A 288358-nucleotide genomic window follows, 5' to 3' on the forward strand; every position below is an offset into this window, starting at 1 on the left:
TGCTGTGGTAGACTTCCAAGACTTGGAGACTTGGAATACTTTGACTAAATAGCATTAAATAATTATTGGTTCCTCAAAAAATTCAAAATATTTATGATGTCCAATTTTCACATAAAATTCAAATGAATTTCAGCTTCAGTCAGCACTCCCCACCCCCCTTCAGCTCCCTTCACAAAGCCAAGGCCCTTGCAATAGAGCAGTATATATTGCCATCTTGTGTTTAAACATTGAACATTTTCTGCCTGGGACACAGATATCTTTGGGAGAAGCCAGAGGTGCCTCCTAGTGGAATCCACAATGCATTGGTTCTGAGAGTAGGAGGAAAGGGAAGACAGATCCTTTACACCAGTGGTTCCTAACCTTTTTGTGGCCATGCCCCACCTAAGCATATTTAAAATCCTGATGCCCCTCCCCCCGTGACATATAATTCTTATTATTTTCAAAAAGTGAACTCCTATTCACATGGAAGAAACCTAAAAGGCCATTAACTTGGTCTAAACAAGCTTCCAAAAGAACATGGCATCCATGAAAGAGAAAAATAAAAGAACAAAAGGACAGTTGAAATACTGAGGAAGAAATCACTATGAAATTGTTTAAAAAATAACAATAATATGAAGTGATATGAAAAAATGGAAAAGTTTCAGAACATATAATAGAGGACTAAAGTGCATAAATATGTCACAATATATATGTATATACTGTATATGAGGCCCCTAGAACCATAAGAAATGCAAAAAATTCACTGTTAATAACTCATTCTTGAATTGCCCCCCTTAAAAATCAAATTGTCCCCTCCTGTGGGGGTGTGCCCCACGTTGGGAACCACTGTTTTACACTAAGAGGGCCCATGGCCAAGTGGTACACCTGGACGCCAATCTGGGCAGAGCCATCTTCTTTCTAGTGGAGCTACACTTGCCTGAGTCCTTGTAGATTGGACTTCCATAATTTGAAATTCCCTCCATGTGCCACAAGCATCAGCCCTGTGATCAAGATAAAAGGGCAGCCAATCACTCCTGTTCTATTCCCAACTGATCTTATGTGGGATCTATAAGGCCCTATGGATGTTATATATCCCCACAGTTTCCAGAAATGGAGGGAGGGTAGTTCTCTCTCTGCTGTAGTGACCCAAAAATCAGAAACAAGCTTTACACCTGGCTCTTGACAGGATCCCAAGATCAGAGATGAAAGAGGCATTTGGAGTTGACTGTCCAGACCACCAGAGCTAAGAATATAGTACTTGTGTTCTCACAGACTGCTGAGGATTCTTTGGTTTGATCTCTCAAAAGCCAATCTTTTATGTTTGTTAATTTTCCCCTTTCTCTTTTTCAATGTATTTTCTTTTTAAATTATACATTCATTTTCCCTTTTCTTCTTTCTTATCTTTTTTTAATGTTCTTGGGTAAAAGCCAGAGGACATAGTCGAATATGAAATTTCATATGCATTGTGTAGACTTATAGCCTACTGAATTGTTTTTTAATTACAGTTTTTATGAATTTCCCTCTTGTTTATAATGACTTAATGTTAAACTTTATAACAAAATATATTAGCTTCATAAATGTTTATTTAAGTTGTGTTGTAAGAACTGCGGGAACTTTTTGTTCTTATATTTGCCTTAGCTCTCTTATCTTGATGAATAACCTTGGGACGAGGCCTTGGTTTTCTTCTTGGCATTTGGCACCATTAAACTCAAGATTTTGTCCCCTTGACATTTCTCTTGCAGTCCTTGCTCTCAAATAGTATTGTTAATAATTCAGTACAACTTTGCATACTTTATCCAGGTATTTGCATATAAAGGGTGTGAAATGGCACTTTTATCAGTGCCATTTTCTTTTAATTTCTTTATTGATTAAGGTGTTACATATGTGTCCTTCTTCCCCCATTACCCCCCCACACCCCCCACTCATGCCCTCACCCCCCTATTGTCTGTGTCCATTGGTTAGGCTTATATGCATGCATACAAGTCCTTTGGTTGATCTCTCCCCCTTACCCCCACCCTCCCCTACCTTCCCTCCGAGGTTTGATGGTCTGATCAATGTTTCTCTGTCTCTGGATCTGTTTTTGTTCATCAGTTTATGTTGTTCATTATATTCCACAAATGAGTGAGATCATGTGATGCTTATCTTTCTCTGACTGGCTTATTTCACTTAGCATAATGCTCTCCAGTTCCATCCGTGTTGTTGCAAATGGTAGGAATGCCTTCTTTTTTAGCACAGCATAGTATTCCATTGTGTAGATGTACCACAGTTTTTTAATCCACTCATTTGCTGATGGGTCAGTGCCATTTTCTTAATCTCAGGTGAGGGCCACTTTTCCCCCATAAAGATTAATAAATGATTACCATTTTAATAATTTTTTAAAAAAATAGTAGTGGTAATAGTATAAGGCCCTGGTACTCAAGAATCTCTAATTTTTAGATCTTTAAGTACTTATTTATTTTACTATCTTTTGATTTTCCATCCTCCTATTACAACTTGGATTTACTGTATTCAGAATTGACACATTTTTCTCTTGCTTAAATTCAAATACATCCCCCCTGTGGAAGGATTCCAACTAGAAGTGTTGAAATGGTTACTTCTAAGGAGGAGGTGGGATTAGGTGTGGGGGGAAAAAGTGAAGGAGGTATATTTTCTAGGTTTTGTGAATATATATATATATATATATTTATTTTTAGAGAGAGAGGATAGGAGAAGAAAAGAGAGTGTGAGAGAGAAGGAGGAGGTGGGATTAGGTGTGGGGGGAAAAAGTGAAGGAGGTGTATTTTCAAGGTTTTGTGAAAATATATATATATTTATTTTTAGAGAGAGAGGATGGGAGAAGAAAAGAGAGTGTGAGAGAGAAACATTGATATGATAGTGAAACATCTATCAACTGCCTCCTACATGCCCCACACCAGGGATTGAGCCTGCAACCCAGCATGTGCCCTGACCAGGAATTGAACTAGCAACCTTTCAGTGCACAGGACAATGCCCAACCAACTGAGCCACATGAGCCAGGGTGGGACTTTCTAGTTTTATTATTTGCCAAAAAATTAGTATGTTTTGCTTGTATAAACTAAATATTTTTATTATAAAAGTAATACAAGATTATTTTAGAAAATTGCTAATACAGGATGTTATTATTATCCTCTGAATTTTTAAGTCTTTATTCTAGACCAAACACCTTATAATATTGATAACAATAGTTAACATGAGTGAACCTTTACTACATGCAAGGCACTATGCTAAGAGGCTTTACAACTGTTTACCTCATAATAAGCCTATGAGTTGACCTTATTTTACAGCTTGTTTTATAGATATTAAAGAAGTCTCAAAATTCACTAACAATTCTGCCATTCAAAAGCAACTTTTATTTTAACCTTTCTCTTTGTAGAACTGTTTTATAGACATAATCTATTATTGCATCTTAATTTCTATAATGTTTTCTTCTGGAGCTCATAGTTTGGTATTGGAGTATGTGTATATGTGTGTTATGAGATAAAAGTTGTGATAGAAAGAAGCACAGGGTGATGATGGGAGGAATGCAGAGTGGGCATACCTACCCCTGATTATAAGGGCCTAGGAAGGCTTCCTGGAAGAGGTAATGCTTAAACTTAGCCTTGAAAAATGAATTGGGAAGGCTGAGCCCATTTTCTAGTGCCTAGTAGGCATTCATCTAATGAGATAGTGGACATAAGACACTTAGTGCCTAACAGATAATAGGGACTCAATAAATGATAGATATTATTATTATTACCTGCCACTTTCAAACAAATTTGAATGATATCTTGTGTTTGCTATGAGGAATAAATGTGATAATGTGTGTAAGGTACTTAAGATAGTGTCTGACACATAAGTGTGCAGTAAATGGGGCAGTTGATAGTGTTGGTGGTGGTTTTATTATTTTTAGGTTCTATTGCACTGAGATGGAATATTTTGTCTCTGATTTTCTGGGTTGTCTGACTCTGCAGTTTGTCCTGTTACATTATTTCAGATATGATGTCTCCAAGCATGCTTATATTTGGAGCTTTTCCTTATAACAACCATTGGCCCAACCATCACTACCACTGTCACTGACCATGTGGTGTACTCAAGTTGTAGTCTCCAAAAGTATATAGAAAATAGAGGAGCTGATGGTAGAAGAAATGAAGCAGAACCCTGGTTGCCTTAGAAAATACAGTTACAGTTTTTATGAATTCCCCTCTTGTTTATAATTATATTATAAATAATTATAAAATTATTTATAAATTGATAAATTTATTAATGGGATAGACTCCGGTTTTCAGATCATTACAGCCCCTGTATTGCTAAGCTGAAGACAGCTAGTAGAAGTGAATCAAAAGTTTTCCCAATCTTTTTTGGCACTTTCATTGTCTAGATCACAGGGTATAGTGTATATAGACCACAAGTGTGCTCCTTAGCCCAACCTCATCTCCCCATAAAAGCCAGCAGAAACTCCTTCCCCACTAGAAGTTGGCAGTCATCACTCCACCTCCCAGTTTCCCTAGCTAGTGCAACTCTACATTTTTTTCAGAGCTTCATGGATATTTTAGTGGGCATTTTAAATTGGTGGGAATTAGACATTGCTAGCTTCCTGCCCTATTAATCCAGAATTCCCCTGGATATAATTGATCTTCTCACTAAAGACTTCGGTAAGAAGGCACAAAAGTCTTTGGCTTTTCCATTGTCTTTTGTTACTAGGTTTTCACCCCTTTCCATCTTGGGGATCTTGTTTTGACCAGTCATCTCATTTTACCCAATACAGAAGTCCTCTTGCTTTTTGTAAGGGAAAAAAAACCCCACAAACCTGTGTTGTATTTTCCCAAAACCTTGATCTCCTCTGGAGAGAAGAAGGGTAAGGGCAGAGGGAAGCTGACTGAACCTGGGAGCTGGATGTCAGGGTGTGGGGGTGAGGAGGATTGGGGAGTGGGGACACTGCTTTCTGTTTTACTATATAAGCTTAGAATTTATGCAAATTATAGAGAGCAGGGCAGGAGGAAGGCAACCATCTTGCAGAGATCTCTTGTAAGGTTTTGATATTGTTTGTAGATCCCCAGATGATTAGGGGGTCCCTTATCTAATAAAATAAAAAATGGTTTGTGTTGTTGTTGTTTAATATACTTCCAGAGGTATCTCTCCCTTCTTGTATTAACTTTTGAAATCTTGACACTGAGCACTCCAATTGATCTATTTGCCCTAATTTCTACTCCTTAGTGTAACTATTTTCTCTCTTTTCTGCATCCAGCGAGGCTAGAGAGCGGGTCAAATTCCTAAGTAGAGGTGGCTGGGGATTGAGAAATAAAAGAAAGGGACAAGACACAGAGATAGAAAGAAAAGCTGGGGCCGGGTGGACTGCTGCCCTCTTCTGATGGAGAGACAGTGACCCAGAACCGATGCAGTGTGTTTATTTTATACCCCCAAATACCAGGAAGTTTCACCAAAAGGTCAAGACAAAAGAGATTATTTGCATTCTTGAGTAGGCCCTGAGCATTCCTGGTGCTAGGCTGGATTTAGATATCAAAACCTACTTCCCTACACCATGGGCTGAAATGAAGGTCAAGCTGACAATACCCTTGCCCTTTTGGCAAGGCATGTTCACAGGGTGTGGCTTTGCCAACACCACCGGGTTCAGCTGACAATAATTAAAGAATGCCCATGTGCCTTCCCGGGGGCCCTCTATATCTCCCCCGTTTTTCATTTTTAAATGTAGCTTGTGGACATCTAGTTGGAGCCTTCGGACTTGAGATTGCAGGAGCTTGCTGATGACTGAAAAAAAGCAGGATAATATTAGTAGTACACAAAGGAATCCAATTAGGTACCAGGCAGTGTTTTTTAACATATTCCATGGATTAAATTCTTTTAAATCATCCAGCAATTATTTTGCCAGTTTTGCCGGAGATATAATTTCATCATGACTATTCTGAATGGCTTGTATATGTTTGTGTAGCTGCACTAGGTCTATACTGATATTATTATGATGCCATATTCCCTGTAGGTGCATCTTGATTTTATTCCAATCCCATAGAGAACTGTTATAGCAGGCTGAAGTCACACAAATATATGTAAAAGCAGCATGGCATTGCAGCTTCTGTCTAATCTTGATATTTTCTAATTGATTACCTAGTCCTATCACTACAGCTTCCAAAGCATTTAGCTTTGTTTCTAGTCTTTTGTCTATAATCATGAAATGTAGTTGAGGTGTTCTAAGCCAATTCATTGACAAACTTTGCATTCTGGATGCTTTGGGTCAAAGCAAGAGAAGCAGTCACAGCAGATGCAATAACAGTAACTAGGGTAACAATACCAAAAATAGTAAGTCCCAAAGCACGCTTTTCCTGGGACAGTTGATTGTGTAATTCCTGCAAAGCCTGGAGGCCCGCATCATGATACCATTTTCCTGTTATGTTGGTAGGAAGCATAATAAAAGAAGGCTGCTTTAAAATTAATATATCTTCATTCAGGTTATGCCTGGAAACACAGCTGGTAAGGTTACAGTAATGGCATTGGACAGCATAATGGGTGTCCAATCTGGTGATATTCACATTTCCAGTCACCAATACATATGGGGGCTGGACACAGGCTCATAAGCCATAGCAAGGGCTCGATGTGCACACTCCTTTAGTATTAGCTAAGAAAGAGCCAGTAAAATTAAGAAAGTCAAGAGCAGAGGCTAAACACCACACATCTTTCTGTAAATTTCCTGTTTTCGTGGTTAGGGCATTACCTACAAAACCTCCTGGTGACATAGGCTCGTGATAGGGATATTTAGCATCAAGCCTGTGGGACCAACCTAATACATACAAGTCAGAGCCAGAAATATTATGTCTCACTGGTACAGGATTGGCGCAATCTTGCCATTGAGGAAATGCTCCCAACTCAGTAGTGGTGCTATTAGGGCAGGAGGGGAGCAGGGGATGCTTATCAGCCAGCCACCAGGTGGCCTTAGGAAATCCTAGTTTAGTAACTGTCTGAACATATTTTCTCATATCCCAGGGGCCTTCAATGTTAGCAATGTTTGTGCCTCCATAGGACGTCTTATTTTCTTGGCCAAGCTGCAAACATCCTGAAGTCCCCCTTTTTGATAAACAAATAGGGAGCTCCCCACTAAAGCCATTATAAGTATAATCACCTTGGGAAGAAGGAGTTATATGCTTGTCGGAGCTACCCCCGACCATATTAGTGTTGTTAGTAAACACTGGCACTGATTCTCTGGTCCACGTGGCTGGATTGATCATAGGGGGATCTGGAACATAAGTCCAGTAAGTTTCTGCTGCAGCCATACTTACCTGGCAGCTGATAAGTGCCATCATAGCAAGAAAAAGGTTGGAGGGGGTTACCTGAACCCCCTGTTCTTTCACCACTTGCTGAGCATCGGTGGTCAGCTTCTTCAGTTGACCCCATATTGGCACCTCAGTCCCTTGCATAGCCTTCAGTTTTCTTCTTCTTCCGCTTTGCTGTCATTGGGGCAACTCTCAGTCCTTTCGAGTGAAGGGACAAGAAGCTTCTCTGGGTCCATTGTGGTGACGCACGTAACGCTCTGGCACCCAAATTGGCTGCGTTGCTCCTTCTAGAAAGATATAAAACACAATCTCTTCCCCACATCATTAATCTGATAAAACTCTCGTCTGGTTTATGCTTCCTTCCACCTAGCTAACTCGGTGGAGGCTATTATACAGGAGGCCTGATGCCTTTCGGCTGCTGTACGATCCTCTGCATCACAATTCAAAATTTTTAGTATAAAGAGCATGACTAAGTTTGTTTTGAGGTGACACATAACATCCGTCTCCCCCTTTTTGTTTTAGTATTTGCATTTTAAGAGTACGATTGGCTCTTTCCACTATTGAGTGACATCCATTTTGCCAGATTTGATTAGGTTTAAGTCCTCGGGGATTTACCCCTAAAGTTGGCACTGGGAGGTGGATAACACACTGAGGACATTGCTTCCAATAAAACATGGAAATTGTCGTTCTCAAATAACATTTTGAAGGCTGAAAAAGTTCCTCTGAATTAGTGTGCCCTATAGTAGCTATTTCAATAATTTTGGCCATACTTACCACATAAGCACTATCACTATAGGTTGATGGGTTCCATAGCAAAATCTGTTAAGGCATAAATAAGAGCTTGTATTTCTACTGAAATATAAGGGGTTTGAAGGACCTTTGTTCCCCTGATGCAGTAGATCCAGCCTTTCCAGAACTGGATCCATCTGTAAAAATGGTTAATGCCTGAAGTAATTTTAATTTTTGCACAGAAATATGACTGCTTTGGATTCATTGCATGTTAAGCAATTTTACTATGAGTTGAACTATCAATAAAATTTTTAGTTAATACTTCAGAAACAGGTTTTTTGTCCAGTACGATTAAATTTTCTTAAATATTCACTTATTTCAAGTAGTCAATTTTAAATAATTTGAAATAAGGTTTATTTTTTAACTTCACTTGTAAACTTCTACAATTAGTCTTTAAATACCTTTAACATAAACTTTATCAGGGAGGTAAAAACACAAATTATTTACTTCAGTTTATGAGGCCAAAATATATTGACATTCAATTACAATCCTTAGGACATTTGAAGGAAATCTATTTCCTTCCAGAATAATTTTCAGGCTACAGAGAGTTTTACTTAAAAACCTTTGTCTTTACACCAGCCTACAGGGCTGCTGCTTAAAACTGGCAGATATTGCCAAATAGCCATATTACAAGAAATGTCATTACAATTAAGTTGACTACTATTTTACTGTCAGATTTAATACTTTAACAACAATCTTAGTTTATACTATAAATATCAGTGGAAGAGATTTCAAAATTTTCAAATCTCTCCTTTTTAAAATTTCTTTATTGATTAAGGTATTACATATGTGTCCTTATTCCCCCACCACCCCCCACCTCCCATTCATGTCCCCCCCTTCTGTTGTCTGTGTCCATTGATTAGGCTCATATGCATGCATATAAGTCCTTTGGTTGATCTCTACTCCTTACCCCCATCCTCCCCTACCTTCCCTGAGGTTTGACATTGTGATTGATGTTTCTCTGTCTCTGGATCTATTTTTGTTCATCAGTTTATGTTGTTCATTATGTTCCACAAATGAGTGAGATCATGTGATATTTATCTTTCTCTGCCTGGCTTATTTCACTTAGCATAATGCTCTCCATGTCCATCCATGTTGCTGCAAATGGTAAGAACTCCTTCTTTTTCAGCACAGCGTAGTATTCCATTGTGTAGATGTACCACAGTTTTTTAATCCACTCATCTGCTGATGGGCACTTAGGCTGTTTCCAAATCTTAGCTATGGTGAATTGTGCTGCTATGAAAATAGAGGTGCATATATCCTTTCTGATTCCTGTTTCTGGTTTCTTGGGATATATTGCTAGAAGTGGGATCACTGGGTCAAATGGGAGTTTCATTTTTAGTTTTTTGAGGAAACTCCATACTGTTCCCCACAGTGGCTGCACCAGTCTGCATTCCCACCAGCAGTGCACTAGGGTTCCTTTTTCTCCGCATCCTCACCAACACTTGTTGTTTGTTGATTTGTTGATGATAGCCATTCTGACAGGTGTGAGATGGCACCGCATTGTTGTTTTGATTTGCATCTCTCTGATGATTAGTGACTTTGAGCAGGTTTTCATATGTCTCTTGGCCTTCCTTCTGTCTTCTTTCGAAAAGTGTCTATTTAGATCAGTTGCCCATTTTTTTATTGGGTTGTTTATCTTCTTTTTGTTAAGCTGCATGAGTTCCCTGTAAATGTTGGAGATTAAACCCTTATCGTTTATATCATTGGCAAATATGTTCTCACATGCAGTGGGCTTTCTTGTTGTTTTATTGATGGTCTCCTTTGCTGGGTAAAAGCTTTTCATTTTGATGTAGTCCCATTTGTTTATTTTCTCTTTAGTTTCCATTGCCCTAGGAGCAGTATCAGTGAAGAAATTGCTTCGGCATATGTCAGAGATATTTCTGGCTCTGGATTCCTCTAGTATTTTTATGGTTTTTCGTCGTATGTTTAAGTCTTTGATCCATTTTGAGTTTATTTTTGTGTGTGGTGTAAGTTGGTGGTCTAGTTTCATTTTTTTGCATGTATCTGTCCAATTTTCCCAACACCATTTATTGAAGAGACTGTCTTGACTCCATTGTATGTTCATGCCTCCTTTGTCAAATATTAATTGAGCATAATGATTTGGGTCGATTTCTGGGTTCTCTATTCTATTCCATTGATCTATATGTCTGTTCTTGTGCCAGTACCAGGCAGTTTTGAGAACAGTGGCTTTGTAATACAGCTTGAAATCTGGTATTGAGATCCCACCTACTTTGTTCTTCTTTCTCAGGATTGCTGTGGCTATTCGGGGTCTTTTTTTTTTATTCCAAATGAATTTTTGGAGAGTTCTTTCTAGGTCTGTGAAATATGCCGTTGGTATTTTAATGGGGAGTGCATTGAATCTATAGATTGCTTTGGGTAGTATGGATATTTTAATGATGTTGATTCTCCCAGTCCATGAACATGGTATGTTCTTCCATCTGTTTACGTCTTCCTCTATCTCTTTTTCCAGTGTCCTGTAGTTTTCCAAGTATTGGTCTTTTACCTCCTTAGTTAAGTTTATTCCTAAGTATCTTAATTTTTTTGGTGCGATGGTAAATGGGATTGCTTTTTTAGTCTCTCTTTCTGTAAGTTCACTATTGGTATATAGAAATGCCATAGATTTCTTGGCGTTAATTTTGTATCCTGCTACATTGCCAAATTCATTTATTAAGTCTATGAGTTTTTTGATGGAGTCTTTCGGTTTTTTTATATACAATATCATGTCATCTGCAAATAAGGACAGCTTTACTTCTTCTTTTCCAATTTGAATGCCTTTTATTTCTTCTTCTTGTCTAATTGCAATGGCTAATACTTCCAGTACTATGTCGAACAGGAGTGGTGAGAGTGGGCATCCCTGTCTTGTTCCTGTTCTTAGGGGAAATGGTTTTAGTTTTGCCCATTGAGTACGATATTAGCTGTGGGTTTATCATATATAGCTTTTATTATGTTGAGGGATGATCCTTCTATTCCCACCTTGTTGAGAGTTTTTATCAAGAAAGGGTGTTGGATTTTGTAAAATGCTTTTTCTGCATCAATTGATATGACTATATGATTTTTGTCTCTCATTTTGTTTATGTGATGTATCATGTTTATTCATTTGCGGATATCTACCATCTTTGCATTCCTGGGATAAATCCTACTTGGTCATGGTGTATGATCTTTTTGATGTAGTGCTGGATCCGATTTGCTAGAATTTTGTTGAGGATTTTGGCATCTACATTCATGAGGGATATTGGCCTGTAATTCTCTTTCATTGTGTTGTCTTTATCTGGTTTTGGTATTAGGGTGATGCTGGCTTCATAGAATGAGGGTGGAAGTGTTCCTTCCTCTTCAATTTTTTGGAATAGTCTGAGGAGTATAGGTTGTAGTTCTTCCTTGAATGTTTGGTAAAACTCCCTTGTGAAGACATCTGGCCCCGGGCTTTTGTTTGCTGGAAGCTTTTTGATGACTGCTTCAATTTCTTCCATAGTTATTGACCTATTGAGATTTTTAGATTCTTCCTGATTGAGTTTTGGAAGGTTATATTTTTCTAGGAATATGTCCATTTCCTCCAGGTGGTCCAGTTTGTTGGAATAGAGTTGTTCATAGTATTTTTTAACATTCCTTTGTATTTCAGTGGGGTCTGTTGTTATTTCACCTCTTTCATTTCCAATTTTGTTTATTTGGGTCCTCTCTCTTTGCTTCTTGGTGAGCCTGGCTAGAGGTTCATCAATCTTTTTTGTCCTTTCAAAGAACCAGTTCTTGGTTTTGTTGATCTTTTGTATTTTTTTGGTCTCAATGTCATTTATCTCCGCTCTGATCTTTATTATTTCCTTCCTTCTGCTTACACTGGGCTTTTCTTGTTGCTCTCTTTATAACTATTTGAGTTGTAGGGTTAGGTAATTTATTACCATTGTTTCTTGTTTTTTGCAGTAGGCTTGTAGAGCTATGAACTTCCCTCTCAAGACTGCTTTTGCTGTGTCCCATAGATTTTGGATTGTTGTGTTTTCATTGTCATTTGTTGCCATGATGTTTTTTATTTCTTCCTTGATCTCTCTGGTAACCCAGTCATTGTTTAATAGCTTGCTGTTTAGTCTCCATGTGTTTGATTTTTTTTGGATTGTTTTTATTGTAGTTGATTTCCAGTTTTATGCCACTGTGATCTGAGAAGATGCTTGATATGATTTCTATCTTCCTGAATTTGAAGAGACTTTGCCTATGACTCAACATATGGTCTATCTTAGAAAATGACCCATGTGCACTTGAGAAGAATGTATATTCTGTGGCTTTGGGGTGAAATGTTCTGAAGATGTCAATTAATTCCATCTAATCTAGTGAGTCATTTAGGATTGATGTTTCTTTGCTGATTTTTTGTTTAGAGGTTTTGTCCAATGGTGATAGTGGGGTATTAAAGTCTCCTACTATGATTGTATTGCTGTCAATCTCTCCTTTGATATCCTCCAGGAGTTTTTTATGTATTTGGGTGCGCCTGTATTGGGTGCGTATATGTTTACCAGAGTTATTTCTTCTTGTGGGATTGCTCCCTTTAGTAATATGAAGTGGCCTTCCTTATCTCTTGTTATGTCCTTCACTTTGAGATCTAATTTGTCAGATATAAGTATTGCTACCCAAGCTTTTTTTTCATTTCTATTTGCCTGAAAAACCTTTTTCCATCCCTTCACCCTCAGTCTGTGTGTGTCTTTTTTTCTGAGGTGGGTTTCTTGTAGACAGCAGATATATGGGTCGTGTTTTCTTAACCAATCTGTTCCCCTATGTCTTTTGATTGGGGCATTTAATCCATTTACATTTAAAGTTATTATTGATAGGTACTTATTTGTCGCCATTTTTATATTTTACCCCTGTGTTTTTTCTTCGCTTCCTATTTATTATTATTATTTTTTTTTACAGCAGACCCTTTAGCATTTCTTGCATTGCTGGTTTGGTGGTAATAAATCCCCTTAGTACTTTTTTATCTGTGAAGCTCCTGATTTCACCTTCAATTTTGATTGATAGCCCTGCAGGGTACAGTATTCTTGGATTCAGACCCTTCCTTTGCATGACTTTGTATATTTCATTCCATTCCCTTCTGGCCTGATGAGTTTCTGTTGAGAAATCAGTCGCTAGTCTGATGGGGGTTCCTTTGTAGGTAACTTTCTGTCTCTCTTTGGCTGCTTTTAAGATTCTTACTTTGTCATTGGTGTTTGCCAATTTAATTATAATGTGCCTTGGCGTCGGTCTTTTGGGGTTCATTTTGCTTGGGACTCTGTGAGCTTCTTGGATTTGTGTGGGTTTTTTCTTCCCTATATCAGGGAAGTTTTCTGTCATTATTTCTTCAAACAGGTTTTTCTATTCCTTGCTTAGTTTCCTCTCCTTCTGGAACCCCTATTATGCGGATGTTGTTTTGTTTCGTGTTGTCCCAAAGTTCCCTTAGGCTCTCCTCCTGCCTTTTAATTTTTTTCTAGAAAGTGCTCTACTTGGGTATTTTTTCCTACCTTGTCTTCTAGCTCACTGATGTGGTCCTCTGCTTCTTCTAGTCTACTCTTGATGCTTTCTATTGAGTTCTTCACAGCAGCGATGTCATTTTTCATTTCTTCTTGGTTCTTCTTCATTTCCTCTTGGTTCTTACTCATATTGTTGAATTTGTCTTCCATTCTTTCAGCCACCTTATGACCATTTCTCTGAATTCTTTCTCTGGAAGGTTGCTTGCCTCCATTTTCGTTTACTTTCTTTTCTGGTGATGCCTGCTTTTCTTTCATAAGCGGGCTGTTTTTTTGTCTCCCCATGGTCTCTCTTCTCTGGGTGTCTGATTATGTAGTTCTCTCTCTCCTTGTGCTCCATCAGTGGGAGGGCAGAGTGAACTGAAGTCCTGTGAGCAGAAGCCAGGATTGGGGCCTCTTGGATTAAAGCTCAGAAGGCAGACACTCCAGTTTCCTGTGCTGAGTCATTCCCTTATGCTGGGGAGGTCATCTTTCTCCCAAATTTTTCCTTTTTATTAAGCTAGAATTTTATTTTTAAAGAGTATCCCCTTTGGCTTATTTGCATATACAGAGGGATTATGGAGGTCTCAGTAACTTTCTTAGAAGACTTAATCAAATTGCTTACAAAGACATTGGCTTATTCAAAGGAAGGGGGTTGGCCTTTGCTGTTTCAAGATGGCGGCCCTCATGGGAGCGGCAAGCCATGAAGCCAACATGGTGGCTGCCAAGCCAGGTAGTCCTCATGGTGGCTTCTAATCTGTTCTTGGGTTTTACTTGGATTCAATTACTTATAAAAACATTGGCTTCTCATGTAACTTAATTTATATGAGACCTTGATTATATTTTAAAAAGCTAATTTACAAAATAATTTAAGTAGGTATTTTTATTAAAAAAGCAAAGCAAGCAAATTTAGTAAACTTATAGGTCTGATTCACAAAGCACAAATGCTGCCCCACAACCAACCTATTTAAAATGCAGGCTGCTATGGGCTTTTTGTTACTTTAAATTCCGTCTTAAAATTTTGCTATTGGATTTTAAGAAATATTTTGCCCTCCTTAGAGGCCAAAACCTTCATAACATTTAATATATATATAAGTAAAATATATTGATTAATTTTTATTTGATAAAGCTTTCCATGTGATTTCAAGTATCAATCGGTTTAATTAAAAAATATTTCTTTTAAGAGATAACAGACTTTTGAAAACATTCAGGGCCCATGAAATGTCTGAAAGTTATTCTCAAAGTCTTGAAATAACTTGGAAAGATAAAATATATATATATATATATATATATATATATATATATGTGTGTGTGTGTGTGTGTGTGTGTATTTAAAGATTATATATTTAAATTATCTTAAAGAATATCAATTACATTTAAACTGGTTCACATAATTAATCCTCTTTTTTAATTAGACCAATAAATAACATATTTTGATTTTCTAATTATCAGAGAAAACACAAAAATTATTTTCTCAAAAATAAATTGCTATACTGTAGTCATTTAGTTACCACAATTATATAATTTCTCCCAATTCAATCTGAACCTTAAACTTTCAGAGCTTCAAATTTTAGGTAGACACTTAAATACTTAGCATTTCTGAAATCAATAATACTTTTACATTTTTAAGGATACATTTCAAATAAAATACAAGGCATATTCAATTAACAGATTAAATTCTATCCTCTAGACCTCATACGAGGCACACTCATATCAACATTTCAGTATTATATCATTTCAGTGTATTTAGATATAAGTTTTTATCATTTGATTTAGTAAACTTCAAAGTTTTTAAGTTTCCAGCTGACAGGCCTGGCTCAGAAGCATGACTTTTATTTTTTCCCAGGTCAAATCCACCATCTTTAAGCATGGCAAAGATGAGACCTTTTAAAATGGCTTTCTCGAGGAGTGGGCATCCATATTGGATCGCCATGTGTCTCCCTTCCCCCACCTCCTTCTTGCTTTGGGGGAAAATTCAGTGATGGTCTGGCCTCTACTGTTTTTATTTTCATTATTATTTCAATTTATTTTTATTTTTATTTTTTAAGGAAAGAAAAAGATTTTTTTAAGATAAAGAATCATTGGCAGTTGCTGAGAAATTCCTTTAATCCTTTCTACTTGGTTCAGCCTAATACAAGTAGTTTGAGCTTCCAACAAAATGAAATATGAGGTCACTTTCGGCCAAGCGCCATCATCCAGCCATAAAGGCTGGGCAGCTGCAAGTAAAACCTTTCTTATCCCACTCACAGTGATGCTTGTCCCGCTCTGCCTCAAACTCTAGCTCCTGCTCATAATTATGAGATAAATCTTTATCAGGTTGGTTTTTGACTGCCGTCGCAGGAGCACCATGTGGAGGTGGAGGAGGCACAGAGGGGGGAGGTGGTATTCTTAGAGATTCGCACCCTTCCACTGTAGGCTGTAAAGCCGTGGCCACATCCCACTTAGACATTCTTAAACTCTCCTGTGCTGGATCAAGGCCATCATGAATTAAAGTAGGAATAGGAATCTTCTCTGAACCTTCTGCTGTGTATTGGTCACGCAACTGCTTTCTGACCTTTTCCCACGTTTCATCAACAAAACTTAAGAAATCAAGAATCTGACTACGCTTAACAGAGCATCCTTGAGCTTTGAGCATAGTTTTAAACATTTGAGAATTACCCATGTTTTACACCCATCTAATACAACTTACAACAATCCACTCCTTACCTTATTCTGTGGTGCGCACACTTCTTGGAGCAACCCCCTCGCCTCTTGCCTCTGTACTCTGCTAGAGCACGTGGGCACCAGATGTAACTATTTTCTCTCTTTTCCACGTCCAGTGTGGCTAGAGAGCGGGTCCAATTCCTGAGTAGCGGCGGCTGGGGATTGAGAAATAAAAGAAAGAGACAAGACACAAAGATAGAAAGAAAAGCTAGGGCCAGGTGGACTGCTGCCCTCTTGTGATGGAGAGACAGTGACCCAGAACCGATGCAGTGTGTTTATTTTATACCCCCAAATACCAGGAAGTTTCACCAAAAGGTCAAGACAAAAGAGATTATTTGCATTCTTGAGTAGGCCTGAGCATTCCTGGTGCTAGGCTGGATTTAGATATCAAAACCACTTCCCACACCACGGGCTGAAATGAAGGTCAAGCTGATAACACCCTTGCCCTTTTGGCAAGGCATGTTCACAGGGCATGGCTTTGCCGACACCACTGGGTTCAGCTGACAATAATTAAAGAATGCCCATGTGCCTTCCCAGGGGGCCCTCTACACCTTAGAGCGTTCTTATTTACCTTTCTGTCACCTCTGGAATTCTGAACTTGGCTTATCTAGCCCTTTGTCACCACTCCAATATGTTGACATTAGGCAGCCTCCAACTTGTACACAGGGTGAGATCTCAAAGTTCATTCTGAAGTCAATTGTTTGGAAGGTGACATGCATTTTTCCATAGGAGAAAAATTATTATAAATGGTTGTTATAGTTCCAGGCCAGCCCACAAAAGATTCATTTTTTTTTTTAGCTTTAATGTACTATAACTGGCTCATTTGCAGTGAAAAAGTAGAAATCTTACTAATTCAGCAAAAAATAGAAGATGGGTCAATGGAGTAAGAAATGCTTTAGCTTGACTGTTGGCTGGCCCTGGAATCAAGTAGGCAGAATTGGATGAGGTAGATGAGATTTTCATGGAGGCTTTCAAGGAATTTCGTGGACTTTGGAAGGCTGGAGAGGGCTGTAGCACTAGTTTTTTATTTTTTCTGACTTTACTTCAAAACTGATGGCTTTCATTAATAATAACTACTATATACTGAGCACTTACTGTGTGTCGGGCACTGTGCCAGGCAGTTGACATACCTGATTCACATTTCATCCTCACAACAGCACTATGAGGTAAATACTATAATAACATTTACTTTACAGATGAGGAGACTGAAGCTCAGAAAGTTAATGAGCTTGATGAAAGTTATATTCTGATAGCACAATTGGAAACGAAGTCAGTGTTTTCCCACTTGCCAAACCCTTGCTTTACAATATGTACCCAGCCACCCTTTTCCTTATCTGAGTATAATGAGAACTATTCCTAGGGCTATCAGCCATGATTAGAGTTGTTTATTATTTCACAAGGAAACAGAGATCAGAGAAATCAAGAGCAGTAGAGGGAGAAAAGGAAGGAGGAACAAAAAGAGTTTTGCTAGGCAAAAGTTCAACTAAGAAACCAGGTACAGCAGTGCTTCTTAACTGTACTGTGCATACAAATCACCAGATGCTTGTAAAAATGCAAACTATTACTCAGCAGGTCTGGAGAGGGGCCTGAGATTCTGCATTCCTAATAAGCTCTCAGGTGATGTTGGTCCTGTTGGTTCGTGGCTGATGTTTTTAATAGCAAGGCTATATGGTGCAAATAACAAATAGACAAAAAATTTAAGTATCATTAATACCTCATTCCTAATTTAATCAAGATCATCTGTTACACTAAATAGTCACCAAATATTCTCTTTTCTCCTGTAGGCTGTACCCAGGCCATTGCCTCTGCGTTGGCTCTGCCTATCTGTTTCAACTTATGCTCAACTGCGCTTTTAAATATAGGTGTTAAAAGCATATGAGCATCTTCTACCACTCTGAGCTCTAAGCAGTCTCAATCAGGCATTAGTTTCTCTTGGCACAAACTAAATCTCTGGCCACCGGATTCCAGGTCTCAACAGCTGTTCTCAGCTCTCTCTTTCTACCACTAGGAATATTTTTATGACATATAACACTGCTGTCCTAGCTCTTTTATACATACATATATATATATGTATATATACACATATACATATATATGTATATGTATATGTATGTATATATTTGATTTCAGAAAGGAAGGGAGAGGAAGAGATGGAAATATCAATGAGGAGAGAATCATTGATTGGCTGCCTCCTGCACAACCCCCACAGGTGATCATGCCCAGAACCCAGGCATGTGCCCTAACTGGGAATTGAACCGGTGACCTCTTGGTTCATAGGTTCAATGCTCAACCAGCTGGGCTCTTTTTAATTTCCTTTCTTAGAGCTACTGCCTTCATCTGGAGCAGGAAACAGCCTGGCATTTTAGAGACCAGATCCTTATTTTTTCTGCATAGTTGAAATAATACCAAGCATTAGTTTAAGGCAGCCATTGGCAGAGTCCTCCCACCAATTCCAGAAGGCCAGTAAAAATTTTTTCCTGAAAGGTTATTTGCTTTATCTTGCTACTTTCTTTTCTTTTTCTCCTTAAGATTTTGATTGTGATCATTTTGAGCCATTTAAGCTTTTCTTCTATTTTTAGATTCTCTGACTCATTCTTCCCCAATAACAAGAGTCAGGGAGGGCCTTCTATTCTAGCCAAGCTCTACTTTTAAAAGTAGGAAATAGTTCTCACAGTGTCTATAAATCAACTTGATGATCTGTAGTCCACAATGACTCAATTGCTTTTCCATTTTCTCTCTCTCTGTGGCCTTTCTAACTCCCTTCACAGGTAAGTGTTCATCCAGCCTCCACTTGAATACACTAGATAGGTTCACATTTCATCAGTGGATAAATAAAAAACTGTGCTGAAAAACACTTGCAATCTTCTTTTTGTAACTTCTATCCATTAATCTAATTTTTACCATATGGGGCAGAGATAACCCTTCAAATGTTTCATGAGAGCTGTCATATCCTCTTTTAACCATCTCTTTGCTAGATCAAACATGCCCAATTCTTAATAAGTACTTGGTAGTTTCTTGAGTCTTATCTAGATGCACTATAGTTTGTAAATGTTCACTTTAAAATAAGGTCCTTAGAATTGGGCATACTGCTCCATGTGCAGTTTGATCAACCCTGAATCCATTAAGACTGTTCCTTCCTGTGATCTTCTAATGCATTTTTACAATCATATTGGCTTAAAGAGTGAGTCAATTCTTCACATTTATCCAGCATGTACTTTGGGTCAGATACTTAATATTTAATAAGCAACCTCTCCAAAGGTTCAGTGATAGAGATTCTCTTACCCCATGGGGCCAGGAGATGGTACAGCCACCTTCTTCCATCTACTGTCCTCCAGGTCTCTCACTTATTGAGGACCTCAGCACCTCGCTTATAGTCTCTCCAACTCTGGCCACCATCCTGACTAATTTTAATGTCCTTGTAAATGACCCATCTACAAGCGTCATCCTTTCAATCCTTTTCATCTCCACTCCACTTCACCAACCTATTCCCATGTTTCACTTTATTCTCAGCAGATGACCTCACCTCTTATTTCATTATGCAAATCTAGGCCATCAGATGCTAACGTACATTTTCTTGCCTTCACCCCACCCTGCCACAGAGCTGTGTCCCTACATGTCCTAACCTCCTTTCTCTTTATCTTGCATGGGTAGGCATAACTTCTGTTCAAGGCTAATTAATTTACTTATGTTTTGGAGCTCATTGTCTCCCACCTCCTTGGGGACCTTTCTTCATCAGTTATTCCCTCTTTTATCTGTATCTTCAACCACTCTTTCATTTAGTATGCTCAACTTTCTCCAATTAAAAAAAGAAATAAACAAAACTGTCCTGGTTCTGTCCCTAACTGGTGCTCACCCTATTTGTTTTCTTCCATTATCAAGGAAGTTATTCAAAAGAGTAGTCTAGAGTCACTGTCTCCATTTCCTCAGACCCCCATTCAAAACTAAGCCCCACCCCACCCCAGTTTGGCTTTTCTGACACCAGAATACCACTGTTATTGCTTTTGTTAAGGAAGCCAATGACATCCTGATTGCCAATCCAACTAACAAATTTAAGTCTTTATTTTACCGGACCTTTCTTTGCTGCATTTAGCATAATTGATTACTCTTACTCTACTTCTATCTTCATGCCTCTCTTGAAAGTGCCTACTCCTTGGCTTTGGTGATGCTGCTTCCCTCCTGGTTCTTTTCCTTCCTCTCTGGTACTCCTTGGTTCCTTTGTGAATTTTCCTGATACCCCTTAAATGCTGGTCTTTCCCAGAATTTATCTCATTCTATGTCTTTCCCCTAAATCGTCTTATCTATTTCCATGGTTTTATCTGTTGTTCTGTTGACTCCCTAATCTATATCTATATCCTCAGACTTCTCTTGTGAGCTCCAAACCTGAATACTCAATTGCAACTAAACACATGGGACATGGTATGTCTCACAGGTACTTCAAAAAGAAACTCAGCATGTTATAAATACATCTTTGTTATTCAATTCTTCCACTCCTCCTCTATCCATGTCAAAATCTCCATTTTTGGTGACTCAGGCCTCTATCCACATAGTTGTCCAGGTCTGAAACCTGGGAGTCATCCTAGACTCTTTGTTCAACCAGTCACTCAGACCTGTTAAGTCTGTCTTCTTAGTATCTATATGATATGTCTTTTCTTTGTGTACCTATAATACATTAGTTCAGACTCTTCATCATGTCTTTTTAAAAACTTGTTAAATAGCTTCTTTTTTTCAGTTTTTTTTTATTTCAAGAAAAATGATTTTAAATATAATAAAGTTACATTCAATAAACCTTAATATTTCAAGAAAAATTACCTTAAATATAATAATGTTACATGCAATAAACATTAATATCTCAAGAAAATGATTTTAAATATGATAGTGTTAATGCAATAAACACCAATTATTCAAGAAAAATGATCTTGCATATAATAATATTACATGCAATAAACATTAATATTTCAAGAATAAACAGATTTTAAGTATTATAATATTACCAAAACTATACTAACATAGTATGATATCACAAAAGTTGTAGGAAATATTAAAAATCTGCAAATAACAGGATTACTTCTACTACATTCTAGTATATTTTCCCCCCTCTGGCTCTATTTTTGTTCATCAGTTTATGTTGTTCATTATATTCCACAAATGAGTGAGATCATATGATATTTATCTTTCTCCAACTGGCTTATTTCACTTAGCATGATGCTTTTAAAGTCTTTTTTGTTGGATGTGAGTATTGCTACTCCAGCTTTTTTTTTCTTTTCCATTTGCATAGAATTTTTTTTCCATCCCTTCACTTTCATCCTGTGTGTGTCTTTTGTTTTGAGGTGGGTCTCTTGTAGACAGCATATATTTGGGTCATGTTTTTGTATCCATTCAGCTACCCTATACCTTTTGATTGGAGCATTTAATCCATTTACATTTAGGGTTATTATTGAGAGGTACTTATTTATAGCCATTTTAATTCTGTATGGCTAGGTCTCTCTCTCTCTGTTTCTTCTTCTCAGCATTCCCTTACAGCAATCCCCTTTAGCATTTCTTGTAATGCTGGCTTGGTGGTGATGAACTCCTTTAGCCTTTTTTTTTTTTTTTTTGTCTGGGAAGCTCTTTATTTGACTGTCTATTTTTAATGATAGCCTTGCTGGATATAGTAATCTTGGTCTCAGATCCTTGCTTTCCATTACCTTAAGTACTTCATGCCATTCCCTTCTGGCCTGTAGAGTTTCTGATGAGAAATCAGGTGTCAGCCTTATGGGAACTCCTTTGTAGGTAACAGCTTTCTTTTCTCTTTCTGCCTTTAAGATTCTCTCTTTGTCTTTAGTTTTTGGCATTTTAATTATGATGTGTCTGGGTGTGGGCCTGTTTGGGTTCTTCTTGTTTGGGGTTCTCTGTGCCTCCTAAACTTGTGTGACTTTTTCCTTTACCAGGTTAGGGAAGTTTTCTACCATTATTTCTTCAAACACATTCTTTATTCTTTTCTCCCTTTCTGCACGTTTCACATTGTCCCACAGCTCCCTTAAGCTGTCCTCCTGTTTTTAAATTATTTTTTCTTTTTGGTTCTCTAATTGAGTGATATTTTAAACTCTGTCTTCTAATTCACTGATTCAATCCTCAGCTTCCCCTAATCTGCTGTGTATTCCTTCCAATGTGTTCTTTATTTGTGTTATGTCATTCCTTATCTCAGATTGTTCTTTTTTCATAGTTACTATATCTTTTTTCATACTGTTGGGCATTTTTAACATCATTACTCTGAACTCTGTTTCAGATAAATTTCTTATCTCTGCTTCATTTATTTCTTTTTCTGGAGAATTCACTAGTTCTTTCATTTGGGGGTTGTTTCTTTGTTTCCTCATTTTGGTTGTCTGTTTGGGTTTGTGACTATGTTTTAGGTAGATCCTCTATACCTCTCAATCTCTAGTGCAGGACAGTGTTAAAGGCTGTTTCTGACTAATTGTATCAGGCTAAGACTCAAAGCCTCCAGAAACCACCTCTGTCTACAGACTAATAGGATTCCAACTTGAATTGCCCCCAGGCAATTATCCTCAGGTGTGGGGAGAGTTTTTTCAACAGGGTGGGCAGTTGCTTCTGCCTGGAGGCTAATTGTTACTTTTAATCTCTTAAGTGGCCTCAGGGCAAGGTGTTTTCCAATAGGGTGTGTGGACTGTCTTCCCCCCAAGCAAGGCAGATGTCTCTGTGGGAAAGATGTCCTCTGCTGTGTGAGGGAATCACTCAGCCCAAGAAACTTGGGGTGTCTGCCTTCTGAGCTCTATCCCCCGAGCCCCCAGTCCTGGGTTCTGCTCTCACAGATCCAGTCCATTTCATCCTCCTTCTGCCAGAGCACAAGGTGGGTGGCTCCACAGGGAATTTTTGTGCATTGGTCCTTTAAGAGTGTGCCTGAACTTCCAGCTGCCACTCCCTGGCAGACAGCACCCCACTGCTTTTCACAGCTAGATGTTATGTAGGTACCCTCCTCAGTTTGCTGTTCTCTGCTGGGGAGCCCAGCTTCGGGATTAGATCCCAGAGTTCTCAGTGGCACCCCCCCACAGCTGAGATATCTCTCTGGGACTTCAGTTGCTGTCTGCGGGTGCCCGGCCAGCCCTTTCGCACCTCCACCCCTCCTACCAGTCTCTATGCGGTCTCCACCTTCAGTCCTTGGGTATCAGGGTTCTCTCCTGTGAGTTTTCCATTGATTATTCAGGAATCCGTTCCATATTTCAGTTGTAATTCCAGCGTGTTCCTGGGAGCATGTCCATGCAGCATCCTCCTACTCTGCCACCATTTTTAATCTCTCTTTAAATAGCTTCTTTATACACACACACACACACACACACACACACACACACACACACACATATATATATATATATATATATATAATTTCAGAGAGGAAGGGAGAGGGAGAAAGAGAAACATCAATGATGAGAGAGAATCATTGATTGGCTGCCTCCTGCACGCTCTCCGCTGGGGATCGAGCCCACAACCTGGGCATGTGCCCTTGATTGGAATCAAACCTGGGACCCTTCAGTCTGGCAGGCTGACACTCTATCCACTGAGCAAAACTGGCTAAGGCTAAATAGCTTCTTAAGTGGTCTCCCTGCCTCTAGACCTACTCCCTTTTAATTTGTTCTTTGCAATTGTGCTAGAATTTTTCTGTAATGCAAATCAGATTACATCACTCCTATACTGCAAGCACTATCTCCCCACGGCTTACTGGTAGAGTCCAAGCTTCTCCACATGCCTTACAAGGGCCTTTCAGAACCTGGCCCTGCTTACCCTTCAGGTCTTATCTCTTATTATCTTTTCCTCATCCTCTTGTCTAAATAATATCAAACTGAACACACCCCATCAAGCCTCCATACCTTTGTACACACTGTCCTCTCTGCCTAGATTGAGCCCTTGTCTTCCAACCAAACCTTTATTCAGCTTTAAAAATTAGACTTAGAGTAGGTATTGAAATCAGTATGGTTAAGCACTTTGCCCAGGGTCACATTGCAAGTAAGTGGTGAAGCTTAAATTTGAACTGAGGTCTTTTGACTTCAAAATTCATCCTTGATTACTAACATTACACTGATTAAAGAGGGCCTCTCCACTGTTTGACTACTGGGAAAGGGGTATTCCAGGGGTATCCCAGTGCTCATTGTACCTGAAGGCAACCCATTCTAGCTTTGGGCTGCTTTGACCAGTTTAAAAGCTATTGTTAGTAGTAAGCCAAATTATAAAGGAGCTGAACAAGACACAACTAAGAATAAAACATTTTGGCTCACTGCTAGAACTTTCTTTATAGTTTGACACCAAATCATTTGTTGTTCTGGTTAGTTCTAAACTCATCTCAACACACAGCTGAAACATACACCCTATATTTTGCCAACTCATCTATAAGGAAATTATGGGGAACGTTATCCAACACCTGAATTAAATGAAATCCACTATAGCTATCACATTCTCTGATCTGCCAGTCTAGTAAGTATGGGAAGGACATTTATTTTTTAATGGGGCAATTTGTCAATGATTCAAAATATGAGTTTCCAGTGGCAGACTTTCAGACATCATTTACAGGCTGTCAGGAAGATGATTTTTGGGTACTGGGCTTCCCACTGCCCTTCAAGTGACATCTAAATAGGCAGGGCCCCCCATTTCATTGCTATGAATTGTACAGCACTATTGTTTGCACCTGGTTTTATTTAGGCTTCCATTTCAGTTTTCTATGCTTTTATTTTTCTTTGACTACATTCTTCCCTTGCACATGTTTTCTCTGTCTGGTTCATTCCCTAAATTTCTACATCCTATCTCTCTCTCTCTCTCTCTCTCTCTCTCTCTCTCTCTCTCTCTCTCTCTGTGTGTGTGTGTGTGTGTGTGTGTGTGTGTGTGTGTGTGTGTGTGTGTTTTGAGAATCAGTGCATGCAGCCCCTCCCTGGAAATATTCTCGAATTTCCCCAATCTGAGTCACTGCTTCTCCTCCTGTAAGATATAGTAGAAAATGCACACAGTGTACACCATGAAGTAGATCCCCAGAAAATGTGAGTTCCCTTCTCCCCTTATACCATGCTTTCTGAAAATTTTACTTTCACTGTGTCTTTTTCATTTATATGCTCATAGTATAGTGCCTGACAAATAAAAAGGGCTCATTAAATGTTTAAGAGAAATCTCCAAGTGTGGTCCTTGGACAACTTGCATCTGGAGCACTGAGGGGTTCAGGTTAAAATTTAAATGTAAGTTCTTTGGTCTTGCTCTAAATCTACTGAGTTAGAATCTCTTAAGGGTGATCTGAAAGAATATGCATTTTTTTTTCTGGTTCTGCAGATTTTCCCTTCACACTAAAATTTGGGAATCATTACAAAATAGGGGGGCGGGGACTAATGCCAATTTTTTAAAAGTGTAGCTAAAACCAATTGAATTATTTTTAATGCCTCTGACCATAGTAGGAACATTTAGTGAAGAAAGAAAAGGGCATTAGTAAAAATTCTCTGGGAAGGTTTTTAAAAACAGGCTTGGAATATTCAAGTAATTAAATAAGAGTCATTCTAAAGTCTAATATGACAAGTAGAATTATTGTTAATAAAATTTAATCTTAATTTAGATCAAAATTATGATACTAGAGAGTTTTCATTTTTTATAGAGCTACTAGGGGCCTAGTGCACGAATTTGTGCACCTTGAAAGGAACTGTGGGCTGCAAGCCTGCGGTGGGCACAGGGGTGGATCTTGGCCCATCCTCTGAACCCCTGCCCGGCCCCTCCTGCCGTGGCCCCCAGTCCCCTGTCTGCTGGCAGCCCCACTCACGCCACCACTGCTCCCACATGCTGACAGCGCAGCGGCTGGCACCAGCAGCAGGTGCGAGCAGGGCTGGTGCCCTCAGTGGGGGCAAGGGGCAGCTGCTGCCCCAATGGCCCCTCAGGAGCAGGGGGAGGTAAAGAAGCCCTGAGGGGCCATCGGGGCCAGCAGTGGGTGTGAGCGGGGCCGGCACCAGCAGCAGGTGTGAATGCTGGGAGGGACTGTGGTGCGCAGGAGCAAAGAATTTTCAGTAACCATCAGAGGCTTGCCCCAATGACAGCAACCGGCATCCCACCTTGGTGTAGCTGCTCCACCATCCCGCTGCAGCCAACACCCACCATGTTCCGTGCTCTGTTGCCTGCTGCCAACGCCCACCATGTTCTGTGCGCACTCCCTGGTGGTCAGCACACGACCGGTTGTTTGGTTGTTTGGTTGTTCTGCCATTCGGTCTATTTGCATATTACCTTTTATTTTATTATATAGGATTGGTATACTTGGTTAGATAGATAGATAGATAGATAGATATAGACAGTATATTATAAACTTGAATCACATATTTACTTTAAATTATGAGAGAGTATGTCACAACTGTATTTGTACTTTGACCCTGATTATATATGTGACCTATCTGATGTCTAGTTCTTGATTAGAAATGATAGTAGTACTCATTATACATGAAAATTTGATCAACTTTTATTGTTTTATGCCATATTTTCCAACACCATACTGTTATTAAGTATATTATTTGGTAATAGATTAGGTATGTAAGATCTGAGTCAACCAAAGACAGCATAACTTACCTTTCAGGAAGACTTGCAAAGTCGGATTTTATGGCCATGTTCTTGGGACCTGGCACTTTCCATTCGGGGTTTGCCTTGACATGATTCTCTTGGTCAAGAGCTGAGGTTTGTATGCATCTTGGCACAAATCTATTAAGTAGCCACAGGTTTTTATTTCTTCTTCCCTCCTTGTAACTTTAGTCTTTTAAAAAATTAAATTTAGGGTTTTGTTGGTGTCACTGCTGCCAACCTGGATCACGACCTGCTGCCCTCACAGGGCTTGCTGAGCACCGTGTCCAAAGACCTGAAGATTCTGTGCAGCGACTTCTACCTGGAGCTGAGCAAGGACCTGAGCCAGCATTTCAGTGCTGATAACAGAGAGCATGAAAAATTACTGAAGGAAAGCTGCACTCTATATGTGGGGAATCTTTCCATTTATACATCCAAGGAGCAAATATTTGAGCTCTTTAGTAGATGTGGTGATATCAGAAATGTATTTATGGGCTTGGATAAGTTAAAGAAAACACCATGTGGTTTCTGTTTTGTAGAATACTACAACAGAGCTGATGCTGAAAATGCCATACGGTTCCTAAATGGGACCATCTTAGATGACCATATCATCCATGCAGAGTGGGATGTAGGCTTTAGAGAGGGCAAACAGTATGAGTGTTGTGAAGACTTCGATACTGGTAGAGGAGACTTTGAAAAAGAAGCTCAGGCCCATGATTAGAGAGAAGCTCCCTAGTGAAAAACTTGCAGCTCTAGCCCCTCCAAAGTTCTTTTAAAGAACATCCCCAGGTGAGCAAATGCCTCATCATCTCACAAAAATTTTTAATTACTTTATTTTCTCACCAGAAACCCTTTTGATGTATTTTCTCTCTAAAAAGTTAATAAATGGCATAAACACAAACATTCTTTTGTTCTTGTAATTTTGAAGCTGGCTGTCAGATTACTAGTTTGACCATCAGGTTGTCAAAAGTAAAATGTTATTCAGGAATAAATTAGGTATGTAAGATCTGAGTCAACCAAAGCACAAATTCACTTCCAGAAAGACATCAGTTGGATTTAATGACCATGTTCCCAGGACCCAAAAATGATTATTTTTTCAGAGCTTGCATAAAATAAAGGCAAATAAACAGAAATTTAAAAATATATATAAAAGGAATACAAGCACATTACTTATAGACATAAACAATTTCAGGAGAGTTTGTAATGAAAGCCAAAATCTTCCTGCCCCACCTGTTTCTACCCTAGACTTATTCCCTGAGCAATAACTTTTAATTTTTTTAGCAGTATTTTTTCTTTCTTCATAGTTTCCTCTAAATTTCTAAATAACATGACTTTCTGTACTGTTTATTTTCATTTTAAATATCAAGTATTGACTTCCTACTTTCACAGATAAGGATTTAGCTCATTACACCCACGTTGGCACATCTCTCCTTCATAATGTAGTTTACAATACTTTACTTACTTTGTCTATTGTTACATAACATAGGTTAGGTTAGGTTACAATAGCAAACAACCCCCAAAGCCTTAATTGCTTAAAATCACTAAAGTCTGTTCTTCACATTGTCAATTGCCTGGGGGCTCTGCTCCATGCCATGATTATCCTCCTTCTGGGGTCCAGAAAGCATAGCCACTATCATTAGTATAAATAAGTTATTGTAATTCCCTCTCTTCTGCTGATGATTGGTTTAGGAATCCAGGCTTATGCCAACTGGAGGTTGACAATCCCATGATGATTAGTTATTAATAAGTTCAAGGTGGACAGTGGCCAATGGGGACCCAGCAAGACTGAAATGAAGGATTTATATTTTATCCTTGAAATAGAGGTTGTCTCCTTCCACTGCATGTTACTAAGTATGTATATAGCAATTGCTATAAGCAGCCTTCTTACAACCAGAGAAACCAGCCCTAGGATGAATTGGACACTTTAGAATGGTGAAAAAAGAGACCAAAGAAACTGTGTCTTTCACAAAATTATCTAGTTGCTGAATCAACTAACCTTACAGTACACACTGTGTCTGGATGTCATATTATGTAAGACTAGAGGCCCAGCACACGAAATTTGTGCATGGGTACAGTCCCTAGGCCTGGCCTGCGATCAGAGCCATCTTCCCCGGCTGCCAGCAGCTGGCCTCACTCCCCGCCCCTACCCACCCCCTGTTCCCCCTTTGCCATCTTGCACCTGAGGTGGGCCTGGCCCAAGATATACTTCAAGCCTGTATAGGAGGCTGTGATCCAGAGGTGCTTTTGTGTGCAATTTCTTTCAGGTAAGAGATGGGGTGTGGGCCCAATGCCCGAGAGAGTTCCAGGAGGCAGTGGCGCTATCAGGGTCATTCTGGTCACGCCTGAACGTTCACTGCGTTTATTCCCTGGAGGATTCTACTTGCAGGGTCCTGGGGCACAACAACCCATCCCACAAAGAGGTCCCATTAGATTTCAGGTCACATCACCACTGAGGAGGGTAAGATCAGGTGCTTTAAGCAGAGAACACAGAATTCTGAACAGGGTTAGAATTCAACAGCATCAGGAGACAGGTTTCTCAACAACCCACCTAACCAACTCCTGCTACCTTGCTAATGGCTTCTCCCTCCCCCTCAGGGAGCAGGTGGGGAGGAGTAAGGAGCAACTGTCTGCAGCTGTGGGCAGGCCTGTGTCTAAGCTGTGGGAAAGAATGCCAGCTGGCGGGGGGGGGGGGAGAGGACGGAGAGGTTGGCTGTTCCCACCTGCTCACTGGCCCTGCCCCCCACCGCCACCCCACCCCTATTTGCCATCCTGCAATTGGAGCCTGCAGGCTTCGGGGGAAGGGACTGAGAGGTTGGCCTACAGGCCCCTGTCAGGCAATCAGGGCCTGCAGGCTGGAGGCAGCCCCTGTGTTGAGCATCTGCCCCCCTGGTGGTCAGTGCATGTCATAGCGACCTGTTGTTCCACTGTTCAGTCGATTTGCATATTACCCTTTTGTTATCTATACTAATAAAAGAGTAATATGCTAATTAGACCAGGAGACCTTCAGGAGACCTTCCAGACAAAGCCAGGGGCATGGCTGGCCTGCAAACCGCCCCCAAACAGCCCTCAGCCCCTAGCCCAGGCTGGCCACGCCCCCCAGCAGGGACCCTCACCCCATGGGGGCATGGCCAGCCTGAAAACATCACTCAGCCCCTCCCCCAGACTGGCCACACCCCCCAGCAGGGACCCTCACCCAAGTGGGGGCATGGCCAGCCTGAAAACCACCCCAGGCCCCTTGCCCAGGCTGGCCCCGCCCCCCAGGTGGACCCCCACCCTGATCCGGGACCCCCTTAAGCACAGACCAGCCAGCTCAAAAGGGTAATATGCTAATTAGGCCGGACGTCCTTCCAGACAAAGCAATGGTGGTGGGGCCAAGGCAGAGGCAGTTAGGGGTGATCAGGCTGGCAGGGGAGAGCAGTTAGGGTGATCAGGCTGGCAGGGGAGAGCAGTTCGGGGGATCAGGCTGGCAGGGGAAAGCAGTTCGGGGGATCAGGCTGGCAGGGGAGGGCAGTTAGGGGGATCAGGCCAGCAGGGGAGAGCAGTTTGAGGGATCAGGCTGGTGGGGGAGGGCAGTTAGGGGGAACAGGCTGGCAGGCAGGTGAGCAGTTAGGAGCCAGAGGTCCTGGATTGCAAGAGGGATGTCCGACTGCTGGTTTAGGACAGATTGTGAGAGGGATCAGGGCTAAACCGGCAGTTGGACATCCTCCGAGGGGTCCCGTATTAAAGTGGGTGCAGGCCGGGCTGAGGGACATTCCCCTCCTGTGCACTAATTTTGTGCACCAGACCTCTAGTCTATAATAATAAAAGCATAATATGCTAATTAGACTGGACAGCCGAACGACCTTCTGGATGTCCTTCTGGATGAAGCCGCTGCAGCAGGGGCCAAGGCAGAGGCGGTTAGGGGTGATGAGGCAGGCAGGCAGAGTTGTTAGAGGTGATGAGGCAGGCAGGCAGAGTGGTTAGGGGTGATCAGGCAGGCAGGCGAGTGATTAGGAGCCAGTGGTCCCGGATCGTGAGAGGGATGTTTGACTGCAGAGACTGAGACTAAACTGGCAGTCAGACATCCCCTGAGGGGGTCCCGGATTGCAAGAGGGTGCAGGCCGGACTGAGAGACCACCCTCCCATGCATGAATTTCGTGCACTGGGCCTCTAGTATAGGATAATACAGTATTTGATATCAGAGTGCTTTTATTTTATTCTTGTGTAAAGGATTTGAGTTGTTCCCTTGTGAACCCAATCATACATCTCTAGTGTTCATGACTTTTCATCTGGAAAGTTAGATGAAATCACCTTTTTACTCCTGAGTCCTTCATCCTGTGACCTGAAGTCTCTGCTCAATAAGAATCTTTCCTAGATAGGGGAGGAAAGGCATGTCAACTTTTATGGAGTGACTATTAGGTGCTGGCTGGGCACTTTGCTAGAGGCTTTAAAACACAATCTCTGGTGCACTGGTCAATGCTCTTGCCCCAGTGCGTGACTCAGTTGCTTGGAGCCGTGTCCCATACACCAAAAATGTTGCAGGTTTGATCCCCTATCAGGGCACGTATGGGAAGCAGATGTTTCTCACATTGACATCTCCCCCCTCAAAATCAACAAAAACATATCCTCAGGTGAGGATTAAAAAAATAATAATAATAAAATAAAACACAGTTCTGGCCAATCTTGCTCAGTGGTTAGAGTGTCTGCCTGCTAACTGAAAGGTCTCAGGTTCAATTCCAGGTCAATGGAATGTACCTGAGTTGCAGGTTTGATACCCAGCCCCATTCAGGATGTGTGTGGAAGGCAACCAATTAATCTCTCTCTCTCTCTCTCTCTCTCTCTCTCTCTCTCTCTCTCTCTATCTCTATCTCTATCTCTATCTCTCTTTCCCCCTCCTCCCCTCCCTTCCTTCCACTCTCTTCAATGGCAAAAATATCCTTGGGTGAGGATTAAGCAAAAATAAATACATAAATAAAACACCGTCTCATTTACTTTTTTTAAAAATATATTTTTTATTGATTTTAGAGAGAAAGGGAGAGGGAGAGACAGATAGAAACATCAATGATGAGAGAGAATCATCGATTGGCTACCTCCTGCAACCCCCCCCCCCACTGGGGATCAAGCCCGCAACCCAGGCATGTGCCCTTAACCGGAATCGAACCCGGAACCCTTCAGTCCACAGACTGATGCTCTATCCACTGAGCCAAACCAGCTAGAGCTCATTTACTTTTAAAAACTCTGTGCCCGTTACCTAGATGAGGTAACTGAGGATCAGATAGGTAAGGTCACCAACTAGTATGTGGCAGAGCTAGGGGTCAAATCAAGGGAGTCTATGTCAAAGTCAGTGCCCTTAATCACGGTACTCCACTGTCTCTTTCCCTTACCTTCAGTCAGGTCACTAGGTCCAAACCTACGAGTTTCTTTTTTCTCAAAGAAATCATCCCACTGACTACATCATATCTGAACGCTCTCTACTCCAAGCAACCTTCTCAAGTGAGTTCTCCTTTCTGCCTTGCCGTCCAGGACCACTCAAGCTCCACATCAAATGCAACCCAGCCATATTTATCTTTTACTATCTGGAAGAAACAGGAGCATCTAGCATGCATTTCTGGCCAATTTAGCTTACTGAATTACAGCAATGGAGTTTACTAATTTTTTTTAGCATCTTCCTTTTGCAAATTCCCTAAACTAGAAAAAAATAATTTAAAAGTCATGGGATTAAAATGTGTGTGTGTGTGTGTGTGTTTATCATAGGGGGTTTCTGGAGGAGTACCTTGGCATTCTCTCAACCACTCCTTCTTTAATGAGACTAATTGATAAGGAAAACAAGGAAATTAGAATAGAATTTTGGTTCTCTTTAGATTTTAGCAAAGCAGTAAACAAGGTCTTTCCTGGAACCCTTATCTTACTGACCATTCAGGGCCATTTAATACTGCTGCTCTTCCTTTTTCTTTTGATTCCATGACACCACACTTCCCTAGTTCCCTTTGTACCTCTACGACTATTCTTACTTTGCCCTTCATGTGATCCTCCTCCCCCTTCAACATGTGGTTGTTGACCAAGATTCCATCCTAAGTCATTGGTTCTTCCCACTTTCAAATTCTCCAAGCCCAGCCTGTGAAGCTCAATGATTGAGCGTCCACCCATGAACCAGGAGGTCACGGTTCCATTCTGGGTCAGGGCACATGTCTGAGTTGTAGGCTGGATCCCCAGTAGGGGGCATGCAGGAGGCAGCCGATAAATTATTCTCTCTCGTCATTGATGTTTCTATTTCTCTCTCTCCCTCTCCCTTCCTCTCTGAAATCCATAAAATATATTTTAAAAAACAAACACAAATTCTCCCAAATGGTTCCATTCACTCTCAGGTATCCATTTATCTTTTCTCTGATGACATAAAAATCTATATCTCCAGGCCAGAACTTTGCCCCAAAGGTGAAAAATCCCATGAGTACCTCAAATTTAACACATCCAAAATCAAAACTCATAATCTCCACCCCAAACCTATTTTCTTATGTTCCCTGTCTCAAACAATAGCATCACCCAGTTATCCCTACACCAGAGACCAGCTAGTCATTTTGCCTCTTTAGTCTCTCTTACTCCCCTCATAGCTAAACACTGACCCAATCTTGATGATTTTACATCTCAAATATTTCTCCATTCATGGCATACCTAATAGCTGTAACCAATTCTTAGCTGGCCTCCCTACCTCCAGTTTTGACCCTATCCATCTTTCCACATAGCCACCCAAACTACGTTTTTAAAGAAAAAATATGATCATGTAACACACTATCACATATAAGATGGAGTTCAAGCTTTGTCAGGACATTACAAATCTTAAATTTGCCAGCTTCATTTCCCAGCTTCATGTCTCACTCACAGCTAATGTTTTAGGAATACCAAGCTGCTTGCAGCCTTGCATTTCTCTGGACACTTCTATTCCTTTGCTCATGCTGCAGCCTCTGCTTTGAAGCTCATTCCCCCACTGTGTACTTCCCCCTCTTTGCCTGGCTGACTACTTGTCATCCTCTCAGACTCAACCCAAGCATCATCTCTTCAAAGAAGGCTTCCCTTAATCTAACACCCTATCCTGGACTGGGTTAGATGCCCCTCTTCTATGCTTTCAAAACATCCTGAACTTGCCTCTTACACATCACTTGTCCCATCATATTTTTCTTGTCTGTTATACTTGCTTGTATCCCTCATTAGACTATGAGCTTCCAGAAGACTATGCTTTATTAAAAATTATATCTGTCACATCATGTGCAATGTCTGGAACATAGTAGGAATCTAATGTTTGATAAATTGATTATTTTGTGGCCATAACACACTGTTGGCTAATTGAGTTGAATTATAACACCCTTATTAGTTTTTTTTCCATACAAACAGTTATTACATAGTGTGGTAAGTGCAATGGTAGAGATAAAACAAAAGAATAGAAATGGGACTTCTAACTTGGCCTTAAATGAGTGGAGAGAGAGAAATTTTATTAAGTTAAATTTAAGTTGCACTGATAGAAATAGAGTATGTAGAAACAGAGAGGAGATAGTTTGTGTCTATTCTGCAGGTCAAACTACTCCTGAACAACATTTCAATCAGTGAGCTAAGTTGGATTATTCAATAAATGCCAGTGGTTTGAAAAATATAAAGCCAAACCTCAGGAATAGTTGAAGGAACAGGAAAGATTTAACCAGGATAGGGATTTACTGGTTTTAATTCAAATATTTGAAAGCTGTGTTATGGGTTGAATTGTGTGCCCCCAAAAGATATGTTGAAATCCTAACCTCTGGAGCATCAGAATGTGACCTTATTTGAATATGTTGTCTTTGCAAATGCAATTAGTTCAGATGAGGTCATATTGGCATAAGGTGGGTCATTAATCCACTATGACTGGTGTTCTTATAAGAAAAGGGAAATTTGATCACAGACAAAGAGGGAAGACTGCCATGTGAAGACAAGGGCATGGATTAGAATTATGTTGACACAAGCTAAGGAATAGGAGCCCTTAGAAGCTACAAAAGGTAAGGAAGGATTCTCCCTTAGAACCTTCAAATGAAACATAGCCCTGCCACCACATTGATTTCAGATTTATAGCCTCCAGAACTGTGAGACAATAAATATCTCCTGTTTTAAACCATCCAGTTTATGGTACTTTGTTCCAGCAGCCATAGGAAAATAACACAGGCTATCATGGAGTAGAAGGAGGAGATATTTTTCTGCATAAGACCCAATGGATGGAAGATACAGAGAGACAGAAATGCTTTATATTGAATAGAAACCTCATAATCATGCTATCCTAAGTTAAAAATGAGCTGCCATGGGATTTGGCAAGCTCCCCATCACTGGAGGTCTAGGATGAAGATTAGTGTGATAAAAATTATAATGAAATAATAATAACAGTAATATTACAATTTCCACTCTTATCCTGATTTTAGCAAGCCAACTTCAAAAAGGTGTTTATGAGACAATTGGAGATATTTGAATGCTGACTGAATCTTTGCTTATATTATAGATTTAGTGGAAAATTTAGGTGAAAATAATGTCATAATGCTGAGAGAGAGAGAGAGAGAGAGAGAGAGAGAAGGAGACACCCTATATTTTAGAAATACACACAGAGGAAATGATGTGGTGTCTAGGACTTGCTTAAAATAATCTGGAAGAGATGAGTTGGTGTACAAATGAAACATGATTGGCCATGTGTTGATAATTGTTGAAACTAGGTGATGAATACATGGAGGTTCACTTATACTATACTCTCTACTTTGTGTGTGTTTGAAATTTGCCATAATCAAGTATTTTTTTAAAAATAGCTATTTGGTACTATGTACTAAGCACTTATGATATCCAGAAATCATGGTAATTACTTTTAAAACAATATTTAATTTAATTATATCACAAAAAATAGACAAATAAAAATAGACATATTCCTCTATAGGATGGCATAGTACTGTAAAGGTGTTATCTTGGAATTATCTATACTAGTATATATAAAAGGCTAATATGCAAAGTGTCCCCTCAGGAGTTCAACTGGGAGACTGGGAGTTCTATTGCTCGCTATGATGTGTGCTGACCACCAGGGGGTGGCACGGAATGAAGGAAGGCCCCATAGGCCCTGATCGCTGGCCAGGCCTAGGGACCCTACCTGTGCACACTTTCGTGCACTGGGCCTCTAGTTCTGCATAATTAAGATGAAGAGAGAGTTTAATTTGTTCAGATTGTTTGAATTTTCAAGCGACTATATCTATGTCAATTTGTGTATTTAGAAGAAATCTCCACAACAGTCCAATGAGGCACTAATGTTTCAATTTTATAATTGAGGAAACAGCAACAGAAAGTGAAGTAAACTGCCCAATGTTGCACAATTACTAAATAGTGGAAGTAAGATTTAAACCCAGATTTCTCTGACACCACTATTGCATGCTTTTAATGCTGTTGTTATTTAAAGTGTTACATAAGAATTAGTAGTATCTTATCATAGGAGAGTTTCCTAGTAATGCAGACTCTCAGCCCCTTACCCAGACCTACCAAATGAAATTCCACAGTAAAGTTTTAAAATAATTGCATGTGCTACACTGCTATCCAGGGTATTTAAGCACTGGCAGGATGATTAGACTCAGCCAAAGATTCTAAACCCTAGCTGTTTATCTGCACTAATTTAGAAAATTTTCAGAAATGCTGGTTTCAGATTGTACTGTATTGTACCTCTGGGTGGGGCCTGAAAAATCTATATTTATAGGTACCCACAGATGAGCTATCAGGGTTGGGAAGTACTGGAAAATGAGATCTATAAAAATATTTTTCAACTCTTGAATTATCTCCTAATAAGTTTGCAAGAGAGAATGAAGAACTCACTTATGTGCAACTGTGGAAAATTACTTACCAATTCACTGAAGATACTCATTTAGAAGGGAAATATAAACTTCAAGTAGTGAAAATTGAGTTCAGATGGACTGAATAAGGAGAAGCAAATATATCAAAATACATGACAATTAATATATAAATATTATATTTTATTTCAGTGAGCTGTCAATGTATACATAAACAATAATATAAGGTAGAAGCCTGTGACTACAAAGCAATCAGATTAATTTTCATTGGTGCCTTATGTAACTCAAATTCATTATACTAGTATTTATTTTTTCAATGTATCCTTAGCCCCTATCCTCAAGGAGCACACAGTCTAGTAGGGGAAACATAAGTGAACAGACAATTAAAATAAAGTGTTATAAAGTACTGAGCTATGATAAATACAAGCTGCTGCAGAGCATGTAGGATATGATCCTAATAGGCAGTGGAAATGGGAGGATGGTTCAGGGAAAGATGAGTCTTTACAGAAGAGTAGAATTTATTTAGGACAAGAAGAGCATTTCAGAAATATGGCTTGTAATAACTATGTATTGTGCCAGATGGCTACTTGAAATATCAGGGGGCTCACTTTATAAAGCATATGATTATCTAACTACTATGCTATACATCTGAAACTAAAACAAAATAATATTGAATGTGAACTGTATTTGAAAAATAAAATTAAAAAAATAAATGAAATGGCACAGAAGCCAAATGGAATATGGTAACTTCAAAGAACATATAACATTGTATGCACATAGGCTCAGTGTGGAGTAAAAGGAAGAGGCTAATGAGGTAGTCTGAGGAGAGATCACAAAGGACTCTATATGACATTCCAAGGAGTATGGACATTATCCATAAGCTATAGACAATCTTTGATTGCTTTTAAATAGGGAAATGGCACAATGAAATTTGTGTTTTAGAAAAATTACTCAGGTTCTATGGGAAGGATGGATTTGAAGGGGACTGAAACAGAAGAGTTGTTGGGAAACAATTCAATATGTTAGGCACACAATAACAAGGAGACCACATGCATGAAAGATATTTGGAAAGCTGAATGAAACTTGGTGACAAAAGAAGTAAAGGAGAAGGAAGAGTCAGATTTCTGGTTAAACTCTGTCCTCAAGAAGCCCACAGTCTAATGCATAAGGAGGAGCAGACTTTGGGGGAGTAATGGGGATAGAGAAATGTGGGAGAATAATGAGATCAATTTTGGACATGCTGAGTTTGAGGAGTCTATAGAACAACTAGGTAGGACTGGTGAATAGACAAATAAATATGTGGATGATGATCTCAGCAGACAAGCAAGAACTAAAGACCTAGATGTGGAAATCATGAGATGCGCATTGGAATTATGTTTACCTAGGAAAAGACTCCAGAATGAGGTGAGACATGGGCTGAGGACAGAACCATGTAGAACATAAACATTTAAAGAGTTGCAGAGGAAGAAAAATTATGGAAGGAAGAATGAGGATCAGCCAGAGAGGCAGGAAAAGCAGGACAGTGCAGTATCATGGAGTCAAGTGTATTCATTTTACATTGCTGCTGTGTCAAATTGTCACAAACATAGTGGCTTAAAACAACACAAATCTATCTTATAGATCTGAATGTTAGAAATAAAAAGTCAGTCTCATTGGGCTAAAGTTGGGGTATCAACAGGGCTGGTTCTTTCTGGAGGCTCTTGGGCAGTGGTCAGCAAACTCATTAGTCAACAGAGCGGCAAACCGCGGCTCGCGAGCCGCATGTGGCTCGCGAGCCGCAGTTTGCCGACCACTGCTCCATTTGCTTACCTTTACCACCTTCTACAGACTGCCTTCATTGCTTGGCTCATGCCTTTTTCCTTAATTTTCGAAGCCAGCGGCATAGTTTTGTCACATCTCCTTCACTGTTTCTGCCTCTGTTTTCACATCACCTTCTCCTGACTCCCTCTTATAAAGACCATTGTGATTATATTGGGTCTACCTGAATAATACAGGATACTCTCCCCATCAGAAGATCCTTATCTCAATCATATCTGCAAAGTCTCTTTTTTTTCATATAAGACAACATATTCATAAGTTCCAGGAGTTGGAACTTGGATATCTTTGGGGGGCATTATTCTCCCTGTGGCACTAACATAATGGGGAGTTTCAAGAAGGAGGATTTTCAGCAAAGTCAGACACAGAAGAGACATCAAGGAAGATCGGGACCACGGTAGTCTTTAGATTTAGCAATTACAAAAAAAATTGAGGTCTTAGCAAGAATAATATTAGTGAATTTGTAGAACCAAAGCTAGAGTATAGTAGATTAAAAAGTGAAAATAATGACAGCCAGAAATCTATGGCTGTTTTATGCACCAATAATGAACTCAGAAAGAGAAACTAAAAAAACAATCCCATTGCACCCAAAAAAATTAAAATACCTAGGAATAAACTAAACTAAGGAGGTAAAAGACCTGTACTCGGAAAACTACAGGACACTGAAAAAAAGAGTTGGATGAAGACAAACATATGGAAGAACATACCGTGTTCATGGATTGGTAGAATCAACATCATTAAAATGGCCATACTACTGAAAGCAATTTATATATTCAATGCAATCCCCATTAAAATACGAAAGGCATATTGCACAGACCTAGAACAAGCTCTCCAAAAACTCATATGGAGTAAAAAAAGACCCCTAATAGCCACAGCAATCCTGAAAAAGAAGAAAAAAGTTGGAGGGATCTCAATACCAGATATCAAGCTATATTACAAAGCTGCGGTTCTCAAAACTGCCTGGTACTGACACAAGAACAGATATATAGACCAATGAAATAGAATAGAGATCCAAGAAATCGACCCGATCCACTATGCTCAATTAATATTTGACAAAGGAGGCAAGAGCATACAATGGATTCAAGACAGTCTCCAATAAATAGTGTTGGGAAAATTGGACAGATACATGCAAAAAAATGAAACTAGATCACCAACTTACACCATACACAAAAACAAACTCAAAATGGTTAAAGGACTTAAATGTAAGATGGGAAACCATAAAAATCTTGGAAGAAGCCATAGGCAGCAAAATAGCAGACATATGTTGTAGCAATATATTTACCAATATAGCTCCTTGGGCAATGGAAACTAAGGAGAAAATAAACAAATGGGACTACATCAAAATAAAAAGCTTCTGCAAAAGAAACCATCAACAAAACAACAACAAGAAAGCCCCATGGGAGAACATATTTGCCAATGCTATTTCAGATAAGGGTTTAATCTCCAAAATTTACAGAGAACTCATATAATTTAACAAAAGAAAGATAATCCAATCAAAAAATGGGCAAAGGACCTAAATAGACACTTTTCAAAAGAGGACATTCAGAAAGCCAAGAGACATATGAAAACATGCTCTAAGTCACTAATCATCCGAGAGATGCAAATTAAAACAACAATGAGGTATCATCTCATACCTGTCAAAATGGCTGTCATCAACAAATGACAAGTGCTGGCTAGGATGTGGAGAAAAAGGAACCCTCCTGAACTGCTGGTGGGAATGCAGACTGGTGCAGCCACTGTGGAAAAAAAGTATGGAGTTTCCTCAAAAAGTTAAAAATGGAACTCCCATTTGACCCAATAATCTCCCTTCTAGGACTATATCCCAAGAAACCAGAAACACCAATCAGAAAGGATATATGCGCCCCTATGTTCACAGCAGCACAATTTACAATAGCTAAGATTTGGAAACAGCCTAAGTGCCCCATCAGTAGATGAGTGGATTAGAAAACTGTGGTACATCTACACAATGGAATACTATGCTGCTATAAAAAAGAAGGAACTTTTACCATTTGCAACAGGGGAGGGGGGGTTAGAGATCAACCAAAGGACTTGTATGCATGCATATTAGCAAAACCAATGGACACAGACACTGGGGCGATAGGGGCTTGCCCTCGGGGGTGGGAGTGGATGGGGGGGGGGAGGAGACATATGTAATACTTTAAACAATATAAAACAAACAAACAAATAACTGTGAGAATAATATATTGTGGATACTGGTAGTCAAATTTTCTCACTGTTGAAGAGACTTAAACTATCGAAAATGGTAAGGGCAGAATAAATCCTATGGTATAGAATTGGAGATAGAGGATGAGTGTGAATTCATTTGTTTTAATATAGATATACAGAGAGACAGATACATAAGTAGAAATAGATGTATGTGGGCATTCTTTTATGCATACATGTGTATAGGCACATATACATACATCTATTTCATAGCTTTGTCCACTGAAAGGTTCTACAGGCAATGAGCATCTTGGTTTCTATTATTGATAAGCACTTTCTTATTGCCATTTTTATTCTTTATGCCTATGTTTCTCTCTATACTTCTTCTTATTATTACAGCAGTCCCTTTAACATTTCTTACAATGCTGGTTTGGTGGTAAGAAACTCTTTTAACCTTTTTTTTTTTTTTTTTGGTCTGGGAAGCTCTTTATTTCACCATCTATTTTCAATGATAACCTTGCTGGATAAAGTAGTCTTGGTTTCAGATCCTTGCTTTTTATTACCTCGAAAACTTCATGCATTTTGGTCTATTGTTTCTGTAAGAAATCAGCTGATAGCCTTATGGGAGCTCCTTTGTAGGTAACAAATTGCTTTTCTCTTGCTGCCTTTAAGATTTTCTCTTTGTCTTTAAATTTTCACATTTTTTATTACGTGTGTCTAGCATGGGCCCATTTGGATTCTTCTTGCTTGGGAGTCTCTGTGTTTCCTGAACTTGTGTGCCTTTTTTTGTGGGGGGTCGGAGGGTGGGGAAGGAATTCGTGATGTTATTTTTTTTTTAAATTAAATACTTATTGTTGAAAGTATTACGTATATCCCTCCTTTTCTCTCATTGGCTCCTTCTAACCCAGTGGTTGGCAAACCGCAGCTCACGAGTCATGCGTCTCATGAGCCGCGGTTTGCCACTTTGTTGACTAATGGGTTTGCTGACCACTGTCATATACTACCCTTTACCTCTTTGCACACAATATGCCACAATTGCCTAATCCTCACAGCTTCCTACTACACGGTAACATTTAGTCTAGTCCAGTGGTCGGCAAACTCATTAGTCAACAGATCGGCAAACCGCGGCTCGCGAGCTGCATGTGGCTCGTGAGCCACGGTTTGCCACCCACTGTTCTAGCCCACCACCATCCCTCCTTCCACAGGCCTTCACCACCCTATTGTCTGTGTCAATGGGTTATGCATATATGCATACAAGTTCTTTGGTTGATCTCTTCCCACCCACCCACCCACCTCTGCCCTCCCTCTGAAATTCCACAGTTTGTTCCATGCTTCTATGTCTCTGGATCTATTTTGTTCATCAGTTTATTTTGTTCATTAGATTTCACATGCGTGAGATCATGTGGTACTTGTCTTTCTCTGACTGGCTTATTTTGCTTGGCATAATTCTCTCCAGGTCCCTCCATGCTGTCTCAAAGGGTAAAGGATCCTTCTTTTTTACTGCTGCATAATATTCCATGGTGTAAATGTAGCAAAACTTTTTTATCCACTCATCTACTGATGGGCACTTGGGCTGTTTCCAGATCTTAGCTATTGTAAATTGTGCTGCTATGAACATAGGGGTGTGTACATTCTTTCTGATTGGTGTTTCAGGTCTTTTAGGATATATTCCTAGTAGTGGGATTACTGGGTCAAATGGCAGTTCCATATTTAATTTTTTGAGGAAACTCCATACTGTTTTCCATAATGGCTGCATCAGTCGGCATTCCCTCCAGCAGTGTACTATGGTTCCCTTTTCTCCACATCCTCGCCAGCACTTGTCTACTTTCAACTCTAGCCTAGATTGCAATATGACCTAATTTCTCCACTTGCATTCTTTTTTAAAAAATGTATTTCTTTATTGATTTCAGAGAGGAAGGGAGAGGGATAGACAGATAGAAACATCAATGATGAGAGAGAATCATTGATCGGCTGCCTCTTGCACGCCCCCTATTGGGGATCGAGCCCACAACCCTGGCATGTGCCCTTGGCCGGAATCGAACCTGGGACCCCTCAGTCTGCAGGCCAACGCTCAATCCACTGAGCCAAACCAGCTAGGGCTCCACTTGCATTCTTACCCCCTCTAATTAATTCTCCCACAGTAGCAAAAATGACAATTTTAAAATGTAATATTATGTCACTATACTGCTTAAAACCCTTCAGTATATCTAGAAAAATATAAATTCTTTACCAACTGGCTAGAGCAGCCGTGGGCAAACTACGGCCCGCGGGCCGGATCCGGCCCGTTCAGCTGTTCTATCCGGCCCGCGGAGTGGAAAGAGCGGAGGGTTCTCTTGCTCTCCCCTCCGCTCCTTTACTTTGAATTTATATTAGTTCACACAAACACTCCATCCATGCTTTTGTTCCGGCCCTCTGGTCCAGTTTAAGAACCCATTGTGGCCCTCGAGTCAAAAAGTTTGCCCACCCCTGGGCTAGAGCTTATATAATCTAGTCTATCTATCTCTCTGGCCTCATCTCCCTTGTTTTAGCCCCCACCCCAGGTCTTCTTTAAGTGCTTGAAACACGCTAAGCTCTCTTGAACCAGGGTCTTTGTATTTGCTCTTCCCTCTGCTTAGTACATGCTCACCACCACTCCTTTATATCCTTTAAGTCTGAACTCAAATGTCAACTCCTTAGAGATGCCTTCCCTGGCCAGTCCACCTAAAGTATATTCCCTATGTTATTCTCCTTCTTAGCTTCTTGGTTTGTTTCTTTCATAGAACTTACTATAATTTATAATTCTATTTATTTACTTTTCTATCTGTCTCCTCTTTGGGCAGAGTCCAGTGGAGATTGATTATCTCTGCTCTACATGGTGTCAGATGGGGCAGCTTGACTGACTCTGGAGGATCCAAGATGGCCTCACTCACATTACTGGGGCTTTGATGCTAGCTATCAATTGGGACATCGTAATTCTTCTCTTTGTGGCCTTTTTATCCATCAGGAAAGCTTGAACTTCTCTATATAGCAGCTATGTTCCAAGAGGGCAAAAACAAAAGCTGAAGACCTCGGAAGGCTTTGAAATGATCACTCCTATTTAGTTCTACTGGTCAAAGCAAGTCACAGGGCTAGCCCAAATTCGAAGAGGGGAGAAACTCCAACTGTTGATAGGAATAGTAGCAGTCACAGTACTAAAAGGGTATACCAAATCATAGTCATGCAACCTATCACCTCAAATAGTCAAATGGCTCACTCCTTAACCTCTTAAAGATTTTTGCTCATGTCACCTTCTTAGTGAGGTCTTTCATGACCACCCTATATTAAATTATAATTCCATCTGCACATTTCTTATCTCTTTTTCTTGTTTTTTTTTTTAACACTATGGAAATTATCATCATCCAAAATATATATTTTACTTATTTATTGTCTGCCATTGCTTTCTGGAATACAAAGTCCCAAGAAGGCAGGGATTTTTATCCATTTTGTTCATTGCTATATTCCCAGAACTTATGAAGTGGCTGGCACATAGTAGGCACTAAATAATTATTTGTTTAATGAATATGAGTTCAAAAATAGTGAAACAAACAAAAATACCCATAGTGAAACCTCCTTTTTCAAAATAGTTAGATATGTACTATGAGCATAAAAAGGATTTCTAATTCACTAGTTTCGCCTCCTTTTCAATTCCCTGATTTCTTGGTAAGTCTTGAATAAGTTGTCATCTGCAGTTCCTATCTTCCCGACAGCAAATAAACTTGAATAATAAAGCAGTGAGCTATCTCATTAAGGGAGTTTTGGGAAAATCCTTTAAGATAAGATGCAAAATTCTATGAGATGAGATGCAAGGCCACTTTCTGCTCATTATTGTATATCTTGTGCCAAATTAACACCCACTGGAGATAGCTAGTTGAAATTCCACTGGGATTTTTTTAATCTGTAAAATTGGTGAAAATAAAAATTTCATTGTCCAGATGCATAAAAGAAATCCAAGAACATCAAGAGGACAGAGAAACTGTCTTTTGGAGAGGAGGTGAGCTAAAGGTAACCTTATATATCCATTCCAGTTATCCCTGGATTGAGATCAGAAATTGGGCTAGTGCCCTAACCTGACCCAGACAAAGAGACAGCTCCTCTAGGATAGAATACAGCAAAGAATCCAAATATTTGAATGAGTGCAATGAAAGTAGTTAAAATTGGGAGATTTGAAAGCAAGTAAATTCAAAATTACTTTAGATTGGATTGTATACCCAAGACAATGATGTTTGAGCTGAATTCTGAACAAAAAAGAATCATCTATGTAACTATCTTGGCAAGTACTCTTCAGGTCAGCCAGTTATGACCTTTAGACCAAATCCTGTCCACAGTCTGTGTTTGTAAATAAAGTTTTATTGTTTATGCATTGTCTATGGTTGTTTTTGCACAGAGATAAGTAGTTGAGACAGAAACCATATAGCCCACAAAGCCTAAAATACTTACTATTTGGCTAACTACATAAAAAGGTTGTCCACACCTGCTCCAGGTAAAGGTAACAGCAAATGCAAAGGCTTTATGCAGGGATGAGCTTGGAGAATTCACAAAACAGAAAGAAGTACTGAAATGGGTAAGAGGAAGAGTGGTATGAATGTTGCCTCAGATCAACATCAAGCCCACTGGTCTGCAGAATCCACCTTCTTTCTTCTTTTGAAGGCTATTTCTCTCAAGCCTTTGAGGATCTGATATTGGTACTTCTCCCATGTATGATTTCCAAGAATCTTACATGGCAGTGGTTTCATTGATCTTATTTACAGGTTCTCAGTGGCCTAGGGGATAAGTGATTCAAGCCAGAAGATTTGAAGTAATTTAGAGCAGCACTGTTAACCCATCACAGGCCAGTATCCATCTAACAGGTCGATATTAATAGAAGGGCACGATCTCCAATCAATGTCTTATTTTATTTTTAAAAATATATTTTTATTTATTTCATTGAGGAAGGGAGAGGGAGATAGCGATAGAAACATCAATGACGAGAGAGAATCATCGATCAGCTGCCTCCTGCACACCTCACACTGGGGACCAAGCCTGAAACTCTGGCATGTACCCTGACCTGAAATCAAACAGTGCAACCACTGAGCCCCACGCTGCCCAGGCTCAATGTCTTATTTTAAACTTGAATCCCACTTGACATCATTTCACTGATATCTTTGTGTAGAAATTATCATGGATCTTAATGTTAAATCTGATTAATATTATTATATAGATACCTATAGCCATACATATTCATATATACCTATGACAGTGTTTCCAAAACTATATTTTGAGAGACACTTGTATCCTGTTAGATATTAATAAGTGAGTAGAACATGAAAGTCCCACGGTCAAATATATTTGGGGAATGCAAAACACAGCTAAGATTGATTTTATTTCTGGCAAGACTTCTTAAAGCCTTAATATGCTAATGTGTGCTATAAGTCTCTAAGAGGGAGATTCAGTGTGCAGCATTTCCTAAACTTATTTGGTCAATTATTTTTTTCTCAGAATACCAGTAAATATCTTGAGGGACACTAGTATTTCTTGAGTTAACTTGAGAATTGCTGGCATATAGGCAGTTGAGTCCCTGAGTAATGTGTCCGGCCTCCCAACATGAATCTGCTATGAATACACTAGTTCTGCCAAGAGGCCATCTTCCATGTGTGATATTCTCATTGTAGATTGAAGATCGGGGTAAATATATCAGGGTGGTGTAGGTCATCTCTGGACCAAACTCTTTCCTGTACATTGCCATTCATCCAGGAAATATTAGTACCCACTTTGAGCCAGACACTATTCTAGGTGTTGGGGATACACCATTGATGGAGACAGACAAGGTGTTGCTCTCATGGAATGTATATGCTAGTATGTGTGTGCACCAGCAGGGCATATAACAAATATATATATAGTAATTTTAGCTAGATATACACTGAGTGGCCAGATTATTATGCGTTTAGAGATCATAACAATCTGGCCACTCAGTGTATATCCTATATAATAAAAGGCTAATATGCAAATTGTCCGCTCGACCAGGAGTTCAACCAGCAGGCAGGTCGGCCAACCACCCATGTCCCCTCCCCCTGGCCAGGCTGGCTGGACCCCAGCCATGCACGGATTCATTCACTGGGCCTCTAGTATACATATATATATATATATATATATATATATATATATATATATATATATGTATATATATATACATATATATATATATGTGTATATATATATATATATATGTATGTATACTAGAGGCCTGGTGCACAAAATTTGTGCACAGAGGGGGGTGTCTCTCAGCCCAGCCTGCACCCTCTCCAATCTGGGACTCCTCAAGGGATGTCTGACTACCGGGATCGGGCCTAAACGGGCAGTCGGACATCCCTCTCACAATCCAGGACTGCTGGCTCTCAACTGCTCGCCTGCCTGCCTTCCTGATTGCCCCTAACCACTTCTGCCTGCCAGCCTGATCACCCCCTAACCACTCCCCTGCCAGCCTGATTGATGCCTAACTGCTCCCCTGCCAGCCTGTTTGCCCCACCTGCCCTCTCCTGTAGGCCTGGTCACCTCTAACTGCCCTCCCCTGCAGGCCTGGTACTCCCCAAATGCTCTCCCCTGCAGGCCTGGGTCCCCCCCAACTGCCCTTCCCTGCAGGCCTGGTTGCCCCCAACTTCCCTCCTCTGCCAGCCTGGTCACCCCTAACTGCCCTCCCCTGCTGGCCTGATCGCCCACAACTGCCCTCCCTTACAGGCCTGGTCCCTCCCAACTACCCTCCCCTGCTGGCCATCTTGTGGCGGCCATCTTGTGTCCACATGGGGGCAGCCATCTTGTGTGTTGGAGTGATGGTCAATTTGCATATTACTCTTTTATTAGATAGGATTATTAGATAGGATAGAGGCCTAGTGCACGGGTGGGGGCCAGCTGGTTTTCTCTGAAGGGTGTCCCAGATCAGGGTGGGAGTTCCTTTGGGGCGTGGGGCAGCCTGAGCAAGGGGCCTGTGGTGGTTTGCAGGCTGGCCATGCCCCCCGGCGACCCAAGCAGAGGCCCTGGTATCTGGATTTATTTATCTTCTATAATTGAAACTTTGTAGCCTTGAGCAGAGCCAAGCCTCCTGCTCGCTCCGTGGCCGCAGCCATTTTTGTTGAGGTTTATTTATCTTCTATAATTGAAACTTTGTGGCCTTGAGTGGAGGCCTGGGCCAGCCAGGGTGTGTGGAAAGCTTGGCTTCCTCCATCTCCAGGGGCAACTCAAGCCTCCTGCTCTCTGTAGCTCCGTGGCTTCAGCCATTTTTGTGGGGATTTATTTATCTTCTATAATTGAAATTTTGTAGCCTTGAGTGGAGGCCTGGGCCTGCCAGGGTGTGGGGAAAGCTTGGCTTCCTCCATTACTGGAGAAACCCAAGCCTCCTGCTAGCTCCATGGCTGCAGCCATCTTGGTTTGGTTAATTTGCATACTCGCTCCTGATTGGCTGGTGGGCGTGGCTTGTGGGTGTAGCAGAGTGATGGTTAATTTGCATATTACTCTTTTATTAGATAGGATACATATATATATATACACACACACACACACTGTGGGGCCAGATTATTATGATCTCTGAATGCATAATAATCTTGCCACTCAGTGTATACCCTATATAATAAAAGGCTAATATGCAAATTGTCCCCTCGACCAAGAGTTCAACCAGCAGGCAGGCCGGCCAACTGTCCATGTCCCCTCCCCCTGGCCAGGCTGGCCGGACCCCACCAATGCACGAATTCATGCACTGGGCCTGTAATATATATACACTGAGTGGCCAGATTATTATGCATTCAGAGATCATAATAATCTGGCCACTCAGTGTAAGTGCCCTAAAGCAGTTTGCCGTTCTGTTGACTAATTAGTTTGCCGACCACTGTCATATACTACCCTACCTCTTTGCACACAATATGCCACAATTGCCTAATCCTCACAGCTTCCAACTACATTCAGTCTAGTCCAGTGGTCGGCAAACTCATTAGTCAACAGAGTGTCAAACCGCGGCTCACGAGCCGCATGTGGCTCATGAGCCGCGGTTTGCCGACCACTCCCCTAAAGGAATGTTATGTTAGAGAATAGTGTGAATGGGTTCATTTAGATGGGGTGGTTAGGGAAGGCTTCTGTGAATAGGTGATGTATAACCTGAGGGAGTAAACAGCTATGTGAAGAGTTAAAGGACAATAACCCCTACAGAGAGAAGAGGACATGAAAAGTTTCTGAGGTCGTCAAGAATTTGTGGTTCAAGTGATATCAGAAGGCCAGTGTGTTTGGATTTCAGTGAGCAAGGAACACGTGATCAAGTATAACAAGAATGAAACAGGATGAGATTGAAGAGGTAAGCAGGGGCTAACCATTGCTAAGTCTTACAGAACAGTTTACGTAATTTGAATTTTATTTTAATGGCAGTGAGAGGATGGAGTAAAATGATCAGATTTCCATTTTGAAAAAAATAAGTCTGGCAGAAGTGCTGATTGCAATGGGGATAAAGTAGAAGTGGGGAGACCAAAATAAGACTTGACAGTGGATTAAATGTAGCATTTTGGGGAGAAGAAGGTGTCAAGGATGACATCCCAGTGTCCGGTATAAGCAGTGGATGGAGCCATTTAATGAGATTAGGAGGAGTAGAAACCAAGAGTTCTCTTTTGGTCACATTATCTTAGTGCTGTCTACAAAGCACCCAGTTGAAGATGTTCAATAGTCAGGTGGAAATGCAAGTCTGGGCTCAGGGGAAATGTTTGAACTGGAAAGATAAAATGGGATTTGTACTTAAAACTATGGGACTGGAGGAAGTCATCTAGGGAGTGAGTGTAGATAGAGAAGCCAACGATTGAGCCTGGGGAACCCCAACCTTGGGAGTTAGAAAGGCTGCAGGAGGAAACAACCGAGCATGAGGAACAGGCAGTGAGATGGGAGAAAAACCAGGAAGATGTGGTGCAACAGCAGCCAGACTCTAAGTGACCTGGTGAGCTGGTTAGGAAGGCATGGCCAACAGGTAGGTAGACTTGGATCTGAAGTCTAATTAAAACTCTAGGAAAATATTTACCAATGTAATATAGATATCAAACATATATGTTATGTGTTTATAACAAACATGTATGTAACAAACAGAGCAATTCAGATAAATTATCTATATATATAAAAGCCTAAGCAACCGAATGGCCAGTCGCTATGATGTGCACTGACCACCAGGGGGAAGATGCTCAACACAGGAGCTGGCCCCTGGTGGTCAGTGTACTTCCACAGCCAACCTCCCGCAGCCGGCCAACCTCCCGTGGTCCCTCCCCAATAGCTGGCCAGCCCCGATCAGCCCTGATCCATCGGGACTGGGCAAGATGGCCCTGATCAGCCCGATTGCCGGCCAGGCCGAGGGACCCCACCCGTGTAAGAGTTCGTGCACCGGGCCTCTAGTAAAATAAATAAAAGCAATACCAAAATATAGATCAAAGGGGAATAAAAAGTACCTGGAGCATACTATTTCTCCATACTGGGAGCATATTTATTTTGAGCCACTGTCTCTTAAGCAGCCCACATGGCCTGTTCAGAACAATATCGCATTGATGAGCCCATGCCAAAAGTACTTCTCACCATCCTATTAAAAGCCCCCTGGTTAGAAAAGCCTTCAGGTCAACCTCTGCATTTTAGACAACTAGCTGCTTCTTTTAAGATCCTATGAAGGTTCCCTTCTTCAGATTGAACAATTCTCTTGTGCAATAAAATCTCCCTTCTGTGATTTTTTTACCCTCTGAAACAGACTGGGCTCTGTGCTTTTCTCTGTAGAAAGTATCTGGAGCCATTCCCCCTCTCCCTCCCCTTTTCATAGTTGGAAAAAAAAAAAGAGGCCATGAGCTGTCCCTTTCATACCCTAGGACTGTGGTGTAGAGAGCCTGCCTTAGATTAATTCAATTAAACACCTCAAACTGAAGCTGTCAAACATATTTTTTTCATGTGTCTGGTTTATTTTTTTAGTAGGAGCAACACATGTTCTATACAAAGGTAACCATTAAATAATTATAAACAAATAATTTAATCACAGACTCCCAGCCCATTTTGCATCTCCTGCCAGCTACAAAACATTTACTTTCATACATTTACAGCAATAATTTGCATAGAACCACTGAAAGTGAGGATATGTTCAAAGCAGTTGCTTATGTGATATGATTCTCAAAATCTCCCAACCGCCCCATCTCCACCCACACACACTATTAGCCATTCCTATCAGTTAATACATTGAAAGCCTCTGTAAAATTAAAACATTATCTACTAATAGAGAGACAAATGAAGACATTAACATTAAGCTCAAATTAGCTAACCTTAAATCAGTAAGGTCCTTTGTGAAAGGGACCTAGAAGTGGTTAAATTTTAAGGAGAAAAAGGAAATGTCCAAAATAGGGGCTGCTGCCTGTGGAGAGAAGGTGGGGTTCAGCACCACGTGGTGTGCTCTAGTAAGCCAGGGACTTATTTAAAAGCATTGGCAACTCAGGTGGAGGGGACACTGCTAAAACAAAGTGAAGGACACGGAATTTTAAAGGACAATACAGATTTAATGCAATCCCCATCAAAATCCCAATGTCATTTTTTAAAGAACTAGCACAAAAAGTCATCAGATTTTTATGGAACCACAAAAGACTGAATAGCCAAAGCAATCCTGAGAAAAAAGACTGGAGCTTGAGGTATCATGCTACCTGACTTCCAATTATACTACAGAGCTATGATAATTAAAACAACATGGTATTGGCAGAGAAACAGCCCAGCTATAAAACCACAAGTATATGGATAGATACTTTTCAACAAAGGACCCAGAAACACACAATGGAGTAAAGATAGTCTCTTCAATAAATGGTGCTGGGAAAACTGGAAAACCACATACAAAAGAAAGAAACAGGATTATAGTTTGTCCCCATGTACAAAAATTAATTCAAAATGGATCACAGACCTAAATTTAAGACCCAAAAACAATAAGTTACATAGAAGAAAACATAGGTACCAAACTTACGGACCTTGATTGTAGAGAACATTTTATGAACTTGACCCCACAGGCAAGGGAACTAAAGGCAAAAATAAATGAATGGGACTATATCAAACTAAAAAGCTTCTGCACAGCAAAAGAAACTGACAACAAAACAGAGGCAACCAACTAGATGGGAGATGATATTTGCAAACAGTAGCTCAAAGGTTTAATTTTCATAATATATAAAGAACTCATAAAACTCAACACCAAACAAACAACCCAATCAAAAAGTGGACAGAGGACCTGAAAATACACCTCTCCCAAAGAGACATACTAACGACAGCTAGATATATGAACAGATGTTCAACCTCAATGGCAATTAGGGAAACGCCAATCAAAACTACAATGAGATACCACCTCACACCTGTTAGAGTGGCTATTATCAACAAGACAAGCAATAACAAGTGTTGGAAAGGTTGTGGAAAAAGGGAACGCTCATCCACTGTTGGTGGGAATGTAGACTGGTACAACCACTATGGAAAGTCGTCTGGTGATTCCTCAGAAATTTAAGAATAAAACTACCATATAACCCAGCAATCTCTCTCCTGAGTATATACCCAAATAACTTGAAATAATGTATTAGCAAAGATATATGCACCCCTATGTTTATTGCAGCATTATTCATGGTGACCAAGACATGGAAATAACCAAAGTGTCCTGTGATAAAGGACTGGATAAAGAAGATGTGGTTCATATACACAATGGAGTACTACATGGCCATATGAAAGGCTGAAATAGCATCATTTACAACAACATGGATGGACCTTGAGAATATTGTGCTAAGTGAAATAAGTCGGGCAGAAAAAGCTAAGAACCATATGATTTCAGTTGTATGTGGGATATAAAACTGAGACTTGTGGACACAAACAGCAGTGTGATAGTTGCCAGAGGGAAAGGTATTGGGGGTTAAGGGAGCCCTAATATATGGTGACAGAATATTTGACTTTGGGTGGTGGGCACACAGTGCAATATAGATCTTATAACATAGAAACACACAACTGAAACCTGTATGATCATAATAACTAATGTTACCCCAATAAATTTAATTATAAAATAAAATTAAATTAAAGGACAATAAAGGCCATTAAAAGAAAATCTCTAAGTGCCAGTTCTTCCAAGAGCTAGCTAGCTTGGTTCAGGTGTGACTGTGATGAAAATGGTCAGTTCTTAGCAGTTTAGAAAAATTCTCTAGTTCTCTGCGGGGATCATATCAAATGAGGTTAAAGAATTCTCAGGAATCAATTCACTCAAATTGTGGTTTTTGTTTTTTTTTTCTTGAGACATAACTTTTAAAACTTTTTTAAACTACAAAAAAAATTCTCATTATAGAATATTCAAACAGTTATAAAATACATAGAATCAAACCAGAAATATCCCCTTCAACACCCATTGCAATTCCAGGCTCAAACTGTTTACAGTGTGCCCTCCCACATTTTTTCTATGCATTTACCGGCATATATATATATCTAACATCTTATACAAATACAAAAATCTCTACCAGTTCTGTAAACCTCCTCATTCTTTTATTTTCTTAAAATTTGTTTTATTGTAGAAAAATATACATACAGCAGTCTCCCCTTATCCATAAAGCATATGTTCCAAGATGCCTGAAACTGCAGATAGTACTAAACCCTATATATACTGTGTTTTTTCCTATACATACATACCTATTATAAAGCTTACTTTATATATTAGAAATAGTAAGAGATAACAACAATAACTAGTAATAAAATTGAAAAATTATAACAATATACTGTAATAAATGTTATGTGAACGTAGTCTCTCTCTTCTCTCACAATGTCTTATTGTATTGTACTTAATCTTCTTGTGATAATATGAGAAGATACAATTCTTATGAGACAAGATGAAGTGAAGTGGAACTTTCCTTTTAATATCTTCAGACCATGATTGACCTTGAGTAGCTGAAACTATGAAAGCTAAACCATGGACAGGGATGGGGTCTACCCTAACATAAAATTTACCATTTTAACCATTTTCAAGTGTACAGTTCAGAGGCATTAAGTACATTCACAGTGTTGTGTGACCATCCCCTCTATTTTCAGAACTTTTAAATCGCTCCAAATAGAAAATCTGTATCCATTAAACAATAAGTCCCCCTTCTCTTCTCCCTTCAGTCCCTGGTAGCATCTATTCTACCTTATTCCTATGCTCTCCATTCCTTTAAAATTGTTTTTGAAAAGGTAATACAGAGACATTATAAAAATTCTAACAATAGGAAAGGGCATATTCAATGTTAAATACTTTTTCCTCCTATGCTTGAACCCCCTGCAACCAGTGTAATCAGTTTCTTGGGTATCTTTACTAATGAGTCTATGTATATAGAAGCATAAATGGACATATAACATCCCTCCTTTTTTACAAAGTGGTAGAAAATCATACACAGCTTGATTTTTTTCATTAACAGTATTTGATATATATGTGTGTGTGTGTGTGTATGTAATATAATGTCTATATATAGCCTATCTAATAAAGAGGGAATATGCAAATTGATCATCACTCCATAACAAGATGGCTGCACCCACAGCACAGGCGGGGATCCCGTAACACAAGATGGTTGCACCCACAGTGGAGGCCGAGTTCCTGTAACCAGCCTTAATGAGCAATCAGCAGGGACTTGAGGCTCCACCCCCCACCTGGTGGGGCTTGACAGGGGACCTCAGGCCATGCCCCCCCCCTGACAGGGCTTGATGGGGGACCTGAGGCCATGCCCCCCACCCACAGGGCTTGACTGGGGACCTCAAGGCGTGCCCTCTGCCCCAGCCTGGGCTGGGGGACCTGTGTTCGCACCCCCAGCCCAGTGGGGCTTGACGGGGGACCTCAGGCCGTGCCCCCCACCCCAGTGCTGGGCCAGGTGACCTGAAGTTGCGCCCCCCACCCGGTGGGGCTTGATGGGGGTGGGGCCAGCCAGGTCTGGATCTAGCCTAATGGGGGTGGAGCCAGCCAGGTATGGGTCTCGCACGATTTCGAGGCACACGTGGGTGGGCGGGGACTTGACTCTGGTTCCCATGGTGCACCCCAAACTCTGGCAGGAGGAAGATTTTCATATACATTTTAGTAGTTTTATTTCATCTCTGACACTTCTATTATAGAGAAAGGGCAAATGGCAATATTAAAATATTTCCTCTAATTAATTCCCTTTTAATGTGCATGAATTTCGTGCACCAGGCCACTAGTATGTATGTATGTATGTATGTGTATATATATATATATATATATATATATATATATATATATATGTGTGTGTGTGTGTGTGTGTGTGTGTATATATATATATATATATATATATATGTGTGTGTATATATATATATATATATATATATATATATATATATATATACTAGAGGCCCGTTGCACAACATTCGTGCAAGAATAGGCCTTCCTTCCCCTGGCTTCACTCCCAGCCGCCTGGGAGCCAGCAAGTCCCCGCTCCCTGGCTGTCCGGAGCCGGCAAGTCCCCGCTCCCTGGCTGCCCGAGAGCTGGCACCTCCTCGCTCCCGGGCTGCCTGGAGCCGCAAGTCCTCGCTTCTGTCTGAAGTACCACTACAGTAGCTCCCTCCACCGCCCCATGGCAGGCTTCACTCCGCTCCACTCCATGCCTGCATATGCAAATTAACCTCCATCTTTGTTGGGTTAATTTGCATACTCTCTCTGATTGGCTGTGGGCGTAGCAGAGTGATGGTTAATTTGCATGTTTCTCTTTTACTAGGTAAGATACACACACACACACATATATATATATATATATATATATATATATATATATATAACATGCATATATTTATAATTCTTCTTTATCCATTCCTCTGCTATGCTAGGATCAGCTTACTTCTGCCCCACTAACATTCTAAAAAATAATTTTTATTTTTGCAAAGAACACATAGCATAAAACTCACCCTCCCAACAATTTAAAGTATACAGTACAATATTGTTGATCACATGCATCTTGTTGTGCAACAGATTCCTCAGAACCCTTCCACCAAACCCTGCACGACTGAAACTCTACACCCACGGAAAACAACTCCCTGCCTCTCCTCCCCCTGGCCCCTGACAAACATTATTCTACATTCTGTTTTTATGAGTTTGACCACTTTAGATATGTCCTATAAGTAGGATCATGCAGTATTTATCCTTCTGTGACTGGCTTATTTTACTTAGTGTATTATCATCAAGCATCATCCTCATCATATGCCACATTCCCCTTTATGTATATGCCACATTTTCTTTATCTACTCATCTGTTAGTGGACATTTATGTTGCTTCCAACTTGGCTATTGTGAAAAATGTTGCAATGAACATGGGAGTGCAAATATATCTTTGAGAGTCTGCTTTCAATTCTTTCAAATATACTTCCAGAATTAAGACTACTGAATCCTATGTTAGTTATATTTTTAATATTTTGAGGAACCTCTGGACTCCTGAATTTTTTCCATAGTGGCTGCACCATTTTACATTCCCATCAACAGTATACAAGGGTTCCAATTTTTCCACATCCTTGTTAACACATTTTCTTTTTGTTTTGGTTCACTTCTTAATAATGGCCATTTTGATAGGTGTGAGGTGATATCTCATTGTGGTTTTGATTTGCATTTCCCTGATGATCAGTGATGTTGAGCATCTCTTCATATGCTTTTTGGTCATTTGTATATCTATCTCTTCTTTGGAGAAATATCTATTCAACTCCATTGCCCATTTTTTTAACTGGGTTATTTATTGTTTTGTTATTGGTTTGTAGGAGTTGTTTATATATTCTGGATATTAACGCTTTATCAGATATAAGGCTTGCAAATATTTTCTCTCCATTCTTGCCTTTTTAGTTTGTTGATTCTTTTGCTGCACAGTTTTCAAGTTTGATGTAGTCCCACCTGTCTATTTTTGCTTCCCTTGGCTGTGCTTTTGGTGTGACTCTAGCTTTTACCTCTCTTAGGGCCAGACTTTCATCAGGATAGCCTGGTTGTGATTTTTGCCTTCCTTTCCATCTCAGTGCTCTCTAGCACATTGTTTAAAAGGGGTGTTGCCTAATTACTACTGCTTCTCTGGTGGGATACACCCAGAGTTACCTTAATTTTTCTGGACTTGTTTGCATGTGCAGTAATGAGAGGCCTATGTGAGAGGGGATGCTTCCTTCCATTTTCTAGCTTTTTCCCCTTCATCCCCCTCTCTCCCACAAGTTTGGAAGATAATCTCCTCTGGGCCACCTGTTTCTTCTCTTTGGAATCCTCCTTGTAAGTGGGGGAGGTGGTCTCTGAGCCAATGACAGGTCAGCCAAGAGGTACTTCATACCAATGAAGGCTTCTGGGTTCTAGATTAACCAATTAGCTTCTTAGAGACATTGGATACCTGGATAGCTGGCATCTGTTCTATTGTCCTCTTTAGTAAGGACCCTATTGTTTTGTCCATCAAGGATTTGAATGTGCAAATGAAACCCTACTTTTTACTTTAATTTGATGGCTTTAATTCATCCCCACAGTTTTTTACCATGGCCAATAAAACACAGCCATTCTCCCTTTGTAAAAAGAAAGAGGGGTTGGGTTTCCTTCAATTGTCTGCCCTTTTCTGTCTCCTCCACTATTTTTGCTTTACTCTGTAGTTAACTTTGCATAGAGCAGTTTCATCAGAGGACCTGTGCTGTGGACTGACGTTCTCATCTCATTGCCGCTTGCAAGGACCTTTTCTTTTTTCTAACCTGAGGGTTTGTGGGACCAGGGAGTTGGTGGGTGGAAGAAGAGTTTGGCCATAATCTGCTTTCTGCATTTCACACACATTCTTCACCCAGTCTCTCTCTCTCTCTCTCTCCCTCTCTCTCTCTCCTTCTTGTTCACACACACACACACACACACACACACACACACACGCACGCGCGCGCGCGCGCGCGCGCGCACGCACACGCGCGCGGACACACGCCCAGCTCTGCCCCTCTCGGTGTGTCTTCCTTCAAGATGACAGGGCGCTGGAGAAAAGGCTTCTGGAATCAGCTGGTAGGTACAGTAGTAACCCTAACCCCACCCACCCGCTGCTTTTGCTTGCTCAGGTTTCTTGGGTCACTACTACCCAGGGAGAAAACAAGTAAATGCGCCTCCAGAGGAGGGGCTACTGGGAGAAGAGGGGGCATCGGAAGGTGAGGTCGGGAAGGTGGCCAAGTGCCCCTGCTGCTGGGGCCCTTCCCAGTGCTCCCTCAATCCCAGCCCTGTTTGCCCCCACCCCACCCCCTTTTCGAAGGAATTGCTTTTTTTTCTCTGCTGCGGCGGAAATGACAGTGTGGTGCTGCCTTGGTGTCATGGTGCTGCCCCTGGATTGAGGTGGTGAAAACTTAAGTTTGGCTTCGGAGACCCAGGCACGGGAGCATCGCAACCGCCTTGCTGTCCCTGGCGGGGCGCGCAGGCGGGCGGATCCCAGCTGCTGCGCGGCGGCAGCGGCAAAGGCGAAGGCGGGCGGCGGCCTACAGGGGCGGCGGTAGCGGCAGCGGTGGCCCGGGAGCTCTCGCAGGAGCCAGAACCAGCTCCCGGCGGAAGCAGGCGAGCGCCCTGCGCTCTAGGGCGCGCTGAGGAGATGGCAGGCACGCGGGAACGCTCTGGGTAAAATGCGCCCCTTCGCCACGGTCCTCGGGGGGCCGAGCACCCCCGCACGCGCGCCCCAGCTCTGGCCGCCTCTCAGGTGTCGCCGGGGCCCGGCGCGGGCCAAGGGTTCCTGGGCTCGGCTGGGCAGGGCTATGGGGTCAGGGAAGCTCGAGGCGGCGGCAGGGGCGCCAGCCCAGCTCTGGCATCCCGTTGCGCTGTTGGGGCCTGGGTGCTAGTCACTGCTGCCCTCCTGGGACGGAGTTTGCACTCCGGGGTAAGGGCGGGGGCGGTCCGAGGCCTCCCGCGCAGCCCGGCCTGGCCTGACGCGGCCAGTAGAGCGGCTCCTTCCCACGAGCGCCTTCCCACGCTCCGGTGGCCGGCAGCCTCCTCAGCCCGGGTGGCGCCCCTCGACCGGCAGTCTGCCAGGGGTGGCTGCTGTGGCAGCCAGAGATGCTGTGGACACCCTGCCTGCAAAGAGGCCCAGCGAAACTTAATTTCTTTTTTGCCAGGGGAGCGATCCTCAAGTCTCTGGGCGGTTCCTTATTTCTGGCCTAGCTCTGAGACCAGCTCAGTGGGGGAGAGGGGAAACTTACATATGTACACTCGACAGACTGTGACTGACTCTCCGAGAGATGGTGTTTTTCCATTTCTGGCTTGTAAGAATTAAGTAAATAACTGGAGTGGATTACAGAAACCTTTTTGGTGATGATAAGGTTTAGGTTACTTAGCACTTTGTGTGTAGCACATTATTTCTTGGAGAGTTTTCTCAGAGCAGTAATTTGGAATCCTGGGGTCCTTGAGTTCTTCACTGTTGCTCTCACACTCCCCAACCCACCTTTGCACTCAACTTCCTTCTATCTTATCACACATCTACCTGCCTACCCAAATCTCCCACCAGAACCTACTCATCCCGCACACCCTTCCCTCCATCAACCTGTGTACTCCCAGCTTCCCAGCCATTCAGCCTCTTGCTCTTCAACCAGTTTGTCTTTTTCAGGATTTCTGAGTGGGGAATGTGTTGAGTGATGGTTGTGTGTCTCCGAGGAGGAACCTTTATAAAAGAATGTATTAGAAACTACATAAATAGACAAATACTGTGGGAGGGTTGATTCCTCTGATTCCCAGGTTGGGCCAAAGGGCTGCCTTTAACCCCATTTTTTTGCCTCCCAGTACTCTAATCACTTATCTGGTCATGTTCCAATGGAAGGGAAATGCTGAAGAGAGAGAGTCCCTCCCCTACTTCCCACTCTACCCCTAACCCTCACATCCTTCCAACCCTCTCTACTCATCATGCCCTGAGGGAGAAACAGTCTACTATTTTTATATATTCCTGCCCAATCAATTAACTTAATACAAATATATGATGTGAATTATGTTTTTTCTGATTGTTCCTTACAACTAGATTTATGTGGTTGAAATATGGGTCTAGGGGCCCAGACGATCAGAAAATTCATCCCAAATCTGATATTGCATTGTCTCTATGGCCTTAGGACATTCTTCTGACCTTTCTTTCATAGTTGATGCAGTTGTATAAAATGCATAATATTGTGTACTAGTTATTGTGAGCTTTCTCTTGGTCTTGTGAAGATGGAAGGGTTCTATAAACCCTCAGCATTACACTTTTCAAAGGAAGTGCTTCATTTACCTTTTTATTGGTATAATAGATTGGGTATAAGTAGGAACCCTAGTTTCTGGAAACCTTAACTTGCCATTATTAGCACCCCCGGGAGCCAAATCTATTACCATACTTAGGCCCTAAGTCTGTTTTCCTCCCCTAATGCACAAACAACTGAATGAAACATACATAAAACTAGATATACAGAGTAATGGTGATTACTTTAAGTCAAGGCTTAAATCATATCTAATGTACTCCAACCTAACAATCTGAGTCAGGCTGATCTGAAAACATAACCTCACCCCCTATTTTTTTGTTTTTGCTTTTATGGAGGCAGTTAGTTAATTTCTACTGAAAAGTGGCATAAATAATTTTAGGTATGGCTATATAAGCATGATTAGGATCTAGCAGAGTTGAGTCAATAATATTTATTAAGTGTCTACAATATGAAGAGACCTCTGCTGACTGGGTGGAGGCCCCAGCCTTGGCTTAGTATTTTGGCCTCCTGCTTGTTTGAGGCCTACCTCTTTACTTGCAGCTCCAGGATTAGGACAGGGAGGGGCTGTGAGGGGTACAGTAGAGGCTAAGGACATGAAGGGGCAATTGTTTCTCTGGTTTACTTTCCTGACTACTAGACTTCTCATCTTGCATGTTATGCCTTGCATGGCCACCCCCTGGGAAGTACTGCCACAAATCAGAGTGACTTGATTGCTACACAAACGTATCATCTGAACAGTGCAAACTGATTTAGATGAAGTTGGTTTAGTTAATCCCTTCTCTTTAGGTGCAGGACAACCTGCTCCAACTTGCAGATTCTAAGCAGTGCCAATGGAGTCTCATAATTGCATCTAAAAATTGCTCTGGGTAGTGAGCCTATCCAGTCCCTCCTCTCTCTCCTCCCATAAAATCTGCTGACACCATGACAGTTGAGAAGGAAACTGCAGGAGGAGTATATCTTTACCATTCACCAAACCTCATTGGCTTGGTGAAGAGGTGAGAATGTCTTCTTTTTACTGTATTCCTTGGCACTCCGGTTCTCTCTTTTCCAACTGAGACACAGCTCCCTAAAAGAAGGTAAAGACAGGGCTGAGTCACAGAATGCGTCTCAAATGGCTCTTCTAAGAGGTACCTGCTTGGCATCATGTGTGTCTATCATTCAGTCTTTTTTTTAAAAAATATATTCTATTGATTTCAGAGAGGAAGGGAGAGGGAGAGAGAGATTGAAACATCAATGATGAGAGAGAATCACTAATTGGCTGCCCTCTGCACACCCCACACTGGGGATTGAGCCCGCAACCTGGGCATGTGCCCTTGACCGGAATTGAACCCAGGACCCTCTAGTCCACAGGCGCATGCTCAGTCCACTGAGCCAAACCAGCCAGGGCTGTCACTCAGTATGGATTTTGGTAACTCCTTAGCTATTAGGCAATGGGGTTTGGGTGCTAGTGGAGGCTAGTTGTGCTGCATTTCCATTTAGCACTAAGATTTTGTCTTCTCCGCAAAGGGGAATATGAGGCAGTGTGTTTGCAAAATAACTCCTTACTTAAACTGAATATCTTGACTTAGAGCCTTGAATCATCAAAATACGACATGTAACATATTGATACTGGACATATGATAGATCAGGAAAGCTCACAGTTTTTCACTTTTTGATGATTAAAAGTTTGGGACCAAGGCATTATTGCACTAAGGTCTGTATTTCCAGTCTCTCCAAAAGCATTGAATTAATCACTGAGCAGGGTGGAGAACAGACTAGAAAAGTGTTTCTCAGCCATTGTATTGAATAATGCTAACAAGTATCCCTATTAGCTATGAGGCTTTGGGCAAATTTCTTAACTTCTCTGAGCCTCAGATTCCTCATCTACTATAAAATGATAATAATAATAGTATCTACCTTTTTTCCCAGTTTGTTGAATTTCTTTATTTTTTCCTTTTTATTGAACTTATTGGAGTGACACTAGTTAACAAAATTATACAGGTTTCAGGTGCATAATTCTACAACACATCATCTGTACACTGTATGGTATTTTCATCACCCTAAATCAAGTCTCCATCCATCACCATCTATCCCACCTATACTCTCCTCTATCTCTTCTCACCCTCCACCCCCTGAGACTAGACATTTACACTGAGTGGCCAGATTATTATGATCTCTGAACGCATAATAATCTGGCCACTCAGTGTATATCCTATATAATAAAAGGCTAATATGCAAATTGTCCCCTCGACCAGGAGTTCAACCAACAGGCAGGCCGGCCAACCGCCCATGTCCCCTCCTCCTGGCCAGGCTGGCCGGACCCCACCCATGCACGAATTCATGCACCGGGCCCCTCTAATATATATATATATATATATATATATATATATATATATATATATATATTTAGAGATCATAATAATCTGGCTACTCAGTATATATCCAGTTATCCCCCTGTGCAGGCTGCTAGTCCCCTTTTTATTTTTTCTCTTTCCCAAGAATCAATATATGTTTCTTCATTTTTCTTAAAGCAAAAGTCTGTTTAATATCTTCTGTGAGCACTGGAGGTCTGTGGCTATTTCTACGTTTGTTGTTTTTCATCTTTGCATTCTACATGGCCATAGGCAGGCATCATTTTTTCAAAAGCCAATTTCCCAGCTTCGTCATTTTCCTTAGAAATCCTATAAGCTGCTAAAACCACCATATGTTTAAAATATGGAAGGTGGAGGGATTTTGAATAATGTGCCAACATCCCACCACTCCCTTCTCCATGTGGGGTTTACCTGAAGGCACACTAGCGTGTTGGTTCAACCTAAATGGGTTAGTGAAATATCCTTAGTAAGGCTTGTCCTACTTGGGTTCCTATCTCTCTGCAGAGCTCTGACTACCTGACCTTGGGCTTTGTCTCAGCCTCTTTTCCTGCAGGTCAGACTCCTATAGTTGATGAACAGAACAATGTCCCCAGTCTCTGGGTCTTCCTCTTACAGAGACCAAATGATCGGATAACAAACTCATTATACAATGTAAAATCCTCCTGTAACAGAAAATACCATTATTTACAATTTGCTGGGTTAATGTTTTGGCATGGTAGATAATGCTAATGCAGGACAGTGAAATATCTGAATATATACAGCCCAGAGATAGAAAAATGGTCTATGGTCCAGAATCCTCGATTGCTTCGTCTATAGCCCTTTGTTCAGTGTTGCTAGGATTCATGTGGTTCCTAGGGGAATAGAAGTTTCATTTGAAATAGGCTTTTGTTCTCTGTCCCTTGTTTCTGTCCTGAACTTGGGGTCCTCTCAGCCTAACATTCAATAGCATGCCCTATATACATATATTGCCAATTTTATTCTGTGGATGTAGAGGTGCCTGTCCATTCAGGTGTGCCACTGCACATTTAAACATTTACAGATATTTCATTGGATAACAGCGTTTGGGAAAACAGCCCTAGAATAGGTGGAAAGCTGTACTGGTAGCAGTAGTTAAATTAAATTTGTTCTCCATTTGTTCCTGAACCTTGCAATTGCCAGTGCTATCTGCATTAAGATAAAGGTATTATGAATTGTACTTAGGATTCCTGACAATTATGTGTTACCTTGGCAAATCCGTTTCTTGGTTACTCAGATTATATCTTTTGCAGTTGTAGCAGATTTAGGACTTTTAGTTCTGCTATTGTGATATTCATTTTAATGTCTTTGATGACTATACTATATAAAATAACCAATAATTGGATTTATGAGCTAATTATTGTAAAGAAAATATCATTGAATCCACATACTATAAAATATTAAGTAGGCTTTAATAACCTATTAGATGGGAAGTGACTCTGGCACTCTTTGTCAGTTGGTAATCAACCTCCAGTCCTGAGCTCTCTCTGAGCATGATAAAGCTTAAGAGAAAAGAAGAGAGACAGTTCCTGCCTTAGGGAACTCAAGTCTAACAGGAAAGACATATGAGTATAATGAATATCACAATCAGATTCATAGTCCTCCAGAAAACTTGTGGCGGAGTCTGATATCCTCTATATGTCAACTATGTGTTTCGGAGGAATTTTCAAAGGAGACTTGGCTTGGGGTGGTGAACACCTAATACAATATACAGATTATATATTATAAAATTGTATATCTGAAACCTATAAAATTATATTAACCAATGTCACCCAATCCTATATAATAAAAGCCTAATATGCAAATTGATCAAATGGCGGAACGACCGGTGGCTATGACGTGCACTGACCACCAGGGGGCAGACACTCAACACAGGAGCTGCCCCCATCCTGCAGGCCCCAGGCCAGCCAAGGCCAGAGCCAGCAGGGGCTCCCTGATCGCCCCGCTGGTTGTCCTGTAGAGGGAGGCAACCAGCGGTGGCGGCGGGGGGTAGGGCTGGCAAGCAGGTAGTGCCAAGCCAGCCAAGGCGGGTGCCAGCAGGGGCCCCCCCGATCATCCTGCCAGTTGCCTCACAGATCGTTCCTGATCACCGGCCAGGTCTACGGACCCTACCCGTGCATGAATTTCATGCACCAGGCCTTTAGTAAATTCAATAAAAAAGAAATAAAGTAAAATAAAATAAATGGTAGGACATTTATATTTATTATAAATGGTAATAAAATTTGTTTTTCCAAATAATAAAAATTACTGTTTTCCTTAATAATGCATTTCATATCAGTAATCTGAATATATGATGAGACTATATTTTTAACGCAAATTATTTTATCCTCATCTGATCCTCACAAGAGCTTGTGAGATGGGTAGGGCAGGTAGCTGTAATTTGACAGGTGAGGAGGCTATGGCCCAAACAGTTTAAACGTCTTACCTGAAATCACTCAGCTAATTCAGCTTAGAGTCAGGACTACAACCAGGCTTTATTATGAGGATCAAATGAGATAATTGCTTTGGAACTATTTGAAAAGTATAAAATGGTACATAGATGTAAGATGATTCTTATTGTTATTTATGCTTACTGACCACCTAGCCTCTTTTTGGGGGTTTCTATTTTCAGTCTTTATCCTTTTAGGATGAGAATTCTATGCATTGGTTGCCTTTTATGTTCCCAAATGATCTTTTTTGAGTTTCAAGAGTTTTTTCCCCTGTTAATAGTATTCTAGGATTTTTATTCTTTTTCAGTTCCAAAAGGTGTTCTTACTCATTTATACTCCTATGTGACTCCCCTCCCATTTATTTGTCTTCTGGAATACCCATTACATCTTTCTTTAGGTACATACAGCAGGCAAAGCCAGCCACTCCCCTTCATCACCTTGGCTTTAGCCAAAAAATGAATGCATTTTGTTTATTTCAGTTCCTCTCATGATGATGCCCATTGTTTGTCAGCCTTTCTAGTCACACTAATAAATAAGAGTTGTGTTTTGAGGGGCCAGTTTTCAATAATCCAAGGTGTCTTTTCTATGTGATACAGATAGCAAGATCTCTGTAATAAAAGGATGTCAGACCAGGAAAGCAACTTAAAGATCATCGTGATTCTAGTCCAACTTTAATGACATTTTACAGTTAAGGAAACATCAGACGGAGCCAGTACTTATTTGCTCATTCCCCAAGACAAGGAGACAGTTTCTAGCGTATTTTTCTTTTGTTTTTTTTTTTGGTTTGTTTGTTTTTCTTTATTGATTAAGTTATTATATATGTGTCCTTACCCCCCATTGCCCCTCCACCCCCCACTCATGCCTTCAACCCCCTGGTGTCTGTGTCCATTGGTTAGGTTTATATGCATGCATACAAGTCCTTTGTTTGATCTCTCCCCCTTACTCCCATTCTCCCGTACCTTCCCTCGAGGTTTGACAGTCTGATTGATGCTTCTCTGTCTCTGGATCTGTTTTTGTTCATCAGTTTATGTTGTTCATTATATTCCACAAATGAGTGAGATCATGTGATATTTATCTTTCTCTGACTGGCTTATTTCTCTTAGCATAATGCTCTCCAGTTCCATCCATGCTGTTGCAAATGGTAAGAATTCCTTTTTTACTGCAGCGTAGTATTCCATTGTGTAGATGTACTTAAGGAAGAGTTCATAGGACATTAATGTTAATATCCTAAAGACTGTTTATTTTATATCAATTTGTATGTATGTTTTTTGTTAATCCTCACCTGAGGATATTTTTTCCCATTGATTTTTAGAGAGTGGAAGGGAGGAGGAAAGGCACACAGAGAGAAACATCGATGTGAAAGAGAGAGATTGACTGGTTGCCTCCCACTGTGCCTGACCAGACAACCAGGTAAATGCCTTGAACCGAATTGAACCTGAGACCCTTCAGTCTGCAGGTCTACACTCTAATCACTGAGCAAGACCGGATAGGGCTATATTAATTTGTTTTTTAAACAAATCCTACAATTCAGCTCAGTCCTCATTCTAAAGCCCAGAGGTCAGGCTTGGTTTCATACTCATGGCTTTTCTCTGAAGAAGGGGAAAACCATGGCTCCTCGGGGAGGTAGTGAAAACCCAGAGCCATGCTCTGCAGATCACAAGTTCTCTCTCTGATCAGAGTTAACTAAATGCTGGATTTGAAGGGTGATGCTGAAATCAGTCTTTTCATTTTGTAATGTAGAATGTATTATTTTTTTCTTAATCATCGGCTTTTAAACTCCTCTTTTCTATTTCTGCCTACTCACACAGCCTTATACCTTCTTATAGTTTATTCTCATCAGGGTGTGTTTTTTTTTTGGGGGGGGGGTGAAGATAAGCCATGGATAAACAATTTTATAATAGAGCAAGGGCAAATACATGAACATACTTATTTAATGACTGAAATCAACTAAATGATATGGAGGGGAACAAATAAGTGTATGTGGACGTGGACATTTGTTTTTTATTATGGCAATTGTTCTGCTCTTCCAGACATTTTATCAATGCATTTTTATGACAAACCATTGTGTTTTCTGGAAAATGCTTCATGATTACCTGTCATTGCATCGCATCCTATCAGGTTCACATCCTGTCTTTATTCTTAGCAAACTCTAATTCTACATAGGTTGGTGATTAACAAATTTTTAAAGTTGCAACACTCTGCTACTGTTTTATTTTTGTCATACCATACCCCCTTACTTCCTAAAAATATTTTGTGATATAGGAGTAAAATATTTTAGAAGTTTCATATTTTTTAAATTAATACAATTGGGAAATGAGGATTTTATAACACCCATTGATCATTTAAGATATCCCAGGATATTACAAAACCTAGATAGGGAATCACTTACCTAGAAAAACAATTGAAAGGAGAAAGCAATCCAAGAGAGTTTAGAAATACTACATAATTATGTAGTTGACAGTATATTACAGTGGTTAACTGTTCACACTCTGGGGTCAGACCTGTGTTTGAAACTTTTTAAAATTGAGATATATTCACTATCATAATATTCACCATTTTAAAGTGTACAATTCATTTGTTTTTAGTATATTCACAAAGTTATGCAACCATCACCACTATCTAATTTCTGAACATTTCATCATCCCCAAAAGAAACCTCATACCAATTCTTGATCTCACCAACCCCCCAGCCTTTGGCAACCACTAATCTATTTTCTGTTCCTATGGATTTGCCTATTCTGGATATCTCATATGAATGGAATCATACAATTTGAGGCCCTTTGTGACTGGATTCTTTCAGTTAAAATAATGTTCTCAAAGTTCATCCATTTTGTAGCGCATATCAATACTTCATTCCTTTTCCTTGCTGAATACTATTTTATTATATGCTATACCACATTTGTTTATCCATTCATCACTTGATGGATATTTGGGTTGTTTCCATCATTTGGATTTTTTTTAATTGTTTGAAGTATTACAAATAGTAGTACATATGTCTCCTTTTCTTTTTTTCCCCATTGACCTCCCCCCGGCCTCCCCTTCCCCCCAGTACATGCCTTTACCTGCCCCCCTCCCCCACAGTGTCTTGTATCCATTGGTTATGTTTATATGCATGCGTACAAGTCCTTCGGTTGATCTCTTACAGGCCCCCCCCTCCCCCCGCAACGTCCCCTGCCTTCCCGCTGTAGTTTGACAGTCTGTTCAATGCTTCTTTGCCTCTGTATCTATTTTTCCCCCCATTTCTTTCCTTTAAAAAATCTTGCCTCTGCAGACTAGAAATAAACATATAATAACAAAAAATGTTTGAGTCCCCGTTTCAATATCAAACAGTTCCTTATGCGTTCATGTCAGCAATGATATCTGGATGGTGGGCACATGGTGGCAATGCAGGTCCGACCCTCTCTGGTTTGGTCCTAGGCAACCTGCTGCGTCGCACAGCTGCTGACTGCTAGTGTGGCAAGGCATCATCAGCGTCTTCCATCTCTGGACTGTTTCTCCTCTTGTCTTCGTGGTTGGAGCAGACCTGTCAATTCCTCTCTGTTGCAGGAATCCACATGGTCTTGGAGTTGTTTTCTGAAAATATACAAACATATTCTCGACCAAAAGTTAATAAAGGAATCTTTTCTATATAATTGATTTGGGATCCTTTTTATTTTTGCCCAAACGATTTTCCTTTGTCTTATTTAGACACCATGTGTGTTTTTCATGGGTGTCTTGCTGTTAGCATTATGAATGAAAATTAATTTTGTAAAGTAAAAATTTTCTAGATGTAATTTACTTATAGGATATTTTTCCTTACATGATATTACCCTACTATCCCCCCTTTTTGGATTAATAGAGGCTTTTGTAAATTTTATAATGCAGTCTTGATAACTTTAAATTTTATTTTATTTATTTTTATTTTTTTTATTAAGGTATTATATGTGTACATATCTTACCATTGCCCCCCCCACCCCACTCCCATACATGCCCTCACCCCCCAATGTTTTGCATCCATTGGTTACTCTTATATGCATGTATATAAGTCCTTCAGTTGATCTCTTATTTCCCCCACCTCTCCCTAACCTTACCGCTGTAATTTGACAGTCTGTTTGATGCTTTACTGCCTCTGTATCTATCTTTTTGTTCATCAGTTTATAATGTTTTTCATTATCCCCAAATGAGTGAGATCATGTGGTATTTTTCTTTCGTTGACTGGCTTATTTCACTTAGCATAATGTTCTCTAATTCCATCCAGGTGCCTACAAATGGTAGTAATTCCTTCTTTTTTATGGCAGCATAGTATTCCATTGTGTAGATGTACCATAGTTTTCTGATCCAGTCATCTGCTGACGGGCACCTAGGCTGTTTCCAAATCTTAGCTATTGTAAATTGTGCTGCTATGAACATAGGGGTGCATATATACTTTCTCATTGGTGTTTCTAGTTTCTTAGGATATATTCCTAGGAGTTCCTAGGGATTACTGGGTCAAATGGGAGTTCCATTTTCAGTTTTTTGAGGAAACTCCATACTGTTCTCCACAGTGGCTGCACCAGTCTACATTCCCACCAGCAGTGCACGAGGGTTCCTTTTTCTCTGCATCCTCGCCAACACTTGTCGTTTGTTGATTTGTTGATGATAGCCATTCTGACAGGTGTGAGATGGTATCGCATTGTCGTTTTGATTTGCATCTCTCGGATAATTAGTGACTTTGAGCATGTTTTCATGTGTCTCTTGGCCTTCCTTCTGTCTTCTTTTGAAAAGATTCTATTTAGGTCCGTTGCCCATTTTTTTATTGGATCATTTATCTTCCTTTTATTAAGTTGTATAAGCTGCCTGTAGATGTTGGAGATTAAACCTTTATCAGTGATAACATTTGCAAATATGTTCTCCCATACAGTGGGTTTTCTTGTTGTTTTGTTGATGGTTTCTTTTGCTGTGCAAAAGCTTTTTATTTTGATGTAGTCCCATTTGTTTATTTTCTCTTTGGCTTCCATTGCCCTAGGGGCAGTATCAGTGAAAAAGTTCTTTTGGCATATGTCTGAGATTTTGCTGCCTGTGGATTCCTCTAGTATTTTTATGGTTTTTCGTCGTATGTTTAAGTCTTTGATCCATTTTGAGTTTATTTTTGTGTATGGTGTAAGTTGGTGATCTAGTTTCATTTTTTTGCATGTATCTGTCCAATTTTCCCAACACCATTTATTGAAGAGACTGTCTTGACTCCATTGTATGCTCATGCCTCCTTTGTCAAATATTAATTGCGCATATTGGTTTGGGTTGATATTTGGATTCTCTATTCTATTCCATTGATCTATATGTCTGTTTTTGTGCCAATACCAGGCTGTTTTGAGGACAGTGGCTTTGTAATACAGCTTGAAATCTGGTATTGAGATTCCTCCTACTTTATTCTTCTTTCTCAGGATTGCTATGGCTGTTCTAGGTCTTTTTTTATTCCAGATGAATTTTTGGAGAGTTCTTTCTAGGTCTGTGAAATATGCCGTTGGTATTTTAATGGGGAGTGCATTGAATCTATAGATTGCTTTGGGTAGTATGGACATTTTAATGATGTTGATTCTACCAATCCATGAACATGGTATGTTCTTCCATCTGTTTACATCTTCCTCTATGTCTTTTTTCAGTGTCGTGTAGTTTTCCGCGTATAGGTCTTTTACCTCCTTGGTTAGGTTTATTCCTAAGTATCTTAATTTTTTTGGTGCGATGGAAAATGGGATTGCTTTTTTAGTCTCTCTTTCTGTAAGTTCACTGTTGGTGTATAGAAGTGCCATAGATTTCTTGGTGTTAATTTTGTATCCTGCTACATTGCCGAATTCATTTATTAAGTCTGTTATTTTTTTGATGGAGTCTTTCGGGTTTTTTATGTACAACATCATGTCATCTGCAAATAAGGACAGCTTTACTTCTTCTTTTCCAATTTGGATGCCTTTTATTTCTTCTTCTTGTCTAATTGCAATGGCTAATACTTCCAGTACTATGTCGAACAGGAGTGGTGAGAGTGGGCATCCCTGTCTTGTCCCTGTTCTTAGGGGAAATGGTTTTAATTTTTGCCCATTGAGTATGATGTTAGCTGTGGGTTTATCATATATAGCTTTTATTATGTTGAGGTATGATCCTTCTATTCCCACCTTGTTGAGAGTTTTTATCAAGAAAGGGTGTTGGATTTTGTCAATGCTTTTTCTGCATCAATTGATATGACTATGTGATTTTTATCTCTCAATTTGTTGATGTGATGTATCACATTTATTGATTGGCGGATATTGTAGCATCCTTGCATTCCTGGGATAAACCCTACTTGGTCATGGTGTATGATCTTTCTGATGTACTGCTGGATCCGATTTGCTAGAATTTTGTTGAGGATTTTGGCATCTACATTCATGAGGGATATTGGCCTGTAATTCTCCTTCATTGTGTTGTCTTTATCTGGTTTTGGTATTAGGGTGATGCTGGCTTCATAGAAGGAGCTTGGAAGTGTTCCTTCCTCTTGAATTTTTTGGAATAGTCTGAGGAGGATAGGTTTTAGTTCTTCCTTGAATATTTGGTTAAACTCCCTTGTGAAGCCATCTGGCCCCGGGCTTTTGTTTGCCGGAAGCTCTTTGATGACTGCTTCAATTTCTTCCATAGTTACTGGCATATTCAGCTGTTTAGATTCTTCCTGATTGAGTTTTGGAAGGTTATATATTTCTAGGAATATGTCCATTTCCTCCAGGTTGTCCAGTTTGTTGGAATAGAGTTGTTCGTAGTATTTTTTAACAATCCTTTGTATTTCGGCGGGATCTGTTGTTATTTCACCTCTTTCATTTCTGATTTTGTTTATTTGGGTCCTCTCTCTTTGCTTCTTGGTGAGCCTGGCTAGAGGTTCATCAATCTTGTTTATCCTTTCAAAGAACCAACTCTTGGTTTTGTTGATCTTTTGTATTGTTTCTTTGGTCTCCATGTCGTTTATCTCCACTATGATCTTTATTATTTCCTTCCTTCTGCTTACACTGGGCTTTTCTTGTTGCTCTTTTTCTAACTCTTTGAGTTGTTGGGTTAGGTAATTTATTACCATTGTTTCTTGTTTTTTGCAGTAGGCTTGTCTGGCCTGCATAGTTTCTGTTGAGAAATCAGCTGACAGTCGTATGGGTGCTCCCTTGTAGGTAACTAACTGTTTTTCTCTTGCTGCTTTTAATATTCTCTCTTTGTCTTTTGCTCTTGGCATTTTAATTATGATGTGTCTTGGTGTGGTCCTCTTTGGATTCCTTTTGTTTGGGGTTCTGTGCGCTTCCTGGACTTGTAAATCTATTTCTTTCATCAGGTGGGGGAAGTTTTCAGTCATTATTTCTTCAAATAGGTTTTCAGTATTGCTCTCTCTCTTCTGGCACCCCCATAATTCTGATGTTGGTATGCTTGAAGTTGTCCCAGAGTCTTCTTACACTATCTTCAACTTTTTGTATTTTTTTTTTTGCTTTTTGCTTTTTCGGTTGAGTGTTTTTTGCTTCTTTGTGTTTCAATTCTTTGACTTGATTTTTGTGTTCCTCTTGTCTGTTTTTGGGTCTCTGTATAATATTTTTTATTTCAGTCAGTGTATGTTTAATTTCTAGTTGGTCCTTTTTCATATCTTCGAGGGTCTCGTTATATTTATCGGCCTTTTCTAGGATATTCTTGAAAAGCCTTGTAACCGTGGTTTTGAATTCTATATCCAGTCGTTTGTTTTCCTCCATTTCTTTCGTTTGTGATCTGATTCTTGGACGCCACATTTTCACTGCTTCCCTGAGTTGGTAAGGTAGATTTGTGTGCTAGGTTTCCAATATGGCCCAGTGGGTCTGCCTCCCCAGTTAACCTGAGGTGGACACCCTTGGTGCACCCCTTTGTGGACTGTGTGTACAGCTTTGTTGTAATTAAGTCTTGATTGTTGTTGGTATCACTGGGAGGAATTGACCTCCAGGCCAGTTGGCTGTAAGGATCAGCTGTGTCTATGCTGGGAGAAGTTCGGTGTGGAGACAGCCTCATAGGATTAGACTTGCCAAATTGCAATAGCCTCTGTGCTCAGCTTGGATGAGGTGGAGTCTCAGGGTGGAGCAGACAGTCTTGGCTTCCCGTCAGCCTTGCCCTTGCGCGCCTTCAGACCTCTGCCTTCCCCAGCTCCCGAGTCTCCGCCCGAGAGTCCAGACTCCACCCACAAGAGCTTGGGTCCCCAGGGGCTTGCCTGGAACTGGGGTTCAGTGCAGTCAGAACTGGGGCCCAGTGCAGTCAGGAGCCTCCGATTCCCTTCCACTAGGGAAAGCCTGTGGCAACCTCCGCAGCCTTTGTGCGCACTGGCACGCGCGCGCCTTCAGTCCTCCACCTTCCCTGGCTCTTGAGTCTCCGCCCGAGAGTCCAGATTCCCCCCACAAGAGCGTGGGTCCCCAGGGCCTCGCCTGGAACTGGGGTCCAGTGCAGTCAGAACTGGGGCTCAGTGCAGTCAGGAGCCTCCGACTCCCTTCCACTAGGGAAAGCCTGTGGCAACCTCCGAAGCCTTTGTGCGCACTGGCACGCGCGCACCTTCAGACCTCTGCCTTCCCCAGCTCCCGAGTCTCCGCCCGAGAGTCCAGACTCCCCATCATTTGGATATTATAAATAACTAGAAGCCCGAGGCCCGATGCACAAAATTCGTGCAAGGGGCTCGGCCCTCACAGCCGCAGCAGCTTGCCTCAGTCCTCAAGGCCCCAGCTTCATCCAGAAGGTCGTCTAGAAGGACGTCTGGAAAGTTGTTCGGCTGTCTGGTCTAATTAACATATTACACTTTTATTATTATAGATGCTGCAGTGAACATTGTGTGTACTGGTTTTTGAATATGTCTTCAATTTTTCTGGATCATATGGTAACTTTACATTTAACCTGTTGAGGAACTGCCAAACTATTTGTCAAAGCAGCTGGATCATTTTACATTCTCATCAACAATGTATGAGGGTTTCATTTTCCCCACATCCTGGTTGACATTTGCTATATTTTAAAACTTATAGCTATCCTAGTGGGTGTGAAGTAGTATTATAGCCATTTTAGTGAGTATGAAGTGGTATCTCAATGTGGTTTTGATTTGTATTTCCCTAATGGCTAATGATGTTTAGTATCTTTTCATATCCCTATTGATCATTTTCATATCTTCTTTTAAGAAATATCTATTCAAATCCTTGTCCATTTTAAAATTTTTTGTCTTTTTATTGTTGAGTTGTAAGAGTTATGCATATTTCTAGATACTAGGTCCACATTACATATATGATCTGCAAATACTTTTTTCTCATTATATGAGTTGTCTTTTAACTTTGTTGATGGTATCATTTATAGTACAGAAATATTTAATTTTGAAGTCTGATTTATCTGTTTTTCCTTTAGTTGTTTGTGCAGTTGGTGTCATCTAAGAAACTCTTGCCTAACCTAAGTTCACAAAGATTTATACCTATGTTTCCTTCCAAGAGTTTCATAGTTTCTGCAATTATGGTGTTGCCATCTTGGGGCGGCCATCTTGTGTATTGGAGTGATGGTCAATTTGCATACTACCTCTTCATTAGACTAGAGGCCCAGTGCATGAAATTAGTGCATGGGGAGGGGGTTGGCCCTCAGCCCAGCCTGCACCTTCTCCAATCGGGACCCCTCGAGGGATGTCCAACTGCCTCTTTAGGCCCGATCCCACGGGCAGTCAGACATCCCTCTCACAATCCAGGACTGCTGGCTTCCAACTGCTTGCCTGCCTGCCTGCCTAATTGTCCCTAACCACTTCTGCCTGCCAGCCTGATCACCCCCTAACCACTCCCCTGCCAGCCCGATTGCCCCTAACTGTCCTCCCCTGCAGGCCTGGTCACCCCCAACTGCCCTCCCTTGCTGGCCTGATCACCCCTGACTTCTCTCCCTTGCCAGCCTGGTTGCCCCTAACTGCTATCCCCTGCCGGCCTGGTCCCCCCCAACTGCCCTCCCCTGCAGGCCTGGTCCCCCCCAACTACCCTCCCCTGCAGGCCTTGTCCCTCCCAAATGCCCTCCCCTGCAGGACTGGTCCCCCCCAACTGACCTCCCCTGCAGGCCCTCCCTTCCAAATGCCCTCCCCTGCAGGACTGGTCCCCCCCAACTGCCCTCCCCTGCCGGCCTGGTTGCCCCTAACTGCTCTCCTCTACAGGCCTGGTCGCCTCTAACTGCCCTCCCCTTCTGGCCCGGTTACCCCTAATTGCCCTCCTCTGCCAGCCTGGTCACCCCTAACTGCTCTCCCCTGCTGCCCTTGTCGCCCCCAACTGCCCTCCCCTGCTGTCCTGATCACCCCCAAATGCCCTCCCCTGCAGGCCTGGTCCCTCCCAATTGCCATCCCCTGCTGGCCTGATTGCCCACAACTGCCCTCCCCTGTCGGCCATCTTGTGGCAGCCATCTTGTGTCTACATGGGGTGGCCATCTTTGACCACATGGGACGGCCATCTTGTGTATTGGAGTGATGGTCAATTTGCATACTACCTCTTCATTATATAGGATCATTGATCTATTTTGAGTTAACTTTTATGTACGGTGTGAGGTAGGGCTCTAACTTTATTCTTTTGCATGTGGATATCTATTTGTCCCAGCATCATTTTTTTTTTAAAAAGATGATTTCCCCTATTGAATGGTTTTAGAACTCTTGTCAAAAGTCAATTGACCATAAATATATGTTTATTTCTGAACTCTCAGTTGTATTCTGGGTCTGAATCTTAGCTTTGCTACTTTCAAACAAGTATGACCCTGGACAATATGACATACACATAACATTTTTCAAACAGTTCTAGAAGATTCAGCAATCCCTGGTTAAAAATCTTATTTTGATCTTATTTAAGGCAATCCTGACCCATACTATACTTTCCCAAGCTTAATTTCATGGTGAGATTCAAGTGTCACACTTATATGGGAACAATTTTTAGGATTCTAGAAAAATTCAATGAGCTTTTTCTCAGTACAGAATTTATACAACACCATTCTAAGACTTAGAATACTTGTGGTATTTGTTTTATATAGTTTTCAAAACATAAACATGTCTTTCAGAAATGCTCCTGTCCAATTGTCATTTTGGTAAGAGGCTGTACTTGATCCTCCCAGGTAGCTTCCAACACAGATTTTGAGGAATGCAGACATGTAGTTCTGGAAGAGACAGTAATAGAAATGCAGTGTGAGATGGGGATAGGCCTACAAGAAAGAGATACAATTTTGGAAGAGACTTGGAATGAGAGGCAGATTCAGATAAACTCTGAGTGACACAGAGACAAAAATAGAAACGGAAATATGCTATTTAGAAACCCTCTTGTAAATAGTCAAGATAAAGTTCAGTGAAGGAGGTGAGATGATTCAAATAGAAGTGTAGGGAAAAGAGCACAGGCATGGTGACATAGTGCTCTGGGTATGTATGTTCCTGGTTGATTTACTTAACAATGCTGAGCCCCAAATTCCTAACTATCCTATATAATAAAAGCCTAATATGCTAAGTGTCTGGATGACTGGTCGTCCATTCAACCAATCAAAGCGCAATATGCTAATAATATGCTAAGGCTGCTCAACCGCTCGCTGTGATGTGCACTGACCACCAGGGGGTAGACACTCCAGCTGGTAGGTTAGGTTGCTTCTGGGGTCCAGCTGATTGGGACTGAGCGAGATGGGCCAGACATGCCCTAGAGCTCTCCCGCAGTCCATCCCCAGCTGGCCAACCTCCCACGTCTCTCCCCAGCCCAATCGTGCACCAGTGGGATCCCTTGGCCTGTCCTGCACCCTCTCACAATCCAGGACCCCTCGGGGGATGTTGGAGAGCTGGTTTCAGCCCAATCCCGCAGGCCAGGCCAAAGGACACCACTGGTGCACACATTCATGCACCAGGCCTCTAGTAATACATATATAGTAGTAATACATTCCTCACAGGCTTCTTCATATAATTTCATGAAATAATGTGTGTGAAGTGCTTAACACAGGACTCAGAATATAGGAGGTGCTCTATAAATGCTAGGTCCCTTTCTAACTTCAACTTTAAGGGATTCTTTATTTAACAATGATTGATACCTAGTGTGTATGAAGCTCCATGCTTTGAATAAAAATATGAAATAGTTGATGCCCTCAAGGAGCATGGAGAGTTAGCTGGAGATGCAAATAAGTAAATGAAAGAAAACAGAATGTTCTGGAAGCTACTGGTGTTTGAAGTGATAAACATGTAAATGTGAGAAGTCCTAGTTTTCTAGGCTTGGATGGTGATATTCACTAGATAGAAAAAACTGGAAAAGGAACAGGTGTGTGTGTGTGTGTGTGTGTGTGTGTGTGTGTGTGTGTGTGTGTGTTTCAGGGAGGGGAGTATAACAATCTCACTTATGGATATGTTGAATTGAACAATGAAGCTATCAAAAGCAATACTCCTGCCTTGAGTGGAAGTTGAAATCATCTCCAAAGTATCTTCCAATTCTAAGATTCTACAGTATATGTACATTTTAATTGTTTTACTTTATCTCTATATGTGGATGCTGATAGATGTTATGTTACAGAATACTAACCAACAATTTTCAAGCACTTGTAAATCATAAAAAAGAATACCACAAGTCTCATTTTTTTAAAAAGTGGTTATACAAACATTTGAACTTACCAAACCAACTGAGAGTGACCATTTTACAAAAAGATTCTTCACTTTTACACCAGTGGCCTATATATTTCTGTAAAATAGTTATTTCAGTGTACTTAAAAGGTTTGATTTAGAAACAGCTTTTAGGAATACATCTATTGTACATTTGCAGAAGGTATAATTGTACTCAGTGTTTAAGTATCCTGTGAGAAGGTTATGTGGGTATCTCTGATAGATGACCAAATCTGAACAAATGTAAATGGCAGAATCAAATTCACATGCCCTGATAAGTGTCTCCAATGATAGTGAGATGATGAACAAAAAGTTTTTCAAAAGCAAAAGGATAAATAGGATTAACACTTTTAGTCAATAAGATATTTTACATTGTTCCTTAGTTAAGGCTAGCTTAGAATATTTTTGTGTGTTGATTTTAATTAATGGAAAACCTATGGTAACAAGTATCTATATGTTCAGCTCAGAAGTGCCTGTGAAAAGAAGAGATAGATTGACCAAGAGCTTAGTTTCTTTTTAGTTGGGTGACTTCTTTTATCTGATGCACACTAAAATGAAGATTACCAGATCTGAAAACTTCTGGCTCCACACTTTGCTAATTTATATCTAGGTCTTGATTTGCATCTTGTTATGTTTTAGGAAGTATGAAAAGACACAGGGGGAGGTGAGCTTCATAGTAGACCTGTGCTAGTTCAGTTCAGCAGGAGTTAAAACCAACTGAAGCCACAAGGTAATATGTCTTCATTATTGATCTGCAACTATTGCTGAGTAAGTTGAAAAGTTGAAATCATTGCTCATTTAATTTGACGAAATGAAGACTTTTCTGAAGGTGAAGGAAGAAAGTGTAAGTGAAAACTATAATATTTTGGCTCTAGTACCTCAGTATACTAGAAATGGGACAAAACAGAAATTTCCATATGTGTTTGTAGGAAGTAATTCAGGTCCACACTCTTAAGAACTTATTATCCTGCAATCAAGAACTACATTTTTCTGAAGCTTTCTCTTCTTTTTATGCAGGCTCTTAGAATGGAATCATTTCAAGAACTAGTGAGTTAGTTTGAAATATGGCCTTGTTCTCCTTCCACTAGATGTGAAATAGGAGCAGCCCCTATATTTTACCTTAAGGTAAAATAGAGAACAATATTGGAAAATGGAGATTGAGAATTTTTCAGGGCCTCAGGCTTGTCATAGTTGAGGACAAGAAATGTCAGTGGAGAATATGTGAGAGAATGATATATGCCAGTGTTGTGAGCCTGAATACTAACGTTAATCAGTAAACTAGGATTCAGAGGTATCCACTAGGTTCTATTTATTAGTGCAGGAAAATAAATTGAGGCATTTGTCAAAAACAAGGTTTGAAGCAGGGAGAAAGGCTTTCTGATTAATTCCTGAATCGTTTTCCTGTTAACTCCAGCATCCCCAGGGAATCCAGTATGTAAAGTCTCCATTGGTTAGTGAAGAATTATACTACATTCACTTTTCCCTTGGAAATGCTTAATTACTCTTGCTTTGTGTTCCTTGCAGGTGAAAGCCCAGCCTCTGTGGTTCTTAATGTCTCAGCAGGATTATTTTCACTAAAGATGGAAACCCTGGAGTCTGAATTGACCTGCCCAATCTGCCTAGAGTTGTTTGAAGATCCCCTTCTGCTCCCTTGTGCTCATAGCCTCTGCTTTAGCTGTGCCCACCGCATCTTGGTCTCCAGCTGCAGCTCTGGTGAATCCATTGAACCCATTACTGCTTTCCAGTGTCCTACATGCAGATATGTTATCTCACTGAACCACCGGGGCCTGGACGGCCTCAAGAGGAATGTGACTCTGCAGAACATTATTGACCGCTTTCAGAAGGCTTCAGTCAGTGGGCCCAATTCCCCAAGTGAGAGCCGCCGGGAGAGGACTTATAGGCCCAGTACCACCATGTCTAGTGAACGAATTGCTTGCCAGTTCTGTGAACAGGACCCACCCAGAGATGCAGTGAAAACATGCATCACCTGTGAGGTCTCCTACTGTGATCGTTGCCTGAGGGCCACGCACCCCAACAAGAAGCCTTTCACCAGCCACCGCCTGGTGGAACCAGTGCCAGACACACATCTTCGAGGGATCACCTGCCTGGACCATGAGAATGAGAAAGTGAACATGTATTGTGTATCTGATGACCAATTGATCTGTGCCTTATGCAAACTAGTGGGGCGTCACCGAGACCATCAGGTTGCGTCCCTGAATGATCGATTTGAGAAACTCAAGGTAAGGAATCTGGGAAATATCCCTTACACAACTTTGTGTCTTTATATACTGTTATGTGGGTAGCAAGTTCACTAGTAAAATGGGTCACTTTTCTTATATGAAAAGTGAGTTAACTTTAGGTTGTCATGAGGAAGAACCTACTCACCCACAAGTTCTCACTGGAACCTATTTCATCTGTTGTATAAATCTGCTTGTGTCTGGCCAGTTCTGGGGGAGTTGGCCTATAGCTCACTACACCAGTAGTACATCCAGGGAAACATTACTCTATTTCCTCTTTCAGTGACACATTACACACTACATATCTTTGCCATGATTTTTTCCACCTCTTCTTTTAAGTATGTGAGTACTTGTGTAGGTGTGCTACAATTAACATTTGTGCTTATTTGCATATTTATGTGTACAGCAATGGGAAGGTTCAATGTGTCTCTGTGTAGATATGGGTGGAGGTGTCTGAGTAGATCTCTGTGGGTGGGAGATCTTTGTGGAGGACAGTAGTATATGTTTGCACACTCAGTACTCTAAAGAAAAAGTTTGGCCCTGGCCACTACAAATTGCCATCCAGCCCTTAACACAGGGCTAATTCTAAGCCTGGTTAAAAAAAAACACAACAACACCAAAATTAAAATAAATAACAACAACAAAAAACCAGACTAACAGTTCCTAAAAAAGGAACTTCAGTGTACCATGAAGTCAGAAGGAATGATCAAAAACCTGAACTAAGCATTTAGACTGAAGGCCATGAATATTTAATCCAGTATCAGATTTTGTGCCAGTGTTCGTTTTTGTGGTTAATGGACTGAAGCACTTGTTTGCAGTCCTGTCTTGGAAATTCTTAGTCTTTCATTTATGTTCAGTGGATAGAATTCCAAAGTTGTTGGGCCATATAATATTTATGTGCAACTCTAAGTACCTGTTTTTAAAGCCCTACCTCCTCATGTGGATGTTAAAATGTCAGCTCCAGTAAATTGTTTTATTCCCATTGCCTGCTTGTTATGTGATTTAACTTCTCTTAGAATTTCCAGAAAAATAAAATATGTAAATGAGTGAGATTACCACTACTAAATAGGGCCTAAATATATAAGCCAAGCTTTAAGGAAGATCTAGATAGGATGAAAGGGCAAGAAGTGGGTGGAGAGTTTCCTCTTGTCATGCTTCGGAAAAGTCGATGTAACTTAGGTAAAATTTATGATGCTGGTGAGGACAGCAATACTCAGAATAGTATACATATTCTCTTCTGTAATTTGTGGCAAGCAGTATTGAGAGTAGTCACACTGACAATGCTTTGTGCCTTTTTAAAAATATGTTTTTTATTTATTTTAGAGCCAGAGGAAGGGAGAGGGATAGAGAGATAAAAACATTGATGAGAGAGAAACATCGATCAGCTGCCTCCTGCACACCCCCTACTGGGGATTAAGCCAGCAACCCAGGCATGCGCCCTGACTGAGAATTGAACCCTAACCTCCTGGTTCGTAGATCAGTGCTCAACCACTGAGCCACACCAGCCAGGTGGTTTATGCCTTTTTTGATTGTTATTTATATCTAATATTTATAAATTTGTACATAGTTCAGTGTTTATGTTTATTTCATTTAAGGCACTATTATACTGAGTGGAATAAGCCAGTCAGAGAAAGACAAACATCACATGATTTCACTTATAAGTGGAATCTAATGAACATAATAAGCAGATGAACAAAATAGGTCCAGAATCATGGATGCATTGAAAAGAATGACAGATCTCAGAGGCAGGGAGGAGATGGGAAGAGATTAACCAAAGAACTTATATACATACTAGAGGCCTAGTGCACGACATTCGTGCACTGGGGGAGGGCGGGTCCCTCAGCCCAGCCTGCATGCTATCACAATCCGGGACCCCTCAGAGGATGTCCACCTGCCAGCTTATGCCCACTCCCCCTAAGCCAGCAGTCAGACATCCCCCAAGGGGTCCTGAGCATTGCCGTGGAGGAGGGAGAGGCTCCTGCCACCACTGCTGCACTCACCAGCTGTGAGCCCAGCTTCTGGCTGAGCAGCGCTCCCCCTGTGGGAGCGCACTGACCCACCAGAGGGCAGCTCCTTTGTTGAGCGTCTGCCCCCTGGTGGTCAGTGTGCATCATAGCGACTGGTCATATCGCCGTTTAACTGATAATCGTTTGGTCATTTAACTGATAATGTTAAAAACCAGAGTTTTAGCAAAAGTATAACATGTCCTTAATTTTAAGTGCCTATGGGTTTGAGTTTCTGGTCGATTTGAATATTAGGGTTTTATTATATAGGATATGCATAACCAATAGACACAGACAATAGTGTGATGAAGGCCTGGGGTGAGGCAGGGACTGGGAGGAGGGGGACAAAGGCGGGGGAGAAACCAGGGGACATTTATAATACTGTCAATAATAAAAAAGGACTGCAGAGAAGAATAATCTTATTAACTTCAATTTTTATAATCATAAGAAGTTAGGCCTTGATCTTGGTCTAGTTGAAGCCCTACACTTTAAAGTGGTATAAACTCAGAGTTTGATAGGTTAAGCAGTTTGGTCAAAGTCACAAAATTGGAACTGGAACTAAGCTTCTAGACCACCAGTCGCCAACCTTTCAGACCTCATGAACCACCAATGGTCCCGGACCACCGGTTGGCGACCACTGCTCCAAAGGTTGAGAACCGCTAGCAGGGTCGCCTAAGACCATTGGAAAACACAGATATTTACATTACAATTCATAACAGTAGCAAAATTACAGTTATGAAGTAGCAACGAAAATAATTTTATGGTGGGGGGTCACCACAACATGAGGAACTGTATTAAAGGGTCGCGGCATTAAAAAGGTTGAGAACCACTGCTCTACCATGAGTTAAGGATCCTTTGTACTGCAGCCTGCCACCACTTTATTTTAGACTTAAGTTTTCCCCATGAAATGTGATTTGAAACTAAACATTATGCTCCAGCAATTACACATCTTATGGGTCACAAAGATTGACAATTAACAGCATTAAGGACAGGACATATTGTATAAACTTACAGCTTCATAATGGCAAGAGATGGGGGTGGGGTTGCAGGAAGAATGGGGGATATGGAGAGGATGGAACAATCTCTGCCAAATATTTGCAGGTGTTAGAACTATAAATAAGGCATTGGCCTTGAGAAATATTCCAAACAGAAAAATCTGTATCCATATGTACAATTGAGATAACAAAAGACTGGATATAATAAGCCTGTATCTACAGAACACCAGCTTTTTGAAAACATTGGATGATGAATTAGATATTTGGCATCATGCAGCTATGGCCCTCGTCTCCAGGGATGGATGGAAAACAAAAATATTTTACCAAAATATACTTTAGTCTGTAACTAATCAGTAATTTTTAGAGAAAAAGTCCAGATTTTGAATCATTCCCCTTTAATTTTTAAGGAAATGTGCAGAAAAATCTGATTATAAATTAAGTAGAAACTTCTTTTGCTCATTTTTGGACAGAGAGTGGAAACATATGAATCATTCCCAACTGTGTGGTTATATTGTCTGGAACATCTTGGATTTGGGGAGGGAGAGGAAAGTGCTGCTTATGTCTGTGTGGGTGGGGTGGGGTCACTTTGGTTTGGTGCCAGGTGTAAAAGGATATTAGTTCACCTAAAGCAGAGAGAAAATCTGACTTTCAGTGTCACATATACTCACTTTTTAAAATTAATTTTAATTTAGAAAAGCATTTAGGATTATCCCCTTAATCTACTTGATTCTTCTCCAAGGAGAAAGGAAAATATTAGCTGTCAGAAGCTGTGGGGGAGATAGCCTTGAGCATACTTCCCTGGCCTTAGGGAAGCACAGCAGTCCTACAGGAGAAAAGGAAGAATGATAACATATATATATCATATATATATACTGTATCAGTTACTGGCCAGAAACTCAAACCCATATGCGTGTGTGTGTAAATATATTTACATACACACGCATATGGGTTTGAGTTTCTGGCCAGTAACTGATACAGTATTTATTTGCACTTTTTGGTTCTGGAGCTTAATTCTTGGTATTTATAACTCTGTACAAACATCCCGGATTAGGATTAGTATTCTCTAATATTTATTTGTTTAATAAAGAATAAACAAACCATTATGTAATAGATGCAAGATCAGAATAACCAGAAGCTAGTTAACATGTATTCAAAATGGTTTAGAGGGTTTGGGATACTTAGTATAGTTTATTATCCTTACTTAGTTGTCCAGTCTACTTACATACCTTCAGAAGACTACCAGTAGTTTAAGTAATTCTTCAATTTCAAAGAATAATTGTGTTTATGACAGTTATTACAGTAGTAAGGCCTATCAAAGTAGTTATTTTCTCCATTACCTCTCTTTTTACTTACTAATCACAGTATATAAATTAGTTCATTATTTGTGCTGCTTTTCTATAAAACTGCTTCACATTTTAGAGTTTTCATTGTCACATGAGTTTCTCATCTTAGAAAAGATTGATATTATCGTATTAGTAAATGTTGGCTTTATAAAAAGAGGTCCATTTCAGTGGCGCTCTCTATTGGTGCTCGATCTCAACTTGATATTCTAAGTCCTGTACAACTTGGTCCTCATGCTGCCCTTCTGTCTTTTCCCCCTTCCACTCTCAAACATGCTACCTTCATCTACCCAGGGTAGCCTCCCATCTATCTGCTAAACATACAATTCTCTTTCCCAACTCTGAACTTTCACTCTCACTCATGCTCTTCTCTTGGCCTGCTTAGCAATCCAACCTAATCTTTAGCTCTCACTTGAACCCCACAAGGCCACTCCAGCACACACCAACTATACCATAAATTCTTTGAGGCAAGTCACAAGGTCTTTTCTTCAGTATCCTCCTTAGTGTCTAGCACACATAGTCAGGGATTAGGGTTTAAGAAATCCAAATGAATTAAATATTTTTAATGGATTTGCAGCAAGTATACCAGTATCTATAGCTTGTTTTGGTTTTTATAAGATATAAATCTGTCTTGCCATTATGATTTCTTTAGCAGTCTGAAAAAATCTCCTGTGAACTACTGATAATGTTAAAAACCAGAGTTTTAGCAAAAGTATAAACAGGCATCCTCAAACTACGGCCCGCGAGCCACATGCGGCCCGCCGAGGACATTTATACGGCCCGCCGGGTGCGGCTGCCTGTCCTGCTTAGCAGCCGACTCGTCCCGGGCCCGCAGTGCGCATAGGAATTTGTTCATAGTTTTTTTTTAAAACTATAGTCCGGCCCTCCAACAGTCTGAGGGACAGTGAACTGGCCCCCTGTTTAAAAAGTTTGAGGACCCCTGGAACATGTCCTTAATTTTAAGTGCCTATCCATTTTGATTGCTGGATTTTCCAACTGCCTAACCTTATTGTGACATCTGTATAAATCATATGTGATTATTATAATTCTTTTTGAGAGTGATGTCTTCACATTTCCATGCCCACAACCTGCCAAAAATATAGCTGATGAAAACCAGGGGGAATAGAGGAATTTCCTGAAAGGAATAAACAAGCACATTTTCTTTTTCTCATTACATTTCCACAAATTCATTGCTTCAAATAATTCTTAAATGCAGTTACATTTACACATCAGGTATCTTGTTGTTAAAAAATATTACCTGGCACTAGGATTAGCTTTTGGTTATGGGAAAGTAAAACACACACACACAAACACACACATACACACGAAGAAAGACTGAGACAGAGAGAGAGCTAAAGATTGCCAGACAAAGAAGGGAGATATGAGACTTGGAGGATGTTCAAAGGAAAACCACAACGAGAATTAAAAGGTTGGAAAATATGATATTCTGGAATCTTACCATAGTTGATTGCTTGTCCTTCTTACTACTCAGTCACCCTTCCTCTCTCAGCCACTACCTTCTCACAGGCATTTGCCTACTCACCCACTTGACACCCACTTCTGTCTGCCAAGACAGATACCCTCTCAACATAACTACCAATGGGCATTTGGCTGTTTTTGAACAAGTGTGAGTATGAATATAAGAGAAAGAAAGAGAAATATCTTTATGAGACTGAGTTGAGAGTGGGTATATTTATATATATATGCATGTGTCACTATATACAAGCTTATGTGTTTTTGCATGGATGAGTGGCTGAGGATGACTCTGTCTGTGTCTATGTGTATCTACGAATGTGTGTCACTGTGTGGAGGAAGAGATAATGTATGTGTTAATTTTCTATAGGTATCTGTAGATATGAGAGGCCATAAGTGTAAGGCAAGTTTTCTGTGGCTACCCTAGGGAAGGTTAGGACCTCAGCAGAACCCCTGCTGATACTAAGGATCTCCATAATAAATGAGCAAGTTCATATATTCTCATGATAAGAAAAGTCTCCAGGTGGAGACCAGGGCCGGTTATCATGGGTGAGGGAGCAAAAAAGTTGTTTCTCACTTTCACGCACTTAGGTACTGAATCACAATAGCTAAATATAATGAGAACAAAGAATTTCAGTCCAGATTTGCACTCTCTAAAGTATGGTAGTGGACGGGTATATATGGGGGTGGGGGTAATATCTGTCATGGGGTGTCTCAGCTAAACAAGCCTTCAACTCACTATTGTAAAATCATTCTTGCTTGTAGATATAGCTTCTCTGTGGTCTCTTAATTATCCAAGACTTGCTCCCCACTACTTATAATATGTATAAATCTGTTCATTTTTTGTACATGTATGGGGATAAAAATGCATTTTATTCCATCTCTGCTCAAACTGTGTGCTAAGACTTATTTGGACCTTTATTATTTTTCTTCTAATAATTATATTGATTCTCTGGCTCAGTTCTCATGTAGCATTAACAGGGTTCTGTGTTAAAAGATGATTTATATTATTTCTTAGGTTTGAGAACAAGTTTAGCAAGTAGATACTCCAGCTATCTGTGCTCTTATCTTTCTGTTTTACTGTTATTTCTTTTGTCCTAAGTCTTCTCATTAACATGTCTTAAAAGACCTAACAATTATTAATCTGAGAACAGTTTACAAAATGTTGACTCAGAGATTGTTCTTGGGTGGATGAAAATCCTGTCTGTTAATATTGGGCAAAAGAACATTTTATAGAAATATAATATAGGTGAGGAAATATTAAGGAAACAATTATTGAACCAGCCCTAGCCAGTTTGGCTCAGTGGATAGAGCATTGGCTTGCAGACTGAAGGGTTCTGGGTTTGATTCTGGTCATGGGCACATGCCCGGGTTGCGGGCTCGGTTCTCAGTGAGGGGCATACAGGAGGCAGCCAATCAATGTTTCTCTCTCATCATTGATGTTTCTATCTCTCGCTCCCTCTCCTTTCCCCTCTGAAATCAATAAAAATATATTTTTAAAAAATAATTATAGAAACAAAAGAAGTGAAGTTTAAAGGGGAAATGTGATAATGGCATTCAAGTTCATAAAGGATTAATATAATGAGTTAATATTAATTAAACCGTAGCACCAGGGATTTAGGCCAGGGTTTTATTCATTCATTTACAAAAAATCATGAATGCTAATTTTATTCAGTGTAGTAGGAGCTGGGGACACAGAAAATAAGGCACAGTCCCTGCCCTGAGGTGCTCTGAGCTGAGTAAATGAGATAGATACGTACATAGAAAATTCTAATTCAGTATAGTAAGTGCCTTGACAGAGGATTGCACATGATACTCTGGAGCTAAGAGGAAGAGTCAGGGAAAGGAAGTCATCCAGCTCAAAACCAGAGAATCATGAATGGATTTGTTGGAGAGGAGAGAAAACTGGAGAAAGACTGTGAAGAAAGAATTGATAGGGCTTGGTGAATGATTATAGTGGTTATGGACAATAGAGAGAAAGAATTTAAAATATGATCTTTGAGTAGATGTCTTGAATAATTGTGGTATTGGGGACAGAAATGGAGGAATTAGGAAGGAGCTAGCAGTTTGGTGAGATGACTTGACTTTAGATTTGAGTTTGATGTGATTGTGGGTTTACTCAACATTCACTCATTTATCAAACATTTACTAAACACCTATGTGGGAACCCTAATCAGAGTATGCCAGATGTTCAAGGCCATTTTGCCATACGCATGTGTAAAAGCAAGGACACAGCAATTTTACTGTATGCACTGTGCAGGCATACCTTTCTATAACCCAAATATTGATGTCACTAGTTGGCAAGAAGCCTCTTTTGTCTAAGTTGGTATAGAGATGAGTGACTGACCAGCCAGTGCATGGCTGCTTTGTGGGCTGCTTTGAAGAACTACTTTGTCTAATGGCTACTTAGTAGCAATGGCTACTTGGTCTGCAATAAAGTCTTTCTTATATTGCTCCTATCGTCTTCCAATACCCAGCGTCCGAGGACCTGCACTCCCACAACCTATTAGGGGCTGAGCACCAGAAGAGATGTAGGGGTTACAAGTATAAAGACACCATAGTCCCAACCCTAGTGGAATTCTCAGCTTAGTGTGGATCAAGAGGCAATTAAGGACACAGTTATAAGACAATGTAGTGAGTGCTATGACTGCAGAAGTACAGGAGGCTGTGAGAGAGCATAGAAGAGACACCAACATAGACTTTGGGTGGGCTTTTGGACCCCTTGTTGGGAGCAAGGGCCACAGTAAGTGCTCTAGTTAAGATGAAATAGTTTGTTCAAATATCTGGAGGAGAGACAGCATGGGTTACTCTTAGAACTGAAAGAGTAAGTGTTTTTTAGGAGTTGAAAGTCAGACCTTTATGGTGGCTGAAAGATCAGGTCTAGAGAAATAAATTTGGTGTTTTTAGCATGGAGGTAGAGCTATGCAGTGGTGAGCTAATGAGGGCCCAGGAATGAGCCTTGCAGCAGACTAATGATCTAGAATTTTGTCATGGAGGAAGAGCAAAAGGAGGATGTGTAGGAGAGGCAGAGACTGAAGAGGAATAGTGCAAGTGAAATACAATATTGAGGCCTCCAGGAATGTAGGGTTGTCTTTGACTCACTATTCTAAGTATTATCAAAATGATGCTAGATTTGCATTTTTAGTACAGGTTTTCATTTAGAAGGTCCAAATAATAATTTACACATCTAAGCTAGAGATTAACAATGTTATGCATCTAAAGAGAGGGGAAAGAATGTGGGATGTTTCATGTGGCATGTCTGATAAGGTGACTGAGGGAGTGTGGGTCTTTGCTGAATGATTTCAGAAAGTTCTGATGCCCGGCTGGCTTGGCTCAGTGGTTGGACATCGACCTATGAACCAGGAGGTCATGGTTTGATTCCCGGTCAGGGCACATGCCTGGGTTGTAGGCTTTATCCCAGGAAGGGGGTGTGCAGGAGTCAGCCGATCAATGATTCTCTCTCATCATATCTCTCTCTCTCTCTCTCTCTCTCTCTCTCTCTCTCTCTCTCTCTCTCTCCCTCCCTCTCCCTCTCCCTCTCCCTCTCCCTCTCCCTCTCCCTCTCCCTCTCTCTCTCCCTCTCTGAAATCAATAAAAAAATATATTTTTAAAAAGTTCTGAAAAGAGGGATGGCAACCTGTTCCACCTGGCCCGAGGACTGGTCTGATTATCTCTAACAACCCTTAGGTGGAATAAATCTTATACATCCAGTATATCACCTGCATCTCCTTCTATGACATAGTATGTGTCTCTACAGAAGCAAATAAATGTTTGGGGAAGGAATAAAACTCTGGCATAAGGGTGTGGGTTTTCATTTATGTAACAGATGGTGTGTTCTGCTGTGGAAAGGCCATATGTAATTGATACATAATGTGACAGACTGAAGCAAAAGCAAATTAAGTATTTTAAGACAAGCAGTTAAAAAAAGAAGGCAGAACATGACCCCCAAAAGTGTGCTAAGATTTTGGCTTCTAGCTTGTGGAGAAGCTGGGAACATCTGTGAATAGACAGGATGTCAAAAAAGAACATGCCAAAGAATAGTAATAGGGACACTGGCTCAGGTTATTTTTAAAGATGAAGTTACCTTCTGTCAATTGGGAAGGCTTAGGTTTGTAATGAGTTGGCCTTTTTTTTCCCTTTCCCTTCTCTCCCTGCACTTCCAAGATTCAGTTCCCACATCAAAACAGCTTTGGATAATGCCCCCCTTGTGCCTTTTATTTTATTTTTTTAAAAATCAACTCTGGTGGGCCTTGGCTCGGTAGCTCATTCAGTTGGAGCATAGTCCCATACACTAAACAAGGTTGCAGGTTCAATTATCAGTCAGGGCACTTATCTAGATTGCAGGTTCTATCCCTGGTCTGGGAGTGTACAGGAGGCAACCAATCTGATCAATGTTTCTCATATCGGTGTTTCTCCCTCCCTCTCCTTCCCCCTCCCCTCCCCCTCTCCCTCCCCCTCTCCCTCTCCCTCTCCCTCATCAGTTTTTAAAAAACCATATCTTTTGATGAGGATTAAAAGACAATGTTTTAAAAAATTTACTCTGGTTGGATTTGACCTATCATACCTTTTAGATAGCGAGAGAGCATACAGGCTAGTGAAGTAGGCTTAGGAAGGGTGCGAAGGGAGTCAATGGGGAGAAGGGGTGATACCTTTAATACTTTCAACAATAAAGATAAATTTAAAAATTTTGAAAGAGAGCATATAGGCAGTTGGTAGCAAAACTACATGTTTCCATAGAACAGAAAACTCCACCCTCTTTTAGGCTTCAAGACTTGCTATTTCAGGTAGGTGTCTGTAAGTGTGCTCATATGTGAATACATGTGCCTTCACAGAGCATAACAAATGGAGATCATGGTCAAGTGTATGCCATCAGGGAAATCACTCTATCTTTAATGAAGAGCTGGTGTTTTGATGTATAGTTAGGTTTCTTGAGGGAGCCAATGAGAAAGTAACCAGAAATAACCTGTATCTAGAAAACTGAAAAAAAAAAAAAAACCCACACAACCCTTCCCTCCCCCTCCCCCCAGCAATTACTTGAGAGGTTTAGAAAAGCCGTTTCTTTTTATGGGATGCTGTCTGGAAAATGAATAGCCTGTGCCTGATTTTCTTAGAAGTGCAAAACATTTTTCTCTTTGGGAAGAGTATAAAAGAAGACAAAGAGGCCAAGTCTATATGACACAAATGAAGTGGAACTTGGGTAAAAATGGCATCCATGTAGGAGTCTGCTAATTTAGCTAACTTGGGCCTTTTAAAATCTCAGTTATGCAAATAAACCTAATCTTCCCCTCACTTTGTGCGATTTAGACATATGTACAATTTTGTGAGAGCTCTAATGATGTAGTCATCTGGAGGGGAAGAGAGTCTCATAGTTTTGTAGCTCAAATGGCTTCTCTAACCCTCACACATGGGAAGCACAGGAGAACCCAGAGGTAACCTCCTGCAGCAGGAAATGGGAGCTTCATCCTGCTCCCCTTGCCAACCTCCTGTCCCTGTTTCCTCCCAGCAGATATCTCCATTCCAATCTCCCCTGCCACTTCGGCTCTCTCTCACTGTCATAGTTCAACTGTACTGAGAAAACTGCATTAATTAGGCTTAGACAGAGAGGGCTTGGCCCAGTCATTAATAGGACTGCACAAGAAAAGAGCAAAGTAAACCAACTTTTCAAAACCAAGCAAACAATAGAGATACTTTTTAGTATAAGATTATAAATATATACTAGAGGCCCAGTGCATGAAATTCATGCACGGGGGTGTGTGTCCCTCAGCCCAGCCTGCACCCTCTCCAATCTGGGACCCCTCAAGGTGTGTCTGACATCCCTCTCACAATCCAGGACTGCTGGCTCCCAACTCCTCACCTGCCTGCCTTCCTGATTGCCCCTAACTGCTTCTGCCTGCCAGCCTGATCACCCCCTAACCACTCCCCTGCCAGCCTGATAGATGCCTAACTGCTCCCCTGCCAGCCTGATTGCCCCTAACTGCCCTCCCCTGCAGGCCTGGTCCCTCCCAACTGCTCTCCCCTGCTGGCCTGATTGCCCACAACTGCCCTCCCTTGCAGGCCTGGTCCCTCCCAACTGCCCTCCCCTGCTGGCCATCTTGTGGCAGCCATCTTGTGTCCACATGGGGGCAGTTATCTTATGTGTTGGAGTGACAGTCAATTTGCATATTACTCTATTAGATAGGATAGAGGCCTGGTGCATGGGTAGGGACCAGCTGGTTTGCCCTGAAGGTGTCCTGGATCAGGGTGGGGGTTCCCTTGGGGCATGGGGCAGCCTGGGCAAGGGGCCTGTGGTGGTTTGCAGGCTGGCCATGCCCCCCGGCAACCCAAGCAGAGGCCCTGGTATCTGGGATTTATTTATCTTCTATAATTGAAACTTTGTAGCCTTGAGCGGAGGCCAGGGCAGGCCAGGGCTGCGGGAAGCTTGGCTTCCTCCATCGCCAGGTGCAACTCAAATCTCCTGCTCTCTCCAGCTCCATGGCTGCCACCATTTTTGTTGGGATTTATTTATCTTCTATAATTGAAACTTTGTAGCCTTGAGCAGAGGCCAGGGCCGGCAGAGCAGGCAGGAAGCTTGGCTTCCTCCATTGCCGGGGAAACCCAAGCCTCCTGCTCGCTCCGTGGCTGCAGCCATCTTGGTTGGGTTAATTTGCATACTCGCTCCTGATTGGCTGGTGGGCGTGGCTGGTGGGTGTAGCAGAGGTACGGTCAATCTGCATGTTTCTCTTTTATTAGTGTAGATACACGATTGCACGTGTGTAGACATACGTACATATACACATATCATTTTTGTTTATTCAGCCAGAGTATAGACAAGATAATTACTTGGCTAAATCAATAAAACTTAGAGTGGCCCAGAATATCTAGTTCTAAGTGATTAGTCAGTACAAGGCATGAGAAGTAAGGGTGTGGAAATATACTGCATAATTGTGTCAGTTCTCCCCTGTACATGGGTTCATTATTGAGAATCAATTTCAGTTTCAGAGGCAACTTTAATTCCTTGTAAATGAGTAGGAAGTTAGTAAGTAAATGGTTGGTGTTTTCCTCAAATTATCTCTCATAATATAAGAAAACAGTGGCAAAAAGCCATCAAACAGATGGTGTTTTTATTAGCCAAAGATTTATTTTTCAAAGCATTTTCATATTAATGAAGTCAGGTTGAAATTAGAGGCATTTTGTCAATTGTAATTGTCTGTTGTAAAAATGTGCTGATCTTCTGCAAATTGCTAGGGGGAAGGAGCAAAATAGCCATTTTCCATAATTTTGTGATGGTAACCCAAGGTCCATAGTCTAATCAGACCCCAAATTATGTGCTCAGCCCTAATTTTTGTTTTCAATGGCTTTACAGAAGCTATGAGTCTCAGTTCTGGGCCATAAATGAGGAACACACGGCAGGGTTCTTAGTCCTTCTCTGCACTATGAATTATTTATAAGATACCAGTTTCATAACAAGTGTTGCAACAGGTTGCATGTACTCGTTAGAAAACATTCTCCCCATGGCGTCCTATGTTTGAATGGAAACATATTGCAGTTTGAAACACAGATTTCTAATATATCTGTTCTGAGTTCATCAGTCTACATTATGTTTACCTAATACTAGTATGTCAATATAGCCATTTGTAATACATTGGGTTTCCATTGATCTAGGAATCTGGACCACTCTGCTAGAGATAATCACAAACTGATTGGGTCCATTACTAATGCCCACTCTAACTTAAGCTGGGCCTTTTCATCAAACTACAGCTCTGTCATATTCATCTTATGGTCAAACTTTTTAAGAGGAGCCCAGATTTGGAGCCTCCACTTTATCACTACCTCCATACTTAATCCTGTACAGTTTGGCATCTACTTCCAAAAGTCTATTGAAACTCATTTTTCAAAGGTCACCAGTGACCTCTAATTACCAAATCCAGCTGCCTTTCTTGCATGCTCTGTATATATGACAGTGACAAATCCTTGACTGAAACGTGTTTTTTTCAATTATCCCATTAGCTTGGCCCAGACCTGCATTCCCAACTGCCTTGAACACTGAAGCTTTCTCCTAACCAGTGTCCCTGTCCCCAGGTTTTTCTATTTCAGTTTGCCCCACATATTGCTGGTAGCTTGATCTCATAACTGCAGCCCTGATTATATCATTATCTTATTCAAAAGCCTTTGGAAAGTCCCAACTGCTTCAAAAATAGGTACAAACTCCTCACCTAGGTATTTAAGACCTTCATAACAGAGCCTTGGTTTCCATTTCCAGTCTTGCCTCCCACCACACACTACTCTCTTGTACCCTCTGTTCTAGCCAAACTCAAAGTCTCTTCCCTGAACGTGTCCTATACTTTATTCCATTTTAGTTTATGTTATTCCTAGTGCCTGGAACACCCTGCCACCCTCCATCTCTGTCTATTAAAATCCTACTTATCCTTCAAGACTCCTCTTAATCTCACTTCCTCTTTATCTCCGAAGTCACTGCACCTTGAACAGAGTAGATGTTCAATACCTTTTGTTGTGTTAAATCTCTGAACTGATGTTTCTTTTTTTCCTCTGACATCTACTTAGCTGAAAGATCATGCCCAAGTCAATGATTGCAGCCCTTCTTTTTTCCTTCTTCCCTCTCTGTCCTTGTTAAGGAGAAGGCCACAGTTGAAATGGTCATGGAGTTAAAGAAGACCAGGGGAGACACTGTGCCCAAACCACAAAAACTGGAATAAATTATGAAAAATAACTTCCATTGGAACACAGCCAAAGAAACCAAGAGAGATCTGGCAAAAAGGGAAGCAAAAATTAAGATGGTTTTCATAATCCAGTTTGAGAACAAGCAAAATCAAACTGCCTATCCTAGAAATACGCATATCCAGAGGAATACATCTTTTAGGATAGATTCATTGGACAGTGCCAAGGATACTAAGCACAACAGCTCTTTAGTAGCAAGGGGCCAAGTACATGAGTCCTCTCCCCCTTCCCCATTTCTCCTACTGAAAACATGAACTTTGAACAACTACAAACCATAAAAACTGTAGAGACGGCAATGAAGCATCATGGCTAAGGGAAAAAAATGATAGTAGTGTAAGGGCCAGGAAGTTGGGGTATTACATTTGGAACAGACTTTGTGAGGGCGTTGGGATGGTGAGTCAGAGAGGATATTGGGGCAGGTCCTGGGGTAGTAGCAGCCACCAGAGCTGAAGACTTGGGAATGGGAAGGAATAAAAAGGTCATTATCAAACTACAGTAAATAAAATTTTATTTTCTTACATAAGGAATGGGAGAAAGTAGCTTGCTCAACTGAAAATATGCTGAGTTCTGAGTAATTTTGAACTATGTTATATTAAACAGATTTCCAAAGTGCTTCTAATGTATAGCTTAAAAGTATCTATATAGTAGTAAGCAGTGATAAGCAATGGATGTCCTATCTTGATACAGTCAGGCTTTGCTTTTTGAAGTCTGGCATCTCCATGGGCTCTTTCTTAGTGCCAAAGAAGTGAAACTGACAGATGATATAGATTTTGAGGAATCCCACACTTAAAATACCATATTCTTTTCTGAAGGAATCTACTGATAAATATAAAATGTTATCAACAACAACAACAAGAAATACATACAAAAATTATGGGATTCTGGAGCAAAGCCATGACTGAATGCTAGAGACCTGAGTTACAGCCCTAGCTTTGCCATATTCTAATTATATGACTGTGGAAAATACTTTACCCCACTCTGAAGCTCAGTGTTCTCATCTGTAAAATGTTGACATATCCTACTTCATGGGTTGTTATGATTATTCAATGATATATATGAAAATCTCTAGCATAGTGTCTGGCAAGTAGTAATCATTCAATAAATTATAGTTTTCTTAGTCTACTCATTTGTAAAAGAGATAATAATACACGTTCTACCTATATTACGGGTATACTATGAGGGAAAAATGAAATATTGACTATGAAGTACTTTAAAGAGTTAAAAATATTACAGAAAACATAAAGCTGTCATTAAAGTCCTATATCCACAAAGTCATGAATGTCAACTTTTCCCCAACAATGATAGTGGACCAAATATATAGTATTATTAAGTGCTTAGAAGAGTGCTTAGCCCATAGCAAGTGCTCAATGAATCTTTGAAATAGTGTATTTGCCACCAGCTAGTGTGGCTCAGTGGTTGAGCATTGGCCCATGCACCAAGAGGTTGCAGGTTCCAATCCTGGTCAGGGCACATGCCCGGGGTTGCAGCCCCGATCCCTGGTGGGAGGCATGCAGGAGACAGCTGATTAATGATGTTTCTCTCTCATCACTGATGTTTCTCTCTTCCTTTCCAGTCCTTCTCTCTCTCCAAAATCAATAAAAACATTTTTAAAAAAGGAAATAGTGTATTTGCTGACTGACTGACTGATCTCCACATGGTATTGGTTCTCAAGCTCATTGAATGTTTGTTCTTTTTTCCCCCCTCTTACCCTTTTCCCTCTTGCTTCACACTCTGCGATGACAGCAAACTCTAGAGATGAACCTAACCAACCTGGTTAAGCGTAACAGCGAACTAGAAAATCAAATGGCCAAGCTAATACAGATCTGCCAGCAGGTTGAGGTATGTAATAGAAATATTTGTGATTTCTTCAGAGGACCTGTATTGATTCTTTTTTTGTGGGGGAGGGAGACTTGAATTATTCATTTGTTTGTTTGTTTGTTTGCTTATTTATTTATTGGCTTAAACCCTTTACCTTTTTCACCCAGCCTCACAACCCCCTGTGACAGCTGTCAGTCTGTTCCCTGTACATATGAGTCTGTTTCTATATTGTTTGTTAGTTTATTTTGTTCATTCGATTCTATATAAAAGTAAACATCATATGGTATTTGTCTTTTTCTGACTGGCTTATTTCACATAGCATAATACTCTTCAGGTCCATCCATGTTGTTGCAAAAGGTAAGATTTCCTTTTTTATGGCTGAATAGTATTCCATTGTGTAAATGTACCACAGCCTTTTAATCTAATCATCTACTGATGGCACTTGAGCTGCTTTCAAATCTTGGCTATCTATACTAATAAAAGGGTAATATGCTAATTAGACCGGGAGACCACACATCTTCCTACCGTTCGACTTCCTTCCAGAGAAAGCCACGGTGGTGGGGACCAAGGCAGAGGCGGATAGGGGCGATCAAGCCAGCAGGGGAGGGTAGCTGGGGGCCATGAGGCCAGCAGGGGAGGGCAGCTGGGGGCCATGAGGCCAGCAGAGGAGGGCAGCTGGGGGCCATGAGGCCGACCGGGGAGAGCAGTTGGGGGCCATGAGGCTGGCAGGGGAGGGCAGTTGGGGGCCATGAGGCCAGCAGGGGAGCGTTTAGACAGTGATCAAGCCAGTAGTCAGGCAAGTGATTAGGATCCAGCGGTCCCGGATTGTGAGAGGGATGTCCGACTGCCGGTTTAGGCCCCATCCCATAGTCAGACATCCCCCGAGGGGTCCCAGATTGGAGAGGGTGCAGCCTGAGCTGAGGGGACCCCCCGCCGTGCACGAATTTCGTGCACCAGGCCTCTAGTTATAAATAACATTGCAGTGAACATAGGAGTGCACATATTCTTTTGGATTGGTGTTTTGGTTTTCTTCAGATATATTTCCAGAAGTGGAATTGCTGGGGGGCTTGAGTTTTGTCAGACTGTAGCTCAACCATTTGGAGTGAAGGACTGACTGGCAGTTCTAGGAAGTCTCATTTCTTTTGGATGCTTGTGTTCTCAGAAAAGTGGCAGATATCTATTGTTTAAAAATATAGGTATGAAGTGGTGATGAGTTGTGGAGAAAACAATCCAAGGGACAGTCCCTTCTCCTTTCCAAACAGGCAATATGAGAATCCGACATGAAGTATGTTTCTTCCTTCATCAAACTAGACATTATAGCTCCTTGAAGAGATTGCTGTGATGCCATGGGGAAGTTGGGAATCTGGGTCATCAGAGTAGGGTGAGGTTCATTCAGTGCCATATTATTTTTATAATAATATTATCAGGACTGCTACTCCTCTTCCTAGCCTCTTCTTCCTTTGTCCCCATGCCCCTTACCTGGTCCACACTCACCACTTTTCCACTTATTCTTGTCATCAACAAATGATATCTATGTTAAAGTTGTCTGTGAACTTTAAAGTGTTACACAAGTATAAGGTTTTCAGCAATGGTTACCTACATGAAATATCAGAGCACAGCTTATGAGAGGAGTCAACCTCTTCTTAAGTGGATGCAATAAAAGAAATATGTTAGCCCTCACCGTTTTGGTTCAGTGGATAGAGCATCGGGCCATGGACTGAAAGGTTCCGGGTTTGATTCCGGTCGAGGGCATGTACCTTGGTTGCAGGTTCGATCCCCAGTAGGGGGCATGCAGAAGGCAGCTGATCGATGTTTCTCATCGATGTTTCTAACTCTCTATCCCTCTCCCTACCTCTCTGTAAAAAGTCAATAAAAATATTTTTTAAAAAGAAAGATGTTATTTCTCTTTCTCAAGAATGTGAAACTTTAGCTGTAGCACTTGATTTTATGTAGCTTTTGTTAAAGAGGCAATAGAAATGCTTAAAGTGTAAACAGTTGGGTAAAATATTATAGGACACCTCATGGGCAGTGATTGGATAAAAATATTTCTAATTCTATGTACAACCTGATAGTCTAGTTCCAATCTTAACTGTATGACAAATAAATGTAATGGTTCAAGTTTATTTTACTTTCAACAATATAATAATTTTAAAAAGATCTCATATCTTAAACCCACCTAGGGATTCCTATTTAAGAGAAGGTAGAGAATTTTGTAAGGAAAATAATCTTTTATGAGTAACCACTCGTGATTTTTTGGATTTCTTAAAATATTGGGTTTCTTTTTAAAAACTTTTTTATTGAATTTATTGGGGTGACATTGTTAATTAAATTACATAGATTTCAGGTGTACAATTCTATAAAACATCATCTGTATATTGTGTTGTGTATTCACCACCCAAAGCCAAGTCTTCATCCATCATTTATCTCATCTATACCTTCTTCTACCTGCTCCCACCCTTCTTTCCCTCTGGTAATCACCATACTGTAGTCCAGGGGTGGGCAAACTTTTTGACTCGAGGGCCACAATGGGTTCTTAAACTGGACCGGAGGGCCAGAACAAAAGCATGGATGGAGTGTTTGTGTGAACTAATATAAATTCAAAGTAAACATCATTACATAAAAGGGTACCGTCTTTTTTTATTATTTCAATAGTTTTATTCTTTTCAAACATTTTAACAAGAAGAATGTAAACATTAATTATTATAATTTGAAACTTCAAAAAATGGAGGAATCATAGCACAATAACATACCTTATATTGCAGATGGCAAAGGCAAAATAAAATTGCCTAACAAAGGAAAGGTACAAAAGCCTTTCAAATTAAACTTAAATATAATAAAATAATTTAAAACTAAAACAAATAGAAAAGAACAAAATGTGTAAACAGTCAATTAAACATTTTCTTTAGTGCAACTTCCAAATTATGCCCGGGATGTAGATGTAGATGGCAATGTAGACTGGGTTGAAAGGTTTTTGGTCTTTAAAACATCAACTTCAGTGGGAACAGTGTTGTTGGTCTCCTTTTTAGCTAATGCTCTGATACTGTGCTCTCCAGGGGCGTGTCTCCCTACATCACCACGATAACGTGTCTACGCATTCCCAGGGTGATGTCGGGGGACGCGTCCGCGGGCATTACAAGGAGCCTCTGGAAGATTGAGAAGTTGTTCCTTCTACTGAATGGGCGGATATAAATCCGCCCACTCAGAAGAAGGAGCTGCGGCTGTGTTTCCTGACGTTGCCATATTAACACTGCTGCTGGTGAAGGAGCGGAGGGGAGAGCAAGAGAACCCTCCGCTCTTTCGGCTCCACGGGCCGGATAGAACAACCAAACGGGCTGGATCCAGCCCGCAGGCCATAGTTTGCCCACAGCTGCTGTAGTCTGTATCTATGAGATTTTTTTTTAATAAATCTTTATTCAGATTACAATTATTTCTCCTTTTTCCCCCCATAGCTCCCCTCCACCCAGTTCCCACCCCACCTTCTGCCCTTACCTCCCCCCCACTGTCCTCATCCATAGGTGTATGATTTTTGTCCAGTCACTTCATGAAGCCCCCCATACCCTTTTCCCCCTGAGAATTATCAGTCCACTCCCTTTCTATGCCCCTGATTCTATTATATTCACCAGATTATTCTGTTCCTCGGGTTTTTAATTCACTTGATTTTTAGGTTCACTTGTTGATAGATATGTATTTGTTGTTCATAATTTTTCTCTTTACTTTTTTCTTCTTCCTCTTCTTTAAGAATACCTTTCAGCATTTCATATAATACTGGTTTGGTGGTGATGAACTCCTTTAGCTTTTTCTTATCTGTGAAGCTCTTTATCTTCCCTTCAATTCTGAATGATAGCTTTGCTGGGTAGAGTAATCTTGGTTGTAGGTTCTTGCTATTCATCACATTGAAAATTTCTTGCCACTCCCGTCTGGCCTGCATAGTTTCTGTTGAGAAATCAGCTGACAGTCGTATGGGTGCTCCCTTGTAGGTAATTAACTGTTTTTCTCTTGCTGCTTTTAATATTCTCTCCTTGTCTTTTGCTCTTGGCATTTTAATTATAATGTGTCTTGGTGTGGTCCTCTTTGGATTCCTTTTGTTTGGGGTTCTGTGCGCTTCCTGGACTTGTAAGTCTATTTCTTTCATCAGGTGGGGGAAGTTTTCAGTCATTATTTCTTCAAATAGGTTTTCAGTATTGCTCTCTCTCTTCTGGCACCCCCATAATTCTGATGTTGGTACGCTTGAAGTTGTCCCAGAGTCTTCTTACACTATCTTCAACTTTTTGGATTTTTTTTTTTTGCTTTTTGCTTTTTCGGTTGAGTGTTTTTTGCTTCTTTGTGTTTCAATTCTTTGACTTGATTTTTGTGTTCCTCTTGTCTGTTTTTGGGTCTCTGTATAATATTTTTTATTTCAGTCAGTGTATGTTTAATTTCTAGTTGGTCCTTTTTCATATCTTCGAGGGTCTCGTTATATTTATCGGCCTTTTCTAGAATATTCTTAAAAAGCCTTATAACCGTGGTTTTGAATTCTATATCCAGTCGTTTGTTTTCCTCCATTTCTTTCGTTTGTGATCTGATTCTTGGACGCCACATTTTCACTGCTTCCCTGAGTTGGTAAGGTAGATTTGTGTGCTAGGTTTCCAATATGGCCCAGTGGGTCTGCCTCCCCAGTTAACCTGAGGTGGACACTCTTGGTGCACCCCTTTGTGGACTGTGTGTACAGCCTTGTTGTAATTAAGTCTTGATTGTTGTTGGTATCACTGGGAAGAATTGACCTCCAGGCCAGTTGGCTGTAAGGATCAGCTGTGTCTATGCTGGGAGAAGTTCGGTGCTGGAGACAGCCTTATAGGATTAGACTTGCCAAATTGCAATAGCCTCTGTGCTCAGCTTAGATGGGGTGGAGTCTCAGTCTTGGCTTCCTGTCAGCCTTACCCTTGCGCGCACGTGTGCGCCTTCAGACCTCCATTTACCCTGGCTCCTGAGTCTCTGCCCGAGAGTCCAGACTCCCCCCAGAAGAGCGTGGGTCCCCAGGGGCTCGCCTGGAACCGGGGTTCAGTGCAGTCAGAACTGGGGCCCAGTGCATTCAGGAGCCTCTGACTCCCTTCCACTAGGGAACGCTTGTGGCAACCTCTGCAGCCTTTGTGCGCACTGGCGCGTGCGCGCTTTCAGTCCTCCGCCTTCCCCAGCTCCGGAGTCTCCGCCCGAGAGTCCAGACTCCCCCCGTAAGAGTGTGGGTCCCCAGGGGCTCGCCTGGAACTGGGGTTCAGTGCAGTCAGAACTAGGGTTCAGTGCGGTCGGGGGCTTCCTTCCCCCTTCCGCCATAGAAAGTCAGCCAGGCTCTCAGCCGCCCTTCCTCTCTGCGCGCACAAAGACCCTTTGCCGTACCTCCAATTCTCTGTGAGCTTTTATCTTTCCTTCTAGTTGTAGAATTTTCACTCAGCCAGCTTTCCTGTGGTTCTGGATGGTGTCCGTTCTGTCTTTTAGTTGTAGTTTTGAAATTGTTGTGCGAGGCAGCAGTTTAGGTGCTTACCTATGCCACCATCTTGGTTTCTCTTCTATGAGATTTTTTGTTGTTATTTTGCTTTTGCTTAATCTCTTTACATTTTTCACCAAACTCCACAACCCCATTCCCCTCTGACAGCTGTCAGTCTGTTCTCTATGAGTCTGTTTTTATTTTTTGTGTTAGTTTATTTTATTCATTAGATTCCACATATAAGTGAAATCATATGGTATTTGTCTTTCTCTGACTGGCTTATTTCACTTAGCATAATGCTCTCCAGGTCTAGCCACACTTTTGCAAGGGGTAAGATTTCCTTCTTTCTTATGGCCAAGTAGTATTCCATTGCATAAATGTACCGCTGCTTTTTTTATTCACTCATCTAATTATGGGCATTTGGGCTGCTCCCAAATCTTGGCAATTGTAAATAATGCTGCAGTGAACATAGAGCTGCATTTGTTCTTTCAAATTAGTGTTTCAGGTTTCTTCAGATATATTATTACCAGAAGTGCAATCACTGGATTATAAGGCAGTTCCATTTTTAATTTTTTGAGGTAATTCCATACTGCTTTCCACGGTAGCTGCACCAATCTTCATTCCTACCAACAGTGCACGAGGGTTCCCTTTTCTTCATATCCTTGCCAACATTTGTCATTTGTTGATTTATTGATGGCAGCCATTCTGGCAGGTGTGAGGTGATATCTCTGATGATTAGTGATGTTGAGCATCTTTTCATATGATTATTGGCCATCTGTATGTCCTCTTTGAAGAAGTGTCTATTCAGGTCCTTTGTCTATTTTTAATTAGATTGTTTTGTTTTTTTTTGGTGTTGAGTTTTATAACTTCTTCATAACTTTCGGATGTATGGGTGAATAAATTCTCCTATTCAGTAGGTTGACTTTTCATTTTGTGAATGGTTTCATGTACTGTGCAAAACCTATTTAGTTCGATGTAGTCCCATTTGTTTATTTTTTTCTTTTGTTTCCCTTGTCTGAGGCAATATATCAGAAAAGTATTGCTACGAGAAGTGTATGAGACTTTACTTTTTATGTTTTCTCCTAGGATTTTTATGGTTTCAAGTCTAACATTTAAGCCTTTAATTTTCTTTCTTTTTAAAGTCTTTATCTGCTTTTGGAATTAGGGTAATGTTGGCCACATAAAATGAGCTTGGGATTCTTCCCTCCTGTGGAATTTTTTGAAATAGTGTGAGAAGGATAAGTGTTAGTTCTTTGAATCTTTGGAAAAATTCACCTGTTAATCCATCTGGTCCAGGACTTTTCTTTGTTGGGAGATTTTTGGTTATTGCTTCAACTTCACTAGTTGTAATCTGTTCAAATTCTCTGATTCTTCCTGATTAAGTTGTGGAAGATTGTATGTTCTAGAATTTATCCATTCCGTCCAGATTGTTCAGTTTGTTGGCACATAATATATTCTTATAATTCTTTGTATTTCCACGGTGTTAATTGTTATTTCTCCTCTTTCAGTTCTGATTTTATTTATTTGGGTCCTCTTCTTTTTTCTTGATGAGTCTGAATAAGGGTTTGCCAATCTTGTTTATCTTTCCAAAGAACCAGCTCTTTGTTTCAAGGATCTTTTGTATTGCTTTTTTACACTGCATATCATTTATTTCTGCTCTGCCTTTTATTATTGCCTTCCTCCTATCCACTTTGGGCTTTGTTTTTGTTCTTTTTCAAGTTCCTTCAAGTGTAAAGTTAGATTGTTTATTTGAGATTTTTCTTGTTTCTTGAGGTAGGCCTGTAATACTATGAATTTCCCTCATAGGACTGCTTTCACTTTGTCCCATAGTTGTTGAGTTGTGTTCTCATTTTAATTTGTTTCAAGGTATGTTTTGAGTTATTTCTTGATCTCATTTTTATCCCATTCATTGTTTAGTAACATGTTATTTAGCCTTTATATCTGTGTGTGTTTTTTCAGTTTTTTTCTTGTGACTGATTTATAGTTTCATACCATTAAGGTCAGAGAAGATGCTTGATATGATTTCAATCTTCTTAAATTTATTGAGACTTGTTTGTGTCCAAACATGTGGTCTATCCTAGAAAATGTTGCATGTGCACTTGAAAAGAATGTATATTCTACTGCTTTAGGGTGAAAATCTCTGAAGCTATCAATTAAATCCATCTGATCTAGTGTGTCATTTATGCATGCTATTCCCTTTTTGGTGTTCTTGTCTTGAAGATTTATCCATTGCTGACAATGGGGTGTTAAAGTCCCCTGCTATGACTGCATTACTGTCAATCTTTCACTTCATGTTCATCAACATTTTTAGGTGCTCGTATGTTGGGTCAATATATGTTTACAAGGGTTATATCCTCTTTTTGGGTTGCTCCCTTCCTCAAAATGTAGTGTCTTTTTTGTCTCTTACTATAGCCTTTGTTTTAAAGTCTATTTTTTCAAATATAAGTATTGTTACTCCAGCTTTTTTCTCCTTTCCATTTGTATAAAGTATCTTTTTCTATACACCTACTTTTAGTCTGTGTGTATCTTTCATTCTGAAATAGGTCTCTTGTATGCAGCATATATATGGGTCTTGTTTTCTTATCCATTCATCTACCCTATGTCTTTTAATTGGATCACTTAAGCCATTTACATTTAAAGTGATTATTGATAGGTTCATAATTATTGCCATTTTATTCTTTTAACTATGTCCTTGTATTCCTCCTTCCCAGCACCCCCTCCTCCTCCTTCTTTTTTCCTCCTTGTCCTCCTCTTCCTCCTCCTCCTCCTCCTTCTTCTTTTTCTTCAATAAGGCCCTTTAACATTTCTTATAATGCTGGTTTTGTGGTATCCAACTCATTTAACTTTTCTTGTTGAAGAAGCTCTTTATTTCTCCCTTAATTTTATATGATAGCCTTACTGGGTAAAGTACTCTTGGTTGTAGGTCCTTGCTTTTTATCACTTGGAATATTTCATGCCAATTCCTTTAGGTGTGAAATGTTTCTGTTGAAAAATCCATTGACAGTCTTATGGGAACTCCCTTGTAGGTAACTGTCTTTTTGTTTCTGCTTTTAAGATTCTCTCTTTGTCCTAACCTTTGCCATTTTAATTATGATATGTCTTGGTATGTGGCTCTTTGTGTTCATCTTGTTTGGGACTTCTGTGCTTCCTGGACTTGTGTGTCGTTTTCCTTCACTAAGTTAGGGAAGTTTTGATCATTATTTCTTCAAATAGGTTCTTGATCCCTTTGTCTCTTCTTTTTCTGGTATTCATATGATACAGATGTTGTTACACTTCATGGTGTCCCAAATGTTCCTTAAGCTATCCTCATTTTAAAAATTATTTTTTTTTGCTTCTCTGATTGGGTGTTTTTTTTCTAACTTGTCTTCCAAATCAGTGATTCAATTATCTGCTTCCTCCAACCTAGTGTTTATTCCTACCTGTGTATTCTTCATTTCTGACTGTTTCTTTGTTATGGTTTCCCTGTCCTTTTTCATGTTCTTGAGCATCTCTTATAAATTGCTTGCCTCCATTTCATTTAGCACTTTTTTTCTGGAGATTTCTCTGGTTCTTTCATTTGGAGCATGTTTCTTTGTTTCCCTAATTGGCTGCCTCTTTGTGTTTGTTTCTATGTATTAGATTGATCTGCTCTGTCTTGGTGGGGTGGTCTTACATAAAGTAGGTATCCTGTAGAGTCCAGTAGTACAATATCCTTGATCACCTGATCTGGGTACTTCAGGAATGTCTCTTATGTGTGTTACATAGGCCCTCCTGTAACAATTGAGTCTTGATTGCTATTGGCCTGTTTGTGTGTGGGATTGACCCTTGGGCTGGCTGACTGTGAGGCTCAATGTCAACCACAGCATGTGAGCTGCTGTGCAGGTGCTGACCACACAAAGCAGAGCTTGTCTCAGCAGAGTCTTGCACCTGCCATAATATCTCTTTGAATATGCATACTACTTGCGAAGCTTATTGGATCCTGCTCAGGGATTTTTTGAAGTTGGCTATTGGGTGTGTTGGTTCTGGTGCTCTTGGTAAGGACTCTGGTGCAGGCCAATGACAGAAGCTGTCTATGACTGGCCCTGGACTACCTGTTTGGAACTACAAGCGATCCACAGTTTGAGATTGCCTCTGCTGGACCTGGGTGTACCAAGTTGTGCACCAAGGCCAGCTTTCATCAGCAACGGGCCAGGGGGCAGGTCAGCAAAAATTTGAAGGCATTCTGAAATCCACCTCCACCTGCTTGCTTCCTGTTAGGCTCAGTTACTGAAAGAGCCTCTGGCATTACTCGAGTTTCTTGAGGTAGGTTCTCAGTGAGTCACCAGGTAGGAGCGAGTGGTATTTACCAGATTGATACAGGTTCAAGCTCGTTGTTAGTGCTGGGTGTTAGGCCACTCAGCATATGTCCCTGTTTATACCAAATCTAGCTACCTCCAACTGTGTGCTCACACATCTTTGTGTTAGGGTGGAGTCTCAGGGAATCATCAGGGTGAGGCCTTCAGAGTTTATCAGACCCTAACAGACCTAGATCTGGCAGGGTGAAGGGAGGGCTCTGTACTGGTCAGGCATGTGAGGGAAAAATAGTTGCTGCCCTAGAGCCACACAACTCAGTCTGTCCTTGATTCTGCTGGGAGGAGCCCAAGCTCAGCAGGGTGGGACCTCTAGGAGTAGGGAGGATGGGGTTAGTGGATGGATAGTGAGTGGGAAGTGCTGGTCAGGCTTCAGGGAAGGTGCAGGGTGTGGCCCTGCTCCAGAGCCCCACAACTTAGCCTGTTCTGAATTTTTCCTAGTCCTCCACATGGAGCTATCAGGAATTGGGCAGGTGGGGCTGCTGGGAGCCTGGAGGGTGCGACTAGCACTCTCTTGGTGGGGGTCAGTCAGGTTCACAGGGGGGTGAGGTACTCGTCCCCACAACTCTGTCACTGACACCCCCTGAATCTACCCAAACCTCGACATCCTAGCTTAGGCAGCTGACTCCTCAGCAGGGTATAAGCTCTGCAGGGTGGGGCAAGAGGGAGTCCAAAGGGTGGGGCTATTGCTTTCCCTCAGGCAGATGCCACATAGAGGGTTGTGCTCCATCCAAGAAAAATGGCTTCTTTGGTGTGGGAGAGGGACTCAGCACAGGGATCCTGGCAGCTATCTCCTCAGCTCTCTCCTCAGAGTCATAAACGCCAAACTCCCCATTCTACTGTAGTCTGTTACCCTCTCCCTCTGCTGGAGCAGAGGGTAAGCGACTGTGAGTGTGCCGGGGTTCTTTTCCCAGCCTTACAAAGGGTTCAGCATTCTGGAGAAAGGGGCTGTGTGTAGATGATTAAAGAATCCGGAGACGAACGATAATTTTGAAAGGCATTGGGGGTCAGAGGAGCTGCAGCTAAAGGGAGCTAAAGACTCTCCCTTGACCAAGGACCCATGCTTTTATTCAACACGATTTATCCTAAGGCAAGTTGGAAATATACACTTCAAAGGGTAAAGTATCAAAGGGTACAGAAGCATTGTGAGTTTGGGGAATAGCCTACAGCTGTTCAGGTGTTTGGCCAACAGGAGGCAATAAAATGCCCTGAGCTGTCTGGCAGTTAACAGTCCTATTGAGGTTTGGGGGAAGTGCTGTTTAGCCGTTTCCAACAGGTAAATTACATATGTGGCTCACCCTTGTTGAGCCCCCCAAGTCCCATCAACCTTTTCATGGAATTCTTGTAATTATTACATGCTGGAATTGGTTCTCGGCATCTCACCCTTTTTGATTTTAAAAATTTAACATGAATGTATGTTTTAAGATTTTTAAATTCAATGGAAAGGACAGAGTTCTATCAAGTCCCTTTAAATTGCTGTCAGGCATTAAAGGAATTAGCCTGCAGTCCATTTCTTTCTGGGATAACAGTTTTTTGAGTCCCAATTTCAATGTCTAACAGTTCCTTATGTGTACATGTCAGCAATGATATTAAGGTTCTGGATGGTAGACAAACTGTGGCAATGCAGGTCTGACCCTCTCTGGTTTGGTCCTGGGCAACCTGTAGTGATGCACAGCTGCTGACTGCTAGCATGGTAAGGCGTCTTCACCATCTTCATTTTTGAACTGTTTCTCCTCTGTTCTTGGGGGCCACTGCTTTTTGTGGCTGGAGCAGTCCTGTCAGTTCCTCTCTGGGATCCATTGTTGCAGGAATCCACATGGTCTTGAAGTTTTCTGGAAATATACAAACATATTCTCGACCAAAGGTTAATAAAGGAATCTTTTCTATAAATTAGATTTTGGGTCCTTTTTCATTTTTGCCCAAACAACTCTCCTTTGGCTTATTTTTACACCATGTGTGTTTTTCATGGGTGTCTTGCTATTAGCATTACAAATGAAATTTAATTTTCAAAGTAAAAAATTTCTTGATGTAATTTACTTACAGGGATATTTCTCCTTACAGGATATTATTCTACTATCTCCCCTTTTTTTATTTTAATATTAGGAGGCTTTTGGAAATTTTATAATGCAGTCTTGATAACTTTTATTTTTTTGCATAGCAATATGACTGCTTTGGATTCATTGCATGTTAAACAATTTTACTATGAGATGGACTATCAATAAAAATTTTAGGAACAGGTTTTTTGTCCCGTACAATTAAGTTTTTATTTTTGAATATTCACTTATTTCAATTACCCAATTTAAATTAATCTGAAATAAGATTATTTTTAAACTTCACTTGTCCTATGTTATGGACAATAAATAACATTAACTAAATTTCTATAATTAGTCTTTGAGTAACTTAAACTGTCAGAGAGACAAAAACACAAATAATTTATTTTAAGAGGCCAAATATTTTGACTTTTAATTACAGTTCTTCAGATGTTTGAAAAAACCTCTATTTCCTTCTAAAATAATTTTCAGGCTACAGAGAGTTTCATTTAAAAGTCTTTGTCTTTCTTTATACCAAGCAACCCACAGGGCTACTGCTTAATACTGGCAGATATTACCAAATAGCTAGCTATATTACAATTAACTTTACATAAAGTTGACTGCTATTTGCTGTTAGATTTAATATTTTAATAACAATCTTCAGTTTACATTGTAAATATTAGTGGAAGAGAATTCAAAATTTTTAAATTTCTCCTTTTTATTAAATTTATAATTATATTTTTAAAGAGTATCCCTTTATGCTTATTTGCATATACAGAGGGATCATGGGAGGTCTCAGTAACTTTCTTAGAAGACTTAATCAAATTGCTTACAAAGACATTGGCTTATTCAAAGGGAGGGGTTGGCCTTTGCTGTTTCAAGATGGCAGCCCCCAGTAGAAGCAGCAAGCCATGTGGCCAACATGGCAGCTGTGTAAACTGTTACAGAAAGATGGTTTGTTTATTCTCACAATAAACAAGGGAAGAGCAAACCAAAATCTCTAAAAAATACAGTCAAAATTATATTGCAGACAAACAGAAATCTCACTAGCTGTTTCTGGTGGCTTTATTAGAATTTAATTGTTTATAATTTAAGTAGGTATCTTTATTAAAAGCAAAGCAAATTTAGTAAATGTTTACGTCTGATTCACAAGGCACCAAACGCTGCCCCACCTTCATTCTAATTAAAAATGCAAGCAGCTATGGGTCTTTTGTCTTTAAAATTCCGCTGTTGGATTTTAAGAAATATTTCGCTCTCCTTAGAGGCCAAAACCTTCATAATATTTAAAATATATGTATATAAGTAAAATATAGTTATTAAGTTTTATTTGATAAAGTTTTCCATGCAATTTCAAGTATATTAGATCGGCTAAATTAAAAATATTTCCTTTAAGAAGAGAGCATATCTTTGAAAACATTTCAGGGCCCGTGAAAATGTCTCAAATTATTATCCCTCGGCTAGAGCCTTGAAATTTTAACTTGGAAAAATGATGAAACAAATATTTATATATGATTTGAATATTATAATACTTTTTATAATTATCTTAAGATACCAATTAAATTTAAACTGGTTATTATATTAAAAATTTCATTTGGGATCACAGAATTAATCCTCTTTTTTAATTAGACCAATAAACAACATGTTTTGAATTCCTAATTATTTTCAGAGAAACACAATGTCTTATTTTCTCAAAAGTAAATTTCTATACTTTAGGCATTTAGTTACCACAATTATATAATTTCTCCCAATTTAATTTGAATCTTGAACTTTTAGAGCTGGCAAGTCAAATATTTAGCATTTCTAGATTAGTATTACCTTATATTTTTAAGAATAAATTAAAAAATGCAAGAAATAATCAATTAATAGATTCAATTGTGTCCTCTATATTTTTTTAATAAGGCAAATTTAAACTTTACTTTTTATTTGCTAGTGGCTCTGGAAAACCAGGTTTGGTCTATTCGAATGTAAATTACCACATTCTTTGTCATGAGAAGTTTCAGCAGGAACTGGCTTACCTGTTCTGCTGGGGGAAGGGCAAGCAGCCCATTCCTCCATTAACAAAGGGCGTAGCCAGTCTTTACCTGGACTACTTAGATCTTTATAATATATTTTTCAACAATTTGAGATTCTAGAGTCAATTATAATTATTTTAAAGCATTTTCTTTGGCAAATTTTTGTAACAGACAATTTACTGATTTTCTCAGAGGCTTTAATTTTAACTTTTTAACATGGTTCACTAGCATTTCAAAAACTACTCTTTATTATGGAAATGCCAGTCATGCTGCTGGAACCTAGCCTGAATTCTTTCCTTTTGGTCAAATCCGCCATTTTTCTTAGGAAAAAACCAGTCTTGGGTTTTTCATTTCTGTAGCCCTTGTAAAGAGTCAAGTTCAGGCACTTGGAGGAAAAAATGGCGGCGGAATAGACAGACGTGTCCCGAGCCTTGTCCTGGAGCAGATAGAAAGAACAGCTGAGGGTCGCATGGGGAGTGTTTGTTGGTGAGTTGAGGGACAGCTATACTCCAGGAGACGGTGGGGGACTGCTGGATGGGGCTCCCCTGATCAGGCAGCCCCCACTACTGCTGGGTTCCCTCCCAGAGCGAACGGCTCGGACGCGGAGGCCGCGCCATCTTGAAGGGGAAAGTGGATGTTATTGGAAGCCTGAAAATCTACAACTGTGGCACCCACGGAATAGCTGCGAACCCCAGAACACGGGTCCCAAATTGGCGCAAACACACAGATTCAGAGGAGCTCCACACTCCACCACAGAAAGGTCAGATTTCACCTGGGATAAGGTGAGGTCTCTGCTCCCAGCAGGAGAGAGAAACGCGCGCACTGCGGGAGCTGGAGGATGAGGGGAAGTCTGCGCCTAGAAAAATCTGTGGCTGTTGGGGCTGATGTGACCTGTGAATGTGGACGGGGGTCCTCAGAGCTGCTAACAGAAAGGAACTCTTAAAAGCAACCCATTTAGATCTGACGCAAAAGGACAACCTAAAAATTTTAAAAGTGTGCCGGCTGCTTAGACCCAAGGAGGAAAAGAAGACTGCACAGACTTGAGCGCAGCTCCAGAGTTCCCACACTTAACGCTGGCCATTTTTTTGTTTGTTTCTTTGTTTTTTCTTTTCCCTTTAAATCCTTGCTTCTGATTACTAAGCCCAATACATAGGATCACCCAACTGGGGACACCCTAAGAGACTGCAGGGGAAAGTTGTTTTTCTGGAACCTGGGCATCAGAGCGGGGAATAACCATCAGAAAACCAGCTCTGGGGCAACCCACTCCCACAAACTGGTATTGAATGCCACAGGGAAAGCAGGATCTAAGCACTGGCTATAGAGGACCTATAAACCAGGAGGTCAATCCAGAAACACTGCCACCCAGGGGTTGAATCACAAATTGACTGTGTAAACACAAATAAAGGAATACAAGAAAGTAAGATACACTGCCTGCTTAAAAATCAGGACTGGCTTACAACACTGAGGAGCAGTGGAATGCAGGGAACTGCAATACTGTCCTGACTAGGAAAGAGGCGTGCCAAACAGAATAGTAGAGGAAGTGAATGACCTTCACTACTACACATTTTATTTTATTTTTTTCATCGTTTACTTAAGAAACTAATTTTTTTCCTTTTTCCTCATTTGATTTTACCTTTTTAATTATTACATTTTTATTTTCAATCAGTATCATTACTACTAGTATTTTACCTTTTTTTAAAGTGTCATTTTATTGTCTCTTTATTTTACTTTGGGATTAGTGTTCTACATTCTCTTTTCATCTTCCATTTAGCATCATTTTACTCTATCTCAACTTTACCTTTATGCCATCACTCTCTTCCTAACTTTTCCCCTTTTGTTGTCCTGTTTCTCTTACCCTTTTCTTGCTTTAAATTTTCCCTATTCTTTCTTTTTACCCCTGTTAAAATTTCACCCTAATTATATATCTAATTTCCAATCCCCTGCTCCAAGTCCATACACAACTCTCTTCTCTGTCTTCACTATCCAAAAAATTGTTTTTCTCTCTGTCCTTTTGTTGTTGTTTGCTTGATTATATAGATTCTATATGCTTGTTTGTGAGATTGTTTTGCTTATTCTTTTTTTGTTTGTTTTGTTTTTGTTTGTTTTTTGCTTCTGTTTTCCCTAGCCTCGCTTGATATTAGTTATTCTTTGTAGTATTCATCTCCAGGTACTTGTTGCTGGTATTTGTTGTGATTAGTGGCTGTTCTATTGATGTTTTCTCCCCATATATATAGTTTGTTCCCCTCTTCTTTCTTATTCTCTTTCTTTTCTCTCTTACATTTTTTTCCTTTTCCCAATTTCATTTTTTTACTCCTTTCTTTCTTTCTTTTTCTCTTCTTCTTTCTCTCCTATCCTCTAATTTGCCTATCTCTGGTGGTCACCTTTATTTGGGGTTATTAATATCGTGAATACATTTCTGTTCAGTGCCTTGTGCGTTGTACCTGGTTGTGTCATATTTTGTTCCTTTAAATTAACGAAGGTGAGAGAGAACTACATAACCAGACACCTGGAGAAGAGAGACCATGGGGAGATAAAGAAACAGCCCACATATGAAAGAAAAGCAGGCATCACCAGAAAAGGAAGTAAACGAAATGGAGGCAAGCAACCTTCCAGAGAAAGAATTCAGAGAAATGGTCATAAGATGGCTGAAAAGAATGGGAGACAAATTTGATAATATGTGTAAGAACCAAGAGGAAATGAAGAAGAACCAAGAAGAAATGAAAAATGAAATCGCTGCTGTAAAGAACTCAATGGAAAGCATCAAGAGTAGACTAGAAGAAGCAGAGGACCACATCAGTGAGCTAGAAGACAAGGTAGGAAAAAAATACCCAAGTAGAGCAGCTTCTAGAAAAAAAAATTAAAAAGCAGGAGGAGTGCCTAGGGAACTTTGGGACAACATGAAAAAAAACAACATCTGCATAATAGGGGTTCCAGAAGGAAAGGAAGCTGAGCAAGGAATAGAAAACCTGTTTGAAGAAATAATGACAGAAAATTTCCCTGATATAGGGAAGAAAAAACCCACAGAAATCCAAGAAGCTCACAGAGTCCCAAGCAAAATGATCCCCAAAAGAGTGACGCCAAGGCACATTATAATTAAATTGGCAAACACCAATGACAAACTAAGAATCTTAAAAGCAACCAGAGAGACAGAAAGTTACCTACAAAGGAACCCCCATCAGACTAGAGACTGATTTCTCAACAGAAACTAATCAGGCCAAAAGGGAATGGAATGAAATATACAAAGTCATGCGAAGGAAGGGTCTGAATCCAAGAATACTGTACCCAGCAAGGATATCAATCAAAAGTGAAGGTGAAATCAGGAGCTTCACAGACAAAAGAGAATGAAGGGAATTTATTCCCACCAAACCAGCAATGCAAGAAATGCTAAAGGGTCTGCTGTAAAAAGAAATAGGAAGCGAAGAAGGAACACAGGGGTAAAATATATAAATGGCGACAAATAAGCACCTATCAATAATAACATTAAATGTAAATGGATTAAATGCCCCAATCAAAAGACATAGGGTAACGGATTGGTTAAGAAAACATGCCCCATATATCTGCTGTCTACAAGAAACCCACCTCAGAAAAAAAAGACACACACAGACTGAGGGTGAAAAGATGGAAAAAGGTTTTTCAGGCGAATGGAAATGAAAAAAAAAAGCTAGGGTAGCAATACTTATATCTGACAAATTAGATCTCAAAGTGAAGGACATAACAAGAGATAAGGAAGGCCACTTCATATTACTAAAGGGAGCAATCCCACAAGAAGAAATAACTGTGGTAAACATATACGCACACAATACCGGCACAACCAAATACATTAAAAAAACTCCTGGAGGTTATCAAGGGAGAGATTGACAGCAATACAATCACAGTAGGGGACTTTACTACCCCACTATCACCACTGGACATATCCTCTAAACAAAAAATCAGCAAAGAAACATCAATCCTAAATGACTCACTAGACCAGATGGAATTAATTGACATCTTCAGAACATTTCACCCCAAAGCCACAGAATATACATTCTTCTCAAGTGCACTTTGGTCATTTTCAAAGATAAACCATATATTGGGTCACAGGCAAAGTCTCTTCGAATTCAAGAAGGTAGAAATCATATCAAGCATCTTCTCAGATCACAGTGGCATAAAACTGGATATCAACTACAATAAAAACAATCCAAAAAAATCAAACACATGTAGACTAAACAGCATGCTATTAAACAATGACTGGGTTACCAGAGAGATCAAAGAAGAAATAAAAAACATTATGGCAACAAACGACAATGAAAACACAACACTCCAAAATCTATGGGACACAGCAAAAGCAGTCTTGAGAGGGAAGGTCATAGCTCTACAAGCCTACTAAAAAAACAAGAAACAATGGTAATAAATTACCTAACCCTACAACTAAAGAGTTAGAAAGGGAGCAACAAGAAAAGCCCAGTGTAAGCAGAAGGAAGGAAATAATAAAGATCAGAGCGGAGATAAATTGACATTGAGACCAAAAAAACAATAAAAAAGATCAACAAAACCAAGAGTTGGTTCTTTGAAAGGATAAACAAGATTGATGAACCTCTAGCCAGGCTCATCAAGATGCAAAGAGACAGGACCCAAATGAACAAAATCAGAAATGAAAGAGGAGAAATAACAACAGACCCCACAGAAATACAAAGGCTTGTTTAAAAATACTATGAACAACTCTATTCCAACAAACTGGACAACCTGGAGGAAATGGACATATTCCTAGAAAAATATAACCTTCCAAAACTCAATCAGGAATAATTGAAACATCTCAATAGGCCAATAACTATGGAAGAAATTGAAGCAGTCAACAAAAAGCTTCCAGCAAACAAAAGCCTGGTGCTAGACAGCTTCACAGGGGAATTTTACCAAACATTCAAGGAAGAACTAAAACCTATCCTCCTTAGACTATTCAAGGAAATTCAAGAGGAAGGAACACTTCTAAGCTCATTCTAAGAAGCCAGCATCACCCTAATACCAAAACCAGATAAAGACAACACAATGAAAGAGAATTACAGGCCAATATCCCTCATGAACATAGATGCCAAAATCCTCAACAAAATTCTAGCAAATAGGATCCAGCAGTACATCAGAAAGATCATACACCATGACCAAGTAGGATTTATCCCAGGAATGCAAGGATGGTACAATATCCACAAATCAATAAACATAATACATCACAAATTGAGAGATAAAAATCACATTTCATATCAATTGATACAGAAAAAGCATTTTACAAAATCCAACACCCTTTCTTGATAAAAACTCTCAACAAGGTGGGAATAGAAGGATCATACCTCAACATCTAAAAGCCATATATGACAAACCCACAGCCAACATCACACTCAATGGGCAAAAACTAAAACCATTTCCCCTAAGAACAGGAACAAGACAGGGATGCCCACTATCACCACTCCTGTTTGATATATTACTGGAAGTATTAGCCATTGCAATTAGACCAGAAGAAGAAATAAAAGGCATCCAAATTGGAAAAGAAGAAGTAAAGCTGTCCTTATTTGCAGATGACATGATATTGTACATAAAAAACCCAAAAGACTCCATCAAAAAACTCATAGACTTAATAAATGAATTCAGCAATGTAGCAGGATACAAAATTAACGCCAAGAAATCTATGGCATTTCTATACACCAATAGTGAACTTACAGAAAGAGAGACTAAAAAAGCAATCCCATTTACCATCGCACCAAAAAAATTAAGATACCTAGGAATAAACTTAACTAAGGAGGTAAAAGACCAATACGTGGAAAACTACAGGACACTGAAAAAAGAGATAGAGGAAGGCGTAAACAGATGGAAAAACATACCAGGTTCATGGATTGGGAGAATCAACATCATCAAAATGTCCATACTACCCAAAGCAATCTATAGATTCAAAGCACTCCCCATTAAAATACCAATGGCATATTTCACAAACCTAGAAAGAACTTTCCAAAAATTCATCTGGAATAAAAAAAGATCCTGAATAGCCACAGCAATCCTGAGAAAGAAGAACAAAGTAGGTGGGATCTCAATACCAGACATCAAGCTGTATTACAAAGCCACTGTTCTCAAAACAGCCTGGTACTGGCACAAGAACAGACATATAGACCAATGGAATAGAATAGAGAATCCAGATATCGACCCAAACCACTATGCTCAATTAATATATGACAAAGGAGGCATGAACATACAATGGAGTCAAGACAGTCTCTTCAATAAATGGTGTTGGGAAAATTGGACAGATACATGCAAAAAAAAATGAAACTAGACCACCAACTTACACCATACACAAAAATAAACTCAAAATGGATACAGGACTTAAACATAAGACAGGAAACGATGAAAATACTAGAGGAATCCACAGCCAGAGAAATCTCAGACATATGCCAAAGCAATTTCTTCACCGATACCGCTCTTAGGGCAATGGAAGCTAAAGAGAAAATAAACAAATGGGACTACATCAAAATAAAATCTTTTGCACAGCAAAAGAAACTGTCAACAAAACAAGAAATCCCACTGTATGGGAGAACATATTTCTAATGTTATCACTGATAAAGGTTCAATCTCCAGCATCTACAGGGAACTTATACAAGTTAATAAAAGGAAGATAAATGATCCACTAAAAAAAATGGACAACGGACATAAATATAATCTTTTCAAAAGAAGACAGAAGGAAGGCCAAGAGACATATGAAAACATGCTCAAAGTCACTAATTATCCGAGAGATGCAAATCAAAACGACAATGCGGTACCATCTCACACCTGTCAGAATGGCAACCATCAACAAATGACAAGTGCTGGCGAGGGTGCAGAGAAAAAGGAACCCTCGTGCATTGCTGGTGGGAATGCAGACTGGTGCAGCCACTGTGGAGAACAGTATGGAGTTTCCTCAAAAAACTAAAAATAGAGCTCCCATTTGACCCAGTGACCCCACTTCTAGGAATATATCCCAAGAAACTAGAAACACCAATCAGAAAGGTATGTGCACCCCTATGTTCATAGCAGCACAATTCACCATAGCTAAGATTTGGAAACAGCCTAAGTGCCCATCAGCAGATGAGTGGATTAGAAAACTATGGTACATGTAAACAATGGAATACTATGCTGCCATAAAAAAGAAGGAATTCTTACCATTTGCAGCAGCATGGATGGACCTGGAGAGCATTATGTTAAGTGAAATAAGCCAGGCAATGAAATGAAAATACCACATGACTTCACTCATTTATGGAAAACAACATTATAACCTGATGAATAAAAAGATAGATACAGGGGCAGTAAAGCACCGAACAGACTGTCAAATTATAGCGGGAAGCCTGGGGAATGTTTGGGAGGGAGGGAAATAGATCAACCAAAGGACTTGTATGCATGCATATAAGCACACCAATGGACACAAGACACTGGTCGGGGGGTGGGATGAGGGCATGCGACTGGGGTTAGGGGAGGCTGGGGGAAGGTCAATGGGGAAAAAAAGGAGATATATGTACTAATATATGTAATACTTTAAAGAATAAATAAAAAGAGTCAAGTTCAGCTTAAAACCTATCTAATATGTCCAAAATTTGGACAGTTGCGTGCATTTGTTTCAAGCCAGCTTTCTCTTTACACGTGTAGAGAAATCCCAGACACATTTCTAAATTTTGTAAAAGTTTTCATGACGAAAAGGAGACTTTAAATTAGCATACTGGGAGAGTGGGCATCCATATTGGCTTGCCAGGTGTCTCCCTTCCCCCACATCCTGCTTGCTTTGGAGGAAGATTTCAGTATCAGACCTGGCCGTGTATCTTTTCATGCTTAATAGATAAAGACTGATCTTAAATTTTTTCTTTTTTGGCTTTCCAAAGTAATTACTAGTACCAAAGGTGACCTTTGCCAAATTTTGCATTTCCCTGCGAGTTCTTCTATAATTTTTAAACAAAACTTTAAGTAATCTCATTGCGGGAGAGCAGATAGCCCTGCCCTCTCCTGCTACCTTTGAATTTCTCTGCACCAAAGGCGGTTTTGGCAGTGGGGTTTCATTTTTTATTACAGATTTTTTATTCCAAGTACAAATTAAGATTTAATTTGAAAAAGAAACCACATTAAAGATGACCATGGCACTCTTTTTTCAGCCTGATTTTAAAAAGTACCTTTTGATTTTCCAATTTCTTTATAATTTTACCTTTCGACCAAATATTTCTCCATTATAATCTGACTTAAACACAAAGCATCACTCACGCACTTGCGGATCTGTGGGGTTCCGAAGCTGACATGGGCTCTATGCATGGTGAACTTTACCATCCGCTCTGGTGAATCCTTCTTTTTCCAGAAACTTGCCATTGATGTTGGTACTTCCAGGGATAGGTCCCTCGTGCAGGTGCCATAAATGTTGGTATCCCTCATTTGGGCATAATAATGCCGGGGTTCTTTTCCCCAGCCGTACAAAGGGTTCAGCATTCTGGAGAAAGGGGCTGCGTGTAGATGATTAAAGAATCTGGAGATGAAAGATAATTTTGAAAGGCATTGGGGGTCAGAGGAGCTGCAGGTAAAGGTAGCTAAAGACTCTCCCTTGACCAATAACCCGTGCTTTTATTCAACACGATTTATCCTAAGGCAAGGTGGAAATATACACTTCAAAGGGTAAGGTATCAAAGGGTACAGAAGCATTGTGAGTTTAAGGAATAGCCTACAGCTGTTCAGGTGTTTGGCCAACAGGAGGCAATAAAATGCCCTGAGCTGTCTGGCAGTTAACAATCCTATTCAGGTTTGCGGGAAGTGCCGTTTAGCCGTTTCCAACAGGTAAATTACATATGTGGCTCACCCTTGTTGAGCCCCCCAAGTCCCATCAACCTTTTCATGGAACTCTTGTAATTATTACATGCTGGCATTGGTTCTTGGCATGAGTGAAATATTGTGTATTGGCCTTTTAAGAGGGTGCCTGTTTCTCTGGCAGACTACTGTCAGACAGAATCTGTGCTTATTTTCACAGACAGATATTATCTGGGTGCCTCTTCCCAGCTTTGGTGCTCTGGGCTGGGGTGCCTCCCTTGGGATTTAGACTCCATGCTTCTCAGGGCGAACCCCCCAAAGCTGAGATATCCATCTGGAAGCTAGGCCAAATGCCCATAAGAGCAGGTCCAGCTCTTTTTGCATCTCTGCCTTTCCTGTCAGTCTTGATATGGCCTCTTCTGCAAATCCTTGGTTATAAGAGTTCTCTACAGCTAGTTTTCAGTTGGTTATTCAGGATGACTGTTCTATAATTTAGTTGTCATTTTAGTTTGGTTCTTGGAGATGAGTGTTGCTTCCACCTACACTGCTGCCATATTGGATCCCAGCAATCAGTGAAGTATTGGGTTTCTTAAACTAGGGTATATTTGTATGATGTACTTGTATGATAGCAATTTAATCATTGTTGCACACTCCATTTGTGGAAGAGAGTGGTGCTAAATGTAGGGTACATAGGATACCAGTTAAATCCTGTTATGAGATTATGCAATGGGGCCTGGAATTAGGAAGAAGCATAAGGATTAGAAAGAAAGAATACTGGAATGTAAGTTGGAAAACTGGACTCTAGACTTAAGTTTGCCATTAACTGGTAATATAAACTTTAATAAGTCATTTAGCCTCTCAACTTGTGTCCTTACCTATAAAATGAGCAGTTGAACTGACTATATGACCTTTGATGTCTCTCCCAGATTTCACAGGTAAATGGTTACTTTCTTTATTCTCTCCTTTTTCTTTTCAGTCTCATCCTTTCCCGGGGGGGGGGGGGGGGGGGAATAAAACAGAAGGTATTTTAGAGTGGTTTTCAGATCATCAGAGTCACTCTGTGTTCCACTATATCAAAGTTTCTGATTATGCAGTTAGATTACAGTATAATAATCCCACACTTGTGAAAAGACAAGGAAGTATTGTAAGTAGGTGACAAAATAAGGAATCCCTTGGTTTAGAATTTGCATGATTGAGGGTGGGATAACAGCTAATAGTGGATAAATTCTGGTTAGAAATTATAATTGTAAGGTTCAAGGTGCAGGAAACAGGAGTCGGAGACCAAGCCATGTTAAAGAGGAAGTTTATTCCACACTAACGAGTGAGATTCATTACGGAGGAGGGTAGAAAGTCCAGGATTAGAGGAGGGGGAGGAGGAGCAGAAGGACCCAGCCAGACTGCCTCGCAGACTGGGAGAGCAGCAACACATGCAGCGGTGAACATGTCTTTTGAGGGGAGGAACAGGAAGGGGTTGGGCCCAGGGCACTCAGCATGCGCTGATTGGTGGTTGAATGTCTCAGGGATGTCCCGGCGCAGACACTCATACTGCGCCCACCAGTTGGGGGAAGGGAGGATCTATCATTCCAGGCTTTTGGTGATATTAAAAAAATTGAGAGTCCGGGCAAGGTCAGGGGGTGAAGGTCCATTTTTCTGTAGCTACTTCCTGCTGAGAGGGGGCATCTACCCGGGGTTTCAAGGATTCTGGTGCTAGGTTCTGAATTCAAGGCCAGATAGATCTCTCCCACCTTCTGGTTGGTGAATGCCTGCATTCTGTTCTGCAAAAAACTAGTGAAACAGCGCATGAGACATGGGCCAAAGAGCAAAATTAAAGGAATAGATACCAGTGGGCCTAATGATGGGAGGAGCCATGGGGTAAGTGAGTGGAAAAACAGGGAGTGTTTTCCAGTTGGTGAAGTCTTGAGAGCGATCCTGTTGCATCACTTGGGAGGTAAAAGCTGGTCCTGAGGCTGCCACAGTGTCACTTGTCTGGTTTTGCTGTTTTTCTGGACCCGGAGCTGTCAGCGTGTTCCCGGAGCTTGAGAAGGTGGGGGTCCTTGGTGTAGCCCTGCTTCTGGTCAGGGCCATGGGCAGGAGGTTTGATCAGGAGCTGCGAATTTCTAGAAAGAGTTTAGTTAGATGGTCTTTAAGGAGGCTGTTGATCCTCTCGATTTTACCCAATGATTGTGGGCGGTAGGGTATGTGCTGTTTAAGTCAGGATTAGAGAGAGGAAAATCTGAGAGTCCCACCTGAGGTTGAGTGAGGGCCTTGACGACCTCGGGGCAGGAGTGTGTTGCTGCAGGTTGGGTGGGGGCAGCGGGAAGGAGAGTGGCAGGGTTCAGGGCTGGGGACTGGGTTAGGGAGATGTCAGGACTCTCTAGGAACAGGAGATGGAGTTCCTGCATGTGAGAGGGGGCAAGGAGAGATAAGGATTGGTGGGACAGAAGATCCTGTAGTCTATGGGTGGAGAAGACCTGTAAGGGTTGCTGGAGGCAGATCTTCTAGGCCTCCGTGGTGAGAATGGTGGCTGCAGCCAGAGCCCAGAGGCAGGGCTGCCATCCCCGAACCATGGGATCAAGCTGTCTGGACAGGTAGGCTACGGGGGTGAAGGCTGGCCCTAGGGGCTGGGTGAGGACCCCCATAGCTATTCCCTGTTTCTCATCAGTAAATAGTTGGAAAGGTCTAGAGATGTCTGATGTCTGGGGGAGAGAGGGAGAGACAGAGAGAGAGAGAAGAGAGAGAGAGAGAGAGAGAGAGAGAGAGAGAGAGAGAGAGAGAGGCCAGAAAGGTATCCTGGAGCTTAGAAAAAGCCTGGCAAATGAGGGAGGGTGAGGAGAGTGGTCCTACTGGTGTTTCTTTAGTGGCCTGGTATAGGGGCTTAGCTAGGAGACCAAAGTTTGGGACCCAATGGGACATGTCCAGGGAGGGCCTGCAGAGAAGGAGATCATCTACATACTGGAGAAGAGTGCTGGGTTCTAACGAGCATTGTCGGAGGTCTCTGGGTAAGTCCTGGCCAAACAGATGAGGACTGTCTCTGAACCGCTGGGGCAGGACCATCCAGGTGAGTGGGTCCTTTTACAATTCTTGTCAACAGTTAACTTTAGAACTTCCTTCCTTCCTTCTTTCCCTCCTTCCTTCTTTCCTTCCTTCCTTCCTTCCTTCCTTCCTTCCTTCCTTCCTTCCTTCCTTCCTTCCTTTCTTTCTTTAACATACCATCCATTAAATATTTCTAAACATGTCTAGCAATTAATGTTTCACTATTGTATGTATATTAAAATATCTAGAAAAGGCAGGGGGAGGAGGGAACAGGCCCTGAAGCCTGTTTCCAGGCCTCTAACCACTTGAAATTTTAAAACTGCCACTTTTTCCTAGAGATAAAGATCTAAGTTTCTGATAAGCCTGTGCCGGCAAGAAAGTTGTTCTCTAGGAAGGGTGGAGTGGGGGAGAGGGCAGGGTGAGAAGGCGCTGAGGCCAGAGCAGTTTTCAGAGCATTTAAAGGGTCATTTGCCGTCAATACCCATGACCGAGATTGTGGAAGGGAAGAGTAGCTCGGAAAAAGGAGGGCAGGACAGAGAAGGTAGCCCCCATATTGACCAGAAAGGAGACCTGCTTACCCGCTACCTTGAGCATTACCCTGGGCTCGGCGAGGGTGATGGGGGTTGTTGAGTCCAGGCATCTTCAGTCTTCAGCCAGTCCCAGCATGGCCAGTGGCAGATCATGACCTAGAAGGGCAGCCCCTCTATGCTGAGATGCAGAGGGCCCATCACTTTTCCAGGAGCAGTCACTTTTACTGCACGCCAGGCAGGGCTTGGTTGGAGCCAGGGGCCGGGGCACTGTTTTGCCCAGTGGCCTTCGTTTCTGCACTTGAAGCATCCTCCAGGTGGGATTCATCCTCTCGTTGCACCTCCACCATGCACAGTCCCCTTTGGACCATGCATGGCTGCCATCGGCCTCAGAGCTGCTACCAAGGCTTGGGTTTGCAGATTCACCTTTTGTCGAAGGCGGGCTTACTCTGCCTGCTCCTCACGGGCATTAAAACCTTAAATGCTGTGTTCACTGGATCTTGGACCTGGTTCTGAAAAGGCGTTAGGGGAGGGGGTGGCAGAGCAGACAGTGGGCCGTGGGCCGGAGGAGGAGGAGGAGCGTGGCGGCGGGCGGCCACACCAGGCTGGGCCTGCGGAGGCGGGCTGTGGGAGGTCTCAATAACTATTTAAAGAGAGGGGTTGGACTTGCTATTTCAAGATGGCGGCCCCCATGGGAACGGCAGGCCATGTGCCCAGAGAGGGGTGGGACTTGCCATTTCAAGATGGCGGCCCTCATGGGAATGGTAGGCCATGCGGCCAACATGGCGGCTGCTCACAATACACAAGGGAAGAGCAAACCAAAACAGAAATCTCACTTAGCCGTTTGGAGTGGCTGGCGGGATGGTGGGCAGGTGGCTCTCCCACTGCACGGCAGCCTCTGGTCAGCTCGTGGCCTGAGGCGGCGATGGTGGCTCCCGCAGCAGCGGCCGACGGCTGGGAAAGGGGCAGCTGGGAAAGGGGCAGCTGTGGTGAAGAAGGAAGAGGAGGAAGAGAAGGAGCAGAAGGTGGGGCAGCGGGCGCGAGAGGGGTGGAAATGAGAGATCGGCTGGGTCGAAAGAGTCAGAAGACAGAGAGAGGCTGAGGACCGGTTTGAGGGGGTTTCTCGTGAGCTAGGAGAACCTGGCCTGTGGAACAGAAGGAGCAGAGGGAGGGATGGGAGCGCAGATGGAAAAAGGCCTGGACATATGGGACCTCAGGCTACTTCCCAGCTTTCTGGCAGAAATTACTGAGGTCAGTGAGGATGTTAAGTCCCGCTTTCGGGTCATCTGGACCCATTCCAATTCATACTGAGGCCATGCCACGTTACAGAAGTAGCCAGATTGGTGAGGAGACACCCTAGAGGTGTGCTAGGATCCTAGGATCTGGTTTGGATTTTTGATTACCCATACCAAACCCTGGGGTCGGGTAGCGAAGGCTAAGGACCAGCGTCCCAGTTTTTGAGCCAAGGCTACGGAAGCCAAAAGTCCGGAGAACCATAGAGGTGACAGGAACGTCTTTGCTGCCTCCCCAGGTTCGGAACCCCTCCTGGAGGGGCCCGGAGGTCTATGCCCAGAAGGCAATCTCTGATGCGGGCTGCAGTTTACGGACAGAGACGCCGGAGAAACAACCGCCAGGAATTAGCATGAGCTGGGACTTAACGCTGACACTGCCAAGCCGGGGGGAGGAGACTGAGGGTCCCGAGCAATGAGGAGAGAAGAGGGGGGCACCCCAGACCATGAATGGTCAAATGGAATGCTTGCACCCTCCTGGGTTTCACGGCACCAGATGTAAGGTTTGATGTGCAGGAAATGGGAGTCGGAGACCAAGCCATGTTTAAGAGGAAGTTTATTCCACACTAACGAGTGAGATTCATTATGGAGGAGGGTAGAAAGACCAGGATTAGAGGAGGGGGAGGAGGAGAAGAAGGACCCAGCCGGACTGCCTCGCAGACTGGGAGAGCAGCAACACGTGCAGCAGTGAACATGCCTTTTGAGGGGAGGAACAGGAAGGGGTTGGGCCCAGGGTGGAACAGGAAGGGGTGGGGCCCAGGGCACTTGGCACGCGCTGATTGGTGGTTGAATGTCTCGGGGATGTCCCGGTGCAGACGCTCATACTCCGCCCACCAGTTGGGGGAAGGGAGGATCTATAAATAATAATCACCTTTCTCATTCTCATCAAAAAGACTATTAAATATAGAGCAATTTGTAGTCAAATTAGAAAAACAAGCAATTTATTTTCATTATTTGTTCACTTCAGGAACTCTATGACATCTTATCCTACACTTGGGAATCTTGTCTCTCTATCCAACCAAATGCCCTGTTCCAACATTTCCCAGCCCATTGCGCCAAACATAACTTTAAATTCAGAACCCTTCTCTTTTCAAGTGGCAAGGAGCTAGTCTCATAAAACAATGCATCATTGTGTTAATAGAGGAGGACTCATTCTTGCCCTTTAGGTAAAAGGTGATATTTTAACAGCACCTTTCTGAAGTTAGTACTCCTGCTTAGTCTTCAAGGGCTGACACTAGTGCTTATAAATGTAAGCAACGTAGGAGGAAAGAGCATCCCCATCATGAACCAGCAAGGGAGGTGTTTAAGAGGCTCCCTTAGGGATGCTTATTAAATCCATCCTGTAGGCCATTGTCTGCTCTGGCACACAGAAGTTCACCTTTTGATAATAGCTGTGCATGACATTTCACCAGTTACAAAGAAAAATGGCATGGATATAGTATTTACCTTGGAGGGCTTACACGGTACCCACATCCACCCTGATGTGGATACACATGTGTAGGAAATATAAACAATGGAATAGAAATATTAACAGTTGGGAAAGACTCCTGGAATACTGCATTACATGCCAAGGGTGAGAGTATATTTGGGGAGTTAACTTCATGGTCTGTTCAGTTTAAAATGCTATTTTAACAATGGCTCTGCAAGATAGCTTATGGAAGATCATGGCTGTCCCCTATGACATCACCCGTTCTGAAAGGTTAGGGATGTGTCCTAAACTTCCCCATAATAATAGGGTGAATCCAGGGTACTTATTACTAGTATACTCATTCAACACAGAGCCTGTGTGTCCAGAAGGCTTCAGGACAAACACACACATTAGAAATGCAATTAAAGAAAGAACTTGGGACTTCATAAGTGCTTATAAATACTTTATAAACAAATAAATAATAGCATACTGTCCATCATGAGAGCCAGACAGTGAAGGGTGATAGGACAATTTTTCAGTTTATCTAATCCAGATTTGTCTATAGAAAATGATTATATTCATAGTGTAAACCAGGCATTTCACATTAGGTGGGGGTGGAGGATACAAGCTAAGGCACTTCTGAGAAAACTATTTTCCTGCCAAACCTGTTCCCCTTCCTTATTGTCTGCAAATGTTTTTGTCACAGATTGACTTTTCATAAAGGGGCCATAAATACTGCCTCCCTCTCCTGGTTCTTTTTCCCTGTTCTCTATTCTCCTCAGAAAGTAAACAAAGCTGCAGTCTTCCTATTATTACAGAAACAGAGATTAGGATCACCAGAGATTTGTTAGCTGAATTCTTTGGTAATGCAGCCTATTGTAGATGCTGCCCAGCTTCCAGAATTTAGTGGAAAGGCAGTTAGAAATTTTTCTATCCCAAGACTTCATTAATCTAGTTAAGGAAGGACATGCTTTGACCTTGCTACTCTGGCCACTTGATCTCTATATATAGTTCTTTGTCCTGTCTCATCAGGCATCCTTTGTTTACATTTCCAAAGGAAATCTCTGTTTAATGCATAGCCAAAGCAAAATATATACTAACAGATGACCCTTTCCTTTTGGCTTCCAAGACTGTATAGTTTTGTGAGTAATTAGCATTCCAGAAAATACTGAGGGAAAGAAAAATACTTAAATACTTTGTAATCAGTCAGTCAACATTTCTTGAGCGAGAACTATGTACTCACTATGGTGAGCAATTTGACAACTACAAAAGAAATACTTCTGATGGCCTCCAGGAACTTTTACTCTAGCTAGGGAAAACGCAGTGTCTAGTGAGAAAGAGGAGTATTTAAAAAGCAGCATGCAGGCCCTAACCGGTTTGGCTCAGTCAATAGAGCGTCAGCCTGCGGACTGAAGGGTCCCGGGTTCGATTCCAGTCAAGGGCATGCACCTTGGTTGTGGGCACATCCCCACTAAGGGGCGTGCAGGAGGCAGCTGATAGATGTTTCTCTCTCATTGATGTTTCTAACTCTCTATCCCTCTCCCTTCCTCTCTGTAAAAAATCAATAAAATATATTTTTTAAAAAAGCAGCATGCAGTACAGTGTAGGGTACAAGTGAATGTAATGTAACTCTTTCAATTTTACTTATTTAGTCTTACTGTTAATTTTTAGGGCACTGAGCATATTAAAGCACTCTCCTGGATATTTTGTGTGTCATCTGTTTTCCTCCCCTTCAGAACTGCTATAGTACCATGGGAGCTCCATGGGCAGATCAGTTTCTTTCTGGCTCTTCTCCAGCCTTTTAAGGAGCTGGGTGGCACTGATCTTTAGCATTAAGATAAAGAAGAAACAAAGGAAATGAGTTGGAAGAGAGGGAGAGGCTTTCAATAGTTTGGGATATTTCAGCTTTTGGTTTTGCCACCAGGTTTTAGCTTCAATAGCTTTCAGAAGTTATTCTGTTTAGAGTTCAAACTGTAGGTGGCTTAGTTGTCTCTCTTTCTGCTCCTATTGCTCACTGAAAAGGGATTTGGTTTGGGAAAAGCAGGAATCAAGCCTGACTACTTCACCAAGCATAAAAAGAGGTATTTAAATAGAAATTAATTTTTTACTAGTAATCTGCTAATGGATGATTTCAGCAGATGATCCTTAAATATTTTAGAGGGCTCCAGCTAAAGGAAAGAATAGAATCTAAGTCATTAAAGCACAAATATGTTTACTGGAGGTGTCTTTTCCAAGCACAGAGGACATGATAAAATGAAGAAGTGATTGGAGTGAAGTAATTGTAACCAGGTAAAATTTAATAAAGATAATCCATTGTAACCAAATTTTTAAGGAAGAAAAATAAATTCCTCTCTCTGCTGAGACAGAGAGCAGAGGTATTAGTAGAGGTAGAAATGAACAAATTGTATGGGCAAAATGGTACTCGAAACCCTGGGCATACACTGTGTATATAGAGATAAATAGGAATGGTTCCTGCCCCCAAAGAACTTACCTGACAGGTAAAATGTCAGATAAAAATGTGAAGTGATAATTATTGTAATGAAGGTAAGTGCAAAAGGACAAGCTAGCACAGAGAAAGAAACACCTCAGTCTGCTTGAGGGACATAGGAAAGACTCCAGAATGGATATGAAAATTGACTTATCTTGAAAGAAAAAGAATTTTGCCAATAAAAATGAGATAAGAGAATGAAGGACAGCATGCAAGAACACAGAAGGGTAAAGAGCATATAGGTGTTCAGGGAACTACCAGAAGTTTAGTTTACTAGTAGCCACATAGAACGTGAAATGTGGAAATCTTTGCATGAGGCAAGTGTAGAGAAGTAGTTAGGGCCTAGGTAATAAAGGGCCTTGTGTGCCATGTGTAGGTGTTTAGACTTGATCCTGAAGATTCCAGGAAGCCATGGAAGGATTTAAAGCAGGTGAATAACTGGATAAAATCTGAATTTCAGGATTGTTCTGGCAATCCTGAATGGAGACATATGGAACAAGCCTCAAGGCTCAAAAGTGAAGGCAAAGAGACCATTCAGGTGAGAGAGACCACGGCCCAAGGCAGTGGCAGTAGGGTTAGGGAGGAGGGTATGCATTCAAAACACTTCTAGAATGTGGATTCAGTACTACCTGGTGATCAGTTAGATGCAGTGGATGAAGGGGTGAGAAAAAAGTAAGATGACCATGCCCACTAAGCCAACGTGATGATGAGATGCCAGCATGATCTCCCAAATACTATTGGTGTGAATTATCCTAACCCCCTCAAGGCTAAGAAGACACTAATAGTCACACACCAGCTGTCATTATTTTCCACCACAGCCTTACAGGCCACTGGGTTTGGCAAAACTCACATACTAGTAGAAACAAAGACCTTCTGTCTGTTGTCAGCCAGGCTACTTGACAGCAAACTCCGAACTGTCAGAAGTGATGTTTCCACTGCATCCTGGCCGCCCTGGAGATTGACCCTCCATTTTTTTGTACAATGTACTCTATCATGAATGTAAAATAAAAGTTGGTTTTGAACATTTTTATAGGCCCCCCCCCCACACAAAAAAAGAAAATAGTAAGATGATCCACAGGATTCTGGCTTGGGTGACTGAATGGATATGTTGCTTTTAACTAGGTTAGTAAATAGAGTTCTTTTTAGACATGTGAGGTTTGTTGTGCTGTGGGTCAGAGAGTTAGGTAGGAAATGCCTAGTATGCAGCTCACTGGCTAGACCTGGAGATCAGGAAAGAGGTCTGGGAAAGGAATGAAGACTTGGGAATCATCAGCATTGAAGTAGCACTTAGAGCCACAGAGAATGTGTAGAATGAAAAGAATGTCTAAAACAGATCAGTAAAATTGTTTGTCAAACTGACCTTCCAAAAATAAATGGGAAGACTGTGAAGCCTTCTATGAGATTACTAGGGGACAATATTTAAAAAATTGAATATCAGAAGTAAATTATTGATTTGTGGAAATAATCAACATTTTAGAGTACCTTCATAGACTAAGAATAAGTAATGTTTATTGGAGGTAAATATATTATATTTGTTAACCCATTTAATCCTCACAACTCTATGAGGTAAATACTGTTTTATTCCTGCTTTACAGATAAAGATAATGAAATACAGAAAGATTGAAGTGATTTGCCAAGGTCATGCCACTAGGTAACAGAGTGGGGATTTGAATCCAGGTACTTTAACTCACGAACCTGTACCCTTAACCACCCCATGGCATTTCCTTTTGTAAAGTTAAGGTACACACCACTTGGATGTCCCTTGTTCCTCATTAGTGGTTCCTGACCCATCCCATAAGGAGACTTGTAGTGAGTAAGGGATATGAAACAGGGATGTGAATTCTGGAGGAGAGGAAAAGAGAAACAGAAAGAGCAGAAGGGAGGAAGTAAATCAACAAAACAGAGGATTGAGATGGCAGAGGAGGAGAAGCTTTCAAGGTGTGGAAGGTCTGAAGGTGAAGAGAGAGCGGTAGTGAGTATCTTTTTGAAGTGCAGAAAAATCTGACTTACAAACACACGTAGAATATTCCAGTTGTTTATTCTGTTACTGGGTAGCTAACAACAGGAGTTACTAGATCCACTGACTCAAAACACATGTTTCATCTTTTATTTGGTTTCCAGCCACCTCTCCAGTCCAGGGTCCTCTTCCAAGCTCCAAAGCTTCAGTTTCTACAACTTTCTCCTCCTAGAAATAGAGTTTCTGGAACACAGTGTGCTGTGGCAGCTTTGGAGTTGGGCAGACAGGAGTCATGCTAGCTGTGTAACCTCGGACACATAACTTCTCTGAGCCTCGGTTTCATCATCTATAAAACGTGGACTAATTATATACCTTGAAGGACAAGGTAGTATATGTTAAAACACTGCTACTGTGTCTGGCATATAGTTGAGGCTCAATAAATGGTGGTAGTAATTATAGCAGCAGCAACAGCAGTGTTAGTAGGAGTAGGAGTAATAGTAAGAGCAGTTGTTAGTAAGTAGTACTATAGTAATATTTCTGGGCACCACACCTTTGCCAGAGATCCCTAGCCCTGACCTCCGGACTTCTAGGGGTATTTAGAGTTATTTCTGAGGGTGGGGAGGACAGTCATTCCCAAATGCTCATAGTCAATTTCAAATTTAACATACATGAACTAGAACTTTTCTTGGGAAGGGGGAGTGGTGATGAAATTGCAGCACTAAAAATGTTGGGAATCTTAGCCATATGACCCTATTTAAAAATCTACCAATAACTCTGCAAAGGTGTTACAGTAAAGAGGATTATTATACTAGAGCAGCCGTGGGAAAACTACGGCCCTCGGGCCGGATCCGGCCCGTTCGGCTGTTCTATCCGGCCTGCGGAGCCGAAAGAGCGGAGGGTTCTCTTGCTCTCCCCTCCGCTCCTTCACCAGCAGCATTGTTAACATGGCAACGTCAGGAAACACAGCCGCAGCTCCTTCTTCTGAGTGGGCAGATTTATATCCGCCCATTCAGTAGAAGGAACAACCTCTCAATCTTCCAGAGGCTCCTTGTAATGCCCGCGGACGCGTCCCCCGACATCACCCTGGGAATGCGGAGACACGTTATCGTGGTGATGTAGGGAGACACGCCCCTGGAGAGCACAGTATCAGAGCATTAGCTAAAAAGGAGACCAACAACACTGTTCCCACTGAAGTTGATGTTTTAAAGACCAAAAACCTTTCAACCCAGTCTACATTGCCATCTACATCTACGTCCCGGGCATAATTTGGAAGTTGCACTAAAGAAAATGTTTAATTGACTGTTTACACATTTTGTTCTTTTCTATTTGTTTTAGTTTTAAATTATTTTATTATATTTAAGTTTAATTTGAAAGGCTTTTGTACCTTTCCTTTGTTAGGCAATTTTATTTTGCCTTTGCCATCTTCAATATAAGGTATGTTATTGTGCTAGGATTCCTCCATTTTTTGAAGTTACAAATTATAATAATTAGTGTTTACATTCTTCTTGTTAAAATGTTTGAAAAGAATAAAACTATTGAAATAATAAAAAAAAAAGACCGTACCCTTTACTTTGAATTTATATTAGTTCACACAAACACTCCATCCATGCTTTTGTTCCGGCCCTCTGGTCCAGTGTAAGAATCCATTGTGGCCCTCGAGTCAAAAAGTTTGCCCACCCCTGTACTAGAGGCCCGGTGCATGAATTCGTGCATGGGTGGGGTCCTTAGGCCTGGCCAGCGATTGAGGCCTATGAGGGAGCTGGTTGAACAGGGGGAGGGCCTGCAGGAGGTTGGCCGGCGGCGGGGAGGGGCCGTGGGAGGTTGGCTGGCTGGTGGGGGAGGGGCTGCAGGAGGTTAGCTGTGGGAGCACACTGATCACCAGGGGGCAGCTCCTGCATTGAACGTCTACCCCCTGGTGGTCAGTGTGCGTCATAGCAACTGGTTGGTAGTTCCGATCATTCCAGTCGTTTGGTCATAACGGTTGCTTAGGCTTTTATATATATACTAGAGGCCCGGTGCATGAAATTCGTGCACGGGGGTGTGTGTCCTTCAGCCCAGCCTGCACCTTCTCCAATCTAGGACCCCTCAAGGGATGTCCAACTACCGGGATCGGGCCTAAATGGGCAGTCGGACATCCCTCTCACAATCCAGGACTGCTGGCTCCCAACTGCTCGCCTGCCTGCCTTCCTGATTGCCCCTAACCTGGGGTGGGCAAACTTTTTGACTCGAGGGCCACAATGGGTTCTTACACTGGACCAGAGGGCCGGAACAAAAGCATGGATGGAGTGTTTGTGTGAACTAATATAAATTCAAAGTAAACATCATTACATAAAAGGGTACGGTCTTTTTTTTTAAATTTCAATAGTTTTATTCATTTCAAACATTTTAACAAGAAGAATGTAAACATTAATTATTATAATTTGAAACTTCAAAAAATGGAGGAATCCTAGCACAATAACATACCTTATATTGAAGATGGCAAAGGCAAAATAAAATTGCCTAACAAAGGAAAGGTACAAAAGCCTTTCAAATTAAACTTAAATATAATAAAATAATTTAAAACTAAAACAAATAGAAAAGAACAAAATGTGTAAACAGTCAATTAAACATTTTCTTTAGTGCAACTTCCAAATTATGCCCGGGACGTAGATGTAGATGGCAATGTAGACTGGGTTGAAAGGTTTTTGGTCTTTAAAACATCAACTTCAGTGGGAACAGTGTTGTTGGTCTCCTTTTTAGCTAATGCTCTGATACTGTGCTCTCCAGGGGTGTGTCTCCCTACATCACCACGATAACGTGTCTACGCATTCCCAGGGTGATGTCGGGGGACGCGTCCGCGGGCATTACAAGGAGCCTCTCTGGAAGATTGAGAGGTTGTTCCTTCTACTGAATGGGCGGATATAAATCTGCCCACTCAGAAGAAGGAGCTGCGGCCATGTTTCCCGACGTTGCCATGTTAACACTGCTGCTGGTGAAGGAGCGGAGGGGAGAGCAAGAGAATTTCGGCTCCGCAGGCCGGATAGAACAGCCAAATGGGCCGGATCCGGCCCGCGGGCTGTAGTTTGCCCATGGCTGCCCTAACTGCTTCTGCCTGCCAGCCTGATCACCCCCTAACCACTCCCCTGCCAGCCTGATTGATGCCTAACTGCTCCCCTGCCAGCCTGTTTGCCCCTAACTGCCCTCCCCTGCCGGCCTGGTCACCCCTAACTGCCCTCCCCTGCAGGCTTGATTGCCCCCAACTGCCCTCCCTTGCAGGCCTGGTCCCCCCCAACTGCCCTCCCCTGCTGGCCTGATCACCCACAACTGCCCTCCCTTGCAGGCCTGGTCCCTCCCAACTACCCTCCCCTGCTGGCCATCTTGTGGTGGCCATCTTGTGTCCACATGGGGGCAGCCATCTTGTGTGTTGGAGTAATGGTCAATTTGCATATTACTCTTTTATTAGATAGGATTATTAGATAGGATAGAGGCCTGGTGCACGGGTGGGGGCCAGCTGGTTTTCCCTGAAGGGTGTCTCGGATCAGGGTGGGAGTTCCCTTGGGGCGTGGGCCAGCCTGGGCGAGGGGCCTGTGGTATTTTGCAGGCCAGCCATGACCCCCGGTGACCCAAGTGGAGGCGCTGGTATCTGGGATTTATTTATCTTCTATAATTGAAACTTTGTAGCCTTGAGTGGAGGCCTGGGCCTGCCAGGGTGTGCGGAAAGCTTGGCTTCCTCCATTACTGGGGAAACCCAAGCCTCCTGCTAGCTCCATGGCTGCAGCCATCTTGGTTGGGTTAATTTGCATACTCGCTCCTGATTGGCTGGTGGGCGTGGCTTGTGGGTGTGGTGCAGCGATGGTTAATTTGCATATTACCCTTTTATTATATAGGATATATATATATATATATATATATGTTGCTAATTTTCAGTTACTAATTTAAACAAATTTTATTTAATAGAGAAAGTTCACTGCCCTTCTGCAAGAATATCTTTAATCTGATACTTAAGTAAACTTGCCTATTATCCTGCCCAAATCCTCTTGATTACTGCCACTAAATAAAGGCACAAATTTTATGGAAGGACTCATGCGTTCATCTCTAGTACCTTTATAAAGAGAGGGTTCTTTGGGATTTTTAAATGTTTACTAGCCAAAATGTTCTGTGAGTATGCCAGACAGAGTTTATTTTGTACTATTTGTTAATTATTATATTATTTTCCATATGAACAACTGTAAACCTACTTTGACTCACGACTGTATAGGTGGTATTGAGAACTTAGAAATGGATGAGACGCCCTAAGACAGAGTTCACATGATAGAATGCTTGAAATACTGACATTTAACATATATATATATATATATATATATATATATATATGTATATGTATATGTATATATATATAATATATGTAATATATAATTTAACATATATATAATATTAAATACTATAACTAAACTGGGTTTATTACAGAAGTAAGAAATCATTCAACATTAGAAAATATATTAACATATAGTGTTATAATACATTTGTTAATAATAATGCCATATTACATAATTTTATTATTAGTGATATCAACCTTTTATCTGTCATGTGTTGTAATATTTTCCCAGTTTGTCATTTATCTTTATTTTTTGTATGATTTTTGTTCTTTCATTCATGGAGGAAGGTCTCCCCTCCTTAAACTTCCTTTTCATATTTTCAGTGATTTTCTTTTTTCTATTTTAAGTCTTTAATATACCTGGAATTCATTTTAGGATATGAAGCTTTAAAATTTTTTTTAGGTTATGTAGTTTTGTTTTCTTCCAAATAAATAGCTACTATGGCAAGACCATTTATTCATACAAGTCTTTTTCCTATTGAATACACATGCCAATTTTGTCATATATTGTGTCCCATATGTACTTGGACCTATCCCAGACTCTGCTCTGTTCCATCGATTTAATTTTCTAGTCTTAAGCCAATCCCTTACTATTTTTTATTATAGTGGCTTTATGGTAACTTTTGATATTTAGTAATATCTGATATTTCTTTGTCATAAATTTCTTGCTACTCTTGGATATTTTGTTCTCTATATGAACTTTAAAATAATTTTATCCAGTTATAAAATATACTCTATTTGGATTGTGATTATCATTGTTTTATGTTTATTTTGAGAAAAATAAATATATCCTATATATTTATTTTGAGAATAAATGATGTCAAATCTTTCCAAACAAAATCATGCTTTATCTTTGCATTTTTTTCAGGTTCTATTTGTGGGAAACTTCTCTTTACTATATTTTTAAATTTTATTTATATTTATCTTTACTTTTTATTTTATTGAATTTATTAGGGTAGCATTGGTTAATAAAACCATACAGATTTCAAGTGTACAACTCAATAAAATATCACCTGTATACTGCATTGTGTGCTCACCACCCAAAGTCGTCTCTTTCTGTCCCCATTTATCCCCCCTTTGCCCACATCTACCTCCTCCACCCCCACATGTTCATTGCAGCATTATTTACAATAGTGAACACATGGAGACATCCCAAGTGCCTGTCAGTAGATGAGTAGATAAAAAAGCTGTGTTACATTTACTCAATGGAATACTACTTGGCCGTAAAAAAGAAAATCTCACCTTTTGTGGCAGCATGGATAGACCTGGAAATTATTATGCTAAGTGAAATAAGCCAGTCAGAGAAAGAAAAGTACCATATAATCTCTTTAATATTTTATTGTTTTGTTTCAAATAGGTACAGTACCTTTCTCGTTAAATTGATCCTTAGGTATTTTATGATCTTGTCCCTGTTGTGAATGCATTACTTTTCTATTTCCATTTGAAACAGCATATGGAGAAAAGCCCTTGATTTTATGTATTTTCTTGTATGTAATAATCTTACCAAATTAATAATTTTAGATTAAAAAAACTGGAGTCTCTTAGGTTTATCTGAAGTACTTATATTTCTTCTATATCAATATTTATACCAGTTATTTTCTCATTTTCTTTTTTTTTTTGCCTCAGCTAAAACATTAAAAACACTGTTGAATAATAGTGATATCAGACATCCTTACCTTGTTCCTGATCTCAGAAGGACCTTAGCATTTTCACCATTTAGTGTGATATTTGCTATTTGTTTTTTAAATCATATTTCAATGTTGTCTTTATTTAGAACTTTTATTTGGATTAGCCACTAAATTTTGTTTAAAAATTTCTTAGAATGTATTATAACACTATATGTTAATATATTTTCTAATGTTGAATCATTTTTTTTACTTCTGGAATAAGCCCTGTTTGGTCATAGTATTTTATTCTTTTAAAATATTTTTCTTGATTTCAGAGAAGGGAGAGGGAGAAAGATAGGAACATCAATGATGAGAAAGAATTATTGATCAGCTGCCTTCTGCACTCCCTCTACTGGGGATTGAGTCCACAACTAGGTTGATGCTCAACCACTGAGCCACACTAGCAGGGCATATTCTTTTGTTGCCCTTTTAGATTTCATTTTCTATTTTATTTAGAATTTTTTGTGTGTATATTCAGAAATGAAATCAATCTGTGGTGTTATTATTTCTGGTATCTTTTTTAGGTTTCTAATATTGTATTTATATGATTCACTAAATGTGTTTGGGATCTTTTTATCTTTCTCTGTGGTTTTCAGTAGTTTAAACAGCATGGAATGATCTGTTCTCTAAAATGTTTATGGAACTCATCTCTAAAATCATGTGAACTTGGAGTATTTTTTTAAAAAATACACACATTTAATCACCTTTCCAATCTGGATTAATGTTATCAGTGTCTTAAGGTTTTATTACTTTGGAGAAGGGATAAAATTAGGTAGTATGTAATAGATTTTTCAACCATGTGACATAGGTTGCACATATTCCCATATAAATACTTTTATATCTACACAATGGTGTTCTAGAGCTAGCTCAGCCTTGGCATATTTCTTCCCATCTTTGGGTTTAGTGACTACACATTGGTAGCTTAAAATCCACCATGGTGGGAGTTTTTATACAATGGAAGTCAATAAATAGTGGCTTTTTAAAGAGCACACTACTGTCTGTATCTATTTTCTGTTGTTAATATTGTGTTTTGTTTTGTTTTACTTTTCTTTCCTTAATTGGGGTTTTTAAATAACCCACTTTTGATTTTAATTATCATTTGATTTTCATTTTGATTTGATTAATTTCAGATTTTTAAAAATGAAATTCTTCCTTTTGATTTCTTTCAGTTTATTTTATTTTCCTTTTCCAGTTTATTAAATTGAAATATTAATTCATTTATCTTCAGTCTTTAGATATTTTCCTGAATAGAGCTTTAAGTGTATCCTATACATTTTATTATTGTGTGTCTCTTCATTATTTTCTATAAAATTAGGAATTTGAGTTTTGAATTTTTCTTTATTTCCAAAATTGTTTAGGAGTATGTTTCCTAATTTCCAAGTGAATAAGAATTTAGGGATTCATATTTTTGTTATTTTCTTCCTTTTCACAAGATTATGATCAGAGAAGGTAGACTAAAATGTCTTCTTTTTTGAATGTACCAGTATTATGTCATTCTTTGAGGTTGAATACATACATGATCAGTTGTCAGTGTTCCATGAATAGAAGAGAAGAATGCAACCTCTCTTGAAAAAACAGGGTTTAGGGGCACTGACCAGTTGAAAATCCATGCGTAACTTGACACCCTCAAAATGTAACTGCTAATAGCCTACCGTTGTCCATAAGCCTTACTGATAACATAAACAAACTTACAACACATTTTTTGAATGTTATATGTATATACTGTATTCTTACAATAAGTTAGAGAAAAGAAAATGTTCTGGGGGTAGATACAGCATGAAGGGGGCCAATGGGGGAAAAGGGACATCTGTAAAGCTTTCAACAATAAAGATAAATTTGAAAAATATATAAGGAAGAGAAAATATATTTTCAGTATTTATTGAAAACAATCTGTGTGTAAGTGGACCCATGCAGTTCAAACCCATGTTACTCATGTGCCAACTGTATTTTATATCTGGTACAAAGTTCTATATGTAACTATTACGTTGTTTTATTGATAGGTTTTTTTCAAATCCTCTATATCCTTGCTTATTTTTTTAGTGTTTCTTACTTCATTGGTTGGTTTCACACTATATCTTTTTATGCTTTAATCTTATCATTTATCCTATTTGCAACAATGTTTGTTTCTTAGAAGTGTGACTGACAGTTTAAAGCAAAGATGCATTTTAAAACTTATTGATTACCACAATAAGATTATTAATAATGATTTTAAATGGCCAGTTTAATGTTTTATTAATCTTATTGTGATAATCATTTAAAATTTTTGTGTATATCAAACGATCATATTGTACATCTTCAAATTACACAATAATATATGCTTATTATATCTCAATAAAGCTGTAAAACTACATTTTTATATAATTGGGAAAATTTAAATATGAAACAAGCATCAGATGAATGATATAAAGGAATTATCTTAATCATTGTGATTATGCGATGAAATATCCTTATTTTATCCTCACCCAAGGATATGTTTATTGATTTTGGAGAGAGAGAAAGGGAGAAAGAAACATTGATGTGAGAGAGAAACATTAATTGGTTGCCCCCTGTACACACCCTGACTGGGACTCAAACCCGCAACCCTAGGTATGTGCCCTGATGGTGAATCAATCCTGCAACTTTTTGGTGTATGGGACAATACTTCAGCCAACTGAGCCACCTAGCCAGGGCGCAATGAAATACCATTTTATTTTTGAGATGCAAACTGAATTACTTAGGAGTAATATAAAACTATATAAATAATATAACATCTTGGATTTGCTTTAAAATAATTCAGCATAAAAGGGGGAAATAGATCAAACAACTATAGCAAAATGTTGATGGCTATTGAAGCTGAGGAATAGGTGATACTGAATTTTTGGACTGGAACCCGGATTCTTTGTCTGCCGGAATCAAAGAATGAATCCACAGACAGAAAGTGGTATTAGCAAAGGTGGAGATTTATTAAAGAACAAGTACAGACTTCCACGTGGGGATAGGGATGAGTCCCACAGGATGGACTCCCAAGTAGGGAGGGGAAAAAGGTCCTACTGAGTTCCTTTTCCCTATGGCTTATAAAGGCTGCAGATCCTGGTGCCTTGATATCCTCTCTGATTGGTCACTATTCCCTTAGATTGGTTACTATAGTAACTCCTGAGCTCAAAGGTTGAACCTCAGATGGGACGTGTGAGGTTCTCCCCCGTCCCTCCTTCCTTATTGTTTTTCTATTCCCTTTGGGCTTTCTTCTTCTCCTTCTGAATGAAGGGCTTCCTTCTCTTTATTCTGTAAATATAGACATTTTGCTGTTCCCAGCTCCCTCACTCTATGGAAATGTACCTGATGCAGCTTTCCAGCTCCCCCATTCTATGGAAATATACCTTCTGCTGCTCTGCAGCCAGGTGCTTTCCTCCATGGTCCCCTTAATTTCCAAAATTTCTAAAATTTCCTAAACCTGTCCTATTTCACCCCCAAAATTCCTGTTTCATAGGTACATAAGGTTTCATCATATCCTCTAGTTTTAAATATGCTTTGAAATTTTCATATTCAAAGTGTTTAAAATGATAATAGTGGCATATTCACTGCAAGAAGTAAAATAATGCTAAGTTTTTATAAAGAAAACAATTTAAAGTTTTTCCTGCCCTCTCTCAAGTCAAAATCTTGTATGGCCTAGGTTATTTTTTTGTCTATCAGATCCTTTTCTATCAAAATCCTGTATCTCCACTCTCAGGGCCAGCCTGATTTTCTCCAGGCCCAATTTATCTTCTTTTTTTTGGTCACATTGTATGAAGCTCTTCAGTGAGGAGAAGGTGACAACAGGGAAAGATCCATAAGAACCAAACCACGTTATTGTCCAAAGACAGCCTACAGGAAATTGGCCGTTAGTAAATGCATCCTTTCTTAGAAAATACATTTGGAATCTGGTGCTGGAAATGTGAGATCTAACTCTAAGAGACCACAGACCTGAATATTCAAAACAAAGTCACTGAATAAGTTAGCTCACTATCCAAATAACATCAACTCAGCCTTTTAGGTTCAAGATGAGATTAAGAAGAATGATTTATCCAGATTTAGAGACTGGAAGTAATTTCTGAGTAATAACTTAAGCCTTTAAATGATTTAGAAACACATCTGTGTGTGTTCACGTACACGCAAGTTATACGTTCTAAAACTATCTTACTTAATCAACAAAAAGTTGTGGACATATCAGTTGTAAATGATAAACCATCAAGAGTCGAAATGCCAGTCATCCCATTTTGCAGTAAAACGAGTAAGTATAGACATTAATCAAAGCCTGAATTTCAGCTTTCTGGGAAAGAGGTACTTCTTGTTTCCAGACTAGAGGAGCAAGTTGGAGTGGGGGAGGAGTGAGAAAGGCTGTACTACTTTGTTCCAGGTTCTGTGCTAAGACCTTTATCTCTGTTATCTCATTTGATTATCACAAAACCTGTGAGGTAGGTAACATTGTTTCTATTTTACCTGTCAGGAAGATGGGCTCAGAGATGTTGAGTAACTTGACCCAGGTCACACAGCTTGTAAGTGTCAAAGCTAGAATTCAGACTCAGTCCTGCTTGACTTCAAGTCCAGAGCTCTTTCCATTCTACTTTGTTGCCTTCTAGGAGAAAAAAGGAGCTGGGAAGAAATGGAAATTTAGCATATGAAAAGCCTCAAAAAGAAAAAAAAGAGGGTGCTTTTTTGCCTACAAAAAATAGTTGTAGTTACAAATAGAATAATCAAAGGGCACGGTGACTTTGATGGTTAGAATGAAACATGGGGAATCTTAAGGAGCCTTGGTCTTGGAATTAGAAAACCTAGTTTGGGTTGTAACTCCATCACTTGATAGCCTGTATGATTTTGATGATACACTTTATCTCTCTGGATCTTGGTTTCCTTTTCCATACAATTCGGACAGTAATGCCTGTTCATAGGGTTGTTGTGAAGATCAAATATAGAGATCAAATATATATTAAAGCACTCTCTAGTCTAAACCATAACTAATTTACAGATATAATAACTACACAACTGTAATGAATTAATTTTTTTTATTAACAGTAACAACATATTAAGATGATCAGTTCTTTGGAATTTCCCAGCAAGTTGAGATTCTTTCTCTTTGCTTTATATTTTCTCTAGAAGCCACTGGACTTCCCAAAGGAACTGAGCTCTGATCCCTAAGCAAAAAGTAAAGATCCAGAGTAAATCACACTTGTGCCCACTAATACCCTCACCATTTATGTATAGGTAAAGCAGGTTAAGAAAAAAAAATCAAGGACAGACTTATAAGGGAATAGATGCTCTTCATCTGAGAAAGTGTAAGGGGTGAAGGACACAGACCTATCTGCTTTACCCTACTGACAGTGGCAAGAGATTATGAATATAGGCATTACAGGCACATAAACACCCACTCACACATATGTGAGCCTCTGGGCTTTTCATCATAAGGCAGAGCCCATCAGGATAGGATCCCTGGATAAGCCGTGTAACCGAGGGCCATCTCTGACTCAAGAAATACTTTCCTAATACTACCCAATGTTCATATTTTTGACAACCGCCTTTCATCCTTCCTAATCAATACCACCAACAGGCTAATTTGTAGATTCCCTGCTCTGTAGAGCAAGAATTGGAAGGTGCACAAGGATCAATGCATTAACAAGTATTTTAATGAGCCTCCGATATATAGAACTCTTCTTTGCTTGGAGTACAGGACAGATGGAGCTGGCTCCCTCAGGGAGCAATGCTGAGGAGACTAAAATGTAATATAATTGCAGTATTATATTTTTATAAGTGAGGGAATGTGTTAGATAGTTTTCTTGCTTACACATCTATTTCTTCTAGATTCAACCTAATATCTTTTGGGATCTGAGCCTGGGGTATTGTGTTAATTATGGGGAAGCCCAGAGCATAAAATCAGAGAATAAGAAGCTTGGACCAGCCAAATTCCTTCCCAGCCAAGGATGTGAAATTGAATAGATATTTTGTCAGAAATCAGAAGTTGACCTCCCTCCTGGCACCAGTCCCCTGCTCTGAATGGAGGGAGTAGGTGATGGTCTGACTCATGGTAGGAAGAGAGGCCATCTTTTCTTTAAAGGCAGGGAGAACCCTGTGCAGCAGTGTGAAGGTAAGTGCATTTGGAAATGAGATCTAGGTGCTTAGGTGTGGGAAGTATAAGAAAAGGAACATGGCAATCATATATAAAAGCAAATCATATTCCAGAACGAAGAAGGGACACAGAAACTGAATAAAAATATACCAGATGATGAAGCCATGCTTGCTTGGTTGTTCTGCAGAAAACCCCAAAAGATATGGTGGTTATAGCAATAGTAACCACAGTCATTGTCATCACCACATTAGTAGTAGTAAAAACAAAACAACACAAAAAGCAAATGTTTGACTATCATATATCAGAAAGTGAATCAGGTGCTTTAATTCTGTTGTTTAATTTAATAAACATTTACAAAGTCCTATGAGGCTAAATACTGATATCTTCATTCATAAAAGAAGAAACTTGGACCCCTTGTTCAAAACCAGACAGAATCAGGAGGTTCACCTGGAGCTATCTGACTTCAAAGCCCATTCTTTTAACTATTTCCAATGTAATTTTGATTTTTGGTTCAGTAAAGATAAACTCCCTTCACAGGTCTCCCAGGAACCCTGCCCAGAGAGCCCCTGTTCTCTCTTTTTTCCCTTTCCCAACCCCATCCCCACAAAGATAACCTTACCAATGGCTCTCCTCAGGACCACCTTCCTGCCTTGGGTTTTCTCCCATAGAAACCTTTACCTCTAGTCTCTCTCCTGAATCATGAGGTAGTTGGGACACCTGAAAATAGTCTCTCAAGACATCTTTTGTTACCTTGTCATGGAGTTGGGTATTTTTCTGGGCCTCTTTTCCCACTGATGCTCTCATACAGAATTCTTCAGATCCTTGTCCTGGGGCTCTTTCCTGGTACTTCTCCATATTCTTTCCCTACCCCACATTCCTACACTCTCTGCAGCTTAGAATAACATAGACTCTTCTTCAGCTATTTTTACTGTTCCACTTGAACCCTTGCTTCTTCTAGTGACCATCTCCCTTTTCTGAACTTGGAGCCAGTTTTTTCCCTTCTGTCATCCCAAGTCCCTTGTCTCAGAAAGAATGACTTATTTATCAAAATGATGCCTTCCCTGTCCTTAGCTTTCAGAGTGTGAATCTCCTTGGCCTTCCCAGTAGAGATCCCTTGCTCTGTATGTATCAGAGTATGGGGACGCTAAGCCATCTCTGCGAAACAAAGTCTTGTGGAAGGGTGCTAAACTAAGTCAGACTTGAGTACAGAGAGGGGCTAAGTGCTCCCCACAATGTAGTCTGAGGCAAAAGAAAGGGTAATCTTTCAGTGGATTGCCCTGCTCTCCTTCTCTTACATAATTAAATGGTTGTGAAAGGCAGTGAAAAGGAAGGCTTGGGGAAAAGCTGTGGACTAGGGATCAGCAAACCTGTGTATACCTCTATTACATTTTCTACTGTTCTGTATTGGAATTACCTGATTATGTCTTGTTTCCTTCGTTAGACTATAAGCTTTTTAAAGGCAGAGGCCTTGACAATGCCACATTCATTTGAAAACCACAGTCCCTAACTGGTCTCTCTGACTCATGCTACTCTCCTGTAATCAGTTTCCCCATTGTTTTGGGGATAAGCTTGCTGAAATGCAAAGCCCACCTGTCACTCCTCTACCAAAAACCCTTCTAATGTTCCCCATCACCATTAAGATAAAGATATTTAAGATGCATCATGATCTTGCCTACTTCTCTAATATGTATGCCCTTTAACCACCTGCACTTTATACTTTGTTCACTCATTCCACAAATATTTAAGCATATTTCTGCCTTGGGCCAGGAATTGGGAATACAATGTGAACATGGTCACCTTCTCTCAGAGAACTTACACCTCTTCTTTTCTGCTAGCTGATTACTACTTGCCCCTAAAGACTCAGCTTGGGCTTCACACCCCCAGGAAGCCATTACCCATGTTCTATATCTCTCTCCCCCTCTCTAATCTGTTCAGGGGTTCCTCCCTCATGTAACTGGAGAATCCTATATATACTTCCATCATAGCACTTTTTTTTAATTTATTGGGGTGACATTGGTTAATAGGATCATATATGTTTCAAGTATACATTTCTGTGATACATGACTGTATATTGCACTGTGTGCCCACAACCGAAAGTCTTATCACCTGCTGTCACCATGTATTTGATCCCCTTTACCCTTTACTACTCTCCACCCCCTTCCCTCTGATAACCACCATACTGTTGTCTGTGTCTGTGAGTTTTGTTTTTCTTTTTTGTTCATTTGTTACTTTTAGTTTTATATCCCATACTAGTGGCCTGGTGCACAAAATTCGTTCATGGGGGTGGGGTGTCCCTCAGCCCAGTCCCTCTCCAATCTGGGATCCCTCAGGGGATGTCCGACTGCTGGTTTAGGCCTGATCCTGTCAATTGAACATCCCTCTCACAATCCGGGACCACTGGCTCCTAACTGCTCACCTGCCTGCCTGCCTGATTGCCCCTAACTGCTTCTGCCTGCCAGCCTGATCACCCCCTAACCTCTCCCCTGCTGGCATTATTGATGCCTAACTGCTCCCCTGCTGGCCCGATCACCCACAACTGCCCTCCCCTGCCAGCCCGATCACCCACAACTGCCCTCCCCTGCTGAAACCTGCCTCCTCCGCGCAAGGCGGCGGAGACGCTGGGACCAGCCTCCTCTGCACCGCATGGAGCAGCAGGACCCTCAGGCCTCACTGCACAGAGTGGTTGCCAGGCCCTACCTCCACTGTGCGCAGAGCCATCTTGTGGTGGCCATCATGTGGTGGCCATCTTGTGACAACATCACACACAAGGGCCACCTAGGCTTTTATTAGTATAGATATGAGTGAAATCATGATTCTTAACTTTTTCTGACAGACTTATTTTGCTTAGCATGATATTCTCAAGATTCATCCATGTTGTTGCAAATGACAGTATTTCATCTTTTCTTATGGCTGAGTAATATTCCATTGTATATATGTACTACATAGTACTTCTATGTACTGATTTGTCTCCTCACCAGACTGTGAACTCTGAGAGTAGGGACTGTGTCTTATCTACTTTTTTATACCCAGCACATGGCTTGCTTGGTACATGATAGGTATTGAGAAAGGGTAATTGAATAAACAGTACCCTCTGGTGGTTATCTATTGTAAATATATTTTATGGATCATAAGGGTGAGTAAGGCATAGATAATTATCCAGGAGAGTTAACTTTATCTTTCTTTCAACATTGGGTAAGGAACCATTTCAGAATATGTGGTCTCCTAGACCTAAGTTATTATTCCAGCGTCTTTCCAAATCTTTCCTAATGCAGCAAACAATATGTAAATGACAGAACACAATTACCAGTTTGAGTAATTGTGTAAAAAGAATGTGTAATGGAAATTGGTCTCATGTAATTAAGTATACAATTTCTCATTGAGCTCTTATTTTAGGGCCAACACACTTATATTCATTCAACACATATTTGTTGAGTATTTACAGTGTGCCTGGCATTATTCTAGATATTGGGGATGCGGGAATGAATAAAAGAAAGACCTTAACCTTAAGAAGCTTACATTCTTTTTAGGGGAGACACAATAAATGGCTATATTTTTTTATTAAGGGTTGTAAGTACTATGGATAAAAATAAACTAGGGTAGAGTGGGGTGTGAGATGAGATGCCATTTGGACAAAGTCCTGAAGATCTATTAATTATAACTTCAGAAAACTATGTAAATGTTGGCTCACCACACCTGCCCAAAACATTATGGGACTTTTAGAGTTTTCCTTCTTTTTTCTTTTACATTTTGAAATAAGTTTAATCTCACATAGGATTTGCTAAAATAATACAGAGAATTCCCACATACCATTCACCTATTCTTCCCAAATGTTAACATCATACATGACCACATTAACTCTCACAACCAGGAAACTTTCATTGGCACAATATTTTACTAAGCAAACCATAAACCTCATTTGCATTTCACCAGTTTTTACGTGAACTCAACCTTTTGGGGTGCAGGGGAGGGTACATAGTTCCATGAACTTTATCATATGTATAGATTTGTGTAATCACCACCATAATTTGAACAGTACAGCTTCATCACCCCCCAAAACTTATTTGTGCTACTTTATAGTCACATCTGCTCACCTGGCAACCACTGGTCTATTGTTCATCATTATGGTTTTGTAATTTGTGGAATGTTATGTAAATGGATCATATAGTATGTAGCATATTGTGATTTATTTATGTCACTCATCATACTGCCACAGAGATCCATTCAAGTTATTGTATAAAATAGTATTTTATTGTTTTGTTACTGATGTTTCACAATTTGTTTATCCATGTCCCCCACTCTCACTGAAGAGCATTTCGGTGGTTTCTAGCTGTGGGCTAATACAAATAAAGCTGTTATGAATATTCATGTAAGTTTTTTTGCATAGATATAAATGTTCTTATTTCTAGGATAAATACACAAGGGTGCAATTCAGGGAGTTTTATATCTTCAGAGGGGCTTACAAAACAAGCAGTAGCATGAATAGAACATTGGATGGGGAGTCAAAAGATCTGGCTCCAGAATTATTCTGTCACTGATCAGTAATATGATGTTGGGTAAGCCCTTCTCTCAGGACCTTACATTTCTCTCTGTAAAGTGACAAGATAGATGATTTCTTGAGTCTTTTCTAACAATTTGTGGTTCTGAAGAGATAGAAAGGTTTCTGCCTCATCTCTTGTAGGATTTACTAGTATAGCTATATACATAGAATTCCAGTTGAAAACCTAGATTATACCTCTCTATTCTTTTATTTGCATGTTCTAGTTATGTAGAAAGAGAATATGGGGAGGAAAGTAACTAAACATAAGGCTACAAAGGTTTGACGGTCTGATCCCTGAGAATACAGGACAGAATTGCCATGTGGCAAAAGGCCATTCTTAAATGATGTATATGTAGTAAATTGTTCTCTCCCTCTGTTGCAATATTTTTATTAGTTAGGCTTAGGGTAAAATAAACATGGAATATGTATGTGTGTCCATGTACAAATGTGCACATTATATGGTTTTTAAATATTAAATTATATGCATTTATAGACTACATATTTTTGAAGTCAGGAAGGAATTACACAACATGTTTGCAATGGTTATTAAGGAATGTGATTATGTTGAGAGGTAACTCTGAGAGGAAAAGAAGTATATTTGTGAGCACATTCTCTCTGCTTCTCTCTGTCTCTGTCTCTGTCTGTCTGTCTCTATCTCTCATACACACACACACACACACACACACACACACACACACACAGTGGTTAAAATCATGGGCAAGAGCTACATTGCTTGGGTGCAAATCCTTGCCCTGCCATTTACTAGTTATGTGAACTTGGGCAATTACATAACTTCTATATTTCTTAGTTTCTTCTGTGAAATGACAGCGATAATAATAGTGCCACCTTCATAGATTTAATATGAAAAACAAATGAGTAAAAATATATGAAACAATTAGAACATTGCCTAATGCATCATAAGCACCCACAATCTGACAGGAAATGTGTCTGTCGGTTGATATCTATGTCTGTCAGGAGGCCTCCTATAGCATGAATTCCTGAGCCCAATATACTAAGATTCTTTCACTTCTAGAGACGGCCTGCCCGCCCGCCACCTCCCCATGCACACTACTTTTATAACTTCAGCACCCCATCCCCCACCTACCTTTACCCCCTAACCCCTCATCCCCTCCTCCATTAAAAAAAATAAACTTAGGCACTGAATTAGTAAGTTGTTCACTATAACTCAGTTATTTTTTTGCCTCCTAAACTGCAGTTACTCCAATACTGGATACTAAAAAATCTTATCAATAGCTTTACATATCCTTTATTACTTTAAGTGACCACCTTCCCCAACAAAATCTGAAAAGCAGATAAAATACATTTAAAGAAAAATAGCCATAGTTGATTTAGTTATTTTTATGTAAAGCTAGAAGGGCTATCTTTAATATGTTGCAGTGTTTTGCTTTAGAACACAAAAAAGAAGATTGTCTCATTTTCCTCTTCCTTTTATACATTTGAACTTTCCTGATAAAAAGGGTGTTGTTGTTGTTGTTGGTGGTGGTGGTGGTGCGTGTGTATGTGTGAGATACTGCCCTTTAAAGCATGATCTGGATTAATAGCTTAAATGTTGCCACTGTAGGTGCTATATCTGCTTCATTAATATCAAGTTTTGTTATTTTTTCCAGCTTTATTGAAATATAATTGACATATAACATTGTGTACATTTAAGGTTTGATTTTATATATATATATATACTAGAGGCCCAATGCATGAAATTCATGCAAGGGGCTCTGCCCTCGCAGCCCTGGCTGCCTCGAGGCCCTGTGGCCCCACCCTCTGGCCATTGGTAGTTCCAGAAGGTCATTCCGTAAGGTCATCCCGCCATTCGGTCTAAATAGCATATTAGCTCTTTATTATATAGGAGATATATATATATATATATATATATATATATATATATATATATATATATATACATACACATACACACACTGAGTGGCCAGATTACTATGATCTCTGAACGCATAATAATCTGGCCACTCAGTGTGTGTGTGTGTGTGTGTGTGTGTGTGTGTGTGTGTGTGTGTATTAGAGGCCTGGTGCATGAATTCGTGCATGGGTGGGGTCCAGCCAACTTGGCCAGGGGGAGGGGACATGGGCAGTTGGCCGGCCTGCCTGATGGCTGAACTCCTGGTCGAGGGGACAATTTGCATATTAGCCTTTTATTACATAGGATATACACTGAGTGGCAAGATTATTATGCGTTCAGAGATCATAATAATCTGGCCACTCAGTATATATATGATGACCACAGCAAGGTTAGTTAATACATCCATCACCTCACATAGTTACCCTTTTTTGTGATAAGAACATTTAAGATCCCCTCTCTTAGAAACTTTCAAGTATACAATACAGTATTGTTTATTAACTATAATTAAGAAATCTACAATTAACTATAATCAAATTCATAGAAATAGAAAAAACATTGTTTGCTTGACTGCATTGTTATAAGACAGTAATGACTTAGTGTTGCAGCTCAGTAAGATGACAAAGCTGTTAATAACTTGTTGATAATCCCTAAGATGTTCAATTTACCTCTCATTTTTCCTTCTCATCTCCTTTACACAGAAAGTGAATGCATGTTGAATGAAGCCCACCTTAGCCTATTGTCTCTGATGTTGTGGAATCTGAGACGGTGGAATAATGGTCACTTGAGTGGTCCTGGGCAATAACGGAAGTCAGAAGTTTGTTGTGCCCTCCCACTTCTTTGAGTATTGTGCCTGCTTTTTCTACCCACTTCGTTCTCAACTAAGGTGTTAATTAACAATAGTTAAGATGTTATTATAGAGTTAAGATCCTGATATTTTATCCAGGTACACTCAAAGTCTCAAAGGGACAGCACAGGTGTCCATAATGTCTGCAACCTCTGTTTCTACCCTTATTTTCTTCTCTTGCATTTGTTAGGCAGATTTGCTTTACCCAAAACCTTCTCTACTTTCCTGCCTGTGTTTTTGCTCATTCTATTCACATCATTCTCTTTGCCTGGAATTCTCTCCCCTTAAACCTCATTTTTGTGTGCACCCAAGTCTTTGCTCATCCTTCAAGAGCAACTCAGCTACATTAAACCTTCCCTAATCCCCTGATTGTCTTTTTCCATAGGCAAAATGAGTTTTCCTTTCTCGGTGTTCTCACAGAGCTTTGGTTGTATTCTATTATATTACTTGTTCTGCTATTCCTTAGATTGTAATTAGCTAAATTCACATTCATCTTCCCCACCAGATTATAAGTGCCTTGAAGGCAGAAGCTGATTTTTTTCATAATTCTGTCCCACTTAGGAACCTGCATAATACCTTGTATATGGTGCAGGCACTTACTACATGGCTTTGAAATAAAAACTTCCCTAAATGATCTTTAAAAATGGCATTTCAAAAATCTTCTAGGTGGAAGGGGATGATCAATTTGGGCAGAAGGTTTCAGGGAATAAACTAAGATGGAATTGACTGTGTAGAGGGGGGACCCTGGGGTAGAGATGCCAACGAGGAGTTGTATTACCCTACAAATGAATTTCATTTGAGTCTGGATATAGGGCTAATCCAGTATTTCATACATATTGTCCCACCTAAACAGGAAATCTCAGTTCCTTCTGAACTCCTGTGCAGTGTTCTGCAGGACTGATGAATGTGACTGAGCTGAGGGGAGGGGAGGAGTGGAAATTTCTCATGGGGGTGGGAAAGAGGGAAGGCTGGTGAACTTTAAACCTAGGAATAAAATACTTACAGAATAAGTGTTTAGATATCACCCTAGAGCAGCCGTGGGTAAACTACGGCCCGCGGGCCGGATCCGGCCCGTTCGGCTGTTCTATCTGGCCCGCGGAGCCGAAAGAGCGGAGGGTTCTCTTGCTCTCCCCTCCGCTCATTTACTTTGAATTTATATTAGTTCACACAAACACTCCATCCATGCTTTTGTTCCGGCCCTCCGGTCCAGTTTAAGAACCCATTGTGGCCCTCGAGTCAAAAAGTTTGCCCACCCCTGCCCTAGAAACTATCAAATACACTCTCTGAGGTAAAAAGGGTAAAATGGTCTAGTCCACTTACATTTCAATGCAGAATAGAAACAATTAACAAAGTAACGTTTTGCCATATGTTAAACCTTTGCATCCTGTGCCTTTTGTAAACTCCTATATATTAATTTTCTTATAGTGACCAGCAGTAAAATCCTTCAAACAGGGGATGTAACTATTTTCTCTCTTTTCTGCATCCAGCGTGGCTAGAGAGCGGGTCCAGTTCCTGAGTATAGGAGCTGGGGATTGAGCAATAAAAGAAAGAGACAAGACACAAAATGGAAGGGAAAAGCTGGGAACCAGGTGGGACCGCTGTCCTCTTCTGCTGGAGAGACAGTGACCCAGAGCAGACACAGCATGTTTATTTTATACCCCCAAATACCAGGAAGTTTCACCAAAAGTCAAGACAAAGGAGATTATTTGCATTCTTGAGTAGGCCTGAGCATTCCTGGTGCTTGACTGGATTTACATATCAAAATCCACTACCTGACACCTGGGCTGAAATGAAGGTCAAGCTGATAACACCCTTGCCTTTTTGGCAAAGCATGTTCCCAGGGCATGGCTTTGCCTGTCGCCTGGGGTTCAGCTGACAATTTAAAGAAATGCCCATGTGCCTTCCAAGGCACTCTCTACATCTCACCCTTTTTTTGTTTTTAAGCTACTATAATAAAAGTAAAATTTAAACATCAAGAACAAAGCTCTAATATTAAAACAATTGCAAACAATGCCAATGCAAAAACCAAACTACATACATGTTATTTTAAAACTTGAACGTCAAGAGCAAAACGCTGGCTATTAAAATAATAACAAAACAATGCCAATACAACACAGCTATAAGAGAGAAATCAAAACTACAGACATGTTAACATTTTTAGCTACTAAATGAAAGTAAGTTTCTTTTGCTGCTGGTGTATATTTACTCAGAGTCCTCGGACTTGACTGTGCAAGACTTTGCAGAAGACTGGCAGCTAACCAATGCTAGCATAGGCAGAGACATGGTTGAAGAAATAGCTTCCACTTCTTGCTTTTCCACAATCTGCTGCACTTCAGTCGTTAACTTCTTCAGCTGACCTCATGTTGGCACCTCAGTCCCTTGCATAGCTTTCAGTTTTCTTCTTCTGCTTTGCTGTCATGGGGCAACTCTCAGTCCTTTTGGGTGAAGGGACAAGGAGCTTCTCTGGGTCCATTGTGGTGATGGACGTAACGCTCTGTCACCCAAATTGGCTGCACTGCTCCTTCTGGAAAGATACAAAACAGAACCTCTTCCCCACATTATTACTGAATCTGATAAAACTCTTGTCTGGTTAGTGCTTCCTTCACCTAGCTAAATTAGTGGAGACTATTGTACAGGAGGCCTGATGGCTTTCGGCTGCTGTACGATCCTTTGCATCGCAATTCAAAAAATTTAAGGTACAAAGATATAACTGAGTTTGTTTTGAGGTGACACATAACATCGTTCTCCCCCTTTTTGTTTTAGTAATTGCATTTTAAGAGTACGATTGGCTCTTTCCACTATTGAGTGATATCCATTTTGCCAGATTTGATTAGGTTTAAGTCCTTGGGGATTTGCCCCTAAAGTTGGCACTGGGAGGTGGATAACACACTGAGGACATTGCTTCCAATAAAACATGGAAATTGTCATTCTCAAATAACATTTTGAAGGCTGAAAAATAAATGAAAAAGTTCCTCTGAATTAGTGTGCCCTATAGTAGCTGTTTCAATAATTTTGGCCATACTTACCACATAAGCACTATCACTATAGGTTGATGGGCTCCGTAGCAAAATCTGTTAAAGCATAAATAAGAGCTTGTATTTCTACTGAAATATAAGGGGTTTGAAGGACCTTTGCTCCCATGATGCAGTAGATCTAGCCTTTCCAGAACTGGATCCATCTGTAAAAATGGTTAATGCCTGAAGTAATTTTAATTTTTGCACAGAAATATGACTGCTTTGGATTCATTGCATGTTAAGCAATTTTACTATGAGATGAACTATCAATAAAAATTTTAGTTAATACTTCAGAAACAGGTTTTTTGTCCAGTACAATTAAATTTTCTTGAATATTCACTTATTTCAAGTAGTCAATTTTAAATAATTTGAAATAAGGTTTATTTGTTTTTTTTAACTTCACTTGTAAACTTCTACAATTAGTCTTTAAATAACTTTAACATAAACTTTATCAGGGAGGCAAAAACATGAGTTATTTATTTCAGTTTATGAGGCCAAATATATTGACTTTCAATTACAATCCTTATGACATTTGAAGGAAATCTCTTTATTTCCTTCCGGAATAATTTTCAGGCTACAGAGAGTTTCACTTAAGAATCTTTGTCTTTCTTTACACCAATAATAAGTACTGGGTCATACATCTGAGTAGCCATATCACAAGCACTTCTATGTTAAAGTTGACTACTAATTTACTGTCAGATTTAATACTTTAACAACAATCTTAGTTTACACTGTAAATATCAGTGAAAGAGATTTCAAAATTTTTAAATTTCTCCTTTTTATTAAGCTAGAATTTTATTTTTAAAGAGTATCCCCTTTGGCTTATTTGCAGATACAGAGGGATTATGGAGGTCTCAGTAACTTTCTTAGAAGACTTAATCAAATTGCTTACAAAGACATTGGCTTATTCAAAGGAAAGGGGGTTGGCCTTTGCTGTTTCAAGATGGCAGCCCCCATGGGAGCGGCAAGCCATGAGGCCAACATGGCGGCTGCCAAGCCAGGCAGTCCTCATGGTGGCTTCTAATCTGTTCTTAGATTTTACTTGGATTCAATTACTTATAAAAACATTAGCTTCTCATGTAACTTAATTTATATGAGACCTTGATTATATTTTAAAAAGCTAATTTATAAAGTAATTTAAGTAGGTATTTTTATTAAAAAAGCAAAGCAAGCAAATTTAGTAAACTTATAGGTCTGATTCACAAAGCACAAACGCTGCCCCACAACCAACCTATTTAAAATGCAGGTGGCTATGGGCTTTTTGTTACTTTAAATTCCGTCTTAAAATTTTGTTATTGGATTTTAAGAAATATTTTGCCCTCCTTAGAGGCCAAAACCTTCATAACATTTAATATATGTATATAAGTAAAATATATTGATTAATTTTTATTTGATAAAGCTTTCCATGCGATTTCAAGTATCAATCGGTTTAATTAAAAAATATTTCTTTTAAGAGATAACAGACTTTTGAAAACATTTCAGGGCCCATGAAATGTCCAAAAGTTATTCTCAAAGTCTTGAAATAACTTGGAAAGAGAATATATATATATATATATATATATATATATATATGATTTAAAGATTATTTAAATTATCTTAAAGAATATCAATTACATTTAAATTGGTTCACAGAATTAATCCTCTTTTTTAATTAGACCAATAAGTAACATATTTTGATTTCCTAATTATCAGAGAAAACACAAAAATTATTTTCTCAAAAATAAATTGCTATACTCTAGGCATTTAGTTACCACAATTATATAATTTCTTCCAATTCAATCTGAACCTTAAACTTTCAGAGCTTCAAATTTTAGGTAGCCACTTAAATACTTAGCATTTCTCAAATCAATAATACTTTACATTTTAAGAATACATTTCAAATAAAATACAAGGCATATTCAATTAATAGATTAAATTCTATCCTCTAGACTTCATACGAAGCATACGTAGATCAACATTTCAATATTATATAATTTCAATTTATTTAGATATAAGTTTTTATCATTTGATTTAGTAAACTTCAAAGTTTTTAAGTTTCCAGCCGACAGGCCTGGCTCAGAAGCTTGACTTTTATTTTTCCCCAGGTCAAATCCGCCATCTTTAAGCATGGCAAAGAAGAGACCTTTTAAAATGGCTTTCTCGGGGAATGGGCATCCATATTGGATGCCATGTGTCTCCCTTCCCCCACGTCCTTCTTGCTTTGGGGGAAAATTCAGTGATGGTCTAGCATCTACTATTTTTATTTTTTTAAGGAAAGAAAAAGATTTTTTAAGATAAAGCATCATTGCCAGTTGCTGAGAAATTCCTTTAATCCTTTCTACTTGGTTCAGCCTAATACAAGTAGTTTGAGCCTCCAAAAAAAAAAAAAATGAAATATGAGGTCACTTTCGGCCAAGCACCAGCATCCAGCCATAAAGGCTGGGCAGATGCAAACAAAACCTTTCTTATCCCACTCACAGTGATGCTTGTCCCGCTCTGCCTCAAACTCTAGCTCCTGCTCATAATTACGAGATAAATCTTTATCCGGTGGGCTTTTGACTGTGGTCGCAGAAGCGCCATGGAGGCACAGAGGGGGGGAGGTGGTATTCTTAGAGATTCGCACCCCTCCACTGTAGGCTGTAAGGCCGTGGCCACATCCCGCTTAGACATTCTTAAACTCTCCTGTGCTGGATCAAGGCCATCACGAATTAAAGTAGGAATAGGAATCTTCTCTGGACCTTCTGCTGAATATCGGTCACACAACTGCTTTCTGACCTTTTCCCATGTTTCATCAATAAAACTTAAGAAATCAAGAATCTGACTATGCTTAACAGAGCATCCTTGAGCTTTGAGCATAGTTTTAAGCATTTGAGAATTGCCCATGTTTTACACCCAGCTAATACAATGTGCAACAATCCGCTCCTTACCTTCTTTAATCTGTGGTGTGCACACTTCTTAGAGCGACCCCCTCGCCTCTTGCCTCTGTACTCAGCCAGACCATGTGGGTGCCTGATGAAATATTTCTCTCTTTTCCGCATCCAGTGCGGCTAGAGAGTGGGTCCAATTCCTGAGCAGAGGCGGCTGGGGATTGAGAAATAAAAGAAAGAAAGAGGCAAGACACAAAATGGAGGGGAAAAGCTGGGAACCGGGTGGGACCACTGCCCTCTTCTGCTGGAGAGACCGTGACCCAGAGCTGATACAGTGTGTTTATTTTATACCCCCACATACCAGGAAGTTTCACCAAAAGTCAAGACAAAGGAGATTATTTGCATTCTTGATTATTAGCATTCCTGGTGCTGGACTGGATTTACATTCAAAACCCACTACCTGACACCTGGGCTGAAATGAAGGTCAAGCTGATAACATGTTCCCAGGGCGTGGCTTTGCCTGTGGCCTGGGGTTCAGCTGACAATTTAAAGAAATGCCCATGTGCCTTCCCAGGCTCTCTCTACAAGGGGACATATGTGTTTGTGTCAGGGAAGGTGAAAATTGGGGAACATTGGGTCTGACTCAAATTCTCTATAGATCATTTAGGGAAGTTTTTATTTCAGATTAGGGTTTAATCTTTGGGTGGGAGGTAGGAAAGACCTTTAGGAAATAGAGTAGGGTGAGCCATTGGGAAGAAAGAAAAGAGCATAGAGCAGAGAAGAGGACCTGGAGACTTTACAGGATCACCTGTGTTCCCTGGTGCTTATGTCTTAGAAGACTGGCTCTGAGACTCAGTCTTAAACATCAGAAACTGCCCCAGAAGTCTTTTTGGGATGGGGAAATTTACACAGGTAGGTTGTCAAGATTAGCCTATTAGTATTTTCAGGCAGCATAGAGTTTTCCACAGACATAAAGCCATTTAATTAAATGCGCTAACCCAAACCAAAGAACAAAGGCCAAATAAAGAACTGGAGTCTTCTACAAATCAACCAACCAAGAATGCTAATCAAGATAATCCCCAGTAATTTTCAGCTAAGGTTTAATAAGCAAGTGAAATACCACACTATATATTCAAAGAAAACTGCAGACAAGGAAACTACCAGGGCTTTCAAGCGCCTTCCAAGCAATTTGAGATATTTTATTCACATCATGAAGATAGTTTTTCCCTGGAGTATTTCCTGTTCAGAAAATATTTAAGGACCCTGCTCTTTCAGGCTGCTTCTAAACATGGAAAGATTTTAATGTCAGTGCTTTACCTTTAGTTTGAGTTTTTTTTTGCTTTTTTTAAAATAAATCTTTATTGTTCAGATTATTACAGTTGTTCCTCTTTGTCCCCCCATAGCTCCCCTCCACCTGGTTCCCACCCCACCCCCTGCCCTTACCCCCCCCACTGTCCTCATCCATAGGTGTACGATTTTTGTCCAGTATCTTCCCACACCACCCATACCCCCTTCCCCCTGAGAATTGTCAGTCCACTCCCTTTCTATGCCCCTGATTCCATTCTATTCACCAGTTTATTCTGTTCATCAGATTTTTTATTCACTTGATTTTTTAGATTCACTTGTTGATAGATACGTATTTGTTGTCACTTTGTTGTTCATAATTTTTATCTTTACCTTTTTCTTCTTCTTCCTCTTCTTAAAGAATACCCTTCAGCATTTCATATAATACTGGTTTGAGTGATGAACTCCTTTAGCTTTTTCTTGTCTGTGAAACTCTTCATCAGACCTTCAATTCTAAATGATAGCTTTGCTGGGTAGAGTAATCTTGATTGTAGGTTCTTGCTATTCATCACTTTGAATATTTCTTGCCACTCCTATCTGGCCTGCATAGTTTCTGCTGAGAAATCAGCTGACAGTCGTATGGGTACTCCCTTGTAGGTAACTAACTGTTTTTCTCTTGCTGCTTTTAATATTCTCTCTTTGTCTTTTGCTCTTGGCATTTTAGTTATGATGTGTCTTGGTGTGGTCCTCTTTGGATTCCTCTTGTTTGGGGTTCTCTGCACTTCCTGGACTTGTATGTCTGTTTCTTTCACCAGGTAGGGGAAGTTATCTGTCATTATTTTTTCAAATAGGTTTTCAGTATTTTGCTCTCTCTCTTCTTCTGGCACCCCTATAATTCAGATGTCAGGACGCTTGAAGTTGTCCCAGAGGCTTCTTACACTATCTTCATATTTTTTGGATTCTTTTTTCCTTTTGCTTTTCGGTTGGGTGTTTTTTACTTCTTCATATTTCAAATCTTTGACTTGATTCTTGGGATCCTCCAGTCTGCTGTTGGATCTCTGTATATTATTCTTTATTTCAGTCAGTGTATGCTTAATTTCTAGTTGGTCCTTTTTCATATCCTTGAGGGTCTCACTAAATTTATCGGCGGGTTTCTAGAAGATTCTTGAGTAACCCTATAACCGTGGTTTTGAACTCTATGTCCAGTTGTTTGCTTTCCTCCATTTCTGTCATTTGTGACCTGTTTCTTTGTCTCCGCATTTTGGCTGCTTCCCTGTGTTGATAGTGTGGCTTTGTGTGCTAGGTGTCCTATAGGGCCCAGTGGCTCAGACTCTCTAATTACCTGAGGTGGACACTCTTGGTGAACCCAATTGTGGGTTGTGTGCACAGTCTTGTTATAGTTAAGCTTTGATTGCTGTTGGTATCACTGGGAGGAATTGACCTCCAGGCCAATTGGCTTTGAGGACCAGTTGTGTCTACAATGGGAGAACTTCTGTGCTGGAGACACCCTTATGGGGCAAGACTTGCTTCAGTGGTGCTTTGGCACTCACTGAGTCTTCCCCCTGAGTGTGTCTCTTATGGGTATGAAGAGTTGTAATCTGGATGGTCTCACTCTGACCACTGGGTACACTGGCTCTTGGATCTCCAAGGGGGTGCAAAGTCAGCCACTGCCTGAGGCCACCCTGCAGGAGCTACAGAGATATCTGCAGATTCGTTCTCTTTGTTTGGAGTTTGGAGGTGCCCAGATAAGGCCCAGCTGTGAAGCAATGCAAGCTGCTGTCCAGCCTTGGGACTTCTTTTGGAGGCTCTGGAGCTCTCTGACCCAGCTGCTGTTTGACAATTTTTTAGGTGGAGAAAGGCCAGGCCATTCGTATGCAAAAGCCTCTGTGCACAGCTTGGGTGGGGTTGTAATTTGGGTGGGGCAGGGTCTCAGGGAATCACCAGGGCAGAGCAAACAGCAATGGCTGCCCATTGGCCCTGCCCCAGAGAGGCCCCCGGGTCTCTGTGTCCCTCGGCACCATGCAGGCACAATGATCGCTGCAAGCACCTCTGAGAGAAAGCCACCCTCACATTCCGGCTTGATGCCAGACAGTCCAGTTTCTCTCCGTATGAGTCTGGGTCCCCAGAGTCTCGCCTGGAACTGGAGTTCAGAGCAGTTGGGAGTTTGTATCTCCTTCCCAATTGAAAAAGACAACAGCATACCCAGCTGCCAGCCCCTTTCGCGCGCACCTCCATACCTCCAGACTTCCACGCCTCCGCACCTCCTACTGGACTCAGTGCGTTTTTCTCTTTCCTTCTAGTTGTAGAATTTCCACTCTGCCATCCTTCCCATGGTTCTGGATGATATTCATTTTGTCTTTTAGTTGTAGTTTTAATGTGGTTATGCGTGGCAACAAGTTCAGGTGTTTACCTATGCTGCCATCTTGGTTGTCTCTGTACTGTGTTCTTGTAGTTTGGGATTTTGCCTCTTCAATCAACGTTCTGCTCTGCTCTCAAAGTTGTGCCTGGCTGTTATATCTCACCCAGTTCAACTGTCCAAATTCTACTTTAAATCCCTCACTTCAATCTACATTTTCTCTACAAAATATATCTACTATAGTACTTTTATAATGTTTGTCTTGTTTTATTATCAATTGAGGTACCATATGTCTTCTTTATTAAAAAATTTTAATGTTGACACTATTGCAGAAGTCCACCATTTCACGCCCACTTGCCCTCCTCCACCCAACTCCACCTCCCCCTTCCTTGGCCTTCACCACACTATTGTCTGTGTCTATGGGGTATGAATATATGTTCTTTAGCTAATCTCTTCACTCTGTTTATTTAGTCAGCTCCACCCCCTCTCATTTGGCACCAAACATTCTGTTCCATGAATCCATGTTTCTGGTTCCATTTTGTTCATCAGTTTATTTTGTTCATTAGAATCCACATATTAGTGAGATCATTATCCTATGTCTTTTGATTAGAGCATTTAAGCCTTTTAAAGTGATGGTTGATAGTTACGTATTATTGCATTTATTTCTTTAGCTGTGTTTCTCTGTCCTCCTTCCCCTGCTCCTCCTTCTCCACTTCCTCCTCCTCCTTCTTTTTAAAAAAGGCCCCTTAACATTTCTTATAATACTGGCTTGATGGTAGGAAACACCTTTAGCTTTTTCTTGTCTGGGATGCTCTTTCTTTCTTCTTCAATGTTAAATTATATCCATGCTTGGTAAAGTAGTAGTCTTGGTCGTAGGTCCTTTTCATTACTTTGAATATTTCATGCCAATCCCCTCTGTTGAGAAATCAGCTGACAGCCTTATGGGAGCTTCCTTGTAGGTAACTAACTGATTCTCTCTTGCTGCTTTTAAGATTCTCTCTTTGTTTTAACCTTTACCATTTTAATTATGATGTGTCTTGGTGTAGGCCTTTTTGTGTTCCTCCTGTTTGAGATTATCTGCATTTTTTTAATTTGTGTCTTTTTCTTTCACCATGTTAAGGAAGTTTTTAGTCATTATTTCTTTTTTAAAAATATTTATTATTGAGTATTACAGATGTTCTCCCACTATTTCCCCCATTTCCCCCCTCCAACCAGATCCAGCCCCATCCCAGGCTTTGAACACCCTATTGTCTGTGTCCATGGGCAATGCATGTATGCATATACTGGTAAGTTCTTTGGTTAAGCTCTTTTTGCACACCACTTCTTTCTGAAATTCGTCAGTCTCTTCCATATTTCCATGCCTCTGGTACTATTTTATTTATCAGTTTATTTTGTTAATTAGGTTCCTTGTTCATTTATTTTGATTTTTAGAGTCAATTGTTGATAGATACATATTTATTGCCATTTTATTGTTCATATTGTTTATAATTTTCCCCCTTCTTCTTAAAGAAGACCCTTCAACATTTCATGTAATACTTGTTTGGTGGTGATGAACTCCTTTAGCTTTTCCTTGTCTGAGAAGATCTTTATCTGATCTTCAATTCTAAATGATAGCTTCGCTGGGTAGAGTAATCTTGGTTGTAGGTCATTGATTTTCATCACTTTGAATATTTCTTGCCACTCCCTTCTGTCCTGCAAAGTTCCTGTTGAGAAATCAGTTAAGAATCATATGGGCACTCTTTTGTAGGTAACTTACTGCTTTTCACTTGCTGCTTTTAAGATTCTCTTTTTGTCTTTAACCTTGGCATTTTAATTATGATGTGTCTTGGTGTGGGCCTCTTTGGGTTCATCTTGTTTGGGATTCTCTGCACTTCCTGAACTAATATGTCTATTTCTTTCATCCAGTAAGGGAAGTTTTCTGTCATTATTTTTTCAAATAGGTTTTTAATTTCTTGATCCCTCTTTTTTTCTTTTGGCATCCCCATTTTGTGAATGTTGATACACTTGAAGTTGTCCTAGAGTCTCCTTACATTATCTTCACATTTTTTTAATTCTTTTTTCTTTTTGATGTCCCAATTGGGTGTTTTTTGCTTCCTCATATTCCAAATCACTTATTTGATTCTTGGCACCCTCTACTCTGCTGTTGATTCCCTGTAAATTATTCTTCATTTCAGTTAGTGTATCCTTCATTTCTAACTGGTTCTTTTCTATGTTGTTGATGTTCTCACTGAGTTCCTTGAAGTTCTCATTAAGTCTTGTGAGCATTCTTATAACCATTGTTTTGAACTCTGTATCTGGTAGTTTGTTTGCTTCCATTTCATTTAGCTCTTTTTCTGGAGATTTCTTCTGTTCTCTTATTTGTGACATGTTTCTTTGTCTCTGCATTTTGGCTGTTGCCCTGTGTTTCTTTCTATGTATTAGGTACCGCTGCTATGTCTCCTGGAATTGGTAGAGTGGCTTGTGTAATAGGTGTCCTGTAGGGCCCAGTAGCTCAGTCTCCCCAGTCACCTGAGCTGGACACTTTAGATGTGCCCCTGTGTGGGCTGTAAACACTGTCCTGTTATAGTTGAGCCTTGATTTCTGTTGGCATCATTGGGAGGGATTGATCCCCAAGCCAATTGGCTGTGAGGACCAGCTGCTACTACAGTGGAAGAGCTCCTGTGTAGGAGACGTCCTTATGGAACAGGACTTGATTCAGTGGGGCTTTGGTGCTCAGTGACTCTGCTGCTTGAGTGTGTCACTTGTAGATGTGGTAGGGTTGTAATCTGGCATGGTCTGAAGCTGACCACTGGGTGCACTGGCGCTAGGGCCTCCAGGGAGGTGCAAAGTCAGTTACTGCCTGTGTCCTCCCTGGGGTCACCCAGCACAAGCTACAGAGCTATATGCAGATGGCTGATACTTGTGTTGGCTTCTAGTTGCCCAGGAGAGGCCAAGTTGTAAATCAAGGCAGGCTGAAGGTAGTGCCGGGTCTGGAGCCACTTATCAAGAGGTATGGGGCATGCTGAGTCCTGTTTGTGAGATTTTAGGAAAGTCTGAAGCCTGAGATAGGACAGGCCATTCACATGGAAAAGCCACTGAAAACAGCTTGGGTGGGGCTGTAAATTGGGTGAGGCTGGGTCTCAGGGAATCATCAGGGTGGGGAAAACAGTGTGGGCCAGGTTGATGGAGACTTAGATATGGCAACTACCTTTTGAAACTGTGGTGGGGAGGTCTCAGCAAAGGAGCAATGACCTCTGCCAACACTTTTGTCTGGGAGAAAGATACCCCCCATTTTTGCCTTGATGCCAGACAATCTAGTTCCTCCCCATATGTTCCTGGATCCTTTCAAGCTGCTGCCTCAGTACTGGAGCTCAAAGGGAGTGAGTCCAAGTAAGTCCATATGCCAGCCCTTTAAGAAGAACTGTCTGGGTCTCCAGCAGCCCTCCATGTCACTTGGCCTCTACACCCCTCTACATTTTACAACCTGAAGTTATGGGGATATCTCTTCCTGGCACTGGAACCCTGGGCTGAGGGGTCTGGCATGTACCAAGTGCTTCTCTGTCTCTGTATCTATACTTGTTCATCAGTTTATGTTCATTACATTCCACAAATGAGTGAGATCATGTGATATTTATCTTTCTCTGACTGGCTTATTTCACATAGCATAATGCTCTCCAGTTCCATCCATGCTGTTGCAAATGGTAACAGTTCCTTCCTTTTTACAGCAGTGTAGTATTCCATTGTGTAGTGTGCCACAGTTTTTAATTCACTCATCTGCTGATGGACACCTAGGCTGTTTCCAAATCTTAGCTATTGTAAATTGTGCTGATATGAACATAGGGGTGCATATATTCTTTCTGATTGGTATTTCTGATTTCTTGGGATGTATTTCTAGAAGTGGGATTACTGGGTCAAATGGGAGTTCCATTTTTATTTTATTTTATTTTTTTAAATTTCTTTATTGATTAAGGTATTACATATGTGTCCTCATCCCTAAATTAACCCCCCAACCCCCCCCCCTCCACCTGCCTCCACCTGCCTGCTGCCTGTTAGGCTCACTCCATGAAAAAGCCTCTTGCAGTACTTAAGTTGCATGAAATAGGTTCTCAGTGAGTCACCAGGTAGGGGCGAATGGTGTTCACCAGATGGATACAGGTTCAAACTTGTTGCCAATGCTAGGTCTAAGCCACTCAGCAAATGTCACAGGGTACTGTATACCAAAACTAGCTGCCATTACCTGAGTGCAGACCTTTGTGGTGGGGTGGGGTCTCAGAGAGTTGTGAGGGTGAGGCTAGCAGAGTTTATCAGGCCCAAACAGATCAAGATTTGGCTGTGTGAAGTGAGGGCTCTATACCCACTGGGCATACAAGGAAACATTGGCCCCTATCCTAGAGCCACACAACTCAAACTGTCACAGATTTTGCCAGTAGCTTTATATCAGCAGTGTAGGGCCTCTAGGAGTTGGGAGGATGGGGCTTGTGGATCTTCTGTGAGGAGGAGTTGCTGGTCAGGCCTGACGGAAGGTGGGGGAATTGCCCCTGCCCCCTTGCCACACTGATCAGTCTATCCTTTATTCAATCCAGACCTTGGCAGGTTGGGGCCACCAGGAGTTTAGAGGATGGGGCCACATGGAGCTGGGAGTGTGGGGCTAGTGTGTACCACCATGAGGGGTAGGCTCCCATCAAGTTCATGGGAACATGGGAGGAAATAGCCCTGCCCTAAAGTCACACAACTCAGTCACTGACAACCCTAGATTCAGGCCAGACCTCTACACCCAAGTCCTAGCAGCTGACTCCTCAGCTGGGGATGAGCTGTGTAAGATGATGCTATAGGAGTCCAGAGGATGGGGCTATTGCATTCTCCTAGGCTGGTGCCATAAGGAGGGCAGTCCTCTATCCAAGAAAGATGTGGGAGTGGGACTCATTACAGGTATCCTAGCGGCTGTCCTTTCAGCTCTCTCCCCAGAGTCACAAATCACAGTTTCTCCTCACATGGCTCTGGTATGCTCATTTCTCTCTTTGTAGGAAGCCAGGGTGAGTGATTGCAAATGAGATTTTGTGCATTGGCCCTTTAGGTGGGCACTTATCTCTAGCAGACTCCTGTCTTTCCCTCAATTTTCACAGTCAGATGTTATTTGGGTGCCTATTCCTGGTTCTGGTACTCTGGGCTAGGGAGTCCAGCATGCTATTGAGACCCCAACTGCTCAGAGGGAACCTTTGCTACTGAGATATTCCTCCAGAACCTCAGTCACCTTCCAGTCCTTTTCACGTTTCTGCCCTTTTTACCAGTCTCAATGTGGCTTCTTCTATAAATCCTTGGTTATAAGTCTTCTATTCAGTTACTCTTCAATTGGTTATTTAGGTTGATTGTTCTATATTTTAGTTGTAATTCCAGTTTGGTCCTGGGAGAAGGTGAATGTAACATCCACCTATTTTACCACCATCTTGGATATGGACCCAGTACATCTTTTTAAAAAGTTAACTGTGGTCATTCTCTGACCTTCTTACCCTCCTTCTTCCAAAAATAAATAAATAAATAAATACTTTCCAAAGATACCATATTAACTAAAGAACAAGGCTCAATCATATTAGCCTGGCTCAAAATTTCCCTCCTTCTCTCCTTTTAATCTGTGTGCTATCCATCATTCAGGCTCAATTCAAGTCACATTTCATTCAGGCAATTTTTCTCCACTTTCCCACCAAGAATGATCTTTTCTTTAATTTCTGTAGATTATAATCTACACTAGAGGCCCGGTGCATGAAATTCGTGCACTGGGGTGGGGGTGGGGGGGGTGGCCCTCAGCCCAGTCTGCACCCTCTCCAATCTGGGACTCCTCGAGGGATGTCCGACTGCCTGTTTAGGCCCGATCCCGGTAGGCTCCCAACTGCTCGCCTGCCTGCCTTCCTGATTGCCCCTAACTGCTTCTGCCTGCCAGCCTGATCACCCCCTAACCACTACCCTGCCAGCCTGATTGATGCCTAACTGCTCCCCTGCCAGCTTGATTGCCCCTAACTGCCCTCCCCTGCAGGCCTGGTCTCTCCCAACTGCTCTCCCCTGCTGGCCTGATCACCCCTAACTGCCCCCCCCACCAGCCTGGTTGCCCTTACTGCCCCCCCTGCCACCTGGTCACCTTCAACTGCCCCCCTCTGCCAGGCTGGTTGCCCCTAACTGCCCCCCCCTGCCAGTCTAGTTGCCCCATGCAGCCTGCTGTTTGGTCGTTACTGTTATTGTGATGGTGTCCCTGACAATTTGCGTATTCCTCTATTATTAGTATAGATAAATAAGTGACCAATTGTTTTTAAAGCAGGTGAGAAATAGTTACAGAAGTGGTGATCTTTGACCAGGACCTGAAAAGATAAATAGAAGTTTGTTCAATAAACAAATAGAGAAATGACTTACTAGTAAGTGAAAGGAGTGTCTTGGGTAAAGGCACAAGACATGGAGGTGCAAGAAATGTAGGGGAAGAATAAGTAGTATGAAATGACTAAAGAGAATGGGATGACAAAATAAAGATGGATGTGCAAAAGAAGGAACAATGGTCAGAAATTAAAGAAAGGGTTGTTGTTTTTTTTTAAAGATAGGGATTTCGTTACACTCATCTTGGGAGGAAGTATAGTGTGATGGTTAAAGGTGTGGACTCCATGCCCGGCCAGTGTGGATTAGTGGTTGAGTGTCGCCCCATGAACCAGGAGGTCATGGTTTGATTCCCAGTCAGGGCACATGCTTGGGTTGTGGGCTCAATCCCCAGTAGGGGGCATGCAGGAGGTAGCCGATCAATGATTCTCTCACATCATTAATGTTTCTATCTCCCTCTCCCTTTCTCTCTGAAATCAGTAAAAACATTTAAAACTTTTAAAAACAGGTGTAGACTCCAGTTGGATATCCTGCCTCCAAATCCCATCTCTGCCACTTACTAGAGATGTGGCCTTGTGCAAGTCACTTTGCTTATGCTCAGGTTTTCTCAACTGTAAAATGAGATTAATGGTACCTGCCTCATTGAGTTGTTTTGGTGATGGAAAGAACTACTACAGTTGTATCTGTAGGGGACTGGTTCCAGGACCCTTCACAGATACCAAAATCTGTGAATACTCAAGACCCTTATGTAAAATGGCATAGTATTTGCATATAACCTACACACATCCTCCCCTATACTTTAAATAATCTATCAATTACTTATAATACCTAATACAATGTAAATGCTATGTAAATAGTTATTATACTGTATTGGTTAGGGCAGTGGTCGGCAAACTGCGGCTCTGTTGACTAATGAGTTTGCCGACCACTGGGTTAGGGGATGATGATAAGAAAAAATAGTTTGTACATGTTCAGCACAGATGCAACCATCATAGGCCTAACTCCATAGTACACATCAGCAACAATGTAACATTTTTTAAAAATATGTTTTTATTGATTTCAGAGAGAGGAATGGAGAGAGAGATAGAAACATGTGCTCTGACCTGGAACTGAACCAGCGACCTCCTGGTGCATGGAAGATGCTCAACCAACTGAGCCACACTGGCTGGGCTACAATGTAACTGCCACTCCTTCCCCTGATTATTTTCAATCTGTGGTTGGTTGAATTCAAGGATGCAGGACATGCAGATATGGAGGGCTGACTGTACATGTAAACTGATTAGGACAGTACCTGGCATATAGTGAGTATTATGTAAAGGTTATTCCAAAGCCTAAATTATAAGACACAAGACACTAAAACTACACCATCAGCAGCCTCAAAAAGAAACTATAAATAAGAATGGTCTAAGTCTCCAGATACTCTAAGCACAGATCCAGGGAGCACTGGATGAATAGATGAATCTCTTATTCTCACATGAGTCAGAGGTCGTTGAGATGGTGAAATTATTTCCTTGGAAAGGTAGATCTAATTTAGGGAAAGGGTGAGGAATCAGAAAAAAATTAGAATGGCCAGAGTGGGACTGTTCATTCAGAATAAATGGAAACTCTCATTTTAGCATTCCCCCTTGAAAATGGAAATAAAACAAAATAAGGTTAAAATTCAGCAAGCACATTTTAATTAAGTTAAGAATAAAACAGAAAATTGGCTAATTGGGGACCTTAGAGGATAAGAGAGGAGGCAGCAGAGTCCAGTGACAGGTGCTTTTCTGAGCTTGGAATATATGAAGTAACTCTCTGAAGAGAGCTAGCAATTGGAAATGCAGGTCTACATTGCTAAGGAAGCACATCTGGCCCCTTGATGTTTTATGCTTAAGTAACCCATTGTCTGTTCCTCAGTATTCTAGAGCTCTACTTGAGTGATCCTTGAATAGACTCTTGGAATGATTGTGCTTCCCTGTGTGACTGCTCTGTGTGCTGCTGAAATGGAACTGAACCTCGTCTGCCCACCCAGCCAGCCCAAGGGTCTCACTTGACAGAACTCAGTTTGAATTCTGGTTTTAACACTTACTAGCTGTGTGATCTTGAGCAAGTCACTAAAAGTCTCTGAGCCCCAGTTTTCCCATCTACAAAATGGGGATAAAAATGGATCTATATTATAAAGTGTTTATGATAATTACATGAAATAATGTTATCTATAACGTAGTTGGTACATTAAGTGTTTAAAAGATGTAAGTTGATTTCCCTTTCCTTTTCCTTTACACTTGGGTAGCCCAAAGATCCCCTGCTCTCTTTTAACCCTTTTGGGAGCTTCATACCATCTAGTGTTAATAGTAGTAGATATGGAAAGAAGGAAAAATAAGTATATGGGAAAATAATCAACAATGATGGCTCTTTTTCCCTAATCCCACCCTGATTTTGCAATGGAAATACTTTGATGTAGCAAGTATCCCCAAATCAGAAAGGTATTCAGATACTGGACAGCTCAAAGTGAGAAATATCTACTGAAACATGATGACAACTCTGAAAATATATCTACACTCGTGTATTTATTGTGAATATATAGCTGTACATTCATATATTTTAAAATTAGAAGGGAATAAGGAAAACTGAAAACATTTTTGTTAGCATGGTAGAAATATGTTGTTGTAATATTATCTTGATATCATTGCTCCTGTGAAGAGGAATACTCTTTCCCTGACGTACTTAAATTTCCTTACCCTCTTTCCAAAAGAACAGCAGGAGGACAGGGTGCTGGAGTAAGGGGAATTACACAGTGGGAATAACATGCCCCCATTTCATCTGTCCTTCTGCCCAGCCTTCCATTAATCATCATGATCTACCAGAGGCCAGAGAGTTTCCTGTCTGTGGTGCTTCAATGCCCTTGCATCATTAATATCATCATCTCTACCCTTCTTCTAGGAGTGGATCTTATGAGGGAGGTATGGAAGAAGTTGTGCATGTTTAGCTGTCAGTCCGAACCTTTCAGAGATCCAGCAGAGGACAAAGGCAGCAATCACTGTGTAATATTCTGGACTTTCTTGGCAGGTGAATACTGCTATGCATGAGGCAAAACTTATGGAAGAATGTGACGAGTTGATAGAGATCATCCGGCAGAGGAAGCAAATGATTGCTGTCAAAATCAAAGAGACAAAGGTAAAGCACAGCACTTCAGTGAGGTCAAGGCACAGTTGACTTTACAAAAGTTAAGGTTTTATGCTGAAGATTCTAGTTTGAATTTGGATCATGAAAGCAAGAAGAAATGAGGTTTTAGGGAGAGAGGTAAAGAAGCAATGTTTGGCTTAATGCTGTGAATCCCATAAAAATGCTGGCAGTTCTAAGGCATTGGAAACATTCTTTATCTTGACCTGGTTGGTGGTAACATGGGTATATGTATATGCAAAAAAATCATTGAGTTGCATACTTCACATTTGGGTGCTTTGCTGTATGTATGTTATACGTCAATATAAGAAAAATATAGTGGTGGGAATGTGTGCCAGAATTCCCACATTATGGAAGGACCATGAATGCCATGATAAAGACTTTGGGCTTAGTCTGAAAGACATAGGTAAACCATTCTAGTTTCTTAGGAAGAGAGAAGACTGATTTATATGGCAGAGGTGTGCAGGGTATATAGGAAGCAAGTTCGGAGACTTATGGAATGATTCTTGGTATGAGTTAATGAAGACCTAACCCAGAGAAGTGGCAGTACTAAAGGGAAGAACATAACAGACATCTCTAGAAGGAAATTATGGGAATCATCAATTGATTAGATAGAAAAGATGAAGGACAGAGAGAAGACTTCTAGGCTTTTAGCTTGAGAACTGAAGAATCATGATCAAGAAAGTCAGGTATGAGACTCCATGTATCTATATGGTTTTAGAATTGTTGGTCTGCTGGTAAGTGTAGTGATTAAAACCTAATGCGGTGTATGCAGTGTGAGATGTTATGAGAGCCTGGAGTGGTGACCAATACATTATGCCATACTGGGTGGTTCCAACTAACACAGGAATTGAAGTTTTCAGGAACACAGATCTGTGAACACAAAGGTATGTGTAAAGATACTTAGAGAGCCGAAACTGGTTTGGCTCAGTGGATAGAGTGTCAGCCTGTGGATTGAAGGGTCCCGGGTTCGATTCCGGTCAAGGGCATGTACCTTGGTTGCGGGCACATCCCCAGTGGGGGGTGTGCAGGAGGCAGCTGGTCGATGTTTCTCTCTCATCGATGTTTCTAACTCTCTATCCCTCTCCCTTCCTCTCTGTAAAAAATCAATAAAATATATTAAATAAATAAATAAATATAAAAATAATAGTCTTTAAAAAAAAGATACTTAGAGAAATATATACATAGAAATGTAGAGCCTCATAAAGAAAGAGGAGGTACTTTTTATTAAACATGTATGTGAAAATGTATTGACAATAAAATGTAAACAATGGTGATCCCTGGGTAGTAGGGTATCTTTTTATACTTTTCCTTTTCTTTTCTTTCTTTATTTATTTTGTCAATCCTCACCGAGGATATTTTTCCATTGATTTTTAGAAAAATGAAAGGGAGAGGGAGAGACACAGAGAGAGAAACATTGATGTGAGAGAGACACATTGATTGGTTGCTTCCCACACATGCCCTGACCTGGGCCGGGGATCAAGCCTGCAACCAAGGTACCTGCCTTTGACCAGAATTGAACCCGGGACCCTTCAGTCTTCAGGCCAATGCTCTATGCATTGCACAAACTGGATAGGGCTATTTTCTACATTTTCTATATGAGCATGCATTGCTTTTATGACCAGGAAAATTAACGTTATCAATAAAAAGAGGTATATTACTGGGTTGCAGGGTAAGTAAGCAGGCTGTAGGTAGGAGGAGGGGTTCGCATGACAGACATAGAGGGTAGGGTGAGAAGGTGAATGGTTAGTAAAGAGACCATTGGCTAGTAATGTGAATTGGCCTTATTTTTAGAGTCACTACAGCAGATCTCCTTCCTGTTGTTTTATTGTTTTTAATTAAGCACTGGATGTTTTCTCTTATTTTTCTGTTGCTAATTATTTTAAGGTTATGAAACTGAGAAAGTTGGCACAGCAGGTTGCTAATTGCCGCCAGTGTCTTGAACGGTCAACAGTCCTCATCAACCAAGCTGAGCATATCCTGAAAGAAAATGACCAAGCACGGTTTCTCCAGTCTGCAAAAAATATTGCTGAGAGGTGAGTTCCTTATATTCTTTTGACATGCCTGCTCTTATGAAAAGGGGCCAGCTTAAAGTCATTCATTTAATTCTGTTCAGGCATGTATGTAGCAGTTGCCAGCTGAAGATTTTACCAGCTAGTTAGTTACTAAGCCTCGGTGATGGATTGCCCTGTTGATTTCTGGCACCCTTCTCTGTCTCTGCAGCCTACCAGTTCTTCATTTGCAAAGAATCTGAAGTCTACAGTGAAACATTGTTCATTATAGTCACCAAGGCTTCATTGATCTCCTATCTCCCTCTCATTCATTGAAGACTTTGGCTCTAGGTTCACAGTATTCTTTTTATTGCTTCTGCCATTAGTTTGGTGATGTTAGCAGCATCCACATGGCTGACCCCTCTAATACTCTAATCATCTAGTCCCCTGGCTCTTTGCCATGTCCTCCTCCAGTGACCCTCACTTCTGCTCCACTTCATCCACCCACTTCCATGGCCCACATGCTAACCTTCACCATCATTTATTATTACACTTAGATCATAAATAAAAACATTACAAATTCTAACTACAACCTCTGTATTTACAGTTGTCTGTTTTCCTTCTAGTACATCTATTCTTCAGCTTTATTGGGACTTCTAAGTTCTGATTTCTACCTACCAGCTACTGACTGTCTTCACAACTGCCTTCACTTCTTTCTTTGGCCTATTTAGAGTCTGTGATTTCTCACTTCAGCTACTCTCTTTAATAACCCCAGTTCCCTTGCCACACTACCTTTTTATCACACCATCCTGATAATAGGCTAACCCATCTATTCCCACATTTTCCATGCCTATATTTGAGTTGCAGAATACTGCTGGAGAAAATCATATAACCAAAGAGATTGATACTACCACACCACAAATTCATGGTCTCTAATCTCACCTTGGCCCTTAGTACTGACCTGAAATCCTTTGTGTTGCTTTGGTCAGCTTCTTTTTTTCCTTATTTCCATAATAGCTATTTCAAATTTTCTGTACTCATCTCAAAATTCCAACCCTGCCACCTTCCTGCTCATGCTCAGCAAATAAGTTTACCTCATATTTTACAGAGAGAGTGGTAGGTATGAAATAATAAATTCCTCAATATCCCACACCAAACTTCAGGGCATACCTACAACCACATCCGTCATGTTCATCTTCCTTCTGGTTATAATGGAAGAGATTTTCCTTCATTTGTGCTTTGGTTACATGCCTTCTTTTTCCTTACTTTAATTTCTTCACCACTTTAGTAGGCCTAACATGCACTTTTAAACTCATTCATGTCTCACCTATCAAAAATAATAATAATACCCACAACTTTCCTCTACCTCCCAATTCCTGTAGCTATTGCCCTATCACTCTACTTTCCTTCACAGAAAATTTCCTAAAAGATTTTTCATTTCCTCACTTCCTATTTATCCTTAAAAATTTTAAAGCTCTTTATATTAAAGCAATACTTGTGCAATTAAAAAGTTAAATATTACTGATAGTCATATTGCAAGAAATAACAATCTCCTCCTCACCCCAATTTCTGATCTCTATCAATAATAATACTAAGCATTTACTTCCTGTTGGGCATTATTCTAAGTATTAACTCAGTCCTGAGAAACCTTTATGAGATAAAAGCTGTTATTATTCCCTATTTTTTAAATGAGAGAATGAGCATTAGAGAACTTGGGTGACTTGACTAAGGTCACCCAACTAGTAAGGGGTAGAAGTAGGATTCAAACCCAGGAAGTCTAGTGCCATAGTCTACACTTTTAAAGCAAAGCCAAGTAATTTTAGCTCTATTAACTGTTTCTATTGGCATAATTTTATGTTTCTAAATAACATGCTTATACTGCTATTTTTATTCAATTATATATTTTTATTATTTTTATTTTTTTCATTAATAAATCTTTATTGTTCAGATTATTATAGTTGTTCCTCTTTGTTCCCCCATAGCTCCCCTCCACCTGGTTCCCACCTCCCCTGCCCTTACTCCCCCCTCCCCCCCCGCCACTGTCTTCATCCATAGGTGTACGATTTTTGTCCAGTATCTTCCCACACTCCCACACCCCTTTCCCCCGGAGAATTGTCATTCCACTCCCTTTCTATGCCCCTGATCCTATTATATTCACCAGTTTATTCTGTTTATCACATTTTTCATTCACTTGATTTTTAGATTTACTTGTTGATAGATATGTATTTGTTGTCACTTTGTTGTTCATAATTTTTGTCTTTACCTTTTTCTTCTTCTTTCTCTTCTTAAAGAATACCCTTCAGCATTTCATATAATACTGGTTTGGCAGTGATGAATTCCTTTAGCTTTTTCTTATCTGTGAAGCTCTTTATCTGACCTTCAATTCTAAATGATAGCTTTGCTGGGTAGAGTAATCTTGGTTATAGGTTCTTGCTATTCATCACTTTGAATATTTCTTGCCACTCCTATCTGGACTACATAGTTTCTGTTGAGAAATCCGCTGACAGTCGTATGGGTACTCCCTTGTAGGTAACTAACTGTTTTTCTCTTGCTGCTTTTAATATTCTCTCTTTGTCTTTTGCCCTTGGCATTTTAATTATGATGTGTCTTGGTGTGGTCCTCTTTGAATTCCTTTTGTTTGGGGTTCTCTGCGCTTCCTGGACTTGTAAGTCTATTTCTTTCACCAGGTAGGGGAAGTTTTCTGTCATTATTTCTTCAAATAGGTTTTCAGTATTTTGCTCTCTTTCTTCTTCTGGCACCCCTATAATTCAGATGTTGGTACACTTGAAGTTGTCCCAGAGGCTCCTTACACTATCTTCATATTTTTGGATTCTTTTTTCCTTTCGCTTTTCCAGTTGGGTGTTTTTTGCTTCTTCATATTTCAAATCTTTGACTTGATTCTTGGGATTCTCCAGTCTGCTGTTGGATCTCTGTATATTATTCTTTATTTCAGTCAGTGTATGCTTAATTTCTAGTTGGTCCTTTTTCATATCCTTGAGGGTCTCACTAAATTTATCGGCGGGTTTCTAGAAGATTCTTGAGTAACCCTATAACCGTGGTTTTGAACTCTATGTCCAGTTGTTTGCTTTCCTCCATTTCTGTCATTTGTGACCTGTTTCTTTGTCTCCGCATTTTGGTTGCTTCCCTGTGTTGATAGTGTGGCTTTGTGTGCTAGGTGTCCTATAGGGCCCAGTGGCTCAGACTCTCTAATTACCTGAGGTGGACACTCTTGGTGAACCCAATTGTGGGTTGTGTGCACAGTCTTGTTATAGTTAAGCTTTGATTGCTGTTGGTATCACTGGGAGGAATTGACCTCCAGGCCAATTGGCTTTGAGGACCAGTTGTGTCTACAATGGGAGAACTTCTGTGCTGGAGACACCCTTATGGGGCAAGACTTGCTTCAGTGGTGCTTTGGCACTCACTGAGTCTGCCCCGAGTGTGTCTCTTATGGATCTTAAGAGTTGTAGTCTGGATGGTCTCTCTCTGACCACTGGGTACACTGGCTTTTGGATCTCCAAGGAGAGAGGCCACCCAGCAGGAGCTACAGAGATATCTGCAGATTCATTCTCTTTGTTTGGGGTTTGGAGGTGCCCAGATGAGGCCCAGCTGTGAAGCAATGCAAGCTGCTGTCCAGCCTTGGGTCTTCTTTTGGAGGCTCTGGGGCTCTTTGACCCAGCTGCAGTGCGTTAGGTTTCAGATTGCAAAGGGCCAGGCCATTGGTATGCAAAAGCCTCTGTGCACAGCTTGGGTGGGGTTGTAAATTGGGTGGGGCGGGGTCTCAGGGAATCACCAGGGCGGAGCAAACAGCAATGGCTGACTGTCAGCCCTGCCTGGAAGAGGTCCAGTGTCTCTGTGTCCCGAGGCACTGTGCAGGCACAATGATCACTGCAAGCACCTCTGAGAGAAAGCCGCCCTCGACTTCCTCCTGATGCCAGACAGTCCAGTTTCTCTCCGTATGAGTCTGGGTCCCCAGAGTCTCTCCCAGAACTGGAGTTCAGAGCAGTCGGGAGCTTATATCTCCCTCCTGATTGAAAAAGACAGCAGCGTACTCAGTTGCCATCCTTTTCTGTGTGTGCGCCTCTGTACATCTGCACTTCACTTCTGCACCTCTGCACCTCCTCTGAGTCTCAGTGTGCCTTTCTCTTTCCTTCTAGTTGTATAATTTCCACTCAGCCAGCCTTCCCGTGGTTCTGGATGATACCCGTTTTTTTTTTTTGTTTTGTTTTTTGTTTTTTGTTTTGTTTTTTTAGTTGTAGTTTTGAAGTGGTTGTGCGAGGCAGCAAGTTCAGGTGTTTACCTATGCCACCATCTTGGTTTCTCCAATTATATTTTTTAATTTAAATTTTTTATTTAATTTACTGGGGTGACATTGGTTAAAAAAATTATATAGGTTTCAGGTGTACAGTTCTATAATACATCAACTGTATATTGTATTGTGTGTTCAGCACCCCAAGACAAGTCAGTCTCCTTCCATCACCATGTATCCTCCCTATAACCTCTTGTACTTCTACCTACCTCACTTCCCCTTCGATAATCACCATGCTGTTTTCTGTGTCTGTGACTTTATTTTTTGCTTAATCCCTTTACATATTCCACTCAGCCCCTCAACCCCTCTCTCCTCTGACCACTGTCAGTCTGTTCTGTAACTATGAGTCTGTTTCTATTTTGTTTCTTAGTTTATGTTGTTCATTAGATTCCACATATAAGTGAAATCATATGGTACTTTTCTTTCTCTGACTGGCTTATTTCACTTAGCATAATGCTCTCCAGGTCCATGAATGCTGTCGCAAAAGGTAAGATTTTCTTGTTTTTTAACGACCAAGTAGTATTACATTGTGTAAATGTACCACAGATTTTTTTATCCACTCATCTACTGATGGATACTTGGGCCACTTCCAAATCTTGGTTATTGTAAATAGCACTGCAATGAATATAGGGGTGCATATGTTCTTTAAAATCAGTGTTTTGGGTTTCATTTTATATATTCCAAGAAGTGGAATCGCTGGGTCATAAAGCAGTTCCATTTTTAATGTTTTGAGGTAACTCCATATTGTTTTCCACAGTAGTTGCACCAATCTGTATTCCCACCAACAGTGCACAAGGGTTCCCTTTTCTCCACATCATCACCAACCCTTCTTGTTTGATCATTTATTGATGATAGCCATTTTGACAGGTATGAGGTGACACCACACTGTAGTTTTAATTTGCATCTCTCTGATGATGTGCATCTCTCTGAGTATCTTTACATATGTCTATTGGCCATCTGTATGTCCTCCTTGAGAAGTATCTACTCAGGTCCTTTGCCCATTTTTTGAACTCTATATCTGATAAATTTCTTCTCTCCATTTCATTTAGCTCTTCTGGGGCTTGTTTTTTTTGTCTACCTATTTTGGCTGCCTGTTGGGTTTGTGTCCATGTATTAGGTATCTCTGCTATTACCCCCAGTCTCTAGGGCAGGACAATGTCAGACGCTGTTTGTGACTGACCCTGAGTACTGTTTGGAGCTATTAGCAATCCACAGCTTGTGGCTTCCTTTGCTGGGACTGGGTGCCTTTGGAAAGGACCAAGATGTGCACCAAAGTCTGCTTTTTCTAGCCCAGGTCCAGAAGGAGATTAGGCAAAGACTCCAGAGATACCCTCTGCTGCCTACAGTCCGATTGTTATTCTCAGTCTTAATTATCCTCAGGCTATAGACCACAGAAAGGTGTAAACTCCACAGGGTGGGGCGAGAGGTTTCCCAATGGGGTGGGGCAATTGTTCCCCCCAGGCAAAAGCTGCCTGGCTGATAAAGATCTGCCAAAGAAAGATGTCCTCTGCCCTGTGAGAGAATGACTCAGCACCAGAAACTTGGGTGGTTTCTTTCTGAGCTCTAACCCCAGAGCCCCCTACCCTGAAATCTCCTCATTCAGCTCTAGTCCACCCTGCCCTGCCTCTTCCAGACCCCAAGGTGAGTGGCTGCACACAAAATTTTGTGTGTTGGCCCTTTAAAAGGTACCTGCATCTCCAGCAGTGTCTCCCTGGCAGAAAGCAACCCTGCTGCTTTTCACCACCAGATGTTATGTGGGCACCTTTCTCAGTTCTGGTGCTCTGGGCTGGGGAGCCCAGCTTGGGATTTAGACCCCAGGGTTCTCAGTGGGAACCCCCACAGCTGAGATATCCCTCCAGAACTTCAAGTGCTGTCTGTGGGAGTCCGGCCAGCCCTTTTGCACCTCTGCACTTCCTACCAGTCTCTATGTGGTCTCCACTTTCCATCCTTGGTTATCAGTCTTCAGTTGATTATTCAGGATGGTTTTTCTGTATCTTAGTTGTAATTCCAGTTTGGTCCTGGGAGAGTGTCAGCTTTCACTTACTCTGCTGCGGTTTTGGGAAAACCTTTGCCCATTTTTAATTAAATTGTTTTTGTTTTTGTTTTTGTGTTGAGTTTTATAAGTACTTTGAAACTTTGGATATTAACCCCTTATCAGCTGTATTATTGGCAAATGTGTTTTCTCATATAGTGGGTTGTCTTTTCATTTTGTTGATGTTTCCTTTGCTGTGCCAAAACTTTTTAGTTCGATGTAGTCCCATTTGTTTATATTTTCTTTTGTTTCCCTTGCCTCAGGTGATATATCAGGAAAAATATTGCTGCAAAAAATGTTTGAGACTATACTGCCTATGATTTCTTCTAGTGTTTTTATGGTTTTGAGTCTAATATTTAAGTCTTTAATCCATTTGAGTTTATTCTTGTGTATAGTGAAAGAAGGTGGTCTAGTTTCTTTCTCTCTCTTTTTTTTTTTTGCATGTATCTGCCCAATTTTCCCAACGCCATCTATTGAATAGACTATCTTTAGCCCATTGTATGTTTTGCCTCCTTTGTCAAATATTAATTAACCATAGAGGCAGAGGTTTATTTCTGGGCTTGTTATTCTGTTCCATTCATCTATATGTCTGTATTTATGCAAGTAGCATGCTCTTTTGATAACTGTGGCCTTGTAGTATAGTATGATATCAGGTATTGTGATTCCTCCCACTTTGCTCTTCTTTTTCTATATTGCTGTGGCTATTTGGGGTCTTTTGTGGTGCCATATAAATTTTTGGAACATTTTTTCTAATTCTGTGAAATACACCATTGGTATCTTGACAGGAATTGAATTGAATCTAAAGATGGCTTTGGGTAGTGTGGACATTTTAATGATGTTAATTCTTTCTATCCATGAACATGGTACATACTTCCACTTATTTGTAACTTCTTCCCTTCCTTCCTTCCTTCCTTCCTTCCTTCCTCCCTCCCTCCCTCCCTCCCTCCCTCCCTCCCTCCCTTCCTTCCTTCCTTCCTTCCTTCCTTCCTTCCTTCCTTCCTTCCTTCTTTCCTTCCTTTCTTCCTTCCTTTCTTTTTCCATTTTTGGCATTTATTGTGTAGTACCTCAGGCACTGCTAGCACTCCATCTTCTGCCATCAGTCCTTGGTGGTCTGTGGATCTGAGTTCAGTTTCTTTCTTAAGTGTCTTATATTTTTATGAGTACAGGTCTTTTATAACTTTGGTTAAATTTATCCCTAGGTCTTTATTTTTTGATGCAATTTTAAATGCAATTTTTTCTTAGCTTCACTTTCTGATTGCTCATTATCTATATATATAAAAGGCTAATATGCAAAGTGTCCCCTTAGGAGTTCAACCAGGAGACCAAGAGTTCGATTGCTCGCTATGACATGCACTGACCACCAGGGGGCGGCGCAGAATGAAGGAAGGCCCCGGCTGGCAGCCGGCAGCCAGGGAAGGAAGGCCCTGGCCAATAGCCAGAAGGCCCCGATCGGCCCTGATCGCCAGCCAGGCCTAGGGACCCTACCGTGCACAAATTTCATGCACTGGGCCTCTAGTTGATATATAAAAATGCAACTGATTTGTGGATATTTATTTTGTATCCGGATACATTACTGAATTCATTTGTCAGTTCTGGAAGATTTTTGGTGGAATCTTTAAGGTTCTCTGTATATAGTATCATGCCATCTGCAAATAATGACAGTTTTCCTTCTTTTTTTTTCTAATTTGGATGTCTTTTACTTCTTTTTGTCTGATTGCTATGGCTAGGACTTCCAGTAATCGGTTTTATAAGAATGGTGAAAGCGGACATTCTGTCTTATTCCCGATCTTAAGGGAAACACTTGTAGTGTTTGCCCATTGAGTATGACAATGGCTGTGTGTTTGTCATATATGGCATTTATTACATTGAGATATGTTCCCTCTATTTCCACTTTGCTGAGAGTTTTTATTATAAATGGGTTCTGGGTTTTATCAAAGACTTTTCTGCATTCATTGATACGATCATGTGGTTTTTATTCTTCATTTTGTTTATGTGTTATATCACATTTCATTTGCTGATACTGTATCAAGTTTGCATCCCTGGAATAAATCCCACTTGATGATGGTATATGATCTTTTGATTGTATTGCTGGATATAGTTTTTTTGTTGAGCATTTTAACATCTATGTTCATCAGGGATATTGGCCTATAATTTTATTTCTTTTTAATGTCTTTATCTGGTTTTGGAGTAGGATAATGCTGGCCTCATAATATAGCTTGGGAGTCTTCCCTCCTCTGGAATTTTTTAGAATAGTGTAAGAAGAATGTTAGTTCTTTGAATGTTTGGTAAAATTCACCTGTGACTCCATCTGGTCCAGGACTTTTGTTTGTTGGGGGTTTTTTGGTTACTGCTTCAATTTCACTAGTTGTAATCTTTCTGTCCAGATTCTCTGATTCTTTCTGAATCAGTTATGGATGATTGTACACTGAGTGGCCAGATTATTATGATCTCTGAATGCATAATAATCTGGCCACTCAGTGTATATCCTATATAATAAAAGGCTAATATGCAAATTGTCCCCTTGACCAGGAGTTTGACCAGCAGGCAGGCCGGCCAACTGCCCATGTCCCCTCCACCTGGCCAGACCCCACTCATGCACGAATTCATGCACCAGGCCTCTAATATATATATATATATATATAATGCGTTCAGAGATCATAATAATCTGGCCACTCAGTGTATATTTCTAAAAATTTATCTATTATGTCCAGATTGTCCAGTTTGTTGGCACATAGTTGTTCATAATATATTCTTACAATCCTTTGTATCTCTGTGGCATCAATTATTACTTCTCTTTCATTTCTGATTTTATTTATTTGGGTCCTTTTCTTTTTTCTTGATGAGTCTGAATAAAGGTTTGTCAATCTTGTTTATCTTTTCAAAGAACCAGCTCTTTGTTTCAATGATCTTTTGTATTGCTTTTTTTTTTTACTGCTTATCATTTATTTGCTCTCATCTTTATTAATTTCTTCTTCCTACTCTCTTTGGGCTTTGTTGTTCTTTTTCAAGTTCCTTCAAGTATAAAGTTAGATTGTTTATTTGAGATTTTTCTTGTTTCTTGGGTTAGGACTGTAATGCTATGAATTTCCCTCATAGGACTGCTTTCACTTTGTCCCACAGGTTTTGAGTTGTTGTGTTTTCATTTTAATTTGTTTCAAAGTATCTTTTGATTTATTTCTTGATCTCCTTTTATCCCATTTATTGTTTAGTAACATGTTATATATCCTTTATATCTCTGTGTGTTTTTTCAGTTTTTTTCTTGTGATTGATTTATAGTTTCATACCATTAAGGTCAGAGAAGATGCTTGATATCATTTCAATCTTCTTAAATTTATTGAGACTTGTTTGTGTCCAAACATGTGGTCTATCCTAGAAAATGTTGCATGTGCACTTGAAAAAAATGTATATTCTACTGCTTTAGGGTGAAATGCTCTGAAACTATCAATTAAATACATCTGATCCAGTGCATCATTTATGTCTTTAATTTTCTGTCTTGAAGATCTATCCATTGCTGTCAATGGGGTGTTAAAGTCCCCTACTATGACTGCATTACTGTCAATCTCTCCCTTTATGTTCATCAACATTTACTTTACATTTTTAGGTGCTTTTGTGTTGGGTGCATATATGTTTACAAGGTTATATCTTCTTGTTGGATTGCTTCCTTCCTCAACATGTAGTATCTTTTTTGTCTCTTGCTATAGTCTTTGTTTTAAAGTCTATTTTGTCAAATTTAAGTATTGCTACCCCAGCTTCTTTTCCTTTCCATTTGCATAAAATATATTTTTCCATCCCTTTACTTTTAGTCTCTGTGTATCTGTAATTCTTAAATGGGTCTCTTGTAGACAGCATATATATGGGTCTTGTTTTCTTATCCATTCAGCTACCCTGTGTCTTTTAGTTGGAGCATGTAAGCCATTTACATTAAAGTAATTATCGATAGGTAAGTAATTATTGCCATTTTATTCTTTTAACTATGTTCCTCTCTTCCTCCACTTCCACCTTCCCTCCTACTTCTTTTCTTATTTTCTTCAATAAGGCCCTTTAACATTTCTTACAGTGCTGGTTTTGTGGTATCAAACTTCTTTAACTTTTTTTTTTTTTGGTCTGGGAAGCTCTTTATTTTTCATTCAATTTCAAATTATAGCTTTACTGGGTAAAATAGTCTTGGTTGTATGTCCTTGCTTTTTATCACTTTGAATATTTCATTTCAATCCCTTTTTGCCTGAAATACTTCTGTTGAGAAATCAGCTGACAGTCTTATGGGAGCTTCCTTATAGCTAACTAACTGTCTTTCTCTTGCTGAATTTAAGATTCTCTTTTTGTCCTTATACTTTGCCATTTTACTATGATGTGTCTTGGTGTGGGCGACTTTGGGTTCATTTTATTTGGCACTCTCTGAGCTTTCTGGTCTTTTTCCTTCAGGTTGGGCAATTTTTGGTCATTATTTATTCAAATATGTTCTCAATCCCTTGCTCTCTCTCTTCTCTTCCTGGCACCCCTATGATGCAGATGTTACACTCCATGTTGTCCAAAAGTCCCTTAAACTGTCTTCATCTTTTAAATTCTTTTTCTATTTTCTGTTCTTATTGGTTGTTTCTTCTTTTGATTTTCAAATCACTGATTCTATCCTCTGCATTGTCCAGCCTATTGTTTATTTATTCTAATGCAGTCTTCATTTCAGATATTGTAGTCTTCATTTCTGACTGGTTCTTTCTTATGATTTCTACGTCCTTTTTCATGTTGTTGTAGTTCTCACTAAGTACATTGTCATTTTTACTAAGTTCCTTGAGCATCCTTATAACCATTTTTCTGAAATCTTCATCTGATAAGTTGCTTGGCTCCATTTAATTTATCTATTTTTCTAGAGATTTCTCCTGTTCTTTCATTTGGGGTATGTTTCTTCCTCTCCACATTTTGCTGCTTCTTTGTTTTTGTTTCTATGTATTAGGTTGATCTGCTGTGACTTCCAGTCTTGGTAAGTTGGTCTTATGTAATAGGTGTCCTAGGGGTCCAGTGGTACAGACTCCTTGATCACTTGATATGGTACTCCAGGCATGTCCAGTTTATGTTGTCCCTCCTGTTGTAATTGAAAACTTGATTGCCATTGGTCTGTTTGTGCATGGGATCACCCTTCAGCCTGACTGACTGTGAGGATCAACCCCAACCACAGCATGCGAGCTACTGTGCAGGTACTGGCCACCTGACACAGAATTCACCTCAGCAGGATTAGATGCCTACCGAGATTTTCCTTTGGATATGCTACTTGTGAAACTTACTGGATCCTGCTCTCATGCTTTCTGTGGCTGGGCACTGGATGTGTTGTTTCTGCGCTTCTAGGAGTGACTCTGGTGCAGGCCCATATCAGACACTGTCTGTGACTGGCCCTGGGTAACCTGTTTGGAGCTAGAAAGTGATCTACAGTTTGTGGCTATCTGTACTTATCCGGGGTGTGCATGAGCAGGACCAAGCTGCATTCCAAGGCTAGCTGTTACCACCACCAGGTCCAGGGGCAGATCATCAAAAGTCCCAAAGTACCTTGAGATCTACCTCTGCCTATCTCCATCTCCCGGCTCCCATTATGCTCAATCACTGAAATAGCCTCTGGAGGTATTTGATTTGCCTGAGGTAAACTCTGAGTCACCACACAGGGGCGTGACAGTGTTCACCAGATCGATGCAGATTCAAATATGGTGCCAGTGCTGGTTCTGTGGCCACTCAGCAAAAGTCCTTAGGTATACTAAGTCTAGCTGCCACCTGCTGGGTGCTCAGACACCTTTATGGTGGGGCAGAGTCTCGGGGAATCATGAGGGTGAGGCCAGCAAAATTAATCAGGCCCAAAGGACCATGATTTGGCTATGTGAAGGGAGGGCTATACTTCAGTTGGGCATGCAAGGGGAAAATGGTCCATGTCCTAGAACCACACAACTCAGTCTGTTTCATAATCTGCCTGAAGGAGCCTGAGCTCAGCAGTGTGGGACCACTGGGACTTGGGAGGGCAGATCCGAACAGTCTCCTGTTGGGGGTGGTGTCAGTAAGCCTGTAGGAGGGGGATGGTCACTTCTTTCCCTTCCCAGAAAGAGCATCTGAGGTAGACATGCACCAAAGAATCCAGCTCTGAATAGCCCTCTGATCTCCCCATGTGACTGAGCTCACATAACAGAAAGCCAGATCAAATTAGTCTCCAATTGGGAAATAGTATGGGCTGAGTTCACAGGAAAGATAGGAGTGGCCCCTTGTGATGTAGCCACACAAGTCAGTGTCCATCTGTCTGTTTCTCAGACAAATCCTTCCTAGGAGACATGCTCTGAACATTCCAGCTCTGCATGGCACTCTGATCCCTCTATGGTGGTAGGGCAGTCCAAGTAATTCAACAGGTGTGGGGGTGGTGCCACCTGTGTTTAGAGGTGGGGAAGAAATGTCCACTTCCCAAGCTACACAGTTCAATCACTGTCTGAGTCTCCACCAAGAGCTTCCCCAGGAAAAGAGTGCCCTGAAGTTCCCTGCTGAGTGCAGCCAGCTGACCCCTCTATAGGACCTGAGCTCAGCAAGGTGGTATCGCTAGTAGTTGAAGGACTAGATGGTGCTGTAATAATAGGAGTGCTCGAACCTGGGAAGGAGGCATGTGGGTCTCTAGCAGACTCCCTTCTCTCATTTTTGTTGCTCTGGGTTGAGAATCCCAGCATAGCGTTGAGACCCCACACTTCTGGGGAGAGGGAGTTTTACAGCTGAGATATCCCTCCAGCTTCTCAGATCTTTCTGCATCTCGACCCTTCTTATCAGGCTCTATGTGGTGTCTTCTGTAAATTCTTGGTTATAACATTTCAGTCCAGCTAGCGTTCAGTTGGTTATTCAGGTTGATTGCCATATAATTTAGCTGTAAATCTGGTTTGGCACTGGGAGCAGGTGAGTTGAGCTTCCACCTACTCTGCAGCCATCTTGGAATCCATACATACATTTTTTTTTCAAAAAAGGAACTGTCTTAAATGGTTAAGATATGAAGTTGAGAAGCAATGAACATGGGTTCAGTTATATTTTATATTTCTTTTTTTTTCTGACCCTTACTGGTTTTATGACCTTGGGCAAGTTTTTTAATCTTTCTATGTGTCATCTTTCTCATTTACAAAATGGAAAAAACATTAGATAATGTATGTAAAGTATGTATGTATTTATGTATGTATGTAAAAATACTAAATAAATGTTAGCAGTGTGTTGTTATTAGTTATTCAGTTATTCTTTCAGTATTTATTGATTCACCATGTGTCCAACACTCTGTTAGGGACCATGGAAGATATGAGGTACAAAATATGAACCCTTCTCTTGAGTTGCTTAGAATTAGTTGAGGAGATAAAACTAGCATAACATTATACAACTAGAAAATAATACAATTACATGTAAATGTTATAAAAGGTCAAATAAAGTACAGTACTTAGTGGAAGGCTTTAACTCAGCTCCAATGTGCTGGCTTATTTATTAACATAAAAAATCTTTCAAATTGCTCTTACCAAGCCTTCAGAGGTCTAGTTTTGATGACTCCTGCCAGATGGAAGTTGATGCAGTGAGCCGGGGGGGGGGGCGGGGGAGGGCAGAATCCAGTATTTACTTCTCAAAATTAAGACAGGATGGGGGAGTGTGTTTGAGAAGTGAACATATGTGAATAAATATGATACAACCCTTGATTGGTTCCTGATGATTAACATTTAAATGGTTTCCATTGGCAAAGCACAGATATGAGATTTTTCACTTAATGAATCAAGTCATTTAATTTCACCTTGTTAAACCAGAAATCAAACACTGCATAATGATTGCAAACTTATTTTGATGTATATTGATGTACTTTTTTTCTTTTGCAGGGTCGCTATGGCAACTGCATCTTCTCAAGTTTTGATTCCCGACATCAATTTTAATGATGCCTTTGAAAACTTTGCTTTAGATTTTTCCAGAGAAAAGAAATTGCTAGAGGGGCTAGATTATTTAACAGGTGTGAAAATACTGTGCTTCCTTTCTCATTTTATTTTTTTCTTTTGGTGTGCTTATACTTTAAAATAATCTGGAAAGGACAATATGTATAATGAAAATGCTTTTATAACCTATGAAATGGTACATGTGTCTTTTTAAGTAGAACACATTTTAGTTAATGTAACAGAAAAGAAAGATGATTTATCAAACATTTCTGGGGCAGAATAGGTATAACATCCATATTTAAAGGTAAAAAATAAAAAGTTGCTAAAGGATTTTTCCTTATGAACCTATCAGTAATATATTGTTACTTGTTATGGAGGTAGAACTCAGGTGGCAATGATGGAATATTAGAGAATGTCCCACATGGGTACAGATACCACCCAAATGGTTTTAAGGAAACTTTAAGAATTGGCAGATTAGGAAGAAAAATGTAAGAAATATGTGGCTTGCAGACAGTTTTAGAAAATGAGGGAATGCAACCAGCCTTTAAAAAATGCTGGCTACATTCAGGATTATTTGAATGATCATTTCCTGAGAAAAATACACACACATAACTTTGTAGTTATTTTAGTTAATATATTAAAATAGCTGTCATTTATTGAACATCTACTTTATGCCAGACACTGTATATTAATTTTATGTCATGAATCCTTGCAACAAATCTATGATGTAATTATCATCCTTATTTTACAGATGAGGGAAACATATTATTTTGCACTTTAGTATACTGCCAAACATATATAGTAAAACTTATTTTGAAATAAAAAAGTAATAGGTTGAAGGTCATGTAATAAGAAAACCATGTGACCACTTTGGTCTAATATTTACCTGTGTTTGCAGACAGTGTAGACAATTGGTCATTCATCTCAATAACTTAGGCTTATATCTTTGCCTAATATGTCTTTATCATTGAAGCAAAAGTGAGTTGGGGGGACTTAAGGTCTCTGCCCTTATCTTTAGGTTCTATGGTATGTGAAGTATAAAACTTCTTATTAAAATCTCACAACAAGATGTTGGGTTGAGCAGCAAAAGTAATGATTGTAAAATTCCAGAACAAAAAGTGTGATTTCCTTACCTTCTTTTCTACCTTTTCCTACAGCCCCAAACCCACCATCTATCCGAGAGGAACTCTGTACTGCCTCCCATGATACCATTACAGTCCACTGGATCTCGGATGATGAGTTCAGCATCAGCTCCTATGAGCTTCAGTACACCATATTCACTGGCCAGGCTAACTTCATCAGTAAGTCATGGTGTAGTTGGGGCCTGTGGCCAGAGATAAGGAAATGTAAGGAAGCAGTAAGCTGCTCAAGATTGGCCGGGGCGCCACGAGGCAAGTGTTTGTAAGACATGTTAGGTTGTTTAGAACAGTGTTTTGTAGATAGTATAAGCTCCCCCAGGGCATTGCAAAGGGCCCATCAGCAAGTTGTGTATTTCCTTGCTGGGCAGTCACTGGGGCCACTGCCATTTGTTTATGTAATATTTAGCCTTTCCTCAGTTAATCCATGTCACTCCACTCTTCCAAGTCAGAATAGAGCTCATATTTTGTTCCTGGGTAGCTAAGCCACCATCATTGCTGATTCCATGTGTGTGAACATCTCTCCCCTTGACTTTTCTTCCACTTCATTACCATGGTAAAATACATTATGTTCAAAGACTACTACTTCCTTTACCATACCCATTTGTATTAGTAAATATAGTGACAAGCTTCCTGCCTCTGTCACTCTTCCCTTTACCCCTTCTCCCTTTCTTCAAAGAATTACACCAAATATAAAAACTTGTCAGTGGGCCAGAAAATGAAAGATGTTCAAAAAGCAGTCATTTAGCTCTTATGGTTTCACCTTCTGATGAATTGGATCAAGACAGGGCAGGGTAAGAACTTAACTCATTGATGGCCAGGTAAGAGGGTTCAAGGTGCAAGTTCCCCTCAATGCACTGGGGAAAAATGGAAATGAAAGCAGAATTAAAGCTAGATTCAACACTGGAACTGATTTCCATCCTAAGGTTGCATCTGCATAGCTGCTAATTAGTATTTTCTTTTACCTGTGTGTTTGTGCTTCTGTTTCTGACTTCACAGGCTTGCATGAGAGGAGTTTTTCCAGTGAAACCCTACTGATAGGCTTCCTTTTGCTGAATTGTGACAATTCTGGGCCACGTAGTGGGGTGGAGAGGTGAGAGGACATTTGGGGTCAAACTCTCGAAAACACTTGCCTCGTGCAGTTCCAACCTAAGCCACTTGGCCAAGATAGCTGTGGGTGTTCTTGGGTATTTCTTCATTTTGTGAAGTCACAAACTCTAAGGCCTTCCTGACATGCTTTTCTGCACTTTTGTCTTTCTTGCTCAGGAATGTCTTAGAGCCAGCAACTGTGCTTCTTCTTCCTGATATGGGGAGAACAGTGGTCTCCTGGAGTTGAGAATAAGTCCAAATAGTGGCAAAGATCTAAAGGCTGCCACCTTTATTTTAAAGGTTATATAGTCCTTTGTAAAGAAAAGCTTAAAGGTTAATTGTTAATAGCAATGGGATCATAGCATCTTAGAATTCGAAGGGATGACATTAGAAGTCATCTATTCTAATCTTCTTTTGTTCTACCAGCTTCCCAGTAGATGATTATCCTGTCTCTGATTGAACATTTCCAGTGATGGATATTTCACTTCTAACAAAACAGCTTATTTAGTTAAACAGCTGTAAATAATTGTCAGTGCTTCTTTATAAAAGGTCTAACTCTTTTCCTAGTAAATAATAATGACAATAATAATTTACACCTGTATTATGTTTTGCCATTTTCAATCACTCCCACATACATTATCTTATTTAGTCCTCATGAGTTCTTACTTAGCCTTATGAAATAGATGATATTAATTCTGTTTTATAGATGAAGAAACTGAGGGTCAAAATGAATTGCCCAAGGTCACAAAGCTACAAACTGATGGAGTCAAGATTTAAACTCAAGCCTGTCAGACTTCAAGCTAATGTTCCTTATATTAAGCCACACCTACCAATTAGTCCTAAGCCTGCCATTTTATGCCTCACTAACAAACTGAATCAATCTTTCACATGACAATTCTTCAGATAATTTTAGGTAGTTCTTGTGTCTCTTCTAAATTTTCTTTTTTCCAGGCTAAACATCCTCAGTTATTTGAATTGCTTCTCATGTTTCAGACCTTTTACCATCCTAGTAGTCTTGGTATGGACACACTTCTACTTGTCAAAATGGCTCATAATATAGCCCTGGCCGATGTGGCTTAGTGGTTAGAGTGTCAGCCTGTGAACCAAAGGATCACGTGTTCAATTCCCGCTCAAGGGCACATACCTGGGTTGCAGGTTCGATCCTGTCCCCAAGTCAGGGCACATGTAGGAGGCTACCAGTTGATGTGTCTCCCTCACATCAATATTTTTCTCTCTCTGTACCTCCTTCTCCCTCCTTTCCACTCTAAAGAGCAATGGAAAAAATATCCACGGGTGAGGATTAAAAAAAAAGTAAACATACTCCAAAAGTAGTCTGACCATTTCAGGGGATAGCTGGATTATTTCTCTGTATATTACCTGTTGCCCTTCTCCTTGGAACCTTTTATTTTTTTACTAGTGGCCTGGTGCACGAAATTCGTGCACGGGGAGGGGGTGTCCCTCAGTCTGCCTGCACCCTCTCCAATCTGGGACCCCTCGGGGGATGTCCGACTGCCGGTTTAGGCCCGATCCCTCTTGTAATTTGGGACCGCTGGCTCCTAACCGCTCACCTGCCTGCCTGCCTGATCGCCTCTAACGACTCTGCCTGCCCGTCTTCTCGCCCCCAACTGCCCCCCCTGCTGGCCTGCTCACCCCAACTGCCCCCTGCCTGCTCACCCCCAACTGCCCTCCCGCCAGCCTGATCGCTCCCAACTGCTCCCCCCACCAGCCTGCTCACCCCCAACTGCCCCCCGGCCTGCTCGCCCCCAACTGCCCTACCGCCAGCCTACTCGCCCCCAACTGCCCCCCCCCACCGGCCTGATCACCCCCAACTGCCCTTCCCATCCTGGCCTGATCGCCCCTAACCACCTCTGCCTCGGCCCGGCCACCATGGCTTTGTCTGGAAGGAAGTCCAGAAGGTCTCCTGGTCTAATTAGCATATTACCCTTTTATTAGTATAGATTTTTTAATGAATAGTGTATTGATTACTCAGTGTTGGCTGAGCATATAGTCAGCTGACATGCCTAGGAATTTCAAATCCTATTCCTTTTCAATTAATTGATTGTCCACATGGAAATACAACACCTTGAATTCATCCCTATTACATTTTATCTGGTTAGTTTTGATTCCTCATTCTAGCCTGCCAATATCCTTTTGACCAGTTTCTGCCTTCCAATACATTTACTTCCCCTTCCAGGCTGCCTTCCATGTCTTCCTCTGATGATTGATAGAAAGTAGAATAGGACTGGGACAAGGGCAGACCCTGAAGCAAAACTTTTGATGGCAGTGGGCAGATAAACTAAAACTATTTTACTAGGAATAATTATTCATGAAGATTCATGGTTCCAGTCCTACCTGCCAGTCTGCCTGCCACTGTTGACTGAACCTTGCTTCTGAGAGCCACTTCCCTTGAGGTTTTTCCACATTTTTTCTCTTTTTAAACCACTTTATTTAGGGGGAGAATGGTATTAGAGACCAAGAGCTGGAGATTAGAAATACACACATCCACCCATGTATGTATATATATGAACACACATACAGTATGTGCACATATATATACACATATACATACACATACATATTTATTTTTTAGATATCATGAGTTTCCATCAATACCTGCAATTCCAGTCCATCCCCCAGGTTCTTTTTTGCCTTCCCCCATTCCATATTTGTATGTTCCTACTTCCACAATGAGAACCCTGGCTCCTAACAACATTAATACATGTACTCATTTGCTCACTTCCACAATATATTTACAATATCATCAGAATTTGCTTTGCCCACAGCACTATAAAACAAACAACAGTTCAGGACTTGTTTGCAATTCTCCTCCTACCCCCATCCCTTTATTTTTCATTTGCAACACAGTTGGGCTCATTTGTTTCAGTTTGTCCTCAGTTTTAATATTCACTTTTCCCAATCATATTGATTTCATTTTAACTTTTGAATTTATAAAACAGCAGCATGATTCCAAAAGGAAAAACTATACAAAAAAGGTATATTCATATAAGTGTCATTCTCTCCCATATACTTTTTTTTATTTAGATAATACTTTATTAGTTTCTGTAATCAAACCCATGTAGATTAAGACCTTATATATTTAATACAGTGCGTTACCCCTGTAGAAATGGAAAAAATTATGTTGAATGTTTCTAGAACAATATGGCTGTTAACTTCTGTACAATGCCAACCCAACACAGTACAACTGGGATCATTTTTCCAAAGTTAACAGCACAAATAAAGTTTCAAAAATTCAAATTATATATATAATTATAACCAATAGCAGTATGTTATGTATCAATAGCAGTAACAGCTTTTCCAGGTTCTGCAGTAATCTGAACAAAATTTTAGAGACATCCAGCACACTCCAATAAAAAAAAGGTAAAAAATAAATCTCCAGAAAACAGAAAAGTTCTGTTACTGTTGTGGTACCTGGCACCATTTTTTTTAAAGCTTCTCTATCATCATCTGGAAATAAAACATTCTAGAATAATGTCATTAAAAACAGCTCTGATAAAGCACGGTCACTACCATATACTTTTAATCCTGTTCACCCATCCCTGTCCCTTGTAAGTAACCAACTTCATTATTTTCTGTTTTTTTTTTTCCTTCCTGCTGTTATTGTTGTTTTATAACTCCAGGCAAATGTATGTATGTTTTCTTATTTGCCTTTCTTTCTCGCAAAAAGATAGCATATTATGCATGCTCTTACACAACTTGCTTTATTCAATTTACAATATACCTTGGAAATTACTCCATATCAGTTCATAGAGATCTCCCTCACACATTTTTACAGTTGCATAATATTTAATTATGAAGCCTGCTTTGTTTTTTCTGTTTTGCATTGTTAGAAGTATGTCTGGAAGATCATATATTTCCCTCTTTGTATTAAAATTTCATGTGTAGTTTATGATTCATACTATGCATTGGTATGACACTCAAGCATTGTCTCTGGCTCTTATCCTTTATTATCTTTTCCTAAGAATCACTGATCATTTCCACTAATTATTCTTCTTTATATAGCATATCTTTTTGCCCTCCATTGTGCTTCTTTTTCTAGTTTTAATTTAGACTTTTTCTAACCCACCCCCAAGTTAGTTATAAAACCCTGCTGAACAAATTGCTTTTAAAAATTCATTGGTTTTTTTTCTTTTCAATCTCACTTAAACCCTTTACTACAGCTGTATAGAAGTGACTAAATTCACCATTCATTTTCCTACCACCCTTTGGTAGAATTGTGTTTAAAAAGCAGTAAACTGACTGAAAAGAAGATAACAGAAGAGAGAAACATAGGTAATCCACAGACTAGAATGTTGATCCCTCTTTTATTAAAAGTTAGCCAAATACGTGTTGTTGTTTTTTGTTACTTTTTTTTTAAATTGTTTGAAGTATTACAAATAGTAGTACATATGTCTCCTTTTTTTTCCCCATTGACCTCCCTCCGGGCTCCCCTTCCCCCCAGTATATGCCTTTACCTGCCCCCCCCCCCAGTGTCTTGTATCCATTGGCTATGCTTATATGCATGCGTACAAGTCCTTCGGTTGATCTCTTACAGCCGCCCCCCCCCCACAACCTGCTCTGCCTTCCCGCTGTAGTTTGACAGTCTGTTCAATGTTTCTTTGCCTCTGTATCCATTTTTTCCCCATTTCTTTCCTTTAAAAAATCTTGCCTCTGCAGACTAGAAATAAACATATAATAACAAAAAATGTTTGAGTCCCCGTTTCAATGTCAAACAGTTCCTTATGTGTACATGTCAGCAATGATATCTGGATGGTGGGCACATGGTGGCAATGCAGGTCCGACCCTCTCTGGTTTGGTCCTGGCAACCTGCTGCGACGCACAGCTGCTGACTGCTAGCATGGCAAGGCGTCGTCAGCGTCTTCCATCTCTGGACTGTTTCTCCTCTTGTCTTCGTGGTTGGAGCAGACCTGTCAATTCCTCTCTGTTGCAGGAATCCACATGGTCTTGGAGTTGTTTTCTGAAAATATACAAACATATTCTCGACCAAAAGTTAATAAAGGAATCTTTTCTATATAATTGATTTGGGATCCTTTTTATTTTTGCCCAAATGATTTTCCTTTGTCTTATTTAGACACCATGTGTGTTTTTCATGGCCAAATACATTTTTAGTTGTGTACGTTTTTCTCTGTTTAAATCCATGTTTATGCTCTAAAGAGTTTCAAAATCAGAAACATAGATCTCTGAACCTTTTCCCAACTTGGGAGGAAAGAAGGTTCGAGATAATAGTGTGTTTCTGAGCCACCCAACCTCAAAAGAATATTGGAATCAGAACCAGGAAGGAATAAAACTGTAGCGTCAAGTGAGGAGATAATATTTTGCTTTGGTTATCATGTCACCTCCTTAGCTTCCCTATGATACCTGGAGCCCAACTAGTCTTCGAAATAAGAGTGAGCATGGGATGGGAGAGTTGAGTCCATAAGCCCTGAGAGAGTTGCTGCCTTACAGAGACAATAAGACAGTTGTTCACCCTCTGACTTGTGATGCAATGGAGAAAACACAGAACTAGTGTTAAGGAGACTAGGTTTCTTCTATTCTCAGCACCATCACCATCTATCTGTGGCCTTGGGCAAATCACTTTTCTTCTCTCCATCTGAGTTTCCCATTTGTGAAATGAGGGAAATATGGTGTCTAGGTGTCCTTTTGGTTTTGAGATTCAATGTTCCTGTGCTCTGCACAGGACTGTTCATCCATACAAGGCCAGACTCTGCTCTCAGAGGGCTGGACCTTTGAGGTAAAGATCTAGAGACTACATAAAAGAGATGATTCTGTGATTTTGTAGAATAGTTTTTCCTATATTATTTTGAAGAAAATTAAAGTAACTAACTCTCCCTAGTGGTTACATTTAATTACCAGAAGCAAGGAACTAGGCATGAGCCTAGCTCCATGGGAGGAAAGAAGCAGAGGAGGTTCATCTTACTATGTATTCCAGGACTCAGAAAAAAACAAAATTCCTTTTTTTTGGGGCGGGTGCTTATGATGAATTTTCAGTGTGCTTCTTCATTCTATTTCTATTACCTGTTGGTTAATGTCCTTGTCTTTCCCCATGTTACAGGCCTGTATAATTCGGTGGATAGCTGGATGATTGTTCCCAACATTAAGCAGAACCATTACACAGTGCATGGACTCCAGAGTGGGACACGCTACATCTTCATTGTCAAAGCTATAAATCAAGCAGGCAGCCGTAACAGTGAACCTACCCGACTAAAAACAAACAGTATGTTATGGTGATTCTGAAAGGAGACATCAGTTTTCCTCTCTGTGCCAGGGAGTACACTTAGCCTGAGGAGACATTAGAGGCCCTGGGTAGAGGAGCTTTACTGTTATAGTTTGTGCTTTGATCAAGGGGTTTGTTCAAAGCTCTGGAAGATATGTAAATACAGATATACATAAACTAGCTGGTGGCTTTAGAGGATGTTAGTGAAGGTTTTTCTCTGCACTCCATCCTCATGCTTGGGGGACAGTTGAGTAAAAGACTACTATAGACATTCACCACTTAATAATAGGGAAATATTCTGAGAAATGAATCATTAGACAATTTTGTTGTTGTGCAAATGTCATTGAATGTATTTACACAAACCTAGGTGATATAGCCTACTCCACACCTAGGCTATATGGCATACCACTATCCTATATGTGGTCCATCATTGAGTGAAATATTTTGTGGAGCATGACTGTATTTGTGATAATCTGCTAAAATCCTACTGCAGAGAAGCTATACCTGTTAGGAATGCTTTTGACCGCAAGTGACAGAAAATTCAACTAATTTAGCTTAACAAATAGTTACTTGTTAGTAGCTTAAACAAAGTATTGTTTTTCTTTCTCTAACATAGCAAGAGGTTTGGCCTGGCTGGAATGGATCAGTGGTTGAGCATTGATCTATGAACCAGGAGATCACAGTTTGATTCCCAGTCAGGGCACATGCCTGGGTTGCAGGCTCATCCCCAGTAGGGGGCATGCAGGAGGCAGCCAACCAATGATTCTCTCTCATCATTGATATTTCTATTTCTCTCCTTCTCCCTTCCTCTCTGAAATCAATAAAAATATATTTTTAAAAATACCATAGCAAGAGGTTTGAAGGTATGTAGTTCAGGGTGTTGCATCAGTTCTGTGATGTCATAAAAGACTCAGGCTCCTTCTCCTTTTCTGTATTAGCTTTTTGCCACATGGTCACAACAGAGCTACTGCAACCTGTAAATGTCATATTTTCTTTCAAGAAAGGAAGAAAGATAAAGGGCTGGTATACATGATGGCTGTTCCTTTTATCATAAAAACATTCACTTTCCCAGAAGGTTCTCACACCCTGTCTGACTTCTGCTTCCAACTGTTTCCATCTTATTAGCCACCCCTAATAGCAAGGGAGACTAGGTGCTGGAGTATTTAGCTTTTCTGGCCTCTATAGTGAAAGTGGGTAAGAAAGAAAAAGTAGGAAATGGATGTTGTGTTTACCAACAGTGTCTGCCACAGACAAATTTTGTATGATATGGTTCTTGCCATTCACAGCAATTGGTGGTCCTAGTACCTGGATTTGTCATATGAAGATAAGGAATTCGATGTTGTAAATGATCCTACACAACAAATATTTTATCTGACCATTGATGCAATAGTCACTCTAATGAAGTTACCTAATTATATTATTTATATCCCAGTTGTAAGAGGGCAAAAAAAATAGTCCTGTTCATGAGTTATTTTCAGTTTTGGTCTGCTAATAAGCAGCAATGATCTCATCAATTCCCTCACTTTGTTTCACCTCAAATACTGAAATCCAGTCAAATACCAAATCACCTACTGTAATAAAAGTAAAATAGTAAACATATTTGAGACTCTAAGAGTCCCCTTTTAATTTGATAATATATGAAGGGGGCAGCATATTATTTTTTAAACCCTCACTCAAGGATATGTTTCTTTACTGATTTAGAAAGAGGAAGGGAGAAAGAGAGAGAGAGAAAAAAAACACATTGATCTATTGCCTCCTACATGCACCCTGACCAGGAATCAAACTCAACTTGGGTGTATGCCCTGACCATAGTAATCAAACCTGACACCTTTCTGTGTATGGGATGACATTCCAACCAACTGAGCTACACTGGCCAGGGAAGCATATTCTTATTTTATTGAATATGGTGACTTTTGGCCTGCTTCCTTAATATGATAAAAAATAGCCAACTTGCACTGACCCAAGAATGACCATCATATCAAGGCTTCTCTGATAGTGATGGTCCTGGAAGACAAAGAATTCTTAAATATTTCCTCATGCGTTTTCTTATTTCTACTTCTTTCAGGCCAACCCTTTAAACTGGATCCCAAAATGACTCACAAGAAGTTGAAGATCTCTAATGATGGATTGCAGATGGAGAAGGATGAAAGCTCTCTGAAGAAGAGCCATACTCCAGAGAGGTTTAGTGGCACAGGGTGCTATGGGGCAGCAGGAAATATATTCATTGACAGTGGCTGCCACTATTGGGAGGTAGTCATGGCTTCCTCAACATGGTGAGTGGATCTCACTATTCTTTTCTCTTCTCTCCCCTGTTGTTAGGTTCCTGGAGATCCAGATCTATAGCACAGACATAATACCAGTAAGTCAAGGTTAAAAGATATGAAAACCACTCCTAGAAAAATGTGCCAACTTTTAAAAATAAATCATGGAAAATACATTGAGCCAGGAGTTGGAAACTACTACAGTACTCAATTGCTAACTTATTAAAGTTCTAGTGGTATCAACATTATGGATCTAAATATAAACTATTAAAGGAAGAGACATGTATTCTGTTTCTTATATATCCTGTATGGTATCTAGCATAACACAGATCATTACTAAATATTTATTTCTCTCTCCTTTCCACTGTTTCACAGGTATGCAATTGGCATTGCCTATAAATCAGCTCCCAAGAATGAATGGATTGGCAAGAATGCCTCCTCATGGGTTTTCTCTCGATGCAATAGTAACTTCGTTGTGAGACATAACAACAAGGAAATGCTGGTGGATGTGCCCCCACAGTTGAAGCGCCTGGGTGTCCTTCTGGATTATGACAACAATATGCTGTCTTTCTATGATCCAGCTAACTCTCTCCATCTTCATACTTTTGATGTGACCTTTATTCTTCCAGTTTGTCCAACATTCACAATCTGGAACAAATCCCTAATGATCCTGTCTGGCTTGCCTGCCCCAGATTTTATTGATTACCCTGAGCGTCAGGAATGCAACTGCAGGCCTCAAGAATCCCCTTATGTTTCTGGGATGAAAGCTTGCCACTAAATTTCAAGAAAGCATATAATTCTCTGGCTCTCCACTTCAGCAGTTCTTCCCCTCCTAAACTTCAGTTAGTGTCCAATATACAAGATACCAAATAAAGTTCATTTGAAGCATCCAAAATAACTAGATATTATAGCTTTAATTTTTGTGCATTAAAGCTCATATTTAAAGTAATGTTTTGAGTTTCTTAGAACAAATTATCTGAGTAGTCTGGGTTCAAGCCATTGGAGAACAAATTTAGAAAATACCTCTCTTGTCATTAGAGAATTAAAAATTCCCAGTGATTTATAAGTATAAGTGATATTGAAAGGAATTAGGGTAATTCTGGGTAAATAATGTAGAACGATACTCTGAACAAGGGACTAGCTAGCTGGAAAGAGGGGTGTCAGCTTTTCTAGTGCTGGCCAATTTGGTCCAGTAGAATTTGAAAGTATTAAATGATTGCATATTATATATAGCTTACAATAAAAATCTATAATCAAGGATTTATTATGAAGAAAACATATGTATATATAATTATAAAATGAATAAATATATATCATTTATTCATTTTCTAGATTTTATATACATAATCAACTTAATTTGTTCATTTGTGTGAAAAGTATACTGGAAGGGGAAATAAATTATACAATTAATTTCTGTCCCCTATAGGGAACATCAAAATCAATCAACATTAATCCCCTTTCTCCGTTCATCCTTTTTTTCTTCCCTACTGTCCCACACACATTCACATGCAATAATGACATAGATGGTAGGAAGAGCTTTAAGTTGGATTAGGAGACATTGAGGGACAATACTGCATACGAGATACTATTGCTAGATAGAAAATTGATCCAGGTAGAAGTGTTACATGTAGCACAGTTTCATTGATGCTACCTAATAGAGGAGGTTTGCTTGAATTGTTAAAAATTCTATCACAGAAATAGGTTTTCTTTTACTCTCAAGTACATACAGTCACTAAAATAATGCAAAAAAAATGGAGGTTCTTTAAAGAACCTGCTTTGTTTACTTAATCAGAATGGAGTGTTATGGATACAACTATTTGCATATAAATGTACTTGAATTTTCTTAAGAATGCCTGAGGTGGGGGGGAAGAATGGTTGAGAACAGTTTGTTTTCTTAAACAGGTTAAATAATCATTCCTTTTTGCAATCTTGTTTACACTCTTTATCTGCTTAGCTAACCCTTCATTGCAAACTCACTTATAAACTTCATCCCAGGCCTTATTACTATCATTGTCAGTTTCACTGCTGGAATGGGGATGTCAGAACCAGAGCCGTCTTCTTTCTAGGAGCTGAGTCTGCTTCAAGGAGTCTACTTTTGGGGAGTTGTAAAAACATTACTGTTGTACCAAACTGTAGCTGTAACAAGCTCCCAAATTGGAGCCTTGAGTGCTCAAAGTTCTCTCCTCTTTCTTTCCACTACTTTGGTGGATATTCATTCATTAATTCAGTCAAGGAACTACTAGATGCCAGGTACCACACTGCTGCTGAAATACTGATAAAACCCAGTCCCTGCTGTCAAATGGCTTACTGTTTTGTAGGAGAGACACAGTATCTATATAAATCCCCCGAAGGACACTTTTGTATTTTTTGTTCAACTAACATGGAAAGCAAGATGGAGGCAGATGCAGATGGCAGGCTCAGACTTACCTTTCTAGTGGCAAAGTAAGCATTTTGGTTTAAAAAACCATATGTACTTACTGCTAATCAGGAAATGAACAACCTCAGTAAGATTCTGGGAAGTAGCTTGCTCTAATGGGGAGCTCATAGCCTTTGTACTAAAATAATCCTAGTTTCTCTGCAATTAATTAGCGGTATGGCCAAGAGCAAGAACTTCATTTCTCTGAGATTCTGTTTCCTCTTTTGTAAAATACCTACCTAACAAGGCTTTTGCAAAGATTTAAAATGATAGCACATGTTGCCCTGACCAAGTGGCCTAGAGCAGTGGTTGGCAAACTGCGGCTCGCGAGCCACATGCGGCTCTTTGGCTCCTTGAGTGTGGCTCTTCCACAAAATACCCTGGCCTGGGCGAGTCTATTTTGAAGAAGTGGCGTTAGAAGAAATTTAAGTTTAAAAAATTTGGCTCTCAAAAGAAATTTCAATCATTGTACTGTTGATATTTGGCTCTGTTGACTAGTGAGTTTGCCGACCACTTGCCTAGAGCATCGTCCTATACACCAAAAGGTTGCCGGTTCGATACCCAGTCAGACCACATACCTAGGTTTCAGGTTCAATCCCCAGTCAGGGCATGTACTGGAGGCAACCTATCAATGTTTCTCCCTCACATCAATGTTCCTCTCTCTCCCTCTCTCTCTTCTTTCCTATCTCTCTAAAATCAATAAACATATCCTCAGGTGACAATTTTAAAAAAGCACATGTAAACTGCTTAGCACAGCCCCGGGCATTTAGTTAAGTGTATAAGGAATATTAAGCGTCTCCCCACTGCCTTGCCCAGCCCCTGCCCCAGTAGAGTGTAGTGGTGCTTAAAAATGTATGCTTTTCATTTCTAAGTTATTCTGGTCTCTCCTTTATGGCCTATCCCCCAATTCTTAAACAAAACAAATGATTTCTTCCCTTAATAAAAACTTTCACTGCCCTTTCTTCCATAGCATTCAGTAGAAGGTCCCAATTACTGAGGGTTTGGCTTTTTAAGTCTCTGTGTTTCCCCAGCTTCATCTTTTGTCACTTTTCCCCTCACACTAGTTACCCTAGCCAAGCTTAACTATTTACACAAGTTGTTCTTTGAGCCTAGAACAGAGACATTATAAAAATTTTGATGCCCACAGGAAGTGAACGGTAGGATTTGTTATAAAGGGAATAGAATGAAACTGCTAAAAGTGCAAAAACACTCCACCTCCACCTCAGTCCAATTTCCTGTACCATGTCTTTGGGTCTCCCACACCATTCATTTTTTTTTGCCCTTTGGATTTTAGTGCCCTGAGACAAAGCTTCAACTTCCCCATCTTACTTTTGATCCTGGCCTGGACTACCTTTCACCCCTCTTAATCAGATTAACTCTCACCCTCTAGACTGGGTTATGTTCTCTTCAGAGCTCCCATGGCACCCCGAGCATCCTTATGGCCTTAGTGATAATCATACTAGATAGCAATGTTTTTCAGAGTGTGGGCCTTAGACCATTTGTTAGAATCACTTCTGGTGTTTGATAAAATAATTGATTCATAGATCCAAGCCCTGATCTACTTAATTAGAATATCTGGACACATGGGTGGAATTTTACATTTTTAACCAGCTTTCCTGGTAATTCTGATGCACACACAAATTTAATGTATAACAATCTACTTCTGTACTAGACTATGAATACCTTGAGGGCAGGGACTATTTTGTTTTTGTTGTATTTTTCACACCTGAGATAGTGTGTGGAACAGAGTAGTTGCCTAATGTTTATTGTACAAACGAATGAATGAATGAATGAATGATCAACATACACTGATATCCATATTGGTGTTTGTTGTTTCCTGGGCCGATAACCTTGGGCTTTTCCATTTGGGCTATACCAGTGGTCGGCTCTGTTGACTAATGAGTTTGCCGACCACTGTCATATACTACCCTTTACTTCTTTGCACACAATATGCCACAATTGCCTAATCCTCACAGCTTCCAACTACACGGTAACATTTAGTCTAGTCCAGTGGTCGGCAAACTCGTTAGTCAACAGAGCGGCAAACTGTGGCTCACAAGCCGCATATGGCTCGCGAGCTGCGGTTTGCCAACCACTGGGCTATACTGATAATATTTTGCAGATGTCCTACGACTTATATGCGTAAATGAGTATTGTCCTCCTCAAAAGCTCTTCGGAAGTTGACTTGGGGAATTGTCTGGAGTATGTGGCACCATTCTTTTCAATATTTTTCAAATTTGTTCTTTGAAAGTAGATTTGAATTTTGGTTACAACCAAAAATCACTCAGAGCTGAGCCTACTGAATAAAGTAAGAAATGAAACTGGGCTTGGGATAAGCAATTAAGTTGCTGAGCCAAATAATGAAATAATAATTGCTTTCCAAGAGACAACATGGTGACAAAGTACTCAGTAGGGGTGTGGAGAGTTCCAGATACTTCAGTAAACTTAAGACTTTCATAGGATACTGGTAATGCTAGGAACCTTAAAAGACCTCATTGACTACCTTTATCTGAACCCAGTTGAACAAAGGAAATAGGACCTGTTTAACATCAAGGAAGGTAACTCCGTAAGTTTTCGTTGCTGTTGCTCTACTCAGTTTATTCCCCAACAATCCTTTCTGCTAGCAAATTGTTCTATCTGTCTGCAATTTATGCTTATTTCCACTTTTATACTGTCTTATTGAAGAAAGCACAAAAATAATAAAAAATAAAGTTAAACCTGTTTCGAGTATATGAAAGAAACTTTAATGCCACACTGGAGTTCTGACTACTTGTAAGAGTAACTGCATCTGTTTTTATAATGTATTTCCATTGTGTAACTTTGGATGCAGTGACATTCAGATTGCAGCAAAATCATTTACATATTCTTTTCAGCTGAAATACACTAGGTGAATTTTCTAAGCTTCCATGGTTTACATATTTATACATGGAATACCTGGATGGAATAATCCATGGCTGGACTTTTTGATAAGTTCCAATATTTGATATTCTTTCCTTGACAGAATGGAGAATGTGATGCTGACAGACAAGAACCATTCCCACAATTGTTTCAATTCCTAAAGCCAGTTGCAGCCTTGGATCCATTGGGCTGTATTTGGCTGTGTATTATAGGTTGGCCAGGTTGACTATAATCAGGTCAGGTAAAACTGCTTTTTATGGTCTAATCTGCCATTCATATATATGCTGTGTTGTTGTTGGCTAAAATATTTATTAGACTATTGTTGGAATATTTTAAATGTTTTTTATTGATTTTAGAGAGAGAGGAAGGGAAAGGGAGAGAGAGATAGGAACATCGATGCATCAACATTGATCAGTTGCCTCCTGCACATCCCCAGCTGGGAATTGAGCTCACAGCCCGGGCATGTGCCTTGAGGGGGAATGGAACTAGCAGCCTCTTGGTGCATCGGTCAACGCTCAACCACGGAGCCACACCGGCCAGACATATTGTTGGAATACTTTTTATCAAATATTTTACCCATGGCTTGTTTGTACTGGGAGCTCTGGACCAATATCTTTTCTCCTAATATAGAAATCTGAGCATCTGTAGATTACACAGCCTCATCCCTTAAAACATCCCAGCCCATCCAAAATGCTATATTATGAATTAAATAAATATATATGTATTAATGAGTTCTTGATTGTCTCTCACTGGAATTTAAATTGGGGGGAGATTAAAAGAAAGACAGCCATGAATTACTGGAATTGTCTAAATGATTTGGGGGAAATAGCTGGAGATTTGGGCAGATAGGATGTATGGCATATGGAAATTGAGATCCAATCATGAAGAAGCAGTATACAGTAAAAAAAGACTAAGGAAATTAAGGTATAAGGCCCCAGGAAACATGGCACAGTTCAGGGGTTGGGGCAGAAGGTCGGAATTAAGGAAGACCAAAGAAAATCCCAGTGCTAAAATGTATTAAGATCAGGGTAGGGCCAGAAGTAAGCTGACTTGCTGTTCAACTGCTGTCCTGTAGGATGCGCCTGGGAGGGTTACGCTATGCCTCAAAGTAGGGTTTAGGCCAACATTGGGCAAACTACGGCCCATGGGCCGGATCCGGCCCGTTCGGCTGTTCTATCCGGCCCGTGGAGCCGAAAGAGTGGAGGGTTCTCTTGCTCTCCCCTCCGCTCCTTCACCAGCAGCAGTGTTAACATGGCAACGTTGGAAAACACAGCCGCAGCTCCTTCTTCTGATATAAATCCGCCCATTCAGTAGAAGGAACAACCTCTCAATCTTCCAGAGGCTCCTTGTAATGCCTGCGGACGCGTCCCCCGACATCACCCTGGGAATGCGTAGACACGTTATCGTGGTGATGTAGGGAGACACGCCCCTGGAGAGCACAGTATCAGAGCCTTTCTCAGGTAAGATTAAGAGCTCTACTCAAACACAATTTTTTCCTGTTCCCACATTCTGTACATCACAATGACTTCTTAATAAAACAACAAAGACTTTCAGCTTTTAGGGCTTGTATCCACTGCAGTTTTTTTTCCCACTGCGGACGCGTGCAGCAGGGAAAAAGACACACAGAGGACATGTCACACTAGCCATGCTGCGGCTGCATTTTTTTGCTGATACGGATGCGGTATCAGTAACGCTACCGTGGCCACTAACCGCATGTGTTAGTGGCAAAACAAATGCATTTTGCACTGTGTTTGCTTCTCCCCCTTGCGCCTATAAAAATGCGTGCTACAGGGCATTTGTGTTAACATGCACCACTGCACATTAGCATCAATGCAAACATGATGGAAACCTGTGTACCCTGCATTAACCCTAGCTGCGCTACATTGCAGTACTGCACCACACTGCAATGGCAGCACGGCTAGTGTGAACAAACCCTAATTCAGTGGGTTGAACAAAAAGATGGTATAGAAATGTGATGAACTAACGATTTTATTACAAAATCGCTTAATTTCAGGGTTTCAGAAGTAATTGGACAAATGAAAAACTAAAAATCAAATGTTCATATCTAATACTTGGATGAAACCCTTTCCTGGTAATGACAGCCTGAAGTCTTGTACTTATGGACATCACCAGATGCTGGGTTTTCTCCTTTGTAATGCTCTGCCAGGCTGTCACAGTAGGAGTATATATATATATATATATATATATATATATATATATATATATATATATAAATATCCTGCCATTTCCAGCTTTTAATAAGAAAAACTGTTGCAATGGGCATTTAAAAGTGGCACTTGGTTGTTTTTATAGAGTCCAGTGGATGCAATCTGACATTGATAATGGGCTCTTTCACACTATGTGCACTGCGGCTGTTTTTTGCCAGTAACGGAAGTGCTAGTGGTAACTACTGGTTACCCATGTTTTGCACTGCCCTAGAACCTCCCATACAAGTGTGTCTGGAAGACACAGCAATGTGCAGCTATGTGTGTTACCATAAACAAAGGGCCTGTGTGAAAGATACACAGGTTTCCTATGGAGGAAAGGGGTTGTTCTCTATGGTCAGGGTGTGCCTCTGTCCCATGTCTGAACTTTTTCAGATGATTTTGTTATATATATATATATATTTTTTAGAAGACCAAAAATGTTATAGTAGAGCAAATTTAATCAGTTGTTTTTATACTTTACTGTCTTGTTTTAGTAAAGAATTTAATAAGAGAACGGTACTGTTGGTTTTAGCCCAATATTAAACATGAGTGGACCAAAGAAAAGGAAAGTGGACAGTGAATGCCGAGTGTTTAAGAGAGAGTGGACAACAAAATATTTTTTCACCGAAGTCCAATCAATGCCGGTATGTCTGATATGCCAGAAAACACTTGCAGTCTTCAAAGAGTACAATCTCAGCCATCACTTTGCCACAAAGCATGGCAACTATGCTAGCAAGCAGTCACCTCAAGAACGGGAGGCTACTGCACAGAGGTTGATGGCTAAATTACAGGCTCAGCAAAATGTCTTTCACAGACAAACTGCAATTCAAGAGACAACTACCAAAGCAAGTTTTATGCTATCATTCAAATTAGCAAAAGCTAGCAAACCTCTCTCTGAAGGCGAGTTTTTGAAAGAATGTATGATAGAGACAGCAGGTCTCTTGTGTCCAGAGAGCAAAGGCAAGTTTGAAAAACTCAGCTTATCGCGCAGGACAGTGACTCCTCGAGTGGAACTGATTGATGAAGACTTGGCCAGCAAGTTAAATAGTAAGGCAGAGTTCTTTAAGTTTTATTCACTAGCATTGGATAAAAGTAATGACGTAAAGGACACTGCTCAGCTCTTAATTTTTATCTGAGGGATTAGTGACAATTTTGAAATTACGGAGGAGATTTTAGCCATGGAGCCACTGAAAGGAAAAACATGGGGAGAGGACTTGTATGATCGGTGTCTACTGTCATCGAGAAAATGAAGCTACCATGGAGTAAACTTGCTAATGTCACGACAGATGGATCTCCAAATTTAACTGGAAAAAATGTTGGACTGCTAAAGAGAATTCAGGATAAAGTGAAAGAGGAGAACCCTAACCAAGATGTTATTTTTCTTCACTGTATTTATTCACCAGGAATCATTGTGCAAGTCTTTATTACAACTTAATCATGTTGTTAATCCAGTCGTAAAGCTTGTTAATTTCATTCGAGCAAAGGGACTTCAGCACCGTCAGTTTATTAAGTTTCTGGAGGAAACTGATGCGGATCACCACGACTTACTTTACCACTCTCGTGTCCGCTGGTTGAATTTGGGCAAAGTTTTCCAACGAGTGTGGGAGCTCAAAGAAGAGATTGGTGCATTTTTGAAATTAAAGGGGAAGTCTGACAAATTTACTGAGCTGAGTGACAAGAATTGGCTGTGTGACTTTGCATTTGCTGTAGATATATTTTCACATTTGAATGAGTTAAATGTGAAGCTACAGGGAAAAGATCAGTATGTACATGACATGTACACTAATGTGAAAGCCTTTAAATTGAAGCTGATTTTCTTTTCCAGACAAATTTCAGACAAAGTTTTCACTCATTTTGCCACACTAGCCACACAGAAGGAGACCATCCAAAACGTGAGGAAATACAGCAAATCACTGGATGACCTGCATGCAGAATTCTGTCGTCCGTTTTCTGATGTTGAAAAAATTGACCAGTCACTTCAACTGGTGGCCTGTCCTTTGTCACAAAACCCTGAAACAGCACCAGAAGAGGTGCAATTGGAACTCATCAATCTTCAGTCTGACTTTGTCCTAAAGGAGAAATTCAGCTCTCTTGAACTAAGAGACTTTTATGCTTCACTTAATGAAGCCACTTTTCCAAACATCCGGAGGATGGCACAGAAGATACTGGTGCTGTTTGGGTCAACCTATGTTTGTGAGCAGACATTTAGCGTCATGAACATCAACAAAGCCCCTCACAGATCCAGCTTAACTGACGAACACCTCAGATCTATCCTGAGAATAACCACAACAAAACTAACTCCAGACTTTGATGCATTAGCTAAAAAAGGAGACCAACAACACTGTTCCCACTGAAATTGATGTTTTAAAGACCAAAAACCTTTTAACCCAGTCTACATTGCCATCTACATCTACGTCCCGGGCATAATTTGGAAGTTGCACTAAAGAAAATGTTTAATTTACTGTTTACACATTTTGTTCTTTTCTATTTGTTTTAGTTTTAAATTATTGTATCATATTTAAGTTTAATTTGAAAGGCTTTTGTACCTTTCCTTTGTTAGGCAATTTTATTTTGCCTTTGCCATCTTCAATATAAGGTATGTTATTGTGCTATGATTCCTCCATTTTTTGAAGTTTCAAATTATAATAATTAGTGTTTACATTCTTCTTGTAAAAATGTTTGAAATGAATAAAACTATTGAAATAAAAAAAAGACTGTACCCTTTTATGTAATGATGTTTACTTTGAATTTATATTAGTTCACACAAACACTCCATCCATGCTTTTGTTCCGGTTCTCCAGTCCAGTTTAAGAACCCATTGTGGCCCTTGAGTCAAAAAGTTTGCCCACCCCTGGTTTAGGCTTATGTGAATCAGAGTTGTGGTTGCATTGAAACTAAAGGGTAACCTGAAGTGAAGCAGGCCAGTCAAGGGTGGCAGCTGGAGAAGTAACTTGAAACAGGTTGTCAGATCAAGAGCCCATAGGAACTATAGCCAAAAAGAAAGAGGATTAAAATACAAGAGTTTAGAATTTGGAATATTGGGGTTAATGGTCTAACTGGAGAGCAACCTGGGCTCTCCAAATATGGGGCTATTACCCACAGCTAAGATTTTATATAATTTTTAGGGTATAATGTTTGGAAAGGCTGGCTCCATTTAATGTGCCAGGCCAGAGTACATTGGGTCCTTTGTGTTCCCCCACATAGGAATAGGGTTGGTCCTAAAGTCTCAGAGAAGTTGAACCTGTAGGTGAGAGAGAGGTGGTCTGTTACAAAAGTTAGGAGTAACAGAGACCAAGTAGGTTGTTACATGGATATTGCAAATGTATATAGCATAATAGCTATGAGGATGCTCCTCCACTGAATTCCCAGGGGTGAAGGATCAAGGTGGTCTTCCTATAACTGTTGGGCACAGTATACAAATTGAAGTTGTGGCTGGTCTGGCCTGGTCATTCAAGAGGCATTCATTGATCACTCTTTATGTTCCCAGTACTCCTCTCATTTCTGTGGGGTCATATTAAGATGAAAGTATTCCTAATATTTACAATCTAGTGAAGTACCTAATTTTATAATTCTTCCCAAGTAGTTTTTGATCTATGAACTTGCGTTATTACTGGTAGCTGAAAATGGAAGCCTTTACTGGAAATGCAGGGATTAGAATAGGAAGCTCTTACCAGATTATACATTGGGGATTCTTAGTAAATGCTGATTGAATATAATTAGAACTTGATAATCGGAATGACAAATGGGCCACCTTTTACATTGTGAGGTTTGTCTTAGGTGAACTCCACTCCACCACTTCTGTGATCCCCCTTAGACACATATTCCTGGTCTACCATTCCCACAACTGCTACTTGGTAAGAGGCTATTGTTCTTTAAGGCCAGTCAGCTCCAAAGGAAACCACTAGAAGAATTAATAAATTAGCTATCAATAATGTACAGCCAGAGTGTAAGTCCCAGACAATAGAATTTGGGCTGACTTTCTCTTTGATGAACAGTGACAGGAAAAAGCCATTATGATCTACATATCTTTTTTTAAGATACAACTTTAAATTTTTATTTTTCAATTGACATTCAAAATGTATTTATATTCTTTTCAGGTGTACAGCATAGTGGTTAGACAACTGTCCACATATACTTTTGTCCAGCTCAATGCCCTCAGTGATGGGGGAGAGTGCTTTAATTACCAGAAATGTGAAATTCTCAGCAAGCAGCTGTTAAGCACACAAGGCAAAGCAAGAATCCAAGGTCTGATTGACTCATCAGTAAATATATAATAAATCACTTTTAGATTCAAACAGTTTATTATTTACTAGAGGCCTGGTGCATGAAATTCATGCACGGGGGGGGTTGTCTTTCAGCCCAGCCTGCACCCTCTCCAATCTGGGACCCCTCGAGGGATTTCCGACTGCCTAAACGGGCAGTCGGACATCCCTCTCACAATCCAGGACTGCTGACTCCCAACTGCTAGCCTGCCTGCCTTCCTGATTGTCCCTAACCACTTCTGCCTGCCAGCCTGATCACCCCCTAACCCAGGGGTGGGCAAACTTTTTTTTTTTTTTTTTTAATATATTTTATTGATTTTTTACAGAGAGGAAGGGAGAGGGATAGAGAGCTAGAAACATCGATGAGAGAGAAACATCGATCAGCTGCCTCCTGCACACCTCCCACTGGGGATGTGCCCGCAACCAAGGTACATGCCCTTGACCGGAATCGAACCCGGGACCCTTCAGTCCGCAGGCCGACGCTCTATCCACTGAGCCAAACCGGTCTCGGCTGGGCAAACTTTTTGACTCAAGGGTCACAATGGGTTCTTAAACTGGACCGGAGGGCCGGAACAAAAGCATGGATGGAGTGTTTGTGTGAACTAATATAAATTCAAAGTAAAGGAGCGGAGGGGAGAGCAAGAGAACCCTCTGCTCTTTCGGCTCCGCGGGCCGGATAGAACAGCCGAACGGGCCGGATCTGGCCCACAGGCCGTAGTTTGCCCACGGCTGCCCTAGCCACTACCCTGCCAGCCTGATTGATGTCTAATTGCTCCCCTGCCAGCCTGTTTGCCCCCAACTTCCCTCCTCTGCCAGCCTGGTAACTCCTAATTCCCCTCCCCTGCAGGCTTGATAGCCCACAACTGCCCTCCCTTGCAGGCCTGGTCCCTTCCAACTGCCCTCCCCTGCTGGCCATCTTGTGGTGGCCATCTTGTGTCCACATGGGGGCAGGATCTTTGACCACATGGGGGCAGCCATCTTGTGTGTTAGAGTGATGGTCAATCTGCATATTACTCTTTTATTAGATAGGATAGAGGCCTGGTGCATGGGTGGGGGCCAGCTGGTTTGCCCTGAAGGGTGTCCTGGATCAGGGTGGGGGTTCCCTTGGGGTGTGGGGCGGCCTGGGCGAGGGGCCTGTGGTGGTTTGCAGGCCGGCCATGCCCCCTGGCAACCCAAGTAGAGGCCCTGGTATCTGGGATTTATCTTCTACAATTGAAACTTTGTAGCCGGGAGCGGAGCCAAGCCTTCTGCTCCCTCCGTGGTGGCAGCCATTTCTGTTGGGCTTTATTTATCTTCTATAATTGAAACTTTGTAGCCTTAAGCTGAGGCCTGGGCTGGCCAGGGCGTGTGGAAAGCTTGGCTTCCTCCATCGCCGGGAAAACCCAAGCCTCCCTCCTGCTCTCTCCATGGCCGCAGCCATCTTTTTTTTTTTTTTTAAATAAATCTTTATTGTTCAGATTATTACAGGTGTTCCTCCTTTTTTCCCCCCATAGCTCCCCTCCACCTGATTCCCCACCCCATCCCATGCCCTTACCCCCCGCCACTGTCTTCATCCATAGGTGTAAGATTTTTGTCCAATCTCTTCCCGCACCCCTCACACCCTCTTCCCCCTGAGAATTGTCAGTCCACTCCCTTTCTATGTCCCTGATTCTATTATACTCACCAGTCCATTCTGTTCTTCAGATTTTTTATTCACTTGATTTTTAGATTCACTTGTTGGTAGGTATGTATTTGATGTCATTTTGTTGTTCATAATTTTTATCTTTACCTTTTTCTTCTTCTTCCTCTTCTTAAAGAATATCCTTCAGCATTTCATGTAATCCTGGCTTGGTGGTGATGAACTCCTTTAGCTTTTTCTTGTCTATGAAGCTCTTTATCTGACCTTCAACTCTGAATGATAGCTTTGCTGGGTAGAGTAATCTTGGTTGTAGGTTCTTGCTGTTCATCACTTTGAATATTTCTTGCCACGCTCTTCTGGCCTGCATAGTTTCTGCCGAGAAATCAGCTGACAGTCGTATGGGTACTCCCTTGTATGTAACTAACCGTTTTTCTCTTGCTGCTTTCAAGATTCTCTCTTTGTCTTTTGCCCTTGGCATTTTAATTATGATGTGTCTTGGTGTGGTCCTCTTTGGATTCCTCTTGTATGGGGTTCTGTGCGCTTCCTGAACTTGTAAGTGTATTTCTTTCACCAGGTAGGGAATGTTTTCTGTCATTATTTCTTCTAATAGGTTTTCAATGTTTTGCTCTCTCTCTTCTTCTGGCACCCCAAAAATTTGGATGTTGGTACACTTGAAGTTGTCCCAGAGGCTCCTTACACTGTCTTCATTTTTTTGGATTCTTTTTTCTTTTTGTTTTTCTGGTTGGGTGTTTTTTGTTTCCTCATATTTCAGATCTTTGGTTTGATTCTTGGGGTACATTGATCTACAGTTGAGTTTCTGTATATTCTTTATTTTATTTTTTTTTTTTATATATATATTTTTTTAAAATATATTTTATTGATTTTTTACAGAGAGGAAGGAAGAGGGATAGATAGTCAGAAACATCGATGAGAGAGAAACATCGATCAGTTGCCTCTTGCACACCTCCTACTGGGGATGTGCCCGCAACCAAGTTACATGCCCTTGACCGGAATCGAACCTGGGACCTTTCAGTCCGCAGGCTGACGCTCTATCCACTGAGCCAAACCGGTTTTGGCTGTATATTCTTTATTTTAGACAGTGTATGCTTAATTTCTGACTGGTCCTTTTCCATTTTTTTTTTTTGGCATTCTCATTAAGATCCTTAAAGGTCTCACTAAGGCCGCAGCCATCTTGGTTGGGGTTAATTTGCATACTCGCTTCTGATTGGCTTGTGGGTGTAGCGGGGTAGTGGTTAATTTGCATATTACTCTTTTATTAGATAGGATACAGCAAAAGAAAAAGTAGTCAATGGTTCCTGCTCCTAGTAATCTTTGTTCAAAACACCAAAAAGGACGACACTTAAAAGGGGCCAGAGGACTGCAATGGTAGTTGTGGGATATTCCGTTGCTAAGAAGCCAATTCTGTACTGAACTACTAGTAAATGGCTTCATATTCTGTAGCTCTATTCCGAGGGGATGAATTAGAAAGAATTTTATCTTATCAGATCCCAGCATGTAGGAAGCTATGAAAAATCATTTCTTGACAGTCTCCCAGGGCAGAGGGGGTTAGGAGGGGAGTGAGAGATGGCCTTGAAGCATCTTCTGACCAACATCCAAACCTCTTGTGCTCTGGGAGGATCACAGGTATTCTGCCAAGACTCAGATTAGCTGTACTTCAAATCTTTGCCTGTGGAGTTTATGTGGATAGAGCAAGGCTGCCAGATACCATGGGGGAAGCCATTCTAGCTACCTTCCCTGGGAATTAGTAAAAGGGGGTGAAGTAAGGTTTATTGAGGAACTTCCTTTCTCAATACCCTTTGCTGACCTTCTTATTCCTGTACCTTCATTTTTCTAAGTCTTTTTGGCATTGGGATAGGGTGGTGCAGGGATTAAAGGAGTAAGGGACACACAACGAACTCAGGGCTTGCAAGATCCAGTACAAAGGTCAGAGAATCCCAAAGCCCCCTAGTCCTTTGCTAGTTTGACTATTAGTTGTTTAGGTATGGATTGAAATGTATGAATAATTTCGAAGGTCCCTTCTAGCCCTAACAGTATGATTTTCCATAAATGCAAGTTTATTGAATGTAGTGGTAGGAGCCTAATCAGTATACCTACCCCACATGTGTTGGGACATTAGGGCAGATCATAAAAAACCCTATGATTAGAACAGAGAGGTGGATAACATTATTGATAATCTAGGACCTCCATCCTAATCCCTTTGAGGGTGACTATGCTCCTCCATACACACTTCAGTTTACTTGGAACACTTATATTTGCCACCATTATTTTTGAGTTTTCCACTTCAGCCCTCTCTCCCATCCTGCTTTACTCACTAACTGCAAAAGATGCAAATACTGCTCTAGCTAGACGTGTCTCAGTTTCTAATTTCAGGTCAGTTGTCCGACAGTCTTCAATGTGTCCATTTAGGAAATTACCAAAGACATTCCATTTTCGAAGGATAGAGCAAGTCACTTTATATAGCAAACAACAGGGGTCCTTTGTGCCACCTTTCCCAATCATAGCCTTTCTTCCTCAAACCTCCACAAATATACCTCCTACATGGCAGAGGAGAGAGTCTTAGCATAGCCACTAGTCAGTTATTCAATCATTCATCTATCCATTTATTCAACAAGTAATTTATTGATAGCCTCTTTGTGTCAGGTGCTGGAGTTCAGTGATGAATGAAACACATACTCTCTGCCCTCATGAGACTCATAATCTAGAGGGGGAACAGATAATCAATGAATGAATACTTTTGTAATAATAGGAGCTATCAATGATAGTTTACACTCTCCCTGACACTATTCTAAGCATCTGAGATGTAGTAACTACTTTAATCCTCTGAGCAACCCTTTGAGGTAAAAATTATTATAGGCCACATGAAGAATTCCTGTGCCCTGCCCCAGACCAGCAGATTCTGTGGTACCTGGTGAGCTGCTAGTCAAAGGTCTTGGCAATGGCTGTCTTTGGTGTGGGGTAAATGAGTTTAAGGACAGCACCGAGGAAATGACCCAGCCCAGTGACTCCTGGTTTCAGTGTTGACCAGGCAGGATTCCCAGGACTACACTAAACAACCTCAAAACTGTCCCTGCCACGGGTTTCCGGCCCTCTTTTTTTACTCGCCTTTCTCTCCTACCTCCCAATTCCTCCTCTCCTTTTCAGGCCGCCCCCTCCTTCGGAGCCGCCTCCTCTGCGAGTCATTTCCAATTCCCGCCTCAAAGAACTTGTCGTTCCCTCTGAATCCCCCTCTGACCGGAAGCTGAGGAAGGGCAAACCGGCTTTGGGAACCTGGTGAGCTCTTTGTCCAGCATGCAAGGAGTCCCGCACCCTCCCCATTTGGAGGGAAAGGAAATCGGGGGAGTTCGTTCTGGCCCAGCGACTCGCTTCCCTGTTGGCACTGCGCCGTATATTCTGTGATGTGAGGAGGGATTTGGTTGCTAACTCAGACTGGCCTGAGAGGCTGCGAAGGCTGGGCGGGTGAGCTCAGCGCGCCTCCTAGGGGGGACTTCTGACTGCCCGCAAAGCTGGGGGGCAGAGGAGGGCCAGGACCTCAGGGCCCAGAAGCCAGCCCTGGAGAAGGGAGAGGGCCGAGGGGGGAGGGAGAGGCTCCCTGGGATGAACGTGTGGAGGGGTGTATAGATGAGCATTTTGGGGATGCGCCTTTGTGCAGAGGAGGGACAGTGTGTGTGTGTGTGTGTGTGTGTGTGTGTGTGTGTGTGTGCGCGCGCGCGCGCGCGCGCGCGCGCTGCGGCCTGAGTGTGTGGGTTCTTCGAGTTCAGATGATTTTGAGAGTACTTTATTAAAGTTGGGAACAGTGAAATGAGATCTTGGGATAGAAGAAGCAACAGGAGAGAGCCTAGGCGGGCTGCTTTGGCTCTCTAGAAAGGTTAGAGAAAAGGCTTGGAGACAGGTTCAGGGTAAGGTTAGCCAAGGAGCAGCTGCTGCTCCCCTGGTCACAAGCCCTTGGGGACCCTTAGAGTTTAGAAAAAAGTTCACGTGGGAGAAAGAAACAGCGTGGCCATGCTCCGGAAAGAGCCGCTGGCATCCTTTGTCTTGAGGGCTTTTATTTATCTTTGGGGAGGGAGGGGAGGTCCTAGAGGAGGTCTCAGGGGAGGGTTTCTGCAGAATATTCACCAGTTTTCCAGGTGTGTTTTTAAATAATATATTGTTGCACCAAAATGAGTGCATAGAGAGATCAGGGTCATTTTCTGGTCAGCTTTGTCTCTATCTTGGATTTGTTTGGTTCTAATTGTTTTGGTTTTGTTTTGTTTTGTTTTTGTGTTGTTTTTTTTTTTTTTTTGGCTGTTATTTATTTCCCTGACTTTTTCCATCCTTGGATTTGGCTGGCATTAATTGCACTGATTGGGTCTCTGTTATCTCTCTCCCTGACCAGGGTGATTTAAGCTATTTACTCTCTGGTTAGGAAGGAGAGGCTAAACCATTTGCTCTCAAGTGTCTGTGGAAGATTTTGCAATTTACTAGCTGGATGTAAATTGCTTGATTTGTTTGGCCCTATTTGGCTAACCATCTGTCTCAGTTTCCATTTTCCCACTTGTCAAAAATTCTCCAAACATCTAAGTATCCTGACTATGACTTTTAATTTTTGAGGTGGCCGGGAGGGTGAATGACCTGTTTGAAATACTGAGGAAAACTATTGACTATCTCTTCAAAAAAGGAAAAAAGAAAGGGAAAATGGTTTGCACATAAGCATAGAGAGGTCCAGGGCCCACAATGGCCATCCGTGGACCCCAAATTACTGCTTAAAGTTGGGGAGAAAACCCAAATAGGCTACTTTGGTACTTCCCATGTATGGTTTGAGTCTGTAAGAGGAAAAAGGGAACAGGTGACTGAGCTGTTGCTTACTCTTTCTGTGAGCCTTTCTGGGCTTGGTGTGGCTTCCAGGCTAGGTTTGATGCTCCTCAGGGACACGATGCTCTCTGAGTGGGGGTATAAAATTGGATCACTCCCAGTGTAAGACCTCATGGCCTTCCCCATAAAGCTGAGTGCAGGACATTGCAACAAGGTCCTTTCTTGTGTGCCAGCCTGGTGACTTCACTAGCCTCAGATCTGCCCATTGGCTTCTTGCCAAGGTTAGAGCATAGGGATTAGTAGTGTTTCCTGGTCTGATCCCTACCACTACCACCTCCTGCCCCCGCCCCACAAGTGTCTCACAGCCTGTGAGTAGTATGGGGAGTATGATCTTCAGGTTGGAACTTTGTTAGGTAAGTGACTAGAAGGAGACCAGCGGACTTCGGTTCTGATCCTATCTTTACCATTAACTAACTGTGTGACCAAAGCAATTTCCCTGGTTTTCCTGTGCCTCCCTTTTGTCATTTATAAAATGGGATAGTAGCTCACAGGGTTATTGTAAGTGTAAATATGACTATGATAAATTCTCAGCACATGGAAACAATGAATACATGGCAATATATTCAGTATGTATATGTCAAGAGAAGTTCATTTCCTCTACCTAGAACACTTCCTCCACCTACCCCTACACATTTCCCTCCCTGTAGAATGTGTAGAACTACTGATTTCTTTCTGGTATCTTCTAGGCATACCTAGCTGTGCTGTCCTCAGACAAAGCCCACCAAGTCCATCCTGTAAAATCACACACCTGAAGTAAGTTTGAATTTTTTATGATGTTTGGGTAGATGATTATTAGTCCACCAACAACTCTCTTTTGGATGGCTGACTTGATCTCCAAACCTTCAAACTTGCCTGCTCCATCCTGTTCATTTTGCATCTTGCAGTCAGAGTTATCTTTCCCTCTGAGCGACAAAATAACCTATTGCTTCAGAGCATACCAGGGGTGGGCAAACTTTTTGACTCAAGGGCCACAATGGGTTCTTAAGCTGGACCGGAGGGCCGGAACAAAAGCATGAATGGAGTGTTTGTGTGAACTAATATAAATTCAAAGTAAAGGAGCGGAGGGGAGAGCAAGAGAACCGGATAGAACAGCCGGATCCGGCCCGCGGGCCGTAGTTTGCCCACGGCTGGCATAGACCTTGGTGTCAGATACATCTCATTCAAATCCCAACTCCACCCTGTTTTACCAATTTCTAGTTGTGTGATCTTGTACAAGTTACTTTGCCTTTTTAAGAATCCTTTTCCTTATCTGTAAAAGGGGATAATGGTGGTTTTTACCTCATACAGGTGTGAGAAGTTAGAGAGATAATGCATATATGGTGGTCCACAGTAACTGCTCAGTAAATGGTAGATTAAAATGGTAAGAGCAGTAAGGCTGCTAACAAGAGACTGGTTAAAATGATGTACTATAGCATCTAGACTGGATAGGGAGTAAAGCAATGAGAAGTCAAAGGAAGGTAGATCCTGATGACAATGAATAGTGAGTATTTGAGAGCCAAGAAGTAATAAGGCTAGGATGTTATAGCCAGAGATTGGGATAGTGGAGTTCAGGAATTTTGAAGTGGAGCAGCTCCATGGTTATGGGGTTGTCTAGATTAGAACACTAATGGCATGTGAAGTGGCATGTGGTCAGAGGTTGTAGAAGTAGGGGAGATCACAGGACAGTGATGCTAAAATGTTGTGTGAGTCATCTATAGTCATTGAGGCTACTTATATGATGGCAGGGGTTGGAATGGAGAGAAAAATGGAACTAGTGCCAAAGCCAAGGTCCACTCTGATTAACAGGGAGAAGTTATTTCTTTCAAAAATATTTACTGAGCTCTTACTAGATATCAGGATATAGCAGGACAGACAACAGTCCTGCTCTCATGGAGCTTATAGTCTAGTAGGAGTGACAACAAATATGAATAATCCCATCTGTAAATAGAAAACCGCAAATTGTGGTAAGAGCTATGAAGGAAAAATAATGGTTCTGTAAAGTGCTTATAACAGGAGGATCTGACCCTGTTCGGAATGTCAGGGAAGGCTTCCCTGAAGAAGTGATGAGAACTGAAAGATCAATTAGGATAGATGGAGATGGATGAGGGGTGGGTGGAGGAAGTGTTCTAGGTAGAGGAAATGAACAGCATGTGGAGAGACCTGAAGCTAGAACATGTATAAAGGACTTGAACTGAGAGGCATCTCCTATGACTAGAGCATATTAAGGAAGAGGGAAAGTATTGTGAGCTGAAGCTGAATAGCAGGCCCCCTTAATTATTTTGGGTTTTATCCTAGGAAAAATGGAAGTACTCCTTTAAAGGGTTTTTTCCTCCCCCACCCCAGTTTTAGTGAGATATAATTGAGATATAACATTGTATAAATTGAAGGCATACAGCATGATGATTTGATATCTGTATATTGGAAATGATCAACACAATATTTTGTAAATAATGCATAACTGTGATAATTATAAAAATAAACAACACAGAAATATATAAATTGTAAAAGCCCAGTTTGTATTTATATGTATGTTGGCTCAGTGCACGAAATTCGTGCACGGGGGGGTGTCCCTCAGCCCAGCCTGCACCCTCTCCATTCTGGGACTACTCGAGGGATGTCCAACTGCCCGATCCAGGTAGGATCGGGCCTAAACGGGCAGTCGGACATCCCTCTCACAATCCAGGACTGCTGGCTCCCAACTGCTCGCCCGCCTGCCTTCCTGATTGTCCCTAACCACTTCTGCCTGCCAGCCTGATCACCCCCTAACCACTCCCCTGCCAGCCTGATTGATGCCTAACTGCTCCCCTGCCAGCCTGTTTGCCCCTAACTGCCCTCCCCTGCCAGCCTGGTCACCCCTAACTGCCCTCCCTTGCAGGCCTGGGTCCCCCCCAACTGCCCTTCCCTGCAGGCTCGGTTGCCCCCAACTTCCCTCCTCTGCTGGCCTGGTCACCCCTAACTGCCCTCCCCTGCAGGCTTGATTGCCCCCAACTTCCCTCCCTTGCAGGCCTGGTCCCTCCCAACTGCCCTCCCCTGCTGGCCATCTTGTGGCGGCCATCTTGTGTCCACATGGGGGCAGCCATCTTGTGTGTTGGAGTGACTGTCAATTTGCATATTATTCTTTTATTACATAGGATTAGATAGGATAGAGGCCTGGTGCACGGGTGGGGGCCAGCTGGTTTTCCCTGAAGGGTGTCCCAGATCAGGGTGGGGGTTCCCTTGGGGCGTGGGGCGGCCTGGGTGAGAGGCCTGTGGTGGTTTGCAGGCCGGCCACGCCCCCCAGCAACCCAAGCGGAGGCCTTAGTATCTGGGATTTATTTATCTTCTATAATTGAAACTTTGTAGCCTTAAGTGGAGGCCAAGGCAGCCCAGGGCAGGTGGAAAGCTTGGCTTCCTCCATTGCCGGGTAAACCCAAGCCTCCTGCTCTCTCTGTGGCCGCAGCTATCTTGGATGGGGTTAATTTGCATACTTGCCCCTGATTGGCTTGTGGGCGTGGCTTGTGGGTGTAGCGGAGGTACAGTCAATTTGCATATTACTCTTTTATTAGATAGGATATATATATACGTATACACACACATATATATAGATATATACATTATTATATACATATACAGCATAATTATTTTATTTTAAAAAAATATTTGTTATTGATTTCAGAAAGGAAGGGAGAGAGAGAGAGAAACGTCAATGATGAGAGAGAATCATTGATCACTTGCCTCCTGCACGCCTCACTCTGGGGATTAAGCCAATAACACAGGCAATTGTTTTTTCACCTATAAGTTGGACATATAGTTTTTCCCTTTTAAATTGTTAATGCATTGACTCGCATTAATAACTTTTTAAAAACTTTCTATTATGAAAACTTCCAAATATAAATGACAGTACAGAGTATAATAAACCTCCATGGAGCCATGATTCAGCATCAATAGCCATCAACATTTTGCCATACTTGTTTCAGCTATCTTCTTCCCCTTTTTTGTGCTGGGGTATTTTAGACTAAGCAAGAATGTCATATGATTTCATGCATAAAGATTTTTAGTATGCATCACACAGAATTATACCAAAAAGGTATCTCATGTAATCATAATGCCAATATCACACTAATGCCCAGCATGTACTCAGATTTTTTCCAGTTGTCTAAAAAATGTTATTAGCATCAGGGTTTGTTCTAATCAGGATCTAACCAAGGTTAACTCATTGTATGAGGTTATATCTCTTCAGTTACTTTAAGTTTTTAAAAAGATAAAACAGAACAATAACTCTTCCCTTTTATTTTCATGTCATTGGCTTGTTGAAGAAACCTGACATTCGTCCTGTAGACTCTCTCTCTTTTTTTTCCTATTGCTTGGCCGACATTAAAGTTTTTCTTTTTTCTTTTTTTGTTTGTTTTTGTTTTCTGTTTTTAGACTCTCTCTTACATTCTAGATTTGGCTGATAACTTCTTTGAGGCTCTGTTTTACCTGTCTCTATATTGCCTGTAGACTGGAAATTAGATCTAAATACGTGAGTAGATTCAGGTTATTTATTATTATTTGGCAAAATAATTTCATAGTTGATACTATTTATTTCCTTTTACATGATGTCTACTTGTCTCATTTTTAGTGATATTAAAAATGGATTGAAATGGTGATAGTTTGAGCCCTTCATAGTAAAGTTCTCTATCATGTTTTCACCTAATGAGTTTACCACCCATTTGACAACTGTTATTTGAATCAATTTTTCATTAGGGTTTCAAAGTAAAGATTTTCCGATTTTATCCTTCTTTCAGCATTTATTAGATAGCATACCTCTGTCCTTCATGTACTAGGGCTCTTTGGTATGCCTAAAATACAGTTCCTATAGGAAAGAGAGGATAAATGCTTAACTCTTTCCCTTGTAATTGCCACTTTTTCAAGTAAGTGTTACTGGGAAACCCCCTGGGTGAGCTTGGGCTGCCTGTTGCTGTGTCTAATAATGAAGGCAGGATTGAATCATATAAGGCATTTATTGAGAAGGCTAGCCAACCAAGAAGACAGGGTGCTTGCAAACATTCAAATCCTGTCTTACAGCAAGGTACAGGGGACAGTATTCTAAAAGGAAATGGACTAGGGTAAAGCTGAGAATGGAATGCAGCTACATGCAGCCCTGGAGGTCCACAGACATCAGCTATTTTACTTAGTCATCAAGCAATGAGATGATTTTTTGACTCCTGGTGAGTTGGTATGATCATGCTTATCAGTTCTGCTTGCTGGATGCATAGCTGAGTCACCTCCTCAATCACTTCACACAGGCTTTGAAAAGGAAACTTAAGAAAAACTTAACCCCCTATTCACATAAATATATGTGTTTTAAAATTTAAAATAATGTGATTATTTTTCAGATTAATTCAGGTACTCTGTCTATCAGATTATAAGTCCCTCTATCATTCTCCCCTCTGATTAGGTAGATTAGTTGATATCTATCAACCTTATACTATACTAAATTTTATTTTTAAATTCATTATATTGTTGTAGTGCCACTAATTTCAACCCTGCTATGTGGCGATTACCCCCTTTTAAGTCTGTTGAATTGACATGCACTAGAAAAGAGAGGCATACATTGAATACAGGAACAAGATATTAAACAAATTATAATAATGAATAAAAAAATGAGAAAGGCTTTCTTTATACCAGCCCAGTTGGGTAGCCATGAAGTAAGAGTAGTAAATTCCTTTGTAAAGAAGCCTTCCCTTTTTACAGACTGGAAAAGAACCAAACAAATTCTGTATTAGTTTACTTTAGATTTATTTATCTAATTAGATTTATTATTCAGTATAACTTATAATTTTTCTTTAAGATTTCTCTTTACAACCCTTCTATGACTTTCACAGACCTTCTTACAACTTTTACAAACATTCTTATAACTTTAACTCTCTTTTTTTTCAAAATGCATCTCTACCCCTAGCTAGTTTGGCTCAGTGGATAGAGCATTGGCCTGCGGACTGAAGGGTCCCAGGTTCAATTCCAGCCAAGGGCACATGCCTGGGTTTCGGGCTCGATCCCCAGTAGGGGGCGTGCAGGAGGCAGCCGTCAATGATTCCCTCTCATCACTGATGTTTCTATCTCTCTCCCTCTCCCTTCCTCTCTGAAATCAATAAAAATATATTTAAAAAAAAACAACAAAATCCATCTCTATGCCTCATGCCTTCTATTACCAACACTATAACTTTTTTCTATTCCCTTTTTTTTTAAAATTTCTTTATTGATTAAGGTGTTATATATGTGTCCTTATTCCCCCATTATCTCCCCATCCCCCCAGTCATGCCCTCACCCCCCTGTTGTCTGTGTCCATTGGTTAGGCTTCTATGCATGCATACAAGTCCTTTGGTTGATCTCTCCCCCTTACCCCCCACCCTCCCCTACCTTCCCTCTGAGGTTTGATGGTCTGATCGATGTTTCTCTGTCTCTGGATCTGTTTTTGTTCATCAGTTTATGTTGTTCATTATATTCCACAAATTAGTATTCCCTTCTTAAGTATTCCTATTCTAATATTTTTTCTTCCTGTTATATCCCTTTCTTTATATCCCTTCTCAACTTTTCTACTTCCTTAACTCTTAATTCTTCTTTAACTTACACAGACCTCCTGCAGCTTACATACACCCTCTGTAACTTGCCTAGTGCCTTTTAGTTTGTTTTTTCTTAACTCATTCAGAAACATAACTTCTTTCTAACTAGTTAAAATTCTTAACTCTTAGAAACAATTTTTAGGTGACAAGGAAGCAATTAACATTCCTAAGATTAGCAATACATTCACATTTTTAAGAGATATTTCCAAAAAAAAGTAATACATATTAACACATCTAAATCTATTCTCCAGCTTCTCTGTAATAAGAAACTAAAAATAGGCAAACTCACATTATATTTTCCATTGAAATACAATTCTTCTCCCTATGATTACCCTTATTTTTATCAAAGAACCAAATCAAGACTAATTTTTTTACTGCATTCAGTTGAGTTCCAGTTTGGTCTGATTATTTGCATAAACACAACAGAAATAGTAATTGATTACATAGACTTTTTAAAAAATCTGCTTTGCTGGATCTCACAAAAAAGTTTCTTCTCAGGGCAAAGAAGCCAGGCCACACAGTTGCCATCCGGCTTTGCCTGCAATACTTATAGGTTTGGGTATCTTCCTCAAGTTTTTGAGATCCCCACTGGTATCTTGAGATTCCCTCTTGATATCTCTAGGAAAGCAACCTTTGTTCCTTACCTGGAAAGATTGCCATGAACCATGTGACCAAGCAAGGTACCAGGCTATTTATCCAAGGGGCTTATCGGCTTCAAAGTCACTCTATTCCTTAGCGCCTTCTGGTGACATCCAGAGTCCTGGTATGTCTCTTTCAAACATGATATTCCAGCAAAGTCTTGGTTAATAAAACCACAGTTGGAAACTGGCTTATGTCATGTTATGAAGAAATCAGATTCTTATTGGATTTATGCAAACAAACACATTGTCATGAGAACAATAATACTCATTAAGAGTATCTAAATTCTAGAGGGATAAGGTAGGGAGAAAAATACAAATGCATCAATATTGCTTATGAAAGTATAATTTACTAAATTGCTTTAAGAAATGAAACAAGTTCCTCTATATTTGGAAAACAAGAAGGTTAAAAATCAGCAATATTTTTAATAAAGATTACAAAAACCATACAATTATTTTTCTCATTCAGTCCTATAATCAAATTGTTTCTCCTGATTTTTCTTGCCAGTATTTATATAAATCCAAATACTCTATAGAGTTCAAATAATTTTTATCTAGTTTGAGGGAATGGTCTGCAAGTTTATTCTCAGAGATATATAGTTTAAAATAAATCAGAGTCTTTGCCATGGATCTTTCAGAAGATGTAACATCTTGGTAAATGTATCAGAGTAAAACAATGACTGGCTGTAAATGACAAAAAAATAAACTTAAAATGATGTGGTTATATATTTCATTACAATGCAATTTACATGTTATCCTTCCCTTTTAGTCATAGAATCATAAGCATAGGTCGACCAATCTGCCAGAATGTGGCCGAGTGGGCTGCCAGGTGAGATTGCCAGTGCATTTCCCATGCTTTTCAACACCCAGAAACAGAAACAGAAGGTACCTTAAATATGCCACTCCTGGCTTACAGTGCTCAGGCCATATGGATAATAGGCGGGCAAACAGAACGCTGATTCAACCAATAGCGAAGGCTACTGGGAAAGTTTGTAAGCACTTAAGGAAAGTCCCCGAGTTAAATAACTCAGCAGCTGCTAGCGAGTTTGCACAGGTGCCTGCAAGAAGTTTCCCAAGTCTAGGCAACCACCCTGAGTCCTTTGGCACTCCCCATAGGGTCTTACCTTAGGGCTCAGAGGAGGATCCCAGCGGAGTCACCAAAATGTTACCAGGAAACCCCCTTGTGGGTTTGGGCTGCCTGTCGCTGTGTCTAATAACAAATGCAGGGTTGAATCATATAAGGCATTTATTGAGAAGGCTAGCCAACCAAGACAGGGTACTTACAAGCATTCAAATCCTGTATTACAGCAAAGTGCAGGGGATAGGATTATAAAGGGGAATGGACTCTGGTGAGGCTGGAAAAGGAATGCAGCTAAGTGCAGCCCTGGAGGTCCGCAGATGTTAGTTATTGTCCTTAGTCATCAGACTATGAGATGATGTTTTGACTCCTGGTGAGTTGGTCTGACCATGCTTATCGGTTCTGCTTGCTAGATTCACAGCTGAGTCACCTCCTCAATCGATTTGCACTGGCCTTGAAAAGGAAACTTAAGAAAAACTTAATCCCTATTTACATAAATATATGTGTTTTAAGATTTATATATATAAAAGGCTAAGTTGACTTGTGCATGCGCAATACATATAGAGCTCTTGCTGGCATCAATCACATGCATGTGTTTCCATCTGTCATTGTCGATTGTGAATTTGGTTGACACTTGTGAATAGTGATATTAAAATATTTCTTCTAATTAATTTCCTTTCAATGTGCACAAATCTGTGCACCGGGACACTAGTTTAAAATAATATTATTATTTTTCAGATTAATTCAGGTGCCCTATCTATCGATTATAAGTCCCCCTATCATAAGGAGTTGGTGCCCTGTTCCACATTCAAAGATCTGTAAATATTAAACGTTCCCTGCATTTCTTAGGATTATCCTATCAGGGTATGATGTATATATATATTTTTTAATATATTTTATTGATTTTTACAGAGAGGAAGGGAGAGGGATAGAGAGTTAGAAACATCGATGAGAGAGAAACATCGATCAGCTGCCTCCTGCACACCTCCTACTGGGGATGTGCCCGCAACCAAGGTACATGCCCTTGACCGGAATCGAACCTGGGACCCTTCAATCCGCAGGCCGACGCTCTATCCACTGAGCCAAACCGGTTAGGGCGATGTATATTTTTTAATGTACTGCAGGATTTGAGGGACTATTATTTTATTTAGCTGTTTTGTATCTGTGTTCAGAAGTGATATTGTTTATAGCATTGATCCTCAACCTGGGCCTGAACCACCCCACTAGAGGGCATTTGGAAATGTCTGGAGGTGTTCTTGGTTGTCACCGTTTATTTGGTAAGTGTGTGGGAAAACCTGCTGACATTTAGTAGATGAAGATCAGGGATGCTAAATAAAGAACTGTCCCACTAAAATTGCCATTAGCACTCCTGTGAAAAATGATGGCATATAGTTTTCTTGTGCATGTCCGATTTTGGTATTGGTATTAAGGTTATACATTTTAATAGCTAGGATCTTAAGTTAGATGACCCTATAATTTCTTTTCCTTTACTTGTCTGTTTTAATATCAAGTTTATAGTATTGTGTCATTTCCATTCTTTTACTTTGCTATGGAAAATTTATATAAAGTTTTATTTATCTATTTCTAGATGGTTTGGTTAAACTCACAAAATATTTTGGGTTGGGACTTTTGAGGCAGATTATCATGTCACATTCTTCTATGATTAATTTTCCATGTCTTAGGTCAATTTTGGCTATTTATTTTTGTAAATTATCCATTTCACCTAGATTTTTAAAAGTATTGATATGAAAATTAACCATGGTACTATTTTGGTAATTTTAATCTCTTTTTCTGTAGTTTGGTTCCATTTCATTTTTATGTTAATTTGTGTTTTCCTTACTTTTGAAATAATACCTGCTAAAATATCTCTTTTGTTGGTCTTTTCAAATAACTATGTATTTCCTTTCATTGATGTATTCTATTGTTTTATTGTTTGCTGTGTTTTTTTTTTAAATATATTTTATTGATTTTTTACAGAGAGGAAGGGAGGGGGACAGAGAGTTAGAAACATCGATGAGAGAGAAACATCGATCAGCTGCCTCTTGCACACCCCCCACTGGGGATGTGCCCGCAACCAAGGTACATGCCCTTGACTGGAATCGAACCTGGGACCCTTCAGTCCATAGGCCGACGCTCTATCCACTGAGCCAAACCGGTCAGGGCATGTTTGCTGTTTATTTTTTAAAAATTCATCTTTAATGTTGACAGTATTACAGATGTCCCCGTTTTTCCTTCATTGATCCCCTCTTCTCCACTTCCACTCCCTCTCTAGGGCTTTCTTTTATTTTAATCCTCACTCAAGGATATTTTTCCATTGATTTTCAGAGAGAATGAAAGAAAGAGGGAAAGACAGAGAGAAATATCGATGTGAGAGAAACACATCTATTGGTTGCCTCCTGCTCAAGCCTGGGCTGGGGAGGAGCATGCAACCAAGGTACGTGCCTTGACCAGAATTGAACCCAGGACCCTTTGGTCTGCATGCCAATGTTCTGTCCACTGAGCCAAATTGGCTAGGGCCCTAGGACTTTCTATTTTAATAACTAGAGGCCTGGTGCACGACATTCGTGCACTGGGGTTGGGGGTCCCTCAGCCTGGCCTGCGCCCTCTCGCAATCTGGGACCCCTTGGGATGTCCACCTGCCAGCTTAGGCCCTAAGCCTAAATGGGCCTAAGCCGGCAGTCGGACATCTCCTGAGGGGTCCTTAGCACTGCTGCAGAGGTTGGAGAGGCTACTGCCACTGTGCTCTCCAGCCATGAGCCCCAAATGGGAGCGCACTGACCACCAGGGGGCAGCTCCTGTGTTGAGCGTCTTCCCCCTTGTTGTCAGTGTACGTCATAGTGACAGGTCGTTCTGCCATTTGGTCAATTTGCATATTAGCCTTTTATTGTATAGGATTATTGATTTTTTAAAAATTAAGGTGTAATTGACATACAACATTATATTAGTTTTGGTTGTACAACATAATGAAATGATCACCACAGTCAGTCTGATTAACATCGGTCATCATATATTGTTGCAGAATTTTTAAGATATACTCCTTTAGCAGCTTTCTTTATCTATATATATAATATGCTTAAATCTTCATTGTTGAGGGTTTTACATATGTCCCACTTTTATCCCCCCATTGCCTCCTTCACCTGTTCCCCCCACCCTATCCCAGGCTTTCCTTCACCACCCTATTGTCTGTGTCCATTGGTAATGAATGCATAAATGCATATAAGATATATGGTTAATCTCTTCCTGCCCCGCCCCTTCCCTCTGAGATTTGTCAGTCTGTTCCACATTTCCATGCTTCTGGTTCTATTTTATTCATCGGTTTATTTTGTTCATTAGATTCCTTGTTCATTTATTTGGATTTTTATATTCAATTATTGATAGATATGTATTTATTGTTATTTTTTTATTTCTTCTTCTTCTTCTTCTTCTTCTTCTTCTTCTTCTTCTTCTTCTTCTTCTTCTCATTCTCATTCTCATTCTCATTCTCATTCTCATTCTCATTCTCATTCTCATTCTTCCTCTTTTTAAAGAACACCATTCAACAATTTCATGTAATACTGGTTCGGTGGTGATGAACTCCTTTAGCTTTTTCTTGTCTGTGGAGGCTCTTTATCTGATCTCAATTCTCAATGATTGCTTTGCTGAGTGGAGTAATCTTGGTTGTAGGTCCTTGCTACTCATCACTTTGAATATCTCTTGCCAGTCCCTTCTGGTCTACAAAGTTTCTGTTGAGAAATCAGTTGACAATCTTTTTTTTTTTTTTTTTTTTTTTTTTTTTTTTTTTTTTTTTTTTTTTCCAAATTTTTATTAAGGTATTACATGTGTACATATCTTATCATTGCCCCCGACCCCCACCCCACTCCCATATATGCCCTCACCCCCCAATGTTTTGCATCCGTTGGTTACTCTTATATACATGCATATAAGTCCTTCAGTTGATCTCTTATTTCCCCCACCTCTCCCTAACCTTACCACTGTAATTTGACAGTCTGTTTGATGCTTTACTGCCTCTGTAACTATCTTTTTGTTCATCAGTTTATAATGTTTTTCATTATCCCCAAATGAGTGGGATCATGTGGTATTTTTCTTTCATTGACTGGCTTATTTCACTTAGCATAATGTTCTCTAATTCCATCCAAGTGCCTACAAATGGTAGTAATTCCTTCTTTTTTACGGCAGCATAGTATTCCATTGTGTAGATGTACCATAGTTTTCTGATCCAGTCATCTGCTGATGGGCATTTAGGCTGTTTCCAAATCTTAGCTATTGTAAATTGTGCTGCTATGAACATAGGGGTGCATATATCCTTTCTGATTGGTGTTTCTGGTTTCTTAGGATATATTCCTAGGAGTGGGATTACTGGGTCAAATGGGAGTTCCATTTTCAGTTTTTTGAGGAAACTCCATACTGTTCTCCACAGTGGCTGCACCAGTCTGCATTCCCACCAGCAGTGCACGAGGGTTCCTTTTTCTCCGCATCCTCGCCAACACTTGTCGTTTGTTGATTTGTTGATGATAGCCATTCTGACAGGTGTGAGATGGTATCGCATTGTTGTTTTGATTTGCATCTCTCGGATAATTAGTGACTTTGAGCATGTTTTCATGTGTCTCTTGGCCTTCCTTCTGTCTTCTTTCGAAAAGCTTCTATTTAGGTCCGTTGCCCATTTTTTTATTGGATCATTTATCTTCCTTTTATTAAGTTGTATAAGCTGCCTGTAGATGTTGGAAATTAAACCTTTATCAGTGATACCATTTGCAAATATGTTCTCCCATACAGTGGGGTTTCTTGTTGTTTTGTTGATGGTTTCTTTTGCTGTGCAAAAGCTTTTTATTTTGATGTAGTCCCATTTGTTTATTTTCTGTTTGGCTTCCATTACCCTAGGGGCAGTATCACTGAAAAAGTTCTTTTGGCATATGTCTGAGATTTTGCTGCCTGTGGATTCCTCTAGTATTTTTATGGTTTCCCGTCTTATATTTAAGTCCTGTACCCATTTTGAGTTTATTTTTGTGTATGGTGTAAGTTGGTGATCTAGTTTCATTTTTTTGCATGTATCTGTCCAATTTTCCCAACACCATTTATTAAAGAGACTGTCTTGACTCCATTGTATGCTCATGCCTCCTTTGTCAAATATTAAATGCGCATATTGGTTTGGGTCGATATCTGGATTCTCTATTCTGTTCCATTGATCTATATGTCTGTTCTTGTGCCAGTACCAGGCTGTTTTGAGGACAGTGGCTTTGTAATACAGCTTGAAATCTGGTATTGAGATCCCTCCTACTTTATTCTTCTTTCTCAGGATTGCTGTGGCTATTCGGGGTCTTTTTTTATTCCAGATGAATTTTTGGAGAGTTCTTTCTAGGTCTGTGAAATACGCCGTTGGTATTTTAATGGGGAGTGCATTGAATCTATAGATTGCTTTGGGTAGTATGGACATTTTAATGATGTTGATTCTACCAATCCATGAACATGGTATGTTCTTCCATCTGTTTACATCTTCCTCTATCTCTTTTTTCAGTGTCCTGTAGTTTTCCGCATATAGGTCTTTTACCTCCTTGGTTAGGTTTATTCCTAAGTATCTTAATTTTTTTGGTGCGATGGAAAATGGGATTGCTTTTTTAGTCTCTCTTTCTGTAAGTTCATTGTTGGTGTATAGAAATGCCATAGATTTCTTGGTGTTAATTTTGTATCCTGCTACATTGCCGAATTCATTTATTAAGTCTGTTAGTTTTTTGATGGAGTCTTTCGGGTTTTTTATGTACAATATCATGTCATCTGCAAATAAGGACAGCTTTACTTCTTCTTTTCCAATTTGGATGCCTTTTATTTCTTCTTCTTGTCTAATTGCAGTGGCTAATACTTCCAGTACTATGTCAAACAGGAGTGGTGAGAGTGGGCATCCCTGTCTTGTTCCTGTTCTTAGGGGAAATGGTTTTAGTTTTTGCCCATTGAGTATGATGTTAGCTGTGGGTTTATCATATATAGCTTTTATGATGTTGAGGTATGATCCTTCTATTCCCACCTTGTTGAGAGTTTTTATCAAGAAAGGGTGTTGGATTTTGTCAAATGCTTTTTCTGCATCAATTGATATGACTATGTGATTTTTATCTCTCAATTTGTTTATGTGATGTATCACATTTATTGATTTGCGGATATTGAACCATCCTTGCATTCCTGGGATAAATCCTACTTGGTCATGGTGTATGATCTTTCTGATGTACTGCTGGATCCTATTTGCTAGAATTTTATTGAGGATTTTGGCATCTACATTCATGAGAGATATTGGCCTGTAATTCTCCTTCATTGTGTTGTCTTTATCTGGTTTTTGTATTAGGGTGATGCTGGCTTCATAGAAGGAGCTGGGAAGTGTTCCTTCCTCTTGAATTTTTTGGAATAGTCTGAGGAGGATAGGTTTTAGTTCTTCCTTGAATGTTTGGTAGAACTCTCCTGTGAAGCCGTCTGGCCCCGGGCTTTTGTTTGCCGGAAGCTCTTTGATGACTGCTTCAATTTCTTCCATAGTTACTGGCATGTTGAGCTGTTTAGATTCTTCCTGATTGAGTTTTGGAAGGTTATATTTTTCTAGGAATATGTCCATTTCCTCCAGGTTGTCCAGTTTGTTGGAATAGAGTTGTTCGTAGTAATTTTTAACAATCCTTTGTATTTCGGCGGGATCTGTTGTTATTTCACCTCTTTCATTTCTGATCTTGTTTATTTGGGTCCTCTCCCTTTGCTTCTTGGTGAGCCTGGCTAGAGGTTCATCAATCTTGTTTATCCTTTCAAAGAACCAGCTCTTGGTTTTGTTGATCTTTTGTATTGTTTCTTTGGTCTCTATGTCGTTTATCTGTGCTCTGATCTTTATTATTTCCTTCCTTCTGCTTACACTGGGCTTTTCTTGTTGCTCTTTTTCTAACTCTTTGAGTTGTTGGGTTAGGTAATTTATTACCCCTGTTTCTTGTTTTTTGCAGTAGGCTTGTAGAGCTATGAACTTCCCTCTCAAGACTGCTTTCGCTGTGTCCCATAGATTTTGGATTGTAGTGTTTTCATTGTCATTTGTTGTCATGATGTTTTTTATTTCTTCTTTGATCTCTCTGGTAACCCAGTCATGGTTTAATAGCATGCTGTTTAGTCTCCATGTGTTTGATTTCTTTGGGTTGTTTTTATTGTAGTTGATTTCCAGTTTTATGCCACTGTGGTCTGAGAAGATGCTTGATATGATTTCTATCTTCTTGAATTTGAAGAGACTTTGCCTATGTCCCAACATATGGTCTATCTTTGAAAATGACCCATGTGCACTTGAGAAGAATGTATATTCTGTGGCTTTGGGGTGAAATGTTCTGAAGATGTCAATTAATTCCATCTGGTCTAGTGAGTCATTTAGGATTGATGTTTCTTTGCTGATGTTTTGTTTAGAGGATTCGTCCAATGGTGATAGTGGGGTATTAAAGTCTCCTACTATGATTGTATTGCTGTCAATCTCTCCCTTAATATCCTCCAGGAGTTTTTTTATGTATTTGGGTGCTCCTGTATTGGGTGCATATATGTTTACCAGAGTTATTTCTTCTTGTTGGATTGCTCCCTTTAGTATTATGAAATGGCCTTCCTTATCTCTTGTTATGTCCTTCAGTTTGAGATCTAATTTGTCAGAAATAAGTATTGCTACCCCAGCTTTTTTTTCAGTTCCATTTGCCTGGAAAACCTTTTTCCATCCCTTCACCCTCAGTCTGTGTGCGTCTTTTTTTCTGAGGTGGGTTTCTTGTAGACAGCAGATATATGGGTCGTGTTTTCTTATCCAATCTGTTACCCTATGTCTTTTGATTGGGGCATTTAATCCATTTACATTTAAAGTTATTATTGATAGGTACTTATTTGTCGCCATTCCTATTCTTTACCCCTGTGTTACTTCTTCGCTTCCTGTTTCTTTCTTTCTTTCTTTTTTTTTTTTACAGTAGACCCTTTAGCATTTCTTGCATTGCTGGTTTGGTGGTAATAAATTCCCTTAGTCCTTTTTTGTCTGTGAAGCTCCTGATTTCACCTTCAATTTTGATTGACAGCCTTGCTGGGTACAGTATTCTTGGATTCAGCCCCTTCCTTTGCATGACTTTGTATATTTCATTCCATTCCCTTCTGGCCTGATGAGTTTCTGTTGAGAAATCAGTTGCTAGTCTGATGGGGGTTCCTTTGTATGTAACTTTCTGTCTCTCTCTTGCTGCTTTTAAGATTCTTACTTTGTCGTTGGTGTTTGCCAATTTAATTATAATGTGCCTTGGCGTCGGTCTTTTGGGGTTCATTTTGCTTGGGACTCTGTGAGCTTCTTGGATTTGTGTGGGTTTTTTCTTCCCTATATCTGGGAAATTTTCTGTCATTATTTCTTCAAAGAGGTTTTCTATTCCTTGCTCAGCTTCCTTTCCTTCTGGAACCCCTATTATGCGGATGTTGTTTTGTTTCGTGTTGTCCCAAAGTTCCCTTAGACTCTCCTCCTGCCTTTTAATTTTTTTTTCTAGAAGTTGCTTTTCTTGGGTATTTTTTTCCATCTTGTCTTCTAGCTCACTGATGCGGTCCTCTGCTTCTTCTAGTCTACTCTTGATGCTTTCTATTGAGTTCTTTACAGCAGCAATGTCATTTTTCATTTCTTCTTGGTTCTTCTTCATTTCCTCTTGGTTCTTGCTCATATTGTCGAATTTGTCTTCCATTCTTTTCAGCCACCTTATGACCATTTCTCTGAATTCTTTTTCTGGAAGGTTGCTTGCCTCCATTTCGTTTACTTCCTTTTCTGGTGATGCCTGCTTTTCTTTCATATGCGGGCTGCTTCTTTGTCTCCCCATGGTCTCTCTTCTCTGGGTGTCTGGTTATGTAGTTCTCTCTCTCCTGGGTTGATTTAAAGGCACAAAATACAGCACTACCAGGTACAACTCACAAGGCACTGAACAGAAATGTATTCACGATATTAATAACCTCCAATAAAGGTGACCACCAGAGAAAGGCAAATTAGGTGATAGGAGAGAAAGAAGAAGAGGAAAAAAGAAAGAAAGAAAGAAAAAAAGAAAAAAGGAGTGTGAAAATGAAATTGGGAAAAGGGAAAGTAAAGAGAAAAAAAAAGGTAAGAGAGACAAGAAAGTGACTAAGAGAGAAAGGGGAACAGACTATATATATTGGGGATAAAACTCCAATAGAACAATCACTAATCCCGGCAAATGCCAGCAACAAGTGCCTGGGGATTAATACAAACTACAACACCAACTAATATGGATTGAGGCAAGGGAAAGCTGAAGCACAAAACAAACAAAAAAATAAACAAAAGAAGAATAAGCAAAACAATCTCACAAAAACAGCATAAAAATTGGATATAATCTACATTCAAGCAAACAACAACAAAAGGACAGAGAGAAGGACAAGTTTATGGATAGCTCAGACAGCGAAGGGAGAGGTGTATGTGGACTTGGAGCAGGGGATTAGAGATTAGATATGTAAGTAGGGTGAAATTTTAACAAGGGGTAAACAGAAAGAATAGGGAAAATCTAAAGCAGTAAAAGGGTAAGACAAACAGGACACTGAAAAGGGGGAGGTTAGGAAGAGAGTGATGGCCTAAAGGTAGAGTTGAGATAGAGTAAAACGATGCTAAAGGAAAGATAAAAAATAGAATGTAGAACCCTAATCCCAAAATAAAATGAAGAGAAAATAAAATGACACTTTAAAAAAAAAAGATAAAATAGCAGTAGTAATAATACGGATTGAAAATAAAAATGTAATCATTAAAAAGGTAAAATCAAGTGATGAAAAAAGAAAAAAAAGTTTCTTGATTAAAGGATGCAAAAAATGAAAATAAAAGAAAATAAAAAAATAAAAAAATAAAAGGTAAAAATAAAATGTGAAGTAGTGAAGGTCATTCACTTCCTCTGTTTTTCTGTTTGGCACGCCTGTTTCTCAGTCCAGACAGTATTGCAGTTCCCTGCGATCCACTGCTCTTCGGTGTTGTAAGCCAGTCCTGATTTTAAGCAGGCGGTGTGTCTTAATTTCTCGTATTCCTTTATTTTTGATTACGCAAGAGTCAATTTGTGATTCAGCCCCTGGGTGGCAGTGTTTCTGGATTGACTTCCGGGTCTATCTATGGCCTCTCTAGGCAGTGTTAGAGCCTTTTTTCTCTGTGGCACTGCCACCGGCCTGTGGGCGTGGTCTGCCTCAGAGCTGACTCTCTGATGGTCACTCCCCGCTCTGATCCCCAGGTTCCAGAAAAACAACTTTCCCCTGCAGTCTCCCAGGGTGTCCCCAACTGGGTGATCCTATGTATTGGGCTTAGTAATCAGAAGCAAGGATTTGAAGAGGAAAAAGCCCAAGTGTGCGAACTCCAGGACTGCGAGTAAACCCAGGCACAAAGGGAGCGCACGGGCTGCGCGTAAGTCTGGACAGCCTGAAATTCTTAGGGTGTCCCTGCACTTCAGATCAAAATGGGTTGCTTTTTAGAGTGCCCTTCTCTTAGCAGCTCTGAGGACCCCTTTCCACAATCACAGATCACGCCAGCCCCTACAGCCACGGATTTTTCTAGGCACAGACTTCCCTGGTCCTCCAGCTCCCGCAAAACGCGCGTTCCTCTCTCCCGCCGGGACCAGAGACCTCACCTTATCCCAGGCGAAATCTGACCTTTCCGTGGTGGAGTGTAGAGCTCCTCTGAACCCGTGTGCTTGCGCCAGTTGGGGAGCGTTGTTCTGGGGCTCGCAGCTGTTCCTGGGGTGCCGCAGTTGTGGATTCTCAGGCTTCAGATAAGCTCCACTTTCCGGATCAAGATGGCGCAGACTCCGCGTCCAAGCCCGCAGCTCCGGGAGGGGACCCAGCCGCAGTTGGTGCTGCCAGGTCAGGGGAACCCCGTTCAGCAGTCCCCCACCTCCTTCTGGAATTCAGCTGTCTCCCAACCAGCCAACAAACACTCCTTGTGCGTCCCTCAGCTGTTCTTTCTTTCTGCTCCGGGACAAGGCTCGGAACACGTCTGTCTATTCCGCCGCCATTATTCCCTCCCTTCAGTTGACAATCTTATGGGCGCTCCCTTTTAGGTAACTAACTGCTTTTCTCTTGAAGCTTTTAAGATTCTCTCTTTGTCTTTAACCCTTGGCATTTTAATTATGATGTGTCTTGGTGTAGGCCTCTTTGGGTTCCTCTTGTTTGGGACTCTGTGCTTCTTGGACTTGTAAGTCTATTTCTTTCACCATGTAGGGGAAGTTTTCTGTCATTATTTCTTCAAATAGGTTTTCAATATTTTGCTTTCTCTCTTCTTCTGGCACCCCCATAATACGATTGTTGGTATGCTTGAAGTTGTCACAGATGCTCCTTACACAATCTTCACATTTTTTTATTCTTTTTGCTCTTTTGATTGGGTGTTTTTTGCTTCCTCATATTCCAAATCATTAATTCGATTCTTGGAATCCCTGTAAATTACTCTTTATTTTAGTTAGTGTGTGCTTAATTTCTGACTGATCCTTTTTCATGTCTTTGAAATTCTCACTAAGATCCTTGAAAGTCTCATTAAGTCCTTTGAAGTTCTCATTAAGATTCTTGAGCAACCTTATAACCATTGTTTTGAACACTGTATCTAGTAGTATGCTCGCTTCCATTTCATGTAATTCTTTTTCTAGAGATTTCTTCTGTTTTTTTCATTTGTGATTTGTTTCTGTCTCTGCATTTTGGCTGCTTCCCTGTGTTTGTTTTCATATATTATGTAGAGCTGATATGTCTCCTGGAATTGGTAGAGTGGCCTTGTGTAGTAGGTGTTCTGTAGGGCCCAGTGGCTCAGCCTCGCCAGTCACTTGAACTGGGCACTCTAGGTAATCTCCTGTGTGGGCTGTGTGCAGTCTTGTTATAGTTGAGCCTTGATTGCTGTTGGTGTCACTGGGAGGAATTGACCTCCAGGCCAATTGGCTGTGAGGACCAACTGCAACTACAGTGGAAAAGCTGCTGTGCAGGGGACACCCCTATGGAGCAGGACTTGCTTCTGTGGGGCTTTGGTGCTCACTGATTCTGCTGCTTGAGTGTGTCTCTTTCGGATTTGTAGAATTTTAATCTGGTATGGCCTGAAGCTGTCTGCTGGGTGCACTGGCCCTGTGGTCTCTCAGGAGGTGGAAATACAGCCACAGTCTGGGGCCACTTGGCAGGGGACACCTGCAAGGAGCTACAGGATGATTTGCAGATGGTTACTACTTGTATGGGCTTTGAAGTGCCTAGGCAAGGCCAAGCTTTGAAGCAAGGCAGGCTAATGCTAGTGCTGGGTCTTCGGCCTCTTATTGATAAATATGGGCACACTAATGCCAGCTTCTGCTTGTTTGAGATTTTAGCAAAGTCTGAAGCCTGGGCTAGGACAGGCCATTCAAATGGAAAAGCTGCTACAAATAGCTTGGGTGGGGTTGCAGCTTGGATGGGGCAGGGTCTCAGGGAATCACCAGAGCTGAGTGAACAGTGTGAGTCATGCTGATGGAAACTTAGATATCGTTTCTAGTTAGTTCTGGAACAGGGAGGTCCCAGCACAGAAACAATGACCCCTGCAAGCACCCCATCTATGGGAAAGGCACCCCCAAGTTCCTGCCCCAATACCTGACACTCCAGTTTCTCCCTGTATTTCCCTTGTTCCCCAATGCTACTGTCCAGCGCTGGAGCTCAGAGGGAGTAGGAACAACTGTGTAAGTTTGTGCACTGGCCCTTTAAGAGGAACTGTCTGGGACTGCCAGCAGCCTCTGAGTCACTTAGCCACAAATCCTGCTGGTTTTTACAGCCCGAAGTTATGGGGGCTTCTCTTCCAGGCACTCGAACCCTGGGCTGAAGGATCTGGTGTCGTGCTGGGACCCCATTTTCTCATGGGAGGCCTCCATCTTACCTAATAATAGAGAAACATGTAAATTGACCGTACCTCCGCTATGCCAACAGCCAATCAGAGTGGGTATGCAAATTAACCCAACGAAGATGGCGGTTAATTTGCATACATACCTGGGTCCCAGGAACTTCCTCGGCACCCAGGTCACTCCCAGCTGGCCATCAGGCAGAGGCTTTAGGCTTGGGAAGTGGCCGAGCCTGCAATTGGAGGGGTGGGGGGGGGGGGCCCTTCCCAAGCCTAAAGCCTGGGGTGGAGGCTGTAGGCTTGGGCAGGGGCCAAGCCTGGGATCGGAGGGAAGGGGAAAAAATCAATGGAAACATATTCTCAGGTGAGGATAAAAAGAAAAATAAAGAAAGAAATGTCATATCCAATGAAAGACACATCTTGAAAATGCTTGAAGGAAGTTGTCATTTTTTCATGGTGAAGGGACTGGAGTCTGTGTTGATGAAAATATCTTGGCAGCTGCGGTGACTGGCAGTGGCTGCAGCAGCAGGGTGATGGGGCTGGCGCCTTCCCCTGATCAGCCCGGTCGCCTCCTGCAAAGGGAGGCCAGACTGTGGCTTAGGTCCACTCCCAACGGGAAGCGGGCCTAAGCCATCAGTAGAACATCCCCTGAGGGCTCCCAATATGTGAGAGGGGGCAGGCTGGGCTGAGGGACCCCTCCCCAATGCACAAATTTCATGCACAGGGCCCCTAGTACCAATTATAAAAACACCACACGTAGGTTTAGGACCAGCCCGTTCGATGCCTCTGCCCGTCTTGCCAGTCTCAATGTGCTTTCTTCTTTACTTCTCTATTTGTAGGACTTCCATTCAGCCAGATTTCAGGTGGTTCTGAATGATGGTGGTTCTGTGTTTTAGTTATAATTTTGATGTGGTTTTGGGAGGTAGTAAGTACTGGCATTTACTTACACCACCATCTTGGTTCTCATCCCAATAAAAATCAGCAACTTTCAAAGAGTATACATAACAGTATTATTAACTACTAGAGGCCTGGTGCATGAAATTCATGCATGGGTGTGGGGGCAGTATCCCTCAGCCTGACCTGCACCCTCTCCAATTCAGTAGCCCTCAGGGGATGTCCTATTGACGACTTACGCCCGCTCCCCATGGTTCTCTGCTCTCTGCGGGGCCTGCCTGCTCCACACCGTGGCGACTGCCAAGCAGGTCATGCTGGTGCTGCCTGTGGGCTGTGCTTCACTGTTCCCGGGTCGCTGAGGCTGTGCTGGAAGCTGCCTGCGGCCCGCTTCCCTGCTCCCGGGTCGCCATGGCGATGGCCAAGCAGGCCGTGCTGGGAGCTTCCTTGTGGGCTGCGCTTGCCTGCTCCCGGTCACCACGGCGACAGCCAAGCAGGCCGTGCTGGGAACTGCCTTCTCCCTGCTGTCAGTCTCCACCAAGGCTATGAGGTTAATTTGCATACTCACTGATTGGCTGGTGGGTGTCATGAAGTGATGGTCAATTTGCATATTTCTCTTTTATTAATGTAGATAGTCCATGCTTTACATTACATCCCCATGACTTATTTATTTTATAACTAGATGTTTGTCCCTTTTGACTCCCTTCACTCATTTAACTCCCATCAGCCTCTAGCAATCTGTTCTCTGTATCTATGAGCTCATTTATTTTCCTTTTTAGACTCCACATATGTGAGATCATACAGTATTTATCTTTTTCTTACATCTCATAGCATAATGCTCTCAAGGTTCATCCAGGTTGTCACCAATGGCAATATTTCATTCTTTTTTGTGGCTGAATAATATTCTATTATATACCAGATATCCCCAAAACTGTATACATACTTGGAATAATTATAAAGTCAGTGTTTATTAAAATACATTTAATTTTCAAAGTGGAATAGAAATAGCTGTTAAAGTATCTATACATATTTTGGACACACACACACACACACATATATGTATATATATATATATATATATATATATATATATATATATATATACATATATATACACAGTATCTGTAATAATAAAAGCATAATATGATAATTAGACTGGACGTCTTTCCGGACGACCTTCCGGACGAAAGCCGGGGTTGCAAGGGAAGCCTGGGTCCTGGGTGCCAGTCTAACATGTGTGAGGTGATACCACATTATGGAATAATGATTGAATTTATGTTGATTATTTTTATTTTCCTTTCAATTTAGCTTTTTAGATCAAAAGTTCTTTTACTTTCAATTTTTCTAGATTTATTATAAATGCAGTTAAGGCTATAAGCTTCTCTGTCACAACTCAGATTTTCCTTCTTCAGTATTTTATTATGATAATTTTTAAACATACACAAATGTTCAGTGAATACCCATATATCCAAAACTTAGATTTGACAATTTTTAAAACATATGTTTTTATTAATTTTAGAGAGAAAGGGAGAGGGGAGATAGAAGCATCAATGATTCCATTTGTATGAAATGTCCCAAATAGGCAAATCTTAGAGATAGAAGTAGAACTATGATTGCCAGGGGGAAATGGAGAATGTTTACCAGATGGGTAGAGTATATCTTTTTGGAGTGATGGAAATGTTTTGGAGTTAGATAGTGGTGATGGTGGTAAAACTTTGTGAATATAATACAAAGCATTGAGTTGTACACTTTAAGGATGTGAATTTTATCATAGGTGAATTATATCTTAATTTTTATAAAGCACAGTGTCTCATTGTAGGTCTAGAGATGATATTTGATATTTAAATTTATAGCATTTCTCTCCTTTATTTTTTTATTTTTATTTTTTAAAAATATATTTTTATTGATTTCAGAGAGGAAGGGAGAGGGAGAGAGAGCTAGAAACATCAATGATGAGAAAGAATCATCGATTGGCTGCCTCCTGCACACCCCACACTGGGGACTAAGCCTGCAACCTTGGCATGTGCCCTTGACCGGAATCGAACCTGGGACCCTTCACTCCACAGGCTGATGCTCTATCCACTGAGCAAAACCAGCTAGGGCTCTCCTTTATTTTTAACAGCATGCATACCAGGTAGAGTACCCAAGAAAAGTTGTACAGTTTGTTGATGGAAAAGGCACACAGCCAAAGGTGTGAAGGAGACTGAAATTAGCCCATACCATTTTCTTTTAGTAGGAACTTGGTGTTTTCTAGCTTGGTGCTACCCCAGCCCAGAGGGAAAAGTACCATTTTACCACTTTGTAATTCAACTGCCCAGAGGAGAAAGACATCTTACTTTGATTTGTCTTTTTAGAAAGGGCACCATTCTAGTGGAGATCCTAGTACAGTGGATACTACTTTCCCATCCTAAAAATTGGGCTATCTTCACAGCCTTTTACTTTAACTGGGTCTAATAATAAGTTATAGAATATATCCCCATAATCCTCCAAAGGTCTGTTGATTATAATTCACACTCCTGTGTAATTTCTGTGTCAGAGTTCTTTAATTGCCAGCCACAGAAAATTATTCTGAGTAACTTAAGCAAAAAATATATAGTTTTGGAAGGACACCGGAGTTGCTCAAAACCAAATGAAGTGCTGAACAAAACAAGGCCTCAAGGAGGTCAGGAGCTAAGGAAACTTGGGACCTTTGGGTAGCAGAACCTCACTCTCTGTGCTCTCCATTTAGGTTTAAAATTTAGGCACAGAGAATCTGATTATTCCATTCAGAGGGATGGGATATCTGAAAGAATGCTGGACAAACCAAGCAATAGCTACCAAAGGAGGTAAGAAAAAGGGGGGAGGGTATCTACATCAACGTGGAGATTCTGAATAGGCCTTTAGATCTATAAATTTGGATATCAGAGGAGAGGGCTAGACTGGGATAAACAACTAGGAATTGTAAGGATAATTGAAATAATGAGCATCATTGAGAGTGCACAGGAAGAGAGTGAGTAGCCATGCACCCCTCCAACTCCATTACCTCAGGGTAGGAATGGTTACTGGAATAATTTATAACTACAGGATTGTTTCTATTTTTTGGAAGATGTGATATTCCTAGTGATAGGGCAGAGTCCAGAGTATGGGAACATATAACACTGTGCTGGGAATAAACAGTCCATCTCATAAGAATGAAGTTGTTATGTGAAGATTTTAATGAAATGTAACTTCTTTATATCAATTACAATAAATGCCATTTTATTTTTTCTCTAACATTTATTATTTATACAAGGATGGGCAAAAGTAGGTTTACAGTTGTGAGTACATGAAACATAGTTTAGTCTTGTATTATTACTTATTAATTGTATTATTTCCATACAAATAACTGTAAGCCTGCTTTTTCCCACCCCCATATTTCACTTAGTTTTGTGCTAAGTGTTTTATGTATGTCATCTTAATTAATTCTCACAATGAAGTAGTTATTATTATCAGTATATTTTACATGTGGGTTACTTTAGTCTCAGAGAGTTTAAGTAATTTACTCAAGGTCATATTGCTAGGAAGCAGTGGAAATGAGATTGAAATAAGGCCTGAGTTCGAAGACCTTTCTATTCGATATCAAATGATATAGCAATACTAACATTAGCTATAGTTTAGGATTATTTAGCTCTTACTGTGTACCATGTAGCATACCAATACTTTGTATGCATTATCTCATTTAATTCTCTTAATAACCTTACAGGTGATCCCTATCTAACAATTGAAGAATCTGAGGCTTAGAGATGTTAATTTCATGGTTGTCACATAGTAAGTAGTCAGTTTGATTCCAAAGCCTGTGTGCTCCACCAATGCACTCTCCTCTATTGAATAGTGGCTCTCTTTCCTGCCTACGTATTAGAATTACCTGGGGTGTTTAAAAAAAACTGATGCCAAAGCTCATCATCAAAGATTCTGACTTAATTTATCAGGATATGGACTAGGCATTAGATTTTTTTTAAAAATATATTTTATTGATTTTTTACAGAGAGGAAGGGAGAGGGATAGAGAGTTAGAAACACCGATGAAAGAGGAACATCGATCAGCTGCTTCCTGCACACCCCCTACTGGGGATGTGCCCGCAACCAAGGTACATGCCCTTGACCGGAATCGAACCTGGGACCTTTCAGTCTGCAAGCCGACGCTCTATCCACTGAGCCAAACCGGTTAGGGCAAGGCATTAGATTTTTTAATAAAAACTTTTATGCCTTCAATTTATTCAATAAACATTTAATGTTTATCCCAGTCTAGCCCTCTCCTCTGATATCCAGATTTATAGATCTAAATTTTAATATCTGCTCTATGCCAAATACTTTCTAGGCATTTACTTTCTAGTAAAATATATCAGGTATCTATTGCCACAATCATACATAACAACTACAAACTCTCAGTAGTATGAAAAATTAAGAATTTATTAAGCACTTATTCTCACAGATCTGGAGGTCATTTGGGATTCAGTTGATTAGGTAGTGCTGTGTGTGTTGGGTAACTCTGATTCAGGCTAGAGTTACTCTGCTTTTCTTGATGTAGAACTGTGAGTCAACTGAGGTGGCTCTGTTTCATGTATTCTCATCCTCGGACCAGTGAACTAGCTGGGGCTTGTTTCTCTCATGGCAGTGGCAGAATCATGAGAGGGGACATGTCCAAGTACATTTCATTTCAAGCCTCTGCTTAAGTCACATCTGTGACACTCCATTAGCCAAAGCAAGTCTCAAGGCTGAGCTCAAAGGCAAGAGATGGGAAAATAAGCTTCACTTTTTTGTGTGCAAAGTTCATGGTAAAGTCTGAGAACTGTTGCCATTATTTCAATGTAGGTGGAAAAGACCAAAAAAGAGCCATAAACATAATAAAATTATCAAATGTGTTAAAAAGTGATAAGTAATATTGCAAAAAAGAAAAAAAAACTTCTGAAGGGTGATATGAAGGTTGTTTTCTAACTAGAGGCCTGGTGCATGAAATTCGTGCACGGGGCGGCGGGAGGGTTTGTCCCTCAGTCCAGCCTGCACCCTCTCCAATCTGGGACCCCTCTCACAATCCAGGAAGCCTAACTGCTCCCCGGCCGGCCCAATTGCCCCTAACTGCCCTCCCCTGCCGGCCTGGTCACCCCTAACTGCCCTCTCCTGCCAACCTGGTTGACCCTAACTGCCCTCCCCTGCAGGCCTGGTCGCCCCCAACTGTCCTCCCCTGCTGGCCCGGTTACCCCTAACTGCCCTACCCTACTGGCCTTGTCCCTCCCAACTGCCCTCCCCTGCTGGCCTAGTCTCCCCCAACTGCTCTCCTCTGCCGGCCCAGTCACCCCTAACTGCCCTCCCTGCTGGCCTGATCGCCCACAATTGCCCTCCCCTGCAGGCCTGGCCTTTCCCAACTGCCCTCCCCAGCAGGCCTGGTCACCTCCAACTGTCCTCCCCTGCTGGCCTAGTCTCCCCCAACTGCCCTCTGCTGGCCCGGTCACCCCTAACTGCCCTCCCTGCTGGCCTGATCGCCCACTATTGCACTCCCCTGCAGGCCTGGTCCCCCCCAACTTCCCTCCCCTGCTGACCTGGTCTCCTCCAACTGCCCTCCTCTGCTGGCTCGGTCACCCCTAACTGCCCTCCCTTCTTGACAGATTGCCCACAACTGCCCTCCCCTGCAGGCCTGGGTCTCCCCCAACTGTCCTCCCTTGCTGTCCTGGTCTCTCCCAACTGCCGGCCTGGTCACCCCTACCTGCCCACAACTGCCCTCCCCTGCAAGCCATCTTTTGGCGGCCATCTTGTGTCCACATGGGGGCAGCCATCTTTGACCACATGGGAGCAGCCATCTTGTGTCTTGGAGTGATGATCAATTTGCATATTACTCTTTTATTAGATAGGATATGCAGCTAGGACTGAGAACCACTGATCATACAATGTTAAACCTGGAAAGAACCCTGGGCTAACATTTCCTCAGCCATTTTGAAAATAATAAAACAGACCCAGAAAGTAGAAGAATCTTACTCAAGGTTCATAGGTAGATAGTTATAGAAATGGAACTGGGGCCTAGGTCTTTTAACTCTCTAGACTGTTTCTCTTATATCAGTATTTCAGTTTATGGTCTTCTCTTTTTACCAATGTTGTGGAAAGACATAATCATTCTCTCTTATCCTGTCCTCAAACATTAGAGGTATAGTCCCTAAATCCTATACTTCCCTTAGTAACCCAATTCAGAGCCCAATATTACATTACCAATACCTGTACTCTATAACAGTTTGCAGACAGTCTATCCTTTTATTTTTTTCTCTGTTTAAATTGAAGATTGTTGCTTTTGGTCTGTCTTCATGTGATCCCCCCATTCCCACCCCAGCTATCTACTTGCTTATTGGGCCTTCTCTCTTCCCTAATTCTGTAGTGCCTTAAGTTATATTTTTACTTCAGGCTTCCACTAGGCCATATAGTCATCATTTCTGTTTTGGATTACAGTGTTCATGATATGCTAGGATGAACAGTCAAAAGAAAAGAAAAGATATGGAATCTGCTGTAGAGAGCCCATGGGAAGGCACATGGGCATTTCTTTAATTATTGTCAGCTGAATCCAGTGGCATTGGCAAAGCCATGTCCTGGAAACACGCTTTGCCAAAAGGCAGGAGTGTTGTGGGCTTGACCTTCAGCCCAGGTGCCAGGGGGTGGGTTTTGTTATTTAAATCCAGCCAAGCACCAGGAATGAATATGACCCGGGCCCACCCTAGAATGCGCATAATCTCCTTTGTCTTGACTTTTAGTAAAACTTCCTGTTTTTCTCGCTGTATAAAATAAACACCACTGTATGGGCTCAGGGTTCTTGTCCCTGTCTCTCCATCAGAGGACAGCGTTCCCACTGGGCCCCAACTTTTTCCTTCTATCTCTGTGTCTGTCTCTTTCTTTCATTTTCTCAATCCCCAGCCGCTCCTACTCAGGAACTGGACCGCTCTCTAGCCACGCTGGACACGGAGAAGAGAGAAATATTTACAATCTGCTTGTACCTGGAGATTATTATCTTAACATAAAGGTGAGTAACTGAATGAGGTAAGAGGATATAATTTAGGTAATCCTGTTTATTCTCTTTCCTCTACTTCTCCTCATAGACTTTGGGATTTTTCTGAATATTTAAAATAGTGTCACATGTGTATAGGTGTGTGCATATTAAGACATTATATGGATACAGTATTTATCCATTAATAATCTCTTGAGAATATCTCCACAATTTTGTGTTTTCCCAAATGTGAAAAGAAAAAAAATAGGAGAAGAGGCAATTGTGGTTTTTAGTGTTTTCCATAATCCCCAAAACATTTATAATTATAGAAGACTGTTAAGTCTCTCCCTTTACTATAACCACAGATTTTTATAGGAGACAGAACAAAGAGCAAAGAGTGAAGATTGCTTGAAGTCCTTGCCCATGTGGCTAATTCCTGAATTCCAAGGAATGTTTAGTTATGAGAATAGAAACTGGTTGTCTTCAACATACCACTCACCTGCCTGCCCATTTCTGTTACCAGTGTTGTGGGGCAACCCGCAAGAGACGACCACCAGAGACTGAGATCAAAATTTATGAGCCTTTATTAAGCTGGCCAGCGACTACAATTGCAGCACTTCACCACGGTAAAGGCCGAACTGCAGTGCAGTCCTCACCACGGTAAAGGCCGAACTGCAGTGCAGTCCACAGGTGTTACAGCAAATTTATACTCGGGAACCACAAGAGGGAGTTAGGATAGTTACAATGACAACCCAAAGGTTACAAAAGCCATTTCAGCTGTTTCCAAGAAACCCAGGGCACAGGTGCAATGCCTGGGCACGCTTGGCCTGAGCATGAACCACTGCCTCCCTTCAAACTCCACTGACCCATTGTTCGGTGACCTGCTCCCTCTCCCTCTGTATCCTGCCCCCAGACAACGGAGGAGCTGTGCAATGTTTGCAGCCCAGAACATTCCCTACTGGTCTTTACGGTGAATCAAATCGTTGATTCAGATTCCTCCCCTCCTTCCCCGGGGATTTGCTGGTAATGGGTGTGGAGGACCATGAGCTTTACAGCCTGTATTCTTCGTGCCTCTTCACCCAGGACTAGGTCGCCAGGAGCACACACAGGTGGGCTATCCGGGTCCGGTGAGTGGGCTTCCTGGTGTGCTGCCCTGACGATTCGCCTTGCAGCCACTGTACTGCTCTGGAGTGCCTGCAAAGACTTGAGATTTCTATTAGGTAACACAGCTAGCTCTTCCTTCCTCAGCCGCGGGAGAAGAGGTGGCGGACAGCCAAACATGATTTCAAAAGGAGTCAGCCCTTTTACATATGGGGTGCAGCGAGCCCTGAATAGGGCAAAGGGGAGGAGACTTACCCAGTTCTCGCCAGTCTCTAATTTTAGTTTAGTTAGGGTTTCCTTAAGTGTCCAATTCATTCTTTCTACCTGTCCAGAACTCTGAGGTCTATAAACACAATGTAATTTCCATGTGACCTTAAGGGCCTTAACTAAAGATTGGGTTACCTTAGCGATGAACGCTGGGCCATTGTCGGACCCCATGAATAAAGGCAGGCCAAACCGGGGGAGAATTTCAGAGAGGAGTTTCTTAACTACTACCTGTGCTGTTTCAGCCCTGGTCGGGTATGCCTCTGGCCAACCCGAGAAAGTGTCCACAAATACTAGGAGATAACGGTATCCTCCCAATCCACTGGGCAATTCAGTAAAGTCGACTTCCCAGTGTTCACCAGGGCTTGAACCTCGAAACCGGGTTCCTGGCAGAGCAGTTATCGGAGGTCCTGGGTTCACTTGTGCGCAGATCTTGCATCTCCTGGCTATGTCCCGGGCCATTTTATGCAACCCAGGGATATAGTATTTTCTTCCTAGAAGCTCAGCTAACTTAGTTCCTCCCAGATGTGTGCTCCTGTGCATTTGGGAGGCGATAGTCCGTCCAAGGGCTTCTGGGACTAATGGTCTCCCATCTGGTAACTGTAGCCACCCATTGGTGGCTTCCTTCGCCTGTAACCTCCTGGCTGTATCCTCTTCCTCAGGAGTGTACCTGGGGTTAGGCTCCAGATTCTGAGTAGGTATGGCTGCCAGTACTTCTAGGGGCCCTACTGGTCTTTTTGCAGTCTCTTTAGCCGTTTTGTCGGCAAATTGGTTCCCCTTCGTCACAGGGGAATTGTCCTTTTGATGCCCTTTGCAGTAGATGACTGCAACTTCTTTAGGGCCCCAAATGGCTGAAAGAAGGTTTAGTATCTCTGGAGCATTTTTAATATCCTTCCCCCCTGAGGTAAGGAGGCCCCTCTCCTGATATAAGGCTTCATGTACATGGACTGTGGCAAAGGCATATCTACTGTCCGTGTAGATACTGATTCTCTTGTCCTTTCCCCACCGTAAGGCCTGGGTGAGGGCTATGAGTTCTGCCTTCTGTGCTGAAGTCCCATGCCCTAGGGATTGTGCCCATATGACTCTTTCTTGTGTAACTACAGCTGACCCGGCATACCTGATACCGTCCTCCACAAAGCTGCTCCCGTCAGTGAACAGGGTCTCCTCAGGGTTGGAGATGGGCTGGTCTGTCAGGTCGGCCCTCAAGGAGGTTAGGGTAGTCAGGGTCTCTTCACAGTCGTGGAGGGGAGTTTCAGCTCCCTCATCGGGGAGGAGAGTGGCCGGGTTTAGGGCTGTAGTCTTCAAGAAGCTTACCCTCAGGGGGTCAAGCAGGAGCACCTGGTACTGGGTAAAACGAGCATTTGATAACCAGCGCTCAGGTGGGCTGTGCAGTAGGGTTTCTACTGCGTGGGGCGCAACCACTTGTAAGTCTTGGCCAAAAGTCAGTTTAGAGGCTTCTTTAACCAGTATGGCCGTGGCTGCTATAGCCTTCAGACAGCTCGGCCATCCTGGGGCCACTGGGTCCAACCTCTTAGACAAGTAGGCAACTGGCCTCTTCCAGGGCCCCAGAGTTTGTGTTAGTACCCCTTTGGCAACCCCCTGAGATTCTGCCACATAAAGCTGGAAGGGCTTGGTGAGGTCAGGCAGTGCCAGGGCTGGAGCACTCGCGAGGGCCTGCTTTAACTTTTGGAACGCCTTTTCCTCTACATCCGTTTAGGAGTGGCTTGGGTTTTTACCCCCTGTAGCTGAATATAGGGGCTTGGCTATTTCAGCAAAACCCAGGATCCAAAGTCTGCAGTACCCTACGGCTCCCAGGAATTCCCGTACCTGCCGCTTCGTCTTTGGGGTGGGTATTGAGAGGATGGCCTGAACTCTACTATTTGAGAGGGTCCGCTTACCTTCTTCGATGTTGTATCCTAGGTACGTTACCTTGGTTGAGCAGAGCTGGGCTTTCTTGGCCGATACACGGTACCCAAGTTGATCCAGCGTCACCAGCAGGTCCCGAGTTGCCTGTTGACATTTCTCCCGGTTCCCAGTAGCAAGTAGGAGGTCATCAACATACTAGAGTAAGGTGACGCCCGGGTGACTATGACGGTACTCCTTTAAGTCCTGGTTCAGAGCCTCATCAAACAAGGTAGGGGAGTTCTTGAATCCCTGGGGAAGACTTGTCCAGGTTAACTGTCCTGATTCCCCCTCTTCTGGATCTGTCCATTCAAAAGCAAAGATTGGCTGGCTCTGCGGCGCCAATGGGAGGGAGAAAAAGGCATCCTTTAAGTCTAAGACTGTATAATATCGGTGCTCAGGCCGGAGCAGGCTCAGGAGGGTGTACGGGTTGGGCACCGTTGGGTGGATAGTCTCTACTCTTTTATTAACTTCTCGTAAGTCCTGGACTGGCCTAAAGTCCTCTGTCCCAGGCTTCTGGACGGGGAGTAAAGGGGTGTTCCATGCCGACTGGCAGGGAATCAGGATCCCGGCCTCCCTTAATCTTAGGATGTGCTTTGCTATCCCTATTTTTGCCTTCTGGCTCATATGGTACTGCTGCACTCTAACTGGGGTGGCTGTACTGGTTAGTTGAATCACTATCGGGGGTCTGTGAGCTGCTAATCCAGGTGGGTTCCCTTCTGCCCAGACCCCCGGTATTTCCTCTCGGAGCCTCCTGAGGTAAGGATCCTGCGGAGGGGCCTCCGAAGGTCCTTCATGCAGCCTGTATTCCTCTTCTAGGGGACAAGTGAGGAGGAGGGTCATTTTTTCCTGGTCTGCGGGTGCCCGAAGAAGCACCTGAGGCTCCCCTCCTTCAAAGGAAATTGTGGCCTGGAGTTTGCTGAGCAGATCCCTCCCTAAGAGGGGATAGGGACATTCAGGCATAACGAGGACGGAATGGGTAACAGTCTTTTTCCCGAGGTTAGCAATCCGGACTTGTGTCCAGGGGTAAGACTTTACTCGTCCTGTGGCCCCCTGGATGGGAGTTCTGTCCTTAGAAACTGGTCTGGCCGGGTGTTGCAGGACAGAGAAGGTGGCTCCGGTGTCTATCAGAAAATCTACTGGCTTTCCCCCCACATTTAGCGTTACCTGGGGCTCCTGGGGGTCCATGGAGCCCTGACACCTTCAGTCCACTTCTTCCACTAACACCGGTACTGCCTTATTCCCTGGCTGCTCAGGACACTCCCGTTTCCAGTGTCCTTCTTTCTTACAGTAGGCACACTGGTTTTTCCCCAGCCGGGTCTTTTGGTTCTGTCCTCTCTTCTCCCATTCTTTTCTTCCTGTCCCTCTTTGCTGTCCCTTCACTTTATTTATGGGTAGAAGGACCTTTGCCATTCTAGTGTTTAGGTTAGCAGTCTGATCTTCTCGGTTGTTAAAGACCTTCTGGGCAACCTCGACCAGTTCTGAAAGTGACTTCCCCTCAAAGCCTTCTAACTTCTGTAATTTTTTTCTAATATCTGGGGCCGACTGGGACACAAACGCTACATTGTTAGCCCGCTGATTCTCTGGGGCATCAGGGTCTATTGGGGTGTACACCGATATGCCTCACAGAGCCTCTCGAGGAAGGTGGTGGGGCTCTCGTTTGGTCCCTGGACTGTTTCTGTTACCTTGGAAAGGTTGGTGGGCTTCTGAGCTGCCGCTCGGATGCCCCTCAGGAGAGTCTGGTGATACCTGTTGAGAGCCTCCCTTCCCCGAACAGTGTTGTGATCTCATTGTGGCCTTCCGGATGGAAAAACAGCCTCGATCCTCCCTGGGTCTGTGGTGGGTTGGCCATCTGGCTCAAGGACTAACTTCCTCCCTTCCCCTTTTACTCTCTTTCTCTCTTCTGAGATGAAAAGTGTCTGAAGTAGCTGCTGGCAGTCGTCCCAGGTCGGCTGGTGGGTGAAAAAGACCGACTCTAGGAGTGAAATCAAACCTTGGGGATTCTGGGAGAACGATGGGTTTTGGTTCTTCCAGTTGTATAGGTCACTGGTTGAAAATGGGACATAGACCATAAAAGGCTGACCATCAGGTCCTAAATCAGGGGGACTCGCCTGGTGTAGAGGGAACATAGGAGCAGGGCCATCGAGACCCGTCTCTCTCTCTCTCTTCTGCTGGTCATGTCCGGTGGGCCATAAGGGGTCCTGGTCTGGGTGTGGGGCGGACTGAAAGGGTTGTTTGCGGACAGACTCTGAGTGGGAGGCCAATTTTCCGGCCCCCCCAGGGGCCATGGACTTGGGTCCGGATTTTTTCTCTCTCCGGGTGGAAGCGCCTGCGGGAGCGCAGGGTAGAGGGGTGCCGCCGGGGTCGGGTTCCCAGGGGCTCCTCCTGTCTGTATAGGAGGCATTTGTGAGGGTATTGGGGCCCCCCGTGAGGCAGAGGGGCCCACCTCCGGTTGGGGCTCTGGAGGGGGAACATAAGGGGGAGGCCGGCGGTCAGGAACCCTGTCCTCCAGATCATTTGGTAAGGCCTTAGGGTCTACCTTCTTGTCTCCTTTTGGGGGATGAGCCAATAAAACGGTCTGTCTCTGTCCCAATTTCCTTTCTTGGTCCTGGCAATTTTTTTTCAACTACCGGGGTTTTTCAGTGAGGATGTCAATCTAAATTTGAATATAAGGGATTTGGTCAGGGTGACCTGGACGGCCATAAACAATATGATGAACCTTATAAGCCGTTCCTAAGTCACAGGTACCAGTGGATGGCCACCCAACCCCAAATGTGGGCCATTCTAATTCACACAATTTCTGCAAATCAAAACCATTAACCGACGTCCCGTAGTCCTCTCCACGCCGTTTGAAGTCCTGAAAATTCTTAAGAAAACATTGTAAGGGGGTAGATGTAGATGACTGGCCCTGACCCATTTTAACAAAGACAAGGACAACAAAGACAAGACAAACCAGACACGTGCACCCTAAGGTCACACGTAACAGGGACCCCAGATGCCGTCGCGCCCGGGTGTCCGGACTCGGAGGCTCCGCTGCGTCCAGCCCTCCTGCAGTCCACCAGGGGAACGTTCCGCAAACAGAAACCAGGTGCTTACCTCCCCACTGGAGGTCCAGATGGCTCTCACTTTCAGATTGCGAATTTTGGAGGAGACACTCCGCCTCCCTGGAACCCGGGACGGAGACTGGAGTGTCCTCACCTGGGGCGTCCACCGGCAACGTGGCCGGAGTGTATCTCGTTGGGGCCTCCAAATGTGGTGGGGCAACCCACAAGAGACGACCACCAGAGACTGAGATCAAAATTTATGAGCCTTTATTAAGCTGGCCAGCGACTACAGTTGCAGCACTTCACCGCGGTAAAGGCCGAACTGCAGTGCAGTCCACAGGTGTTACAGCAAATTTATACTCGGGAACCACAAGAGGGAGTTAGGATAGTTACAATGACAACCCAAAGGTTACAAAAGCCATTTCAGCTGTTTCCAAGAAACTCAGGGCACAGGTGCAATGCCTGGGCACGCTTGGCCGGAGCATGAACCACTGCCTCCCTTCAAACTCCACTGACCCATTGTTCAGTGACCTGCTCCCTCTCCCTCTGTATCCTGCCCCCAGGCAACGGAGGAGCTGTGCAATGTTTGCAGCCCAGAACAACCAGTATATTCTAATATCTGCCTCTTCAGACTCTGCTTTCTCCCATCCACCTAGTCATACCTTCTGCCAACTACATGTCTCAATCTTGCTTTTAAATGTGTGCAAGTACTAAAGGCTATAGGAATATGAGAGGTAGTGTATGCGTGCATGTGCTTGTGCATTTTTATCTATATACCTCTACATGTAAGTGTTTGGATTGAGTATGTGGGCACAATTAATTTGAATGTAGGTCATTGTATATATCTGTCAAATTAACATCAGCAATGCCTTATTCTTTCACATTAAGTCACTCTCAACCAAAGCTCCAACAGAAGCAATAGGCTTAATCAATGGAAAGTAGAATACCAGAAATACATTTTGCCCCCCAAAAATGTATGCACACTTTAATAGCTGATGGCTCAATTTTGCAAATGAAATGTATTTTAGTAAACACTGTCTTTATAATTATTCAAAGTGTGTGATACATTTTTGGGACACCCTATAGTCACTTCAAATAATATATGCCCCTTTAAGTTAATACCCAAAATTTTCCTTATTGATCACATAACTTTGAATGTTTGTATCCTAAATATATCTATGTGGGAAGTTCTTACATTTTACTGTATGTTGGACATTAGCTATAAAATACCTTTGTAAGTTAGAATAGATGTTAGGTGACTTACTTTCTTAGTTGTATCTGTGTTTGGGGAACAGTGTGGCTAAATTTTTTTATATTTCATGTGTTGGCATTAAGATGTATTTGTGCTACTCTTAACCCCCAAATTGTCTCCCACAGCTGCCTCAAGTTCTCTGGCTTAATTTTCATAGAAGAAGCTTATAGGTAGATGTCTTATCTGTTTTAATATTTTTTTCTGTCTTGGAAATAGTACCTTTCATGAACTGGCTGCTCATACCCACTCTTCTCCCATTTTGTCCTCCCATATTCATTAAGCAAAAATCATTGATCTTTTTGGTAAGATGAAGCCCAAACTGTCGTAACAGGTAGGACTATTTATTTATTTATTTATTTATTTATTTATTTATGTTAATCTTCACCCAAGGATATTTTTCCATTGATTTTTAGGGAGAGTGGAAGGGAGAGTGAAAGACAGAGAGAAACATCGATGGGAGAGAAACACATTGATTGGTTGCCTCCTGCAGGAACCCTGACCAGGTCCTGGGCCAGGGAGGAGCCTGCAACCAAGGTACATGCTCTTGACTAGAATCAAACTCAGGACCCTTTGGTTCGCAGGCCGATGCTGTATCCACTGAGCCAAACTGGCTAGGGTGAACTTTTATATCATATAACATAGTTATTTGAGTACTGGGAGGACTACTGATGATAGTCAAGCACCAGTTGTATGGAATTTTATGGACAGAATTCATCAGTCTGTTTCTGGAATAATCTAAATTAAGGTCAACACATTATACCATGTATAGCTAGTGGGCTAAATCAAGCCAGTTGCCTGTTTTTGTAAAGTAAGTTTTACTGGAGCCAGCCATGCTCAGTCATTTACATATTGTGTATGGATGCTTTTGCACTAAGATGGCAGTTGAGTAAATTGCATCAGAGACCAAAAAGCCTAAATAAACTATTTATGGAATTTCATAGAAAACGTTTGCCAACACATCTAGATCAGCATTCTCTAAACTGAGTTCTACTGAATTCTGTTCTCCAGGAGTTAGAAACTGTTCTTTTACAAATGGGTTCTGTAGTCATTTAAGAGCAGAAAATGCCAGATTAAATAAAATTAAACAGCCTTTTTCTTTTTTACTGTAGGTCATCTCAAAGCCTTTCATATGCTAATATGCACTGAGAAACTAATAAAAGGGGATAACTCATTTGACCACAGGACACATTTTTTCAGCTCTCCTATTAATATCTTGCAAAATTGTGTTCCAAGAAACACTTATTTGGGAAATGCTAGCTTAGACATTCACTTAACAGAAGTCTGAACTTGATCACTGACATCTTGGATTGTTTTTTTTTTTCTGGTTGTAGAAGGTGAAAAGCTATATAGTATAGTATTTAAGCACATAGATCTTGGCTTCAGACAAACCTGAATCTTAAGTCTCTGCCACTTACTAGCTGTTGAACCTTGGACAAGTTACCTAATACTGTAAGCAGGACTGGCACATAATTTATGGGGTATGGTACAAAATGAAAAAGCAGGGACCCCTGTTAAAAATTAAGAATTTCAAGATAACAACATCAGAGCATTAAATCAAGCATGGACCCTCTGAGCACGAGATCTGTGCACAGATTGCACACCCAAGAACTTATAACCCTGGCTATAAATTTCAACTTCCTTAACCATAAAATGTACTTTACAGAATTATTGTGAAGACTAAATCAGTAATAGAATAGGCAATAGTAAATGACTTTTTTTTTTATCCTCACCTAAGGATATGCTTATTGATTTTAGAAAGAGAGGGAGGGAGAGAGAGAAATACATCAATCAGTCACTTCCTCTATGAACCCGGACTGGAGATCGAACCTGCAACCTAGGTATGTGCCCTGACTGGGAATTGAACCTTCAAACTTTTGGTGCAGGGGATGACACTCCAACCAACTGAGGCACACAGCCAAGGCTAAATGACTTGTTTTTAACTTGAAAGCATTTATAGCCATATTCAATGAATATTTATTGATTGTCAACTATGTGCAAGGTACTATACTAGGTACTCAAGGGTACTATGGTGAAGAAGACAGATAAGGTCCCTGCTTTATGTAGATTGTTGTTTAGTGGAAAAGACAGATGATGAAAAAATAAACAAAGAAGACAATTATAAATTGTGATAAATGGAAAGAGAATAGTAGAGAGAATCTGCTTTAAATTGGGTGGTCATCACAGACAATTAGGTGGTGAAAGCCTGGGGCAGACAGGGGAGGGTTGGAGGGGGTTCATGGGGAAAAAAGGGGAACATATGTAATACTTTCAACAATAAAGATTTTTTTTAAAAAATTGGGTGGTCAGGCAAGTCCTCTTCTAGGAAGTGATGTTTATATTGAGATCTGAAGGATTAGAATGAACTTTCCATGAGAAAAGCAGGAGGAAGTGTTTCAGGCAACAAGAATAGCTGGTGGAAAGGCCCTGAAGTGGGAAAGAAGATGGCATTTGTGAAAAACTAAAAGTACGCCAGTGTGGTTTTAGTGTAGGTACTGAGAAGGAGAGTGATATAAAGTGAGGCTGGGGAGGGGATGTTGGCAGGGTCCAGATCATGGCATACCTTGTAGGATAAGTTAAAGATTTTTGATTTTATACCAAGTGCAATGTAAAGGTCTTGAAAGGTTTGGGGAAGGGCAGTGACATGATGTAATTGATATTTTTAGAAGATCACATTGGCTGCTGTGTGGAGAGGAGCCATAGATAGGCAAGAGTGTATAATCAAAAGGCTAGTTCACTCATGAAAGAGTTGATAGTGCATTATACTTGGGTAATATTTGAGGATGTAGTGACAGATAAATGGATTGGAGGCTTATTTTGGAAGTGTAAATGATAGGTCTTGCTAACTCACTGGATGTGGAGGATTCAAGGGGTGAAAAAAAGATGACTCCTAACATTTTTCTGAGCAACTGGGTGATACAATTTCACTGAGATGAGATTTCTGGGGAAGGTATTTTGTGGGGGGAAGCAACATACAAATCAAGAACTTGGTTTAGCCCTAGCTGGTTTGGCTCAGCAGATAGAAGGGTCCTGGGTTTGATTCCAGTCAAGGCCACATGCCCAGGTTGTGGGCTCGATCCCCAGTAGGAGCCATGCAGGAAGCAGCTGATCAATGATTCCCTCTCATCATTGATGTTTTTATCTCTCTACCTCTCCTTTCCTCTCTGAAATCAATTAAAAATACATTAAAAAAAAAACCACTTGGGTTTAGAGGTAAAGTTTGAGGAGCCTTTGAGACATTCCAGTGGAGATAGTGGTGATGATGGTATTAGTTATAGTTGTTTTTTTGTATTATTGTCTAGTATTATGGTGTCACCTCATTAGATTACCAGGAAGTATTTAGAAAACATTTGAAAAGAAATACCCCAAAATAGGAGTTGATAAATGTTATCACCATGACAAGCATAAAAAATCCTGACTGCTTGTGAAAAAAAAACACATGATAATATCAGAAAAGATACCATGCAGAATTCCTCAACAAGATAATTTCATTGAAATGGAACATGTATTTGATCCTGATGAAGAGTGTTCTAGCTCTTCCTAAACTGTGGTACTTCAGGGATGTTCTGGGTTTGGCAAAACAACTGTGGTGCACAAGTTCATGTTTGACTGGGCAGTTCATGTTTGAATGATTATTCCAGGCAGGTTTAAATATCTCATCTACATAAGCAGAGGAATAAGCCATATTGCTAACTTGATCACTAATAATTTTTAAGATGTGGATGGACTAATCCTGAATGTTATTCTTATGTATTCAGAGAAGCTTCTGTTCATTCTTGATGGGTTTCCTGAGCTTTAGTACCCTGTAGGTGATGAGGAAGAGGATCTTAGTGCTAACTCCCAGGAGAGGAAGTCAGTAGAGACCCTCTGGTGTAGTTTTGTGAGGAAAAAACTGTTCTCCAGGTCCTCGCTCCTGATAACTGCCCATCCTACCACCATGAAGAAGCTCCACTCATTACTAAAACAAGCTATCCAGGCAGAGATTTTATGGTTTACATATGCTGAAATGAGAACATTTAAAAATTTTTTTTATTGTTGATAGTATTCCAGATGTCTCCCGTTTACTCCCCCTTTACTCCCCTCCACCCAGACCCTAGCACACACTCCCAGGTCTTTACCACCCTATTGCCCATGTCCATGGGCTACACATATCTATATATATAAAAGCCTAAGCGACCGGTTGACCGGTCGCTATGATGTGCACTGACCACCAGGGGGCAGATGCTTAATGCAGGAGCTGCCCCCTGGTGGTCAGTTCGCTCCCACAGCCAACCTCCCATGGCCAGCCAACTTCCCGCAGCCCCTCTCACCAGCCAGCCAGCCCCAATGGCCCCAATCAGGGCGGCCGGCCAACCTCCCAAGGCCCTGATTGGAACCTCCTGCGGCCCCTCCCCCCGGCCGGCCAACCTCCCACGACCCCTGCCCCAGCCAACCTCCTGTAGCCCCAATCGGCCGGCCAGGCCAAGGGACCCTACCTGTGCACGAATTCATGCACTGGGCCTGTAGTAGGTATATACCGGGTTCCCCCAAAATAAGACATCCTCCGAAAATAAGACCTACTTACAGGTTTCCTTCTGAGTGAAATATAAGGCATCCCCCAAAAATAAGGGCCCCTAGGCTCTGTCTCAGAATGAAAATTAATTTACCATAAACTGGTCACTAGGGCCGCCCCGACTGGCGTCTAGCAACCAGTGACGTTACGCGGAGTCCTGACGTCACTGCTGTGTGGAGGCGGAGCGGAGGTCGGAGTGAGCGGTGAGCGCGGGGCGGGAGAGAGGAGGAGACTTTCGCAGATGCGTGTAGAAGGACAGGAAAATTAGAGCGGACGGGACGCGGCGAAGGTGGTGAGTGCTGGTCTGTCTCTGGTGACACTACCTGATGCTTGCGGCCACCTTCATGATGACTGAAGGTTCTCAGTCAGTGGCAGACCCTGCTCCAGCCCAGATCCAGGCCCCAGAAAGCCCAGTGACAGTCCCCAGGCAGGCCCCAGGGGGTAAATGTCTGATAAAGGGGTAAGGGGGATGTCTGGTGAAGGTGTTCAGTGGCACAGGGGTGGGGGAGGGGGAGCACTTAAAATGACACAGGAGGATCAGAGGGGGCAATCAAAATGACACAGGAGGATCAAAAGGGGTTACTAAAATGGTAATCCCCCTTCTGATTCTCCTCTGCCATTTTGATTCCCCCCTCTGATCCCCCCTGTGTCATTTTGAGTGATCCCCCTCCCCCCACCTTGATACCCCAATTCCTTTTTTTTACCCCTAGAAATGAACGCAAAAAGAAAAAGCTACTCTGTGGAGTACAAGAAAGGAATCGTGGAAGACTCTTGGGGCCAAAATCTTACTGCTTTCTGCAAAGAGAAGATGTTGAGTATCTGATTGGTCCAAAAATGGCGAGCAGAGTATGGTAGCCTCATTGAACAAGTGGACAAGGGAAATGCTAAAAAGCACAAGTGTGGATCAGGTCGGCAACCATTATTTTCCGAGCTGGAAGACCTGATCTGTGAATGGGTTGTTGACAGGAGAGCAAAGGCTTTGGTTGTGAATAGGGCTCAGATTCAAGAATTTGCCCTTGCAATGGCACCACAGTTTGACATAGCCCCAGAAGACTTCAAAGCATCACAACACTGGCTGGATAATTTCCTTCAGCGAAGTGAACTGTCTCTAAGAAGATCTACAACATTGTGTAGGTTGGAAGATACTCAAGTTATTAAGCGAGCACTTGCATTCAAGTCCTTTATGATGATGCTGACTTCTCTAAATACAATCTTTCCAACATGATTGCTATGGATGAAACTGCAGTGTTTATGGGCCAATCATCTCAAACAACAATTGAACAGCGGGGTGCCTCCTTAGCGTACATTCCCTCCACTGCTTACAAAAGTGCACGTGTTTCCTGTATTTTGGCAATTCGTCTGGATGGCACTAAAATCCCACCTTTAATCATTTCTAAGGGCAAGAAGGAAAAGATTGAACGTGTTTTGGGCGTTTTTATTCTTAAAACTGAAAAAGCCTGGGCCACACAAGCAGTTATAAGGAAGTGGGTGTATTTAATGCTGCCGCTTGTTATGCGAGGGAGCCAAAGAGGTCTGCTAGTCTGGGATGCAGCCAGCACTCACCGCGCTAAAGACATGAAGACATTTCTTCACGAAAGAAAAATAGATCAGATAATGATTCCCGCAGGAATGACGGCCTATCTCCAGACTCTTGATATTGCAATAAACAAGCCATTCAAAGACAATTTGCCCATGGAAATTAATGACTACATTGAAAATAGAATGGAGAGAAATCAGCGTGGAAACTTTGTGAAACCTAAACTGCAAGAAGTTGTGACTTGGGTGAAGAATTCATGGGAGAAAATCACTGACAGTTGCATTGCAAATGCACTGCGAGCAGGCTACCTTGACAAGAAGTACTCATTTAAAGACAGTGCTATTGCTAAACATGAGAGATTTGGTCCACTGATTCTGAAAGAAATGGAGTCACAAGAAATTCACCAGGAAATTCAGGAATTGGATTGTTATGATGATGTTCCAGAAGATGATGACATGATTGTCATTGAATAAATGAGTAAATTCTTGATACTGTAGGATTCACAGTTTGTCTGGTTTGTGTTGACAACTACCGTACTACCGTAGCATATACAGGTAATAAATTTCCTTTATTTTCATTTAACAATAAATGTGTACCGTATTCTTCTTCATGGAAAAATAAGACATCCCCTGAAAATAAGACCTAGCGTGTCTTTGGGGGCAAAAATTAATATAAGACACTGTCTTATTTTCAGGGAAACACGGTAAGTTCTTTGGTTTATCTCTCCTCATCCCCCCACCCCCACATCAAGGTATTTCAGTCTGTTCCATGCCTCCATGCTGCGGGTCTTATTTTGTTGGTCAAATAATTTTGTACATTAAATTCCCCAAATAAGTGAGATCATGTGATATTTGTCTTTCTCAGATTGTCTTATTTCACTGAGCATAATATTTTCCAGGTCCATCCATGCTGTCCCAAAGGCTAAGAGTTCCTGTTTAAAAAAATCTTTATTGTTGGAAGTATTACATAGACCCTCCTTTTCCCCCATTAACCTCTTCTAGCCCACTCCCGTCCCCCCACCCCCTGCCAAGGCCCTCACCACTCCATTGTCAGTGTCCATGGATTATAGATATATGCATAGAAGTTCATTGGTTGACCTCTTTCCACCCACCCTCCTCTGTCTTCCCTCTGAGGTTCAACAGTCTGTTCATGCTTCTATAACTCTGGGTCTATTTTTTATCATCAGTTTATTTGGTTCATTAGATTCCACATATGAGTGAGAATATGTGATACTTATCTTTGACTGGCTTATTTTGCTCAGTATAATACATTCCAGGTCCATCCATGCTGTTGCAAATGGTACGAGTTCTTTTTTTTCATTGCTACATAGTATTCCATTGTGTAAATGTACCATAGTTTTTTTATCCAGTCATCTGCTGATGGGCACTTAGGCTGTTTCCAGTTCTTAGCTATTGTAAATTGTGCTGCTATAAATATAGGGGTGCATATTTTCTTTCTGATGAGTGTTTCGGGCTTCTTAAGATATACTCCTAGAAGTGGAATGACTGGGTCAAATGGGAGTTCCATTTTTAATTTTTTGAGGAAACTCCATACTGTTCTCCACAGTGTCTGTACCAATCTCCAGTCCCACCAGCAATGAACTAGTGTTCCCTTTTCCTGCATCCTCACCAGCACTTGTTTGTTGATAGACAAAATGACTGGTGTGAGGTGATATCTCATGGTGGTTTTAATATGCATTTCTCTGATGATTAGTGACTTTGAGTATTTTTTCATATGTCTCTTGGTCATTTGTATGTCCTCTTTGGAGAAATGCCTATTCAGGTTTTCTGCCCACTTTTTAATTGGATTGTTTGTCTTCCTTTTGTTGAGTTGTATGAGTGCTTTATATATTTTGGATTTTAACCCCTTATTAGATGTATCATTGGCAAATATGTTCTCCAATACAGTGTGTTCCCTTTTCATTTTGATGGTGGTTTCTTTTGCTGTGCAGAAAGTTTTTATTTTGATGTAGTCCCATTTATTTACTTTATCCTTTATTTCCTTTGCCCTAGGAGATGTAGCAGCAAAAATTCTGCTATGTGAGATGTCTGAGATTTTACTGCCTATGCTTTCTTCTAAGATTTTTATGGTTTCATGTCTTGCATTTAAGTCTTTTATCCATTTTGTGTTTATTCTTGTGTATGGTGTAAATTGGTGGTCTAGTTTTTTCATTTTGCATGTGTCTGTTCAGTTTTCCCAACACCATTTGTTAAAGAGGCTGTCTTTACTCCACTATATGTTCTTGTCTCCTTTGTCAAATATTAATTGACCATAATGGTGTGGGTCAATTTCTGATGCATTGGTCTATATGCCTGTACTTGTGCCAATAGCAGGCTCTTTTGATTATAATGGCTTTGTAGTATAGTTTGATATCTGGTATTTTGATCCTTCCAATTTCATTCTTCTTTATCAAGATTGCTGCAGCTATTTAGGGTCTTTTCTGGTCCCATATAAATTTGTGTAATATTTGTTCTAGTTCTGTGAAGTATGCTGTTGGTATTTTAATAGGGATTGTATTGAATCTACAGATTGCTTTGGGTAGTATAGACATCTTAATGATGTTAATTCTTCCAATCCATGAACATGATGTATGTTTCCATTTTTTGTCTCTTCCCCTATTTCTTTTTTCAATGTTCTATAGTTTTCCAAGTACAGGTCTTTTACTTCCTTGGTTAAGTTTATCCCTAGGTATCTTAATTTTTTTTTGTTGTAATGGTAAATGGAATTGTTTTTTAGATTCTCTTTTGAAGATTTCATTATTAGTGTAAAAAATACCATTGACTTCTGGATGTTGACTTGGTACACTAATACCTTGCCAAATTCATTTAAGTTTAGTAGTTTCCTGGTGGAGTCTCTAGGGTTTTTATATACAATATCATGTCTTCTGTCAATAATGACAGTTTTACTTTCTCCTTTCCAATTTGGACGCCTTTTAACTCTTCTTGTCTGATTGCTGTGGCTAGGACTTCCAGTACTATCCTATATAATAAAAGTGAAGTATGCAAATTGTCCCCTCAACCCGGAGTTCGTCCAGGAGTTCCACCAGGGGGCAGGGCCGGCCGGGGGAAGGGAGGGAGGCCTGGCCAGTGGCAGGTGACTGGGGGGAAGGGAGGGAGGCCCTGGCAGCAGCATGAGGGCCCGGCCATTGGCAGAGGCTGCAACAGGCAGCTGGGGGACAGGAGAGAGGCCCTGGCCCCACAGTTGGCAGCTGCTAGGGACCCTACCAGTGCATGAATTTTGTGCACTGAACCTCTAGTGTTGAATAAGAGTGGTGAAACTGGACATTGTTGTCTTGTTCCTGTTCTTAAGGGAAATGCTTTTAGTTGTTCACCATTGACTATGATGTTGGCTGTAGGTTGTCATATATGGCCTTTATTATGTTGAGGTATGATCCCTCTATTCCCACTTTTCTGAGAGTTTTTATCAAAAAAGGGTGTTGGATTTTGTCAAATGCTTTTTCTGCATCTATTGATATGATCATGTGATTTTAAAAAATCTTTCCATTTATATATGTGATGTATCACATTTATTGATTTGTGAATATTGTACCAGCCTTGCATTCCTGGAATAAATTCTACTTGATGTTGGTATATAATCTTTTTAACATATTGCTGGATCCAATTTGCTAGTATTTTGTTGAGGATTTTAGCCCCTGTGTTCATCAGGGATATTGGCCTGTAATTTTATTTCTTTGTAGTGTCTATCTGGTTTTGGAATTAGGATAATGCTGGCTTCATAAAAAGAGCTTGGAAGTGTTCCTTCCTATTCAATTTTGTTTTGAATAGTTTGAGGAGGATAGGTATTAGTTCTTCTTTGAATGTTGGGTAAAATTCTCCTGTAAATCCATCTGCTCCAGGACTTTTGTGTGCTGGGAGTTTTTTAATTACTGCTTCAATTTCATCAGTTGTTATTGACCCACTCAGATTTTCTGATTCTTCCTGATTGAGTGTTTGAAGATTGTATGTTTCTAGGAATTTGTCCATTTTGCCCAGGTTGTCCAGTGTGTTGGCATATAGTTGTTCATAGTATCTACTTATGATTCTTTGTATTTCTGTGGTGTCTGTTGTGATATTGCCACTTTCATTTCTGATTTTATTTATTAGGGTCCTCTCTCTTCATTTCTTGATGAGTCTAGATAGGAGTTCATCAATCTTGTTTATTTTTTCAAAGAACCAGCTCGTGGATTGATTGATCTTTTGTACTGTTTTTTTATTCTCTGTCATTTATTTCTGCTCTGATCTTTATAATTTTCTTTCTACTTCCTCTGGGCTTTTCTTATTGTTCTCTTTCTAATTCATTTAGTTGTAGGGTTAGATAGTTTATTAGTGCTTTTTCTTATTTCTTGAGGCAGGCCTGTAATGCAGTGAACATCCCTCTCAGGACTGCTTTCGCCATGTCCCATAAGTTTTACATCGTTGTGTATTCATTTTCATTTGTTTCCAGGACATTTTTAATTTCTTGCTTGATCTTGTTGGTAACCCATTAATTGTTTAATAACAGGCTAGTTAGCCTACATATATTTGAGTGTTTTTGAGGTTTTTCTTATCGTAGTTGATTTCTGACTTCATGTGATTGTGATCCGAGAAGATGCTTGGTATTATATCAATCTTCTTGAATTTGTATAGGCTTGTTCTGTGTCCTAACATGTGCTCTATCATTGAGAATATTTCATGTGGGCTTGAGAAGAATTTGTATTCTGTTGCTTTGTGAAATGTTCTGTAAATATCAGATCCATCTAATTTAGTGTATCATTTAAGGCCTCTGTTTTCTTGTTGAGTTTTTGTCTTGAAGGTCTATTTAGTGGTGTCATTGGGGTGTTGACGTTCTCTACTATGACTGTATTGCTGTTAATCTCTCCCTTAAAGTCCATCAAGACTTTTTTATGAACTTGGGTGCTCCTATATTGGGTACATATATGTTTATAAGGGTTATATTTTCTTGTTGAGTCACTCCCTTTAGAATTATGTAGTGGCTTTTTTTGTCTCTTGTTATGGCCTTTGTTTTAAAGTCTATTTTATCTGATATCTGTATTGATACCCCAGCTTTTTTTTTCTTTCCATTTGCATGGAATATATTTTTCCATCCTTCACTCTCAGTCTGTGTAGATCTTTTGCTCGGAGGTGGGTCTCTTGTAGATCACATATATATTGGGTCATGTTTTCTTATCCATTCAGTCACCCTATATCTTTTGATTTGAGCATTTAATCCGTTTACATTAAGGTTATTATTGGTAGGTATTTATTTATTGCCATTTTTATTTTCTTTATGGCTGTGATCCTCTCCTTTTCTTCTTCTTAGAGCAGTCCCTTTAACATTTCTTGCATTGCTGGTTTGGTGTTAATGTACTCCTTTAACCTTTTTTTTCTGGAAAGCTTTTTATTTCACCATCAATTTTGTTTTATTTAATATATACATAAATATACCAGTGTCTATATATATTTGTTTATTTCAAAGAGGAAGGGAGAGGGAGATAGAGATAGAAACATCAATGATAAGAGAGAATCATCGATTAGTTGCCTCCTGTATGCCCCACAATGGGGATTGAGCCCGCAACTTGGGCATGTGCCACGACCAGGAATTGAATAGTGACCTCCTGGACTCACTAACAATTTGAAATGATAGCCTTGCTGGATACAGTAGTGTTGGATTTAGGCCCTTGCTTTTCATTATTCTGATTACTTCATGCCACTCCCTTCTGCCCTTATGTGTTTCTATTGAGAAGTCAATTGACATTCTAATTGGAACTCCTTTGTAGGTACTTTTCTGTCTCTCTCTTGCTGCCTTTAAGATTCTTTATTTTTAACATTTGCCATTTTGATTATGATGTGTCTAGGTATGGGTCTCTTTGGGTTCCTCTTAATTGGGACTTCCTATTCCTCCTGAACTTATGAGACATTGTCCTTTACCAGGTTGGGGAAGTTTTCTGTCATTATTCTTTAAACATGTTCTCTGTTCCTTGCTCACCTTCCCCGTCTGGTATTCCTATAATGCAGATGTTAAGTTTTGTGGTGTCCTAGAGCTTCCTTAAGCTATCTTCTTGCTTTTTAAAAAAATATTTTTATTGATTTCAGAGAGGAAGGGAGAGGGAGAGGGAGATAGAAACATCAATGATGAGAGAGAATCAGTGCTTGGCTACCTCCTGCACGCCCCCTACTGGGGATCAAGCCCACAACCCCAGGCATGTGCCCTTGTCTGGAAATGAACCTTGGACACTTTGGTCCTCAGGCTGATGCTCTATCCATTGAGCTAAGCCAGCTAAGGCTATCTTCCTGTTTTTAAATATTTTTTCTATTTGCTATTCTATTGTGTGTTTATTTCTACCTTGTCCCCCAAATTGCAGATTTGCTCCTCTGCTTTGTCCAATCTACTTTTAATACCTTCTAGTGTGTTCTTGTTGTCAAATATATCATTCTTCATTTTTGTCTGGTTCTTGTTCATGGCCTCTATTTCCTTTTTCATACTGTTGTAATTTGCACTAATTTCTTTTTTAAAAATTTCTTTATTGATTAAGGTATTACATATGTGTCCTTATCCCCTCATTACCCCCCCCCCACTTATGCCCTCAACCCCTGTTGTCTGTGTCTATTTGCACTAATTTCTTTAAGCATCTCTATAATCATTGCTTTGAACTCTATGTCTGATAGGTTGCTTGCCTCCATTTCATTTAGTTCTTTTTCTGGAGATTCCTTCTTTTTCTTCATTTGGGGTTTGTTCTTTGTCTCCCTATTTTAGCTGCCTCTCTGTATGTGCTTCTATGAATTATATAGAACTGTTATGTCTACCAGTCTTTGTTCGATAGCCTTATGTAGAAAATGTCCTGAGGGGTCCAATGGTGCAGTCTCTTTGTTCACCTGATCTGAATGCTCTAGGCATGCCCCTTGTGTGCGTATATTCAATGCAACAACAATAGGAAAGACTAAGAAGGAAAAAGAAGAGAAAGGAAAGCAAAAAAAAATAAACAGACTACTAAAAGACACATGATCAAAGACTTAGAGGGTTATAAAGAAAAAGGGAGAAAGAAGATGAAAAAATGGCTATATGGAGCAAGGAAGAATTAAAAAAAAAAAACTAGTAGAGGAGGGAAAAAGAAAAGGAAACAAGAAATAAGTATAACAATAATGAATTTACAATGTAGTAATAATGGATATAAGATATAGATAGTAAAATGGAAAAAAGGGGAAATAAAATAAGGAAAATTAATAATAACAGTAAGAATAGAAAAAAAGTAGAATAGAATCAAAGAGAGAAAATTAGAGATATTCAAGAAAAAAAGAGAAAGGAAAAAAGGGGGGGAAAACAAATGACAAAAAACAAAAACAAAAAAATCCACTCATACATACATAGACCAAAAAACAAAACCGCACACACTCATACATTGAAAAACCTTTGGGTCCACTATTTGTGGAGCTCACTGGATTTTGCTCTAATGTTGCTGAATCTGGTCCTTTGGTGTATCTATCCTGGGCTCTCTCAAAGCTTCTCTTGTGCAGGTCAATGTGAGTTACTGTCCCTTTCTGGCCCTGGGCAACCTGATTGATGTCTGAGCTGAAGCCCTTAGTAGTTCAGTTGGCACAGACTCTTTAGCCCAGATGCTGGGTCTGCCTTGAGTGTCACACTTTGATTGTCTCTGTTCTAAGCTGTACTCCCTTCCCCCATGGAGTGGGGCTCTGTGGAGATATCCTGGTCTTGGCTGGGGATGGCTTGATCAGAGTCATGTTGGGAGTGGTGCCAGTGGCTTGTGGGAGGGTTGACAAGCCCTTCCTCTCCTTCTAATGCCTCATCTCTGTCTGGTTTGCTGGCACCTCCTCTCTGTTACCTGCAGGGGCACAGATTTTCTGCCCCTGGGTGTTTCCTCTTGCCTCATGTTGCTACAGGGTTAGTGTTAGGTTTAGGATTAGGGTTAGAAGCAGCTATTTTGCTGGTGGGAAAGAGGGGACCTCCCCTGTGTTCCAGGTGGGCACGGCTGATCTTCCTGACCTACTGTCCAGCTCCCTTTCTGCTCGCCCACACAAGTTCTTCCAAGAAATAGAAGGCCCCCCCAGATTCAGTGCTGGGTGTGTCCTTTAGACCCCTCCAGTGTAGGCTGGCTCTGAGCTCCACTGTGTGCCCCTTCCCACTGGTCAGGAGGAGCTCCCCAGGCTGCACTATGGCAGGTGCTAGTGCTACTCTATCCAGGGACTTCAGCCCCATGCTTCCACTGCTGCACCCACTCCACAGTCTCCACTGCCAGTGCCCTTGAGGCCACCTCTCTCTTTAGTCTCCACAGGTCCTCAGTTCTAATAGTTCCATGTCAGGGGAGGCTACATCCCCTCCCAGCTTACAGCACAGTTCCTGCCTCTGAGCTGTGGTGATGAAGCCAAGCAGCTGGACTCTAGGGTGGTGGTGGCAGCACAGTAGCGGTGGCAGTTGTTGAATACACAGCAGGGACAAGAGCCCTGCTGGGTCAGTGGTGGTCGAATGGTGGTGGCACAATGTCTAGGCTGGGTCCCTTCAGGTGCATGGTTTCAGGCTGGCTGAGTGCGTGCCAGGTGCAGAGAGTCCCCACTGGTGTCTGTTGCAGATGTTCAGTTCTGGGTTGTAACCTCCGTGGGCACCGGAGCAGGATGTACGTGGGTTTCGGCCCAGGCCAAGGTGAGTCCAGATGGTGGCAAGGCTTGGTGTCTAGCTGCTGCCGCTCTCCGGAGCCTCCTCCTAAGGACAACCTTGTAAACCTTTCAAGGTGGCGTGCTCTCCAAGCTGGTGCTGTGCCCAGGGAGTAGCTGTGGTGGTAGCAGAGGCTTTTTGGCCAGGAGAGCCCAAATCGCCTGCCCCCAAGGCTCCAGGGTGATCCATTGCTCATACTTTCCCTCACACACACAAAGACACACACTTGTGCACGTCCACACACACTCACCCCCTTACTCACACTCTCTCCCTCACTCCAGACCTACCGGCCACCATGTTTCTTCCTTCCAGTATTGAGAAAATATTTCTTGAGTCAGTTTTCAGGTGCTGATGCAACAACAAGGGTCTTTTATGGTCTGCAAGAAAATGAAGCCCTTGATATTATGTCTTCTCTTTCCATCATCTCCTAGATGGTCTATAGTGTCCTGCAGTCACAGGGAGATGGTTACATGACTGTTATGAAGTCATTTCAGACCCTGAGTGATGTGTATCTGTTCTATTTTTCCAAGTGTATCAAAGGCACCCTAGCTGGTTTGGCTCCATGGTTAAAGCGTAGGTCCGTGGACTGAAGGATCCTGGGTTCAATTCCAGTCAAGGGAATGCACCTCGATTGCAGGCTCAATCCCTGGCCCCGCATCGGGACCTGTGTGGGAAGCAATCAATTGCTGTGTCTCTCCCCCTTCCTTCCACTCTCTCTAAAAAATCAATGGAAAAATATCCTCTGGTGTGGATTAACAAAAAATAAACAAAAATGACATTCTGGCTATGTCATTCTGTGTAAAAATCAGTCACAGTCTTCTGCCTGTCAGTGTCTCTGAAGTGTCAGCATTTACTTGTATTTGAGGAAGAATGAGCTTTAGCATTCATACTACCAGCCTTGATACCTAAAAAGTGAGTAATGTCTTTTCTCCAGTGTTTTGGTCTTCAGAAATGATGGGCCTTGTTGTTGTTGTTGTTTTTAATGTATTTGGGCACATGATCATTTCTAGCATTGTCCATAAATAAAATGAATCATTTCTACATTCTGTACTCCTGTGTATGTTGCCTCGGCTCTTTCTACTAGACTTGGCACCTCACAGAGGGTCAAGAGCTGGAGTTCAAAGAGGCTTGTATATCCTATATAATAAAAGCCCAATGACCGAAACAGTGGAATGACCAGAGACCAGAATGACCGTGGCTCCTTGCCCTGGCTGGCCCTGCCCCCCAGTGGGGACCCCCACCCTGATCAGGGGCATGGCGGTCTGCAAACTGCCCGTGGCCCTCGCCCTGGCCAGCCCCGACCCCAAATGGGAACCCCAACCCCAATTGGGGACGTGGCTGGCCTGCAAACCTCCCACAGCCCCTCACCCAAGCCTGCCCCGCCCCCCAGCGGGGACCCCCACCCTGATCGGGGGCATGGCCGGCCTGCAAACCTCCCATGGCCCCTCACCCCAGCTGGCCCTGCCCCCCAGCGGGGACCCCCACCCTGTTTGAGGGCGTGGCCAGCCTGAAAACCTTCCATGGCCCCTTGCCCCCCAGTGGGGACCTCCACCCTGATCCGGAGCCCCCATCAGGGCAGGCCGGTAGGTCCCCACCTGTGCACCAGGCCTCTATCCTATATAATAAAGAGGTAACATACAAATTGACCTCACACCCTCACAAGATGGCTGCCTACAACCAGGCCAGCAGTGGGGTTAGTGAGGGATGACCAAACAACTGAACAAGCAGGCTGCGTGGAGCAACCAGGCCGGCAGGGGGTGGTTAGTGAGAGATGACCAAACGACTGAACAAGCAGGCTGCATGGCGTGACCAGGCCGTCAGGGGGGTTAGTGAGGGACAACCAAAAGACTGAACAAGCAGGCTGCATGGGGCTACCAGGCCAGCAGGGGAGGGCCATGAGGGATGACCAGGCTGGCAGGGGGGGCAGTTGGGGGTGACCAGGCCAGCAGGGGGGGCTGTTGGGGATAACCAGGCCAGCAGGGGGGCAGTTGGGGGCAATTAGGCTGGTAGGGGGTGCAGTAAGAGGCAACCAGGCTGGTGCGGGGGTGCAGTTGTGGGAGACCATGCCGACAGGGGGGGCAGTTGGGGGTGATTAGGCTGGCAGAGGGGCAGTGAGAGGCAACTAGGATGGCAGAGGGGGGCAGTTGGGGGTGACCAGGCCGGCAGTGGGGCAGTAAGGGGTGACCAGGTTGGCTGGGGGTGGCAGTTAGGAGTGACCAAGCCAGCAGCAGGGGGCAGTTAGGGGCAACCAGGCCAGCAGGCAGGTGAGCAATTAGGAGCCAGCAGTTCAGGATTGTGAGAGGGATGTCCGACTGCTGGTTTAGGCCCGGTCCCTGGGATCAGTCCTAAACTGGCAGTCGGACATCCCCTGAGGGGTCCCGGATTGGAGAGGGTGCAGGCTGGGCTGAGGGGACCCTCCCCCCCCTGTGCACAAATTTCATGCACCGGGCCTCTAGTCCTATATAATAAAAGGGTAATATGCAAAATGACCATAATGGTGGAATGACCGGAATGACTGCTCGACCAGTCACTATGAGGCGCACTGACCACTGCTTTGTCCCTTTCCCCGGCTGGCAGGCTCCAATCTCCTGATGGTGAACGGGGAACTGGGGGTGGGTGGCAGGGGATGTGCGTGGCACCAGGCCAAGGCCCCTGCCCTGCCAGTAGACCTACACACAGGGGGCAGCCCATAGCAGGGATGGGGCCAGCAAGTGGGTAGGAATGGTCGACCTCTCGGTTCCTCCCACTGGCTGTCAGGCTCTGATCACCTGATGGCAAATGGGGAACCGGGGGTGGGTGGCAGTGGGAGGCAGGTCCGGCTTTGGGCAGCTGGGGAAGGTAGCCCTGATCACAGGCCAGGCTTAGGGACCGTACCTGCGCATGAATTTCGTGAGCTGGGCCTCTAGTCTATAATAATAAAAACATGCTAATTACACCAGACGTCCTTCTGGATGTCCTTCCAGACGAACTTCCGAACTTCCGGACGAAGCCTGGGCTGCGACAGAAGCCCGGGTCCCAGGTGCCTGCTGGAGGCCAGAGGGAAGCCCAGGTCCTGGGTTCCAGTGGCTAGAGGAAAGCCTGAGTCCTAGGTGCCAGTGGCTGGAGGGAAGCCTGGGTCCTGGATGCCAGAGGGAAGCCGGTGCCAGCAGCTGGAGGAAGGAATGCCTACTCTTGCATGAATTTTGTGCATCAGGCCTCTAGTCCTATCTAATAAAGAGGGAATATGCTAGTTGACCCTCACACCATCGCAAAGATGGCGGTGCCCACAGCCAATAAGGAGGGAATATGCTAATTGACTGCCATGCCCTAAAGATGGTGGCGCCCACAGCCACAAGATGGTGGCGCCCAGTCCCTCAACCCTGCCTGCCTCCAGAGTCCCCCCAGTCCCTTCAGTCCCCCAGCCGCCCAGGGCCAGCCCAAGGTGCAGGAAGCCTTGGATGTCAGCTGCCCAGCCACCCAGGGCCACCCGAGGCTCAGGTAACCAGGGCTGCTCGAGGCTTGCGCTGCCGGCAGTAGCAGCAGCAGGGGTGTGATGGGGATGTCACTTTCTCCTGATTGCTGGGTTGCCTCCTGCCCCTGAGGACTCCCAGACTGTGAGAGGGGGCAGGCCAGGCTGAGCGATCCCCCCCCTCCAGTGCATGAATTTTCATACACCAGGCCTCTAGTATTTATATAATACAGATTCTATACTACGAAATACATTTCTACTGACTTATTGACTAAAGCATCCAAGAAAACATAAATCTGTGTTATATAGAAAATGCTATTTGTCTTAAGTTTGTTCTCAGTACTCCAGTTTAAGATTGACAGTGCCTCTCCTTTAGTGTGGAGCCAGCTGAGGGGCAGTGACCTTGAGAAGGAGGTGAGTGGGCAGAAGTCTCTATTTGAGGAGAGTTAACCTGAGTCTTTTTTCTGAGAGTTGCATTTCCTCGGGGGCAGTAGCATAGTGGTAGAAATTAGCATGGGGTATGTGTGTTTGAGGGAAATGGGGAGGGGAAGTGCAGCAAGAATTTGGCACTACAGGGGAAGGGGAAGGAGAGGTTACATGGATTCGAAGTTATGAAGGACTTTGACTACAATATATTGACGAATTTATGACAGCTTCAATCCAATTGTATATTCTAAAGTGAAATAATGAGTAAACACATTTAATTTTTAAACACTGATGAAAACAAAAAGAGGATTCTGGTTCCCTCAGGGTTTCCAGAAAATCAGCTTTAGATGGAGTTCTACCCACTACCATATTGCCTTTATCTCTTCAAAATGTAATCCAAAATACTTTCTCAAGCATGTTGACTGAGAATTTACCACTGAACTTTCCTAGTTCTTAATTATTGCCATTAATTCTACTAGTACTGACAACCAAGATAGCTTAACTTGTCTGAGCATCTGCGAGATGGTGATTGTAGTGCCTGTCATTGGGTTAAGGACCAGAAAAGATAATCTGTGTATGTCAAGTGGTTACCTCAGTGCCTGGTACATAGTGACATGGCTTTGGAGTCAGACAGACCTGAGTACTGACCTGTGTTCTGTTCCTACCTATGTGACTTTGGTCAAGTTACTTAAGTTTTTGTGCCTTAATTCCCTTATCTGCAAAATGGGTCAATACCTCCTAAGATTTTTGCAAGAAGTAGATTAGTACTAATATGGTAACAGAAGCAAAAATAAGCCTTTTAAAATTTTTGGTTTTCATTATTATTTTTTAATTATTTTTGCCTTCTCATCTCTTTTAGGTGCTTCCAACTGCACAGTTTGCCAGTGTCTCCGCTATACTTGCTTTGCCAAGCACTATGCAATCTATACTGCAAAATCAAAGACCTGAAGTAAGTTGAAATTTCCTTCAAACTCTTAGGTATTTGCAGGTATACACTAGATGTCTAGAGTTCAACTCCTAGCTGATCGGACCTCAAAACAAAGTATAACTAGTGCTCAATTTCTCCATAGAAGTACAGCAAAAGAAAATATGTGCTGTGAGCCTAGGAGTAGGGAATGAGGTACAGATCCCTCCCAGCCCCTCCTGCCTATTTCCCATTTGCATGTCCTGTTTTTGCTGTAGTGAGTGGGTGGCAATCTATAACGCCTAAGAGACTGCTGCTGTCCTGGACTTACTTCCTTTTCCTTCGAGACTCCCACTGTCTTCCCCCTTGGTTTTCTTTCAGTTGTGTCCTGTCCAACTCTATGCAACTTGATAATCCTTTTCTCTCCCTGAACCGTTCCCCTGCAGTTATTCCCCAAAGTGCCACTTCTCAGAAGCCTCCACCTCTGCCCTGATCTTTTGTCCTCACTTTCAAGTGCCTTGTCTTGTTATCTGTCCATGTCACTTGCACACAGGCATGAGCCCCCTTGGTTTCCCACCACCTCGCCACACAGATCAGTGTGTGCTCTCCTTCTTTCCTGCCCCAAAGGAAGAGATGGCCTTTCTAAACCTACTCATGCCAATAAATTCATTTCCCTTTTCTGTATTTTTGTGAGCATTTATTTCATTTTACACAGCACAGAAGTACAAGATATACAACCCCTCCACCCTACTGCCTTGTAACCAATCCCACTGCACCCTATACCCCCCGCACCCATCCACTCCTACTTTCCATCCCCTGACTGATCCCAATCTCCCTAGATAATACCTTGTTTGCTAAATGTCTTTTTTTTCCTTATTCAAATATAAATCTGTAACATAAGGCACACAAAAAATCTATTAATATACATAGCATACATATACACACAATACTTTTGGGGGTTTTGTTTCACAAAAAAACAAAATTGACCTTTCATATATTTTTGAACAGTAGAATAGATATTCTTCCAATACAGTAGGGCAGGATCTGTCCCATTCTTTTATATATTTCTTGTGTTTTCAAGCTTTCTTCATCTGTCTCCTTCCCCATGGCTCCAGTTTCTCCCAGTCAAAAGAACTCTCTCTCAGCTATATATCTACATCACTCCTTCCCTTCACAGCCAGGAGTCCTTGAAGAGCCCCCTTCGCTGACTGTACTTCCTTACTTCCTGCTCCCTCTCTCCTCAGTACTGTCAGTTTGGCTTCTGCTTCTCCCTCACCCAGATTTGCTCAAAGATCAAAAGTGAATGCCAGACCCAATGAACACTTTTTACCTCCTGTCTTAGAGACCCCCTGCAGCCCTGGCCACTGCTAACTTGCTCCCCTGGCAATTCTCTTCACCCTATTCTGAATACTCTTAAGTATTTCATTGCCTCCCTGGTTGCCAGTGAGGAACAATTTTACCCCCCAGTGGACATGTGGCAATATCTCGAAACATTTCTGGTTGTCATAACTTAGGGGATGTGCTACTGGCATCTGTGTAGAAACCAGAGATTCTGCCAAACATCCTACAGTGTACCAGCCATTTGCAACATAGAATTATCCAACTCCAAATGTCAAGAGTGCTGAGTTTGGGAAGCCCTACCCTAGAAGGATATAAAGAAGCCCAAGGATATTTCTGATTAAGTACAAGCTAGGTATCTTGTCCCCAATTCTGATTGTTATCCACACTTGCTCCAAAAGGAAATAGCCCAAAGTCACATTTAGCTGCTGCAGAGATGTCGAGGGCCATAACTTCAGTCTCTAAGTCCACAGTGGCTAGGTGGTATCCTGGGCTCCTCCAGTTGTCTCAGTCTGGTGTGACTCCTCACCATCCTTCCACCTGTGGGCTAAACTATGCATTTAGTCCTTCTCAACAAAGCTTACTGCCATGAAAGGTAGAGAGGAAGACCATCTTCCCCTCCCTCTTTCCCATCACCCCCTCGCTTTGGAATTTAATTTCCCACTGGGCTATGTTCTGTTCCACATTTCTGAATTCACTGAGGGATTTGTACCCAAATTCATCCTGGTGGTGGGTTGGGGGACAGGATCCCTCAGGATGGCACCATACTTTGGTCAGTGGTATAGACTAGCAAACCCTCTGTGCACTGCAGTTGCTGACTCACCTTGGCAGTGGCTTTTGTTCCATGTTCACATTTGATTGTCCCCAGTTCTGCTCACTGGGAACTGGGGAGGATTCTCTTGTCATGGGCTGAATAGTCATAGCAGTCCTTGACTGCAGCTGGTGTGGTGTCTTCTGTAGACAGTCCTGAGGGATTCTCTTAGGGGTGGCAAATCTCTACTGTTGTAAGCCCAGGGGGCGGGGGGGAGGGGTTAACCCAGGCCTGTTTTGATTATTTCTTCTGATATAACTCACTCAGAACATGAATGAGCTTCTTGTTCAGTTCATCCCTGGATACTCTTGGGGAGCAGGAATCCCAACTACCCATCAATCACGGAGGTATCTCCCTGGCCAGTTCTGACATTTTCTTTGACAGTCTGTGGTTTACTGCTGCTCTTCTGGTGCCAATTTCTGACTTTGAAATAATCTGGTTCCACAGAAGAGTAAGCCACTCGAGTTAGCTTAAAGAAAAGGGCATCTGGGTAGAGTGGATTTTTATACAACACAATTGCAGGAAGTAGAAAAATGGTTGAGCCTCCACTCTCTTATCTCCAGGGTCTCAGGGTCAACTTTTCCCTGCTTCTCTGTGTCTCTTTTCTCTGGGATGTCATACTGGTGTCTTCTAAGACACTTGGCCTCTGTAAAGCACATGGCTCTGTTTTCCCCTTAACCAGAGACAGGCCTTGGCCGAGGCCTCCATGTCCATGGCTCTGACCTTGGCCCCAACTCCAACTGACCCACTGCTTCACTGCCCAACACCATCCTGACTATGAAATCTGCCTCTCTTTTGATTGTCTAGTTTGAGAATCTGTTTGGCTCAGGATGGGTCAAATGTCCACTCCTGCTGCAATAATCTAGAGCCTAGGTAGGGAGGGAGTGGGTACCCAGGTCCGTCAGATACTAGGGTAGGGGAGAGATACATACAAACAAACAGCACTTCTGGGGTGTTGAATACTTATGCTCTGGAACAGCGGTCTCCAACCTTTCGGACCTCACGGACCACCGGTTGGTGACCGCTGCTCCAAAGGTTTCCTTAAACCAGCGGTCGGCAACCTTTCGGACCTCACGGACCACCAGTGGTCTGCGGACCACCAGTCGGCAACCGCTGCTCTGGAACACAAGAGAATCATCAAAGCATTTCTCTCCCACCTCCCACCCTGCCTCCCTCCAACTCCACTAGTCTTGTTCTCCCACTCATTCATTCCCTTCCCCCCACTCACCACAGCCCTTCCCCCCACCAAAAATTGATATCACTTTGGGATATGTTTCTGTTGTATTTCACATTTCTGAATTTAAGGGTTCTGTAACCAGATGCCCCTCCCACAGTGGTAGCAAATTTCCCTCCCTGAAAAATTCACAAGATTACACCAAAGGCAGTTCCAATCCCTGGGCCTGTGAGATGCTGGAGGTCTTCTCAGCTGTTGGGGCTCAAAGACTCTCTTGTTTCTTTGGGGTTCTTGAGGGTCTGTTCCCTGGGCCCCCACCATAGAGGGGCCCCAGTAGGCAGCCTGAGATGGAGCTCCTGCTGTGAAGGCTGCCCCTGGTAAGGATGGTGTGGGTGCTTCTGGGAAGGGAATAGGGGGCATTAGAATGGGTATGTGAATGAGGTAGGGAGCTGGACAGGAAGGGTTGCTTGTGAGAATGTGGAACTAGGCTTGAGAGTCCCAGAAAAATAAAGCTGTTTCTACTGATCTGAGATGTCCCTGCCTCTGCCTGCCATAGGTGTACGTTTTCTGCTCCACAAAGCTGCAGGGCCTCCACCTCCTATTCCCCCTCTGCATCCTTCTGTCTTCCTCTTCCTCCTACAGCAGCAGTAGCAGTGATAGTAGCAGCAACAGAAACCTCCACCTTGTTTTCTCCTCACCTGCTCCTTTTGCCCAAAACACACTGGTAGTAGCCAGGCCTGGCTCCTGTGGAACCTGCTGCCATTCCCAGTTAGACGCCATCTCCTGTAGAGAAGTGGGCAGGGTTAAATCCCATTCTGGGGGTGGAGGGGCTGGGAGGGAAGATGGGGTAGTACCAAGTGTGGTAATCTTACAGCCCGGAGAAGCTTCCACCTCAGCAGTTCCTTCCCTTTCTGAACCTCAGCCAGTTTGGCCAGGGTCAGCTGCAGCCGATAGGCTGCCTCTTTGTACTCCATTTCGTGCTTCGCGGTAAGCTCCTTCATGTTGGAGGCCAAGGCGTGTAAGGCCGATTTGTGCAGTTTGGTGAAGTCTTGTAGCCACTGCACCCTGCAAGCGTGTAACTGGCCCTGCCTGCGGGCACAGCGCACGCCCAGGGCCAGGCTACCCCAGGCACAGGCCTCTTTGGCTTCACTGGTCACTGCGCTGTTCTCCAGGATGGCCCTGAGCTTGTCTTCAACCTCCGCCCAGGACAGGGATATATTCTCCAGGTAGAACTCAGGGCTTTTTGTGTATCTGGCCATTTTCTCGTTGATGAAAGCCACCACATTGCCATGCTGGAACCCACCAGAGGGGTCCTCGGGTCTCAAGGCCATGATAGCAGAGGGCCTTAGGGGCCTGGCTGCACTTTAGGGATGAATTAACTAGTTGTTCCCTCTTTTAGGGCCTCCCCCAAGGCTCCTCCCATCTGCTTTCCCTCCCCCACTCCTACACATACACAGGATACCTCCCACCAGGCTTCTCTCCAGATGCTGACCAAAGGAAGTATACACGGACCACACCCACTGACCACACTCACTGGCCACACCCGCTGACTATGCACTATGCCCCCCCCTCCCACCACGCCCCATGCCCAAAGAGAAAGGATACCTTTTCTTCCAATGGCTGGGGGCGGGGAAAGGAAGGCTGAGCACTAACTCTGGAGCTTTATACTCTGAGACTGTACCAATTTCCAGAGACAGCAGGGGTGGGAGCGAATGTGCCAGGAATATCCTTCCCATCCCCCCACCCCCAGCACTTCAGGAGACCCACCATACTGTTGAAAGCTCTTGAAGGTGGAAGAGACAGGAGTGGTCAGAAAAGACTTAGATCCAAGAATGCAAAGCACTTGTAATCATATATAAAAAAACTTCACCCTCTCTCACCACCACAATGGTTTGTCTTACGCTGGGGAGCGCTGTCCTCCTAGAAATGGAATGTTCTAGAACACGGAGGAACCCAATCCTCTCAGTGCCCTCAGGTGCCCACTGGGGAAGAGGTTGGCGCCAGAGAACAGCCTAATCCCCCACTGACCCAGGACTGAACACTGTGGTCACTGTAATGGCCATAAATCCCAGCCCTATATACTCCTGAGACTGTCTGGAATCTGCCGCTGGTCACACCCCCCACCATCCTCACCCCCATCCCCTGCTATTTCTTCCCTGGACTCCTGCAGCCATTTGATATCAGGTCTGTCTTCTATCCTACCTTATCATCAGAGGGGTGATCATGTCTCTTTAAACCTCCAATGGCTTTCTGAATCCTGTGGGATAAACCAGACAGAACCCAGGTGGAGCCCTACTTTGCTACTTATTATATGACCGTGTGCTATAACCGGATCGAAGTTTCTATGGACTTACAATAGGACTGAATGACAAGCGCATGTAAACTTGATGTAATGTTTTCTATAACTCCATTTTTGTAAAATGTACAAATCTGTGTGTGTGTGTGTGTGTGTGTGTGTGTGTGTGTGTCTTTGCACAAGTGTCTTGGAAAAAGAAGGAAGAGTATACACCAGACTTTTTTTTTTGAATAGTTAATTTTTTATTGCTGAGTAGTATTGTGATCTGTAAATTACCACTTTAATTATTTTTTTATTGTTTAAAGTATTACAAATAGTAGTACTTATATCTCCTTTTTTTCCCCCATTGACCTTCCCCTGGCCTCCCTTACTCCCTGGCACATGCCCTCACCCCCGCCCCCCAGTGTCTTGTGTCCATTGGTTATGTTTATATGCATGCATACAAGCCCTTCCGTTGATCTCCTACGGACCCCCCCAACACTCCCCAGCCTTCCCGCTGTAATCTGACAGTCTGTTTGATGCTTCTCTGCCTCTGTATCTATCTTTTTGTTCATCAGGTTATAATGTTCTTTATTATTGATAAATGAGTGAGATCATGTGGTATTTTTCTTTCACTGCCTGGCTTATTTCACTTAGCATAATGCTCTCCAGTTCCATCCATGCTGCTGCAAATGGTAAGAATTCCTTCTTTTTTATAGCAGTGTAGTATTCCATTGTGTTGATGTACCACAGTTTTCTAATCCACTCATCTGCTGATGGGCATTTAGGCTGTTTCCAAATCTTAGCTATTGTTAATTTTGCTGCTATGAACATAGGGGTGCATATATCCTTTCTGATTGGTGTTTGTTTTCTTGGGATATATTCCTAGAAGTGCTGTTACTTGGTCAAATGGCAGTTCCATTTTTAGTTTTTTGAGGAAACGCCATACTGTTCTCCACAGTGGCTGCACCAGTCTGCATTCCCACCAGCAGTGCATGAGGGTTCCTTTTTCTCCGCATCCTCGTCAACATTTGTCATTTGTTGATTTGTGGATGATAGACATTCTGACAGGTGTGAGGTGGTACCTCATTGTCATTTTGATTTGCATCTCTTGTATGATTAGTGACTTTGAGTATGTTTTCATGTGTCTCTTGGCTTTCTGAATGTCCTCTTTTGAAAAGTGTCTATTTAGGTCCTTTGCCCATTTTTTGATTGGGTTGTTTATCTTTCTTTTGTTAAGTGGTATGAGTTCCCTGGAAATGTTGGAGATTAAACCCTTATCGGAGATAACATTGGCAAATATGTTCTCCCATGCAGTGGGCTTTCTTGTTGTTTTGTTGATGGTTTCTCTTGTTGTGCAGAAGCTTTTTATTTTGATGTAGTCCATTTGTTTATTTTCTCCTTAGTCTCTCTTGCCCTAGGATCTGTGTCTGTAAAGATATTGCTACGACATATGTCTGCAATTTTGCTGCCTATGTAGTCTTGTAGGATTTTTATGGATTCCTGTCTTATGTTCAAGTCTTTTAGCCATTTTGAATTTGTTTTTGTGTATGATGTAAGTTGGTGATCTAGTTTCATTTTTTTGCATGTATCTGACCAGATTTCCCAGCACCATTTATTAAATAGGCTGTTTTGACTCCACTGTATGCTCTTGCCTCCTTCGTCAAATATTAATTGAGTATAATGGCTTGGGTCCATTTCTGGATTCTCTATTCTGTTCCATTGGTCTATATGTCTGTTCTTGTGCCAGTACAAGGCAGTTTTGAGAACTATGGCTTGGTAATATAGTATGATATTGTGATCCTTCCTACTTTGTTCTTCTTTCTCAGGATAGCTATGGCTATTCGGGGTCTTTTTTTGTTCCAGATTAATTCTTGGAGAGTTTGTTCTAGATCTTTGAAATACGCCATTGGTATTTTAATAGGTATTGCATTGAATCTATAGATTTCTTTAGGTAGTATGGACATTTTAATGATGTTGATTCTACCAACCCATGAACATGGTATGTTCTTCCATTTGTTTATGTCTTCCTCTATCTCTTTTTTCAATGTCCTGTAGTTTTCCGAGTACAGGTCTTTTACGTCCTTGGTTAAATTTATAACTAAGTAACTTAATTTTTTTGGTGCAATGGTAAATGGGATTGTTTTTATCATTTCTCTTTCTGTGAGTTCATTATTGGTGTATAAAAAGGCCATAGATTTCTGGGCATTAATTTTGTATCCTGCTACATTGCCAAATTCATTTATTAGGTCTAGTAGTTTTTTGATGGAGTCTTTGGGGTTTTCTATGTACAGTGTCATGTCATCTGCGAATAAGGACAGTTTTACTTCTTCTTTTCCAATTTGGATGCCTTTTATTTCTTCTTTTTGTCTGATTGCTATTGCTAGTACTTCTAATACTATGTCGAACAGCAGTGGTGAAAGTGGGCATCCCTGTCTTGTTCCTGTTCTTAGGGGAAATGAGTTTAGTTTTTGCCCATTGAGTATGATGTTGGCTGTAGGTTTGTCATATAGGGCTTTTATTATGTTGAGGTATGATCCCTCTATTCCCACTTTGCTCAGAATTTTTATCAAGAAAGGGTGTTGGATTTTGTCAAATGGTTTTTCTGCATCAACTGATATGATTATGTGATTTTTGTTTCTCAGTTTGTTTATGTGATCTATCACATATATTGATTTGCAGATATTGTACCATCCTTGCATCTCTGGTATAAATCGTACTTGGTCATGGTGTATGATCTTTCTAATGTATTGCTGAATCCTATTTGCTAGAATTTTGTTGAGGATTTTAGCATCTATGTTCATCAAGGATATTGGCCTGTAGTTCTCTTTTTTTAATGGTGTCTTTATCTGGTTTTGGGATTAGGGTAATGCTCGCTTCATAGAAAGAACTTGGAAGTGTGTGCCTTCCCCTTGAATTTTTTGGAATAGTCTGAGGAAGATAGGTTTTAGTTCTTCTTTGAATCCTTGGTACAACTCCGCTGTAAAGCCATCCGGACCAGGGCTTTTGTTTGCTGGAAGATTTTTGATCGCTGTTTCTATTTCTTCGGTAGTTATAGGCCTATTCAGGTTTTTTTTTATTCTTCTTGGTTGAGATTTGGTAGCTTGTGTTTTTCTAGGAATATATCCATTTCATCTAGGTTGTCCATTTTGTTGGAATAGAGTTGTTCATAGTATTTTTTCATAATTGTTTGTATTTCTGTGGGATCGGTTGTTATTTCACCTCTTTCATTTCTGATTTTGTTTATTTGGGTCCTCTCTCTTTACTTCTTGGTGAGCCTGGCTAGAGGTTCATCAATCTTGTTTATCCTTTCAAAGAACCAGATCTTGGTTTTGTTGATCTTATGTATTGTTTTTTTGGTCTCTATGTCGTTTATCTCCGCCCTGATCTTCATTATTTCCTTCCTTCTGCTTACGCTGGGCTTTTCTTGTTGCTCTCATTCTAACTCTTTGAGTTGTAGGGTTAGGTAATTTATTACATTGCTCCTTATTTTTTGCTATAGGCTGGTAGAGCTATGAACTTCCCTCTCAAGACTGCTTTCATTGTGTCCCATAGATTTTGGATTGTTATGTTTTCATTGTCATTTGTTGCCATGATGCTTTTTATTTCTTCTTTGACCTCTCTGGTAACCCAGTCATTGTTTAATAGCATGCTATTTAGTCTCAAGGTGTTTGAATTCTTTTGTTTGTTTTTATTGTAGTTGATTTCTAGTTTTATGCCATTGTGATCTGAGGAGATGCTTGATATTATTTCTAGCTTCTTGAATTTGAAGAGACTTTGCCTGTGACCCAATATATGGTCTGTCTTTGAATATGACCCATGTGCACTTGGGAAGAATGTATATTCTGTGGCTTTGGGGTTAAATGTTCTGAAGATGTCAATTAATTCCATTTGATGTAGTGAGTCATTTAGGATTGATGTTTCTTTGCTGATTTTTTTGTTTAGAGGATTTGTCCAATGGTGATAGTGGGGTAATAAATTCCCCTACTATGACTGTATTGCTGTCAATCTCTCCCGTGATCTCCTCCAGAATTTTTTTTATGTATTTGGTTGCTCCTGTATTGGGTGCGTATATGTTTACCAGTGTTATTTCTTCTTGTTGGATTTCTCCGTTTAGTATTATGAAGTGGCCTTCCTTATCTCTTGTTATGTCCTTCACTTTGAGATCTAATTTGTCAGATATAAGTATTGCTACCTCAGCTTTTTTTTCATATCCATTCGCCTGAAAAACCATTTTCCATCCCTTCACCATCAGTCTGTGTGAGTCCTTTGTTCTGAGGTGGGTTTCCTGTAAACAGAACATATATGGTTCATGTTTTCTTATCCACTCAGCTACCCTATGTCTTTTAATTGGGGCATTGAATACATTTACATTTAAAGTTATTATTGATAGGTACTTGTTTGTTGCCATTTTTATTCTTTACACCTGTGTTCCTTCTTCGCTTCCTCTTTCCTCTTTTTACAGCAGACCCTTTAGCATTTCTTGCATTGCTGGTTTGGTGGTAATAAATTCCCTTAGTCCTTTTTTGTCTGTGAAGCTCCTGATTTCACCTTAAATTTTGATTGATAGCCTTGCTGGGTACAGTATTCTTGGATTCAGACCCTTCCTTTGCATGACTTTGTATATTTCACTCCATTCCCTTCTGGCCTGATGTGTTTCTGTTGAGAAATCAGTCACTAGTCTCGTGTGGAATCCTTTGTAGGTAACTTTATGTCTCTCTCTGGCCACTTTTAATATTCTTACTTTGTCGTTGGTGTTTGTCAATTTAATTATAATGTGCCTTGGCGTCTGTCTTTTGGGGTTCACCTTGTTTGGAACTCTGTGAGCTTCTTGGATTTGTGTGAGTTTTTTCTTCCCTATATCAGGGAAGTTTTCTGTCATTATTTCTTCAAGCAGGTTTTCCTCTCCTTCTGGCACCCCTCTTATGCGGATGTTGTTTCGTTTCATGTTGTCCCAAGGTCCCTTAGGCTCTCCTGTGTTTTAAGTTTTTTTACTAGATGCTGCTTTGCTTGGGTATTTTTTTTCTACCTTGTCTTCTAGTTCACTTCTTCTTCTGCTTTTTCTGGTCTACTGTTGATGCTTTCTATTGAGTTTTTTATAGCAGCGATGTCATTTTTCATTTCTTCTTGGTTCTTTTTCTCTTGGTTCTTACACATATTGTTGAATTTGTCTTCCATTCTTTTCAGCCACCTTATGACCATTTCTCTGAATTCTTTCTCTTGCATATTGCTTGCCTCAATTTTCTTTGCTTCCTTTTCTGGTATTGCCTCCTTTTCTTTCATATGCGGGCTGTTTCTTTGTCTCCCCATGATCTCTTTTTTCCTGTTATCTGGTTATGTAGTTCTCTCTCTCCTTTTCCTAGGAGAAATCTGACCTTTCCATGAGAAGGTGCAGAGCTCCTCCGAATCCGCGTATTCGCACTACTTGAGGTCTGGTGTTTCTGGGTTCTCAGCCGTTTCCTGGGTGATGTTGTTGTAGATTTTTGGCTTCCTAAAATAGTCACTCTCCCCTTCAAGATGGCGCGGTCTCCGCATCAGAGCCGGTTGCTCCGGGAGAGATTTCAGCAGCAGTGGAGGCTGCCTGGTCAGGGGAAACTGGTCTGGCAATCCCCAACATTTCCTTGCAGTTTAGCTGTCCCTCAACTCACAAATATACACTCCCCGTGCGACCACACACTCTCCTTTCATTCACTCACAAACTATCTTGCAGTCTGCCTTCCCATAGGCAGTCATCTTTCCAACTCCTATACACCAGACTTTTAATATTGGTTGTCTCTGGGAGATAGGAATATAGTACACTTAAAAATATATATTATTCTTTATATTTTTCTCTATTGTAAAAATAATTTATTAACAAACATGTTTTTCAAAATAAAAAACATTTTTTCTTATAACTTTTTATAATTTTTAAGTATATAATAATTGTATATATAAATAATATATATTTACCTAGAAAGTAAATGTCTCCCTATAATGCTACCCTTCCCCCAACCTGGGAGCTAACCACTGCTAATAGCTTGATATATATCCTTCCCATCTTTTAAAATATGCCATAGCAGATAATTGGCAGTTTCTCAAATTAAGCATACTCTCTCTTACCTCTTGGCCTTTGCACATGTTGCTCCATGAGTGGATTGTCTCTCAGCCCCTCTCCCCACTCCCATTCTTCCTGTTTAATTGCTATTCCTTTTCATAACAGCACTCAATTATTTCTTGCACTTATAAGTATTCTTGGTCCTCCAAACCCCACCCAAAGCTAGGCTGAATTGTGTCACCTTTCTGTGTCTTCATGGTACTTTGTCCATACCATTTGCAGTATTTTTCACATTATATTATAATCCTCGATTTTCTAATTTTCCTCATTAATTGTATGTTCCATGAGGGCAGGGTCTGGGGCATAATTATTTGTGGTTTCAGCATCTAGAACAGTGGAAAGCACCCAATAAATTAATTTGTTGAATTAATTGAAATAATTCCTTACATCAGTAAGGTGCAAATAGGTACCTTTAAAGGGAATCCTATTTTCTTTCTTCTCTGAAATGTCTTTTTTCCACACAGACTGATTTACTGCCACCTCACAGCTTCTTGTAGTAGAGACCTCTCCTTACTATTTGAATCCAACCAGAATCTGACAGATTTAGGATTTGTAAAAAATACCCCGGAAGTTTCAGTAATGAAGATTATTTGTGAAGGATTAACACAGACAAACTGTATCTTACAGAAATGAGGTAAATGATAGCAAGAAAATTTGTTAACTGTTCATATAATTTTTGTCAATTTCTGTTTGTGTCGGGGGAGAGCATGAATAAGGTAACAAGGTCATTCTTCTGTTTTCTGATGATTTTATGGATGCCTTATTTCTCCTGCTTCTGGTGGGGTGCTAGCAGTTGTTCTCAGCACCAGATGGTCACTCATTGACCTGGATTTTAGCAAAACAAAACTGTATGCTTCAGCTTTGAAATTGCTCTGTGAAAGCTTATAATATCCAAATTTCAAATTACATAGGCTCAAGTAAGTAGTAACTATTAATTTCCGTACTGCAAGAAAAAATGTTTAAATATGCAACTCAAGATGGATGTTGTGTGATCATAACACATTTCAAGGAGTCTTAAAGAGGAAGGATAAAAGTGACAGTACTAGCCCAGCCAGCATGGCTCAGTGGTTGAGTGTCAACCTATGAACCAGAAGCTCATGGTTCAATTACCAGTCAGAGCACATGCTGGAGTTGTAGGGTTGATCCCCAGTGCGGGTGTGCAGGAGGCAGCCCTATCAATGATTCTCTCTCATCATTGATGTGTCTCCCTCTCTCTTCTTCTCTGAAATTAATAAAAGTATATATTTTTTAAAAAGTGACTACCTAAAGTTGTTTCCATGTAACAAGTTAAGGAAGAGAATTTTCACTGTAAGAGGTAGTAACAATAATGACAATAATAATAACCAAGACTTATTAAACAATTGCTTTGTTCAAAGTGTTGTATGCATGACTTCCTTTCATCAGCACAGTAGCTCTGAGAGGTTCAGATTATTATCCCCATTTTAGCACATTAAGAAACAGATGCCCAAAGTCAAAAGACTGAATTCAAAACTGAAATGTTTCTGACTTCAAAGTCTATGGTAAGGACCTTAGTTAATAAAAAGTTGTGTATTAATCAGGGTTCTCCAGAGAATCAGAATCAATAAGATGTATATATATATATATATATATATATATATATATATATATATATATATATAGAGAGAGAGAGAGAGAGAGAGAGAGATTTATTTTAAGAAATCAGCTCATGGATTATGGTGGCTGTCAAGTTCAATATCTGCATGGTAGGCCAGCAGTCTGGAGACACAGGGAAGAGCTCGTGTTGCAATTCAAGTCCAAAGACAGTCTGCTGGTAGAATTTCTTCTTCTGGGGATGTCAGTCTTTTTCTATTAAAGCATTCAACTGATTGGATGAGGCCCACCCACATTATAGAGGGTAATTTACTTTACTCAGAGTCTACTGATTTAAATGTTAATCTTACCTAAAAACTACCTTCACAGAAACATCTATAATAATAATAGCGTAATATGCTAATTAGACCCAGTTGGCCTTCCAGATGACCTTCCAGATGAAGGCAGGGCTTCAAGGGAAGCACAGGTCCAGGGTGCCTGCCAGCAGCCAGGGGAAGCCCGGGTCCCAGGTGCCGGAGGGAAGCCTGGGTCCCAGATGCCAGAGGGAAGCTGGTGCCAGCAGCCAGGGAAAGGAAGGCCTACTCTTAAATAAATTTTGTGCATCAGGCCTCTATTATAGAATAATGTTTGACCAAATATCTGGGTACCATGACCTAGCCAACTTGACACATAAAAGTAACCATTATAATATACTAGTAGCCCTGCGCACGAATCCATGCACCAGTAGCTCATCAGTAGCTCGCTGCCGCCCTCCAGTAGCTTTCCGCCCGCTGCCCCGCACTCCTGTAGCTCCCCTGGCCCCCTCTCTCCCTGTCCCCCCTCATAGCTTGCTGCCCTACCCCCTCCTGTAGCTCTCCACTGCCCACTTGTAGCCAGTAGCTCGCTGCCGTCCTCCTGTAGCTCCCTCCGCCCTCCCACTCACCCTCATAGCTTGCTGCCTTGCCCTCTCTTGTAGCACTCTGCCACCCACTTGTAGTGCGCTGCCCCACCCTCCTGCTGATCCGTGATCCGGTCGTTACATGGTTGGTCATTATGCTTCACAGCATAACGACCATTTGCATTTTACATCTTTATTATATAGGATATCTGGGGTTTTCTAAAATAAAAGCTTTTTAGCATTAAAGCCTTCTAAAATCTACTTTGAAACTTTGTTGTTTTTTTGCAAAATGCTTCTATTTAAAATTTCTAAATTGGGGAGCTATAGATATATGTCCTTATGAGACCTTTTCAAGACAATTTGAAGCATGGTAACTCAAGAGAAAATTGAAGCTCAAAGGTTGTGGTGTATATCATAGAAATTCTTGAAAGGGATGGAAGAAAAAGTTAATGGGAAATGTTTTAAAGAATTAGACTACAAAGAAACAAAGATTAAGAAGACAGGAAGTTCAGTAAAAATCACTCTTCGTGCCAGAGAAGGAATATTGATGATGGTGAGGGGCTGAATTTCTCTAAGAAGGCAGATTAATGAATAATGGACTTTTATTTTTTAAAAATCTCTTTGGTTGAAAGTATTACATATGTCCCCCTTTTCCCCCATTGACCCCTTCCAGCCCCCCTCCCACCCCAGGCCCTCACCACCCCACTGTCTGTGTCCATGGGTTATACATATATGCACACAAGGTCTTTGGTTGATTACCTCCCACCCACTCACCCTACCCCTTCTTCCCTTCCGAAGATTCTGAACTCTGTTATAATGGAGTTTTAGATACAAGGAAAGGAAAGGAGTATTTGAAAGAATATCAAATGAGTTTAGAGTGCTAAACTCATGCAGAGAATAAAAATTATATTGGGTCTTGATATTTCCTCCCATCCCTTTTCCTTTTGGGGGCAGTCAACATCTATTGAGTTCCCACTGGGGACACTGTGTTGTGGGAGCAATATAAAAGTCCCTTCCATGGAGGAAAAGAGGCTGTGACATACTCAAGGTTAGGGGACTTGTACTGTGGGCCTTTATTTTCTCTGCTCAAGAGATATTGTTGGTAGAGAATGAGTAGGATGATAAAGTGGCCAATTCTGTCTCTGTTCATTTTTCTTTCCAGATTGTGTGCTAGCTTTCTCTCTGAAAGCTCAGAGGCTGTTTGCAAGTAACTTGCCTTTGTTCTCATTTGCAATCCAAACCTCATTGAGCTGGACCTAAGTGAAAATCCCCTGGGGAACACAGGGGTGAACTATCTTTGTGAGGGTCTCATGTATACTACAACTGTAAAGTAGAGAAACCAGAATAAGTTTTTAAAAACTATCTGGCATGATCTTATAACTCTTGAACTTGTTGAACACCTGCTATTTGCCAGTATCTATGCTTGGTGGTTGCCAAAAGTTACTTCATCTAATTCACTCCTTACAATAACCACATAAGATGGGTTTTCTTATCCCCATTATACAGATGTGGAAACTGAGGTACAGGTGGAAAAGTGACTTGTTTAAGGTCATACCGCTAAAAAGTGACATAGCCAGGATATGACTCCAAATCCCATGCTCTTTCCAGTATACTATCATCTTGTGTGTGTACAAGAATGAATTTAATTATTAACTTTATAAAGAATATCTACTGTGCACCTAGCACTGGACTAGATGTGAGTCTGGTAAGAAGGACTGCCATTGACAAGACTGCCCTTAAGCACACACAGATATGAAACAATTGGAGACTAACACATTTCAATGTGTAATCAAGTGCCCAACACAATGAAACCATTTAGAAACTAGTGGCCCGGTGCACGAAATTCATGCGGGGGGGGGGTCCCTCAGCCTGGCCTGCACCCTCTCCAATCTGGGACCCCTCAAAGGATGTCCTACTGCCAGTTTACAGGGATCGGGCCTAAACCGGCAGTCGGACATCCCTCTCGCAATCCGAGTCTGCTGGATCCTAACCGCTCACCTGCCTGCCTGCCTGCCTTATTGCCCCTAACCACTCAACCTGCCGGCCTGATTGCCCCTAACGGCGCCCCCCACCAGCCTGATCCCCCACAACTGCCGTTCCATCCTGGCCTGATCACCCACAACTGCCCTCCCCTCTTGGCCTCTAACCACCTCTATCTCGGCCCCACCACCATGGCTTTGTCCAGAATAACGTCCAGAAGGTCTCCTGAAAGGTCTCTCAGTCTAATTAGCATATTACCCTTTTATTCGTATAGATAGAGGCCTGGTGCACAGGTGGGGGCTGGCTGGTTTGCCCTGAAGGGTATCCCAGATCAGGGTGAAGGTTCCCTTGGGGCATGGGGTGGCCTGGGCGAGGGGCCTGTGGTGGTTTGCAGGCCGCCATGCCCCCATAAGGTGAGGGTCCCCACTGCGGGTGTGTGGCCAGCCTGGGTGAGGGGCTGAGGGCTGTTTTCAAGCTGGCCACACTCCTTTCAAGGTGGGGGTTCCCGCTGGGGTTCCTGGCCAGCCTGGGTGAGGGGCTGATGGCTGTTTGCAGGCTGGCCATGCCCCCCAGCGGGGACACTCAGCCCATGGGGGCATGGCCAGCCTGAGTAAGGGGCTGAGGGCCGTTTTCAGGCTGGACACAGCCCTTTCAGGGTGGGAGGTCCCACTGGGGTGCCTGGCCAGCCTGGGTGAGGGGCTTATGGCTGTTTGCAGGCTGGCCAAGCCCCCCAGTGGGGACCCTCACCCCATGGGGGTGTAGCCAGCCTGGGTAAGGGGCTGTGGGCCGTTTTCAGGCTGGCCACACACCCCCAGTGACCCAGGCTCCCAGCCCCTCCTTCAGTGGAGGCCAGGGCAGGCTGGAAGCCTGGGTCGCCCCTGGGAACCCAGACTCCCAACCCCTCCTTCAGCTGCAGCTAGGGCGGGCTGGAAGCTTGGCTTCCTCCGTCACCAGGGGCAACCCAAGCCTCCTGCTCACTCCGGCTCCGTGGCTGCCACCATCTTTGTTGGGTTAATTTGCATACTCACTCCTGATTGGCAGGTGGGCATAGCGGAGTGACAGTCATTTTGCATGTTTCTCTTTTATTAGTGTAGATGTCTTAGAAATGGATAAGCCCAGGGTAAGTGAGGAGGTCACTATGGGCTGGAGACCTCAGACAGAGGTTCTGTGAAGGAGGTGGGCCAGGAGCTGGAACTTGGAAGGTGGCTAGGATTTAGTTAAATGGGGAGGATGGGAGAATATTTCCAGAAAGCTAAATGACAGCAGTGGCTGGTTTTTCTTTTTCTTTGGGTAGCTTGAGCACACGTTAACTCACAGATGCTAGCTGTGTGGAACTTCTTTCTTGCAAGTGAGTGGGACTTTAAAAGAGCTAATTGTGGTTGTCAATGCCCTGGGGTATGCAGGAGTACAGCATCTCTGTGAAAGTCTATGGCATGGGAAGAGTAAAGTCTAGAATCTTATGTAAGTGTCTTCTTGTCCTTGTCCTTCTCATGGGATTTTGGCATTTGAGGTTCAGCGGGACTCCCTGCTGCCATGGTTAACATAGTCATGTTGATGTTCCTATCCCTTCAGGCTTTCTGAATATTCCCACTCTTCAGCTTGTTGTGATACCCTCACCCAAGTCCTGAGCTTTACCCAGAACCTGACAAGGCTACTTCTAATTAATAACAAAGTTGAAGATTTGGGACTGAAATTGTTGTGTAAGGGATTAAAACAGCCTGTCAGTTAAAGGATCTGTCATAAGTGTCATGGACTATAGCCACAAGCAGAGTTTCCTGATGTTTCAGCAACTCCCAAAATTAAATTAGTACTTTTTGGCCTGGTGATTGACTCTCCAACGTAGCAATAAACGAAAACCTAAGTAATAAAGGGAAAATAAATCTTCCCCTCTCCACAATCTCTGGTCCAAGGAAATTTTTCTTACATGACACTCTGATTTTCTAATGTGTTTTTTTTAGTGGGCAAACATAATTCCAAAAGTGACTCAGTGCAGATGAAATGATGCCACCCTTCTCTGCCTTGCTTTCTAGCAGATTTTGGACCTGTCACCTAACTGGAGAGTGTTGTCAGGATTTATGTAATTCACTCTACACCAGTGAACAACTGAGAGAACTTGACCTCAGTGACAGTGCCTTGGGGGAGCAGGGCATGAAGGTTCTGTGTCAAGGGTTGAAACACCCTTCCTGCAAACCTCAGACCTTGTGGTGAGTATACAAGGACTCTTTGGCCACTGAGCTCTTTTTGCCAGGCTGTATATGGAATGTAGGGTCATTGTGGAACTTGGGATAAGACTGATTTCTTTCTTGAATTCCTAATTCCCCATAAGTTAGCACAATGTCACTTCACAGATGTGTGCTGTGGAGCCCTTGCGTCTGACCTCAACAGAAATGAGAACCTAACATTCCTAGACTTAAGTGGAAATGACCTCAAGGATTTTGGAGTGCAAATGTTTTATGATGTATTAATTCATCCAATATGTAGACTACAGACATTCTAGTAAGTTCTGTGGTGGGGGAAGTGGGAGGAACGGAGTCAGGACAGGCATGTTGGATTTGATCATAGCCTATTGCAGTGAGGAAAGAAGAAAAACTGAGGCAAAATATCAAAGTAAGTGAAATTACCAATAGACTTCTTCATTGGACACAGGAGCAGCGAAAGAGGCAATGAACAGGCAGCACTAGATCTCACTGCTATGAGAAGCAACATGTGTAGGCAAAAGAGCACTGAATCTAGATTCTGCTGGGTCTGGCTGAAGTACTAGGTCTAGCATCTACTAATGGCATGACCATGCTTACTTAACTTCTTTGAACTTTAGTATCCTTGCTTGTAAAATGGAGCTAATATGCATCCCTGACTCCCTGGTGTTAGCATGGGGGTTGAGTGAAGTGAGATGTCAATTATGAATGAACCTAGTACAATCCTTGGCACATAGTAGGTACTTCATGTACCTTTCCATTTCCTCCTTTAATCCTGCTAGAGGGCTTAATGCTTACATTTTGAGAGTCTTCAAGACTCAAGGGGATGATACTATAGTGATGCAATTAAAGAAAGTGAAGGTCTTTCCCTTTTCTGATCAATGTCCATTTGCTAGCTCTGTAAGTTGGCATAACACACGAAGTAATGCTTTTTAAAAAAAATATGTTTATTGACTTCAGAGAAGAAGCGAGTGGGAGAGAGAGACAAAAACATCAATGATGAGAGAGAATCATTGATCGGCTGCCTCCTGCATGCCTCCTACTGGGGATTGAGCCCGCAACCTGGGCATGTGCCCTTGACTGGAAGCGAACCCGGGACCCCTCAGTCCACAGACCAACGCTCTGTCCACTGAGCCAAACTGGCTAGAGCCGAAGTAATTCTTAATTGGGATACAGCTATGCTCTGTTGGCAACTAACCAGTGACCAAATGGCCATTCATTTATGGCATTCAGAATTGGAATGTGTAATGGAAAATAAAGGCCAAGTGCAAAAATTCCACATTCCAAAGCCAATTTAATGGATTGAAGTGTAAACGAAAACATCTTAAAAGCCTAATCACAAATCTGGCTGAAACAGAAGCTGGTTCTCTATGAGCAAAGTAAAGTCTGTTAGTTTCAAAGGCTCAAGAGTGGGATGATTACTGCCCAGGGAGAGGAAAATATTCACAACATAATTCTCGGGTTTAGGGACCTCCAGGGTATTC

At 41.3% G+C, this 288358-nt stretch overlaps 2 protein-coding genes and 2 pseudogenes across 6 annotated transcripts in view; 3 read left to right on the top strand and 1 right to left on the bottom strand.

Moving 5' to 3' along the window:
* The first annotated feature begins 57439 nt into the window (after positions 1 to 57439).
* MID2 (midline 2) lies at positions 57440 to 195212 on the top strand. Of its 3 annotated transcripts, none has more exons than XM_080653575.1 (10): positions 57440 to 57543; positions 78622 to 79337; positions 95604 to 95699; positions 167204 to 167311; positions 169205 to 169353; positions 183497 to 183624; positions 184705 to 184938; positions 191843 to 192004; positions 194070 to 194277; positions 194641 to 195212. In XM_080653575.1, exons 2-10 carry the CDS (start codon positions 78678 to 78680, stop codon positions 195041 to 195043), a joined length of 2148 nt encoding a protein of 715 aa, XP_080509701.1. In that variant the 5' UTR covers positions 57440 to 57543; positions 78622 to 78677; the 3' UTR covers positions 195044 to 195212. The 3 variants fall into 3 exon arrangements, with proteins under 3 accessions (XP_080509701.1, XP_080509703.1, XP_080509702.1); XM_080653577.1 differs by having other exon boundaries at positions 184705 to 184848; XM_080653576.1 differs by lacking the exon at positions 57440 to 57543 and adding an exon at positions 57807 to 58140 and having other exon boundaries at positions 184705 to 184848.
* Positions 195213 to 247750: 52538 nt separating this feature from the next.
* On the top strand, positions 247751 to 253087 carry LOC308240187 (NACHT, LRR and PYD domains-containing protein 10-like; annotated as a pseudogene). The gene is made up of 2 exons: positions 247751 to 247984; positions 252351 to 253087. The product of its transcript is annotated as an NACHT, LRR and PYD domains-containing protein 10-like (transcript).
* A 15089-nt stretch (positions 253088 to 268176) lies between these two features.
* Positions 268177 to 288358, top strand: part of LOC308240189 (ribonuclease inhibitor-like) — a 23510-nt pseudogene continuing 3328 nt past the window's right edge. The window contains exons 1-9 of the transcript in view: positions 268177 to 268256; positions 268514 to 268603; positions 280715 to 280884; positions 280997 to 281167; positions 283862 to 284043; positions 285974 to 286140; positions 286252 to 286415; positions 286710 to 286887; positions 287010 to 287175. The product of the transcript in view is annotated as a ribonuclease inhibitor-like (transcript). The remainder of the gene's footprint in view (positions 268257 to 268513; positions 268604 to 280714; positions 280885 to 280996; positions 281168 to 283861; positions 284044 to 285973; positions 286141 to 286251; positions 286416 to 286709; positions 286888 to 287009; positions 287176 to 288358) is intronic.
* Positions 272008 to 273212, bottom strand: TEX13B (testis expressed 13B; the record flags this gene model as incomplete). Its single annotated transcript, XM_080652261.1, is given in 4 exon segments — positions 272008 to 272303; positions 272306 to 272391; positions 272393 to 272517; positions 272754 to 273212. Coding segments are annotated over 4 exon segments (966 nt in total).

This window comes from Plecotus auritus, assembly GCF_963455305.1.
Source record: "Plecotus auritus genome assembly, chromosome: X".
Classification (NCBI taxonomy): Eukaryota; Metazoa; Chordata; class Mammalia; order Chiroptera; family Vespertilionidae; genus Plecotus; species Plecotus auritus.

Coding starts and splice junctions, on each gene's coding strand:
- MID2 (XM_080653575.1), top strand. CDS start 78,678: ATGGAAACCCTGGAGTCTGAATTGACCTGCCCAATCTGCCTAGAGTTG. Junction 79,338..95,603: donor ATCGATTTGAGAAACTCAAG/GTAAGGAATCTG, acceptor CTGCGATGACAG/CAAACTCTAGAGATGAACCT. Junction 169,354..183,496: donor GCAAAAAATATTGCTGAGAG/GTGAGTTCCTTA, acceptor TTTCTTTTGCAG/GGTCGCTATGGCAACTGCAT.